General features: G+C 42.0%; 77 protein-coding genes and 1 non-coding gene across 78 annotated transcripts; 44 read left to right on the top strand and 34 right to left on the bottom strand.

The window, feature by feature from the left end:
• Nucleotides 1-5,614: 5,614 nt before the first annotated feature.
• Nucleotides 5,615-9,231, bottom strand: BDB00DRAFT_826630 (uncharacterized protein). Its single transcript, XM_053123739.1, has 3 exons — nt 8,438-9,231; nt 6,039-8,304; nt 5,615-5,954 (listed from the first exon to the last, which is right to left on the bottom strand). Exons 1-3 carry the CDS (start codon nt 9,073-9,075, stop codon nt 5,883-5,885), a joined length of 2,976 nt encoding a protein of 991 aa, XP_052979105.1. The 5' UTR covers nt 9,076-9,231; the 3' UTR covers nt 5,615-5,882.
• Nucleotides 9,232-10,248: 1,017 nt separating this feature from the next.
• Nucleotides 10,249-11,861, bottom strand: BDB00DRAFT_826624 (uncharacterized protein). Its single transcript, XM_053123738.1, has 6 exons — nt 11,700-11,861; nt 11,511-11,589; nt 11,264-11,420; nt 11,024-11,153; nt 10,569-10,882; nt 10,249-10,469 (listed from the first exon to the last, which is right to left on the bottom strand). The coding sequence occupies exons 1-6, from the start codon at nt 11,833-11,835 to the stop codon at nt 10,398-10,400; spliced, it is 888 nt and encodes a 295-aa protein (XP_052979104.1). The 5' UTR covers nt 11,836-11,861; the 3' UTR covers nt 10,249-10,397.
• Nucleotides 11,862-12,603: 742 nt separating this feature from the next.
• On the top strand, nt 12,604-14,161 carry BDB00DRAFT_826607 (autophagy protein Apg5-domain-containing protein). The gene is made up of 7 exons (XM_053123737.1): nt 12,604-12,625; nt 12,743-12,974; nt 13,063-13,190; nt 13,274-13,427; nt 13,537-13,624; nt 13,698-13,832; nt 13,935-14,161. Exons 2-7 carry the CDS (start codon nt 12,864-12,866, stop codon nt 14,114-14,116), a joined length of 798 nt encoding a protein of 265 aa, XP_052979103.1. The 5' UTR covers nt 12,604-12,625; nt 12,743-12,863; the 3' UTR covers nt 14,117-14,161.
• Nucleotides 14,162-18,051, bottom strand: BDB00DRAFT_826604 (armadillo-type protein). Its single transcript, XM_053123736.1, has 10 exons — nt 17,788-18,051; nt 17,396-17,597; nt 17,206-17,306; nt 16,731-17,087; nt 16,079-16,657; nt 15,570-15,956; nt 15,310-15,513; nt 15,038-15,228; nt 14,790-14,953; nt 14,162-14,705 (listed from the first exon to the last, which is right to left on the bottom strand). The coding sequence occupies exons 1-10, from the start codon at nt 17,875-17,877 to the stop codon at nt 14,545-14,547; spliced, it is 2,436 nt and encodes an 811-aa protein (XP_052979102.1). The 5' UTR covers nt 17,878-18,051; the 3' UTR covers nt 14,162-14,544.
• Nucleotides 18,052-18,167: 116 nt separating this feature from the next.
• On the bottom strand, nt 18,168-21,316 carry BDB00DRAFT_929458 (uncharacterized protein). Its single transcript, XM_053128966.1, has 11 exons — nt 21,265-21,316; nt 20,995-21,180; nt 20,817-20,891; nt 20,652-20,726; nt 19,873-20,030; nt 19,673-19,790; nt 19,233-19,562; nt 19,120-19,173; nt 18,726-19,021; nt 18,640-18,653; nt 18,168-18,548 (listed from the first exon to the last, which is right to left on the bottom strand). The coding sequence occupies exons 1-11, from the start codon at nt 21,289-21,291 to the stop codon at nt 18,451-18,453; spliced, it is 1,431 nt and encodes a 476-aa protein (XP_052979101.1). The 5' UTR covers nt 21,292-21,316; the 3' UTR covers nt 18,168-18,450.
• A 598-nt stretch (nt 21,317-21,914) lies between these two features.
• Nucleotides 21,915-25,111, top strand: BDB00DRAFT_873054 (glycosyltransferase family 39 protein; the record flags this gene model as incomplete). The annotated part of the gene is made up of 11 exons (XM_053127039.1): nt 21,915-22,037; nt 22,104-22,210; nt 22,298-22,602; nt 22,707-22,815; nt 22,905-22,970; nt 23,045-23,141; nt 23,236-23,419; nt 23,523-23,636; nt 23,743-24,198; nt 24,300-24,623; nt 24,693-25,111. 11 exons carry the CDS (start codon nt 21,915-21,917, stop codon nt 25,109-25,111), a joined length of 2,304 nt encoding a protein of 767 aa, XP_052979100.1.
• Nucleotides 25,112-25,123: 12 nt separating this feature from the next.
• Nucleotides 25,124-26,645, bottom strand: BDB00DRAFT_418807 (glycoside hydrolase superfamily). The gene is made up of 3 exons (XM_053117311.1): nt 26,553-26,645; nt 26,140-26,468; nt 25,124-26,064 (listed from the first exon to the last, which is right to left on the bottom strand). The coding sequence occupies exons 1-3, from the start codon at nt 26,600-26,602 to the stop codon at nt 25,268-25,270; spliced, it is 1,176 nt and encodes a 391-aa protein (XP_052979099.1). The 5' UTR covers nt 26,603-26,645; the 3' UTR covers nt 25,124-25,267.
• A 3,019-nt stretch (nt 26,646-29,664) lies between these two features.
• On the top strand, nt 29,665-30,829 carry BDB00DRAFT_826595 (uncharacterized protein). Its single transcript, XM_053123735.1, has one exon. The coding sequence runs from the start codon at nt 29,719-29,721 to the stop codon at nt 30,646-30,648; it is 930 nt and encodes a 309-aa protein (XP_052979098.1). The 5' UTR covers nt 29,665-29,718; the 3' UTR covers nt 30,649-30,829.
• An 878-nt stretch (nt 30,830-31,707) lies between these two features.
• Nucleotides 31,708-33,128, bottom strand: BDB00DRAFT_826591 (uncharacterized protein). The gene is made up of 6 exons (XM_053123734.1): nt 33,044-33,128; nt 32,942-32,979; nt 32,739-32,865; nt 32,584-32,661; nt 32,399-32,499; nt 31,708-32,333 (listed from the first exon to the last, which is right to left on the bottom strand). Exons 1-6 carry the CDS (start codon nt 33,062-33,064, stop codon nt 31,997-31,999), a joined length of 702 nt encoding a protein of 233 aa, XP_052979097.1. The 5' UTR covers nt 33,065-33,128; the 3' UTR covers nt 31,708-31,996.
• A 147-nt stretch (nt 33,129-33,275) lies between these two features.
• BDB00DRAFT_738024 (reactive oxygen species modulator 1) lies at nt 33,276-33,672 on the top strand (the record flags this gene model as incomplete). Its single annotated transcript, XM_053118416.1, has 3 exons — nt 33,276-33,373; nt 33,474-33,556; nt 33,647-33,672. Coding segments are annotated over 3 exons (207 nt in total), but the record flags the coding sequence as incomplete, so codon positions are not given.
• A 184-nt stretch (nt 33,673-33,856) lies between these two features.
• BDB00DRAFT_826589 (uncharacterized protein) lies at nt 33,857-35,283 on the bottom strand. The gene is made up of 3 exons (XM_053123733.1): nt 34,669-35,283; nt 34,469-34,585; nt 33,857-34,371 (listed from the first exon to the last, which is right to left on the bottom strand). The coding sequence occupies exons 1-3, from the start codon at nt 35,221-35,223 to the stop codon at nt 33,910-33,912; spliced, it is 1,134 nt and encodes a 377-aa protein (XP_052979095.1). The 5' UTR covers nt 35,224-35,283; the 3' UTR covers nt 33,857-33,909.
• Nucleotides 35,284-36,237: 954 nt separating this feature from the next.
• BDB00DRAFT_826585 (NAD(P)H:quinone oxidoreductase, type IV) lies at nt 36,238-37,647 on the bottom strand. The gene is made up of 6 exons (XM_053123732.1): nt 37,414-37,647; nt 37,205-37,328; nt 37,091-37,120; nt 36,980-36,996; nt 36,679-36,895; nt 36,238-36,593 (listed from the first exon to the last, which is right to left on the bottom strand). The coding sequence occupies exons 1-6, from the start codon at nt 37,526-37,528 to the stop codon at nt 36,479-36,481; spliced, it is 618 nt and encodes a 205-aa protein (XP_052979094.1). The 5' UTR covers nt 37,529-37,647; the 3' UTR covers nt 36,238-36,478.
• A 233-nt stretch (nt 37,648-37,880) lies between these two features.
• BDB00DRAFT_788473 (flavoprotein-like protein) lies at nt 37,881-39,147 on the top strand (the record flags this gene model as incomplete). The annotated part of the gene is made up of 3 exons (XM_053120806.1): nt 37,881-37,962; nt 38,077-38,269; nt 38,370-39,147. The coding sequence occupies 3 exons, from the start codon at nt 37,881-37,883 to the stop codon at nt 39,145-39,147; spliced, it is 1,053 nt and encodes a 350-aa protein (XP_052979093.1).
• Nucleotides 39,148-39,693: 546 nt separating this feature from the next.
• BDB00DRAFT_418680 (uncharacterized protein) lies at nt 39,694-43,140 on the bottom strand. The gene is made up of 4 exons (XM_053117310.1): nt 42,139-43,140; nt 40,081-42,066; nt 39,859-39,947; nt 39,694-39,778 (listed from the first exon to the last, which is right to left on the bottom strand). Exons 1-3 carry the CDS (start codon nt 43,072-43,074, stop codon nt 39,888-39,890), a joined length of 2,982 nt encoding a protein of 993 aa, XP_052979092.1. The 5' UTR covers nt 43,075-43,140; the 3' UTR covers nt 39,694-39,778; nt 39,859-39,887.
• Nucleotides 43,141-45,047: 1,907 nt separating this feature from the next.
• On the top strand, nt 45,048-51,275 carry BDB00DRAFT_826572 (uncharacterized protein). The gene is made up of 12 exons (XM_053123731.1): nt 45,048-45,954; nt 46,042-48,222; nt 48,309-48,351; nt 48,433-48,516; nt 48,599-49,311; nt 49,407-49,577; nt 49,667-49,776; nt 49,839-49,976; nt 50,089-50,179; nt 50,271-50,429; nt 50,547-50,696; nt 50,809-51,275. The coding sequence occupies exons 1-12, from the start codon at nt 45,540-45,542 to the stop codon at nt 50,862-50,864; spliced, it is 4,311 nt and encodes a 1,436-aa protein (XP_052979091.1). The 5' UTR covers nt 45,048-45,539; the 3' UTR covers nt 50,865-51,275.
• A 573-nt stretch (nt 51,276-51,848) lies between these two features.
• BDB00DRAFT_873044 (ras guanine nucleotide exchange factor domain-containing protein) lies at nt 51,849-56,134 on the top strand (the record flags this gene model as incomplete). The annotated part of the gene is made up of 8 exons (XM_053127038.1): nt 51,849-51,994; nt 52,088-52,799; nt 52,886-53,002; nt 53,093-54,608; nt 54,733-54,898; nt 54,995-55,499; nt 55,584-55,676; nt 55,748-56,134. 8 exons carry the CDS (start codon nt 51,849-51,851, stop codon nt 56,132-56,134), a joined length of 3,642 nt encoding a protein of 1,213 aa, XP_052979090.1.
• Nucleotides 56,135-58,729: 2,595 nt separating this feature from the next.
• On the bottom strand, nt 58,730-61,121 carry BDB00DRAFT_418431 (t-SNARE). The gene is made up of 10 exons (XM_053117308.1): nt 60,859-61,121; nt 60,722-60,744; nt 60,435-60,630; nt 60,153-60,321; nt 59,890-60,051; nt 59,743-59,819; nt 59,549-59,644; nt 59,302-59,460; nt 59,120-59,203; nt 58,730-59,021 (listed from the first exon to the last, which is right to left on the bottom strand). Exons 1-10 carry the CDS (start codon nt 60,913-60,915, stop codon nt 59,001-59,003), a joined length of 1,044 nt encoding a protein of 347 aa, XP_052979089.1. The 5' UTR covers nt 60,916-61,121; the 3' UTR covers nt 58,730-59,000.
• Nucleotides 60,882-61,526, bottom strand: BDB00DRAFT_418434 (uncharacterized protein). Its single transcript, XM_053117309.1, has one exon. It carries the CDS (start codon nt 61,329-61,331, stop codon nt 60,915-60,917), a length of 417 nt encoding a protein of 138 aa, XP_052979088.1. The 5' UTR covers nt 61,332-61,526; the 3' UTR covers nt 60,882-60,914.
• On the bottom strand, nt 61,122-62,283 carry BDB00DRAFT_418427 (uncharacterized protein). Its single transcript, XM_053117307.1, has one exon. The coding sequence runs from the start codon at nt 62,093-62,095 to the stop codon at nt 61,328-61,330; it is 768 nt and encodes a 255-aa protein (XP_052979087.1). The 5' UTR covers nt 62,096-62,283; the 3' UTR covers nt 61,122-61,327.
• A 1,256-nt stretch (nt 62,284-63,539) lies between these two features.
• On the top strand, nt 63,540-64,421 carry BDB00DRAFT_873040 (uncharacterized protein; the record flags this gene model as incomplete). Its single annotated transcript, XM_053127037.1, has 5 exons — nt 63,540-63,632; nt 63,711-63,752; nt 63,841-63,954; nt 64,040-64,157; nt 64,252-64,421. The coding sequence occupies 5 exons, from the start codon at nt 63,540-63,542 to the stop codon at nt 64,419-64,421; spliced, it is 537 nt and encodes a 178-aa protein (XP_052979086.1).
• Nucleotides 64,422-64,432: 11 nt separating this feature from the next.
• On the top strand, nt 64,433-65,544 carry BDB00DRAFT_826538 (FAD-linked sulfhydryl oxidase-like protein ERV2). Its single transcript, XM_053123730.1, has 4 exons — nt 64,433-64,679; nt 64,765-64,792; nt 64,869-64,978; nt 65,061-65,544. Exons 1-4 carry the CDS (start codon nt 64,510-64,512, stop codon nt 65,269-65,271), a joined length of 519 nt encoding a protein of 172 aa, XP_052979085.1. The 5' UTR covers nt 64,433-64,509; the 3' UTR covers nt 65,272-65,544.
• A 795-nt stretch (nt 65,545-66,339) lies between these two features.
• BDB00DRAFT_873038 (vacuolar protein sorting-associated protein 35) lies at nt 66,340-70,108 on the top strand (the record flags this gene model as incomplete). The annotated part of the gene is made up of 10 exons (XM_053127036.1): nt 66,340-66,453; nt 66,569-66,665; nt 66,767-67,073; nt 67,198-67,405; nt 67,487-67,570; nt 67,660-68,280; nt 68,353-68,919; nt 68,992-69,111; nt 69,197-69,760; nt 69,860-70,108. 10 exons carry the CDS (start codon nt 66,340-66,342, stop codon nt 70,106-70,108), a joined length of 2,931 nt encoding a protein of 976 aa, XP_052979084.1.
• Nucleotides 70,109-70,204: 96 nt separating this feature from the next.
• Nucleotides 70,205-71,048, bottom strand: BDB00DRAFT_883343 (Acireductone dioxygenase ARD family; the record flags this gene model as incomplete). Its single annotated transcript, XM_053128225.1, has 5 exons — nt 70,205-70,263; nt 70,360-70,456; nt 70,541-70,661; nt 70,735-70,799; nt 70,863-71,048. The coding sequence occupies 5 exons, from the start codon at nt 71,046-71,048 to the stop codon at nt 70,205-70,207; spliced, it is 528 nt and encodes a 175-aa protein (XP_052979083.1).
• Nucleotides 71,049-71,254: 206 nt separating this feature from the next.
• Nucleotides 71,255-72,631, bottom strand: BDB00DRAFT_826534 (calmodulin). Its single transcript, XM_053123729.1, has 5 exons — nt 72,547-72,631; nt 72,198-72,350; nt 71,943-72,010; nt 71,638-71,851; nt 71,255-71,548 (listed from the first exon to the last, which is right to left on the bottom strand). Exons 1-5 carry the CDS (start codon nt 72,547-72,549, stop codon nt 71,537-71,539), a joined length of 450 nt encoding a protein of 149 aa, XP_052979082.1. The 5' UTR covers nt 72,550-72,631; the 3' UTR covers nt 71,255-71,536.
• A 1,239-nt stretch (nt 72,632-73,870) lies between these two features.
• Nucleotides 73,871-76,735, bottom strand: BDB00DRAFT_826526 (glutathione synthase). The gene is made up of 9 exons (XM_053123728.1): nt 76,335-76,735; nt 76,051-76,126; nt 75,710-75,858; nt 75,465-75,593; nt 75,301-75,381; nt 75,121-75,204; nt 74,983-75,052; nt 74,300-74,754; nt 73,871-74,209 (listed from the first exon to the last, which is right to left on the bottom strand). Exons 1-9 carry the CDS (start codon nt 76,610-76,612, stop codon nt 74,086-74,088), a joined length of 1,446 nt encoding a protein of 481 aa, XP_052979081.1. The 5' UTR covers nt 76,613-76,735; the 3' UTR covers nt 73,871-74,085.
• A 7,681-nt stretch (nt 76,736-84,416) lies between these two features.
• Nucleotides 84,417-84,617, top strand: BDB00DRAFT_764891 (uncharacterized protein; the record flags this gene model as incomplete). The annotated part of the gene is made up of 1 exon (XM_053119483.1): nt 84,417-84,617. A coding segment is annotated over one exon (201 nt), but the record flags the coding sequence as incomplete, so codon positions are not given.
• Nucleotides 84,618-85,040: 423 nt separating this feature from the next.
• Nucleotides 85,041-85,217, top strand: BDB00DRAFT_723800 (uncharacterized protein; the record flags this gene model as incomplete). The annotated part of the gene is made up of 1 exon (XM_053118219.1): nt 85,041-85,217. A coding segment is annotated over one exon (177 nt), but the record flags the coding sequence as incomplete, so codon positions are not given.
• Nucleotides 85,218-85,728: 511 nt separating this feature from the next.
• On the bottom strand, nt 85,729-86,504 carry BDB00DRAFT_826522 (50S ribosomal protein L36e). The gene is made up of 2 exons (XM_053123727.1): nt 86,400-86,504; nt 85,729-86,240 (listed from the first exon to the last, which is right to left on the bottom strand). Exons 1-2 carry the CDS (start codon nt 86,493-86,495, stop codon nt 86,031-86,033), a joined length of 306 nt encoding a protein of 101 aa, XP_052979078.1. The 5' UTR covers nt 86,496-86,504; the 3' UTR covers nt 85,729-86,030.
• A 4,860-nt stretch (nt 86,505-91,364) lies between these two features.
• BDB00DRAFT_788459 (uncharacterized protein) lies at nt 91,365-92,258 on the top strand (the record flags this gene model as incomplete). Its single annotated transcript, XM_053120805.1, has 2 exons — nt 91,365-91,931; nt 92,016-92,258. The coding sequence occupies 2 exons, from the start codon at nt 91,365-91,367 to the stop codon at nt 92,256-92,258; spliced, it is 810 nt and encodes a 269-aa protein (XP_052979077.1).
• A 1,286-nt stretch (nt 92,259-93,544) lies between these two features.
• On the bottom strand, nt 93,545-94,100 carry BDB00DRAFT_873032 (uncharacterized protein; the record flags this gene model as incomplete). The annotated part of the gene is made up of 2 exons (XM_053127035.1): nt 93,545-93,811; nt 93,891-94,100. 2 exons carry the CDS (start codon nt 94,098-94,100, stop codon nt 93,545-93,547), a joined length of 477 nt encoding a protein of 158 aa, XP_052979076.1.
• Nucleotides 94,101-96,139: 2,039 nt separating this feature from the next.
• BDB00DRAFT_826513 (P-loop containing nucleoside triphosphate hydrolase protein) lies at nt 96,140-103,268 on the bottom strand. Its single transcript, XM_053123726.1, has 19 exons — nt 103,135-103,268; nt 102,886-103,065; nt 102,512-102,644; nt 102,152-102,389; nt 101,912-102,039; nt 101,632-101,831; nt 100,928-101,527; nt 100,697-100,837; nt 100,351-100,632; nt 100,214-100,273; nt 99,764-100,117; nt 99,406-99,682; nt 99,209-99,296; nt 98,100-99,111; nt 97,773-98,006; nt 97,160-97,679; nt 96,848-97,071; nt 96,566-96,730; nt 96,140-96,491 (listed from the first exon to the last, which is right to left on the bottom strand). Exons 2-19 carry the CDS (start codon nt 103,048-103,050, stop codon nt 96,396-96,398), a joined length of 4,917 nt encoding a protein of 1,638 aa, XP_052979075.1. The 5' UTR covers nt 103,051-103,065; nt 103,135-103,268; the 3' UTR covers nt 96,140-96,395.
• An 808-nt stretch (nt 103,269-104,076) lies between these two features.
• BDB00DRAFT_764845 (cyclin-like protein) lies at nt 104,077-105,482 on the top strand (the record flags this gene model as incomplete). The annotated part of the gene is made up of 5 exons (XM_053119479.1): nt 104,077-104,207; nt 104,337-104,418; nt 104,520-104,651; nt 105,034-105,211; nt 105,313-105,482. Coding segments are annotated over 5 exons (693 nt in total), but the record flags the coding sequence as incomplete, so codon positions are not given.
• A 1,152-nt stretch (nt 105,483-106,634) lies between these two features.
• BDB00DRAFT_883338 (uncharacterized protein) lies at nt 106,635-107,927 on the top strand (the record flags this gene model as incomplete). The annotated part of the gene is made up of 2 exons (XM_053128224.1): nt 106,635-106,991; nt 107,094-107,927. 2 exons carry the CDS (start codon nt 106,635-106,637, stop codon nt 107,925-107,927), a joined length of 1,191 nt encoding a protein of 396 aa, XP_052979073.1.
• Nucleotides 107,928-108,177: 250 nt separating this feature from the next.
• Nucleotides 108,178-110,802, bottom strand: BDB00DRAFT_946268 (P-loop containing nucleoside triphosphate hydrolase protein; the record flags this gene model as incomplete). Its single annotated transcript, XM_053129519.1, has 5 exons — nt 110,634-110,802; nt 110,406-110,546; nt 110,183-110,266; nt 109,851-110,087; nt 108,178-108,199 (listed from the first exon to the last, which is right to left on the bottom strand). The coding sequence occupies exons 1-5, from the start codon at nt 110,711-110,713 to the stop codon at nt 108,178-108,180; spliced, it is 564 nt and encodes a 187-aa protein (XP_052979072.1). The 5' UTR covers nt 110,714-110,802.
• Nucleotides 110,803-111,026: 224 nt separating this feature from the next.
• Nucleotides 111,027-112,275, top strand: BDB00DRAFT_939397 (uncharacterized protein; the record flags this gene model as incomplete). The annotated part of the gene is made up of 5 exons (XM_053129315.1): nt 111,027-111,034; nt 111,140-111,560; nt 111,643-111,712; nt 111,968-112,075; nt 112,180-112,275. Exons 2-5 carry the CDS (start codon nt 111,463-111,465, stop codon nt 112,273-112,275), a joined length of 372 nt encoding a protein of 123 aa, XP_052979071.1. The 5' UTR covers nt 111,027-111,034; nt 111,140-111,462.
• Nucleotides 112,276-117,777: 5,502 nt separating this feature from the next.
• BDB00DRAFT_826499 (uncharacterized protein) lies at nt 117,778-118,371 on the top strand. The gene has a single exon (XM_053123725.1). It carries the CDS (start codon nt 117,945-117,947, stop codon nt 118,251-118,253), a length of 309 nt encoding a protein of 102 aa, XP_052979070.1. The 5' UTR covers nt 117,778-117,944; the 3' UTR covers nt 118,254-118,371.
• Nucleotides 118,372-118,835: 464 nt separating this feature from the next.
• BDB00DRAFT_826498 (SGNH hydrolase-type esterase domain-containing protein) lies at nt 118,836-120,614 on the bottom strand. The gene has a single exon (XM_053123724.1). It carries the CDS (start codon nt 120,416-120,418, stop codon nt 119,045-119,047), a length of 1,374 nt encoding a protein of 457 aa, XP_052979069.1. The 5' UTR covers nt 120,419-120,614; the 3' UTR covers nt 118,836-119,044.
• Nucleotides 120,615-121,938, bottom strand: BDB00DRAFT_826494 (uncharacterized protein). The gene is made up of 4 exons (XM_053123723.1): nt 121,829-121,938; nt 121,555-121,757; nt 121,197-121,466; nt 120,615-121,113 (listed from the first exon to the last, which is right to left on the bottom strand). Exons 1-4 carry the CDS (start codon nt 121,839-121,841, stop codon nt 120,640-120,642), a joined length of 960 nt encoding a protein of 319 aa, XP_052979068.1. The 5' UTR covers nt 121,842-121,938; the 3' UTR covers nt 120,615-120,639.
• BDB00DRAFT_417726 (Rab11 family GTPase putative) lies at nt 121,901-123,025 on the bottom strand. The gene is made up of 3 exons (XM_053117306.1): nt 122,759-123,025; nt 122,492-122,594; nt 121,901-122,415 (listed from the first exon to the last, which is right to left on the bottom strand). The coding sequence occupies exons 1-3, from the start codon at nt 122,889-122,891 to the stop codon at nt 121,998-122,000; spliced, it is 654 nt and encodes a 217-aa protein (XP_052979067.1). The 5' UTR covers nt 122,892-123,025; the 3' UTR covers nt 121,901-121,997.
• A 700-nt stretch (nt 123,026-123,725) lies between these two features.
• Nucleotides 123,726-125,539, top strand: BDB00DRAFT_826493 (uncharacterized protein). Its single transcript, XM_053123722.1, has 6 exons — nt 123,726-124,135; nt 124,237-124,275; nt 124,426-124,477; nt 124,549-124,622; nt 124,707-124,803; nt 124,951-125,539. Exons 1-6 carry the CDS (start codon nt 123,942-123,944, stop codon nt 125,281-125,283), a joined length of 789 nt encoding a protein of 262 aa, XP_052979066.1. The 5' UTR covers nt 123,726-123,941; the 3' UTR covers nt 125,284-125,539.
• Nucleotides 125,540-125,615: 76 nt separating this feature from the next.
• BDB00DRAFT_417648 (uncharacterized protein) lies at nt 125,616-128,513 on the top strand. The gene is made up of 3 exons (XM_053117304.1): nt 125,616-126,051; nt 126,158-128,147; nt 128,281-128,513. The coding sequence occupies exons 1-3, from the start codon at nt 125,923-125,925 to the stop codon at nt 128,328-128,330; spliced, it is 2,169 nt and encodes a 722-aa protein (XP_052979065.1). The 5' UTR covers nt 125,616-125,922; the 3' UTR covers nt 128,331-128,513.
• BDB00DRAFT_417663 (uncharacterized protein) lies at nt 127,913-129,368 on the top strand. Its single transcript, XM_053117305.1, has one exon. The coding sequence runs from the start codon at nt 128,324-128,326 to the stop codon at nt 129,056-129,058; it is 735 nt and encodes a 244-aa protein (XP_052979064.1). The 5' UTR covers nt 127,913-128,323; the 3' UTR covers nt 129,059-129,368.
• Nucleotides 129,369-131,399: 2,031 nt separating this feature from the next.
• BDB00DRAFT_764871 (uncharacterized protein) lies at nt 131,400-132,068 on the bottom strand (the record flags this gene model as incomplete). The annotated part of the gene is made up of 3 exons (XM_053119480.1): nt 131,400-131,519; nt 131,612-131,900; nt 131,974-132,068. The coding sequence occupies 3 exons, from the start codon at nt 132,066-132,068 to the stop codon at nt 131,400-131,402; spliced, it is 504 nt and encodes a 167-aa protein (XP_052979063.1).
• A 103-nt stretch (nt 132,069-132,171) lies between these two features.
• BDB00DRAFT_764878 (uncharacterized protein) lies at nt 132,172-132,708 on the bottom strand (the record flags this gene model as incomplete). Its single annotated transcript, XM_053119481.1, has 1 exon — nt 132,172-132,708. The coding sequence occupies one exon, from the start codon at nt 132,706-132,708 to the stop codon at nt 132,172-132,174; it is 537 nt and encodes a 178-aa protein (XP_052979062.1).
• Nucleotides 132,709-136,019: 3,311 nt separating this feature from the next.
• BDB00DRAFT_873020 (uncharacterized protein) lies at nt 136,020-136,553 on the top strand (the record flags this gene model as incomplete). The annotated part of the gene is made up of 3 exons (XM_053127034.1): nt 136,020-136,026; nt 136,103-136,341; nt 136,434-136,553. 3 exons carry the CDS (start codon nt 136,020-136,022, stop codon nt 136,551-136,553), a joined length of 366 nt encoding a protein of 121 aa, XP_052979061.1.
• Nucleotides 136,554-138,600: 2,047 nt separating this feature from the next.
• Nucleotides 138,601-139,736, top strand: BDB00DRAFT_788447 (uncharacterized protein; the record flags this gene model as incomplete). The annotated part of the gene is made up of 2 exons (XM_053120804.1): nt 138,601-139,319; nt 139,442-139,736. 2 exons carry the CDS (start codon nt 138,601-138,603, stop codon nt 139,734-139,736), a joined length of 1,014 nt encoding a protein of 337 aa, XP_052979060.1.
• Nucleotides 139,737-148,160: 8,424 nt separating this feature from the next.
• Nucleotides 148,161-149,454, top strand: BDB00DRAFT_883335 (60S ribosomal protein L37a; the record flags this gene model as incomplete). The annotated part of the gene is made up of 3 exons (XM_053128223.1): nt 148,161-148,163; nt 149,095-149,223; nt 149,308-149,454. 3 exons carry the CDS (start codon nt 148,161-148,163, stop codon nt 149,452-149,454), a joined length of 279 nt encoding a protein of 92 aa, XP_052979059.1.
• Nucleotides 149,455-149,905: 451 nt separating this feature from the next.
• Nucleotides 149,906-150,698, bottom strand: BDB00DRAFT_417358 (tropomyosin). Its single transcript, XM_053117302.1, has 2 exons — nt 150,368-150,698; nt 149,906-150,293 (listed from the first exon to the last, which is right to left on the bottom strand). Exons 1-2 carry the CDS (start codon nt 150,580-150,582, stop codon nt 150,131-150,133), a joined length of 378 nt encoding a protein of 125 aa, XP_052979058.1. The 5' UTR covers nt 150,583-150,698; the 3' UTR covers nt 149,906-150,130.
• Nucleotides 150,699-153,442: 2,744 nt separating this feature from the next.
• BDB00DRAFT_826462 (uncharacterized protein) lies at nt 153,443-154,483 on the top strand. Its single transcript, XM_053123721.1, has one exon. The coding sequence runs from the start codon at nt 153,568-153,570 to the stop codon at nt 154,105-154,107; it is 540 nt and encodes a 179-aa protein (XP_052979057.1). The 5' UTR covers nt 153,443-153,567; the 3' UTR covers nt 154,108-154,483.
• Nucleotides 154,484-162,371: 7,888 nt separating this feature from the next.
• Nucleotides 162,372-162,444, bottom strand: BDB00DRAFT_t60. Its single transcript has one exon. It is a non-coding gene; the product is annotated as a tRNA-Lys (tRNA).
• A 5,779-nt stretch (nt 162,445-168,223) lies between these two features.
• BDB00DRAFT_873012 (phosphatidylinositol N-acetylglucosaminyltransferase subunit Y-domain-containing protein) lies at nt 168,224-170,353 on the top strand (the record flags this gene model as incomplete). The annotated part of the gene is made up of 4 exons (XM_053127033.1): nt 168,224-168,329; nt 168,538-168,939; nt 169,842-170,083; nt 170,234-170,353. 4 exons carry the CDS (start codon nt 168,224-168,226, stop codon nt 170,351-170,353), a joined length of 870 nt encoding a protein of 289 aa, XP_052979056.1.
• A 361-nt stretch (nt 170,354-170,714) lies between these two features.
• BDB00DRAFT_883333 (kinase-like domain-containing protein) lies at nt 170,715-172,067 on the top strand (the record flags this gene model as incomplete). The annotated part of the gene is given in 4 exon segments (XM_053128222.1): nt 170,715-170,805; nt 170,936-171,195; nt 171,298-171,976; nt 171,988-172,067. 4 exon segments carry the CDS (start codon nt 170,715-170,717, stop codon nt 172,065-172,067), a joined length of 1,110 nt encoding a protein of 369 aa, XP_052979055.1.
• Nucleotides 172,068-172,682: 615 nt separating this feature from the next.
• Nucleotides 172,683-177,712, bottom strand: BDB00DRAFT_826440 (DNA-directed RNA polymerase II subunit RPB2). The gene is made up of 10 exons (XM_053123720.1): nt 177,579-177,712; nt 177,322-177,465; nt 177,124-177,184; nt 176,853-177,018; nt 176,652-176,764; nt 176,419-176,569; nt 175,535-176,338; nt 174,508-175,461; nt 173,277-174,431; nt 172,683-173,195 (listed from the first exon to the last, which is right to left on the bottom strand). Exons 2-10 carry the CDS (start codon nt 177,362-177,364, stop codon nt 172,980-172,982), a joined length of 3,663 nt encoding a protein of 1,220 aa, XP_052979054.1. The 5' UTR covers nt 177,365-177,465; nt 177,579-177,712; the 3' UTR covers nt 172,683-172,979.
• A 39-nt stretch (nt 177,713-177,751) lies between these two features.
• Nucleotides 177,752-179,498, top strand: BDB00DRAFT_826436 (uncharacterized protein). Its single transcript, XM_053123719.1, has 5 exons — nt 177,752-178,093; nt 178,194-178,691; nt 178,769-178,872; nt 178,945-179,122; nt 179,259-179,498. The coding sequence occupies exons 1-5, from the start codon at nt 177,773-177,775 to the stop codon at nt 179,334-179,336; spliced, it is 1,179 nt and encodes a 392-aa protein (XP_052979053.1). The 5' UTR covers nt 177,752-177,772; the 3' UTR covers nt 179,337-179,498.
• A 5-nt stretch (nt 179,499-179,503) lies between these two features.
• On the top strand, nt 179,504-184,577 carry BDB00DRAFT_826432 (uncharacterized protein). The gene is made up of 10 exons (XM_053123718.1): nt 179,504-179,876; nt 180,002-180,418; nt 180,546-181,514; nt 181,579-181,627; nt 181,717-181,770; nt 181,848-182,582; nt 182,654-183,751; nt 183,819-183,992; nt 184,075-184,173; nt 184,239-184,577. The coding sequence occupies exons 1-10, from the start codon at nt 179,688-179,690 to the stop codon at nt 184,280-184,282; spliced, it is 3,828 nt and encodes a 1,275-aa protein (XP_052979052.1). The 5' UTR covers nt 179,504-179,687; the 3' UTR covers nt 184,283-184,577.
• A 50-nt stretch (nt 184,578-184,627) lies between these two features.
• On the bottom strand, nt 184,628-185,143 carry BDB00DRAFT_788440 (mitochondrial ribosomal protein L37-domain-containing protein; the record flags this gene model as incomplete). The annotated part of the gene is made up of 2 exons (XM_053120803.1): nt 184,628-184,887; nt 185,026-185,143. 2 exons carry the CDS (start codon nt 185,141-185,143, stop codon nt 184,628-184,630), a joined length of 378 nt encoding a protein of 125 aa, XP_052979051.1.
• A 3,327-nt stretch (nt 185,144-188,470) lies between these two features.
• On the top strand, nt 188,471-190,166 carry BDB00DRAFT_873006 (cytochrome P450; the record flags this gene model as incomplete). The annotated part of the gene is made up of 2 exons (XM_053127032.1): nt 188,471-188,972; nt 189,073-190,166. The coding sequence occupies 2 exons, from the start codon at nt 188,471-188,473 to the stop codon at nt 190,164-190,166; spliced, it is 1,596 nt and encodes a 531-aa protein (XP_052979050.1).
• A 2,611-nt stretch (nt 190,167-192,777) lies between these two features.
• On the top strand, nt 192,778-193,880 carry BDB00DRAFT_873005 (uncharacterized protein; the record flags this gene model as incomplete). Its single annotated transcript, XM_053127031.1, has 2 exons — nt 192,778-193,128; nt 193,227-193,880. 2 exons carry the CDS (start codon nt 192,778-192,780, stop codon nt 193,878-193,880), a joined length of 1,005 nt encoding a protein of 334 aa, XP_052979049.1.
• A 1,526-nt stretch (nt 193,881-195,406) lies between these two features.
• On the bottom strand, nt 195,407-198,007 carry BDB00DRAFT_416878 (uncharacterized protein). The gene is made up of 10 exons (XM_053117301.1): nt 197,786-198,007; nt 197,606-197,701; nt 197,402-197,521; nt 197,197-197,302; nt 196,803-197,082; nt 196,562-196,706; nt 196,342-196,458; nt 196,112-196,264; nt 195,946-196,045; nt 195,407-195,839 (listed from the first exon to the last, which is right to left on the bottom strand). Exons 2-10 carry the CDS (start codon nt 197,661-197,663, stop codon nt 195,671-195,673), a joined length of 1,248 nt encoding a protein of 415 aa, XP_052979048.1. The 5' UTR covers nt 197,664-197,701; nt 197,786-198,007; the 3' UTR covers nt 195,407-195,670.
• On the bottom strand, nt 197,786-198,278 carry BDB00DRAFT_826388 (uncharacterized protein; the record flags this gene model as incomplete). The annotated part of the gene is made up of 2 exons (XM_053123717.1): nt 198,076-198,278; nt 197,786-197,845 (listed from the first exon to the last, which is right to left on the bottom strand). Coding segments are annotated over exons 1-2 (188 nt in total), but the record flags the coding sequence as incomplete, so codon positions are not given.
• Nucleotides 198,269-198,999, bottom strand: BDB00DRAFT_873003 (uncharacterized protein; the record flags this gene model as incomplete). Its single annotated transcript, XM_053127030.1, has 3 exons — nt 198,269-198,397; nt 198,488-198,603; nt 198,708-198,999. 3 exons carry the CDS (start codon nt 198,997-198,999, stop codon nt 198,269-198,271), a joined length of 537 nt encoding a protein of 178 aa, XP_052979046.1.
• Nucleotides 199,000-203,498: 4,499 nt separating this feature from the next.
• On the top strand, nt 203,499-204,846 carry BDB00DRAFT_826364 (uncharacterized protein). Its single transcript, XM_053123716.1, has 4 exons — nt 203,499-203,716; nt 203,795-204,363; nt 204,432-204,538; nt 204,620-204,846. Exons 1-4 carry the CDS (start codon nt 203,633-203,635, stop codon nt 204,808-204,810), a joined length of 951 nt encoding a protein of 316 aa, XP_052979045.1. The 5' UTR covers nt 203,499-203,632; the 3' UTR covers nt 204,811-204,846.
• Nucleotides 204,847-205,925: 1,079 nt separating this feature from the next.
• BDB00DRAFT_416274 (WD40-repeat-containing domain protein) lies at nt 205,926-207,773 on the top strand. Its single transcript, XM_053117300.1, has 7 exons — nt 205,926-206,231; nt 206,335-206,460; nt 206,549-206,908; nt 207,018-207,134; nt 207,216-207,336; nt 207,432-207,556; nt 207,647-207,773. Exons 1-6 carry the CDS (start codon nt 206,031-206,033, stop codon nt 207,548-207,550), a joined length of 1,044 nt encoding a protein of 347 aa, XP_052979044.1. The 5' UTR covers nt 205,926-206,030; the 3' UTR covers nt 207,551-207,556; nt 207,647-207,773.
• On the bottom strand, nt 207,657-208,920 carry BDB00DRAFT_788433 (uncharacterized protein; the record flags this gene model as incomplete). Its single annotated transcript, XM_053120802.1, has 6 exons — nt 207,657-207,881; nt 207,965-208,279; nt 208,394-208,440; nt 208,536-208,598; nt 208,680-208,725; nt 208,849-208,920. 6 exons carry the CDS (start codon nt 208,918-208,920, stop codon nt 207,657-207,659), a joined length of 768 nt encoding a protein of 255 aa, XP_052979043.1.
• Nucleotides 208,921-209,908: 988 nt separating this feature from the next.
• BDB00DRAFT_883328 (gamma-tubulin complex component protein) lies at nt 209,909-212,660 on the top strand (the record flags this gene model as incomplete). Its single annotated transcript, XM_053128221.1, has 7 exons — nt 209,909-209,981; nt 210,064-210,514; nt 210,600-211,028; nt 211,114-211,206; nt 211,283-211,719; nt 211,831-212,243; nt 212,337-212,660. 7 exons carry the CDS (start codon nt 209,909-209,911, stop codon nt 212,658-212,660), a joined length of 2,220 nt encoding a protein of 739 aa, XP_052979042.1.
• A 3,198-nt stretch (nt 212,661-215,858) lies between these two features.
• On the top strand, nt 215,859-216,892 carry BDB00DRAFT_764882 (uncharacterized protein; the record flags this gene model as incomplete). The annotated part of the gene is made up of 2 exons (XM_053119482.1): nt 215,859-216,471; nt 216,603-216,892. 2 exons carry the CDS (start codon nt 215,859-215,861, stop codon nt 216,890-216,892), a joined length of 903 nt encoding a protein of 300 aa, XP_052979041.1.
• Nucleotides 216,893-218,703: 1,811 nt separating this feature from the next.
• On the top strand, nt 218,704-220,043 carry BDB00DRAFT_883327 (oxidative stress survival, Svf1-like protein; the record flags this gene model as incomplete). The annotated part of the gene is made up of 3 exons (XM_053128220.1): nt 218,704-218,716; nt 218,794-219,022; nt 219,131-220,043. The coding sequence occupies 3 exons, from the start codon at nt 218,704-218,706 to the stop codon at nt 220,041-220,043; spliced, it is 1,155 nt and encodes a 384-aa protein (XP_052979040.1).
• Nucleotides 220,044-223,231: 3,188 nt separating this feature from the next.
• Nucleotides 223,232-226,326, top strand: BDB00DRAFT_826347 (uncharacterized protein). Its single transcript, XM_053123715.1, has 6 exons — nt 223,232-223,696; nt 223,818-224,028; nt 224,133-224,195; nt 224,282-224,672; nt 224,776-225,533; nt 225,632-226,326. The coding sequence occupies exons 1-6, from the start codon at nt 223,587-223,589 to the stop codon at nt 226,202-226,204; spliced, it is 2,106 nt and encodes a 701-aa protein (XP_052979039.1). The 5' UTR covers nt 223,232-223,586; the 3' UTR covers nt 226,205-226,326.
• Nucleotides 226,327-226,510: 184 nt separating this feature from the next.
• Nucleotides 226,511-227,869, top strand: BDB00DRAFT_416051 (uncharacterized protein). The gene is made up of 3 exons (XM_053117299.1): nt 226,511-227,131; nt 227,296-227,538; nt 227,636-227,869. The coding sequence occupies exons 1-3, from the start codon at nt 226,817-226,819 to the stop codon at nt 227,774-227,776; spliced, it is 699 nt and encodes a 232-aa protein (XP_052979038.1). The 5' UTR covers nt 226,511-226,816; the 3' UTR covers nt 227,777-227,869.
• Nucleotides 227,870-228,689: 820 nt separating this feature from the next.
• On the top strand, nt 228,690-231,396 carry BDB00DRAFT_764762 (cyclin-like protein; the record flags this gene model as incomplete). Its single annotated transcript, XM_053119477.1, has 9 exons — nt 228,690-228,767; nt 228,926-229,019; nt 229,106-229,177; nt 229,264-229,473; nt 229,510-229,514; nt 229,566-229,882; nt 229,957-230,263; nt 230,594-230,789; nt 230,948-231,396. The coding sequence occupies 9 exons, from the start codon at nt 228,690-228,692 to the stop codon at nt 231,394-231,396; spliced, it is 1,728 nt and encodes a 575-aa protein (XP_052979037.1).
• A 2,894-nt stretch (nt 231,397-234,290) lies between these two features.
• Nucleotides 234,291-237,698, top strand: BDB00DRAFT_872992 (uncharacterized protein; the record flags this gene model as incomplete). The annotated part of the gene is made up of 7 exons (XM_053127029.1): nt 234,291-234,831; nt 234,956-235,096; nt 235,187-235,300; nt 235,377-235,456; nt 235,548-235,679; nt 235,774-236,296; nt 236,377-237,698. 7 exons carry the CDS (start codon nt 234,291-234,293, stop codon nt 237,696-237,698), a joined length of 2,853 nt encoding a protein of 950 aa, XP_052979036.1.
• Nucleotides 237,699-237,930: 232 nt separating this feature from the next.
• Nucleotides 237,931-241,582, top strand: BDB00DRAFT_872991 (uncharacterized protein; the record flags this gene model as incomplete). Its single annotated transcript, XM_053127028.1, has 15 exons — nt 237,931-238,037; nt 238,124-238,168; nt 238,249-238,415; nt 238,482-238,549; nt 238,644-238,754; nt 238,839-238,964; nt 239,079-239,545; nt 239,620-239,717; nt 239,828-240,053; nt 240,134-240,252; nt 240,361-240,486; nt 240,583-240,744; nt 240,840-240,928; nt 241,034-241,359; nt 241,465-241,582. 15 exons carry the CDS (start codon nt 237,931-237,933, stop codon nt 241,580-241,582), a joined length of 2,355 nt encoding a protein of 784 aa, XP_052979035.1.
• Nucleotides 241,583-242,306: 724 nt separating this feature from the next.
• On the top strand, nt 242,307-243,292 carry BDB00DRAFT_415820 (uncharacterized protein). Its single transcript, XM_053117298.1, has one exon. It carries the CDS (start codon nt 242,342-242,344, stop codon nt 243,179-243,181), a length of 840 nt encoding a protein of 279 aa, XP_052979034.1. The 5' UTR covers nt 242,307-242,341; the 3' UTR covers nt 243,182-243,292.
• Nucleotides 243,293-244,106: 814 nt separating this feature from the next.
• BDB00DRAFT_826322 (uncharacterized protein) lies at nt 244,107-245,301 on the top strand (the record flags this gene model as incomplete). The annotated part of the gene is made up of 2 exons (XM_053123714.1): nt 244,107-244,112; nt 244,281-245,301. The coding sequence occupies 2 exons, from the start codon at nt 244,107-244,109 to the stop codon at nt 245,199-245,201; spliced, it is 927 nt and encodes a 308-aa protein (XP_052979033.1). The 3' UTR covers nt 245,202-245,301.
• A 2,387-nt stretch (nt 245,302-247,688) lies between these two features.
• BDB00DRAFT_826298 (uncharacterized protein) lies at nt 247,689-249,479 on the bottom strand. Its single transcript, XM_053123713.1, is given in 5 exon segments — nt 247,689-247,767; nt 247,837-248,085; nt 248,102-248,208; nt 248,356-248,495; nt 249,122-249,479. 4 exon segments carry the CDS (start codon nt 249,264-249,266, stop codon nt 247,842-247,844), a joined length of 636 nt encoding a protein of 211 aa, XP_052979032.1. The 5' UTR covers nt 249,267-249,479; the 3' UTR covers nt 247,689-247,767; nt 247,837-247,841.
• Nucleotides 249,480-251,040: 1,561 nt separating this feature from the next.
• On the bottom strand, nt 251,041-252,964 carry BDB00DRAFT_764829 (uncharacterized protein; the record flags this gene model as incomplete). The annotated part of the gene is made up of 6 exons (XM_053119478.1): nt 251,041-251,408; nt 251,733-251,972; nt 252,249-252,420; nt 252,526-252,563; nt 252,728-252,741; nt 252,852-252,964. The coding sequence occupies 6 exons, from the start codon at nt 252,962-252,964 to the stop codon at nt 251,041-251,043; spliced, it is 945 nt and encodes a 314-aa protein (XP_052979031.1).
• Nucleotides 252,965-253,497: 533 nt separating this feature from the next.
• Nucleotides 253,498-254,091, top strand: BDB00DRAFT_788421 (uncharacterized protein; the record flags this gene model as incomplete). Its single annotated transcript, XM_053120801.1, has 1 exon — nt 253,498-254,091. The coding sequence occupies one exon, from the start codon at nt 253,498-253,500 to the stop codon at nt 254,089-254,091; it is 594 nt and encodes a 197-aa protein (XP_052979030.1).
• Nucleotides 254,092-258,473: 4,382 nt separating this feature from the next.
• On the top strand, nt 258,474-259,184 carry BDB00DRAFT_764739 (uncharacterized protein; the record flags this gene model as incomplete). The annotated part of the gene is made up of 1 exon (XM_053119476.1): nt 258,474-259,184. The coding sequence occupies one exon, from the start codon at nt 258,474-258,476 to the stop codon at nt 259,182-259,184; it is 711 nt and encodes a 236-aa protein (XP_052979029.1).
• Between the last annotated feature and the right edge of the window lie 7,271 nt (nt 259,185-266,455).

Genomic DNA, 266,455 nt, shown 5'->3' with positions numbered 1-266,455 from the left:
CCTTTTGTGTCTGCTTCTGCCATCAACTTGTTCAAGAGTAGCGTCTGATAAGTTAGTGCGGCCATCAAACATGCGTTAATGACGGCAAGAAGTCCAGTAGCATTGGCAGCGAGATATCGCAAGTGTGAAATGAAATCGTCAGAGCAGTTAGCGTATGCGAGAAATATCTGATGAATCCTGGCAGTAACGTGCTACTGTCGAAAATAGGTTGTAATTGTTTGCTATGCACATGGTTGCTGATGTCTTATTTTTTTTTATTGAAAACAAAGAAAAAGCTTTAGTATATCTTTTGCGCATAAGCAGTAGTAAGTACTACCGAATACGCGATCCTCTTAACGCAAAAAAAAGAGTATCGTTTTACTTCACCAAGGAAGCGAATGCTGTATCTTCGCCAAGCAAGTCGTTCCAGTACTTTATACGTGGCTTGAGATTTGATGTATACTGATTCGACTTGTTGTCCCAAACATTGAAGCATCGCGTCGCTCCTTTTGTTCCATGCATCAGGCGAGATTCCCACCAGTGTCCACAGGGCTGTCTGGTAAGTGGGGATCGCGTATAACCAGCGGCGACATACTTTCACACATTCGACACAGCCCGCTGTCCGATAAACGAGAAGATGTACTGAATGATTCGGGAGGCAAAATCGAGATCAAATCAGTCATATTACGTGTATGTGAAAGGGGACGCGCGAAAAGAAATTTGGCACGAGGCTTTTAATCGAACAAAGCCTGTATAACATAATCCGGACTCGTGAAATAATATGTCCGACAAAGGAAAAGCAAGTCGAACCAGGTAGCTCACCTGAATTTTATTTGGAAAAGGGGGACCCTGAAGATTGATCTATTGTAACCACCAGTAACTTCATTAAATCTATGCTATCATAGCGATACGCAGATACACATTAGAACAGGCTCTTTCTAAAACCATCGGCTTCAATCAATACTCGCGTTTATTGTTTGCGAGCCGCAAAAGTCATATATAAGTAACGAATCGCTTGGCCTGGAAAACACAGCATCCCTGTGTGTGTGGGTGCGTGCATGTTTTGGTAGAGCAAATATATCATATCTTCAACAGGTCCCCCTGATATCTTTGGTGAGCGATCATCACTTTCAAATAGGTAACGCATACCTTGAAAATATGTAACGAAGTAAAGTTAAATAAGAAAAGGAAGAGAGAAGTGAAGGTGTAAGGGGAGGGAAAGAGCTGTTACAAGAATCACGCTTTAAAAGCAGGCACATCGGAAAGATCAGTGCAAGCTTTTCGATCCAGGTGAAACCCAAAATGATAAGAAAATTGTGTTGTGATAAGCTACGTGCAGGAAGAGTGAGTGAGACGAACAGCTGAAAAAAAAAACATTCCAATTTTTTACAGATCTGACAATTATACAGGTCTGCTGGCGTATGCTCTGGCGTTGCCTCTTATAAAATAACCGACCATATCCTCGATAACAATTTTTTTCTTGACAATTGCTTTGGCAATTTAGGCGAACACAGAAAGTGAAAAAGAGTGCCAAAGCATTGTGATCGTGTTACTTTCGGCTACGATACAGAGCCACTGTCACTGTTCCCCGCTTTGTTTAGCACGGAGCTGTGAATGGATGGAGGGGGGAGTAATTAGCTTTTTGTTCGCGAAAAAAGAAAAAGGAACTTGTCGTGCACATAAAAAAAAGGCGAGGCAAAAACGGTAAAACGTTTATGCGGAAAGTGCGAAAAAGAAAAATATATTTTTATTTTGTTTATCATTTTCTTATTTGTGTGTAATAAATAATAAAAAAAAAGTTCGTTTCAATTATCCCAACATATACCGTTGGCATCACATGCACCCGAAGGTTCACGATCGGCTGCCGGAGTATATGACCACATTCCCACTGGTATATATTGCAAATTTTCTTCAGGGCGCGGACCACTGAATCTGCCGATCATCAAAAGAATTATGACAATAGCCAGCACAAGCAATGACCTGATCATGGCACCAAACAGTGCATCTGTACTACAGACCAATGCTGTACCAAAACGAACTGAAGAGAAGAGAAAAAAGAAAGGCGAAATTGCTCGCTTTATATAGACATTTTTCTCGTTCGGGACTTCAAATCCCCGTGAATTCTCATTGGCCCAGATAACGGGTTGCGTATCAACTTGTGGGTTGCCTACTATGGCATAACAAAAGATACAGCACCAAAGGAAATGAAAGGAGGAGTGGTACCTGATGGTCAAGTAGACAAGCGTGCTTCGGCGGTAGTGGTACGTGTCTCTCACCATGGGCTGCTGTACCTCCGATGCTGTCGCCGCTTGGTTGTGAGGGGGTCCGTGCACGGCACCGTGTCAAGCGAAAACAAAGACACGAATGTGAATGAGCATGTAGATTCACGGAAGAAATGCTTTTCTGTGAGCAATCAAATGGCAATACAGGAGTGATTGACAAGGTAAACAACTTAACAGATTCTACGGCATCAGTTGTTCCTGATCCAGCATTAGTAAACATTAAGAACACGATCCTCCCAGCAGCCAGTTTCTATTCTTCACCCAACAAGGTAAACAGCATGAGTATAGAGCGTAGTCCACAGACTATTCCATTTGATTAGTATCTTTTGATTGCATGTGCTGTGTGCGGGAATAGATACAACACACACTTGACTCCAACGCTGCAGTATATAAAAAAAGATCGTTATCTTTTACTGTGAAGCGTGCTTGTCTACTGTTGCTTTATAATTTTCGCCATCCGCCAACAGTTCTCTGAACTACGCCGTGTAACCTCCCTCCATCCATTCCGAATTCATACTCTATCCAAGTGTGCTGCCGCAGATAAGCTGACCGCTCATGGTAAGTATACGCTGCCGCTAGTGAAACTGACTCACCCTTCATTGATTTTCATTGCTGCTGATAAAGTTAATCGGTTCGTTTGTTTTTGTGCGGGTTCTACGTTTTTTTTAGCAGCTTTCAAGATCCATTGGGACGATCAGAAGAATAACACCATAAACGATGACTTCCTACTGTACATCTTTTGACCCTTTTGCGCGTAACTCGTTGCTCCATTGATCACCTTGTTCACCCGCCATTCCTTTGTGCACTTTGAGTACCAAGTAAATTGGCCAAATCGTTGCGTAACAATGCGCTTTCACTCTACGGAGTTTTCGTTTCAAGGGAAAGCTGTTGGAACGTTCGAGGTTTGACACACGCATCACTTGTCACTATCCAAAGAAGAAAGATCTGTGTTGCGCTCTTCCTGAGCTCCTCGTTCCTAGACTACCTTTGCTTCCTGCTGACTCACGTCAGTACAGTAAATGAAACTTTGACAATGTACAAATATAATTATAGAAGAAACAACGACTGTTTATTATGATTGCTCTCCATAAGACTGTATTAATATGGAGTTCTTGAAGCATTACTTAGTGCCGCATGGAGCTGCCTGGGCATGTAAGCGCAATCACTTATAGATATCTTACTTAATCATATATGCCCTAATGTCGTAGTACTGTAGTACACACAAATGTATAGCATAAAGCAAAGGATGATGATGGTCAATATTGATGACTTTAAAAGGCACTTTTCTGGCGAGCCAGGCGAAAGGATTAATCCATTGCAACTGGTATTCAACCTGATGTCTGTGCCATCCTCGGTGTCCTCCTATGATATCTATTGGAACATTTTTACTAATGTACATTCGATGTCGATACCGTAAGAAAGGTGCCGCTTTTCGGTGACTCAATGGTTAGTATAGTATCCAATTTTTTTGGAAAGCTTGCTCATCCAATTCAACTTAAATGACAACATTGTCAAGGAAAGAACGATATACCCAACATGCGTCAGTATTTGCTGCAATGCCTGAATAGTTAATATGATACGCTCAACATACACAAGAATTTGAAGTGTTTTTTTTGGCAAGCAATACCAGGAAGATAACAATTAAACACATTTCCGGTCACCCAAACGAATGCCAAAGTATAACCTTTTGCATCTAATAGCTTTATACGAACATAGTTTGCGTGTGTATGCGATCAGTGTCGTCGCGTTATGCATGTACTACAGTTCGTCAGTAGACATGATCGTCCATGCCATGACCACCGCAGACTACGTCCACCGTGTACCTCAGGTCACGTAAAATGGTTCCGTGCTAAAGACCTTGATCCAGTATCTGGTGACAATCTTATAGGTAGTTTATAACATGCGTCGACTGCCCAGAACGTAGCATCACAAAGCATTATCGGATCCAATACGGATCCCAGAGAGCAAAAATCGCGAGATCCTGGGTATTATTGTGGGTCTCGGCGAGCACACAATCCTAGTAGAATGTGTTATCGAGATCCAGATGTCACAACGCCACGAACAAAATGTGAATGGGCATTTTAAAGGTTGCATAGGGTTCAGCCCTAGCTTTCCCAACAGGAGCCATTTATAGCATTGAAAGCGGGTTCAGGTGATGTGGTGATACTTGCAATACGTGCATTGAGAGTCGGCACTGTCCGTTTCTACTATGACTGGAGAGGCCAATGGACGCTTACATCCCAACATGTAATAAACCTTAAAGCGCCTTCACTTGTTGGGATGTATCACAATGATGCTTTGGATGTTCTCTACCACGGGTAGATTTATTGCTTTTGAAATGCAGACTCCTTTTAATGATTTCCTCAACAGAACCACCATAATCCCATATGCAGCCACCGGTCGAGTCGAGCTCCTAAACTGGCTATATAGCCAAAACCATGCGCGATGTCGGTCGACTCTATGGCATCTTAATAGCATCTTATATTGTCAAGCCCAAACGAAGTGCTTATGCCCGCGGAAACACGAATAAAGCGGTTTTGAAAACTTATTGCTCAGATACGCCGACAAGTATCCAATGAGCAAAATCTACTCGAGCATGCAGTCTATGAACCAGCTTTGCGAGGGAACTTCCGATTCTCAGAGTACACAGTAATCATTTTGAGAAAGTGGACACTATGACGGATTTGGTTCATGCAATGGTAAGGATATAATGATACCGCCGCGCTTTTTAGGAATGTCGTGTACATTTCAAAACCTTATTTACCAATCTGTACTACGATACACGCGGAATATTAACGTACTTTTATGCCGTGTATGTACTCAGGGAAGGTCTGTGCTGTACATTAGTCCAGAATGGGAACGAATTAATAGCATCTACATTGATGCATGATAGGCAAGATTATGTATGTTCCTTCAAATTACATCTTGAGCGTTTCACTCGATTTTTAATGTACATACCGATCGCACATATAAATCATCAGCTAGCAGACATCATGTCCACTATCAAGTTGACCTCTGCAACTTCAGCAGCAAAGACGACATTGCCGCCATATATGATTCAACAACATGATGTGCGTGCAAGTTTTACGGCTTTTATCGAGGAAAAGCTTCATATCGGTCCGCGAGGAATAAAGGATCCAACGTTTACTCATTATTGCACATACATGATGATCAGTTCTGCTTTTGTGAACAAATGCAAGCTTTTTTAAATACAGTTAAGCAGCTCGTTGGTGTAGAAGATCCGGATGAATGGCTCTATTTGCTTCTCTGATAGCTCAATGTGCTACCGCTCCAGAAACTTACACTAATCCGTCAATATAACAGCCCTCCCCACTATCCTCCGGTAGTCAATCTTTTCTGTAATACTTTTTTTTTAATTCTGTGAGTTTTTGGTGTTAATTGGTATGTGGAAGAAAATGTAATGTACATGACAAAGGTTGAAATGAATCACAACGACAAAATATTATGCATCAAGAAGAGTAAACTACACTATATATAAAGGAAGGGGTTGAAGCGCAGCAAGCTATATTATCGGTACCTAATGTCAAAGGTGTAGTAATGAATTTACAATTATGAATGCAGTGAGTTGCGGGGTATGCGTTTTATGGTTGTGCTTTTCTTCTAGAAGATCTCGTCTTGCTTGGGGCAATCCTCCGTCGAATGAACTCCAGAGATATCGCAGTTTTCACAGTACTAGAAAACGATTATTGTTAGCACTGTTAGCATAACTTCGATCTCACCAGGTCACTGAACACAAAGAAGAATTGATAACTGTACCATTTCATTTGGTTTCTTGTGTCCGTTAAATGATGGCAAGGCTGTGCAGTTTAACACATCGTGCCCATGCACTTCACACAGTTCACAGTATAAATCTTTCGATACGTCGTGTGCACTTGATTTACTCTCGGGCACTGATGACTTGGCTTCTTCCTTTAGTGACTTGAGCTCTTTCTCTAATGACTGAACACGTTTTTGTTCCGTCTCGAGTGCTTGCTGTAGATCGTTGTCTTCGAAAACTCCATTTTCAATGAGTGTTTCCAGTTCCGCAAGTTCGGTGCTGAGCTGTGTGATTTCTGTTCGCTTGGTGTGCTCCAAGTCGTTGTAGCGTAATCGCTCTTGCAAGAGGTTATCCTCCAGCGACTTGATCTGCTTTCGCAATTCGACTGCATTGGTACCATCCTCAACAGCAGCAGGACGAGAGCTGCTTCCATTTTGTTCTACAACCATAAGCTCATCCATCAAACGCATGCACTCCCGTTCCAGTTCATTTTGAGATTCACGGAGTCGGTCGCACTCTTTCTGGAGCACTTGTCTTCCCTGCTGTTCTTCTTTGACCTGAGCCGAGAGTTGAGCGATTTGAATGTTGTTGGTGTTTTCGTCTTCACCATGGTGAGCTGGACTGATACCATCACCGTTAGCAGCACTGTTGCCTTCTTGCAAAAGCTGGATTTGCTGATGTGCCTCCTCCAACTCCCGTTCCATCTTGACGCGCGCCATTTTCATCTGGTAATTTTCATCCTCGGCACGGGCTTGAGCTTCAAAGGCAGCATCCGCTTCTTCCATCAACCGACGCTTGTCCTGTAGCTCAGTCTCGAGTTCTCGTCGCAAGGTATCGAATCTGTCGTCGGATGAAGCACTTGACATTTGGAATAGCTGGAGTTCTTTGCGAAGCTTGTCATTCTCGTTAGCAAGTGTGTGGTTGCGTATCCGCTCTTGCTCGACTTCATCTGTTGCCAGCTCGAGCTGTTCTTCTAATCGTATCCGTTGATCGTGCCACTCGTCTGCATAACGATCGTGGCTATCATAGTCATCGAGAGCGGAAAAATCGCCACGGCGCAGATCAGCAACTACTTTGTTTAGCTCGTCGATCTGTGCGCTCTTTTCTTCTTCTGTCTGCTGGCTTTTCTTCTTCAGTTCCAGTATAGATGTTTCGTAGGCGTTGATTGCTTCTAGACCGGCTTTCCGTAGCTCTTCGCATTCTCTCTCCAATGCTGCAGACATAGTTTCTTGCTCTTTCAAGGCATGGTGCAGGTGATCCAGCTGTCCCTTGGATTCGCGGAGCTGTGTCTCATGTGTCTCAATGGTTCCGGCTGTCTTGGCTTTCATATCTTCGATGATGCCTTCTAGTTTTTCGATCCGCCGTAACGACTGTTCCTGTGACGAATCATGCTTGACATTTTTATCCAACAAGGTTTGTTGTTTCTGAAGCTGCTGCTGTGCGGTTTCAAATTTCTGTTGGATGTCGGACATTTGTTGCTGCAGCCGTGCTAATTCTTCATCCTTTTCCTTAACCCGCAGTGCATAGCTTTCTTTGGTCGACACTAGCCTCTCCCAGGCTGCCTCTTTGCTGCTGATCTCAGATGTAAGCTTGTCCTTTTCTCGTTGTACCTTTTCCAGCAGTTCGTAGATGTGATACAGTTCCTGTTCAGACACAGTCTTTGCAGCAGGCGCTGGTGATGGTGATGACGCTGCTGGTGCTGCTGCTGCGGTTGTTGATGTGTTTTGTGATTCTCCGTTTGCAGGTGATGATGAAACTTTTTCAGCGACAGCGCCAGCAGCAGCAGCAGCAGTAGCAGCAGCAGCAGGAGTTGCTGTTACATCTGGACTAGTGCTTTGCGGGCCAAGTGCACTAGACACACGTCGCTCAGCCTTTTGTGCACCATCATTTCGAGCATTGATGTCAGGAACTGGTGGAACTGGTTCGACAGCAGCCAATTTATCTACCGAGTATCGCGATGTCTTTTTTGCAGCAGTGTCCGATGATCGATTGATGGATGTTTTGCTGGGCTTTCGAGTCGAAGCTGCTAGTGTCTTGGAGCGTCTAGAGACAATGCTCGATCGTGAGATTTCAGGGATCGGCTGTCTGCTGCGTCGTTGGGTAGGGGGCGATAAACCAGTGGTAGTACTGCTGTAACTGGTGCTGATCGCTGCTGTCGTTTTTGTGGCTACGGGTTTTTCTTCCGAATGATCGACGTCGAGGGCGGCAATTTTAGAATCACTGATAAAAAGGCCTTTATGGGGAGGGCACGTGAAATACCGTATACTGCATTTACGTACAACACGGCAAAAGCAATCAGCACAAGAGAGAGAGAGTAGGTCATGAGTTCACACGAATCAACTTTGATATGGGGAGAGTTTTGCACGGTTATCATCATCATGCATCGTTTGTTTCTTACCCCTGTACACAGCCATCGTTCTTTCCGGTGCCAGAGTCATCTAGCTCGATGCCTGCCCAGATACCTGGCTTGAACTCTGTTGGTCCCAAGAACTGCAGAGTGCCGGTTACACCCATGCTAGGGACAGCGACTTTGGAACCCACGACCATGTTCTCCTTTGTTGACGATGATGAAGACAAGGAAGCGGGCGATTTTTTGCTTGTCGTGGTTGCTGTATGCGTAGTTGTTGCAGTCGTGGTTGTCTTGGCAAGGTCGCTAGGAGACGGCGAAGAACCGTTGTAAGAAGACCGAGCAGGTTTTATTTTAGGCGAACCGAAGCGAAGTATTGGCTCCGGTTCTGACAGTTCTTCAGTCGAAGACGTTGATGACCGCAAGGTGGCCTTGCTTGTTTTGCTCGGCCGTTTTGTTGCTGGTATCGGATTCGTTGCGGACCGACGTTGCAGTTTTGGAGCGTCTGCCACTGCTGGACCATTGGAATCATCCCGCGTGTACGAATTAGGTAGTCGAGCGAGACGCTTTTTGGGAGAGGCAGAGGCTGTGACGGTGCTTTGATAGGGCCCAGAAATCCGTGCTATGCCTGGCTCTTGCACGGAATCTTCGTGGAGGTTGACATGAAAAGGTCTTGCTATGCGTGACATGAGGGAAAAGGTGAAAAGGGGTTGCTGAAGATAGAAACCACAGGACGGAAAATTATACAAGAACTTTTCTAGGTGTGTGCGCGGCCTTGGAAAATAATGTATGGTGCAGCAGCAGCAGCTCCACACTGCCAGATTCCGAAAGGTGGCAGAAAAACGTGCTTTTATTTATTTTGCACTTACATCTCTCTCTCTCTCTGCGTAAGTCTCCTTTAATTCCGGTCCTGTCTCCATATTCTCTACGAAACAGCTAAAACCTGTATCGTTCAATGCCATGGAACGCAAAGGCCATCTCCCTCAAGTGCAATGAAAGGGAGGGGTTAGCATTTCCCCTGGCTCTCTCCTCCTTCTTTTTTGCCGCTGGCCAGTTCTCCTTTTGTCATTCTTTTTCTTGTATCAAGTAGTCGCCAATGTTCTCGATGTCGTGTGCAACAGGTTACATAAATTAAAACGCAACCCGAGCTGCTGTAGCTGTGGATACGCATACACATATTTCTTTTATTCACATGAGTTAGCATAAAACTGGTGTGTGTATCATACATACACAGCTATAACGTAATAAGCCCCATTGCGCATGCACCATTTTCTTTGTCTGTTGCCCTTTGCTTTTGCCTGTTGCTTCCAGCACGATATGATGACTTATATCTACTAGCGTACATGCATCTCCGGTCTTTTGCCAGCGACGCAGAAGAACACCTGTCATCGACGACTGTTTTAAGCATCAGCGCCTCTTGATTACCAATAAACGACGGCAACTAAGCTGACATCCCACTTTGCATTATTAAGAAGAGCCTTTTCTGCCAGTATAAATGTGACAATAAACTAGCACACAACTGATAGATCAACGTGCTGGTCGATCGGTTTATGAGTTCACTCTGCCTATTACGCATTGAGCAAGACCTATACCGAGCTGGGTCAAACTTGTGGAACTGGCAACAGCGCACACTAGAGCATTCATCTTATTTGGAAGGACATGTAAAACATACTTAATAGTATGTTCGGCCCCCCGATGTCTGTGGGAGCTCGAGATCGTCACCATCCGTCAACTTTATTCATGAGAAAGAGAGCGACATGTGTCATGATGTATTATCCGTAGCAACCAAATATCAAAATCTCCCTGCCAAAACATCCCGGAGCATGATTCTCAGTATGTCCTACATAATAAATTGTATCCCATAAAAAGATAGCATTGCTAGCATCTTAAATACTCTGGAAAAGAATTGTTTATAGACGTTCGTGTATATTTTTTTATCATCATGGACTCTTTATACTTTTGAATGTAAACAAAATGTTTAGTGGGCTCTTAGAAATTTCAAACGGGCAATCTAAAACTTGAAAACCTGGTCTTCCATCTTGCTTACAGCACGGGACTTCTCGAAGCCCAATTCGAGTGTTGCCTAGATATCGAGAATTTACACTTAGAGACCGACACTCTCACAATCTAATTGCATTTTATCCTTCTCGCATTATAACTTTCAAATGATACTTCAACTTACGGTGGACATGGCCTTGATCATGGGTGGAGGACCGCAAAGAAGAACCTTGACATCCTTGGCTGCGGCAGGGCAGTGCTCGCGGATCATATCAGCAGTGACAAAGCCGACACCACCAGTCCAACCAGCAGGGGGGTTGTTGAGCACATAGTATACGTTAAAGTTGTCATGAGCAGCAGCTAATTCGTCCAATTCCTTCTTGAGCAAAATATCCTCTTCGTTGACGTTGGCGAAAATAAGGTTGACGACAGTCTTGTCTTGAGGGTTTCGGCAAATGGCGCGAACAATTTGAAGCATGGGAGTAATACCAGTACCGCCTAGACATCGAGATAGTATCGTACATCATCCCGTTTTAGTACGCCAAATAAAAACATTATACGCGGAGGAGATACACATGACATCACATCATATCCCAATGACGCTATTTGCATACACGCTCTCCCTTCAATAAGATTTACCTGCAATCATGCCGAACGCACGCACCATGTTGGGCGTGTACGAAAATTGACCCTTGGGTCCACGGACGGCAATCGCATCGCCGAGCTTGAGCTCACCAAAGAGTTTAGAGATGTTACCGGTAGGATACGACTATCAGACAGAAGTTCCTGATTTTAAGACACAGTGCGGTACCCTACTGCTATGTTCTCTTTACGCGTTTTATCGCTTTGTCTTCCTCTCTCTCTCTTCCTCCTTCTAACCTTGATAAGTAGGTCGAAATGGCCACGGTCTTCGTCAGAGCTCGTGGGTGTGTAGCTACGCGTGATTTCCTTGCCGTTGATTTCAGCCATTACTGAAATGTGCTGACCAATGGGCAAACCGAGAATGGCATCCTTGCGTGGAAGTGCAAAGCGGTACCTGTGTTATTTTTGATATATGAGAAAAAAACAGTGCCACGCTTGCTGTCTGTTTTCCATAGACCGCAACGTAAAGCGACTGCTAACTTACAAAGCAGTGTTTGGAGAAATGACAATCTTTTCAACGAGCTTGAAATTCTTAAAGTTCTTGGGATCCAAGACTGCTCCCTCTATTGTATAGTTTGACGAAATATCACGGAAGAAGGTTAGTATATGTACGCGCTCTTTCCGTATGTAAGAATGCGTGGCAAAATACATAGAGCTGCTGAAATTGACTTACTCTTTTTGCTCACAAAGTAGAATGCAGTGGATGCTGCGAGGACAGCAGAGAGAGCATATGGAATGTAAGGAGCAAGGGAATCCATGGTTTGAGAGCGAGACAAGCGGCGAAGAAAATCAGATAATGGCCACATCATTTTTTTTAACTATTCGGGCAGAGGCTCCAGGCGGATGTCAAAAAAAAGGTTAGCGTTTTGTTGTATCACCCGGAAAAGATTCCAGCATGCATTTGCTATCATATGCTTCTTGGACTGCTCTCAGGGATCATTGTCATAGAAATGAGAGGGAAGAAGAGAATCCACATTGACCAGACATGCGGTTCCTGAAAGAATCAAGGCTTGATAAATACATAGTTCGCTGCCTCTTACATCAAATATTAGAGCGTATAGTCAATCGTCATTGCCAGCGCTCAACGCAAGCACTGATTGCCCCAAAAAAAGTTCCATCTACCTTTGACTAAAGAAGACAATCCCGAAAAAGTTAATGCGGATTTTACAGTGTATGCTCTTTAAGGTATGCGTTTAACACATCAATGTTCGATGATAAGAGAGATAGCTCAGTTCATACACATCTTCATCAATATTTCTAGCAATTCTGCTTCCATGAAGGAAACAGATATCCACGTCAACAAAAGGCGCTTTACTAAGTGGCGTGATAACGCACATGGCTTGTGCATTTTTAGGTTTTACGTGAATTCTATTTGCCTTTTTGAGTAGCATTGGGATTACATACCAAGCAGTTCCACGTTCTGCTTGTGATCTGCTACACGATTGGTCCCAGACTTTCCGAACAGCTTTTACTATTATTTGTGACATGAAGCAACTCTATTGTTACCGCCGTCGCTTAGAGCGAGACGTAAATTAGCGGATACATGAGAACTCAAACATGGGTCGTTGGCTTTTTTGTTGTGCTTGCTCTTCTCAGCTGGTAAGAACATTAAGAGTGGCATAACTCCGTTCATAGTTGGATTCATGCAAAAAAGCCTATTTCCATGTAACAGAAGAAGCTTCTTCCCCACTTGGTTGTTTTTGTTGCGCTGAATAGAGTTGTTATACAAATCGTAAACTCCCTAGCTCCTATCTGGCTGGATTTTTACGGCGTATGACAAAAACTGGGATGTGCCTGGGCAAGTCAGCTTACTGTATGCTGAATTTTAACAATAATAATGTCTCTTATCATAGACCAAGTCGTGTCCAAACAAATATGGAATGGCAAACTTCCCATTCAGATATCCCTCGATCCAACCGAATCCCGAACATTCACTGAGCCCATTTTTGTAACATATCTTTTTCTTTCTTGGAGGGAGACAGCTCGAGATCAATTCAAAACTCATGTACAGAGAGAAACATTTTCTTTTCTTGTAGACGGAAGCTGCGCGATGCTCCTACTTGCCCTTAATCACAGAGCAATTAGCACCTATTTATAGTGGTCTTGATATAGATTTAACACATACGGACGTATGGTACGATTATCAAGGCGAGCCCTTAAAGTGGTACGCAAATATATTTCACTTGTATTGGATATAGTACAGTTTCTCCTTGGTGGGCATATATAACAAACGCTTCCTCTATTCAGGCACTATCCTATCGGTCTGCTCTACGATATGTCTGGTTCAAAAGATCGACCTTGGCATATCACTGTTCATTTTCAAAACTTTCCCACCGACAAGTTATTAATGACCCCGTCGGTGGAAGCGACACAAAATATGTTCATGTCGATGGTGAAACAGGTACCTATTCACAAACATACAGAGAGAGAGAGAGAGAGAGACAGAAACGATGGTAGTGAGCTTATGCTTTGATAGCGTACTGTTGCTCACATCTACGGTTATAAACTAGGCGGATTTTATACGGCACGGATCGACTAAGCGCGTCATGAATCTATCCAAAAACGACCAATCTCAACTTTGGCAGGCATTATCTCTAGGTATCTATTGAGCTTTTAACGATAACAAAAATATTAATGGATAGAATTTTGCTAAACGCTATATCTCATATAGATCGATATGATGATTATTGGAATGTCAATATGCATTTGTTAGCGGATTCGGAAGGTCTACGATACGTTCCTCTACGCATCTATTTACCAGATCAATGTCCAGTGATTCAGGAAAATGTGTCATTTACGGATGAAGGTATTTTCGCCTGTTGCTTTTGCATCTAGAAACGTGGTAATCTTTGGGTCGAGGGAAAGAGGGAAGTTTTGACCGTAATTTGTTGGAATCCAATGTATCTAGGCAACCCAAAGATGCTAGGTGACGTGCTAGGTGCCATTTTACCCGACCTATTTCCTTCGAGTCTAGCGATACCCATGACACATGGAATACAGTTACCATTAGATACACCGATAGGCTGGGCATCACAAAACCTATCATTTGCAGATAACTTTTTACATGTAGTCATTTGTAAATGTTCTTGAAACAACTAAAAACTGCTGTGTACAAGGATCGAAAGAAGAAAAAGAGGTTTGATTTATGTATGATGGATATACAAAAGGAAAGGGAAAGAAAGATACAAGACAGATGATGTATAATCACAGAGAAGATAAGGAAAAAAGGGGGGTAAGATCTGTTGGGGAGAAAGTCAGAAAGAAAAAGTAAGGTTGCATGTACATCGAGACCAAAAGTTGGTTCTCAAGAATTATAACAATAGCGGTCGGACTCTTGTACAAAATAAACCCTTTGCCAAGGAAGGATTTGCCGATCTAAGAAACATGTGATATACGAAAGGTTGAAAGAAGATGGGGAAGATATACAAAAAAGACAAAGGTAGGCCGGGACTTGTACAGTTTGATAAAACAGGGAGGGAAGAGAGTGTGTTTTTTTTTTCTTTTTACAGATACTACTGTTATTGGACATCTGGGATAGTGGCGCCTGCTGCTGCTACTGCTGATGCCGTAGTAATCGTAGTAGCGAGTTTCTTGTCCTCATCGACTAGATCATCCGTGCGATATCCATCGGCAGCATCAGTTAGATCGATGTTGACAAGCTGAAACAGTTTTTCGACCTCTGTTATTTCGGTCAGACACAGAAGTACGTCAGTCATCCCATCATACTCATCCTTCAAAACCATCGTAAAAAAAGTTCACTTACTCAAGAGCAAGTGACGGCCATAAGTAAATTTCTTGAGAGATTGAAGATGGGGCTTGATTGTGGTGACGAGGAGCACACGTTGCTCTTCGTCCACCACGTCCAGCATTTTTTGTACAACGTAATTAGCGTATTGATCCTTCATCATGATAACCAAAGGACAAGAACTAGATGAGAGAGAAAAAACCACGGTAAGGTAAGATATAACGGCAATCACACATTGAATAAATAAATATTCTGTGTCTCTTTACCCATCAGATCTGGTTTGCAGGACTTCTTCAATAAGTTCTTGGCGCTCTTTCTTGGAACCATAATCAACGCACTTTTCAACGACATTGCTAGCAAATTTATGCTTGCTCAGTTGGAGAACTTGGCCACGAATCTTGTCGATAATGACAGACTTGTCCGCAGGACGACCACGTTCCAAGACATGTTGAATAACCTAAATACAATTCCGATGTATCTAAGAGTGAGCAATCAAGGCAAAGAAGCTTTCCATACAACCATATAGACGAGCACATACATAATTTCCATATTGGTCTTGAACAAGCTGGTGGGTGCATCGATGAAGTTCATCCAACAAGGGATCCGTCTGAACTTCGGTACAATGTTCGAACATACGCTGGATCACTCTGCAGCCATAAGGATGTGTTGCGAGGTTATAGACTTGGTCATGGAACGCATCAATAATAAACTGGATATGCTTGGCCGGCACGCGTTCGATCGCCTATAGAAAACCAATTGTTAATTGACTATGTATACGAAAGCATGTTTAAAGATTACCTTTTGAATGACATGGTTCCCGTTTTGATCCTTAATACATTTGAGCACGCAACCGTCCAACTCGCCGACCAATCGAGCTTGTTGATCGGTGAGGACATGCTCCAAGGCTTTTTGGACTACACGGCACCCGTACATTTGCAGCGATAGCGACACAATATGACCCTCCATCTGCTTTGCCAGGATCGTCTTTTGGGCTTGGTTACCGTGTTCAAAGAACTTTTGCAATACATAGTTGCCAAACACATCCGTCATCAACTGGAGCGCATTCTGCAAAACTTCTTCAAACACCATTTGTTTTTCGTCACTGTTTGCTGTTTCCAGCTTTTGTTGGATGAACCGAGATCCATGCTGATCTCCACTAAATTCGACAATATGATCGGTAATGTCCTACACAGTATACACGGGTCGACGTCGACAATGGTTTTGTTCAGAGTTGATGCTCAAACTCACTTTTACTTGTACGCATCTATTTTCACCGAGCAACAATGGAATATAGGTGAGCAACAAACCTTGAGCTCGTATTTCTTGTTCTTTGAATTTCGGAATTCAGTCAATAACCGACTCTGGATACTCAATGCCAAATCTTGCGTTGCCCTGGGCGATCGCATAGCAGCAGCGTTCTCCTGCAATCCACGTAACCTAGGAGAGTCGCTGCTTTGCACATGCTGCTGCAGCAACAATTGCTGCTGTCGCGCAGCCAAGAGTCGCTGCTGCTGATGCTTCTGGTGTTGTTGCTGTTGTTGTTGGATGAGAAGCCGCCGTTGATGCTGCTGCAGTTGTTCAAGAGCATGCAACTGTTGTTCGTCGACTTGATGGTTGTGATGATCCATCATTTCAAAACCGCCACTAGTACCATACTCTTCGTACTGTCTGCTAGCACCATACCGATTCAGCAAGCCGTCAGAGCCATTGTCGTTAAAATGCTCGCCGGAGAGATCCAGGTTCGAAGGCAAAAGAGGTACTTGGGATGTTCGTTGTTGGGCAGTAGTAGTTGCTGCATCATAATATGGGCTATCCAAGTATGGCTGTTGTTGAAGTTGGAGCGCTTGCCAATACTGCTGGGCTTGGTTTGATGCTCCATACACGCCCTACATGTCCAATGTCGTCAGTTTTTCGTTTCGACCCATCACTTCATCATCGTATTTCATGAAATAAACGTACACCATCATTTAATCCCATGGCGCTCAGTTGATTAACCATCGAATCAGTTGGATCGAGGTTGTACCGGGTACCATACAAGTCCATATCATTATGACCAGGTGGAGTCGAGTTCGCTCGTGGAGGAAGCGCCGAGGAATTGATGAATTTGTTCATGATCGAAGGCGACACTGCACGGTGAGGACGTTGTTGGCCCAGCTTGTGATCATCCATGGACATTTGCAACACCGACGATAGCTGACTATCGTCTTGGTCGGTGTGTCCGTATGGACTATCATAACCACCAGAAACCGGATCACGCGCCTCTGGTCGCATGCGCTGGATGCCGTTATACATCGGAGAAGATGTTCGCGTGTAATCCTATCATTTTACGTTATGCATATATTTAGACTGTAATTCTTTCTCTGTTCGATCCCAAAGATAGAGAGCATGCAAGAGGCGGTGAAGGGCAACAAAGAACAAAGAATGGCATCTTCACCTTGTGCATCATGTCAACGTGATGGTTTTTCACTTGGCGTGGGGTTGAACCATTGGGTATCTGCTCGAATCCAACCGTCTGATTGTGTGCACGAGAGAAGCCTATTTCGTTTGTCACAACAACAAAAACAGTGTGAGCAGGTGTCTAACCATCCACGCCCTTGGGATCATCATACTTCTTCGCTATTTACCTGGACTATTCGTATTCTCCCACAATTGCCATGGTCTGCCAGGATGGTCCGATACACGCGGCTTTTCTGCTTCCGTAGGTTGAGGAAGAACTTCGTTGTTGGGTGGAGCACTGCTGGATCGATCCTGGAAGAAGCCGCCTTCAGAAGTTCCACTACCGTCAAATAAATCATAGTCTACTTTGCCGTGTAAAAGTGCAGCAAGCTTTCAAAAAAAAAAAAAAGGGCCAAATTTGAGTTTTCTCGTTCTGACAAAAGCACAACAACCTCGGCCTGGCTGACACCCCTTTTCTTTCCAAAACTACGTCATGGTAGTCATAAGAAGAAGAAGAAGAAGAAGAAATAAATGTTGCACGGCAACAAGGAGAACAGAGAGGAAAGTAAGTTTTTTATACCTGACCCTGGGTAGCATTCTTTGCAGTAGGTTGATGTAAATCTGGATTGCGAGACAGTGGACGATGATCGTCCAACAATCGTGGCATCATTTTTTTGGTGGTATGGGTAACCCAAACGCGTGCGTGTGTCGTCAGAAACACCACCTCGATGCAAACAAGTGCAAGATGTGAGGGTGAGGGGAGAGGTGGGTTGAAGGGACTCTTAACCCTGAAAACAAGGTTTAAGTAAAGCGAGTAAAGTCGAAAGCCAGCAACTTACTCGAATCACAGCTGGTGAAAATCATTGGACAATGCGCTCATCTTGAGGAAGAGCGGATCAGATATTTTGCATTCATACTCATTAATTAAATCATCTTACTGCTTCTTACTAACTACTCCTACTTATCAACAATCAATACCGCCACATCCACTCTTATAGAGTCTCTCTCTATTTTCTCTCGTTCTCTGTTTTATGTATAGACCCATTTTATGTACCATGTTTTCGGAGAAGATCCTGAACTTGTAAACTTTTCGGAGGTCCAAACCGCTCCTTCTGTTAAATGTAAAAGAACACTAAAGTCAATGCAAAGGCATAAGTTGCAAAGACTTATTCTAGGCTTGAAACTAATAAAGTAGCCATAGTGCATATGATTTTTCTAAGTGCGGGTTATGTCGCTACTTCGATTAGGATGATGGCGAAGGGCATTGCTGCTTGTTTCGAAGTTGTGCCGTAATGTCTTCACCCAGTAGCTTATGTACTGGATACATTGGGTGGGCACCATCTATTAACGTTGTCATACAGAGCATATAGTAGGTCGTTAGAGTTACTACATTTGCTTCATACAATCTGCTTGCTTAGATAACAACACTTACTCATCCAGAAATACCTAAAAAGAAGATGAAAGAAATATTATGAATACGATTGAACGTTCTAAATAAGCAAACTATGCGATACTTACTCGTACTGAGGATACTTGCAGACCTTTTTGTCACAAGAGTTTTCAATATCCTTAAAGCCGTACTCCTTATAATGGTCCAGATAGTAACCAAAGTACTTGTGGGCATCAAAGTGAACAAGAGTCACATCTGGATTGAGTGTACTATAATATGCTATCCGACCTAGTAGCAAATCGTTGAACGCATTGACTAATGGACCCAGTCTGTCAGCGTCAGCACGTCCTGAAGGAGTGCGATCCATTGGTGGGACATTATTAATCAAAAAGAACCGCATCTGGTACTTTTTATGCAGGGTATCCTACAGTTACAAAAAGATAATGTATAAAGTCAGTTAGGTAGCGCTAACTACAAAGCAAAACATGCTGATGTTGTAAAGGTGGGTAGTGAAATTGTTACCAAATGTTCGAAATATCTGTCGAGGATTTTGTTGAACAATATGCCAAGCTTCAACTAAACAGAACCAATAATTATTAACTTCCTTACTTCCATAGAGACAAACAGGCGCTTACGTTGCTTTTGGCGTCGTTTGTGCTTTTTGTGCTGTTTGTGCCATTTGTGCCGTCTGTGTCTTTTACTGCTCGCGTAACATCGTTGATGCCGAACCACAGCACGGTCAATGTCGTATCTGGTGACCACTCGACTTTTGGCCTGACATATTGGTCCCAATTGCTGATCTGTTGGTCAAGGTCTTTAATGAAATCATAGGCTGGCGCAACTAGGCTTCTATCTACGGTGGAACCACCAAAGGCTACATCAAACAATTGGGGACGACAATTCTGTGGCAGCCCTTGATAGCAGTTTGTGAGATATTGGATCCAATTTGGGCCATGAGCGGTAGTCTAATTCAAACAGAACAAGCGTTTGTAGCAGGAAAGAAAAGAAGAAGCACTATAAGTTATTCTCGTCTTCTAAAGCAAGATATATGAAATGGGGTATGTCTGATATATACCCCGTTGAGTTGAATAGTTCCTTTCAAAGTAGAGTTTTTTCCTGCAGCAAAGTTGTTCCATGTCCAAACTGATCCTGCCGATCCCATTAGGTTGGTATAGGAGTCACCATAAGCAAATCTGTAGATTATTGTACGTTGTTGTCAGAAGGACGAAAAACACAAATATTCTGTGTGTATGCTGGAAAAAATAAGTAAATTACACCATATCTGTTGTGTCCCAGCAGAATTGTTTCTCGCCTGTAAACACTTTGATCATGTTGGGCAGGATGGATGCTGAAGCCGAAGCGCCGAGTGCCACGACAACGGCAGCAGCGACGGTGCCATGGAAACGATGGCAGTCAGTGAATTTCATCAAGTCCTCGATATGGTGGAAGAACAAGTAAGTATAAGAAGAAGCTTGTTCAAGAAAGAGACGGGAGTGGTTTATATACGATGTCTCCTTTTCATCATCTGCAAGGAGTGCAGCTGTGTAGCGTGCACAATTTCCTTCAACAGCTCGAGATGCAGGAACATATTGATAATGCTTTTGTAAGCTCGCTTTTATATTTGATCGTCTGTTACACAGTATCATACTCCGCTCTCTTTTCTCACTCATTACATTGCAATGACGCTACTCTTTTTTCTTGATATTGTAAAATATATGAACAAGCCAGTACAAACGATAGAATGCGTGCGAATGTAAAGGTTGACTGGATGAAAATGATGTTGGTAGAATGTTGTGTGCATGCTCCTCCTCCTTTCTATAAAGCAAAACGGACCCGCTTGCTATCCTTCTTCCCCGCTTCCTTTGCCGTCCGTTTCTTTGCGTCTTTCGATGCTACTTGTTTATGTGCCTTGTCCTTGTTTTTCTTCTTCGAAACAACTTGTTTTGCCTTATCCTACAGAGGCTATCTATCAGCATCGCTTGAAATGCCAAAAGCGATCGAATAGGTCCCTCCGTCCCATTCCACACACACAGCAGCAAGCAATGAGCACTTACCAGCTTGGCCTGCTTTACGCCTTTTTCCTTTTCCTTCTTATCATCCTTTTCTTTCACTTTTCGTTCAACAGCTTCCTAATATAGTGAGTAAGTATCTTTACAATGCTGTCATCATTATACGCATGACATAGTGAAGATGGCCACCCTCTTCTTGCTTGTTCATACCCTTCGTGCCAGTTTTGCTGCTTGTCGTTGCTCTTCCTTGCCTGATGCTTTCTCAATCATTTCCATCATGAAATCCTAAAAATAAGCAACAGCGACAGATGAACCGGTGAGGCTTTCCTAGCACAGCAGAAACCCATACGCCGGGCGCTGTGAATTTGATATAAGAGTATGGATGTACCTTGTTTGCAAACTTGGGGTTATCTAGCTCTGACTTTCCTTTTCCAGGCCCCTTTTTATCGCTCTGTCTTTTTTGTATTTTCTTTGCTTGGCCACCAGCGACTGCCCCAGTAGGTGAAGAGGCTCTTTTGCTTTTAAACTTTTTTACACTGCCAATTTTGTCTTGCTTGCCAACATTGCCGCCCTTCTAAACACACACATAGTAATGTCATCATATTAAAAGAGGGATCAAAGCTAAACTTTCTATCACGCGGCTGCGACTAGATCTCACCTTTACAACAGTTTTTGATTTCGCCATTTGATCAATCGAGTTCCTGCCAAAAAAAAAAAAAGTTCAGCAAACGAGGAAAAAATACTGCGGAGTTGGATTGCATGAGGGGACATTTCTTATTTTATGTCAAATCAAACAATGGTTTTCTTGCAAGGATCTTTCTTTGTTGGCAGAGCATTAATTATACTCTCTTATACCTGAATACACAGCTGTCTGTGAGCGACTATGCTCAATACTTTATGTGACAAATGAGTATATCTAAACATAGAACCAAAAAGAAGCAACTACCACCATCACAATGCCTTGTCTGTATCGTTGTATTGTGTATACTCTATACTGTGTAGATACTCGATGTCAATTACGTCGTTTTTCTCTAACAACACACCAAATGATACTTTTAGCTTCTCAATTATTTGATTCCGTTGAAGCACACGTAAAGAAAGACAAGTGAAGATGAGAATTCTAGATGCGGCGCCTGCAAACGAATAGTGAAAATTCCTGTTGACAGGTTGCTAGTTTGTTCTGAAATACTCCCACCTTATAATTCCTTTTTTAGGGACTGACATGTAGTGCATTCAACAACGCGATTCTCAAAGTCAACCAGCCGGCCTCTTTTTCCTTTCTCTATTCTTCAGAATAACTCTACACCAATGCTGAGGAACCGACACGATCATCAGCAAAAACCTAAGAACCTACAACATGGTGGAGGCCTCTCTAGTGTAGACCAATATCATCAAAGCAACACCATACATGATGATGCTGACCTGAAAAAGGTAACTATAGTGGAGTAGTACTCTGGCTCCCGTGGCAATCGCTTCTTACCTCTCTGATTACAATAGAATAAAAGGTCTTTTGGCGTATCTAGTCGTACGGCATGCCATATTGTTATCACTGTGGTGGGCTTCTTCATCAGCTTTTTCAAGATATGGTACCCAGCTGAGGTCGTGTAAGTTACACATCCGCATACAAACGGGAATGAGAAAGAGAGCATAGGACAACTTTAGTGATATTTTTAATAATGATGCTGTTATAGGTTCGATGAAGTACATTTTGGTAAATTCGCTGGCTACTATTTGAACCGCACGTTCTATTTTGATGTCCATCCACCTCTTGGGAAGATGATGTTTGCTGCTATGGGCTATTTGATCGGATACCGTGGGCATTACGATTTTGCTGAGATCGGCGAAAGCTATGTAGAGCACAACGTCCCATATATTGGATTGCGCGCGTTGCCGGCCTCTTTGAACGTTTGGAGTATTGCACTTATGTACGCCATCATGAAACAGTCTGGTTACTCCACGCTAGCTTGTGTTGTCGCGTCTGGCATGTATCTTTTTGGTAAGTACTAAGGTTCTCCCCTTTCTACAGCCGTGTATTGCCTTCATTCCAGTGTATTTGCATCGTTTGATTGTAACGCTGTGTTTTTGTATATATTATTACAGATAATGCTCTTGTTGCACAGCATCGACTGATTCTGCTGGACAGTTCACTCGTATTTTACATGCTTCTTACGATATACACATACATTCGCTTTTACAAGCTGCGGCATAGGTACGTTTTGCGAAATCAATAGAAAAGGGAAGTAGAGTGAGGGTTTCTAGTAAGATATACTAATCTGTTTTGCTATCGTTATCGTGTAGATCCTTTTCTTTTGGGTGGTGGTCTTGGCTCGTGGCAAGTGGAGCTTCCATGGCGATGGTTTTAAGGTAATATCTCGAATTGTTTAATCAAGTATCAGCAAGGAAAAAAGCGGCTCAAAAATTACGTTTATGAGAAATAGCGTGAAAATGGTTGGACTTTTCACTGTTGGTTCGGTTGGCGTTGCTGTGGCGGCTGACTTGTGGAGTCTTCTTGACATTCGAAATGGTCTTTCTCTGGTAAACAAATGGTGGATTGTCGTTAATAGTAGCTCCACGCACGTTATATGGTTTCGTAAAGATATCAAAGTAAAAATTTGTTATATCTTTACAGAAAGAGTTTGGAGCACATTTTTTGGCACGTACGGTCGGTTTTATAATAGTGCCAACTGCTGTTTACCTTTTCTGGTTCTATGTTCATTTTGCTGTACTGAATCAGTCCGGTCCTGGCGACGTTTATATGAGTCCCAGTTTCCAAGCAACACTCGAAAATTCACCAGTAAGCTTGAAGACCCTTGGTGAGTATTGCTGTTACATCGATTAACCCAATTCTAGTTTATTTTACATACTGAGTCTTCATTGTACATATTAACATAAATACTCTACAACGTGTAACAACAGATGTACACTATTACGATAGCATCACAATTTTCCATCCGACTACGTCCGTATACCTTCACTCGCACGAGCATCGCTATCCACGACGGTATGAAGATGGAAGAGTTGGAAGTGCAGGTAAGTACCAGACGGACATTAATGATAGTTATAAAAAGAATAAGGGATATCCTGCAATACTTTGTCACATTTCGCACTGAAACCACTCTATCTTACCTGATTATAGGCCAACAAGTTGTCGGCGTATCCGATCCTGATGAAAACAGCTATTGGCGCGTAAAGCCAACAAAGGACATCCCAAAGGATAGTCGTGTTTTAGTACGCCACGGAGATATCATTCAATTAGAGCATACGGCCTCAGGACAGCACTTATTGACGCATGATGTCGCGTCACCGTTGACGCGTACAAACCAAGAATTCACAGTGGTGCCTCCTGAAGAGCGATACAACGAGACTTTGTTCAAAGTGCTCTTAGACGATCATGCCAACGGGGATACTATGAAGACCCAAATGAAATCATTTAAGCTGGCGCATCAATCCACTACAGTGGCAATGTGGACTTTTAAAGAAGAGACACTACCATTGGAATGGGGTTTCGGATTACAGGAGATTAATGGAAAGAAAGACCACGTAAAGGAGAAAACTGCATATTGGAGAGCTATGGATATTCAGGGTGTCAATGGTTGGTATTATATAATGGATCTAACGTGCACTACACACCGTGCTGTTTCACTATGTGCTGGAGGTTTGGAAACTAATGTCAGAGTTGTTATATTTTTATAGCGACAGATATCAACTTGAAGAAAAAGAAAGAGCACCGGGAGAAACCAATGCCGTTCTGGAAAAAGTTTCTGGAACTGCAAATACGAACAATAAACCATAACGCGGGTCTAAACACACCTCATCCGTATAAGTCAAGACCTCTTTCATGGCCACTCATGCGTCGGGGCATTTCATACTGGCGAAACGAGTTAACGCGTGAACAGATTTACATGACCGGTAATGTCTTTGGTTGGCTACTCGGTTTAATCACGATTTTATGTTTCGGTGTTGTTGCTGCCATGCAAACTCTAGCGAGACAAAGGGATACACATGCTGTACAAAATCGTAAGTACTCATTTGCTTGCAGAATAACGAAGAATGTGTATTAACATGAGTGTTGCTATCATATAATAGCCGCCACACGTCAGCGTGTATTCCGTTCAACAGGATTCTTCGGTATCCTTTGGACTTTTCACTATATTCCTTTCTTCTTTATGGGACGCTCTCTCTATTTACATCACTATCTACCAGCCGCAGCATGCAGCTATCTGCTGATCGGTTCTCTCTTCCAATTTGCGTGTATTAATGGCATCAATTCGCCTACATCGCCGACTCGTACCTCGCAAGCAGCTGGCAACCAACAGCAGCAATCCTTCACGTCAATGGTTGCTAGACCATCTTACTGGTCTTACTTGATTGGCATTACCATTTTGAGCGTGCAATTTGCCATTTTTGTGTATTTGGCACCGTTGACCTATGGCTCTCCAGGACTGTCCAAAGAGCAAGCGAATCAGAGGAAATTAATCAAGTCTTGGGACCTAGCGTTTGCATAAAGGAGCTATCCTCTGAACTTGATGACTACCAGCTTTTAAAAAAAATTGTATTAAAACTGAAAACAGAATAATCAACCGAAATAATAACAAAATAACAAAATAACAATGAACATTTAAAAACATGCGTATATAATTTGTGTGGTATATAGAGTATTTCTACATTGGTGTCAGCATAAGCATTTGACATTGGCCAGGGCGAAGGCGGGCCGTGTAGCTTCCATTGTGTACGCCAAGTTTTTCGCCTGTCCAAACATCCAGTATAGCTGCGCTAACAATGCCAACATCGGTCAAGTCCAACTGAATATCATGGCTAAAGCCAAGCATGAAGATATACGTGTGTGCATTGAACAATAGACAGCATATCTGACCATCTGGCATCCGCTTCCACCAGATTTGTCGGCGGTTAAGCCACACGTTGCCAGAGCCGATTGGTCTAGCCATATTTCCAGCTTGATGGATCTCCAAAATGCCGGGATGATTGAGGAAGGCAAGATATTTGTCGGGTATAGCCCGTGGATCAGATCCAATGCAGAAAACAGAACTTACAATAGCCCAAAAGCTAATATAGGTTTTTCTCACATCGTCGTTATCCAATCCATCTACGCATTTTCCTCCAACAACCATACCGACTAGCACCACGTCCAAATCGACAAAAAAGCCATATTCCTTCCCAACAACGTCTGTGTCGATCCATCGCGCTGCTTGAGTAACACGTTGGAATACACGATGTGAAGTCGTCATCGTCCGCGTAGAGTAAGATTCAATGTCGATAAAGATGCGAGCGCCGTTTGAAAGTCGTGCCCAGTCCTCTGCATAAGAGTGATCCATGTACCAAGAGAGCTCCATCCAGATGTTGAAGCGCTGAAATGCTTTGGCTAACATTTTTAAACACTCGCGATTATCAGGAGATTGGTAAGGATAGAATTGATCGCCGCCGCCAGGACCGCATCCATCTGTCAGGCACGTCATAGGGTAAATGCTGTTATTCTCGCTTATATTGTTGTTGTTGTTGTTGTTACTTTCCTTACCAATTTTAACAAAACCGACACCCCACTCGGCAAAGAGTTCTGCCAATGAGTCGTAATAGATCTGCACAATATCAAGATGTGCGTCGGGCATATAAGTTGCGCCTTTGAATCCATTGCCTTCTCTTTTATTCACAACCAAATCTTGCATACGGTAATCCGTGCCTTTCACTCGTGCGTTCGCATCGTACGCATCTTTTCGAATACCAGGCAAAATATATATCCCCAATTGGTGGCCGTTCTTACGCAAGTGATCTGAGACCGCTTTCAGTCCGTTTGGGAAAAGATCCTTTCGATATGTCCAGCGACCGTATTCATCGAATGTCTCTGACCTAACCATGACTAATTAGCAACGCGGTATGATATATAGTCTTCGCGTGTTACCATTCTAAAGGAAACATAGAGGTACGTCTTACCATCCCGAATCCATATTGATATATTCGTACTTGGGCATCTTGTATTTCATGACGTCTGAAATCTCTTTGATATTCTTTTCGTTAAACCTAATTTCTTGCCACCGATGAATTCACTTATGCAAAGGATTGGTTGTTCTATTTAAATCTTTCTCAATATTACCATGGCTCTAAATGTTTTCCACCGTATCCAGGAACATCGTCAAGTAATTGCGTCGACCACGTGGAGAAGCCAAGCAATGGCTTGCAAGCCCATTCTGGTTTCTTTTCCCTGATAGTTTTTTTTTTTGGTCATTAGCGATTGGCGCACACGATCGAATCTAGGAAACACAAGGTTTTTCGTTGTTTCTCTCCCACATTAATCTGATTGGACAATTTACAGTGTTGGAGTAGTCGGCGTAGAGGGAGTTTCAGCCCTATCATAACCGGATGTTGTTGGAGACGCGGGCGATGCGGCTCTGGCCAACATCATTGTGCGCTTGGTTTTCCCTAGACAATCGTCGATGCCCAACACTTTCGAAAAATATAAAGTAAAGCTCAACCTCTTGCGAACCGTTGTCTTTGTTTAACAGTCCACTAGTCGTGTCAAGCCGGCGCGCAATAGCTTAAATAAATAAGAGAAAAGAGAGTGGGGAGGAGGCTAACTAGAGTGTTTATACGTGATGGATCATAGAAAGTCAAAAGTAGAACGTAGGAAAAACGGTTGGCGTTGCCGATCCGATGGTCTCGTTTCTTTCCGGTTGTTCTTTTTTCTACGCATGTTACACCAACGATTTCGCCACTGCTGGGGTGTTGCGGGCATAAATTTGATGGGGGTAATATTAGCTCCTTGTTACGTTGAGTATCATGGGATGAAAAGTCCTATCGACATACGATTTTGAATCATAAATTCAACTACATTTGTTGTTGAGATAGTAAGCGCAGTAAGCCCACGCGTAATAAGCACCCAGCGACCAGACAAGTCGATTCTATCCTGCCCTGACTTGCATACCCCTCTGTTAAACTCGCCGTCACCATTACAATAAATGCACAATCAAAACAATGAGTTCATCAACAAACAATGAGTCAAATGATCTTACACTTTCGCTTAAGGTTTGAGCATATCCATTTATGCCAAGAGATACTGCTCTATTATAACGCTGTATCATATCATATCTTTTATTTCTACAACAATATGTCAAATCAGATGAAATATATTTTTTAAAAAAATCAATGTTGAAGAGACATGTATACAAGTATAAAAGACATCATGACAAGTAAAATCAACGGCTTCAAGATATGCACGTACTATATGTACGTACTATTAATGCGAGACTGACGATGCCATTATACTACCGTCAGGACACAGCCCTTTATCAGATTTAAATTATTTACTGTATATTAACAGTTGAAATTAGACCTTTGTACGATTCTGATGGTTTGAAAGCTAGCATTTTATTTGTTGTCAGCTTGGCTGCTTACATTTAGAAAGCTTGAGCAAGACGACTAGTACCAACAGATTATTATGCTGTGCTGATTTGTATCTGTTAACTATGATGATACAGTACTTGCCAACGAGCTTGGATATTAAAGTCTAAGCTTGTAAGCTATTACGGGACCCTCTGCCGCTCACCTTGTTGAAACAATATGCTCATATAACGTCTTCCATGTTTACCAAACCGATATACTTATTGTTAGCGACTGTCTTGAAGATATCTTTTTGAAAAGGATCCAAACGAATGAAGGCCTAAAGCCCAGTCCGCAAGCGATAGTGCTGACTGATTATATGTACATAGGAAGTACTATGGTTATCTTCACTATAGCATACAAAGCAAAGCTGTATTCGTATTATACCTTTAAATTATTAAAATAAAAAATGGCTTTATACCACGCAGCTTGATATACATATATATAGATATATATATATATATATATAGTCTCGTTATACTTAAGCATTAATGTACATACGTTAAATGAGGTTTTGGGAAGATACAAAGCTGCTGTGAGACACGCCAATGCTGAAATAGCAAGTAAGGGCTGTTGTTCCGTAGTCACTTCAGATGATATTACAACGAGCAAGTTATGGGATACAGTACTACTATCTAAATCCAATGCAGCAATGCTATTTTACTACCAGATTGTCACAAACCCAGAGTACTGGTTAGTACAGCCATATATACAGTATAGTTCTTTAATAGATTATCAGCACCAGGGTGCTTCCCTGCCTTGTATCGTCTATATGAATAGGTAACAGGTTGAGCTACCAGCTCTAGCTCCCTATAAGTATATGTACAGAATGCATTACATAAAGATAGCAGAATATAATAGTAGTGACGAAACAACAATAGCAGCGGCCATGAATTTATAACCATTCGTTCTTGATTCTGCACGAAATATTGACCATTTGTGAACTTTATGAAACTTGGTGGTACAGACCATATTTTTGCACTGTCAGTCTGATAGAGTGGTGCTCACGCGCACAGTAAATAGTAATAGCTTATGTTTTGTCACACAATATATATTATACTTTGCGACAACAGATCAACAGATCCATCATCTGAAAAGGCGTGCGACACACAATCTCATCGCCCCTGGTCGTTTAGATTTGGGATGGGGTTTAACAGCATTTATACACGGTCAACATCAACGTCAAACCTTATCTTTTTAAAGAGAAAAGTTAAGGTTGAGAAAGGCCGAGAGTACGTAAATCGACGGGCTATAGTACTGTGAATTAAAAATTCCTATAACGTGCAGTAGGTTGGTAGGAGGGCTGCGGCGGCACCCACCAGCAACATGTGTCAGTCGACAATAGACTAAATAGGCAAGTAGTACGACTTTTGATGAGTTGAATGATAGTTTGAAGAAGCCCTTTCATGTAATAATATGGTCCTACTAATGTTTTGGGAACTTATGTATCATAAAAATTATCAACCTTCAAATGACTAGTGGAAATAGCCCTCTCGCATAGCGAAAGTGTGTAGCACCCAGAACTGATTTTCTTTGTATGAACACCCAGAACTAAGAGCAGCGCCACTATCATGGATTACCATACGCAGTACTGCCAGTTACACAGTGAATAACATAAATCAACACGATTTGAAAGAGCATTTATAATGCGCTCTTGTTCATAAGTGTTCGTTAATCTTCTCTTTCTCCTTCTCCATCCCTTATTTCTCTCTTTTATCAAATCATGAGCTCTTTCGGTGGCCTTTTCGTCGGATATACAGACTCGTATGACCTGCACGTCAAAACAGGTCAAGCAATGATTGCACTTAGTGCGGTGACGCTTATTGCGGGTGTAGTGCAGGGAGTTCGCCATCGTAAACCCCTGCCTTTATACATTCTCGCATGTTTGGGAGCCTTCACGTATCTGCTGCAGGCTGCGATTACCGGAAGTCTCAATCAATCTATGGGAGAACTCGAAGGAATGTTTCCTCCGGCCATGGCGGCATACTTTTTTGGATCCATCTTCCCACCTATTGCATGGATCATTGTGTTTTACACATTTCAAGCTGCTCTTCCTGCAGGCGAGGGTCGCAAGGTGCTTTGGGGCTTCGCTAACACCAAACTTATCAGTACCTTTCTTGGCTATCTTTGGGCGTTTATCATCATCGTTGCAGCGGTCGGATTTGCAGGCACTGCTGGTTCTATCGTGAACAGGGGATCAATAAGCTATAGCACGTATCGACAAGCTCTGAATGCCTACCATACTGCTCAGTTTGTCAACTACGGTCTATGGGCTTTCTGGGCCTTTTTCATTCATCAGATGTGGGAATCCTATGCCTATGTTCGTCCTTTCCTGTACACGTTTGCCGGATATGTCTTTTTGGTTTTTCTCATTGTTGTTGGTCGAACAGTGGCAACGTCAAGTGCAGGCGATGAATCCGCTGCCGTCAGTATCGAAGCGGTAAATTTTGTTTTGGCTCAGCTTTTCGGTCTCTTTGCCCTTGGTATTGTGATTACTGTTGGCCATACATGGACAGTTTCCGAAGGTAGCAGTAAGCCTGTTCTCCCAGTCACCACAGAGCAAACCACATCGCCATCTGCGACTACACCTGCTCAGCAACATGCAAGCCCATCGTCTGACGCAGCAGCTGACAAGACGGAGGTCAATGCCTAGTTACATACTATCCTACTACGTACTATTGCATAACCGTTTAGAAAGTTATTATCACCACCTATTCTTCTCTTCTACTTGTACTTCCGTATAAATTACTATTGCTGCATTTACACATTACTATAGTGCTAATCCATTTGTACTTCTTGCTTATATCAATATATTTCTCTTAACATGTACTACGTTTTAGTATGCCTTTTATCTCATGAAATTATTCTGTTAATGAACAAATCTTTACTATATCATATTATGTATAAAGATGAAAGGTTATACATTACCTAAACACAGAAGATTTGGTAGAAACTACATTTGGTATGTAGACGGTTATTGGTGCATAAAGCTACATCTGTGTTTACTGACTCTTCTGGTATTGATACTAAAGTACCAAAAGCGTCCCGTTTTTCAGAGAAGCAAGAGTCTGTCAATAGCGTTAGTGTTTTTATTTGGATCATTATTAGCATCTCACATGAAAAGCTCCAGGCCGCAAAATGGGAAGGCAGATTTCGGCGTCCCCAAAAACGTGATCACACATAGAAAGGAAGAACTTTGAAGAAGAACAGCTTCTCAGTAATAAATTATGCAAAACAAGTGCATGTTTTATCACATCACTTAGTAAAAAGCCCTATATACTACATAGCCCACGTTATGACTATTATTTCAAGAGTCTCGTATCTTTCATCGCTATATATAATTTACTGCAAAATCAGCTTTACACCCTGTATATCGAATATCAATATAGTGCTCGACTACTTTAAATAAACTGTAATAAGGAAAAACCCTCATAGAGAGTTTTTACTTTGCTAAGAACTGCTGTTACTACTACAGTAGAGAGTAAAAGGCTTCTGTTTGGTTGATTCAAGATACTTTAGATTTCTATTAGGACCAAAAGCGATGGCTTGATAAAGGCCACTTGATAAAGGCAAACATGTCACTTTATTTCTTCTAAATGAGATACTGTACGCCGGTATACATACGGCATAGTAAAAAGCGTAGACAGATACAATAAAAACTTGATATACATACATAGCAAGGACATGACAAGAAGCACATCAAGAAAGACAGCTGCTTAGAAGAACACATAAAGAACGGTACGTAAGTCTCGGGAGCAGAACCGTGAACATCATGTTGGTACAAAAGTACACTTTATGTTAGCCGTCATATTTACTTTACACACAATTAAAGCGTACTATTGTGAAGAACAATATTGTATGATTTAAACTAAAAAAAGGTGCTTAAGGTATGTTTCTTTATACATGCAAAATGAAAGTAGTGCGGTAAATACAAAATGAGAAACAAGAGAAGAAGGAAGGAACAGCGAGTGGATATATGATGCTAGTCGTGTATTAATGAGCTAGTATGGTTTGTAACGTCGTGATGCAGAAGAGAAAGAAGTTGATGATGAAGGTGATGAGTCTTTCGTCGTAGATTTACTCGGATACTTATTCGTTTCGCCTGATGTTGCAGAACGTATTAATCTTGGATGCTGATGATGCGGATGGGAGGAAGAAGATGACACAGCTGTTGACAAGGATGGTGATTTCATTGTTGCTGAAGACGGTGTTGGTGATAAAGATGATTTGGAGACAAATTGTTCGGTAGCGGCTCCGTGATCGGCATTTGCAGGAGTAGATGATTTACTCTGTAACGTTGCCAGCTTACGTTCAATTGCTTGTATTCTCGCATCGGTACTAATGGGATGCTAATCATCAATAATCATGCATAGTGTTGTATTCGATTCCTCTTTGACATTTACCTAGCATTTGCCATCCGCTGTGTTCGTAATATTGTAAATGCATTAGGTCTATTTTGGGCACCAGAAGAGGTCTGACCACGCCGATCTTCTTGTTCGGTATTCTTAATGCATCAAATATGTCAATGTTAGCAATCACGCTTAGATTCGTGCGTGTTGAATTTCGAAACATTTAAATTTAAACCCACCATGTGTGCGAATGATACTACTAGAGGACGACCCTTAACAATGCGGCCATGTAATGCGCTAATAGCGTTGAGTGCAGCCTAGTAGTTATTTTGATTAACGTTCAGTTACTCGCTGCGACTGCTGTCTATGATTCATGCTTGCTGGTGGAACGAACCTCTTTTTTCTCGTACTCTAAGAAGCAGTAGCCGCGCGGTTGACCCTTTTTCGGCCCATTCCAATGAAACATATAATCTAAAAACGTAATTTTGCCATGAGGCTCGAATAATTTGACAACAGCATATCTTTCAAATTGCTCTGATTAGCCCATTATGCGATTGAGAAGATACTGTTCCATTTCGATCGCCTTTAAAAACTTACTCGTCTACTGTTGAATCGAGATTTCCTATATATAGCCGCTATTAAAAAATGTCGTTAGCAAAATAAGTGGGATTTACGCATAGCTGTTACTATGGTGGTTACCTTGGTGTTGCTGCTTGTCATGATCTGGTTAAGGCGAAATGTCTAGAGTGCGAAAGGGGAGGAGAGCACAGAGGTCCTATTTTCGGACATGAGGTTCTCCCAACTATGCGCTTGTGTAACGACAAAGTGCTAGTCATCTATTGTGTAGGTGGCTGGGTGCCAGCAGCCAGCGGCGACAGCTCTTTTTGGCCTTTCTCACTTTTTCCCTTCAAGAGTTAAATTTAACCTAATGGAGCCCTCGACAACAGACAAAATGAAAATGGGTGCCATGATGGGTGGTACTGTCGGTCTTTGTGTTGGTTTTGTTTTTGGCACTATCAACATTATTCGGTAAGAAAATTGACTCTGCATTGAATGTTGCTCACGCGAATGAATGCTCACGCTTACGCATAATCGCGAACTTCACCCCTGGTCGTTCCGCCATGAATAGATTTGGTAGTGGTTCCAAGGGTCCTATCTCATTGCTGAGCCAGTACATGCTTGGTTCTGCCGCCTCGTTCGGATTTTTTATGTGTAAGCTAAGAAGAGAAGCGAGAGAGAAGGAATAGTAGGCCAGATACACGCTTATAGGCTTAACAATAACACAATCAATCGTATTTTTAGCTATTGGATCCGTCATCCGTTCAGAAGGCAAGATGCCCGCCGGTATTCAGTGGAATCAAAAACCTCTTCCCATCCAGATCAGCAACGCTCGCCAACAACAACGCCAATTTGAATCTGAAAAGCAATATTGATAATAATTTCGCGATTGTATCGTATGTACATATAATTCCACCCACTTTAAGTAGAATAAACAAAAGCATGATAAGCTATGGTAAATGAAAGATAATTGCGTTGGTATTTTTGGCGACGGGGGTAATACTATACTATGGTTGCTTCATTTCTTCAATCAGTTCTCTGACCAAGTCCATACGCGCGCCTTCCGTTTTGCTCTGCATGACAATTATATCTTTTTGCAACGTAAGCATCTCGCGTTGCTGCGTCATCCATCGCTCGCACATGGTGTTCCATTCTTTCTGTTTTTGTTTTTCTGCCTCGTCGTATTTTTTTAACAGTTGCTCCATGTCGTGCTCCATATCACGCATCTTCTTCTGGCTTTCTTGCGTGATTTCCTCAACCTCTGATTTGTGCGTTTTTATCAATGTGCGGATGCTGTCCCCTTGCCGATCCAAAGTAGCCAGAAGCTTCCTGTGTACCTTTTCCATCCGCGATAGTGCTTCCCGTATCATCTGGAGTTGCTCCTGCTTGGTATCTTCAACTTTGCTGGCATGATGTGTATTCAGATATTCTTGTATTTGTTGAATGGCCGATGCGACTTCAGAGGGATTCTGATATCATCCATAGAAACTGCTAAGTTTTCTTATTGCCTCGACCACGATTCTTTTATATAAATCCAAATTAACATCAGCATCAAAGCTCTCTTACATCGTCATCATCTTCCGGTCGTAGACGCTTAGCATTCTGTATCGATCCACTCAAGAGTCGCCGCTTCTTCTTGGAAAAACCGGTACTTTGCCCAGATTTGTAGCCAGCAAGAAGGTACTAACGATAAAAGAAGCAATAGTATCAGCATTGTCGTAGTAGCTATTATCAGATAATTGACATCCCTCTTATTCTCAAAATACCAGTTCATATGCGCGTTCAATCAGTGCTTGAATATTGCCGTATTCACCATAGATACCAAAAAACATAGGATTCTTGTTATTGTTTATCAATCCATAGTGCGCCTCCATGAGAACTTTAAACCGTCGTTTTGCGTGTTTGCCAAGAAAGAAATTAAGTTGGCCGCTTGCATTCTCTGGCAAACTCTTGATGATCTCATCGCACGCCACTGCAACTTCTTGCCACCGATCGAACCGTTCCTTTTTCGTTGCGCCGTTAAATGGCTTAACATCTAATGCTTGGCGAAGTAAATGTTCATCGCGCGAAGCACATGTTTTAAAATTGAATCGTTTACGTTCAACACTAGACCACGTTTCGATCTCTTCTTCGGTAATCTCTAGAAATTCGTCCCCGCTGCTGTCTTGTTCGTCCTGTTGATCGTTGTTGTTGTTGTTTCTATCAGTAGTATCTGCAGAAGCGTTTTTCGTGTTGTTAGCCGATTGAGCAGTGTACATAGTTTCCGAGGCATGTGGATTTTGTCGTTTTTGTTGCAAAGATTGGCTTAGTGTACTGTTCATTGTGAAAGGGTTGAGGGGTGTGTAAATGAATTAAAAGTGCATACAACTTGTAAACTCCAGGTTATTCTTGGGCAAATCACCGCTCCTGAGACACCGTTTTGTATAGCTGAGCGCAAACTCCAACTTGTTTGACTTTCTGAGGGTACTCACCCTTATTAATATTATGCTTAAGTTCTTGATCATATCATATTGCGAGACGGAGCCGGCGTATCATATACCGTGCAGAATCATTTTACGTGATATTCAGCCGTCGGAACCTGCTCGATAAATAGATTACCTCCGTTACCGCTTAAAAAGGTTGTCTGTACAGATAATACATTGAACAAAACTCATTAAGAAGAGAAAGTCTCACAGTAGATTATATTGTGCATTTGACAATACTGTACAAGAGTATGTAGCTACGATGCTCAGAGCATTATACCGTTCTACATAAAAATCGCGTCTTTCAGTCAGACGGTAAGCCAAGAGTGTACATATAGGGTGTACAGTACATGTAGGCAAGAAGCAACATGGAGGACGATTAGTATGCCATTATGTACTGGCTCATAACATATAATAGAGGATCATTTAACGAAAAACAGAGCATTGAGTAAGGACGCAGATCAAGATATCGTCGAGGGGCTTAATGTAGTAGAGTCATACACATTGCTAGAGAAAGGGAGTGTTCGCAAACGAAGAGACGGTTTGTTTGTTGGACAAGCAAAGCCCAATGATTATTTTGTAGCAATTCTAAACGGCTTTGCCTAAGGGACCACAAACACAAGCCGTCTTGTCTGTCCAGATATCTTTATTTGAAAAACGTCGGTGGTATCAAAAAATGAAGTAGATAGACCATAAATAGGCCATACCGGTGAACTGTACAGCGTCAGGACGATTTAAAAAAAACGCCATGCTGTTGAAGAAGTATCTCGTCTGCCGCAGGCAACTGAAGGCAGGCTTGTAACCTCAAGAACCACTAAAATCAAGATCATTGTATCCCCAATTACAAAGAGCAACCTCAGATCTTTATGATGTGTCGTGCATGGTCGAAAAGAGGAAAGAAAAGAGTGAGGAAAAGAACCAATGAAACTTTGTAAAGGGAGCTTGTTTATATGTTTCAAAGTTTATATTACAATATCATACACGACACTTAGAACCAGGCTTTCTTCGATCTTTGATTATAAAACTTTGTATATTAAACTGCTAATATGTTCTTTCTGGGAAGCCGAAGAGCCAGTTCAAAATCAATCGCATGTATTGTCCACTTATGTAATCATCAGTTGCTGCTACTACCAAGCTTGTAGGTAGACACAACCTTGGCAAAATTCTCGCCTTGTGTTTTGGCAATAGCCAGCTCCTTCTCTGTAGGTTGACGCGAACCATCACCATTTCTAATAAAACCAAGCCAAATTTAGACAATAACGCGAGAAGCAACCTATAAAGGAAATATATAGATATCGGAAAAAAAAGACTTACGACACAGTGCCGCATCCGTAAGCGGAACCACCAATAACCTCACTGTTATCGAAAAGGGCGGTGTGGGCAAAGCCGAAGGGCACATAGATCATACCGTGATGGGCAAAGTAGGTGACAGTAGTCAAGGCTGTGGTTTCTTGACCACCGTGCTGCGATGCAGTGCAGAAGAAAGTGCCAGCAAACTTGCCGGATAACGCACCAGTAGCCCAGAGTTTGCCTGGAGCAAACAAACAGACAAACCCGTGAGAATACATTCAAGGACTCTGTTATTTACTACTACTAGACCACCACCCCATCATACCTGTAGCATCGAGCAAACTAGAGTTGACGTGGTAAAACGGTTTTAGCTTTTAGTATTGAAAGTGTGCCTAACATGAAAACACGCTTCAACAGTCCAAGAAGAAGTACTTACGCTTTCATTTGTGCGGGCATGGTACCGAATCTACGTAAAATACGCGCATTTTTCTCTTGAGCAAAAACGTTTCGTGATAACAGGGTTGTCATTTTAAGGGCTATTTACACATACCTTGTAGGAATACCAAAGATGATACCATCAGGTTCGGTGAGTTCCTCGACGGAAATGACAGGCAAATCAGGCTTAGGAGGAGCGTGCATCTTTTCGAGAATCTCGTCAGTCAGAGTCTCGGGAACTGTATTGTTTTTGGCACGAGCTGGGTTAGTATGTCGCATATCTAAAGTGCACAGCATTCTGTCAAGAGAAAAAGAAAAAGATGCCTTGAAAGATCTTGGTTTTGACACCGTTAGCTTCCAAGCCCTTCTGGACTTCCAGAGCCAGCTTGTAGATGTGATGATAGAGTGTGTAGATGACAATGTAAACTGTTCCGGCCATAGCTTATATTAATTGGAGTTGGTTTGAAGTAGTTGTCTGAGAAAGAAGAAAGGGAAATAAAAGCGTGCGTTCTGGAGGAAAATAAAACGATTATTTATACAGCATGCAAACAGTGAGAATATATCCCAAAGCAAGAAAAAACACGCATGGGTTTCGGTGAATTTCTCTTTTCGAATAGCCTATTTGGGACGTGCGCAAACACTTGCACTTTCTTTTTATTTCTTTTCAATTTTCCCGCTCTTCCCTTTTCCCTTCTTTGCCTCGCTTTGAGCAGTTGCCTATTCAACAGCAACAACAACAACAAAAGATCACTACCGACACTAGTGGAATACGCAGCACCAGGACCAGCAGAATGGCCGACAAACCAAAAGTATATATTGTGATCTATTCGTTGTATCATCACATCTATAAACTGTCACTCGCCATCAAGGAAGGTTAGCGCCACACGCTTTTTTTTGTAGCCTCTTCGCCTCACCTGATTCGGTTTACGCGCTCAACGTGAGATGTCAATTGACAACGTTGTGTATGCTCATATATGTGCTAAATAGGGCTTGACGCAAATGGCATCGATGCAAAGATCTTCCAAGTTCAAGAAACGTTATCTGACCAAGTGCTTGAGAAGATGCACGCTCCTGCCAAGCCGGATTTGCCAAACATCGAAGCCAGTCAGCTCGCAGAGGCGGATGGTCTTATTTTTGGAATTCCCACAAGATTCGGCATTTTTCCTGCTCAAATGAAAGCGTAAGTCTATCGGGCCGGTTTTTGCTTTGGTTACATCAATGATACGTACATAGAGCTTTACTAACTGGGTCGACAACCGCACCAATGATTATGATGGTAGTCTTTTGGATGCAACCGGTCAATTGTGGGCTAAAGGCTCCCTCGCTGGCAAGTTTGTGGCCACATTCTTCTCAACCGCATCGCAACACGGTGGCCAAGAAACCACTGCACTGAACGCAGTAACATACTTTGCACACCACGGTCTTATCTACGTCCCATTTGGATTCGCAAACGCGAGTATGTTTAATAACGACGAGGTGATTGGTGGTTCAGCGTACGGCTCGGGCACGATCACGAATGGTGACGGGTCGCGTCAGCCTAGTGAGACGGAGTTGACAATCGCAAAGAACCAGGCCGAGAATTTTGCGGGTATCGTGAACACTTACCACAAGGGAAAAAAGAAGCTGTCAACGACCACAGGTGCTGACTCGGACGCCTCGATACGTTCTCTCAAGGCTGCATCGCATAATACAAATAGCAAGGAAACACCTGCCATCACCACGACCAACCCTGAAGGCCAGACAACCCAGCAAAACCACGATGATGCTGCCACTCCTGGTGCCGTAGGTGCTGCTGCTGTTGCAGCCGGCGCTGGCGCGGGCGCTGGCGCAGCAGCAGCGGCAAGCAAAGGAGCGTCGGACACTGCTGGTACAGCTGCAACTGAATCCGCTGCACAGAAAGGAACATCATCAGCCACTGCGAATGGATCCGCTGCACCAAAGCAGGAGCAACAACAGACGCAGTCAACGTCTCAACAGCAGCAGCAACCATCCCGACAGCAAGGAGAAAAGCCCAAGAAGAAGAAGCTTATGTCGTGGCTATGTTGCAGCAGCGAGTAGAAAATATGCTTCTACACTAATCCTCTCTTTTACACCCCTTTAATACATATCTTTTTCAACATTGCATCTAATCCTTCTAGTAGCTACTCCATAATCATTATCATACTCATAAAATAGCGCGGGAAATTTTAACCCGGAACTCGGTTTTTTTTTTTTGTAACTTTTGTTGATACAATGGTATATTCTAAGAAAACTGTTATAGCTCCAAGTTTTTAGCTTGCGAAAAATGACCAGAAAACAGAAACACAAGTTGCTTGGATTCGAAGTTACTGGGTAGAAAGGTAGAATGAAGGCTGAGGTCCCCTTGAAGAAAATCCAACGTTTGTCTTTGTGAAAAGTAACTGAGTTGTTCAGGACTAAATTCGCCGGTTTTTAGATCAGGGTCGTTAATTATCACTGAGATGTTGTGCTCGTCGTCGTTCATCATTGTTCGAAGAATATGTCTGCCAGTCTCACAACTGTCTGTCTTTTCAACTTAGTGGTTTTACAATCGGCTTTGTGGGCTAAATTGGAAGATGAATCATTGATATCTAGTGGTTGAGTTGGTCGTTAAGTCGTACCTTACAGTCGTTGCTGATATTTACCTTGATTCCATTGGTGCACCAAGTTGTTACTAATATATGCATCGACACTGTTACACTCAAAATTGCTTTGATTAATTTATTTATCTAACCTTTCTTTTATATTTTTATATTTTTTAGGATCACATACATGTCATATACGCCGTTGTCTGGCACTGCTTAATACATTGCTATGGTTTCTTCCGTTGCCGTCATTACTGCCTGCTCTGATCCATGCAGCTGATGCTTGTCCGTTGGTATTTCCCACCTGTTGCTTCGTATCACTTTTCCAGCTGCTGTGGCTCCTATTGTCATCAACATTAGCAGCAGTATTAACTGTAGCGGCAGCTCGCCAACTACTGTCATCCTTCACCGTCTGCTTTGTATCGTTCCTTTGGCTAGAATGACTTGCAGTATCGTCGCCTTTAGAAACACCTGCAGCAATCCACGCTGCTGATGCTTGTTCTGTGTCACTCCTTATCGATGACTTGACGTTGCTCTTTTGACTGCTGTGACTCCTTGCATCTTCATCGGCATTGGCAGTAGTTGTATTCCACGTTAAACCAGCGCGCCAGCTATCATCATCATCTACCACCTGCTTGGTATCGCTCCTCTGATGGCTAGAATGACTTTGAGTGTCATCGTCATTGGCAACTGTTGTAGTAACCCAAGCAGCTACCGCCCGTCCTATGTCGCTTTCCACCGGTTGTATTATATCGGTCTTCGCATCAGCACGCCAGCTATTATCTTCCTCAGCCTTTGTAGTATTGCTCCTTTGACTAGAATGGCTTCGAGCGCCATCGGCTTTGGAGGCACCTGCAGCGATCCACGCAGCCGATGCACGTCCTGTGTCGCTCCCCACGGACGCCTTGATATCACTTCTTCGACTGCTATGACTTCTTGCGTCTTCGTCAGCACTAGCACACCAGCTATTGTCATTCACCACAAGTTGTTTGGCATCAACTTTAGGACTGGAATTGCTTCGAGTATCATCGTCCTTAGAAACAGCGACAGCAATCCACGCAGCTGATGCACGTCCCGTATCACTTTCCGTCGATGACTTCACGTCGCTCTTTCGACTACTGTGGCTCCTTGATTCTTCATCAGCATTAACAGTAATTGGATTCCAGGTTGCACCAGCGCGCCAACTATTATTCCCGTCCACTGCCTGCTTGGTATTGCTCTTTCGACTGGAATGGCTTCGAGCATCGTCGTCGTCTCTATGAGCACTTGCAGCAATCCATGCAGCCGATGCACGTCCTGTGTCGCTCCCCACGGACGCCTTGGTATCACTTTTTCGACTGTTATGACTTCTTGCGTCTTCGTTAGCATTGGTACGCCAGCCATTGTCATTCACCACAAGTTGTTTGGTATCATTGTTACTGCTGGTATGGCTGCAAGCGTCATCTCCATTGACACTAGTTCTAGCAGCTGGGGTATCCCATGTCGCAGCTGCCCGCCAGCTATCATCTTCAAAGGCTTCACTTCGTGGACTACTATGGCTATCCACGTCCTTATCGTCATCTTTTTTTGTCATGCTTGAGGCTGCTGGTGTCCTTGTTTTCTTTTGCTGATCGGCAAAATCGCTCCATCGTTGCGCGCCATTGACTGATGTAGAAGTTTCTTCCCGAGGTTGCTCTGGGGAGATAGTCACTGTTGGCGCTAAATGTGGGCTCGAATCCGTGGTCGACGGCGGTAAATCTAGTGCTTTTTGTTTGTTGTCTTTAAACAAATGATTCAGTATCATCACGCGCGGTGATTTTGCTAGTGTTTCTCTAGTCGGGTGGGACTTGGTTTGGTCGATTTGCGTTCGACGTGGCTGTTCAAAATTCTGTTGCTGTGCATGGTGCTGATGCTGTTCGTGTTGCTGTACCGGACTCGTATGAGTACTGCTGGACCAACTGCGTTCGGAGGTTTCATTCGATCTCTGTGTCGATGATAATGGCTTGCAGGAGGATTGCTCGGCAAACGCGATCCAGTTGGCTGTTCGATCCTCTTGCATCACAATGGTTGGACTAATGCCTGTCTTCTCATCTTGTGAGGGTTCGATCGTCTGTTTTTCCGGCGTAAGCGTTAACATCGACACTGTAGGACTGGCTGTTCGATCCTCTTGCACAGCAATGGTTGGGCTAATGCCTGTCTTTTCATCTTGTGAGGGTTCGATCGTCTGTTTTTCCGGCGTAAGCGTTAACGTCGACACTGTAGGACATGAAGGGGATGGAGAATTAGTAGATTCTTTTTCTGCAAAAGCGGTCCATAAGCTTGGGCCGCCAGATGCTGGCTCTTGTTGTGTAGGCGACGTTGAAGCTGCTGAAGGGCGATTGATCTGTTCGCCATTAAGATCAGCCAACGGGTTTTGCTGTTGATGTTGCGGTGAGATAGAAGCCTCTTCAATCGTTGATGTCGCCATATGGGTGCTCCTTCCGTCTACCTTCTGCGTTGTTTCATCTTGACTTGCTACTGACGCTATTGCGGGTGCGGCCTCTTGCGTTTCCTCAGATTCGAATTCGTCTGGTAGCGATACGTTATGGATGGAAACTGTCTGGACGGGTTCTGGCGAGGGCTCCGTAGTCTCCTTCTCTTCTTCGATTATTGGTCTTTCCACCCGTTCCTCTACTACATCGTCATCTTCCTCTCCTTCCTCGTCTGATGTCGGTACATCATCCGCCCAGTCGCTTGGTCCGTCCGCAGTGATGTTAATTGACGTCTGTGTTGGCCGTACCGCTGGTGATGGTTGTGACAGTGATGATTCTTCGGGTTCTTCACCAGGTGCACTGCCAAATCGCCGAATAAACTCACGTTTCGCTTCCTCGCGTTCCTCTTCATACTCCTGTTGCAAAACTTCAGAATAGGTGTGCCACTGTTGGGAGTTGTTCTTCTCTGGTGGTTTATATACTCGGCTACTGCGCCATGACGATGGACCGTCGTCTTTTCTTCGCCAATTATCCGAGTTCTCACTGTTTTGTCGTCGCTCTACGAGTTGTCGCATATACTCCTCTTGCCGCTCTTTTTGCACCTTAGTGGGTAACCGCCAGACGATGCCAGAAGTATTTGCCTTTCCCTTTTGAACAGGCTCTGGCGACTTTCTGTCAGCTTGCTCCTTTTTGTTGTCATTGGAAACAGTAATGATTTTGCTTTCCTCTTTAACGTCTTGGAAGTTTTTATCTTCTACGAGCTCGTTCAACGATGCATCTGTAGTCTTTTCGGTTTCAGTTGTAGTACTGCCGCCGATGCTTTCACCAATCTCGTCATTTACACCTTGGCCGGGCGACGAGTTGTTCACTTTATCATCATCCTCGTCCTCTTCCTCCATCATGTCGGCCCATGATTCACCAGGTGGCTGGTTGAAGAGGCTGAGGTTGATCATTATGTGTGAGCAATATAAATCTCGAGTGTGTTTATGGGTGCAAAATGGGAATAAGGAGGAAACGCGTAGCACCACAGCACCCCAGCCGGGCTTGAATTTGAATCATATTTTAGTCCAACCGCCGCGGTTTTCATAGCATACACATCCAATTAGGCTCACACCTCCAAATTGCGCAAGCTGTCTTATGTTTTTTCCAAGTTTTTGCATTATTTTATCTCGGGATACTTTGATAAAATCGCTTTGCGTCTGCGAGATGCATTGGCGTTACATGTACTACCGTAAAGAGAAGAAAGCAAAAGTAATCTGTGCTGCAAAATTATTTCATGGCCAGTGCGTCATTTCCGTAATTTGTACCACAGAAATTGAGAAACGCAAAAACAGTGGATGATGGCAATGGTGCTACGGCTCTATTCAAGGGCCTCCAACTTGGTTATAAACGCTACCTAAAGGAGCAAATGAAAATAAACCATTTATACAGCTATATCACGTACTTTCATCCACAAACTTTACTGATGTTATTCCCTCACTTGTACCTGCTACATCCATTTATCTTTCAACAGTTGTACACGCGTGTTTGTGGATCCTTCTAATAAACTACTATTTACTGCAACAATACTACACGGTAATAAGAGTCACTCGCGCTAAGCGTCATATATTTTCCTGCTAGACATAATGGGTATGATTTACAATGAAAAGACGTTTGTTCCTATTGTACCCTGTTACTCGACGAAGACTATTCATAGGTGAAAAATTGTATGAGCACCCTTGAATTCAATATTATATTGTAATTCACTTCTTATACTACAATTAACTGCGTACGAGCTCACTGTACTTATATACTGCGTCATTTGTACCACAAGACGCTCGTATTCCTAGAAAGATATGAATAAGTGCGCCGAATTCTATATACCGTGCCGAAACTCTGGTTTTTTCCTTTACTACCAAACTATAGATATATCGGCACATACCAGCATGTGCGTCACCTTGATAGAATGCAATACTGTATTACAGGAAGAGAAGAGATAGACATAAAAAGGCCAGTCTACACACCCATCCCAGATTCGACTTCATGCGTTACGGCAGCAACATTGCTGCAGCGACCTCCTAGTTCACCTGTAGCGACACCGAGCGCGTCATCATCGCTGTCATCAATGGAACTACAGCAGCACAGTACTACATCTCGGCCTACTTTGCTCGTCAAAACGGCTGATATGACTGTATCTCCAGATCACATAGCGAAGCAAGGTTACTGCGCTCTGTCCTATTGCTGGTACTGGGTCTGGTGAGCTCCAGGACATCAGAGCTACTCCGTCACGACGTCGTATTCTCTCCTCTTCCACCATGTATTCGGAAAACTTGCTACTTCATCATGTTTACACTCGGATAGACCAATGCCTTCACCAGCTAACAAAGTTACAATGGAACCAGCGCACATGGCTCTATGTCGAAGCTGCCTTGTCGAAGAAATAACTTTTTGTCGGTCAAAATGTGCACATTGGTCGGAAGTCATTCTGTCGGACTCACGTCATTGGTGGGCAAGAATCTTTAATACTCACTACCAGCAGAAGATATGAACGCCAGCAAGGCAATATGGCATGTACAAAGACGTTCACTGTAGTATCTGTAGATATTGGAGATTCTGGATATGATGTTGGCTAGCTTGCCGATTCAAGAAGCTCTACTGCAGCGATGAGAAGGCCGATTACTTTGACGCAGGAGATTTCAAAGGATATGTGGTGATTCCAGGAGATGAAAGAAGTCGTGGGCTCGCTCGCTTGCTTCACTATGTGACTATATAAACATCCGGAAGTGGTGACTAACAACAAGGACGACTGCCTTGTGAACATGTGGTTGCTATAGAAGCTTAACCTTATCGATTCTTCTTATGCTGGTGTGTATTTTTTCTCGTTCTCGTTATAATGAATGATTTATGGTAACAGTGATTTTTGCTCTTCGTTCGAAGTAAAGTCTATTAACTACCGACAGCATACTCCGTGATAAAAACAATGAATATATCACTTTAGCTTTAACATCAGTCAATAGCGACGTGCTCTGTCACCCCTTAGCATGAGCCATATCGACAGTCAACTGTGATGGAAGGGTGACAACTGTTTTGGTTTAGTAGTATTTTTCTTTTGGGAGGTAGTGGTACCACTCTCCAGAAATCTACAACATTTTTAGGGTGATAACGGCTTAAAGTATGTCGAGACGCTGTTCAACAACTAGTTCGTAGCGACAGATTGCTTCATCGGATAAAATGACGCGTATAAAGATTGGTATGCAGACAATATCTAGGAGATGTTCGAATCAAAAAGATATTAGATGGGTGCTTTATGTAACGTAGCAATAGCGCTTTTGTAACCGCAAAACCTTCCCTCGCACCTCAAACGCAGACATACTCCTTTTTGGCCCTTTCTATATATTTCTGAGCAGCCACACAAAACGCCCTTTCCCTTCAGCTGTCAATGAATGGCCACGTTGACAAGCGAGCTTTTTCCAAACCACTGCCGCCCAATGGCAAAATCACCAATGGCGGCCAGCAACCACAATACCAAAAGCAACGGCAACAAGAGAAGGCGATCGAGATGCTTGACGAGACCAGCCGCAATCATCTTTGCAACTTGATGCGATGTTGGCTGACGCATGCCAACATGGAGCCATCCTTAGTCGACACGTTATACCCATTGATTAGTGCTCTTGTCCCGCTTTGGTCAGAGGCACAACGGGATCTGACGAGCACCACAACTTCCGAGAGCTCTTATTCCTCGCTTTATGATTCGATCCATATCCAGACACTTGCAGGATATAAAACTTTAGAGGATTCCAAGTTCCTTCCTGCTGTATATCACGGCGAGCCACTTTCCAAAATCCTATCAACGTGTAAGAGAAGTATTGTGTTTGTTCTGAAGGGGGAAGAAAGCTTTATAAGATTTTTCTTTTCTTAAGATGCGTTGTCTCGTTATTTAGGCAACTTGGGCGGATCGTGTTGTGAGTGGCTGCATCACGTGGTAGGGGGGACATTGCGCATCTACGGAACGCCTTCTGGTCCTTCAGGGGATGAGCTATTGAAGATCGTGGCGGCGTCGGTATATACCCTGTGGAGCTTGTGGCTGGAAATGCATCTTGCACGCGACTCTGATATCCTATATTCATCATCATCATCATCATCATCATCATCATCATCACCACCACCACCACCACCACCACCATCATCACAGAAAAGTCAATCCCAAAACGGTGATGATACGACAGTGATGATGCGAGGGATGCTTACCCGGAAACGATTCGGGATCATCAGCTGGCTGTGGCCGAAAAGCAGCACCGCTGCAGAAACGAGAATAAGCAAGAGTCCAAACGAAAAAAGTACCCCCATCGGCAGTACAACAGGACCATGCTGTCCAGATCCTTCAAAAGAGGATCCACATCGATTTGCCAAGTTGCGTCAATTGTTAGAGCAGGCCACAATGATAACTTCATCGCCTCATTGTCGATTCACTGCGCCAAAACTGCTTGTTCGACTGCAAGATGAGGAAGATGGTATTGACACAATTCGTGCTGTCATGAGGATGAAAAACAACAACATTAGGATTGACAGCTCTAATCAAAAGAACGGAAAGCCAAACGGAATTAAGCGACGCGCATCTTCACTGCTGTCCATGATTGCCGGCCAGTCACCGCAACAACAACAACAACAGCAGCAGCAGCAGCAGAAAAGGCAATCTGCACCAATAATACCACATACGCCTGTGGATGTACCACAGTCAATATCAGCGTACTCCTCCCTGCGTTGCATGAACGATAAGAAGATTGGCATGGAATACTTGCTGTTGGATACCCAAACCGTCGACAGTTATCTCGAACACCAGCAAATCACTTTATCATATGCTATACACCCTATTGGATGCCCGCAACGTCCGTGCGCAGGTCCATTATTGTCCAAATTGAACTATTTCCGCTACGAGAATTCCGAAGACCGATCTCTTGGACAAGTCATTTTGCACTGGTGTACTCTGGCCGAAAGTGGCACGAGTTGCAAAACTTTGCTAAAGTCGAAGTTGGACATACTAACGAAAGCAACTGTGTCTGACAGTGTCACGACACCATCCGCTGAAGAAAAGCCCATCACTACTGCTACTGCCACTGCTTCTGCTACCAATGGTGCATTAAACGGCACTGGCAGCAATGAAAGCACAGGATTTAAAGTCGGATCATCGACCGAAAAAGAACAGGACAATCAGCGTAGTAGACGCACATCATCAATACAGTCATCATTCCACGGGTGTCAGAAACAGTTTACAGACCACGTCATGACGTTTGCTCACGGTTCAGCTAGAGCAGTTGTTTACATCGTCCCGCATGTATCACCCCAGACAACAGCAAAACCAACAGTGCCATCATGCAACGACAGCAACAAAACTCTTGCATTGATTAATAGCCATGAAAAAATACACATGTGGTTCGCATGCGCGACATGCGATGCCGAAACGACTCCGACATCGATGTCTTTGTCAACGCACCATTACTCTTTTGCAAAATATATTGAGCTCATCCTATACCACGATACTTATTTCGCACCCAGATCTCTTCCCTGCGGCCATCCTGTCACGCGATCGTCCATCATCCGCTGCTTTGGGCCGTCAAACATACCCTTCGCAGTCAAGATTTCATATGAATCGATCTCGTTATACGAGTTACGCGCACCACGCCTGCAGGTCGTACCGTCTTCTTCTACGTCACCAAAGCATTCCAGCAGCAAGATTATCACGGGAGCTGTGAGCCCCAAAACACTGAAAAATTGGCAAGAGCTAATACGTGACGATGTCAATCATTTCTTTGAGACAGTGGCTACCCATATCGACGTATTAAAGCAGTTCGCTATTGCCGAATCCAAACGCATGGCACGGAGCAACAGCAGCATTGGATCAGGCCAAAAGCAATCATCTCAAGAGCTACAGGCACAATTGAAACTGCGAGAGAGCGAGTTGGCTTCTATGAAGAAACTGTTTGGAGAAACGGAGCATCGGAAGCTACTGTTGGAATTAAAGGGTACACCATTGGAGAGCCTGAACGATTATCGTCGTCTGTTTGCAATGCGGTCGATAGCTATTTTGTCCCAGCTCGCAGAATGGCAACGCCAGTGGTGTCCAGGTTCGTGAAAATACATCGGTTCGTTGTGAGCATGACGGCTAAAATGTGGGGCAACTTGGGGAATTATCACTGGATGGTTTGCCTAGATCTAATGGACGACTGTACTTGGGACCCGCCTGACTATATAAAGTATAGTATTATGGAGTTGCTGTGTGCTGTGTACGAGGTGTGCAACGAAACCAAGTGAATTTGTGCTAACAGGTAATTCAGGTCGGACAAAGTCCATGCTTTCCCAGGATCAAGTGTCCTCGTTCGTGAAGAAGAGCCATCGTCCATGATTGCTTATACACTCAGGTATGAAAGTACGCTTATTATGTGATACCACGGCACTATGTAGTATTCTTACTAAATTTACCCAAATAAACAAATATAAAAGCTCCAATGAATATCTCGAAGAATTGAAGCAACAGTATGGTGATTCAAACATGTCAACCAAAACAACGACCTCATCTAAGGCTCCTGCTCCAAGCATCGCTTCAAGTGCGTCGTCCGCCACAGACGATCACAAGACGAAAAAGGCGCAAAGTAATCACAAAAACCAAACTGAGGAAGGAGACAACAGCAACAACAGTAGCCTTGATAAGAGCGGATCATACTACTCGTTTATCAAACGCAAATTTGTTGTACCAAATGCTGGCGCTGCTAGCGAGACGGCGTCATTTAGAGCCATGGTGATAGAAACGGTGAAAGCAAACGCCAGTGAATTGCATTACCAGCAACAGCGCAAAGCACAAGAGATAAAGGATCGATGGGCAGCAACTACGCATCAACAAGAGCCATCGTCTTCGTCACAAATAACAACCCAAGGAAGAAATAATCCTCCAAAGAAGTCTGCTGACCATCTTACAACAACAAGCCAACGGGTCATTTTGAATGAGCCTCGAATTCAGCGCGGGGTCACCACTGAAGTTGCCGCGTCAACATATTATCAAGAGCCACTTAATACTGCTACGGCTAGCACTGCCACTACTACTGTAACTGCACCTAATGGAAATATTGTGAATTCCAAAGAAAAGCCTCTACCGCCTCTTGCCAGTTCAATAGGATCCACCGGAGAAAACCGCCGACTAAGCCCACACATTAAGCATAGTACGTGTTTCGTAGTATTCAGGTTCAGAAAGTAAAAGCCAATGCCAAATGGAAAAAGAGAAATTATTAATGGTTACTCTATCAATTCTTTCTAGAGTATATTCATAACAACGTTGAATTTACATGTATTGTTTACTATGCTTCCGAGTTCGAATCTCTGCGATGCCAAAGCGGTATTGACCAGCTGTTGATACAGTCGTTGAGCCGATGCAATGCATGGAAAGCAACTGGTGGCAAGAGCAAGAGCCATTTTTATCGGTCTCAAGGTACAGTAGCAGCAGCGTGTATTGCACCTTTTTTTTTCTGTCATTCGTTAACTCGCTAAAAGTGTCTTATTAATGACTGGTGGTTCAAGATGGTAGACTAGTTATCAAGGAGATGGTAAACGCATGGAATAACGTGGAGAAGGAATCTATTTTGAAGTTTGCACCAAAGTATTTTGACTACATGAAAAAGACAGACGAGGTATTATAAACAGTATAAATGCGAAAGGGCATGATGAAGTAATATGCTGATATGGTAATCAGGTCCCTAGTGTTTTGGCCAAGATATTTGGCTTTTATACCATTCGTATCAGGAGCATGGATGATAAACGTGTTATACTCAACCTAGATGTTTTGGTGATGGAGCATCTGTTCTACGGCATTGTACCGCAGAGTATACAGGTGAGGAAGAGACAGAGCGAGAAAGTGGAACCTCACATTAGTATTAGACCCGGGGGAGGGGGAACAACCAAACTAATCATCATCCTCATTATATGCAAAATCGTATGCTCAGAAATTCGATTTCAAAGGGATCCGGGATCGCCATGTGGAAGAGTGCCGCAAAAAGGGTGACACAACTTTGTGGGACGGTGACTGGCTCCAAGGTATCATACTTACAAGCATACAAGAAGAGAGGCACACATGCACATACAGTTTATAAATCTAGCAGCAGCGCTGATGATTTATGTTTGATAGATTATCGGTTAGAATGCCCTGTGAGCGAACAATCTAAAGCACTCATAGAGAAAGCCATCAAAAGCGATACAGAGTTTCTGACCCAGGGGAATATCATGGATTACTCTTTGTTGCTTGGCGTTGATGAGGCCAGGAAGGAATTGACTGTAGGCATTGTCGGTAATGTGCTATTTCTTTCTTTTGTGCAACCAGATGAGATTTCTCTCTCTCTCTCTCTCTATTGCTTGTAGTCTCTTGTTTCTAATACGTTCCTCTGACACGTGGTATACAAAAAAGACTTTATCGGAGCCTATACATGGTACAAAAAGGTCGAGTCAAGGAGCAAGTCAACGTTGAATCCAAACAAGGAGGTAACGGTGGTTCCGCCCGATCAGTACAAGTGGCGCTTTTACCGGATCATTAATGATTATTTCGTCGCTGTTTCCGGTAAGTAAGGGGAAAGAAGGAGGAGCATGATATATCAGAGTGTGCAGTATGGAGCAGCCATAGAGTCAGCAGGAACCATTATTGAAGCGCGAGATGTTGGTTGCTTGTTTAGGAAAATTCGACAAAGTTCAAGCAAGCCATCTAGTCTCAAGTGCCATCTTGGCTTAATAATAATCATGATCTATCTTTGCATTTATACATGAAGTGGCTTGCATATCTGTATTTTTCTATTATTATAAAAACTCGAACTGTATTTTAAAAAGTGATATCTGGGCTATAAGCAATGCTCAAATGCTAATCGAATGAACCCCTCTTTTAATAATCGTGATTAGTCTAGGTCAGCCATAAGAGATGAAATAAAACGGGGATGGACCTGCTGGTGCGACTGAGGACGAGCATCTAGAAGGCCTATATACCCAGGTACTTACTTGCTCCTATGCAGGCACCCTTGTGACACGATCACAGAGAGAAAAGAGTGAGAGAGTCGATGGTTCAGCAATAAACCATTTGATTTTATAATATTCCAACGGACCATGACGAACTGCTGTGGTTATGCAGCTCTGGCTCACTAAACTGTTGGTAAGCAATCGGACGAACAGGGTGCAATGTCACACGAAGGATATATTCTCATTTCGAGTGGCAACGGTGGGACAAGCAGAGGGAAAAGAGAGTATGTGTGCATGCCTGCCCCCCTTCGTTTTAGGCATCCACACACACAAATTCCTCGCTTCTCCCTCTTCTCACTCTCTCGCTCCACACACGCTGGGATTACGTTGAGATATACAACCTGTATACTTCTTTACATCTGTACGGCTTACCACACAATCCTCTGAGAGGCTGTCCGTTCATTCATCATCATCTACGAAAGACGAAGTTTATCTTCATTGGAACAGCAGCGCGGAGTCACTTTATCAAGTTGAAAAAGGAATAGGCCGCCGCTCCAATTTAAAAAAAAAAGCTTATTGTTACTATAGAAACTCGAACGAGCCAAACCCTCTCATACATACCGTGCTTAACTCGCTCGTTCTTTCCTTTTCTTTTCTTCTTCGCATTTCTTCTCTCCTCTGTCTTCCATTTGACATTTTCGCCCTCTCGTACTCACTCAACACTACCATTCCTCCTTCCCCCAAAAAAACACATGCTGCCTCGACCATGGCGTCCTCTTCCTTCCCGAAAATAATTTGTCGAGTCAGGGCGATCTATCCATTTTACTCTGACGAACCAGCGTCCCTGAATTTCAACAAAGACGATTGTATTGATGTGCTTGCCCAGCTTGATTCCGGCTGGTGGGACGGATGGTAATTACTACCCCACTTCAAAGTCAATCAGGAGGACAGAGCGAATGGAGCACCGTTGCTTGATACTAATAAGAAATACGTTTGTTCTTATAGGTGTGGCGGATCGCGCGGTTGGTTTCCAAGTAATTATGTCGAAATCATTGAAGGGAACTCTGAAACAGCCGTGAGCAATAAGCAGCAACGACCCCCTGCAGCTGCGGCCAGTTCAGCTGCAAGTGTAGCACGGCCTGAACAACAACAACAACAACAACAACAACTACAGCAGCAGCAGCAACAGCAGCAACGACGACGACGGGCATCGAAAAGACACAATAGTGCCGGTCAACGTGCATCCATCCGCACACTTGGCGGTCTCAATACCAAACACCCCTTCTCAGTATCGCCACCTAACAATGCACCAACCAGTTTTGGCTGGACAGCAAGCAACCGTATGAGTCAAGCTAGTTCAGCCGACTCGCTCCCTGACGGCTGGTCAGTTCAAGTCGCTGAAGACGGCTCAACATACTATTATTACAACCATCGAACGGGCAAAATGCAATACGATCATCCAGGCCATGTTTCCGATGGCGAGTATGACAGCCAGGAAGATTACAACGATGGACAGTCCATGATGGATAGCTATTCAGACGAAGAATATTACGACGAATATGACGATGACGACGAGTTTCGTAACAACTTCAACAATAACCGAAAACGGCTATCGAGTGGCAGGATGAATCGGCTGAGTATCGATTCATTGCCTGCCAATGTAGAGACACCTGAAACGACGATCTCTGATGGTACTGGTGGCGGTACTGTGTCCAATGTAAGGAAGCCAGCCTATTTTTCAAATGTCCCCTCTCCCCCACCCCCCCAATTTGTGTGAGATTGGGTATTCATGCAATTTGATAGGCTATGTCTCAATGGGTCGAGCGGGTAACTCCTCAGGGGCGAACATATTATTGTAACCTGACTACCCAAGAAACAACGTGGGATTACAACGAAATCGACAAAAACACTGGAAGACTAGTACGTCGATACTACGAGAAACACATCTACAAGAATGAGAGCAACTTCTCGACTTGACATACTTTTAACTCACTTTTACCAATCAATTAGAAAAACGCCAAGGATTCCGATTCAGATCTCGACGATGCAGCTGGCCAACCACAACATCGCGGGGTCAACTTCCCGGATACGTTCGATCTCCATGACGGCGAAGCTGATAGAAACGCAGCAGAGAACGCCGAAGAGCCGTTGACATGGCAGAAGTTGTCAAGCAACATCGCGCTGGCTATTCATCATTTGAACACCGCAGCACAGCGCGGGGAACGAGAAACGTTTGTGCAAGATGCATCATCAATTGTCATCGCTATCCGGATGATGCTGTACGCTTCAGGAACGCTGGATAAGGAGTCACCGCACATGCAAGACCGTCTTTTGCGCGATCCTCACCGAGCAGTGATGGCAGCTTTGTCAAAGCTCGTTCTGTCCGTTAAAACGGCAGCAGAAGTGTCACCAACTACGATGCAGCCGGAAATGCTCTATCGTGTACAACGAGACGCAGGCGATGTACTCGCATCAGTCCGCAGTTTTGTCACAGTTTGTCAAGAAAAGCGTATCCGTGTCGAGCAGGTAAAGCCCCAGCTATTGATCGACACGCATCAGCTTGGTATTACGCCGAATGGAAATCTCGCGCACGAAATTGCGATTCCTTCACATCAGCAACAGCAGCACCAAGGCAATAGCAACAATGATGTTAACGACAGTGACAAGGACAGCCGACGGGCGAGTGTAGCAGATCGATACAACCAGGGACTGGTACAGAAGGCGAAATATCCACTCAATCAGGATCTGATTGTCAGCTTGCAAACCCATGCGAATCAGGTATACGGCTCAACAGACGCACTATCGAAAGCTGCAGCATTCATATTGACGATTCGCGACGATGAAAGGAACGATGCGGACGACGAGAATTACGACGATATGGAACGCGTCCGCAACAGCAGCCGAGCACGATCCAACGTGGTGATTCTGTTCCGTAACCTGTCAATGCAGATTGGCCAGTATCTCAGCATATTGGAAGACGTCGATCTGAGCAGCGTGGATGGCACCAGAATACCGTCGCTGGGCGAATACCGCGTCAACAAGCAAAAATTGTACAATGCCGTCGGCTATTTATTTGCGGCGGTACAGACACTCAGCAGTGACGACGTCAATGTGGCTCAATGTGTGACAGGCATTGACAACGCTGTCCAGTCGGTAGAAAACACGATCGGCCTTATTTTTGCCAATGTGGAAGACATGGTGCAGCAGCGCAAGAACTATTTTAGACAAATGGAGCCACGGGACAAAGAAGTGCCGATGTCACCCGTGACCGCCAGCGGCCCCTACGACGAGATTATGATTCCCAGCAACAGCAACGTCAATGACAAGGACGACGAGTTCACCGCGTCGTCACCAGTTTCTAAAACGCGCAAGGTGCAGCTGACAAATCGCAGCAACGGCGATCGGACACAGTGGTGCCTCGGCTATGACTATGCTCCAGAGGAGATTGTGTTTGTGTCGGACGGCAATGTCAAGGGCGGTACTTTGCGGGCGCTTGTGGAACGCTTGACGTTGCATGACACGCTGGGTAAGATAAGCTTGCTGTTGTGTAACATGGCAAATGTAGCGTGTGTGCTTCGTGTGGCCCGGTGGTGCGTGTGTGTGCAAAATGGCCTGATTTTTCTTTTCTTCTCGTTCTCCATGATTAATAGACACGAGCTTCATTGCTACGTTTTTGTTGACATACCGATCGTTCTGTACAACTGAGGAATTTTTGACGTTATTGGAGCAACGTTATAACCTTCGACCCACAGAGGGTCTGACGCCGTATGAGCTCGAGACCTGGACCGAGCAAAAGCAAAAGCTTGTCCGTTTACGGTAAGTGGTCAACGCAACAAAAACAGCTGGGCGATGGGAGGAGTTTATATCACAGGCAATCGGACTTAACTTTTGGTTTGTTCAACCAAAACACAGTGTCTTTAACGTCATGAAGAGTTGGCTTGAGAACTACTACAATGACGAAGACGAGTTCATTCTCGGCCGGCTCGAGTTCTTCACCAACACAGTCATCCGTGACGCGTCGTCATTCTCGGCAGACCAGCTGAATAGACTCATCCGCAAGCGCAAAGAGCTTGATGCCAACGGTGGCTTAAAGAAACTCGTACCCAACGCAATGGCAGGCCCACTGCCGATCATGCCCAAAGATATCACGCGTCTTACGCTTATGGACATCGATCCTACGGAGCTTTCTCGGCAACTGACTTTGATGGACTTCAAGTTGTACAGCAGCATCCGACCCATCGAGTGTCTAAACAAGGCGTGGTCGCGCGAGGACACCGAAGGAACGGTAGCAATGAATGTTAAACAGTCGATTGACTACTGCAACCGCCTCACGTGCTGGGTAACAGACAGTATCCTGGCAAATGAGGAAGCCAAAAAACGTGTCGTGGTGATCAAATACTGGGCTCAAGTCGCTTCGGTACGTTTGATGCAAAAGTTGTCGGGAAAGTACTTGAAATGGCAATAATAGCTGACTCGATATCTTTGTTACACACTCGTATAGCGCTGCCGAAGTATGAACAATTACAACACGTGTATGGCTATCATTTCAGCTTTCGACAACAGTGCCGTTGGCCGTCTGAAAAAGACCTGGGAGGTGAGTATATCGAGAACCAAGGGGTATCCAGGATGGCGAATGGATGTACTAATAGAGCTGCGTTACCATAGCTCGTGGGCAGTCGAACAACACAAGGTTTAGGCAACATTCGGAAGCTGATGGGCGCAAACCGCAACTTTACAGAGTACCGAGAAATGATCCACTCCGTGAACCCACCCTGCATCCCGTTCTTGGGCATCTATCTACAGGATTTAACATTTATCGAAGACGGCAATCCAGACTACATTCACAAATCTGCCCGCTTGATCAACTTTGCCAAGCGACAAAAGGCCGCAGAAGTTATCCGAGAAATCAACCAGTTCCAGTCACCTCCATATACCTTCACCACCATCCCAGAACTGCAATCATTTATCAAGCAGCACCTGGAAAGCAGCCGGGATCTCGATAACTTATACGAACGAAGCTTACAACTCGAACCACGAGAATCTGCTGCTTAAAGGACTACAAGATTCTGTCACAAAAAAACAACATATCATACATGCGCACGCACACATTTTCTCTTCCCTTCCCTCTCTCTCTTCCATCCTCCAGCACATCATTCCGCATTGTTTCTACTTTTTCCTTATTTGTAAAACTATATATCCCTCTGTGACTCTTCTGAACCTCTACTACTTACTGCATCGTCCACCCGTATCTCCTTCAAAGACCCGCACCTGGAACTGCTCAGAAACTCCAAATCCTAAGAGCAGCTTCCCCGTTTCATATATTGGATTGATGCATTACACCTTGTAATTTTTTTATCATCTAAATAAATCAAAAGAGTTTTCTCTTGTTTCTGATTTTGAATCCCTACATTGTCACCAATATCATGCATGGCAGTCAACGTCGGCACAATATTCTGCCATGACATCCCAGCCAATCACAGGCCTCTAAATTGTTTTTTCCCCTGCCAACTCAGTTTTCGCCTTCTCTTTCCTCTTCTGCCCACCTTTATAAACCCCACAATTCCTTGCACACGTCTTGTCACTTCATCAACCATTTCTTATTGTTGTCTCAATCAATAGTTACTGACTGATTACTCTTTTCTCCTTTTATTTTTTTAGCACAACTGTAGGAATCGGTCAACAACAGCACGCGATTGATGACGACATTCCCAGCGTCTAGTCCTTTCCCGACTAGTAGTTCTAGCGACCTGTAGCCCTTTTGTTATAAAGGCGTGCATTCATGAGGAGGTTGAACCTGGGAGTAGCACTGCACAGGGCCTATTCAACTAGGTGTGTGCAAGAGGCTTGTGAGGTCTACACCAACAAAAAGCCGAGTGAAACCGTCCCGCTTACTTGCATTGAGAATGGAGTTTAGCTTCTACCGGCTCCTTTTCAACCTGGAGCCGACGCGTCAGCGAAGATGAAGTTCTCAGTCATGAACCTGTAAATGCACGCCCTTGGACATTACAACTACGACTACGAATACAACTACGAATACGAACACGAATACGCGTACGCACACGAATACGAATACGAATACGAATACGAATACGAATACGAATACGAATACGAATACGAATACGAATACGACTGCGACTGCGACTACGACTGCGACTACGACTACGAACGGTACAACGAATATAACTCAACCAAAGGGAAAGAACAAGAATAGGAGATGAAGAGAAGCAAAACTTGCAAGTGAAGTGCAGGTTGACTGTTGGTTATAAACTCTGTATCGTTCCTGCTTTAGCTTTTGCTTTGGCTTTGGATTCATTCTCGAATGAACAATATTTTTGGAAGCTAAAGTAGTGCCACCTCCTCGTGGTAGCTTCTGGAAACATTGCTATCAAGCAGTAACTAAGAGCACTACAAATATCACAGTAAACATAATAAATTTAATAAAATGGCTTTTCATATAAAAAGCATATTATCTCTATGGTTTTTGATACATCTTTTGCTTGGTTTTTTATACGTCTTCTTGGTCGCATGCAATCTCGAATCATTGCTAAAAACAACATCAAATAGTTTATTTGGCGTCATTAGAGCTATTGTTGCTGAGCGTTATGTTGCATCCACTTGTGGATCCCGCCTTGTGACGAAGTGGCCCATTTGTCTGGGGATGCATCAGTGGTTGTCTGGTATATGTAGTTTGCGCGGATGAATTCAGTTATTTAAAACATAAAAGCACGAACAGCCGACCCAGTTTATCAATTAACTCTTAAGGGAATGCTCATAAAATGGCGAGCTGCATAAATGTGCAAATAATGGCGTTTTTCTCTCTCTTTGCGTGTGATGATAATCTCGCGAAAGGCGTTGTTGGTCTGGAATAAATGGATTAATATGATGTATTTTGGTTGCTTGCCATGACGACATGTACACTTCAATGATTGATTTGTAGTCTCTTATTTTTTATGGTTCGAAGGGATGTCTTGCTGAAATAGCGAGACTTAATATTTATAATAGAAATCCTTTCTCTTCAAGAACACAAGTCACTCTGGTCTATCTTTGTCGTCTGTTTTGGTAGTTCATGTTGCCTTCCGCATGGCTGCTTTGTAGGTACTATCGATACAATTACATATATGTATGCAATCATCAGTTCACCATCTATAAGATGGAACATAATTTGATAGAGGCAGCAGTAAATACGAAGGTCGAGTTATATACAATTCGTTTTATTTAAAGATGCGTGGCGACGAGTCAGAGATAACAAAAGACAAAGTTTTCAAGTAAATACAAGATAAGACAACACTGTGAAACTGAGAACAAGATGCGAGCGTCTCCCATATTTATTCAGGTCAACATGGCCGTTAATTCGAATCAATTCTCCAAATGACTGTACGCAGTTGAGAAAGAGCTCTACGTCAGTGATGTATCTGCAGTACTGTACATTGACGCTGGAAACATCAAAACACATAAAATACCAAAGGCAAACTTTGGCTAATTAAGAAAAGGCAGCAAGAGAAATATTGGCAACATTACATCATTAGAGATCTGTACAATATATTCTCTTACGTTACAACATACTTGTACAGCAATATTCTAAACAGACAGTAGGTGCGTGTAGCTTTTTCAAATTAGTGAAGGATTCACAAAATGCAAATAAGGGTACTAAATATTAAGTGATGGTAATTAATAATTGTTATTAGATTAGTCTCTGATAATAGTAATGCTAGTTCTGGAGAATATAGAATCTTTTCGAAACGAAAGCTGTGCTGGTCCATATTAATCGTGCACAGACGGATAATATTTTTAAAAGAATTACTACTGCTAACTGTAAACCAGATTATTAAAAGGGACGCCATTGTTGTAACCGGATAATTAAGAAAATAGTAGATTAAATATGTGTATAATAAGATCAACGGAGGGATTAATACAAATTTTATGGATTGTCTCCAACGCCCTATTTTGTTTAGAACATGAACAGAAGAATCATCAGAAACTGCAATACTTCAGTGCCGTATTATTGCTGTGCCATCTGATAGGGTGACTAGAACTGACCTTGTGATTAAATCCAAACCACCAGATGAGAAATGCAGCGACAATAATCAGTACGAGAAAGATAAAGAAGCAGCACCACTTTTTCTATTTTGAGTATAAAAAGAGGTTATTAGTCTCAATTTTGACGCCTTTGTTATGGGAAATACCGGGTATATACATCTTTTGCATAAAAATAAACATACTGCTCGCGTTCTTTTGGCGATTTTGATAGCTTGATCAACATGCTTTACACCTTTTTCAATGTCGTCTGCTGCTGTGGTCGTGTGATCCTCGATCCGGTCCAATGTCTGACCTTGTTGCTCAATAATTGTCTGCATGTCTTCAAATAATTGATGGAGATCCTATAGATGAAGTACCAGTTCTCACTTTCTGTGAGCCGAAAGTTTCTCACCTCTAATAGTTTAAAATGGGTTTCCGGTAACTACTGACCAAAAGAACGCGTTCGATTTTTTTGATATCGTCATTTCGTGTTTGTACTTCAGAGAGAACAGCATTTGCTTGGCCGTTACGGTTAGAGTTCATCAGCTAATAAAGCAAAATGCATACCACTTGTTTAACTATTGTTTGCAGTCTAATTGTCATGCAATGCAAAAAAAAAGCCGCATCATTTTCAATTTACGCACACTTTGGGCAAAAACTTGATTCTGCTGATCTGAATCGATAATCTGGTCGATTTCACCCTCGGTGGCATCGGGTTTTACTATCAATCATGTATGGATGTTGCCTAAGTAATGGATTAAGTCAACACATCAATAGAAATCAATAGCTACCAATTCGTATCTGACGCTCTACTCGTTGGCGATATTTTTTTGCATATCCACGTTCCATATCTTGGAACCGCTGTATTAGATGAACGAACTCCTGGCGAACGCGGTCGGCTTGTGTTTGTCGAATTCTTGCTTCTGATCCCAAATCACAATATCCAGCCAATGCTAAATAAATTGATATAAGGTGGCGGGTCCGACGGCTTTGTCGTGAGTATTTTGTCGCTCAGACTATAATAATTTGCTCTTGAGCAATTTTATAAACTAACTTTTTATCCTTTGCTTAATTTCTTGGTTTTGTCGTGAAATATCGTCAATCCCCGAGTCTAACTGCTTGGCATGACGACTTGAGAAATTGTCAAGTGATGCATCGTGTAATCGTCCGATACCGTCGATGCTATGGTTCACTTCACGGATAGCTGCTGTAATGGAATCAACCTAGTGAGATGTAGTAATCATCAGTAGATTAGAATCAATACAAAACATACAAAAGGATACCCTGTTTCTTCCCTCGGTCCCACCCCTTCTTCTCACTCCTTTTTGACTCCAACCTCCTCAAGAAACCCATCCATGGATTGCAGGTCCGCGACTTGAACTTTTTCATCCTGAGTTGTTGTGGAGCGCCGAGCAGATGCGTATTGACGTGACGATGGTGGTGGTGATGCTGTTCGTTGCTCTGCCCTTGGCGATGGTCGAGTAGCATTAGTGTTGCTGCTAGTATTACGTCGAGGTCCAAATGCTTCTGTGCTGGATCAGCATTAGAAACCAAGCAGAAGAATAAAATACATTAGTGCATGAGAAAAACAAGTTTTTCTAAACTCTGTTATGCATTTAGTACCTGTCAGTCGAACCTGCGGCCGCCTTTAGGTTTGTACATTTTATGATCAAAGCAATGTTAATAGTGGGATTGTTCGCAGGTTCCTTTATGCTGGGCAATTTAAAAATCAAGGCGAAAGCCATATAGTAATAACTTACTCGTAAATCTGCCATGCGGTCTCTGCTGATGGTATATCGTTCTCTTTTATTGTTCATTATTTTTTGGCGGGTATAATATCTATTGCAAGAGCAAGTAAGGAAAGCGAGACGTATAAGAACGAAACAAAAGAGAGAAGAAGAAAAGGGACCAAACCCATCTTTTTGATTAGGTTATTCAGGAATTTCCCATAAAAAATAGCGAAGAAGCACGTTGAAACGAGAAAAATAAGGAAACAACGAGGGGGTGGGGACGAGGGGAAGAAGGGGAAGATTGAGTCGGATGAAGAGTGCGTGCATGTTCCCTTTGGCAGAAAAGGAATAGAGTGTATATAGATATGCGTTGCTGCTCTTTTTTTATGATTAGGATATGCCGCCATATAAGGTATGTGCCAAGTAGTAGTAGTAGTAGTAGTAGTACATAGTGGCAGTACAAATGGTAATAGCGTTCTAATCTTTGTTTGTGTGCTTATCATGAAAATACTTCCATAACGCGATGCGTCAACTGTTTGGTGCTCGTGTAACCATGATGGTGGTGGTGGTGGTGGTGCATAAACCAGCGCGGGTGACACTCGAACAGCAGGGGCAGCATCCACCGCTCTCCAGGTCGAGCTTTTGCCCAGCCCGCTGGTGTCGGATGTACGCTATAGACGAAATCCGCCATGGCATCCAGGGGTTTCCAGTACGCGATCATCGACTTAATTTTAAGCGACGTTGACCTCTTAGTTGACATCATGTTTTGTCCGTCCAGAGTCACCTTGTACAGCGATGGGTCGCGCAACACTCTTGAGCTAAACATGCGGAAACCGGTGTCTTGATTGATGGGTTTAAAAGTGAATCGATGAGCGTCGTGTCGGACCAGCTTCATGTCGAGTGCGCAGCGCCAGCGAGATTCTTGGTCAAAGTATAACCTCAGTGTGGATTCTTTCAGTTTGTCGGCTAGGATGTGGTGCACGTTGATGATGTGGTAAAAGTACAGGCTTGTCGAGCAGGCGGTAATAAGGTCGGAGACGGTGAGATTGTTAAATATTAATAGTAGGATTTCGCTTGGAAGCTCTGCTAGTTGTGGTCGTATTGCTGTTGACAATGATACTGATGACGATGCAGAGGAGGTAGTGGACTCGAGAGAGCATGAGAATGGAGAGAATACTTTGCTTGATCGTCTTTGTTTCTTTTTCTTTCCGCCGTTGTAGGAATGCACTGGAGAGGAATCGGGGAACAAGTGTGCGAATGTAAGCATGATGTGTGGGAAAGCCAAAGGCGGAATTCTAGGAAGGTGATAAGATGGCAAAAACAAACAACAAGCGAAAGAAAACAACTGAAGCTTTTATATTGGATATCTGCATCGTGATTAGATCATCTGCGGCCAATCGAATGGCGTGAGAGACGAAGAAGCCCTCTCTTCTTCCTGTAAGAGTAGCGTGACACTTTTCATTTTTACATACGCACGTTCTGCTATTACGTCGTATATATATATATATATATATCACGCATACGTACGCTTCCGTCTATATTCTTGTCCTACACCGAGAAATCATTCGTCGTTTGCTGTGATCCATGCCATCTCTACTTGGAAGCCCAGAATCTGCATTCAATGCATAATTGTGTCGTGAATGATAAAGCGACTTCATGACCACCACAAGAAGCCAGAAAAGGAAAGACCTCTGGAGTAATGCTGTTGTGTGCTACTATCATTCAAAGATGGGAAAAAAGCATACTGTTGCGTCACGCCATTCTTCTTGACAATATAGCCTTTGCTACTACCACTACTGGAAAAAGCCGCCATTTTGTCATTGAAACCCTTACTTGACTTCTTTCTATTTGTACCTCCGTTGTCGGCTGCAGCAAGAAACAACTTCACCCCCGTCTTCGTTAGCGGATTGCATATACGATGCACCAATGACATCGAAAGATTTCCACATTGCTGATTATCGTGGATATATGCTATTTATTGAACTTCGTGCGCATTCAGTTTAACCACACTCATAGCCCTATAAAATAACCCATCCGCCATTATAACCATCACCAAGCTCAAAGCCATTATGCCAAGTCCATAAGCCATAATGCCAAGCAGAAAAGCCCTATTTTAAATAGTTCATAGCAATAGTAAAAAGATATAAAAGCAAAGTAGTGTGTTCAATAAATGATCAGTATCTTAATCCTCTGAAATATATTTGTCTTATTGATAACAGCTTACAATAATGTCGTCACGAAGTCCTACTGTCCGCTTCTTGGAGCGGTCGGTTTGGACTTTTAACATCGGTTGCAGTTCTTACCGACAACCGACAGCGAAGAAACAGCTATACGAAAAATCGAATAATCTATCTAAAGGTGACAAGTGCACATCTACTCAATGCTCGTGGGATAGGGAACGTAAAGTATTATATAACTTATGAGAAAGACGCAGGCGACCTTGATCTACGAGTTATGAGTTGATTTACGTCATTGAGTGTTACACACGCATTTTTGGCTTGCCTGGCCCGAGCGGGTTTGTTTTCGTTTGAAGGGGTTTACTTTTTGCAGCTCCTCTCTGTACATCACATCTTACGATAATTACGCGACATTGACGTAAAACCCATGCAGTCTATATATATATATATGGGTTTCTATCCTTGCAATTCAAATTTCGAGCTATCTTACATTTCAAACATTTTAGCAATAACAACAGCAACACCATAATCAACATGATGCTTAGCAGAGTCTGCCGTCAACAAGGAGTCATTGGTCGCAACGCCGCCTCGTACCGTCGGGCCTTTACAGTGTCACCACAGCAACAGGTAGGTTGTACAAAGCAGTCGATCCATCGTTTCATTTGCAAAGCTGCATAGGCGGGACCACTGACTTCTATACTATAGCGCTCGAAAAGCACCATCGACAAAGCCAAAGAAACCTTAAAGGTAGAGTAGCCCTAATTCGTGAATACAACTATTGAAAGCAGCTTTATCGTTGGAAAAGCACCGACCCCATTGTTATTTCTCTCTACAGCATCCAGTTGAAAGCGTAAAACAAGCCGGAGAAACTGTGAACAAAAAGACCGGCAAGAAGCTTGCCGAAGGCATTGAAATGGCTGAGCATGCCACTGAGAAAGTAAAGAACGTGGTAAGTCTGTCGCTCGTATACCGATAAACAGTGCTTGTGTGTAGCGCACAAATGCTCACGACTACCCCTTCTACTTGACGTATAGCATCCTGTTGAAGGTCTGAAGAACGCGGGAGATGCAGCAAATAAGAAGGCCAAAGAAGAACTAGCCAAGGGCATGGATGCGGCAGAAGGTGCCACTGCAAAGGCCAAGAATATGGCAAGTATCATGTCTGTTTCTACACTCCTTGTTCTAATACCAATTGATGAGAGTGCATGAGCTCATCGTATTTCTTCGTACTTGACAGCACCCTGTAGAGGATCTGAAGAAGGCAGGCGACAACGTGACTAAGAGAGCAGGCGAAGATTTGGCCAAGGGCATGGATGCGGCACAGGACGTTTCGGAACAAGCCTCCAAAAAAGCTCACAAGACTTTAGACGAGACAGAAAAAAAGGCTGACGAAGTCTACAAACAAACCAAAAAATAAAACATCATGCTGAGTTTTCCCTCCATTGTAGCAAACCATCTTTGCCCCCCTTGCAACTTTTCTTCAATCGTGTGCTGTTCCTTTTGAAATGCGTCCACTGATTGCACTATTCTTGTTGTCCGTTCTGTGTCTTATTCTGACATCGGCGTACTTTGTGATCTTCCCTTCTGATGATGATGTACATTTGTCTGGAAAGACTGGACTCGTCAACTATGATGGTGATGTCATTAGTGCCAAGATGGGCAATGCCACACAAAAGTATGTTTTATGAAGTCAAAGAGCAGAGAACGATTCGGTTGTACACGAGAACTGCGACATTAATAAGAGCACAATTCTAAACCAGAGCCGAAGTTGGCCGTTCCACGTGGAAGGTAAGAAAACAGAAAGAAAACAAATTGGTGTACTGAGCAGATCCATAAACCTGGATATATGTTATTTGAACTACAGCTCCTTCACACGATGGCCGCCCAATATCCTGAGAATCCTACAACAGAAGAGCGTCAAGCATTGCATCAGTTTTTCTTGTTGCTGTCTCGATTGTATCCATGTGGTGAATGGTAAACTGCAGAGATAAAGAGGGACATAGTAGACAGACGACAATGGAATCTATTGTAAGGCTAATGCCTTTCCGCTTTCTAGCGCCGCCCATTTTCAGCTGTTACTTCAAAAATATCCACCACAAACTTCATCACGAATTGCCGCATCACAGTGGGCATGTGCTATCCATAACAAGGTGAACGAGAGGTTGGGAAAGGAGATCTTTGATTGCTCAGATATTCAGGACAAGTACGATTGCGGATGTGCAGAGGATGGAGACACGACAACCGCCAAAACGGAGGAATCAACATAGTAGCAGTCGCTAGGCTATATACATCGAGTCACGCTTCACCAGACAATATACCAGTTGGTAATGATGCCATTAGTCCAAACGACCTTTGCATGCAATAACTTCTTTTTAAATTTCTATCACTATAAAGTCTTATTAACCATTCTTTTAGCATGGATGACATCTGTTTTTGTTATGTTACTGGACTGTTCAATTATGTTTGTAAACCTTGCGAAAGATCGTCGAAGAGACTGCTGATACGGTGTAGCGTATAAATCCATTTTAAAACTAATAGAGCGTTATAATTCATACTTGAAATTGCGCAGCTGGGTTGTTATATGCTCGTGTCTATCAAAATCTGAAGACCCTGCAACGGCAACCATCTCACCAAACACGTTCCAGCTCCTGCTAACTTAAAAAGTGGCGTGTAGTTTTCTTCGTAGAAAGGGTGGTCATCTAGTACAGTCAAACATACTCTTTCGCCATGAATTATAGCATTATGTGTATCGTATGTGCTTTTTATGAGCTCCTCGATAATCTACACGAACGTGCGACACGTAATAATAAAAAGCAATAAATCTACTATGAAGTGCTTCGTAGAAACCGCAGGTACACTCATCCCAGCTGCTTTTGTTGACAAGAGGAACAAGAGGAGATAATGCATAATAGGAAGCTTAATATTTCACCAATGCGTTATCAGAACGTGTTTATGATACAAGCTAATAGCCATAATATGTGGTTTATGCAGCATTTATGCATATGTTTTTTCAAGGTTATCTTTTATGATAACAAACTACACAAGATACTATGCCTTGTCTACTACAATTATACATCTGCATAGATACAATAATTCAACAAAAGAAGTATTTGAAATACTGCACATTGAAATATATTGCAACAGCTCTTTAAACCTGGGAACAGAAAAGCAGCTCTGTGATAATGGTCCCACGCAGAGGTTGTTTCTTTTTTAAGAACAGTAGCCCGCCCAATTATTTGAAACTCCATGCAGAATATGGTCGGGCATAGCTCTTGTTTCAGTTGTTACAGTAGCTCTTTCTTTCTCTTCTTTTGTAAAAGAAGTAGTAGAAAAACATGGACAATAACTTTGCGCCAAACTCGCCGGCGCCTGCAAGCGATCAGAACAGGCTTTTGGATGAAGTTGTGAATGTGGTCAAGGTGCAAGCCCACCAAATGAAGAAATGCTTGGTAAAAATAACATTAACATATACTTAAATGATGGTGCTTGCGTTGGCGGAAGAGAGTGCGTAACAAAGACAGATAAGCAAAGGATAATAATCAAAGCAATTGACTGTGTGGCTAGGACAACAATCGTTTGATGGACGGTCTCAAACATTGCTCTAACATGCTTGCAGAATTACGTACTTCAGCCTTGACGCCTAAAAATTATTATGAACTATGTAAGGAAATAAGGGAGAAGGAAGAGCCTTGTGTGTGTGTTATTATAATACGGGCGGCTTTGTTCTTAATCTTTTTTGCTCCAACTCAAAATTAATGATAGATATGGCGATCTTCGATGCATTGAGACACTTGAGCATCTATCTCACAGAAGCGCATCAAAGCGGACGACATCATTTGGCCGATTTGTATGAACTTGTTCAATACGCGGGCAACATCGTTCCACGATTATACTTGATGATCACGGTAGGAGCTGCGTATATGGGCATGGGCGATGCTCCAATCAGAGAAATTATGCGGGATATGATGGAAATGTCGCGTGGCGTCCAGCATCCTATTCGTGGTCTGTTTCTACGCCACTATCTCAGTGGATTGACGCGTGATTATCTTCCAGAAGGTGAAAGCAAAGGGTAAAATAACACTCATTTTAATTTTTTTGGGTTGTGATGTGGTACAACGTCGATGATGGCTTCAATAACAAGTGGATGGGCGCTTGGTGATCTTCGCTTATTAACGCTACTCTTATCTAATAAGACCAGAAGGAAATGTGCAAGAATCAATCGAATTCGTCCTTACAAACTTTACTGAGATGAACAAGTTATGGGTACGATTACAGCATCAAGGCCATTCTCGCGATCGTGAAAAAAGAGAAGCAGAGCGTAAGGAGTTGCGCATTTTAGTTGGTACGAATCTCGTCCGTTTGAGTCAATTGGAAGGCGTCGATCTCGAAACGTACAGAACGGTAGGCTGGTTCTAAGGACATCTTTAGCGCGAGGAAGTAAATAGGGAAGTTTGAGTAAATGCTGATGCGGAAAACAAATAGAGCATTTTACCAGGTGTCTTGGATCAAGTTGTCAGCTGTAGGGATGTCATTGCCCAAGAGTACCTTATGGAAGTCATTATCCAGGTGAGCTAACCAGTTACCAAGGCTGATGATAAAAGGGCAAAATTTCTTACTAGTTAATGTTCTAACACATATTTGAAAATTAAAAATAGGTGTTCCCTGACGAATTTCATCTTCGTACGTTGCAACCATTCTTATCAGCGACCGCACAACTTCATCCCAAAGTCAATGTCAAGCAGATCATCATTGCCCTCATCGACCGCTTAGCAGCATATGCCGCGCGTGAAGCGGATGTTGAAGTTTCTCAGGAGAAAAGACGTGCAGAAGAAGATGCAGTGCGTCGTGCTGTCTTGGCAAAGAAACGACAAGCTAATGGTGAACCAGAGCCCGAGCAATCGCTGGCACCGGCAACAACTGAAGAGAAGGAGGAGAGCAAACCTGAAGTAGAAGAAGAAAAGAAGGAAGAAGAAACAGGAGATGATGAAGAATCTGCTGCCGTCAAGAATGAGGAGGAAGTAGAATCGCCACTCAATAACCCAGATGCAGAGCCTGATGAAAACAAAGAAGATGAAGAGGCTCAGAAAGAAGATGACAAGGAGGACACGGCGCCAGCAGCTACTGTTGAACAGCCATTGCAAGAGGAAAGCGAGGAAAATGGAAAGATTAAGAAGGAAGAAGAGACTGAGGAGGATTCCGTCAAACGGATTCGTGGTATTCCGGAAGATGTTGAATTATTCCAAGTCTTTTGGACTCAAATTGTGGAGCTTGTCAAGGTAAATTATTGTGAATTTTACAAAGCAAGGGGTTTTTTTGTGTTTGATTACTAATGGTTATTATTTTCTTAGGTGCGACCTGATTTATCCATCCAAGATTTGACGGCACTGCTTGTTTCCTTGATTAACTTGTCCTTGTCGTGCTATCCCACCAAGCTCAACTATGTGGATCAAATTCTTGCCTTTGCTAAGGAAAAGATGACCGAGTATTCCGACTCGCCTGATCTGCATTCCAAGGCCACTGAAGCAAGCTTATTGGCCCTGCTGCTTGCCCCTATCAATCAGTACACGTCTGTGCTTACCTTGCTGGCTCTAGAAAACTATCAACTTTTGCTCGCACTCCAGCCGTTCACAACACGGCGGGCTGTTGCACATGCCGTCATTTCCAGCGTGCTAAAGAACGAGACAATCATTGGTACTCCCGATGATGTATATGGCGTATTGGAGCTGTGCCAAGTACTCCTGTGTGACCAGAAGGATGCACCAGTTGCTACCACCACAGCCGCTTCGCCAACGTATGCACGTGGCAAGAAGCCTGAGTTCACCAGTATTGAAGAAGAAGAATATGTTGAGGAGCAAGGATGGATTGCGAAGATGGTTCACCTTCTTAGATCGGACAACGAAGATACACAATTCTTGGTAAGATTTTCGAGGGGTGTGTGATTATCAACGAAACTTATCTTTAACATTTCTTACTGCTTATGTATATAGCTTTTGTCCCAAGCGCGAAAACAATTAGCAAATGGCGGCGACCGTATCCGATTCACGTATCCATCGCTTGTCGTCTCCGCCGTCAAATTGGCAAGACGGTATCGATTACAAGAGTCTCAGGTAGATCACTTGCAAATGATATTAGTTTTACAAACACCAGTTACGAAAAGTTATATATTGACCCATCATTATATAAAACATGTAGGATGAGGTTTGGGAAAAGAAAACATCAACACTATTTCGATTCATCCACCAAGTCGTTTCCACACTCAACCACAAGTGCGACTCGCCTGACATTTGCCTGCGTCTATTCTTGCTTGCAGGACAAAGCGCTGACGAAAGCCGCTTTGAAGAAATCGCGTATGAATTCTTTGTGGAAGCATTTACCATTTACGAAGAGGCTATTTCCGAGTCCCGTGCCCAATTTCAAGCAATCATCAGCATTGTCGGTGCTCTGCAACAAACGCGTGTTTTCTCAGCAGACAATTATGACACATTGATTACGAAGGCGGCACTGCATAGTGCTAAATTATTGAAAAAGCCAGATCAGTGCCGTGCTGTATACCTTTCATCGCACCTGTGGTGGATGACGGAACGATCAGAAGATGATGATAGAGAGCAGCTGTTCAGAAACGGCAAGCGTGCTCTTGAATGTTTGCAAAAGGCGCTCAAGATAGCTGACAGCTGTATGGATGCGGCAACAAATGTGGAACTGTTTGTCGAAATATTGAACCAATACATTTATTATTTCGAACGTGGCAATGATGCGGTAAGTAGTGAACATGAAGTTGATTATTGACGTTATGGTGCAATTTCCGAAAGAGAAAGAGTGAGAGAGATACTGATATTGTAATGTTTTTAATGATAGGTAACGCCAAAGTACCTCAATGGCCTTATCGACTTAATTAACACTAACCTCAGCAACATGGATAACCCGGACCAGCATCCTCCCGCTGCCAATTCATCATCCCTCGTCGAGCACAATGGCCAAGTAGCCGAGTATGCACACCGACATTTCCGCGCTACACTGGCACATTTGCAGCAACGAAAAGCTGGATCCTCAAGTAATGAATGGGAGGGTGCAAAATACAGTGAGATTGATGCAGGCGACTTGTAATCCAATCTTTCCCCTCATCATACACCAAATAAAATCAAGAAAAACAAAAGAAAAAACGAAACTTATTACAGGGTTGTGAAAGTGGTAAAATTTCATTTATGTTTTAATAGTATGGAGATATTCGCTTCGGTACGAGTTGTCATCTGCGTCAGGACCTATTGTACAGGTTACAATTACGAAATTTTCATCAGTGATCACGCTATATCTGGTGAGAGTCAAGCCATATGACATCCAAACGTGAAAGAACTTACGGTTGATAGCAACCCACTTGGGTTCATCCTTGAAAAGACGCAAAGCCTTTATATAGTTCTTAGTGTCGGATGTGAAGCGGTGATAGATACCTGCAGGCTGTAACATATACAATGTAGAGGAACTTTAGCATGCATGGTGATCGTAAAACAACATGTTGTACGAAAAGCACAAAAACCTTACCAAGACAAGCATATCATCCTTTTCAACCTGGATCCGGATCCACACATCTTCTTGGTCTCGGACATCAAAAAAGCCAGTGCCATCAAGCACATAACGGATTTCTTCGTCTTCATGAAGATGTCTAAATATACGTTAATGCATACAATTAGTTTCAAAAACAGCCGACTTATTCATGTCCTATGTATTGGACTTACTCGGCAAAGAACATTTTCACTTTCTCTTCGTAGACGTCGCCCATTACCTCGGGAGAGACAACAATCTATTGCCATGACCCCAAAGTCAGAAATTGAAGAAAAGTTGAGCGACTGTTACAGATACGTACCTGATCACGATTCTTATAGTCTCTTTCCTTGGCCAAAGCATTCAAATCGTCAAGGGCAGTAGGGCCACTGAATCGCCAGTACAAGACACCAATACGCTTTAAGTCCTCGACACTTTTGTTAATGCCAGTGTCGTGAGCTTCCCGTTGGTCCGAAGTATCTGCAGTATCATAAATGTAGGCACGCATAGTAGATGTTTATTACAATGCAGGAATGGGATAAAAGAGCTGGGGAAAAGAGAGTTGCGTTTGTGAAAACGGTGCAAATGAAGGTTTCGGTGTTTCACTTGCAGCGAATTGCAAGGTGGCTCATTTTTATTCATATTTGACGCATTAATCTTAACCTTTTCCCCTCTCTCGCCACATATGATTCTTGCTTTCCTTTCCCCTCATACCTCATGATAGTTGACGTCCCTTCTTAAAAAAAACCCAATTACAAATGCCTTCGAAGACGCGATCCAAAAAAAGTAAAAAGAGCGCATTTAAAATTTATTGTTGGCTATTGATTGATTGTTGTAGGTGGAAGATATATAGTCTTAAAAGAGGTGTGGATTTGATGTTGTTGAGTATATGTGTGTGTGTGTTGGTGAGTATGTTTTTAAAATAATCTTGCTAGGAACCCCAGTAAAAGGTATATAAGCTTAGTGTGGCCGGGACAAAATCATTCATTACCAGGTTTATTTCGACATCTGAAGGAGACACAAAATAAGTTAATAACGTGTACCAATCAACAATACTTGCTTTGAACAACTTGCATAGCGCAATCGTAATACATTACCATCATCTTGACAAACTCTTCGTAATTTATCTGACCATCCTGGTCAATGTCAGCCTCACGAATCATTTCGTCGACTTCTTCCTCCGAAAGCTTTTCACCCAAGGAAGTCATGACATGACGCAGCTCAGCTGCCGAAATGTAACCGTTGCCATCCTTGTCAAAGACCTTGAAAGCTTCCTGGATCTCCTCCTGGGAGTCGGTATCCTTCATTTTTCTAATATTCAACAACAACAGCAATGAAAAAGAATGATATCAATACAAGCCAAAGCAGCATGTTGTTCTCAACGCGTAAAACAAAAGCATACCTTGCCAACATGGTCAAAAACTCGCTGAAATCAATAGTACCGTTGCCATCGCTATCAACTTCGTTGACCTATATAAAGTATCCCACTGACTTTGTCAGTAACCATACTATTTCATACGCTTCTCTCCCTCTTCTTCCCCCAAGGCTAATAATCGCCTCTCTATATACATATATACAACACAAGCACACGCGATACTCCTTTTCCCTCCTTGCACTCCTCCAGAAAGAAAAAGAACTCTTGTCGCTGTTCTATTACCATATCCTGAAGCTCAGCCTCGGTAGGGTTCAAGTTGAGGGAGCGCATCACGGTACCCAACTCCTTGGTGGTAATGGAACCATCGTTATCTTTGTCAAAAAGCGAGAAAGCTTCGCGGAACTCGGTGATTTGCTCTTCGGTAAGTTGATCAGCCTAGTGTACACATACTGCATCAGCTACTTTCTTTGTTCGAGTTCTTGTTTTCTCGGGTGGGGTTTTTAGAAATGTAATTGTGGTAGCAGTTGGGCAATTCCTTCTTCCTTTTTTCTCGAGTTAAAGTGGGTGCTCTTTCAACTTTTTTTTTCAAAAGCGATGGGTAAACGAAATATAAGATAACTTTATAGTTTACCATTTCTGCAATTCAGATGAACTTTGAGTTTTTAAGAGAGAAAAGAAAAAAGGGAAACAGGGAGCGCTTTTTTTAAAAAAAAAAAATCGGGTGCCTGTCGAAAATTGATTATATGTGAAGCACACGCGATATCACCAATAACAGACGTCACCGAGGTAACACAAATGGACAGGTTCATATTAATGAGGGACTGCATCAGTTGATGCGCGATCAGATAAAGCTGTTTTTCTTTAAGAAAGGTCTCTCGTGTATGTTGTTACAGTAGCAAAAAGGTCGATGTTGCCTAAACTTCTACGCTCTTGGAAGGTGCTATAAGCTTTGGAATAATCAAGTGTGAATGATAGGTCAGCATTAAAGATCCTTAGCGAACCTGCTAGCCTGCATCCACCCCTGTTTCTTTCCATATTTATCTCGATAATTTTTTGAAACAGGTTCGTTATAAGTATGCGAGTATAGTTCTAGGCTCACAGCCTACATAAAGCTTCAAGGTCCGGGGAATAACCGGAGACTCCATCAGTATTCGCTATCCGGAGAACACAAAGGTCGTATTGCGCTGTTCTGCTCAAGAGACCAAACAACTGCATACTAATTCTATATTCGTACTATAACCCCCACTTGGCAGCTTCAAATGAATTAAAAAGGCACATAAATATAACAATTGCTGTTTTCGTGATATTGAACTGCTATGGCTACGCGTTACACTTGTGATTGTACACACCTTTTATCTACTATTCTGTTTTCAGTGCTTACAACACCCTTTCCGTAATACAGAACCCTATTACTGGTACAGGTAGTTCAATTGCTGCCGGCTTGTTGTGTAATATGTATGTTATGATTTCGATGTTCTATTGTTTTATAACCTAGATTCAACGCACACTGTTCTACAACGAATCGCTAAATATAGTACAAGATGCTTCCATGGTCACATAAGTGTATACCAGCAATACTACTATTGGAGTGGGCATTTTGTGCAGGTTATTTTCTGGCTCCATGATACATCGCTTAAAAGCCTTCAATGGCGAGGAAATGGTAATTCTAGTCTGTTTTGTGCTGGGTACTTTTGTGAATTCTGGCGAAAGTGCGTCGTGTTCAATTATTAGTTGTTATATACAGCAGCAAACTTCATGGTTCTCTATAAACGTATGTTGTGAAACTGGGTAGTTGCAACCCAGAGTGTTCATATAATGGTAAGAATGGGAGAAAGAAACTCTAAAAAACTGTGTTTTGCTGTCGAACTTTACGTTTCACTTTAGGCATTTACAAACCAAAGTGTCCATTTTCTCGACACTTTACGCGGCAGGTAAAAACCAAGGAAGCTGTATGAGCTCCAAAGGAATCGTTTATTAGGGATTATCGGGGTGGATTAATATCACGAAAACCCCATTTTAACTATGATACGCCCGAACAAAGCCAAACACAGTATATGCATCAACAATGACCAATTATATACATAAAAGTTCAAGGAGAGAGTTGAAACATATAGAATACATTGAACTACAATTGTTTAATTTAAGTGAGCAAAAAAAAGTATCATCACCGTCATACTAACAGTGGGCTGTCAATAACAGCAAAACCTGCAGCAACACCACCCTCTTTTGTTGCATGTGCCTTAGTACGAAGCAAATGCCCTCCGATCTCATTCACGCTGGCCTTGTCACCATCACTAATAACAGAGATATTTCATCAGCTCAGGTTAACTTCCCAATATAACCGTACAGCCACACTATCAACGGCAGGTTAAACCGGAACTTACTTTAGATAAATGCCATAGATGCCAAGCTCGCTGGCAACTTCTCCTTCAATCAGCTTGCCTTCACGCACCATCAAATTCTCTAACGGCGGGCTACGTATCAATTCCATGAGGATAAATGCTGTGCGTTCCTCATTTGACAATTTATTCAATGCTTCGACGATATCATCGCCGTAAATATTGTTGCCACCGCCTTCACGTTGAGGCTTCATGACAAAGCGTTCGGGGCTTTGCAATGCCAATTTGTATGCCTGCTGGCCTTGTGGTGAACTGTCGAAAGGGTAGAGACCAGTGAATGATTCGCGCAAAAGTTCTGCAGTATAAACATCGACATAGCGTTCCAATCGTCCAGGAACGGAGAGCAGTTGCTGAACCTTTTTGGCACCAACGATTTGATATGCGACAGTAGGGCATTTAATCGAAAGGGATCGCTCTACTTTGAGTCTTGCTGCCCATTCCTGAAAGAAAAAATAAGAAGTCATTAACCATAGAAGTTAATATTGCAGTAGCAGTGAGGGTCACCCCACGTGACAATGGTGCGACGTAAACGTTGTTGTTGGTTTTGTATACGGGATGTATGGAGTTATGCTAGTGCCATGTGCCCATCCGTACATTTTTCCCGCCAAACCAAAACTTTGCTAGCCTCTACCCCTCTGAGGTCCGGGTGCCTTTTTTCTAAATTGTACCTTGTGTGACGGGAAATCCGTTGGAGCATACCCAGAACGGAAATATGCGACCGCAATTTCATGACCCTCACTATATAGAAGCATGCGTTACGGATAACTCGAATAATCACCTACATGAACTAAGCGAAAAAGACTTACATTGTCAAAGTTTTGGATTTTGCATCGAGTTTCCCACTGTCCTCAATTTCCTCTAATGTGCGACGCAATAAGCGGATGCCGTGACTATGGTGAATTGTGAAATTACCGGTAAGCATTGAACTTTCCACATGTATGGTCGCCCATGCTAAGCCAACCCAAACTAGCTTTGTAAAGAAATACCTTTCTAATAGCTCATATTCTATCCATCGCTGATCAAACGCGTTGCGTTCGCCTGGCTGCACAACCATCATGACACGTGCACTAAAACAAACAACATCATCACCCGCACACAATCAGAATCATAAACAGACGTGTAACTATAAAACAATATTTAGGATGCTTACTTGGGGTTGCCATAGAGTTTCCAAGCACTAGCGATGCCACCGGCAATCGCTTGGATAGAGCGATTTTCGGGTAGTTGATCTATGTTGATTAGTCCGCCGGCATATCGCTCAGAAGCCTGTAACAGATATCTGCATAACACACACAAAATAGATGTAGTGTGGTGTGCGCAGGTCCCACGAAATAGGAGCCAATCATCGTCAGAAGACTTGACATCATTTGGTGGAAAGACAAGTGCTACACAAACCTGTGTAATTTGCTAGTCCATGTGCTTAAACTGCCGAAACTCGATGCAATCGTATTAAATTCTACTTGCTGTATACGTGCAGTCTTTGCATCAGCGCCTGGTTCAGCATGGAGCAGATAATCGCAACGATGGATGCCCAGAGAGGCTTTCTATCGACGACAACAAAGTTTTTTGTTTCAGTATCAAAAGATGAAATGACGAGAACGCGCACATACTGGGATAAAACATCCTCCTTGTTCTCTCTCCTCATTCTTAGTCTCTATCCTTTTTATTCACCGTTGCTCTTCCTGATCTCTCTATTTCTCCTTCATATCCCCCAGAGCGGGCGAGAATTAGCGTACCTGCGCAACGCCTTCTTCCTTCACTTTGAGGTATATATCGTACAGTTTTTGCATGAAATCATCAACCTCTGACAGTCTAATCAGTGCAATTGCATCAGTTTCTTTTTCTAATCCTCCGGGGAGGCTATGGTTCTCACTCCTCTCACCCGATCTCGTCCCTCTCAATACATATACAAAGTACTCACGCACATACTCCTCTTCCTCACCCCATCTTGTCTTAATTCCTAGCCCCTTACTCAGCAACGCACACACTTGGAAAGCACAACAATCCCTAATACACTTACGACTCCATAACTTCAGAGATAAGAGCATCGTCCTCGCTCAGTTTATGAATAAGGGTGTTCCAGGGCTGTTGCAGCCCCTTTGCCTTTTCGAACTCTGCGCGCGGGAAGGGTGTCGGGTAAAGGGTAAAAGGGGCGTGCGTCACCAGACTGTGATTAGCAAAATCGGCAACTTTGTCCTGAGACGGTCGAACCAGAAGGCCATGCGCTTGTGCCCAGTCAATGGCATCAGTTAGTAAAGCCTCGCGATCTGCATCCGATTGCGATGGTGGGTACGTCATTATTTGATTGAGCAAAGACAAGAACGCGGATTTTGAGGTTATCGGCAGTAAAGAAGAAAAGAAGAGGAGTGAAGAGAGAAAAAGATAAAAAAGAAGCCAAAAAGTTAAATACACATGAACGCGGTACACTCACACAGCTTTAGATGACAAATTCATTAAATGACTGAAGCAGGATAAATGAATGTCCGCTAGCGTACTGTATCATGTATATTTCCAGTCCACACACACACACATATGAAGTGATATTTGCGTCCTCTGAGCTCGGGCCATTCCAGACCCACACCATTTGTCAAGCATGGTGCTTAATAAGCGATGTTATCCAAGTGTACCTTGACCTGTGTACCCCCAGAAAACATATTAAACTGATGCAAAAGAACTAAGTTGTGGATGACTTGGCTTTTTAAGCGGGTTCTTTTATATCACTTTGGTTACCATCGGCCTTTGTCGTTCATGGAAACGAGAGAAGGAGGAGGGTATGGTGCTGGTGCTGATAAGTTATGTTGACCAAGTATAGCTTGACATAGTTCAGACCCACAGAAATCACGATAAAAGAGAAGTACATGCGAATAAACAAATTTGTTGTATATGGCTTGACTTTTGGAACGAGAGACCCTTTAGCCATTTCAGCTACCGTCGACATCTGTAGCTCATGAAGCAAAACAAGACGACTAAGGAAAAGAGCGGGCGTGAAAAAAGGATGTAAAGAAGATGAAGAGAAGAATTTCATCAATTTGATGCTGATGCTTTCTTGTCCTAAAGACAGATTATTTCTTGTTGCTTCTACGAGCAAATTGTATCTGAGCTTTTATTTACTTTGCGCGCTGTAATAAGCTACCTTATGATGCCTTCTCAATGATGAGAGCAGCATACATTTTTCTTTAGATTATAGCTTATTTAGTAAGAGGCTATATAACGGTCGCATTTCGCATTCTTGTCGCTTCCTTGCGGTGCAGTATTCAAGACAAATGTACATACATAAATAGAAAGTGGTGCTTCGGCTGGAAAACAGGCGACGGGATAAGAGGAAACGTAAGGTCCAATCAATCTACTAATGGGATGGCGTGACCTAAGATATAAAGGAGGAAAAGAATAGGTAGAGAGATCAAAAGGCGGGATCAGCACATCGTGTGTATTCGGGTGGGTGTGAGGGTGATGCTGTGTGGACTGATTGTGGCGTTAGATCGATAATTCGAGCGATGCTGGATACAGGTAGAGCACGTTGGCGGGAGGCAGATTTCGCCTAAAAGACGAATACGATCTTGCATTGATGGTGAATCTGCAATTACTATGGGCACAGTTATACGCAGTATTGCAATGAGCGCCTTTTTGATACAGCTGATTTGCGCAGTATAAAATTTGAAGCATATCACAATACAAAAACGCAGCGCCAATATGCAAAACTTCATCCTGGCGATGACGCTCTGGTTCAGCTTTCTCCACCGCGCGTTAGCTACTCTGCTCTCTCAAAGGCATTTTAATGGTAAGTTCCTCAATAATACAAGTTTTGCTATGGCAATTCTGAAATGTCGTCAAGGTAGCACATATGATATGCTTAGTATCTTTCATGTTATGTATACTCTGTCTAGATATCATTTCTTCAATACGATTTATAACTATTGCATGTGTATGATACTGGTTTTTCTCTTTGAGCACAACGTCAATGACATAGTTTAAACCCCAAGAAACCCCACCCCCACTCATTTTATTGTAGTCCGGGATATGGTACGCCATTTTATCAGCCGCTGACAAACACAGTGCTGAGCATTGATAACGAATTGATCAACAGCGCCTAATATCCCCAATTTCTCTAATCGGTTGTGGATATGGCGCACTCTGTGATAATTTGTAACTACATTAGTCATATTTATATCATGAGTCGTAAGGAATCAAGTGAAGTAGGCATTTGTCCTGAATACTACCATGTCTTTTTGTTCCTTGAATATCTCCTATCACCAGTTTATAAATATTTAGTTATCGTGCTCACTTCTCGCAAGGAGAAAGAAGAAAAAGAACGATATATAGTGAATCCTCCATAAAAGTCATACCACAGACCTTTACATATTAACTTTTAATTATTATAGCAGTCTTTCAAGCAACAGCCTGTTTATTTTTGTTAAAAACAAGCTACTTCACACTTTATTTGGCATATGTAACATCTTAAGAAACGTTATCTTCTAAGCTTAATGCTTAATTAAAAGGATACTACTTGGGTTATTACCTGTGAGCAGATTTTGAGCAAGCGAAACTACATTATGCACAAGCAATATCGCGAGACTGGTATGTATTACAATAAAACGATTAACTATAACTAAGCATCAAGGTCAGCCTTCATAAACTATATTTAGAGTACTCTTGCTTTTTTCTATCTGATTATCACTTTGATTTTTGGAGGGTGAGAGCCGTTGCTGGAACTACGTTTTAGTTCAGTATCTCCTACATAAAATACACAAGCGAGTCAGTGGTCGGTACCATGTAATGCTGTAGCAGTCTTGTTTCTCTTTGCAACGACAGCGATACCGGAGAATTGTCAGGTTAAAATTGGAAGAAGCTTAAAACAACACGGATACAGGGATGTCTGGACCAGAATAAGCCTCTTCGAAAATCAAATAGCATAGACTGCAATACTTTAAATACTCGATATTTTTTTTAATTGCCCACTAGTGCGCCACAAGGAATAATAAGTTCTGTCTTGTCAAACAATGCATCATTGTTATCTGAAAAGGTGGAAAAGGAAGAATACAACGTACAACTGACTCTAGCCATCTACAGTTCTGGATAACATGACTGTTGATTCATCGCGTGAATAAACCATCTTTAAGATGGTCAAGATTGCATATAAATTGCGCTTCGAGCATATTATATATATATACATATTACTCTATTGATCACCAATCAAGTCGTTGCTGCTATCATTGTTGCCTGTCTAAAAGTGGTGATTTTCCACTAAATGATACATGAGAATGTGTGCGAAAACATGCGACTTACTTTCCCGGCAGACATCATTATGTGTAGCCGGCCTATGAGTATGCTGGACCCGTTATCTTTTTTTTTAACAAGCTCGACTGTGCCAAACCCCTGGATATACCCTTCTAAGGGTTGCTGTTTTAAAAGTGGCTCCTCCAGGATCTCGATGATGTTGTTACATATTCATATTATATCGATGACAATGCGCATTAGAATCTTAATAGTGAAGTCAACAGACCTACAAAATGCGAGTAACATGTAATTATTTAAGCATTTTTCCGCCAATTTGAATGCAGTGCACACGAGTGGTTGGGTCACGTCAAAGAGAAACCCGTGTTACGATAATAACTACTCCCAAAAGTACAAGCTAAATGATAGTAATATTAATAGCCTCATGGCTCTGGCATTGTACTGGTCACTACTGATACTACGTGCTTTGGGCACCTTTCCGAAATACATGAGTATATACTTCCTTATTTCTCTCTCCTAAGCTCCTTTTCTTCCTTATTCCTCCTCGCCAGCCCAACAGCAAAACGAAAGAAGCACCAAGGGTGTATATAAACGAGGAGTACACGGGTCCTTCGATATACAACCTCCCTTATCTCCCCTTTCACCTGAACTTACTCGCGCTTCTGTATTTTCGCTCTTTGTATGAGTTTCTATGTATATCACCTTTTTTTCAAGGGTTCAGATGGTCCCTCGAAACTAAGTATCCTAAAAATCCCTTTGCCCCGAAAGTTCAATTGGTAAGAGAGGTGATAGAGGGAGGCAATGATGGAATAATAAGAAGAAAGATAGAGAAGAAACTCGTATTGAAGATCAAGCAAGTATAAGAAACACAGGTGGTAGTGAATATTAATAATAGACACTAGAAGCTGCTACTGTACATAGCAGTAAACCCCTTCTCCTTCTCTTCTTGCTCCCTTACACATCATATTACATACACATTTGGAGCTTTTGTCAGTATTAAAGGAGAGCGTTATACATATTTGTCAACAGGCATACACTATTTACAGCACTGATGATTTAGTATACAGCAGTAGAGAAACGCTGCTGTATGATTTATAGATACTAATAATATAATGAAATTTAACCTCCTAGGTCATCGGATCGGTGCTTTGGATGGCCGCACCAGCCAACTGAAAAAAAAAACGCGATCCATGCGACATACACCACGCACGCACACATCCAAAACGCCGTATTGCAGCAACTTGGATGCAAACTGGACCAGAGAATCGAACCTTCTTCGTATGTAGACATACTCTCATACATATTACAGAAATATGTAGCAAATCATGCGAGCTAGTTTAATGACATCGTACTTATGTACATAAACATGATAGGGGACACTAATAGAATAGCTATTATGAGGTGTGTGTATATTGTAAGTAGTATTATTATTTACAACAGGCAAGCAGCACAAGTGGCCCAAAGTATGCACATGTGTATAACATGGTGTATAGTATTTAGTGTTAATGATATATGTAAGATAGGTGGGTATGATGTTGTGCTGAATTTTTCATTCGCCTGTGGATGCACATGTACTGTAATTGCATCGGGGGTCGATCGCCTTGTCGTTATATTATATGTCCAATAATTCGTTGGATGATCAGCAAAAAACACATCATACATTACTGTCGATGAATATCATCCATGTGGTCATATTTTGTGTATGTATGCTACGTACTTTTTTTTATGTTTTAGCGTTAAAAAGTCCAAACGATGGGTAAGCAAGGGGATAGTGAAGGGTCAACTTTTTCTTGCTATTACTACTACCATGTGATTACGTACACATTGCGCTTATTACCATTGCTATGCCTCGACTGATAGAAGTAATAATGTTTTCGGTTCTGCTGTTGGTGCTTACTTCTTCTGGTGCGACTGCAAGGAGAAGAAAAGGGGCGTGAATGCAAGGGATAATGGATGGCACGCGTTGACGCAGCGGAAAAAAAGAAGAAGCAATTGTCATGCCTCAGAAGAGGTTAGTAGATAATGGTAATATTGAACCCTCTTCTCAAATGGATGGGCACCCGTCCCTTGACGGTTCAGTGAGTCAAAAAGGTGAACCTCCTCAACGATCTCCTCGAACAGGCACCAGCCAAAGTTTTTATTTTTTTCCCGGGTAGCCTTCTTTAAGTGAAGATACATTGTTGAGTTCTTTTTTTTTGTTTTGATCTCCTTGTTTATGCCGATCGGCCCAGGAGATTTTGTCCAGATGTGAAAGAATGGATATGCAGGATAATCCCAAGATAAAGAGCGAGGACGCTTGGCAAAAAGAGGATGTATGTATTATCAGCTTGAGTGTGGTGTGGATAAAGTGCTGCTGCAGACAATTTTGCGCTGCTGCTTTGTGTATTTCATGTCCTGATAGAAAATTAAACAACAACAACAACAACGGCATCGTAGCAACAAAAGCCAACGCGCATGTATCCAAGAACAGACCAACAACAACAGCAGCAGCATTAACTCAGCCAGAACATTACATTAACACACCGTCCCCATCAAAGTGCTACCAGTGCTGCAATCATCGGAATCTCATCTTGGTATATAGAAGACGGAATTTTGGAGTTGTTATCGTGACTATTTTGAGTACATACATTCACTTGTATACATACATGTACATCTATTTTGCGCAACATAGCAAAAGCGAGCAAGAGCGACATGCCATATATCTACAATCCTTCATTTTATATAATATCTGCTGCATATAACCAGCAGCAGAAAGAAAACAAAGCATATTCGTGTTGTACAAGTACTTAATATGTGTATGTGTGTAACCTGAAGTTTCTAACGAAACCACGATGACCGTGCGTGTGCTGTGTTTGTTAAAAAAGGTACACAAAGTTGTCTATTGCCTTTTTTGCTCCGAGCAGGCAAACGACACTGTCAGGGATTCACCCTAGCTTAACTCATGTTACACTATGATTAAACGTGCTGTCCACGACCTAGTGAAACAAAAGCAAGTAGGTGACAGATTGCTAAATTTTTTCAATGGGAGAATCAATGAAATAGGGTGTTAAGGAAAGTTACAAAATGTGTGCGTGTGTAGTACGGGTGTGGGTAATAGCGCGCGCGCGTTAATATTCTCAATAAGCCAGCTTTTCTTTGACTTTGTCCATGAGATTTTCGCAATAATATACACTCTCAACTTTGATAGTATTATCAGAGCGAATAAGTGAGTGAGTAAGTGGACAAATGGAGCTTAGGGCACCTTGCAGAATGAGAAAGGGGCGAGAAAAAAAGAGTAGATCAAAGGGGGTGTACAAGGAGGAGGAAAAGATGGGATGAAGGGGGTTGGTAAAGGTAGAAGGGGCTTTGGACAAGCACCCCCTCCTGAACACAAAAGGGGCTTTTTATGCTCAAGCGGTTTTGCAAAAGGACTTCTAGAGAAACGAGTGCTGCTGACGCAAAAAGGAGAGGCAACACATTAGAATATTACGCTCGATTTGCGCGCTGCAAGTCATCCCTTGAGCTTTTTGATTGCATGCTTTGTTTTTTGGAGGGCCGCCGGGAGCCATATGCCTGTTTCGCTTTGGTCGCTGCAGGAGGTTAATGGAGTATCACAGCCCCACAGCGGTCTCGGACACTGGGTGATAAAGTAACACACGGAGAAGCTGAGGAGACACAAAAAGATAGAGGCAGAAAGGGAGAGGGCGAGGAGGAAGAGGAGGAAGAGGAGGAAGAGGAGAAAGGGTAGTAAGGTCATGAAGGGAGGAGGGGAGATCGTGTCTTTGGAGTAGGACGCGGGTCTGTTCAGCGTCTACACACGTATCACACTTATCACACTTATCATACTTATAACATATGCGCGAATTAATGCGATGAGCACATGAGTATTTCCAATTAGCGACTAAACCGGTCGAAATAACTCTGATGCTGAAGCTGATGTTGACATCTCTTAAAGCAAGCCTTCCAGGTTGACGTATGATTTATGGATTTGATTGCTTTTGTTGTTCTGTTCCTTCTGTGTAAAATGACGAATATGCACGGTGCTGCAGGTTTCTTAGGAGGCCAGAGTAGAAATAGAGATCCAGGATACGAAAACCCCAATACACTCGGCCACAGCAGCATAAAATGGATTCGTTTGAAATTGATCCTATGCTATACATCTCTTTTCTGTTTCCTAAGGCTAATATAACCAAATATAGTTACGGAGCACATTGTCTAAAGTTGGGATAATCTACGATCCCGTCAAGAAGCAAAACAAGGTTCGTGCAGCTCCATGAGTTAACACATAGGGACTGTTTGAGCGCATTTCATTTATATATACCGCCCTTTTACTTTCGCGACCCCAGATTTCTTAATCCACCGCTCCTTTTCCCTTTCAGTTTCTAAAAGATTTTAAACAAACAGTATGGATTCTACGGCAGGCTACTGTTTCGAACCAATGTCACCTCGCCGTGCTCCGCCACCACCCGTACCCAGTTCTTACTCTCTCGCGCCTCCTCTCAATCCTGGTAATCCTCACAACAACAGCAACAATAACGATTCCGATCAAGTCCTTTCACCGCCACTGACACCTTCACTATCTCCGTCAGTGAGCATGAACAATCATCATCATCATCATCATCACTCGTTTAAAAGAAAGTTTTCAACGGACGTCAGTCCACTGGGGTTTCCTTCAACAGCAGCAACCAGCTATCCAGGATCAGCTGGTAACTCGTCATCTTCGCAACCACCACCACCACCATCCGCAGCATCTAGTCGTCTAGGATTTGAAAGCCCAGTAGACCGCCGGACGTCAACATGTTCAGCCATGTCCGTCGACGACTATCAACATCAACCCTACTGGAACAACGTACACTTGCAAAAGCAGCGATCGATGTCATTTTCAGAGCGCATGCCATCTCGACGACAACCTAGCAAGCAGAATAAGCATGTTTGCACTTATCCTCATTGCGGCTGGAGCTTCAAGCGATACGAACATTTGAAGCGACACATGCTGGTGCACACCGGCGAGCGACCACACGCCTGTCCGTATCCTGGCTGTGGTAAGCGTTTCAGTCGGTCTGACAATTTCCATGCGCACTATCGGACACACACCAAAAAAACGATGGATCAACAAAAGCGTGATTCGACATCATCAGCAGGTTCGCTTCCACCACCCACCTCTGCCTCCCAGGGATTTCCTCCGCCCCCTCCACTATCCTCCTCCGGCTATGAACATGCGGGATATCCAGCAACGCCAGCACCGGCAGGAGCAGCACAACAGCCAGCACCGGCAAGAAGCATGATGGGCCAAGAACGCTATCCCTACCATCCACGCCTTCGCTCTGTAATGACGGATCGACAGGACGGTGGATTTGCCGAGAACAACAACAGTCGCCCACCACCGCCCTCATTTGGCTACGACAGCAACGCCAGTCGCGATCGCCATATGCCAGACGGGTACGTTGAGCATCAAAACTCGTCCAATATTATGTCGCTCAACTCATCGTCTTCCTCTTCTTCTTCCGATGAAGAGAAGCAGCACATTTGCACGCATCCAGACTGCCACAGACGTTTCAAGCGACTGGAGCACCTGAAGCGACACATGCGTATCCACACGCTCGAGCGGCCGTTCCAATGCAGCTATCCGGGATGTCAAAAGACGTTCTCGCGTTCCGACAATTTGACCCAGCACTTGAAGACGCATGAACGCCGGGAAAGCCGATACCACCATCGCATCGTGCCCGAAGACCATCACCGCGGCTATCCATCGTCTCCTCAGCAACCTAGCTTCCAGTCTCAACATCATCATCAACAGCAGCAGCAGCAACAACAACAAAACGAATCATCGTCATCGTCATCGTCGTCATCATCCCCCATGTTTGTCGACTTCATGCGCCATCCACCCTCGTCAACATCAGCATCCTCATCTGCCTTCCCTGCACCCCCTTATCATCATCCAACTTCGTCCTCCTCCTCAATATCGCCACCTCCTTACAGCCATTCCGAGCAGCACCACCAGCAACATGCAGCCCCTCTTCATCACCATCCTCCTCCTCCACAGCAATCATCATCACAGCAAACAAAAGAGGAATACCGTCTCCACTCTCCTCCAAACTCATCATCATCCATGCACATGCTCAGCTGGCATCCTGGCGACGCCGCGGGCAGTGTTGGCTGTTAGAAAAAAAGATCGCTCTCTCCATATTACATATACATACACACTCAAAAGCAGAACACCTTTCTTTAATATAATTCGCCATCTGTCTCTTTTTGCTTTTACACTTCGACCTTTTCTTTTTCCTTTGCATTACCTCTTTGCTTTTCTGTTTCTCACTTATTCTTTTGTCGTGCTTGCTTCTCATCGTTTTCGCTTTCTTTCTTTCTTCATAATAAAATTTGCCCGGGTTGAAAATATGACCGAATACAGTAATCATAACATAACAAAGTGTTGAGCCTTTTTTATATTTTTTATGCGTGTCGTTTTATTATTGATGGTTGTGCAAACTAAAAAAAGTTGGGCGATTTAATGGCGACGGGACTCGGCAATGACACCAGTGAGTTCTTCAATCTTTCTCTTAGCACGGCCGTAGGTACCAAGTCTTCTCTTGGTGAGCTTCTTGGCACGCTTATCCTTGGAATTCTTGATCAATTCCATGACACGACGTTCGTAAGGGGCGAAACCGGCGACTTCACGGACAATGCTGCGAACGAAGGCAGTGCGCTTGCCAAGAGCCTAAACATAGCAAAATTCGTGAACATGTTAGAATGTCAAATAAAAAATTCCAAAATGGAGGAATCTGAATCCTCTGCCGACTTCCCCTCCCCTATCCATCCATCCTCTTTTTTTTTGCTTCAATCCATCCATCCATTCATCCATCCAATGGATACGTACGCCCTTGCGCTGCGAAGGCTTCTGCTTAAGTTCGCGAACGGTGGTGATGTGGCCCTTGTTGAGACCAACAGCAATGCCGGATCTTGAGGCTGCCATTTGATTCGAGGAGAAGGGGTATACAGTATGCCAACTGTCGCTCTACATTAAGCCGGAAGCCGACGGGCCAATTGAAGCAGCGCACCTCTCTTTGGTTTCCGTTGGTCCACTTCAAATTGATTTGCACTTAAAAGTGCTACATTGCTGCTTTGCTTCCCATACAAATGATATGCCTTTCCACAACAACCGTTGTGTACCCAAAACTAGCAAGCGCACAAGATACTGTCTCCCTCTTTTTAAAACATCACCTCTACGCTGCTTCACAATAGAAACCCTGTACTTAAGACATGTCATTGCAATAGCTTCAAAAATATCTTTGAAAAGCAATATAAGGAGCCATCGGTCTTTCCTAGTTACACTATCCAAAAATCTTACATGATTCAGCCCCTGACCCAAGTTTGAGCAGTTGATCGGCTGTCACTGAGTTGGTCATACAGAAGTAACACTAGAGTATAACGATAAAGGCAGGTCAGGCACATCATAACACGATTAATTGACATGCTTTTTTTTCTAAGGTGCCTACAGACTTGGACATTCTCTCTCCTTTTATTTTCTTAAAAAAAAGGTTGGGGCGAGAATAGCAGCTTTTTAACAATAAATTACTGTAACGCCACTTGTAAAACTTGCTATAGCAAAGAAGTAGTGAAAAAAGTTAGAGCAAAACGTTCTGATCTAGCCGATCACTCAACAAAAGCTGTGTCTCCTTAACTTCCGGAAACGTTCAAATACAAAAGAAACCGTGCGCCGCAAGACAAGTACTGTACTTTTCTCCTGAGAGCTTGGATCAGTTAAAGAGAAAACTTTATCTTCATCTTAGAACTTCTCCTTATATATTTGATGCATTAGAGCGTTATACTACATCGTTTATGTTTATCCTGTGTGAAGAAGTTGTTGTAAAATGATAATTTAGAAATAAGCGAGTTTTATGGCTTTATCGGTCTGATTATCTTGCTGTTTCGTTTCTTCTACTTCCTGGCAATGCCAACTGCTTCCAGGCTATCTCTACATAGCACGGAATGAATGAACAATAGAGGGTACTGTTAAAACATATCCCATTGGGTACTAGATCGAGAGCTGTTTAGTTTCAACAATTAATGAAAACTTTTTGATCTTTTAAAGTCTGGCAGTAAAAATATTGTCTATTTTGCAACCAAACCCCAGGCTTATGTATTCGTATGTTTTTTTTAAAAGTGGGAGAAAGTATTTACTCATGCTTTATGCTTTGTGTAGAATACGATGTCAACAACAACTACAGCTCAAATTAGCAGCAGCAGTGATAGCAGCTCGGTAACGAATAATCTTGGAAAATAAGTCGACTTTGGGATACAGGATCATGAATTCGGAGTGACACTCAATGTCGTATTCATGTTTGTTTGTAACAGTCTCAATGCTTGGCCCTTTATATATTATCCACAGCGTGTTGTTGTGCTTGAACGGTAGAGGAGATTGATTCTTTTTACTGACTAAATCTTGATGAATAAAGAATAAGTTATAATATAATAAGCTGAGGTAGTATATACTCTTTTTTTTGTTCTTTGTAAAGGACCGCTTTGAAAAGGGAGAAAATGGATAAATATAACCGATGGCAAAAGCTTCCACTTAGTAATATGCTTCCATAATACATTTGTCTTCTTCAGATTCGTTACAAAGCAAGTACACTGCGTGGCGCCCTTCATACAGTCAGCAATGCCATTAGTGCAAAGTGGCTAACAATCTCCAACATATCCAGACCTCGAATCAATAGAAAAAATGTTGCGATCTAATTGCAGCTTGAAAGAAGATACAGGTTAAATTCTTAAAGTGGGCACGTAAAAAAACGTTTGGTAACCGAAGTAACACTTGACTGCAGCGGTATTACTTAGGCTCTTCATCCATTAATTTGAGAAAAGATCGCTACAAGTATACTATGTCATAGAGCTATATTCAACTTGATTTATAGTGCATGATTGCTTAAGCTGCGCAGAATTACTAGAAGAAAATACTCCTCGTCGTTTATCTTTCTAGTAACGATAGCCTTGAAACATTCTCCATCCTCTCTTCTTTCATCCTCTCTTACAATCGCTGGATAAACCTTGCATGATCTGTGGAAGTTGAAAGAAGTGCCCGAAATATTCGAAATAACTGTACCCCTAATGTGTTGAACTTGTGGTTTAACTAAGACAGGTTTTATTTTCTTATCTTCGTTAAGTGTAATAATATTCCCAGTCGCATCGAGACGACTTTCACTAATGTCTCGCCCGGCTGTAATCCGATCAATATGGCTCTGCGGTGACTATGTCCTGGTAGTTGAGCAGAAGAAGCATGATTCAAGCGGCCATATTCGTCAAACGTTTCGCTTGCTGGCAAATAAAAGTACGAAAGTTTCCGGGCACTTTCTCTATATATAGCCATCGACGAACAATGATGAGATGCTGGAACAATCCACGTGCAAAAAATGTCCATCGATACTGTAGTTTTGAGAAACAGTTCCAAGCAATTTCTTCTGAGGTATAGTCGTTGTGATAGTCGGATACTTCTATATGCTCCCATGCGTCACCGATTCCTGATGGAAAGTCATATGCTTCAATTGAAATGTTATATTTTGCTGTTGCGCTTCAATGATTTGCAGCCTGGAGATACCGACCGCTTTTTCGATGGCAACATAAAAACGAAATACCTCTTTTCGCCAAGAATCCATAAGATTAGATTGTATTGGCTCGTTCGTCATAACTGACGGTGAGATCCATCACGACGTTCAGAAAGATTTTGGCAAGGGCAAATACGTGGCTATGTTCCTTGATACTCGTCCGTATATGATTGTACCCAAGGCATGCATGCAGCAAGTTTAGTTGCTTGATGTGACAGCATCGATTCTCGTGTGACTTTGGAGCTTACAACAGAACGCACTCTATGGTTGCTCGCAAGAGCAATGGCCGCGTTGCAATAAAAAATGTCACTGCTGATGACTTCTTGATTGTACAACCATCAAACAGGTCGATCCGTGCACAAGTCGAAGGCTTCAAACATCTAATTTTTCAATCCTCCAACGGTAAGATGAGAAACAATATGGTAACGTAACGTATAATGCTCTGAAAGCTCTACTTGATTATGTATAGATATACTTTTAGCTGTTAATAAGATATCACCTTCTTCTAAATAACTGTTCTCCGTATTAACCCCTACAGTTTACCGATCCTTTCAAGGTCATCCCATCTTAAGGTGACCGTCTCTAAAAATAACAATACGCTTGAATCTACCAGACCATATGAAAAGGTTGGCTACAGAATCAGTAAAGAAGCCGAAGGTTTCGTTAACAGTTATACACCGAATTCCTGTGCCAAGATTGAATTTACGGTAAAACACTTGTTGTTGTAATATGTAGCCCCTTTCTTTCTGTAGTAATGTTTGATTCTAGCAGGATCAACACACTGTTTGTAAGCTTCTGTTTTTCTACCTTTTCCCTTATATTGTTTTCTTTTAAAAGAATAATATTACTGAACTTACCCCTTTGGCATCTCTCTTCTTGTATATAATACATGTAGCCGTGTTAGCGAATAAGATGAGTATTTCACTGTTGCTTCTAGTAAATCATGTTTTGCTGATTAGCACTTACCATTATTACTGCTACATGGTAATTTCAGATGCTGCTTCTGTTGTTGACCAGCATGTTTACCTATAATTGATCCCACATCAAAAAATCAAACTACGACGTCGATGCCAAATGTAAGAATGCTTGCTAATATGTGCTACTTTGCTTGTGGATAGTATATTAATGACGCAGTAATGCTACTAAATCTGTTATGCACTTTATTTCAAAGGCGAAGCTATAATGCGTAATACTAGAGAAGAATAAAACAACAGATGGATTCCATATTTGAAATGCTTATGCCGTTTTGGGGTCGTACAGTATGTCTTTACTTGTGTATGTGTAACATATAGCGGCGGACATGTTGCTACTTTTTTGTTGCTCAGCAGGATTCCTCCCTGTGCGTATAAAATAGGTTTCAATACTTGTTCCATTAGTTCTTCTTTTTCTTTCATAGAATACTCCATTCTCGTTCACATGCGAATTTTCAAACCTAAGCATCAAGGTATAACAACAGAAGCAGCTAGTAACCTCTACTTCTGTTATATGCATATAGCTTGTGGCGCCGTAGTAGTAATGGATATCTAAAGGGGCAGCATTTTTAATCAGAGATTCCGGAGTCAGAACATCAACAGCAAGAGGGCGGGAGCAGCAGCAGCGGAAATTCTCATAATTATTCACAGCAGGCCCAAAACCAATCAACCGATACGATCAATGGAGAAGAGGAACACGATGACGAGGAGCAAACGCCATTATCAGGAGTGGATTCAACATCATCTCCAAATAAACGGCAACTTTCACTTGTGACTAGACTTAGGCTTATTAGCGATGTCTTCAAAATCTGGCTCGCTGTTTGTATATTGGCACCTCTAATTATGAAGTTGGTCCATTGGTTATTATCGCTCCCAGCCCAATGGGACCCAGCACTCGATCAATGCGTACGTGACGGATACGCGGACTGGTTTCCTATGCCGCCCTGGTTTGCGCTTCATGGCAATAACCATAACATCACTATTGAAATTGTGGGACACGTTTCAAAAGGCGTTATACATATCCATCGTTCATCTCCGCACGATAGATACGATGGTTCTGGTGTCATTATGTCACGCGTAAACATATACCCTGCTGACTTGATTTCCAATGATTGCGACTACACGTATGACTATCATCCTGAAAAGGGGACACACTTGCTCTTATCACTGCCAGACCGAGAATATTACAAGTACCGTGCGTGTATCTATATACATATCAATGTTTATGTTCCTTTCGAATACGCACGTACGGTATCCATTGCAACACACAATATGGAGATCATCGTCAACGATGATATTTCCACCGAGCTAAGCCCTATGGATACTCTCGAATTACGGACTGAAAATGCACCCATCCGGTTCAACGGCACCAGCACCCCAGCATGGTATGGCAAAGATATTATGCTCAGCACCACAAATAGAGAACTACAATATGATGGTGGCAATTTGCGTGCGACCGAATCAGTGCATCTGGAAACGTCCCACTACCCAATTCGGCTTTATGACGTCTCCGTTTCAGACTCTATTCAACTAAATTCACTCAATGCACCTATCTACGCCCAGAACATTTCGGCAAGATATATTAATGCAACCGCAACTGGTCAGCATAATAGCGCTATGATTACTTTGCAAAATGCCACAGCTCAAAGAATCCATGCTCAAACCAACATCGACGAAAAAGAAGAAAAGGCAGGCTCAATTACACTTGAAAATATTGTTGCACGCGATACAATTACGGCAGACACAAACACGAGTCATTCGTATGCTCAACTGTTGGGCGGGTCCGAGCATGTAAATGCATCCTTTGAGTCAGTGAAAAGCTCAGTAGAGATCGTGATGGTGAGTAAGACATCGAGAGTATCGAATATAGTATTTGTATATATGATGGGATAGCACTATACTAACTCTGAATTACTGTAATAGCCCGCCGAGTTTACTGGTGCATTTAAAACAAAATCAAGGATGTCACGAGCCACAGTCAAAACAATAGACAGTTTCAAGGACGAAGAAAATGACGAAAATGACGATGATCTTATTTTTGAAGTGAACAAGTACGATGAGAAAGTCGGGTTCAAAAAAAACAAAGATCCAGGCACTGGGATTGTTTCCGTGGTTTCTATCCATTCAGAAGTCAGTCTTGCTTTTGTTGTAGACACAGACGGCTGACTACAACATACCCAGCTACTCAATTGATTGCAATAGTAATAGATAGTAATAACTTTAAATCGTCGTACCATATAGTCTATTTGGTAGCAATCTTTGGCGAAATGGCCCAAAAGAAAATAATATAAGCATTGTATTATGCACCATAAACTGAGAGATGATGCAAAATGGCTGATTGCTCCGTTACAAAATAGTATATATTGATTGTCGTAGTGTACTGGTAATAAAGGGGTTTTTTAATTAAAAAAAATAAAAGAGCCTGGGTGGCTGTTCTTAATTACAGGTAATGAATAAACTGGTGTCGCAAAGGTGGAAGAAAATTCAAGAAAAAAGATTACTGTAGTACATAATTTAGAACTGGGGTTGCTTTGTAAAATAGATTGAAAGCAGAGTTAATTGTGCGTATCGATAAAGAGATTAACAAAATCTTGTAGTATAAAAGTATTTATACAATCATGTTCATGGTGAATAACTGTGCATACGATATATACAATATGTATGTAGTTGGAGGAAACGATAGTGGAGAAGAAGGCAAGTACAAGTTGTTTTTAATAGGGAGGGGAAAAGAAAAGAAAGGCAAATGAAGGACGAGAACATTGGCTTCTTCACAGGACATCGTTGTCGCTATGCAATGGTCTACTTCGTCATGTAAATTGTGAACTTTGACAGGATAAGACGATGCAGGCTGAGGTAAGCTGATGATAGAGGGCGGGTTGGTTGAACGACGGTATTGTTGATTATGTCGATGTTGATGTTGTTGCTGATGATGATGATGATGTTAATGTCAAACTCGTTCTCGTAGTCATTATGATCGTGGGGCTGATAACTAATTGGACTTGGCCGCTGGTGTGACGATGAAGATGATTACGGCTGTGATCATTGCTGTTGTCGTTGAGCACTCATGTTTGATGATAGTATGACTGTTGTTATTGTTTATGCCGATAATGCAAATCAACATCAGCGTCAGTATCCCTAGCAGCAGTGATAATATAATCAGTAACAGTGGCGCCTGCAGAAGGAACATTATTATCATTGGGATGATGATGAGGAGAAGGTTAAAAAGTAACAGTAGCAATAGCAGTAGTAGCAGTAGTTGTAGCAGAAAATATGTTTACTGCTTTAATATGCTGCCACCTGGACTTACATTGGAGTATCCTATTCGTTCCAGATTGCCACGTTTCTTTTGTGCATCATCCATGACCTTTTTTGCGGCGCGTAGTTCCATTTCCTCAATGTTTTGGCGCACATATTAGCGTAATTTATCAGCATTGGACATGTCCTGGATCATTTTAGCAATAGTTGGATGCTTGAGGCCATAATAATTCGGCCCACTGGCAGAATTGGAATGTTCGCGGTAACGGGTTTTCGTTACTGCGACGGATCACCACCGTCCAAGGACCCGTGGCCGAGTTGGCAATGATTGGTTGGTCCGGCATGTCTGCTGCAACAATATAAAACCGGGGCCTGTCGCCGCCGTCCAAGATAGTAGACAACAATGCTCGTGTTGCTGTGTGGGTTGATCGTGCTTGGATAGATCCATTCACCCATGAACTCGACTGGGAAATTAAAGCGCTCGTTGTGGAAAAGCATCGCGGTCATGAACAATCTGGCTCAGCTTGACGACGGTCAGGGCACCAATTTGTTGGAGTAAAATTTTTGTCCCGGTTGACAGGTTCCGCGACGTGCCTTGGTCACTGCGCGTGACATTTTCGAGCGTTTTGACGGGGGTGATGCTGAGACTGTGCTCCTCATTGTGCTTGGGCTAGCATTGTTGCCATTATCATCATTGATGTCACGTCGTCGCCGATGATGATCAGGATAAGCTTGCTTTTGCTCTGGTATCATTGAGTATTGCTGCTGCTGCAATAATGTTTTTTGTTATTGTTCTGGTATTGTTGTAGCCTCGTTTATGATGATGGTAATGACGCTGCTGCTGATTGGCAGTCAATTGCTGATCATGCTCGTGATATATTTCCCCGTCAATCGAAGCCTTTCTTCTTCTTGTTATCGATATTGGTGTATGTTGATAACATATATCATTGTCGTCATTATTATTATATTTGTTAGAGGAAGGTGTGACTGCATCCATAGTGACCATATGTGCATTGTCAAGTAGCAGAACACTGAATAAGTTAATATTCTAGAAAAGCCAGGAAGTTCGGTGGTATATCAATACGGGGAAACCAGGAAATTTAAACTCACTTGCGTTCGATCATCCACAAAACAGCGCCCATTCTCCATTGGCAGATCGTCTGTGAGAAACGGTATTCGCTGGCGTTGTGTCGCCACATATGACGTCGCAGCCGACAGCCGTCTTGATGACATGAAACCTTCTTCCAGAGTTCGCAGTCGTTTGATTCATTCTGAGTTGAATACCGCTCTCATGTCGGGAAAACTATCGAATAATACCCAGGTATAGTACTCTGGAACCAGTGCAACTGTACAGTACGCGTTGTGGTGATTTTCCATACACGTGGCGATTTCGTGGAGCTTCTCCTTGTCACTGCCTTAGTCTATAAACATCTGATCAAACCGAATGCATTTGATGTTGAAGTTTTTTGATAATTGCCGACTGACCCTTTCGTATAGTAAAATTCTGCTGTGGTTGATATGCGTTTCCGGCCTCTCCTGGAATTCTCGGTGTCCAAAAACAATCCTGTGCCTGCCTTGATGATCTGATGGCTCTTGTTGCTAGCCTTGTCAAAAATATCATCGCCAGAGCAATTCATGAATACGATAACGCGTAGTAACCTTCGTTTACGTTTGCGCCTTGGACTACTTGCATCTCAAACGTGCGAAGCAGCCATGTTGGCATAGATACTAATTTTGGAAGGGCACTTGAAAATATTTCAGGTGATCGTTCGTGCCGGATGGCTCCAAAGGAACTATTGCCACCATCATTGCAGAATTGTCTAGTCTCATATGTAACATATATTACCTATATTTCAGCTGTCTATTTAGGTTTATGATCACCACAACAAGTGAAACCTGCATCCGAAAGATACAAACCGCCTTTCGGACACCTAAAACGACCTTCCAAGCGACTCTGTGAGGTCTCAAAAGACTTAAACGGTGATCCGAGATTTTGGATGTGGTGGAATATATGACTATTTTCAACAAATTTTTTGCTACTTTGAGTATGGATCGATTGCGGGCAGCAAAGTAGCTCTTGCTGAAGAGTTGCTTTGTTTTGAATGAGGGATCGAGGATCAAGATTTTAAAAAAAACCAGGTGATACATTAGAACTTGCGTACCTATACATATAGACTCCAGTTTTTTATGATACTCAGATGAGTAACGTCTGCGGGCAATATGTGTGGCATTTGTATGCTAAACTACATTTAATTACACAGTAGCAAGGGTTCAGTAATACAAGAGTAGATAATACTTTTGTGTTAACATGCCCATCATAATACTTAGAAGAGGGGAGTTCGGGCAGCTATTGCTAGTTAAGGCCTGAAGTATTCTAATGCATACAGGAATGTTTCTATGTTCGACACTAAGTGACTATCATAATATATGTGAATATGGTCTTTGTTAATATTACTGTTTGATTACACTATTGTCTGCTTAAATTTGAGCTTGACCAAGTGTCCATTATCGTACCGCACTACTCGTAACATTGATGCGGTTGTCGTCATGAATTAGATTGTACCAGACACAAGAAGGCCGAAGCACAGTTTTGAGTGTACTTCCCGCAAGTATACGGTGGGAAAATGAGCATTCACTTCCGTTGCATCTCTATGATTGTACATTGATAGATCTACGTACATTGAAAAAACCGAACCTTATGCATTGCTGTACCTAAGCCTTAAATTGTTTAACACCTAGGAACTGCCATATAATAAATCCTACATTTAACTGTACATAAAACCACGGCCACTGAAGATTTCATGATGTATGCTATATAGCACCACACGCTTCGCTGTAAATAATAGTATGGAAAGTGTACATTTTACATAAGTTAAATATATTTATACTTGAACAATTCATACAAATGCCGTCAGGTTAATATAGCTGACAAGCTATTTTACGGAGGCGAATGCTATTTCACGCCTGTGCGGAGGGTGTGTAAGGTAAAAGGAGGAAGAAACATATGTGACGAAAAGGAACAAAAGGCAAGTGCGATTTTGGTTATTTTCAAGGTGAAGCGATCGCTGTTGCCTCAACAGCATCCTCTTGGTCTTTTTGGTATTGGACCAAAATAGTCAAACGTCGTAAGCGCTTAAGGTTCAGCTGTAGTGAAAAGAAATAATAAGCATTGATATCATAAAAAGGTCGTCACCCTCACATTTATAATTTAAGCTTACCCAAGCAGGCAGGTATCTCTGAATTTCCGTCTTTCGGGGAACAGGTATCTCAAACGGGTTGGTAGTATCGTCGAGCGAAACTGAATCGAGCAACAAGACATCGCTCTTATCTCCACTAACCACATGCGCAGCAACAGCCTTGAGAATTTCCGGCCGTACAGGGTTCTATATATATCATAGATATATATAAATAACTACATATATCACATACACACACTTTCGTACAAAGGTTGTTCTCTTTTTCTCTGATATATTTATCATGAATTTTTCTGGCATGCGTACCTCGTAATCTGCAGTTTGATATTGTGATATAAGTTTTTGAATTTGTGTTGGTGATAGAATCCAGCAAACATCATAGATATTCTCGATATCTTCGAGCGAGGCCTTCTTAAACTGAAGAAGTTTTGTTGCTTGCATGAGATGCTCGAGTTGCAATGTTCCTTCTGGTATATCGTGGCTCTTGCACCATTCTTCAATTCGGGTGATATTGTACTGGATTTGCATGGCTATTAATATGATCAATGATGATTTAGATGTTATCCTTCCTGGAAGCGAGAGTCAGATTCTCATATTATTCACGTATCCTTTGCTTACCTCGCTTCCAAGATGAAAAGTTCTTGCGCATCAATATATCATTGAATGCAGAAACACCAATCAATTTCAGCAACTCAGTCAAGACTTGTGTCTGAACTGTATGTTCAATATAGTAGCACTTCATGGAACGCCAGACCTTGGTTAAAGAGTTGACCAGATCGTCCATAGTGTACGACGGTTGAGACGAGCCGGTTAATAATTTGTTGAAAAATCGACCGGAATCGGTGGTAATAAAGCCTGGCAAAGACTGGCCTTCGACGATAGCAGGAATGACCATCTTGCCCAACCGTTTCTTGAGCTCCTTCATCCAAGCATGAAAAATGTTGTCTTCCAAGCACTGCAGTTCAAACTTGACAGTCGATGCTAACTTTTCAAAGTCTTGCCAGCTGCCAACCTTGCGTGAGCCAGAGTGGACTTCGCTGCCCAATTTGTGCTCTGCAATACAGATCAACGAAAGTAGTTCGTGAACATTGGATAGCCAAAATGCACAAGGTACAATGGCTTCATCGCCAGTGAAACTCTATATATCAGGGAGTAATTATTTAGCCGATCAAGCACATAGGGAACTTTGACAAAAAAAGGCTTTGTGTTATTTTCTCTCCCTTAAACTTACCAGGCATTGTTTTTGGATTGTATCCATGACCGTAAATAGCAGACGTTCGGACTCTTGGATGCTTCCTTGATGCCACATTTCAGTAACAGCCATGCCAATCATGTGAGCAGGGAAGAAGATTTCTTTCTTTGATGGAGGATTTTGCAAACTTGGTAATGGCATCTTCAACGCCTTGATCAATCCTTCCAAAATTTCCTCCTGCAATCCTTCTTGTTCGGTTAAGATAGTAGCCAACTATATATGCAATAAGATAGGAACAGGTGCCGTTGGTTACAAAGGTATTAGCATAAAAGTTTGACGACATAGCATAAGGGCGATGTGATTTACCTCTTCTTCTGGATTTTCACCGATAGCTTCGGCAATGCCACCAGCCTTTCCACCAAGCATTGGACCAAACTGGTGAATGGATGTTGGGCGTGGATTTCTGGTCAACAACTCAGCGTGGCGAATGTTATCAATAGATGTCTTGGATCGGTTATTCGGTACATCAGCAGTACTGTTGCGGCGTGCTTTTCTGCTTGTGGGTGAAGCGGTGCTAGGTGATTTGTTGCGGATCGAGGTTGATTGTTGTTGTTGCTCTTGGCGCTGCTGAGGAGGAGAAATGAGGCTTTCTTTGACAGCTTGAGTGTCCAATTTGCCGTTATTCGAAGTCGGGGTGGGGGAGACGCTGCGTAAATTGGCAGTATGGGGTGGTGCAGGCGACAAGCTTCGGTTGTTGACATTAGATTGCGATTGTTGACGACGTGGTGTGTGCAAAACTTGGGTCAGCTGTGCCTTGAGTGCCGCAATCTGACTCTTGAGTTCGGCAACTTCGCCCTCGTCTGCTGCATTGTTGGCTTTTTCTTGTGCTTCTTCGACGGCTTTTTGAAGTTTTTCGTTTTCTTGCTTTTGGGCATCGAGCTGATCTGTCAATTGGTTGATTTTTTTTTCGTGGGATTTAATCTTGTCCAGCGAAGCCTTGTAATCTGTGGCCAGTTGGTCGCGTTCCGCTTGTAGTGTATCCCATTGTTCTTGTGGTACAGTAGGTTCTTGTAACCTTGTCTCCAAGTTTTTGTTTTTCTTTTCTAACTTTTCATACTTGTCGGTCCAAGTACGGATTTGGGCTTCCAGAGCTGTTGATCGGTCATTGGCAGACTTCTTCTCGTCTTTTAGCCCCGTCAGAGTCTGTGTCAGCTCAACAATCTTGTTTTCCAGCTTATACGAGACCTCCTTGAAGTGGTTGGCAGATCGCGCTTCTGATCGCAGACCCACAAGCTGTTTGCGTGCGTTACGACGTCGAATTGAAGATTGTAGCCGAATAATGAATTGACGCTTGGCTTGATACTGTTTACGTGCAAACCTGTAAGAGGAATGTATACTTTGTTAGCAAAAACAATAACAACAAAATCTCTATAAAAGAGGGAGGCTGATATGCGATTGACAGTAGTGATATTTACCAGCCACGGACCAACCGCTGGATAGCAATTGCAGCTGTGTGTTCCTTGACAGTACTCAGGTTGCGACGAGCATGGCATCCACGAATAGCTATACGTTTCGCACACGTTATTGTTAATTTTTTATGATCGATAAAATACAGGCTTTCAGCGGAAGATATTCGTGGGATAAAGTAAATCAGAATGCCACTTATATATACCTGTCTGCAGTTGAAGAATGAACTGCTGAGTAGCGAGATACTGCTTACGAGCAACGTATCTGCGCCAGCACGACTGGATGGTAATAGCCGCCTTGCGTTCCCGGAAAGACTGTAGCTTGGTTTGAGCCACCTTGCGGCGAGCGACACACTGCAAGCCGATTGCCAGACTTTGCATGCGAACGTACCGAGTGCGGTAAATGTACCGTTTGATATTCTTTTGAAGCAAGACTGCGCATTCATTGTATCTGTCTGCGCGTAATTTCTCAAGGTATGCTAGCTGTATGACAGAATTAACAGAGTATGTTTAATAAATAGCATAATATAAGTATTTGCGTATCTACACAAGAAAAACCCTTACCTGACCAGCACGGAAGAAGATCTTTGTAGTTCCCACTTGGTACTTGTCCTTGTCCTTGATAGATGCATCCAAAATAAGTGAGCAGAGCTGTGACATGTCGAGATTTGACTTGTTATCCCAATGTTTAGAAGAAACTAATGCATAATATCGATCGGCAAATTCTTCGAATGTCCATCGTGAAGGGTATCCGGCACAGCTGATACGAATCGTCTCAAGCACACCGCATGCACGTAATTGTGAAAGAACCATGTTCGGTTCAAACTCCCAAGCGACCTTGGCTTCGTTTGGCTTAATACATCTGATATAGTGTACGTTTGTTTGTCCGATTGTGTCCATCAGGTTGATGAGTGATAGCTAGATATCAGCAAGTTTTTTTTCCAAATCCAGGTTAGCTGTTTATTTACCCACTCATCTAACGTTTATGAAGTACATCTACGACATTTAGTTTACCTTGAAAATAGAACCAAGGGTTGGTTTTCGGAACATCATGCTCATGCGCTTGTTTTCAGCCTAAGGGATGGACAGGATAAACGAATCGGAACAGTTCAATGTATACTTCATTATACTTTTCGCTTTTGTATACTTACTTGAGGGGCTGGGTTGTTGGCAGCGGCCTTTTCTAAAACATCCTTCAAAAAGTCAAAATCAGAGCCTTGAAGCAGAGTAAGATGCTCATCGGGGACAGTATCTTTGTTCTTATCCAAAAAGTTTTCGGCTTCGTATTGTACGTCATGCGCGTAATGAGCAATGGTGAATGCATTGTTGGAAAATCGCGGTTTTTTGAAATAGTTCTTGTATTGAGGTGTGGCAAAGTTGCTATATAACTTTTGGACGAAGCCTTGATCTGAACCTGCTGGAAGACGGGATTCCTGGTGTATATCCGTCATATTAATAACTGCGACAACAAACAGCGTCAAACCCTTCTTTCCGTACCTCATCCAAAAGGGACAAGATACCCAATCTTGCTTCAATCAGCTCGATACACTTTTGGTTATCGCTAAATTCAATAAAGTTCCAGTTGATCTTTTCACGGACGTATTCTTCTTGCTCCAGTTTGAACACGTGCTGGTTAAACTATATATGCACAATGACGGTCATATGTCAATGTTATGCATGCATGCGTGTGGGCCTCTTTTTCTCTAATCTTCTTACTCATCACTTTACCTGCTGCTGCAATTTTTCGTTTGCGTAGTTGATACAAAACTGCTCAAACGAATTCTTTTTGAAATGCTCGAAACCATAGATATCGAGTACTCCGATGAAAGTAACGACTTTATCGAGATCGGGCGACGACAGGCTATCATTGATCACACCAACAAGCCATTCGAACAGATTGGCATATACGTATTTGGCTACTGAGTCCTTGACCACATGGGCTTGCGCGGGAGTCAAATTGGTAACAATCTTTTCAGATCGAGTAACGATTTGTTTACGTACAATCCATTTTCTGAATTCGGAAGCGTTAATGCCCATCAATTTGGTAGCTGTTAGTAAGGCAGGATCGCTGTCATTTAGCATCGCGTCACCACGGCCGCCAATCTGAATATTGCCGATATGTAATAGCGCAGACAAGAGTCGGAAGATCTTCCATTGAAGTTGTACGGAAAGACCAACAGTCGACAATGCACGTTGGGTTACTTCGAATTCGGCCGCATCGTCGACTCCCGGAATCATGCCTGTACCGCTCTGGTTCAAGTAGTGGAAGCTCGTATGATCACCCAACTCGAACTCCTTCTTCTCAGACAAAGGAGCACCTGCGCAAAGCTATATAATATACACATTCGATGTTCGTATTCAACTCACCCTTTCTCGCTTTTCTTTTTTTTTCTCATTGTGTTTCCCAACTGTTAAACCATAGAATCACAAACCTGATAAAAAATGTGATAGTTTCTTTCAGTTTGAGGTTGGAAGATCAAACGCGAACGTTCGAGTAGATAAGTTCGGATCTTGGCACCGATGATATTGGCTCCCTCGTCAAATTGAATTTCGATATATTTTCCAAAACGAGAACTGTTGTCGTTTCGCGTAGTTTTTGCGTTACCGAACGCTTCCATAATGGGGTTGGTAGCTAATCACAGAAATTTAGCATAGCAGCAGTTATGAGTAAATATTATTTCAAGCGAAAGAGCACCTGTGTTTCGAGTTTACCTAAAATCTGCTCTTCGACTTCTGTCATGCCACCACCCGACTTTTTCTTCTTTCCCACTGATTCCTGGTCATCGGCCGTAGCAAAGTAGCGCATAATGTATTTTGCACTAACTGTTTTACCAGCACCACTATTATTTTTAAAATATCAACCAGTCAGTATCCACAACATGAGGCTTTTTAAAAAAGGCATTTTTGCAAAGCCTCCCCATGAGCATTTACTCCCAGATTTCTTCCTTTTACCTTTCACCAGAGACAACGATCGTCTGGTTCATCTGTTCCCGTATCATGCAACGGTAAGCATCTTCAGCAATAGCAAATAGATGTGGCTCCAGTTCGCCACGACGTTTTCCGGAGTATTGCTGAACAACATCGGGGTCATACAAGGCCACTCGATCGAATGGATTTACGGCAATAAGCACGATACCGGAATATGTGTAAATCAGATGCTGCATATAACGCGTCCGGATCGTGTTTAACACTAGTGTTTTGTTATTTTAGCACAATCTTAGGACAGACGAATATGCAGGCTTTGTTTTTCCATATATATCGCTTCCTCCATCGCTTCTATTTTGTGCATTAGTCCAAGCATGATATGGGTACCTGATGGTTCGTTCAAATGGCTGAGATTGGTCAGGTCATCTGTATACTCCATTTTCGGTGGGTTTCTTAGCGGTGGAAGATTCGCACCGCTGGTTTTTTCAATTTCTGCCAACGTTGACTCAAACACATATTCCTATCGTTTGTAGAGAATATCAGTATATCAGTGACGTGTTGTCATAGGAAAAAATTGTTGCCACTAGGCAACGCACAAAAGAAAAAGTTGGTGCGTTGCACAGCAGTGTTATAGTTTAATAATCCGCACACGCACACGCAAGTCCGCTCTTGAAAGCAACATAATGTAACTTTCGGACCGAACAAGCAAGACCGGCGGAACGCGCCTACATTACTAACTGTTGCAAAGAGCTTACACGTACTTGAAGGTCATTATCGCCTTGAAATGTGATGGCCACTTTATTTCCGCTGATGGAGTTGGAGATGCATGTCGTAGAGATCCATCCCTCAGTTTTGTCGGTAAACCAAGCCTTAGTTCCCTTTGTATATACTTCAACGGATTGAAGAGTCGCTGTTTCTGCTGTCATTTTGTTTCAAAAGCGCTAGATAACAAACAACTTGAATGAGTGATAAGGTGTATAGAGAGGCAAATACGTGTGTACAAGCCTTACCCTCCTGTGTTTTCTGTTGCTTATGCTCGCAGGCGCGATATCTATACAGTCGAGCACTCTGATAGTAAAAAATAATATACAGTATATAAAGACTCAGGTACAGGCGTTTAAAACGAGAGTGCGAGAGAGAAAAGAGGCAAGGCGGACCTTAAGTCAACTTTTAATCAGGCATATGCATGTGTGACGTTTGAATTTATTAAACCCAAAGTTGAGAGTATGTAAAGAAGAAGTGATGCTATGTATGGTCTTAGTCAAGAGCCATAATCTACATTTATAAAATAAGAAATCGTGGTATGGGGTACGCGCATATATTAAAGAGTAAAAGGATCCTTGAAAATAGAGATCCTCGTCGACCAAGCATGAAAATTGACACTTCGCTAAGCTGAAATTGTTGCATATAAGATCACTCAACAAGTCCTTAGAATCTACTCCATGCTCCCCACTACAATTTAAAAACGTTTAGTCTCGCCCCAGACAGCTTGCATGCTCAAGCTTTTGAGATAAAATACATAAAAGTTGGAGATAATATACATAAGAAGTTGCTATAGGTATTAATGGTACGCGAAAGAAGCTCGGCCAAAGGTTTAGCTGGTATAATAAAAGGAAATGAAAAGCCATGGATCGCTGACATTATTAAACTGATGGCTTCTCTCAGAAGAATACCCTAACTTATATAATATAAGTGAGCCGTTGGTCTATTGCACTCAAAAAACTGCATACAAAGTGTAATTAGATCAGTCGTAACTTGAAACTGTGACGGGTGACATCATATAATAGGTGAAATTACCTTTTCTTTCGGGTTCGCTGACCGACTAAGTGGTGTGTGGTGCTCGGCATGGTTAATGATCAGGTAAAAGCATTGAGAAAAGAAAGGGAAAAACCAGCGGTTTGTTCGATCGTTAGACCCCATATTTGATTAATCAATCGTTTTTGCTCGTATTACAGTGGTATTTTTCCAAAGATGACCTGCAGTACACACCGTCCGTCGCTGATGGAATGACCGTTCAGCAAGAGCAATTGGATCGAACCAAAGGTTGTCTGTATCTGCTTGCGATCGCTGCCAAATTAAACTTGTACGTTTAAATCATTTCTGTTTTTCATGTTATGCATACACATAGTGGAATCTGGGATATGATTATTAAGTTGCTTTTTGTGGCAAACACTAATTGTGCAAACATTCATATCATTCAACAAAAAAAAAGGCCGCAACTTGTCGTTTCCACAGCCTGCACATTCTTTCACAGATTTTTCATGAGACAATCCATGACGCGATTTCATGTATATGTAAGTCTCTTATGTTACCGCTGGTGTTAGACTGACTATTAGAAGAGCTGGTGGAAATTTCTTAGCTAAAACATTGGCATTGTGTTATTAATACTATACAGGATATTGCTGCGACGAGCTTATTTGTTGCAACAAAAGTGGAAGAATGCACGAGGCGAATTAAAGATATTATCTTCGTATGCTCACAGAAGGCTGCAAAGAATGACAAGCTACATCTCGCAGAAGATTCAAAGGTATAGAGAATACGGTTCTCGGCAATGGCTTAAAAATGTACTGAAACGGAATTGATAGGAATTTAATAAATGGAAGGACACCATGCTGTGCAATGAAACAATTCTATTGCACACCCTTTGTTTCGATATTGCAATCGAACATCCACATATCATCCTTTTAGACATGGAAAAAGAGCTAAAAGGTAAGATTATGGAGAGAAATTGAGGCCACAGGTTTCTTGTTTTTGTGTTTAGGAAACTAAATGTTCGGGTGGATATATTACATTTATAGTGTCGCCTACATGTACCAAAAGAGCATGGATGTTTCTATACCAATGGTTTGTCTTTTTATTGATTCTACATTATATACTTACTGTTGCTGTTATTGATTGCTTCTATCCAGCAAAAGGTGGGCTTACACATCACGTTTTTATTAAATAGCTTAGGTGTACCGTTATGTCTTTTATACAGACCAAAAATAATTGCTGCTGCTGCTTTGATACTTGCCTGGCATTTTTCTGATGAAGATCCGCCTTCAGACTGGTGGGAAACTATAGGTGTTGAACCTGGTCAAGTTACAGGTAATCATTTTATTTTTTGCGAACTATGTTCAGCGACGTGGTTTACATCTTGCAAAAAAGAAACGAAAACAAAAGCTCATCTATCATCTCAATTAATGTAGAACTTGCAGTCGATATGCTGGATTATTGTGACGACCATTATGCTCAAAGAGCACCACCTACACATCAGCAACATCATCACCATCATCAACATCAACAACCTTATCATCAACAAAAGCAGCACCACAATCACCATTGCAACAGCAGCCCTCATAGCCATCATCATCATTAGAAAGAAAGAAAAAAGAAACGCTAACATGTACATAATATATATAAATATATATATCCCAACCAGAAAGAAACAAAAAAATTGTATCTGTGTGTGTATATAGTATATTTTCATACTTCCTCCCCCATTTAAACCCTTCGACTCATTTCTCTTTCGCAAACTTTAAGGTAGTATTAATAAAATTAAAAATTCACGGGAAAACCTACAGTGAAGCAGATGCTCATTCTTAGTTCTTGTATGGATGTTATGTGGGTTTATCAGGAAGGGCAAAAAAAGTATTAAGAAGAGTAATGTGTAAGGATAGCACTTGTAAAAGCAGAATAGTCACCAAAATTTGTGCTAACTATGCGTCACAATGTTTGCTCCATGCAATATGAGGCGATGCTGCATTGACATATTCGATATATGCTCAGCTAATGGCGGTTTTCGCATTAGTTTGTTTTCCCTGGTGATTGTTTCTCCGTCAACTGAAGATGACGATGACGATGACGGTAGGATGTATCCATCATAAGTCGCTTTTTACGACTACAGTGAAGAAAAGAGTTCTTTTGAAACTATGTCTGTGAACCATGCTGCTCGACTTTAGGCTTTGCAGTGCAGGTTTATGAAAACATGATTTTCTTACCCATGAACTGTCATGTATGTACTGGCCGCCTGAAACGTTTTTTTTTCTTTTGTACAGGTGAATGTGCTTTTAGCCGACGTAGATTGCACCGGTTTAGGATAATACAGCAACGGATCATTGCTGTTAATGTGCCCCCAGTCTGTTCTGGTTGATAGTAGCATTAACACTACCTTTCTGTTAAGAGCTTGATTTGTTTCGTATAGATTCCTGTCGTGTATGTAAGGTGACCTTTACGTCTTTAATAGAAACACAAAATCAGGATACGTGTGATCAAGTACATTGGCGCACCACATCACAGTTTCAAGGATTAAATTTCCGTTTATTTGCTAACTGAAAGTTGGGGCATGTAACACCATCAAAAAAACTTCCGTGCATGAACATCATCCTCGGAAGTGAAGCAGCTCTGCGAGACTTCTCCTTTCCTTTACTCTCGTCTTTTTAAGTAGTTGCGGGGCAACAACTTTACTCGCATTTGTATATACATGAACCACTGTTATTTTAATGATTATAACAACAACAGCAAAGCAACCATGCTAGAAGCATTTACCACCACTGCCACAGCAACTTACGAGCAGCAACAACGTACTCATTTAGCATTACAGCTACCAGAAATTGTCACAAATATTATTACACATATCGCCAACAGCAGCAGCCACACCGCAGCCACAGCGGCAGTCAAGAATGACAAGAGCAACTTATATCAATGTCTTTTTGTAAATCGGCTATGGCAAGACTGTGCCTCGCGTGCCATTTACCGAACACTTCAGTTTGGCGAACATAAGGCCAACTACGAAGCATTTACTAAATTTGCTTCTATGTTCTCCGATGAGCCAGTGCTGTCGCAGCAGCGCAATCTCGCACCCTATAGTACACCTGCCTCGCTGGCCGTGGCTAACCCGTTCGACAGTATCAATAGCGACGAAACATCACGTCTTACCTCCGTACATCAACATCGAATATTGCCATTGGTCTCAAAACACAAGATACAGAACATCAGCAACAACACGGACTATCCATATACTTCAGCGTTTTTGTCCCGTTTGAACGATCCCATACTAGATGAACGACCACAACGACTGAACACATATCGACGAACACTACGATCACTCACTTTACGCAAGTTTAAAGACCCCACACCGATTACACAAGCATTGCAACAAGTTGGAAAGCACGCAGTACGGATCGAAAGGCTAGAATTGTATATTTGCGATTCAGTTACAGACAAATCTGTATTTACATTTTTGCATCATGGAACGCTGACTCACTTGACACTGGCCGGTTGTTATCAAATCACTGACGCACTAGTTACCCAAGTCGCCGAATCATGTCCTAATCTGTCACTGTTGGACGTACGTGCCTGTGGTTATGTATCCGACAAGTCCATTACACAAATTGCATTGAGGTGTCCGAAGCTGTACCATCTCAACGTTGGCCGAGTGCGCGACCGTGAACGGATTACGAATGCATCGATTAATCTGGTTGCTCAACATACAAATATCGGCGTCTTGGGTTTGGCTGGCTGCGATATCACGGACGAGTGCATGTTGCTATTGGCCACGCATCGGAATCGTGCATTGGAACGGATATCCGTCAATAACTGTCGCCGTTTAACAAACAAGTCAGTCCATGCGTTTGTGAAGCATTGTCGGAACCTTGTCGTTTTCGAGATGAAGGAATGTCATTTAGTGAACGATTGGGAACCGGTGGCCGAGATGGTCAAACGTAAAGTATTGCTGACTTTATGTGAGCAGCAAAACAGAGACTGTGTAGAATGGGCAAAGGCGCATGGTCGTACTTTGCATGTTAGAGCACCACTTAAATAAAGCTAATTTTCTGGTTGATAAATGTACCAATAATATACTACGCAATTTCAATTATCGTTTTCCCCACTTTGATACATATGAAATTTTAATACCATAAAATCAGAAAATAAGTTGCTGCAAACTTCACTCACCAACTCGCTATATAAAATAACGGCAGCCTCTCTTTCGGCCTACATATCAACGGCATTCACACTAAAATAAACATTGTTTAAGGAAAGAAATTTGCCAGGAAGGCAAGAATCTCTTTTACTTATCGAAGCTGTCGCCTCGCTCTTTATCTAAAAAGAATAACACAATCCCGGTATCTAGTCGGCAGGTTGAAAAGACTCATACATCCGTTATCAGATGTCTGGAATGCTAATAGACTTGGACATTTCATCAAACGTTCACATCATGCTGCTATCATGTTAACGATATTAGTACAGATTAACTAAAAAGTGTACATTTTTGTTAGAACCTTATTTCTAACGGACAGCTCTTCTTGCTCGCTCTTACTGGCTATTAACCATCGACAACTCTTTACATGGATAAAAGTGATCATCAACATACGATATCAGCATGAGAGAAAACTCGTCTAGGATACGTAGCATCACTATGCTGCAATGCCGTCAAATTTAAATAGCTTCTCATGCATTCTTAAGCAGATAATTATGCTTCATTCTAGTACCAAATGTATTGCTTGGGTATCTACTGTAGTAGTAATACATAGAAGGAATGAAACTAATAGCAACAATGAGGACGCACTCACAAACCTACCACATTCGACTGCACAAATTGTATGTAATACAATGAGCATTGGGAAATCTCGTTAAAAAAATCCTTATGATGTGGTTGTGAAGTAAGATGGAGCTAACAATGAAACAGTGAGTGGTTGTGGTTTAAAAACAATAATATGTAAGTAATTTACTTTATAAAAACGTCATGGGTACAACTATTGGGTGGAAGCCATCTCCCTCTTATATCTGCAGAACTACAGTTTACATATCTTTACTCTCAAACGAAATCAATATTCTTAGCTTACGTACACAAACAAAGCATGGAGAAGGGGACTAAACCAGTAGCACTGCCGCACCCTAGAGGCTACAGCTCTCGTCGTGGTAGTGTCAGCAGCAGCAAAAGTACCACGGCTGCTGATTTGATTCCTCACGATAGCGGCAGTAATGGCACCTTTTATATTCATTCGAACGAAAACATCAACATCGATACTGATATAGTTTCAAGGTCAACGCAGCATGTCAGACCTGTACCAACAACCAGTGGTGACATAACGACGGCCGATGACAGTAAGAGCAAGTATCCTAGTGCCGCTAATAATCGACAATCAGTAATAGCAGGAAGAGGTCATAACCATACCAACGTTACCGTAGCATCAGAGCAGCAGCAACATGTTCCTAGCGAAGAGTATGAGCTAAGCGATTATCAGAGCTTTAGTGATCGCAATAGCAGCAACAACGACGACGACATAGAAGATAACGAGATTATGCTAATTCAACCGTACTGTTACTCTCCGATTTCAGCACCGAATCCATCGCTAGTAACTACTACAGAACTTGATCGATTTAATCGACGAACAGTGCACAACTCACGAAGACTTGTAAGCCGGTATCTGCATAAAAAACGAGTACGACGGAAAAACTCGCGAGTCGATTATTCAAATCATTTTTCAGAGGAACAACAATACCGTTGTTGCTGCTAACGAGATCATAATACCTTGGTGCTTTTAATAAAATCAATTGTGCTAGTAACCTTTTTGTTAAAGTTTCCCGCTTTTGATATAAATGTATATCAAATAAAATCACTGGTTATTCAGTATATCATATCATATTTTATTCGTGATTGCCGATAAATGAACGACTTTGGTATACTCAAAGTACATTTTCATTTTTGTTCTTACAGTTTTCCTCTCTTTTTTTCATATAATACCGAGCAATGTCATCAGTGGAGTTGGTACGCGGATAAGGAATATCAGGAACTGGCTTATTTAGAAATTGACAGAGGCGATTCCATCCTTCCCCGACTTGCATGACCAATAGACTATCGGCGGGAATGGTTTCTTGAATCCGCTTGTTATGAGCAAGAAATTTAGCTTTCATTGCTCCTTTGTCTAAAAACTGCTTTGGATCGGCAAAGGCGCCATCAAGTACAACCGTATTTATTAAACTTTGTAAGCGTTGCTGGTAAAGTGTAGGATTTTTGGAAAGAATCCACCATCGATCTGAGAAATTTCAAAGAGAGATTTCTTGAACGAGTTGTACCAGTCTTCTGGATCGCGGACAGTGAGAATTACTTTGGCGTCTGGATATTTTTTCATCAACGGTTCGATGAACGCGATCGTTGGCCTGTCATCATATACGCACCGCATCGAAAATAAAAAATGAAGCAGATACGTTAAACAATGGATGGAAATCGCCCTCTCTTCTATCCCTCTACTTTTATACGCTGTTACTGTTATCGCTGCTTCATAATTCGTATATTTACCAGTCTGCAGCTGCACTGAACCCGGCGTAAAGTTTATCCCAATCCACCTCACGTTCTGGATGTCTATAAGCATCTTCGAAGGCTTCCGGATCTTGCTCTCCTTCGTTATTCATCATGACGTACATATGGTGTGTGTTGTACCTGCTCGTACTTCTACAATGAGCTACTATTTTTGAGGTATATAATAATGTGGTTGCGATAGACATCACATGGTTTTAAAAGTACTACCCTAAGTGATTCAGCGCTAATCGTAAACTGTCTGTTCCTGTACGGCCAAAGCCTGCGCAAATAACTTTGAGTGGTACCATGGATGTTGACGAGTTCGAAGAAAGAAGTGATATGGTTGTTTTACTTGATTGAGGGAAGAAAAAAAGGCATATTCTTTGATGGTTCCGGTGGCGGAACGTGTACAAAAGACCTCAGCTACTCCTTAAATGTAACGAGCTACGGCAAAGCTTCTCAGTCTTGCGTTACCATAGATTTCATGATGCATACATGTATTTACTAGACTACTTCATATGAAACACACAATGCATATATGCATTATGCAAATTAACCAAAACCTCATAGTGCCAGGGACTCGATTCCCCGTCTGAAGCTCAACTGCTTTTTGCAGCAGTACTATTCAGGTAAAATTACTCTGCGTAGCTTATCAACACAAATAGCTTTTTACAAAGCTTGTGGGTCCTTGCATTCGTATAGTATCGGCTTATTGATCATCCAGATGCCTCTAGTAGGTTCTACCGCTTCCAGCCATCAACACCGGCCCTGAGTCAGGCATTTTCCTGAATATAGAACTGAGGCTTTTTTCCGTGTCAAAACTACTTCTTTGACCACAACATTGTCTGCCATAACAGCAATGCAAAGTCTAGCCAGACAATCAATCAATCGTTGCACATGGCGCTTATTCTCGTTTGACGTTAACTGAACTTGACGTTACTGCCACTCGAACAGCATTCGACCAGGGACGGTAAGCTTACGCAGCACAAAACTACAGTCAAGCAATCGAGCCATACACACAAGCTTTAAAAACCTTGCATACCAATCTGACGTCGAGATGCAGCACAACTACGATCGTGTATTTGAAGATTGTAACCGTGCCAATAGCGATGAGAGCTGCAAAATCAGCAGCATGCCAGAGGTTTATTATCTAGAGTGAGTATGCACATTGATTGATCCGGATAGAACGATTTGCTGGGGGGATGATATCCTTGATACACTTAATAAACTTGCTCAGTTGGGCAAGTTTCTATCAATTTATGCGACACCGAACGATTCATGAATACTACCAAAAGAGTTGCAGAGCGGTACGGACAGAAAGGATGTATATCTCTTAGTGGAATTGACGCCTTGTTCAGTGGCCCAGCAGCATCTAGTCTTATGAGCTTTTGTGTGCAGAATTAAGACAACAACCACACTAATATTTCTACCACATATTGGAAAAGATGCTGCGGTCCACGGAATTATTACAAAGCTAAATCTTGCGGGAGGGTGGCACTAATATCCGTAAGTCACAAGTACTAGTGGATATCACGAACACCCTGCGCGACTCACATGTATAGGATCTACGAATCAAAGCAAGCTGCAAGATTAGAGGAAAGCAGATAAAGACACTAGCATCGGTGCGCAATATGGTGCGCTTAACGATTTATGACGGCTACGTGTTGTTTGTAAGCAAAAAGTGTCTCGACTCATCAAGGAATACCAAGGTCAACTTTCTCTTAATGTACACATTGAGTATGGAGGCGATGCGCACTTATATGATTTCAATCAGCACTCCAGAATTAGCAATGATGACGACAACAGCAAGCATCAGCGACTAAGCGAAAGATACAGCATTGATCATGAAATACCCAGATTTCGAAAGTGATTATGAAGAATTGGGCGAGTCATCCTATTGTGGTCGAAAACACGTTTGTTTCGTAAAAGACGACGATTACGTATATTACTCCTCTGAAGACGGTTATGAGAAGTGTTTCAGTGATGAGGATAGCGATATTGAGTACTGATGTTACTATTAGCGACTAGTCCCTTTCCTGGTCGTTCTTGGATCCTGCTTCTTCTCGTATTATCCCCTCCCCACACCCTAATAATGTTAGCTGTCTATTAATATATCTCATAATTCATGCTTTGTTATATCTGAAACGTAACACAGACAGCGGTTTTATTTTTCGGCTGTACCCTGCTTATAGTCGTAGCAATGAATATCCATTAGCGCAAAGATAAACACGCGTTTTACTTGCTCGTAATGTCGGCGTTATAACATGCAATACATTACGAACTAAATCAAGGAATAAAGAAGCACTTTGGTACACTATCTACAGTATATAAAGTAAATTGAACAGTAGCAAAGTGGGGCTAGGAACTTTATTGCTGGAAAGAAAGCGGAGCGGAATCAGGTTACAGAAAAAGCCATGGTAGTTTGTTGGAAAGAAAAATGGAACTTATAGGTTGTTGTTGGTGTCATTGTTGTTATGCGTAGAGTTGGTACAAAAAGAAAGAAAACTGAATATTGTTGCTTATGCTAGTCCCCGAGACAAAAATAGAGATGATTATCCGCTCTCTTTTCTTTTGACCTTATCTGCGAGTGGGTGGGTATGGTGGGAGTGGAGGCAGCGGAGGCAGCGGAGGGCTGGGAGGAGATGGAGGATACGGAGGATATGCTGGGGGAGGGGGAGGGGGAGGAGGAGGAGGATAATACCATGGTGGAGTTGTCGGCCACATAATAGGAATGGGCCAAAATTGCTGGGGTTGGGCTTCTTGTTGCTCACTAAATTTATATCCTTTTCGGTTATACCTTTCATGTTCTCTATTCCCACACGCCAACCTCCACCAAGTATAGCCGCCAACTACATAACAAACTTACAGTTGCTGTTCGTCTGCAAGAGGTTGTTCTTGCACTTGCTGTACCTCAGCGCTGGATGTGTCAGTAACTGGGGCGGCCAACGCAGGCTGGCGCCATGCCAGCAGCGATAGTAAAAGCGAAACGATCAAGAAAAGAAAATGCATATTGGTATATTGTAAGCACAAACTTTCTGGCTTTCTTTATATACCTGGTGTATACATAGAAAATACTTGACACTTGATTTAAAAATAGCAGTAGTTAGCGTTTATCATTTTGAAGTATCCATAGTCTGTTGTATATCATACATTTTATCATCCGTATCTTTACGCGCCTAATATATCATTTCCACTGGCAGTGGTTATAATTTCGTAAGGTACTCGCTACTGCAACAATATGCTTTAGGCCTTTTTTCTCTTTAAAACTACTAGATAATTAATACCAGTAGGATATTAGTCCTCATATATCGTTGATAGACTACCCTAGCTCGAAACAATATGTATTTTATATACGCAACTGATATAACAGCTTACGTTGAAGAATTTTATCAGTTCAAATTGACGCAACAAATGTTCATCTACATAACGTAGGTCGATGAGCAAGAGTCTATAGCACTGACGATAAATCAACTAAGACGCTTATTACCGCTTATTACTATGATTTGATTGAGTAATAGCAACTACATTATATCCGAAAGCAAAGTGTTAATAACTCTAATTATCATGTGAGCAAGAATTTCTAATATGTTGCTTAAGTACATACTCTTTCAGCTCACCATGATATACAAGATACATCATGGTCGTGATAATAAAGCCGTTTTGAGAAATACGAAAAGCATTTATCGCTTTTATGATCCTGAAGAATAATGATGATGTTGTCGGGATGCACAGCATCTTTACATATTGTAGAAAAAGGGATAAACAACGTGCTCGACTTCGTACGGTGGATAGTAAGAGCAAGAATAGAAGGAGATACACTGTTACTGTACTATTATTTGTCATGAGATTTGTGATTACAATCATCATGTGCTCTATTGTGGTCTTTCCCTTTGCGCGCTGTTAATTTTCTTTGCGCTTGGGTCTAATTTGTCAGGGCTAACGAGCAACCCAACGAAAGGTGGACGAACAAATTCGATCGCGACGACTCTTTACATCTTACTACATTTACATATAATTCTGCTTAGAAGGCAGAAGGCACCTAACATAACAAAGCTAGGATGTGAGGACCTACACTGGACACCTTTTTCTCTTATTTAGTTCTACATCGTGCTATCATAGTAGTAGTAGTAGTAGTAGTAGTAGTAGTATATTCTCACCGACTTTAGCCAATGTATTGGAGTTTATCTGCAATGCTTTGGTTACCACTCATTCCTATAATTAAAGACGAGCGCGATTGTGTGCATTGATAAAGTATACCGCCAGGTCATATTTTATCGACGGATATTGATAACGCGGTTTTCGGTTTTGAGCCTTAGCTAAGCTTGCGTTCGAAGTGTAGTTTTTAGTAAGCACCAGCAATAATATCGTCTATTGCAACGTTGGGTTGGCTGATATGTAAACCAAAGAGAGTAAGAACAAATTAGAAGAAAATGACTTCAGTCTTTGCTGTAAGGTGTCCTGAATAAAATAAGCCGTTTAGCAGGAAAGAGCAATAGGTTAGGACGCACAAGTAAGGAGCTATGTACAATATAAGTTTTGAAAGTTTTATTCAAGTGAAAGAGGTGATTGTTCAATATCGTTTTCTATTCTAAAGTCTATCCGTATTTACATTCGATGCTAAGGAACCCTTGGCATTTCTTAGCGTTTTTGGGGCCTGCCATTGGCTTATGAAGGCTGTTGCTGTTGGTAGCGACGCCAGACTTCGTGTTGGTGTGTTTGAACGGCTACGTCAAACAATTTATGCAAGAGGTAAATATTTAGGGTGCTTTTCTGAGTTTATTTTTATGGCTTTCCTACTGCTTTATTGTTGGGTACAAATAATGATATAGTATAGGAGACTACAATGATTATGTTGATAGTGTCGCAGCGTATGAATATAAAAGAAGAAGAATTGATATAAGTTATAATTTGGGGATAACGAAATAAACAGCTTTCTTATTATGTCGTCCATTTCTACACTGGGTTTAGGAGCCGTTACCTTCTCTCATTGCCATGCACCGCTTTTATATCATGTATTGCATGGGCAGTGATAGTACTAGTACTGCCGATTACAATTGCATGAATACCTTTCAATCGCTAAAATCAGTACCTTTAAGAGAAAAGAGGTCGGGAAAATGGCAAATCAACTATACTGCAGCTATTTTAAAACGCGACATCGATGCATTGATGATTCTTGTAATATTACATGCAGAACAGTGGCTTGTGTAATCACTGTACTACCTTTTATGCTAATGGTTACAGCAGCAAAAAGCCAGGTGAAAAAAACTGCTGCGTAACATTAAAGAAATTAAAAAAGCGGTTCTATTATTATATGCCTGCTTACAATAGCTGGGGGGAAGCATCACTTCTTTATAGCAATAATTGGAGCTGGTGAACAAACCCGCAACAGAAATTGGAAAAATAAACATGCAAGGCTAAATGATTACAGAATATTCGAAGCATGCCGCCATGCATACGAAACAGCTGACTCTAAAAAAACTATGTAGGGCACCGTATAAGTACTCTATCCACATTTCGTCTGTAAAGAAGGTGGGAGTACTAACACAATAGTTTAAAGTCATCACAAAAAAATTGGTTAAGAGATGTAGAACATAGCGATCGTGCATCATTGTCAGTTTCAATGGTCCGATTAAACCCTCTTCTTTTGAATTAAATCATCCCTCCCGACTAAGATTTGTTGTCCCTCTTATAGGCGCGTAGTAAGATTAAGAAGAGTGGGTGTGTCGAGCACAGTCCATGATAAAAATAGGGTGTTGTCAACGAGTGAAAGTCCTTATATGCACCAACAATGACAGGTACTCTCAAAATTACAAGCTGGTTTTCGTCTCGAGCATGTATCCTACTTACATCGAAATCTGAGAATAGAGACAGTGCGACTTCATTACCACCGTGCCTTCTCGCTCTCTCTCTTCTTCACCTTTGTACTTTGATTTTCTGTGCTGAACCGTCCAGTGCGATTCTTCCGACGATTGGCGATAGTATAAATGAAACACTAGTAGTTGTTGCCAATAGCCGGACGCCAAAGAAGCAGTCCAAACCGGTTCATTACGATAATGTGTTTATTATATATTCACTTATATATTCACGATAATCAAACGATTTACCCTTGGCAACTACCACTACAATGTGTATATCGGTTGGATAATTTACGCTTGTTGAGAGATTCGTGCTACTTTCATTCAACTTGATTCGGTTGCCATCTTCACCAAACAAGTGTACAATGACACAATCGCATTTTGTCTTCCCCTCCCTCTCAAAATAAATTGTACTTATTTACTTTCCTACGATTTTATTAAGGTGGATTATATTCTGTTGTTCTGCTGTTTCCACAACCTGTTCGTTGAAGACCACAGTAGCTATGCATAGCAATGAGGAGTGATCTACCTGCTTCAATGCTACCGATAAACCTAAAATATCACTGATGAAAGTAGTAAACGTGAAAACGACTTAAAACAAGCAAGATTGCGCCTTCACTATACTCAAATTATTGATACCGTACACACACGTTTCGAAGCTATTGAATCTCGCATAGCAGCAAAAGAGAATGAAGATTCCTTGTCATTTTGTTACAAGTCCGGAGTAACCCTAACTAAATAATCTTTCCACGGATTCTCCCTTTTTTTATGAAAAGTAGAAAAAGCAGCCCGATGATAACTACGAAGGAGTACTCCTCTATTCAAAAGCAGAGCCGTCATTAACGCAAGTAAGCAGTATAGAAAGCAAGAAGTACCATTTAACCGCTTTTCTTATCAGCGTTCCACTCCTCCTGTCGACTCTCCATTCTTACATGGTAGTCCAGATTCTCTACTATCTCCTCCTTCGTAGTAGAAGTAAATGAAGGTTTTTTTTACTTGAAAACTACTCCCTTATACTACACATATCACTTAGTAGCTAGTTAGTAATCAAACAGTGTGGAATTTTTGTTCTACTGCTGGTTGAATATTACTACTATTAAATTTTCTCATCTTTTTCCCTGTAAGAAATAAGAGCAATAATCCTATGTTATAAGAAATCCAAAGGATGCAGAGACGGTATCGCTTATATATTTCACGGGTCAATAATGTAGAGGCTAGAACGTATGCCACTTTTCGAAGAAAAAAAAGGAGGTGGGCGAGAGTGCCCAAGGCTGTTGGGAGATGTGCAGGGACCAAGTATACAATCGCTATGTCGGTGCTCTAGAGCGTACTTATCCATGAGTAGTACACTTGGAGTACCTTCTTTTTTCCCGAAAATTGCTAGTGCGTTTTTCACCTGGGCTCCTAAGCACAATCCATGCCCTTCTTTACCTTTCACCATAATTAGCAATCAACTCCTAAATAATTACCTTGCTCATTACCCAATAGAATACGGATTCTGAGGAGAAATCAGTTTAAAAAAATGTAAGCGTCATCTCGCTTTTTTTTTTCTCCTTCTCTCTTCTTCTTTCTCGCTTACCATCATCATATATTACAACATACAGATACTTTGTATACAAATAAAAAAAAGCACAGCTACGTAGAAACATCCATTCACCGATTGCCACAACCAACCATCAACATAATGCATCTATCGCCATTTGTACTATCATCCCTCGGCGTATCTCTATTACTATTATCAACGCAAATAGTATCAGCCGTGACCATCTACGTGACCTATTGCGGGCAGAACGATGCAATCACGATTATGGTACCACCTGACACATGCTCAAAGAATCTGGCGTACCAAGATTTTTGTGGATTCACGACGGAAGATACTTCAACCATCTGCAACCTCTATAATGATTTGGAGTGTCAAGAACAACCGTTATATACTGGTACAAGCCTCAGTGCGCAAAACAAGGGCGTGGTTGCTTCGATAAAATGTCAATAAAAAACGCTTTCATTCCTGGCCTCACTATCTTATTGTTGGGAAATAAAACCAAGCATATTATTATCGAATGAAAGAATTGATTTGAAATAAAAAAGAAGGGGCAGCTGCAGTAATTCGGTTGACGAAGATCTTTATCGAGCATGATCTCCTCAGCGTGTCAAATAAAAGCACGCACTTATTAATAGGGATCTTTTTATATCTTGATGTTATTTAGTCTCGCTAGCTTTCGCAAGAAGACGATCATAGCAACAGCGAAAAGAGGAAATAAGAGAATTCTCGGCTGATAGATCTTTTAAAGTTAATCTCCTCGACGAGGGATGGGTACTGAAAGCGAGCGCTTTCTCCCCACCACGTTGATCGACTCCGCAATTGTCCATTAACAGTACCTCTTGTTTAGGCATGGTCGTTTTTACTCGGTCAGAGCTCAAGTTGATCAACGATTCTAAATCTTTATTGTTCTGGCTGTTCACTCGAGCGGTGTATGATAATAAAGTTCAAGGAGGTCGTCTTACCAACCGACCCCCCCCCTAGTAGTTGTTACCTTGCTATATACGTAATTAAGTGTAAGGCAAGCTCAATCGCCATGTATGTTGTTTGCTCATGCGCATCTTTTATTGATGTCTGAACTACATATGGTGATGTCTGTCATTATTTTATAAAGATGTGGATTTTTCGATACTGTATAATGCATTGTTACAAAATTTTACGACGAAGGTAGACAATGGAAAAAAGACAAGGGTTGGAGGGTGGAAAGAATGAGTATATATATATATATACATCGATAAGAACTTTTAATGGGCGTGCTCAACAGCAAAACGAATGGACGAAGCGAGCAATGCCATGTCTGATGTTGTTGTCAAGTTACAGCATGGATTTTTACCCCAACCATAGTACAACACATATGATCCATGCAAATGCAATGCCTCTCGCGTCAAGTAGATGCGTACGTTTCGCTCATCTTCGATGCGAGCACTTAGAATAATAGGCAGTTTTTCTTCGTGATCTTGAGTATGTAAGCTAAACCCAAGGACATCTCCTTCCACGGGTGACCATTTCACAGCATCTCCATCAACATTATCAAATGTAACCTTGATCGTGCTCCGTAACTCCCCGTATTCATTCTTTTCCTCGTATCCAGCAAATTTTATCCGTGGACATGCCAGATACGCCTTGCCTTGCAATGTATACGAGGCAGCCAAGCCAAGACGATGGCCGACTTTGACTAATCCGCGTGCTGATAGATGGATAAAGTCGTCCATGCCAGCATCAATGCTCGACACAGCACACAATCGACGGTCATCTACATGCTGTCGTTGCGGCATAAAGATATCGTATTGGTTTTCGCGTACGGTCGTCCAGTATTCATTATGCACATTGCTTCCGCCAATACAGCGACCCAGCTGCACACACACGACCGGGATATCGTAATCCATGTCATGCCGTATATCTTTGATCAATTTAATCGTGTTTTTCGAGTAGGATGTCGGATCTGACGAGCATGCATCTGTTTCGCCCTGATACCAAAGGAAGCCAGCAACATTACCATCGACCTCGGCAATCCTTTCCATCATGGCGCCATAGAGCGTGTTGCTTGGATTTTTTGGATCGCGTTCCATCCACTGTGCTGTTGAAGTGCCACCGTGCGCCGAGGCGATCAGACCCACAGGAACATTGTTGTCGTTGTGCTTTTGATACGATTGTGCGAATGCCAAGCCCAGTGATGCGCCACGGATGTTGAGCGCACTTGGGTTGCGGACAGTTGGATCTGGAATACGACGATGCACGGCACGTGGCGACTCTGCGAGTTTATGTGTTGGTTCCTGAGCTATCGCCCATCTTTCGTTGGACTGAAACAAGTGAATAGAAGCTTTGGGCTCTAATATTGCGCTTCTGTCGTTGTTGTTGTTGTTGTTATAGACATCATTATAGTAACCATGACCACGCATGTTGCTTTGACCGGCCATAACCCAAATGTCACCCACATAGACGGAATGGGCACCGTCAATCACGTAGGGACCGCCCATTCCAAACGTTTGGATTTTACCATTGGCGAGCTTGACACGTGCAATGTTGTTTTCGTTACGTTGTAGGATTTGGTAACTGCTAACGTACTGGTAGACGGCATTAGCGTATTTTTCCCGCGGGAACTTGGGCTCTACTGTCATGCTTCATTGAAAAACAAGTTTGCATGTCAGCCGTGTAAGTTTCAAGTTAACGAAACAAAGTAGAGAGAAAAAGGGTGGGTAGAGGGCACTCCTCACTTGTCTTTTCGGCCGCCATCAATATTTGTCATTGTCAATGTTGCTTCAATTCGTCTCTTTTCCCAGGACAGAAATAAGGAAACGGAGAAAGGTGTTGGTAACACAGCTTTATTTTCAGTTCTTCTTCAGGTCCACTCGCCTTTCAATGGCTCAATTGGATTTTCTTTCTTTGACAACTCAAGTTCGTCAAAGACACTCTGGTCCGCACCCACGTAATCAACGTGCTCCTCATCCTCCTTCTCCATCTTTTCCAGCTCTTTCCCAGCATTGCCCAGCTCTGTCTCGATCTTTTCCGTCGCGCCAACGAGCATCAATTCACAGTTGCTGTAGTTGAGGAACTCGGTCGTCGTCGCCATGTCGACAAAACGCCGATTCTCAAACAGTTCCTTCAACTCGTCGGGAAACTCGGCCTTTTGTCGCTTTGGAAGACCGGCTTGAGCAGGGGCTGAACTGTCAGGATTCTTGACGGAAATGACAATGCTCGCTTGCTCTTGAATATTGAACGCCTTTTGGACATCCTGCGGCTTGTCTGGCAGGGTCAGCATGTATGCCAGATGCGAGTGACCGTTATGCGTGGCAATTTCATAGACGCCTTCACCCTACACACATTGAATGAATTTTTTTCATGTATCTTTAATCCGGTGAAAGGGTTGCTCAAAGAGGGGAAAAGAGAGTATTTTACCACAGGTCGTGCAGGTTGCACAGTACGTTCGCCTCGTGTTTTTGTTTCGTAAGAATGCTCCTTGAACGCACCGGCCACGTCGTCGATATTGTCGGATGCTTCGGCCACGAAACCCCAGTAACGCGAATGACGCTGCGTTTCAGGTAGCTTTTTTTTGCCCAGCACGATCAGCGTGTTTTCGCGCTTGGGCTTGCATGAGCTCCAGTAGGGTTTCAGTACAGTATAGACCTTTTGTACGTCATCGACATTGCTGACTCCTTCTGTATCCATCTGGAGATATAATGAAAACCCTTGCGGTTAATGAACGAGATGCACATATTACGCGTTGATACACATACGGTAATGATGCTCTCTTTACCTTGGGTCGATACAAAAAGTAGATATGACCCTTTTCGAGTACAGTAGGCTTGTCTTGAGAAGTAGACTTGGTCTCGGATGTGGTGACATCCTTCTTTTGCTCTTCGTTTCCCTTGTTCTTCTTTTGCGGAGGCTCCTCTTCCTTCTTTCCTTTGTCTTTCGAGTTACGTTTTGTTCCGCGTTTGGGTGGCATGTTGTGAAAAGCTGAAAAGAAAGCAAAGGAAATGTGAGAAAGGGCATGTGTATATCAATTTATAAAAAGATATGCACTCAACGTTTCTTGTTCATGCAAGGGTGCTCAGAATGATTTCATTAAAAGTGGATTCAGATATTCCGGCGTACAATAACAGTAGTGACAACGTAGTAAGAGTTAGGCAGATAATAGTAGTAGTAGTAGTAGTTTTAGATAATAAGTCATATTCAAATATATACATTCTTCTTTCTTTAGCAACTGCATGTATTGGCTGCAGAACTACCGTTGGCGCCGGGTGCGTGATCCAACTTGATCGCCTCCCCCCGCATCATCATGGCCTGCTTATCCCCCAGCGTTGTCAATCTTCCTGACATTTTCTTGAATATCTGATACACCAAAGTTTCAAATGCCTTGTCGACGTTTGTGCGATCCAATGCAGATGTTTCCATAAACAACAGCTTGTTCTCTTCTGCGTACTGTGTGGCCTCGTCTTGCGGAACAGCTCGCTGATCCTCGGCCAGATCCGACTTGTTGCCCACCAGCATTACAATAGAATCTGGATGTGCGTCGTTAAGTCGTAGCTCGCCCAGCCATCGTGGAATATCTTCAAACGTATCGTGGCGTGTAATGTCGTAGACTAATAAGGCTCCCACCGCACCTCGATAGTATCTGATGTGTGTGTATTTTATACAGTCAGTAATCTTGAAACCAACCAGTCCGGTGGGTGTGTACTTTATTTTTTTACCGTTTAGTGATAGACCGATACCGCTCTTGACCTGCCGTGTCCCAAACCTGTACGCGTACCCGTTTGTCGTCAATAGTCATTGTCTTTATATTTAAATCAAGTCCTAATTGAGATGGAGTTGGGTCCCATTGTCAAAGTTTTGAGGTTAGATTGCGCCGTCGTTCCTCTTATGCCCCGAAATGTGACAACTGTCTTCGGTTTCTTTTCCTTTGCCCACAAAGCCTACACGGACTCTCTCTCTCTCTTTATGATCTCTGACGTCTTTACCTATCGTGCTTTTGGTTGCCAACTCAAACGTGTCGTGGACAAAGCGGCCAAGCAAGTTCGTTTTCCCCACTCCTGACGCACCGACAACAACGAGTTTAAACACGTAGTCGTATGAGTTTTCTTCTTCCGTCATGACCAGGAGAACAGTGGGTATAGGAAAGGGCAGTGTGTGTGAGAGAAGAGTTGGTAAAGGAAGAGGAAGAAAGAGGTTCTAGTATTGTGTGTGTGTGTGTGTGTGTATCACCACCCACACAGGGCTTTAATACTGTACACAATCATGCACGAGAACATTGATTATTGGGGTTAGCGCAACTTGAGTGCTCATCAATCATCAACGGTGTAAGTCTGTCAGAAGCATCTAAAGGTTCACAAGCAATATTATTAGGTTGCATAGCATCTTGCATTCTATTGAACGTAATATAGCATGTGCCAAAACCACCTTCTCAAGAGATGACAGTTGTAGATCATCATAATCTAGCACTCAAGCACTACTACTACTACTACTACTACTACTACATTGTCGTTCTCCAATGCCTAACTTTCAAGTCGTCTTTATCTATATTCACCCGCATCTACTCGCTACCAGGTGTATGCCCCAAGATAGTGTAGATTGGTTTACAGAGTGATCCTGTTAAAGGTTCATTATTGCCAAGTAGCAACTGCCTGTAGCAGTATATTGTATTAAGGGACGGCAATCACGTTGACGGTGTAATATTAGAATTAATAAGAGACCCATCCAAGTATTCGCATAGTAGTATGAGCTTATCTATGGATAGCCAGCGGCGGCTGGAAGAGTCAATGGAGACAGGAGAAAGATGAGGGTGCGTGCGTTTACTTTGCCCATTTAATTTAAGCTACAAAATCAGAGAGTGGGGGATTCACAGACTAAGGTTTCTGTAGCTCAATCTCATTGGTTGGTAAGGTGACTGATTCAACTGAGAGTGGAGTGTTTCGCAAACCAAACAGTGCTCAACACACACGCACACTGCAAACACGCAACATACGCACCAAACTTTTTTTTTTTTTACTTTGCCCGCTTTCTCTTTCTTTATTATTATTTTTTCGCTTTGGAGCTTAAACCACCTTTCTTTTCATACATTTTTAATCCTCTTTTGAAAAGAATTTAAAACCGTATATATACATTTTTAACAAAGCACCATACAAACCAAGCAAAAAAAGAAAAATGGGCGTCAGAGTTTATGTTGGAAGACTCGGACGTGATGCATCGCGCAGAGATCTTGAGCGTTTGTTTAGAGGATATGGTCGACTGGAAGAAACAACAGTGAAGAATGGCTTTGGATTCGTTGAATTTGCTGACAAACGGGATGCTGAAGACGCAGTGCACGATCTTCACGGCACGCGCTTTTTGGGCCAGAGGTATTTACTCTATCTCTCTCTTTTTCCTACTCTCACTCCTCTAACGGACTATATGTATGTGTATATGCTGATAAATATATAATTGCTTACGATAAAAATAGAATCATCGTTGAAGAAGCCATGAACCGACGTCGTGATCGGTAAGTCCCTTTTGTTTTCTATATCATCCATTGTTTGATGCGATGATGTATGCGAGTAAGAGAGAGAGAAGATACTCAACGTGATTCTTCTTGTTCATTGTAACCGACATACCACCATTCTGCAATGATGGATTACATGTGTATGTACAGAGGCGTGAACCGTGTCATTGTAAAGAATGTCGCACCTGAAAGCACCTGGCAGGTAAATAATAAGAAAAAAAGAGCAACCTCGTGTGCATGAAATGAAGTAGCTAAAAAAAGATGATAATGTAGGATCTGAAAGATCTGATGAAAAAGGCTGGCCGCGTCACATTTGCTGATATTCTGAAAGACCGTGATGGCGAAGGGTAAGCGGCTCCTCTCAGAGCGTCTTTGTCTTACAAAATGACACGTATATCCTAAACCCTTCTTTGATTCTACTTGCACTTTAGCGTGGTGGAGTACGCACATCGTGAAGATATGAAGTATGCATTGCGTGAACTGGATAATGCGCGGTTGAATGGGCAACGTATCACTCTATCGGAAGCAGTAAGTCTTTATTTCTAGGCAACCCTCCCTCAAACAAGTGTGCGTTTAAGCGCGTTTCGTTTGTCATGGATGGGCCCAAACAACAAGAAGAAAAAAATAGATTTGAAGGCCGACCAAATTGTATGTGCCACCTTTCTTGTAATATAGGGCCGTAGGAGAAAATCATCCCCCAGTCGCAGTCGCAGTCGCAGTCGCAGCGGTAGTCGTAGCCGTAGCCGTAGCCGGTCACCAGCAAACTCAAGACGTGGAGGACGTTCGCGATCCAGATCCAGATCCAGATCTAGATCGTTGGAACGAACAAGAAGCAACCGCATGGATGAGGATGGCAAAGACGACGAGGATCGCTCGCCATCACGTCGCAACGATATCGATGGTGATGAGGGTGACAAGGAAAAGAATGACAACGACAACAATGAGCAGCAGCAGGAGAACGATGATAACCGCAGTGTGCATAGCAATGATCGCAGCGACAGGGATTAAATGATGTTCACAAGTTGGAGTTTGTCTTTTCCTATTAAAAATCAAAAACGTAGTATCGCAATTGCTTGTGTGTGTTGTTTCCGGTAAAAGTCGATGGGCGTATGTCTTGATGTCAACGATGTATAATGTCAAGACGGGCAATGGCCTCTGGAGAAGCAGCAGGCGTTGTGGAAACAACGTGCTGCAGGCCCGAGAATGGATCACAGCGGAATTGGTGATGGGTGAGGGTACACAAACGGGCCAGCGTAGGACAAGGTGAAATTGGCTTTTTGCCAGTTAACGTGGTTTCCCAGCCATTTGCCTTGCCCTGAATAACTAAATCGATACATGTCGTTCCATGGAAAACGTACGACACACACACACACACTCTCTCTCTCTCTGTGGTGGACAATCGTAACCTTTTGCCACCTCCCCCAAAAAAGGCACGCTCTAGACCTTTTGTTTTTTTCCCTTTTATTTTATCTCTTCTCTCTCTCTCTCCCTCCCTCCCCCTCTCTCACTTCTTCTTCTTCTTCTTCCTTCCTCTCGTTTCGTCCATTCCAATTCCTTTTCATATCTTAGCATACCCTTCCCCATCCCTATCCTACATACAAAACCACCCCTTTCCAATCATTATTAATGGCTGTTGAGCTGCTTTAGATGGTCATCAAAAGGAATCCCTCTTACAGCTCTCTCGTTCTGCGCGCTTTTTTCCTGCTCTTCTTCATCTCGTCCCTGATTCTGGTTTCAGCCGATGAGGAGCAATCCGATCATTCGGAAGACCACAATGTAAACTTTCCACCCTCTCTCTCTCTTTTTAGTAAATGCAGTTTCTGAAGCACTCTTCTTTTTTTATGCAAAAAAAAAAAAATTAATTGTTGTTTATTATCATTAGGCTCACTCATATTCGTCGTCCGTTTCAGCGAACGCCACGTCTTTAGCATCATCTTCGTCATATCATCCTACATCAACCACGACTACCGCGCACGAGCCAGAAGAAACCTCGCCTGATTTTTGGGACAAGGTTTCGGATTTCTTTCATGGTGGAAGCGATGATACAGAATCCTCCACCACGCCAACGCCTACACCGACCCCGTCGAAATCGAGTGGTAAAGACGACGATGATGACGATGATCCTGCTACGACCACGACTACTACATCAGCATCAAAGGCATTCGACAAAGGTGATGATGACGACGAAGATACAAAGTCCACCACAACATCGCCATCACCTACGCCGACACCATCGGATGCTGACGATGATAGTAGTAAAGCCAAAGACGACGATGATGAAGATGACATAGCAGCAACTTCTAAAACTACAAAAACTACTACTACCACCACCACATCGACAACAACAACAACAACAACAACGGCCGAGCCTAAAGAAACGGACAAGGAGAAAGAACCTAGTGAATCAAAGGACCCTGAATCGACAACCACAACCACAACAAAGACGCCAACGCCAACGCCTTCCGGTGCAAAGGACGATGACGAAGAGCAAGGTCCCGTTGCGAGCTGGTTCTCGAGCGTTTTCAACCCCAAGCCATCAAAGTCCAGCTGTGATGAGGACGATGACGAGGATTGCAAGACCACTTCAACAACCACGACAACTGCCAAACCAACGAAAACGCCAGACCAGCAGTGTGATCCCGACGAAGATGAAGATTGCGACGCCACTACCACCACGACCACGACTACTAAACCGACCAAGTCTCCAACAGATGCGTGTGACGACTCGGACGATGAAGATTGCTCCACTGCCAAAACGACGTCGTCAACCACGACTACCAAGAAAGAAACACCTACTGCGGCGCCTGATTATTGCACTGGTGACGATGACGACGATGAAGATTGCATTGCTGCCTCTTCTACTGCGACCACAAAGAAACCGACCACGACCGCTGCTCCAGAGGACTGTGATGAAGATGATAAAGATTGTGAAGCAAAGCCTACAGCTACTACCACCACAACGCATGATCTTACCAACGACAGTGGCTGCCATTTGCGTACCGATGGCGATTTGCTCGGTTGTGGTAGTGGCTCAAAGCCAACTGATTCATCTGCTTCTTCGTCTAGTGTGCCCTCTGCGACCATTACATCTGCGCCAGGCAACGACGACGACGACGATGATGATGATGATGATAACAAGCCCAGCGAATCGTCGTCCGATTTGGTTGAATCGAACTCGGTTAGCAAGAGTTATGATGGTGCCACTACGTTTTGGACCACGTACGTGACATGGGTCCCCGAGCCATCGTCCGACGACGGTTGGTCTTCATCGTCCAGTGACTACACAGCAACTTCTACGGACGACAGCTGGTCTTCATCGTTCAGTGATTACACACCAACTGCTTCATCAACAACAACAACAACAACAACTGCGTCTTTTGCCAATGACGATGATGATGATGACAAAGAACACAATGGTGTGTACTCCACTTCCACTACGTCTACTGTGCATGAATCATCATCGACTACCACCTCTACTACTAAAGAAGAATGGGCCACCCCATCAACGACTACCACTGAGGAGCCGACAATGACTCCTCCTCCTTCCACGACCACGGAAGAGCCGACGACAACCACGGCGACAACCACGACTGAAGATGAGGAAGAAGAGACGTTCACACCTTCCTCCACTTACAAGTACCAGACCTACTCGTGGCTTTCAAACACGTTCAGCATTGCATTGGAGACGGACACGACCACCACAACCACCACCACAATTGCTTCTGCAGAAACAACCACGCCCAACGATGGAAGCGCTACCGCCACTCCCTCTACTACCACAACGACCACGCCAAGTGCAACGCCTTCCAGCAGCGATGACGATGAAAACTTACCTCAATTCATTGCGCCCAACATCAATGCGATTATTCCAGGTAACGTTTTCTTCTTCTTTTTTAATTTAACACAAGGTTTCTATATATAGCAAAAGTAATGTAGCCCTATACCACCATCAAAACTCACACACATCAATCCTCCCTGTTTACTATTAATACCTGCAGAGACCAGCCAGATTGTTGCAGTCAAGTTCAACTACTTGTCCTACCCACAAATGGTGAACGATGCGATCTTGACTGCCGAGTTTGTCCAGTCACTCCCGGTCTTCATTAGCAAGTCGCTTGGCGTCTCTGCCGACGACGTGATTGTCGTGTCGATCACGACAGCCGGCAGCAACAGCAGCGACCAGAAGAGTAGCAGCAAAAAGAAACGCGACGAAGAGCAGTTGGATGAATCCAGCAGCAATTCGGGCATTTTGGTGTCGATGGCGATTCCTTCGGGCAGCGTCGAGACTCTGCAGAACCTCGTGGCAACACCGAGCAGCGACTTGTACGACGCATCGAACGGGCAACTGGCCACGCTGATTGACACGAACTATTTCGTTGCTTCGACTACCAATAACAATAGCGACGGCAGCAACGACACCAATGGTGGCAACAATGGTGCTACGAGCGAATCAGAACAAAGCGCCGACCCATCTGACCCCAACCAAGTCTCGAATCAGGAATCGGGTGAAAGCCAAGGACCATCCAGCAGTGGCGGACTGTCAACCGGTGCCATTGTGGGTATTGCCGTCTCGTGTGGTGTTGTGCTGTATGCTGTCGGCACCGTCCTGTTTGTCCGTCGGTACCGCAAGCGTCGCCAGCAGCGCCAGGAGGAGGAGGCTGCGCAGCACCAGGTGTTTGCACAGAGTATCTCTGCACCGATCATGCAAGAAAACTCGTTGGGCTGGAGTTCGTCTCCACCACCTCTGCAGCAATTCCCTCATCACGCCCACTCCCAATGGTAGCCTACGCTGCAACCAAACAACCCTCCCCTCCCCATTCATGACACATATTTCCACCGCACACACAATTCAGCTAGCAGAACAAATTGTATAACACCTATTATTTTGTTGTTCCCCGCCCCCCCCCCCTATTTAGAAGCATAGGGTGTACATCTATTATTGTAATTTATCGGAAAGGAAAAAAGAAAAACAAAGTATCACAATCTTACACAGCGCAGAAAGTTTCTTCAAGTGTTGTTTGTGGTGGAACGTGCTACTGCTTTCTTTGGTCGGTTGGCCAACGCATAGGCCATACCAATAGACTAAATAGCAGTTACTCATGGAGTGAGGGTGGGTTGGGGTGGGGTGGGGGGGGGCGTTACTGGCGCTAAGCCATTTTCTTGTTTGTGGGGTGGGGGGGGGTGAGAGTTACAAAGAAAGAAGCGCAATGATATAGGAATTTTCCTAATGATTGGCGGGGGCTTTATTCTCATCATGACGGGGTTTTTTTTCATTTTGGCGTTGGGGGTGTCTTTTGATTGGCGGTGTGATTTTCGTGATTGGCAGCAGGTGAAAATTACAATGGCGGTGTAATTTAAGATGTTGGCAGAATTACAAAATTCATACAGCGGGCTGGGAACTGTAATTTTAGTCCCTTCTTTAAAATAAAATTTCTTAACAGGTGATGGTTTCTTCATACTTTCATGTTGTAAACATTATAATTTATTTGAAAAACATACGTGAATATGAAAAAAATACTACATAATACACACATGCATACGCAATTGCGTATACAAAAAAAAAAAACACAAGTAAACGGTAATATTAAACCTCACAGATGTATATAAGAATATGTGATCGATATAACCAAACCCATGAATCCAATAAAAAAAATACTCGATCTACAGGGCTTGATACCTCTTCTCTAACTCTCCTTAAGAAATATCAAACATAATTCTAATTCCAACAAAAATTGTTGATACCTCTATTCCTGCTTGAGAGGTATCAACAGAATCTGTTACTGCGTTTGATACCTCTAACCTGGCTTGAAAGGTACTGGCGTATATTAGGGCATGTTACCTCCATACCTGCTACCAACGTTGAAATCGTATTTTTTTCTTTTAAAATCAGATATTGCTACAGGCAATGTCAATCGAAGTAAAAAAAAATGCCGAATACATTTATTATTAGGCATAAGAACTTGATAAGCTATGATCTAAAAGTTATTTGCTTACAGTCTTCTATAAATGGATATGCTGCGAAGAATTTCTTTCCACATGCATTCATTCGGCATTATCATTTCCCTTTCTTATTATTGCAACAGTAATTGAGCTTGAAGTTGCTTACTATATATCGTTGATGTAGATTTTTTATTTGACAAATTTATCTTTATAAAGAAATTTATTTGAAAACAGGCAGTAAAGACAAGGATTGATATATGTCAAACTTTTTTTGGCGACTTTCAATATAGCTATATATTGATCATTGATCTTTTTCACTCGTGTTAATATAAAAAATACTTCATTAAGCAGATCCCGTCTTGAAAGTTTTCGACAAGCACTTCTTGGGCTCGAGTTATCATCTCTTTTTTTCTTACACACTTTTATACAATCGTATATACCTTTCAGGCATACTCAATATCAATATACACAGCACTACTACCCGTGCTTATCTCACCTCATCAATGTTGAGTTGTTTGTCAAAATTGAATCCCGCATTTTAGAGGCAAGATAATGTCTTACAAACACAAACATTGCTGTATTATTACTAGGTTGTATACACTTCAAATTCATTGCGTTTGGAAGGTGTTTGTTTTTAAGCTTTACTGTAGCATGAATCGTGACGTCTTCTCCTTTGTCTTGGCTGTCCACAGCCTTTCTCAACCCTTTTCAACAATGCAGGATCATATTTATTAGTCGTCAGTAATAGATTACGTGTAGAACTACGCAACATTATAAACTAGTTTGTCGTGCCAGATTAAAATTGAATCTACTATTCTTGAGGTTGTGATTCTTCGAATTCTCTCATTAATATTACTACCTTGGGGCTAACTAATTATTTTTAACAATTTTGCATTACATATCTTTTTTGTGATGTTTTTACTAATAGCTATATTTTCAAAAGAGTGATTCAGCTTTATACTTTACTAATGTTGGTGGTTACTTGGTATAAAAATTTGTTGGCATGAATACTACAGATTGCATAACAATTAAGAAAAAAGGATTCAAGTTACAATAGAAGAACAGTGTTTGGGCTAGTCGCGTGGTTCGGTCATGATGTATATCATTCATATTTACAAAACGAGGAGGATTTTTATGTATCAGGGTAAAAATGATGATGGTAAAAGATATAAAGAAAAAAAGTATCATGTCAAGTCTTCGTTACTTGCACAGAAATACTTGATGGTGTTTAATTTTTCAATTTCGCCACTGACGTTTTCTTTAAGAAGTACTTGGGTTAAAGCTTCTTGTTCTTTGAGAATAGTCTATGTATGTGTAATAAATAACGGGTATGCTAATGGTTAACAAATCTGTCTTCACTGATTCATTCCATATTTATATTCTCATTACAACTTACGTTCATCTTCACCACCAATTCAAATACTTTTATCCAGTTGTGACGGTCGTGCCAGGTTCGGGGGATCACAGCAGATCGTAATAATACGTGTGAGTATCGGCCGTTATTCAAAAGTTTGGTACTTGTCAAAGACAACTTGTCACCAACGTAATGTAAACCAAGTACTTGTCTTTTTTGGAAAGTTGAAATTGATGCCAACTTGTTTGAGATCATATCCATCTTAAGACACTGAATGCTGCATTCAACGATTTTCAGAGTGTCTTCAATCGTATGGCCATTATCAATTTCACTAATAATCATTAATTTCAGTAAGCTTTGTGTACAGCATAATATAGGAAGTCATGGTCTTTATTGCTCCTTACCCAGATGATTCGACAATTAATCTTTCCTTATTATCCAAGACACCTTTACCAATTCCATCGGCCAACTTCTTTGGTATTGATCCTTCACCGGGCATGCATATTCCAATGAATTTGTTTGCATCGATGCTTTTTTCGGCCCTGCATAAAAGAAAGTAATAGTTAGTTAAACATGTATGTAAACAACTAATGTGACAACACTTACCATTGAACTCGCAAAACTTGATATACAGCGTTTGAATACTTGATCAAAGGTATGACATGTTCACAAAAAGGAGTGCGTTCATTAAGAGGAGGAGTCGGTTCAGGTCGTAAACAAGTAGCATAAAAATCAGTTAAAACCAACTTCATAGCTTGAATCAATTTCTTTTCGTTCTCTTCTTCTTTTGTGATATCCAATGTTTGACTCCACAGCCACGATGGGAGATTTTCGAGCTCTTGTTCAAGCGCTGATTTCAAGAAAACTTTGGACTTGGGTAATTCAGCGAGGCACGAATTTACCTCTTGCTCATCAACGTTCTTGTTAAAATAATTCATCGTGCTTTTACTGACTGGTGTAAAGATGGAATCATTGATTTTGATCTCAACGATGTTAGATAAGGTTGCTTGGTCAGATGATCCCAAGCGAGGTTTGTTCATTGATACTGATGGCTTCATTGGTGGAATAAACTTGTATTGCTTTTTGTCCTTTCGCATATCAACCACTAATACAGGTAACGAAGAGAAAAAGTCAATCATTATCCGTGCTACATAGTTACGGTTAACTAAAAATCTTACTTGATTCCTCTTGACGATCCTTTCGTTTACTCTAAAAGTAAAAGATAAATTAACATGAGTTTTTTTTCTTGTTACAACGTGCAACCAAGAAACTAGCTTACTCCAGAAGAAGAGCTCGAACCAGGACTGAAAGTTTCAATGTTAAATTTTTGGTGTACGTCACCAACGCTAGTCCAAGTATCAGCAATTTTTCCAAACGGATGATTGGTATTGTTCGATTCATCTTGTCCAGTACCAATTTTTAACTAAAGCAAAGCGTTAGTATCGATCAATATAAATAGCATGATGTTGGTAACAATACCTCTTGTTCAATTTCAACGGTGCTTTGAAAATCCTAAAAAGATGTTTTTTAGATTAGCCTTCCTTTCAATGCTATTACCTTATCGAATGGCATTTGTTTTACACTATTGTTTCTGCTTACTTTTATTTTCTCAATTTCCAACTTGATAGTGTTTTGTAATGGTTTTCTCTCCTTGAGTAATTTTTGAAGATCGCTTATCATGCTTGACAGTACCAGCGCCAATGGCTTGTCTTTTCCCAATTCTCGATACTTCTGTACGGCTTCAGACAACTTCCAATCCTTAACAGCCACAGTGAAATAGTAGCTGCACGTATATGCTGAATTGGTCATTGTATAAAAAAGTGTGTTTAGAAAACGGAAAAAGAGGAATTGAAATTTTTAAGGGGAGAGAAAGAATTATTATGCAAAAAGTGGAACTGCCAGATTTCGAATCTTTTACATAACATATTGTATTTGGCTTCCATGAATGAGTGTATAGATTATTTCATTTGATATTATATGCTATTGTAGAATTTCTCATTTATAATAAAATTGTTGTTGAATAATAGCGATGATCAAACTCGACACAACCATAAAAAAATACAATAAGTTCTCTTGTATAATATATTTTTATATGCAAAGCAAGTAAATGCCATTCTCGCATTTATAAATAAATTAAAATGTAATTCAAACTGTATATGTATACAAACTCTTTCAATGTATCAAACAGGTACCCGCAATAGCTAGACCCAGAATAATTCAGAATATGCTGTTACGTGGCTACGTGGCTACGTGGCTACGTTGATAAATTATTTTGTAACAGTAGATTGTTATTAAGGACTAAGTTTAAGAGTTTTTGCAAAAGTTCCACAATAGTTTCTAAAATCAGTAGAGCAATTGTTAAAATTCCATTGTTGAGCAGGCTTCAATAAGAGTAAATGGGATTCTTTCCCATAAAAACACGTGGTCTATTGTTCTGCCACCAGTTCTCCAAGCGGAGTCGAAACAAAAAGTTTTAACGATCTCCATTCGTGTCCGATGTAGCTGACGCGCATTTTATTTTACTTAGGTTTGTTTCTGATATTTTCGATTTTTTTCTTGTTCGGCGCCAGCATTGTTGTAAAAACATTGACAATAGCAAATCGATTTAAACTCTTTCCTTGTTGGCTATTCAGGCAATGTATTCCAATGAAAAAAGAAATACATCATTTATAAAAACCTGCACTAAATAGATTATTGTTTATTAGGAGGGGTGATCCATCTATTTCAAGCTACAGTACTTCCGGCATCTTTGAGGTGTGTCTGCGTGTAGCTTGCTGGATCCTGCTTATAAGTTGCTGAAGGGCAGAAGTAATTGGTTTACTTTCCATCTACTATCTTGTTACCATGCTCTCTGTGTCCTCGAGGTGTGTCTGCGTGTAGCTTGCTGGATCCTGCTTATAAGTCGCTGAAGGGTGAAGGTGGTTGGTTTTTTTTTACCTTCTACTATCTTGCTACAATACTTCCGGCATCATTGAGGTGTGTCTGCGTGTAGCTTGCTGGATCCTGCTTATAAGTCGCTGAAGGGTGAAGGTGGTTGGTTTTTTTTCCATCTACTATCTTGCTACAATACTTCCGGCATCCTTGGACGAGTCTGGTAACTTGCTGGATCCTTCTTATAAGTGGCTGAAGGGTAAAGATAGTTGGTTCTTCCTTAATGTATTGTCTTGTTGCAATTTATTCCGTATTCTGGATTCTGACTTGACTTGGTTCAGCTGTTGTCTGTTCGGACGTGCCATTGCGTTACTTAATGAAATCTGGTAAAGCTAATATTATTTTACACACTGGTCTATTCGTGTAAGTTATATCGGATATAGCTGACGCGCATTTTATTTCACTTGGTTTGACAATAGCAAATCGATTTAAACTCTTTCCTTGTTGGCTAATCAGGCAATGTATTCCAATGAAAAAAGAAATACATCATTTATAAAAACCTGCACTAAATAGATTATTGTTTATTAGGAGGGGTGATCCATCTATTTCAAGCTACAGTACTTCCGGCATCTTTGAGGTGTGTCTGCGTGTAGCTTGCTGGATCCTGCTTATAAGTTGCTGAAGGGTAGAGGTAATTGGTTTACTTTCCATCTACTATCTTGTTACCATGCTCTCTGTGTCCTCGAGGTGTGTCTGCGTGTAGCTTGCTGGATCCTGCTTATAAGTCGCTGAAGGGTGAAGGTGGTTGGTTTTTTTTTACCTTCTACTATCTTGCTACAATACTTCCGGCATCATTGAGGTGTGTCTGCGTGTAGCTTGCTGGATCCTGCTTATAAGTCGCTGAAGGGTGAAGGTGGTTGGTTTTTTTCCATCTACTATCTTGCTACAATACTTCCGGCATCCTTGGACGAGTCTGGTAACTTGCTGGATCCTTCTTATTAAGTGGCTGAAGGGTAAAGATAGTTGGTTCTTCCTTAATGTATTGTCTTGTTGCAATTTATTCCGTCTTCTGGATTGTGACTTGACTTGGTTCAGCTGTTGTCTGTTCGGACGTGCCATTGCGTTACTTAATGAAATCTGGTAAAGCTAATATTATTTTCATACACTTGAATATATATTTGATTAAATCTGGATCTGTATATTTTTAGTCAATATTTAGCCATTGTGGAAGGAATCTATTCGATATGGAATTATTGCAGCGTATGCAGCAAGGCCATGTTTTTCAAAACTGGTTGGTGACTAGTATAAAAAAAGGTAATAATCAATGTCTCATCGGTAAGATGATGGGAACCACAAAACCTTTTCGTTATATGAAGAAAAATATGGTTTGTGCTTTATAAGGGGCATGGGAATCTAATCTTGGTTCATCTTATATTTTTATTCAACTCTAGTACTTGACAGGGCGTCAAACGATCTATAATTTCATTTTACTGTCTTTTCACGTTGCGTAGGTTCTGCCTTAATTGACGTAATGTTGCATAAACGTTATCCTTGTGGGTTTACGCCAAGGTCATGTCAAATGCTGAGTAACGATCAAATTAAGCAACATTAAATTACTGCAAAATGATAATTTAGATATATCGACTGCTGCTGGTTTAACAGCATATTTGGATTGTAAACATTATTATGCGATTACCGTTCATCGCTGTGTGAATCAAGAGAACAAACTCAAATTGGATCATATTTCTTCAACAAGTGAAAACAAGGCCGTCAATAGCATTTCGTTATCATCTTCAACTTTAATTTTGGCCATTGAAACCAGTAAGAAGGAATTCTATTTCGAGTACAAGGAGAAGCAAGGAGAAAAATGGCATCGCTTAGCTACAGTTGTAAAGATGAACGTAAGTTGTAATGAGAAAATAAATATGGAATGAATCAGTGAAGACAGATTTGTTAACCATTAGCATACCCGTTATTTATTACACATACATAGACTATTCTCAAAGAACAAGAAGCTTTAACCCAAGTACTTCTTGAAGAAAACAACAGTGGCGAAATTGAAAAATTGAACAACATCAAGTATTTCTGTGCAAGTAACGAAGACTTGACATGATACTTTTTTTCTTTATATCTTTTACCATCATCATTTTTACCCTGATACATAAAAATCCTCCTCGTTTTGTAAATATGAATGATATACATCATGACCGAACCACGCGACTAGCCCAAAACACTGTTCTTTTATTGTAACTTGAATCCTTTTTTCTTAATTGTTATGCAATCTGTAGTATTCATGCCAACAAATTTTTATACCAAGTAACCACCAACATTAGTAAAGTATAAAGCTGAATCACTCTTTTGAAAATATAGCTATTAGTAAAAACATCACAAAAAAGATATGTAATGCAAAATTGTTAAAAATAATTAGTTAGCCCCAAGGTAGTAATATTAATGAGAGAATTCGAAGAATCACAACCTCAAGAATAGTAGATTCAATTTTAATCTGGCACGACAAACTAGTTTATAATGTTGCGTAGTTCTACACGTAATCTATTACTGACGACTAATAAATATGATCCTGCATTGTTGAAAAGGGTTGAGAAAGGCTGTGGATAGCCAAGACAAAGGAGAAGACGTCACGATTCATGCTACAGTAAAGCTTAAAAACAAACACCTTCCAAACGCAATGAATTTGAAGTGTATACAACCTAGTAATAATACAGCAATGTTTGTGTTTGTAAGACATTATCTTGCCTCTAAAATGCGGGATTCAGTTTTGACAAACAACTCAACATTGATGAGGTGAGATAAGCATGGGTAGTAGTGTTGTGTATATTGATATTGAGTATGCCTGAAAGGTATATACGATTGTATAAAAGTGTGTAAGAAAAAAAGAGATGATAACTCGAGCCCAAGAAGTGCTTGTCGAAAACTTTCAAGACGGGATCTGCTTAATGAAGTATTTTTTATATTAACACGAGTGAAAAAGATCAATGATCAATATATAGCTATATTGAAAGTCGCCAAAAAAAGTTTGACATATATCAATCCTTGTCTTTACTGCCTGTTTTCAAATAAATTTCTTTATAAAGATAAATTTGTCAAATAAAAAATCTACATCAACGATATATAGTAAGCAACTTGCTTCAAGCTCAATTACTGTTGCAATAATAAGAAAGGGAAATGATAATGCCGAATGAATGCATGTGGAAAGAAATTCTTCGCAGCATATCCATTTATAGAAGACTGTAAGCAAATAACTTTTAGATCATAGCTTATCAAGTTCTTATGCCTAATAATAAATGTATTCGGCATTTTTTTTTACTTCGATTGACATTGCCTGTAGCAATATCTGATTTTAAAAGAAAAAAATACGATTTCAACGTTGGTAGCAGGTATGGAGGTAACATGCCCTAATATACGCCAGTACCTTTCAAGCCAGGTTAGAGGTATCAAACGCAGTAACAGATTCTGTTGATACCTCTCAAGCAGGAATAGAGGTATCAACAATTTTTGTTGGAATTAGAATTATGTTTGATATTTCTTAAGGAGAGTTAGAGAAGAGGTATCAAGCCCTGTAGATCGAGTATTTTTTTTATTGGATTCATGGGTTTGGTTATATCGATCACATATTCTTATATACATCTGTGAGGTTTAATATTACCGTTTACTTGTGTTTTTTTTTGTATAGGCAATTGCGTATGCATGTGTGTATTATGTAGTATTTTTTTCATATTCACGTATGTTTTTTCAAATAAATTATAATGTTTACAACATGAAAGTATGAAGAAACCATCACCTGTTAAGAAATTTTATTTTAAAGAAGGGACTAAAATTACAGTTCCCAGCCCGCCGTATGAATTTTGTAATTCTGCCAACATCTTAAATTACACCGCCATTGTAATTTTCACCTGCTGCCAATCACGAAAATCACACCGCCAATCAAAAGACACCCCCAACGCCAAAATGAAAAAAAAACCCCGTCATGATGAGAATAAAGCCCCCGCCAATCATTAGGAAAAATCCTGTATCATCTTTGCCGTGAACACAATATAAAAAGCCAGAGAAACAGAGTCCGTGCATTGTTTTTTTTTTCTTTTTCTTATCTCATCTTTTTTTCCTTCTTTTGTGCGTGGAGTGCGCGTGTGCTTGTGAGAGATATGCAGTGCAACAACGCCTCTTCTTCCACTACGACGATGCTATGTCCTCCAGAGGTCCTGAAGCGCATCCTCCTCCATGTCACCGATCGTCAGGATCTGGCCCAGTGTACGCGTGTCAATGTCACCTGGCGACAAGTCTCTATCCCATTTCTTTACGAACGCTTACGCATCACCTCCCGGTTCTCTTCTGATACCAACACCTCAAAAACGTTCCTACGCAACGAGTACGGTCGCCACGTTAGACACCTTTACCTCGACATGTCCATTTTGGAAGACCCACAAGCACCTCATCAGCTATTGCGACCGCTCCAAGTCCAGCGGCGCACATCCTCGCTACGACGAAAAGGTTTCAAGTTATTTCCCGGAAGTACTAGCAACGCCATCGTCGACCCACAGCGGCGCAGCAGCTTGATTGAGTTTCCGATGGTGCAGCCGGCGGCAGCAGCAGCAGCAGCTAGCACTACTGCTACTGCTACTGCTCCTCATCCTCCTTCTCCTCCACAGCAACACCGACAACATATTTGTTTCACCATTTTGGCGGTCTTGCAATCGTGCGCCCGTGTCGAAACAGTCGAGCTAGACTTCCACGACAGAACATTCAACATGTCCAAGAACGCCGTCTTTGTCTTTTCGCAATGGCAGCCGACAACGTTGAAAAAGCTGCACCTGATGCACCTGACACGACTTATCATCACGCCTCACCTGAAGACGCTGACACAGTGGATAAGCCAACGCTGCGCTACTGCTAATGCTACTACGACTTGTACTGGTTGCCACTTGGAAGAGCTGGAAATCTCCCATTGTGTCGCAACACTGTTTGTTACGCAGCAACGACTACCAGCGATCGATCTTACGGGTGTTTCCACAATTCGGATCTCTGCACTCACTTTATGGGACCCGGTATCGGCTACAAATGTGTCGCCCGCGATCCGTTGGCCAACAACGCTCCGATCCTTGACCATCTTGGATTCGCCAGACTGGTTGCATCAGTCGTCCGATGTTTTGTCAAGCTTGCCAAACAGTTTGGAATCATTGACACTGGCGATTACACCGACACCATCTCCTTGTGCTTCGTTCTTTCTCTTACGACACCAGCAACAACAACAACAACACCGAAAAAAGCCGTCAGTTCTTGATCATGCCGGTCGGTATTTCGAACTTGGCCTGTGCGAGGTCTTGGCGAAATGTGCGGCGCTGGTCGATCTTTCGGTGGAAGGTTTCCCAACGCTTACGGATGCACTCCTGATCTATTTATGGGAGAGATCGTTACCCTCGGCGTCGTCAACACCCTTGTTGCGTAGTCTCACAATGACTCGGAATGCTCGGCTTTGTGGCCAAGATCTTGTCGATATGATCTTGTTGCACAGAGGCTGCTATGCCACAGATCGGATTGATTTTAGCGGCAATTCCAATATGGACGCCGACTTTCTGCACTGTGTAAAGCTCACATCCAACTATGCTACCTTGAATTGGTAGCAGCATTATTATGCGACCAGCAGCCGTCGTTCTACTAGCTGCTGTTTGCTGTATTAATTTTAAAAAAAGTTTTTCTATAATTTTTGTATAATCCGTCCTCGAACCCTCCACTCCAGAGAAAAAAAAACAAACCTTTAAAAAAAAGTACCTTAGCTTACCACTTGATTAATTATAATAAAAGTATTAACACAATTTCATTTCGGAACCACCGGAACAAGCAATTGCCTATTCTTGGAAAAGTCTCATTTTTCATTTTAAACAAGGTTCAAGTTATACAAAGCTAATTTATTCAAATAAGAGCTAGAAGTAGGAATAGCAGTAGCAGCAGTAATACTTAGTAAGGTTGCATACACTATGCAATGCGTGCAGAATGCATCACCGTCGTTGTTGCTGCTGTGAACCTCGGTCTTGTTGCCAGGTACGGTAAAAGAATTTTTCTTGGCTTGGGAAAATGACGTATGTGTAGACAGAATTTATTATAAGGCTCTTCCTCACGTGGTCAAGCGATTGTTTTTATTTTTATTGATTACACTGTTACTGGTGACAAGGACGTTTGATGACCATGACAAACAAGCAAAACAAATGACATATTCGTGCCTCATAACTTGATATCACAACACTACCTGACATGCTGCTTCTTTTCTTGTCGTCACTTCTTCACTGTTCATTTTATATGGCAACTGAAGTTGCCCAATGTAACGTAAGCTCCTACTCTTATGCAAAAGCATATCACTTTCAGTTAATGAAATGAGAAGAAAGCGAAAACAGACCTATTATGCAATTGATCAGTATTTCTTCAACGATAAGGTACAAATATGTAATACAGAAGTTATTTCCTTAAAGAGCTAGAGCGAGAGATACCATAAGTGTGATCAAGTTTTATATAGTGAAATTCATGGCTCTTCCCGATTCCCTTCAAAAAGTGCCTGGGGTCACTCCTGATGGTGACTCCAACCAACCCAAGGAAAATCCACCAACACATCCAAAACGAACCTATGCTCAAGCAGTTACCGAAAAACGTCCGGAAATCAGTCGAGGTCGTCTGATAACCCAGCTTAACGAATACGTCCCTGAAGATGTAAAAATGACACTTGGCAGCATGGCAGCCGACGGTCAACCAATCGCATCCCATTTACTTCGTCGAGGAACGGAAGAATACAGTGTTGTCTTTGATATGTCGACACGCTCAGTCAAAGAGGACGCCTTTTTCCGAGCAGCTCGAGAAACGTTTGAAAACTGGGATGAGGCCATAGGTCTCATCCACCATCGCGAAAAGAAACAAGTCCTGTATGAGATGACTTTTGCAGACGAGGACATCTGCAACCTGGCACTGGAAAAGGGCGTTACCGTCGGTGATGTTCACTTCCCGGCTGTCAGATCGCTCCCTCCGGAACACGATCTCACCAAAGTACAACTCGAAAAACTGCCTACAGGCGTCAAAAATGTATGAGCTGGAGGTCTTGTTGCGCCAAACACTTACCTAATTCGGACACGTGTTGCAACTTGGATTATACTGCTCTGTAGAGGGTGGTTGGCTCCAGGGTAAAGGATACGCAGTGCTCATGAAATCTAAGAACACCACCCCAGAGTCTTACAAGCCCCTCACCCACAAGGTCGACTTCGGTCTCGTGCAAGGCCGAGAACGGTCTTTTTACGCTACTTGGCAATCCATGGGTGATTACTGCCGATACTGTCACTCCCAAGACCACACTCTGAAACAATGTCCAAGCCGCGTTCAACCAGAATGCTTCAACTGTGGAATGATCGGTCACTATGCGAGAGAATGCGATCATCCACACAACGCACTCCCGCGCAAACAACCAAAGACGACGACTAGTTCAGCATCGCCAATAAAGTCGACGACAACCAGCAAAGATCCAAAGAAGATGAAAACCCAACAATCGCATCCACCAGCTCAACATTTAAGTGATACACAATCTGATCATCGCTCTCATAATGTTCACTCGAAGTCAGCTTTGGACAAAACGACGATTACCATTCCAAACCCGAATTGTGAACAAGAGCGTGAAAACCAGGCTCAGCTACACTCGAAGGTCAACGAGGCCACACCAAAGCAACAACCCAAAGGGAACTCAAAACGTCGAAGTTCCCAGCCTAAACATGTACCCATGGTCACCGAGGAACCGCTCAGCGACAACACGGATACCTCAGACGAAGAATTCACACCCCCAACAGACGATGAATCATCATCTCAATCATCCTCCGATGAAATTGATAAGGATGAAACAGAAGACATGATACTCTGCTCGGACGAAGTGGATGCATTGACCCAGGATGCTACCCAACCGCTTCCGTCGGAAGCAGGAGGTTCGGATTCCGCCTTCACGCCGCCTATCAGCACACCATCGGGTGCCTCGGCCTCGAAGCACAATCCCCAGCAGCAGCAAAGTGAAGACTCAAGCGACGACAACAAATTCGACGCCACTGAGTAAACGTCCCCCGACAGCGGTCCACAGCACGCCAACGACTTGATCACCGGTCAATCGTCCGCGAGACTATGGCCTCTGATTAGATCAACCCCTCCCTTTTATAGGGATCGGAAAGATTTTTATAGTCTCGAACTCCTTCCAATCCTGCAACAGCCAAATATGATTCCGCATAGTGATAGGTTGTTTATCCTTGGAGATTTCAACTATTCATATGCGCAGCGCGACTCATCATTCATGAAAGCAGCACCAAAAGAGTGGTGCGCACACTTGAATGAAAACTTTGTCAACCTGATGCTGCCGTCGGACGGATCCAATAACCTCACGACGACATTCTACAACGGACGAGGCACATCGTCAATTGATTATATCTTTGCGTCATCATCACTCTCCCTGCTGTGTTCAGCACCCGATGTCCGCCATGTGAATAGCAACTGGACAGATCATGCATTGATAGTGATCAGCATGCGGGCCAGTAATATCCGGCAGGGTCAAGACATATGGAGAGCCAACCCACTTATTGTCAACTCGGTACAGTTTAAAGAAAAACTGAATTCAGCACTCTCATCGGCACATATAAGAATTGCCAACATAGCCTCGCCACAGGAGGCCTGGGATGAAGTCAAAAAGATTGCGAAAGAGGAATGCCGTCAATATGGACGTTATCTAGCCAAGAAAAAGGACCATCGCGAAAAACACCTACTTCGTCAACGTAATAAGATGATGCGCCATTTCAAGACAACAGGAAGTCGACCTCAGCGCCTTGTTGATATTACCGCCGAGCTCAACAAGATTCAAGAAGATCACGCTAGAATTTTAGCTATCAAAGCTAATGTCCGCTGGAGAGAGCGTAGCGAAATATCGGCCGGCTATCTAAAACGCACAGCACAACAACGAATGGCACAAAGGAACATCCTCCAGCTAGAACATCCAGTAACAGGCATCGTAGACTCTTCGATTGATCATATGCATCAAGCAGTCTGTTCATTTTATTCACAATTATACTCACCGGAACCGACTGATGCAGCAGCAATATCAGACCTGTTGGACCATTTACCGCCATCATGCGTGCTCTCACAAGACTCTTGCGACATCTTAACAGAAGACATGACTCTCGACGAGTTACTTGACGCAACCAAACGTGTACCGAAAGGAAGCAGTCCGGGACTAGACGGCCTGCCCTATAACATGTTGTCTACCATTTTCAAACACCCGTTATATGGCAGAATGGCTGTTGATATTTACAATTCAGCTTTACATCAGGCACTATTCCCAGCATCATGGTCAGACACATGTATTTATCTCATTCCGAAGAAAGGGGAGCTCTCCCAACTACGAAACTGGCGTCCAATTGCATTGATCAACACGGACTCTAAAATATTTACCCGTATCATGAACTCAAGAATAGTCCGTGTTAGTAATGCATTAATTAACAAGTATCAGACGGGTTTCGTGCACGGACGCTACATCGCAGACAATGGGCTTGCTGTACGACTTGCTATGGACCATGCCGCCAGCGTAAATGCCGATGACGTCGGTTTATCTTTGGATATGGAAAAAGCGTACGACCGCGTTCATCCAGAATATCTCGAATGTTGTCTTAGCAAATGGGGATTCCCAGCAAAGATCATCTCTTCTATCAAGACTCTTTTCTTCGGCAGCAATCTACGAATCAACATTAACGGGTTCTTGTCTCCAACATTTAAACAACAACGTGGCGTTCGACAAGGAGACCCTCTCTCGCCTATTTTGTTCAATCTGGCCTTAGAGCCTTTCTTGGTCCGCATCCTCAACGATGAACAATTACACGGATATGATATATTGATGGCAGCAAGTAAAGCTCTTACCCCAGTCACACCGTCTCCAACTAAACTAAAGGTTCTAGCCTACGCCGATGAGTGCTTTGTTTTCATTCATAATGAATCAGATTTGCAACAAGTCCGCCACCACTTAGACACCTACTCCAGAGCATCAAACGCCAAGGTCAATATGGACAAAACGCACGCCATATCGCTATCTGGCAAGTCGTCATCCACTTTGCGCTCGTGTTTGGAGGGAACGGGCATTAGATCATGGTTCGATCGACGAGCCCATCAAGCCTTGGTATATCTCGGATATCCTTTGTATCTATCGCCGCAGCAACGGGATGGCTTCCTGGACAAACTCCTAGGCAAGATCAAATCAGCCTGCAACACCCATGCGCACCGGTCACTCTCGATTCGCGGTCGAGCGACAATTCTGAATGTGCTGATATTATCATCACTTTGAAAGTTCGCAGCATTTGCCATGACTTCTCGACTAAAAAGATGTTTCCCAAGATTACATTTCACCGACTGGCACCACCTCGCAAACAAGGGGGCCTTGCAATATTAGTCCCGGAAGCACAACAATCAGCACTCCAGCTCAGATGGATCCAACCTATGTTTACTAATGACACCAAGCAGCGATCGCTCATACATTCGTGGATAATTAATACTCAGGCAACATGGACTCCAAACCAGGACCCACATATGTGTCTCCTATTTCCCCGACTTCGGACCGCTTCAATGAGTAAACCCGTCAGCTTCTCAAATCAGCTATGCAAGGCCTTAGACAATTTTACGGTTGACTATCAATCCCAACTCATACCGACCGCTACAGTTCTACAACTGCACGTCCTAGATGCCATGACGCCGACACAGCGCCCGCTCACCAAAACCTCAGACGTATGCTTACGACGCATCGCCAAACACAGGATCCTAACGGATGATTTGTTCATCTTTGATTTAGCGAATGGCTGTTTACGGAGACGGCTCGCCACGGAATTCTTGATTTACCCGCGCCTTTTGGGTCTACTGGTTCGCTTCTTGGACTTGGGTGAGTTGGGATTCCATCCAGCGGTGTTTCAGACTTTGATCCCGAGGCATCTTTTTCACAACTCTATTGATCCCGCTATCCGTGAACATAAGGCGGTCGATCTGGGAGCATGGTGCAAGGTCCAAGATAAACAATTGACCACGATCAGAGCAAAAGAACTCAGACAAGCAATCATCGACAAGTCTATACACGTCGAAGCCCGGGAAAACACGATCTTAACACCTAGACAATGGGATACCTTCTGGCGATTGAGAAGATATCGCCAACGGCAAGAAATGTTTGGTATCGAGCGCTTCACAATAAGATTTCATGCCGTAAAACTCTACATTCAATTATGCCCTCCGAATTCACATCCGCTGTATGCCCAATTTGTAACCAAGATGAAGATGATTGGTCTCATTTCCTGTACCAATGCCCTCGCAAATGGTCGATCTGGTGCTCCGTGTGGCCCGACCTACTATTACAATCTGTTACAGAATCTGCTGTACACAATGCCATCTTTCACCTGTATTTTCCCCAAAATGCTCCCCGTCTCCCTTCAGATATAATTATCAGCTGTATATTAGAATGTCTTTGGAACGCCCACTGGCGCTTTGTTTTAAACAACTCTCCCTTCGTTCCCGATAACATTATAACACAAATCCATTCTCTTTTGTTAACCCGCACCCAAGAAAATCTCCCTTCTATCGCCAACTAGTCAAACGCTACTTAGCTTCTTCTCCTCACCTCTGATATTTAATATGCACGTGACTTGAAATAAAAACCGACGCAATAATTTGTTGCGCGCCTAAAAAAAAAAAAATTATATATAGTGAAATTGTGCTTCCAATAGACCCATATGAGCCATTCATATATGCTTACATAGTGAATATTAATAGATAATTGTGTGCCATTGTTGAGTTTCGCCTTTGAATGTTGCTGTGCTTCTCAGATTGCTTTGGCGCGCATAGTCAAGCAATAGCCGACCTTTGATATTGAGTAATAGACAGTAAATATATTGATAATGAGGTCAGAAAAGGGAAATTTATAAAACTTGATCCGCTATTACCGTTTCGTGCCTGAGTTTTTGCGGCCGGCAGTTTTCGAAGCAATTGCTGATGCAACACTCGTTGTTTGCTGACTACACGTTATAACATGATAGCAAATAGATCACTGTAACAAATGACGAGTACTCTATATAATTGCTACTGTGCTGTGTTGCCGAGCAAGGAGATCATCTCTCAAAGCCATATAATAGATTTTAGAGTCTTGTGATTTAACTGTAAAAGATATGTGCGGTAGTCACTAATCTTTTTATTTTTCGAGAAAAGATGACTTCACCAAAGAAAAACATACTCTAGCCATATATGAAAAAAAAAGAGTTGCGGACAAAGAAACAATATGCACTATTGCCATTACTACTATTGTCAAGAAATGTGTATATTAAGGATTTTGCACCTTTGTATGCACTGCAACAGCACACAATAGATCCGGGGAGGACCATAATAAGATTTAAGCACGTAGCAGCTGCTCCGCCTGTTTTCTGTCAAGTTTGTGAGCCAGTAAACGGTAAAAATCATAGATATATACACAATACAAGAATGGGAACATTAGTACACACAATACACAATAAAAGGAAACAGTATGTATAATATGACTTGATGGACTCTTTATTACGTCGTCGTCGTTGTGTCCTCCTGTTTGCTGACCGCTCTTCTTGCTCTCAACCTTGCTGACGTAGTGTTTGAAGAAGCATTTGCCCTTATATACATACACATATACTACGAGGATACGTGGCGTCAGAGAATTATCAAACACGTCATTATTACATCTATGTAACAAAACTGATTTTGATTGTTTAATAATACCGGTCGAAATAGCAAAGCTTAGCTTGCGCACCAAGTATGGACCATTACATTTTATATAAACGTCGGCTGTAGTCTTTGGATTTTGATTAAGCCATATCATTTGGAAATGCAGCTATATCAATTGTATCATCGGTCATTTTTATGCAGAATACATCGTTATAGTAATAAGAGAATACAATGCCCCCCCTCCCCCAGACTCGTCTGCAATGTGAGTTCCGCTTGCAAGTGACAAAGAGTTCTGCGTGATTCATGGGCGATAATGAGTATCGTTAAGTTCTCAGTAGCGGTTTATCATGCCAACCTATACGACTTTGTTGGATCGATATTGTTATGAGTGAAATATTGACAAAGCAAATACGTACATTGATATTAATGTCGCAATTGTAGTCGATTAGGGCACTATTAAGGGTATATGTGTTCGTGGTGTTTTCATTCGTAGGAATAGGTGCTGAAGTTTAGCTTTATTTAACTTTGCATATGTTTACTACGTCGCCTTCGGGTCTATGCGTTCCGGCAGGACGGCTTCTTTTCTTTTCGTTAAATTTAGGCACCGGCTTTGTACTATTATATAAAACGCTATAGAGAAGGAGTGTTGATAATCATCAAATGAGTAGTGACTATATATAATCATCGGTCTCGCGACACATTTAAAATGCGCAGTCTGCCTACAACAACAAGCTCCTTTGATCTGTTACGCACGGAAAAGGCAACCACTCAACCTCTTGAAGGACCTCCTTGCAATCCTTCAATCTTCAACGAACGAGCCACGAACCACTCAGTCTGTTCGGCATTTTTATTATCGAAGGAGCAAAGTACAATTATTCGATACCCTAAGCACGATTAGCCTTCCGTTCCGCTCTTTCTTTGTGCCAACAGCTCTCTTTTTGATCTACCTCTACAAAGCTCTTTTGCATTAACGCTTTATAATAACTCCATGGTAGTGTGTGCCCAAGCGCTGAAGAAACGTGTTTACAGAGAAGCATCAAAAGTGAGGGCTTAATTCGCTCTTGTCCGAGCCGAGACAGCTCACTATAGCTTCAAATGCATCATAAAATATAGTAATCTAATATGTTAATTCTGCTTGGAAACATATAAGATAGGGAATGCTGGAAGAAAATAACGAAGGACCAAGAAAGGAAGAGAAAAAGACAAGATGTCTCAGAGAAAATGAGGAAGAATTGCCATGATATAATTGTCTCGCTTCCAATGATAATGTGAAAACGACTTTCTCGCACCAAAATTGGTAGACATGTCATTTTACAGTCTTTCATGCATTTACTGACGAATCGACGAAGGAACATTTTTAATAAAAAAAAAAGGATTCTCTACGTGCTTTTCTTGCCTTTCCATCTTGTCATATTTTTATTTCAAATAGGCCAAATTTGACAGTGGAGGATAATCTTAATGGTGCATCGTTCTCTTTGAACGTTGTGACATCAATCAGAGTATACACATACAGGTGCGCTGAATGATCGGTTTTTCAATAGAATGCTGGTTGACATCAAGATAGTGTACGATCTGATAGTAAGCCACTAGTAGCTTACTCTGCATCATGTCTAAGATGGTGCATATAAGCATGGTATCGATAATTGGAGCTTGAGTTATCAGATCTAACCTAGACCAAGAAGAAGACGGAATTAGCCCGTACTGAGCATCCGGCTCTACGGAATAACGGACCGGACGTTTAAAGTCAGCTGGATTTTGGGCACTTTTGTTGCGAGCCTGCCCCAGATGTAGGAACCCTCCCTCTCGCGTTATATCCAAAATGGTATGAAGGATAACGAAGGAAGACGTATCTGCTAAATCACACCATCCGACTCATCCATCCACCCATCCATCCATCCATTCATCTATGTATCAATCTATAGACTAAGCGCACCAAGAAAGTCGGCATCACCGGCAAGTACGGCACTCGTTATGGCGCTTCCCTCAGAAAGATGGTGAAGAAGATGGAAATCACCCAGCACGCCACCTACACTTGCACCTTCTGCGGCAAGGTAGATTATTTTTTTCCAATTTAGTTTGTTTCAAAGATACTTTTTTGAATGATTGCTCAATTGTATCTCATTATCATCGTATAGGACGCTGTCAAGCGCCAAGCTGTCGGTATCTGGAAGTGCAAGGGCTGCAAGAAGACCATGGCCGGTGGCGCTTACACTGTTTCGACCGCGGCTGCCACCACTGTTCGTTCGACCGTCCGTCGTCTTCGCGAATTGGCCGAAATCTAAGCAGCATCACCATCAGCTACGCAACAACTCTTTACCTGTCGAAAACAATAAAACTCACACATTCAAAAGAGAGCCGACATTGCCCACGCAACTTATTTTATCTTTAATGTTTGGACATTCACTCAAAAATTTTTTTTCTGTGCGAATATTGAAGTCGTGGAAACGCTTGGAGGGACGGCATAATTATTCCACGTGCTCACAAGGGAAGAAATTGAAAACCGTCTATTCTATGGGAGTAACATCAAATGCAGATATACTTTGCTGTCAACAGATGCGGAAAGCAAGGGAAGGCTATTAGCATGCATTGTTATATGAATATGCTCGGTGTGACTCATCGTATCTTTTACATCGAGAAGGTACGGGTATCACTGCAGCTTGGAACATGCTCTCAAAAAAAGAAAAGTTTTTGTCACCAGGCTACCTTACCTAATAGAAATTGATGGTAGTACAGCTTGGACCACATGGGAGAGGAACAATAGTTGAAACGACAAGCATGAAAAGGAGGGGGTGATAGATGTAAAACGTGAACGTGGGTTCAGGTTGGTTTATTATTCTTTGAATGCTTTCTTTCTTGAAGTATAATGGGGAATGCTTTGCGTGTGATATATAAATAGGGATGTGTGTGTTTTCTGGATGTTACGATTGGGCTGTCAACCACATGATATTATTCTTGTTTTTAGATTTCGTCGAGCTGTGCGTTGAACTCGTCAAGTTGAGTTTGGAGCTCGTGGTTCTTGGTCTTGAGCTCCTCGTTTCTCTTTTCCTGCTCAAACAACAGGTTTTCCAATTGCTGGACCTTGCGCTCAAAGTGCTCGGCCTTCACATCAGCTTCACGGAAACTACAGATAATACCAAAAAGGATCATCAGGTTCATGAAAAGAACACTACTACACATCACACACACAAAACTTACTTTTTAGTGGTTTCGCGCAACGACTTGTCTGAGGATTCAAGCTCCTGCTCCAACAAGGTGATCTTGCGTTGTGCTGCGTCGTTTTCCTTTTTCAAATCGTCGTCCTCATCTTCCAAACTCTTGAGCTGCGTGATTTTCTCTTGTGCTGCTTCCAGATCCTCAGTGAGGTGTTTGTTCTTGTTGGTCAACGAGATAATTTCATGTTCGCGTTGCATTTGTTCCTGTTCGAGCTCCTTCAACTTGGTTTCCAATGCTTCAACTTTGGCATTGGCAGCTTCTGCCTCGGCGCGAATGTTGCTGATTTTCTAAATAATTACGAGTTAAATACCTATTGTTAGTTTTTGTTGTAAAGTGGTTGCAATAAAAGAAATTACCTCGCGTAATTTTTCCATGGTATACTACTAAGAGTTGAAAAGAAGAAAAAGAAAGGGAGAAACAAGAAGCTGACATGGGAAATAGACAGCTGCTTACTCCTTTTATCCAATCAACCGTCTCCCAGCATCTGCTATGCACGTGGCTAATTATTACCAGTGGACTTTGCTAGAAGATAAACCCGCACTGAATCTTGTGCCTTGACATATTGTAAGCTTGTTAGGGCTCGTCTTTTATCGAAGCAGTTGGCGTTCTGGCAAAACCGTAGCTCAACGGCCTTCTTTCAGTTACATTTATTTAGTTGCTTTTCTTTATCCGTCCGCTGTTACCAACGCCACTGGTCCTTGCAATCAGACAAGTAGAACACCTCCCCAAATCCTACATATGGTCATGCACGCGACGTCTATGTGTCAGAACACGTTTTAATTGTGCGTGTTTTGAACCTTGTGCCGACGATCAGATCTGCAATGCTTTGCTACGCAGATGGAACACTTATCGGTAATTGTATTACATAGATCGGCTTCTATTGCCATCACACAGGAATATTCACGGACATCGAATAAAACTTGTATATTATTTTGATTTTAATGTAGTGGTTATCATTACTTATACATTCAATATCTCTATTTATTAAGGTGGTGGTAGACTTCTGTCACAAAACTTCACATACGCCTTAGTTGATGAAACATACACAATGGTCGGAGACGAGTTAGTCAGTAAAATATCATGCAAAGGCTCGCTTTTTGTTTACATCATACCTATAATATGTCTTTTCTTCAAAGCATGTATGCCACCAAGTTACTCACATGCCCGTATTACTTATTACTTTCAATACAAACAAAAAAGTCGGTCCTCCAACATTTTGCTAGCTCTATTATACGTACATTGTCGGTTTTGAAAGCACAATCCGTAATCCGACAACTGTCCAATTAAGACACATACCATCTAGGATAGCGTGTGCTACTTCCGCACTTTTGTTTTAAATTATGGATGATAGTATTGACTTATATGGCAGAGGGATGTATGACCACTTCTCAGCTCTGTGAGATATTAGTTCTCACAGCCCATCTTAACATTTCATTTGATATTCCAGGCCTCTACTCGCTCATCTTCTATCAAAATGCATGGTTATGTTATACCTATCTTCGACGCTATACCATAGTTTACACTTGCGGATTTGGCTATCAGCACATTATTCTGGTCCCTAGTGGTCATCTGTTGTCACAATATGTATTGCCGGTGCACTTTAGCATCGACGTCATAGCCTTAGCAAAGCGAGCTAATGAGCGACATTTTGCTATTCTCGCTTACAATTTTATTAAGGTGCAAATATATATATATTATTGTTTATCTTTTTACAATCTATTACCTCGCCGTTTCAATTATCTAATAAAGATCAAGGCGGTCGAAGATGGTATCTAACCCCTTGTCAGCACCAATCAGTCGGCTACGGTATTATTGCTATTTACTCCCAAAAACTAATTTTTTGTATCAAGACCGATTAAACTTTGGTCTTTGTCAGCAGCTGCTGATGTACGCTGTAAAAGGATAGGAAATGAGCAATTATGTGTTCTCAGGGCTCACTGACCATCCAAAAAGTCCGCGAAACGTGTCACGTCCAGAGTGTAATGCTGTCAAAAGCTGCCCTATGCCACGATTCATGTATCAAACAACATTTTCCAAAGTGCATACTCGTTTAAGAGTCGGTAATAGCACACCATAACCCCACATTTCTATGAGAAAGACTTGATCAAACAAACAAACAAACAGAAGAAACCACATGATGTCTTTCTTTTCAAAAAAGGTAAAGAGGGGTGTCTGTAAATACCAACATTCAGCCGACCTTTTACTTTAGTAACCCTGATCCTTTTCTATAGCAGTTACGAACTATCCGTATGTGAAAATGTGCACATGCTTCGGCTTCACATTTTTAGGGGAAAAATTGAGTTTCCGAGTGATTTTGCCACAGCCTGTCGTTGCCCCCACGCTTATTACCATATTTATGCGAATTGTGCTACATGTTACTCTTCTCTCTCTCTTTCCCTCATTGGAAAACGGGAACACGAGCGGTGAGAGAAAAACAATGTAGTTATACACCGGTCCTGGGGCAATGACCTTGTATCCCACTATCTATTGTTAGCTTTTCAGCTTTAGGATGTGAGAGTCACCAATCAATTCTGAATACCTTCGGCTATACAGGCAGGCCGCCAGATTTTCTGGCTTCGTGATACTCTTGCTATGGTACATTGATGATGACTCGCTACCTTTTTTCTTCTGTTCTGAAGCATAACGCTGTATCTAATAAGTAATTCGCTGTTATTTTCTGGAGACTCAGCTATATGGCACCAGGGTGGTAACAAGGTTTAGCGCTTTGGCCATCAAAACTCGGGAAAAAAAGTAGGTGACGAGTAGAAGAGAAGGAGCGAAATTTACAGATGCGAGTTCGTAGATCGATAGCATGGTCGTACATGCACACAAGAAGTGTGTGATACTATTATGAAGCGGGTCCTAAGCGCCGAGAGTTGCTTAGCGCAACAAAGTACTCAGAGAAAGAGAGAGAGCGCGCGCAAAGGACAACAAAGCAGAAAGAAGGAAGGCCTAGTAAAAGACAGAGCGGCATGACTGGGCATGAAAAAATGCTATCGGGTCCCCCAGAATATTAAGGTCAATAACAAGATTGTTTTCTTCCTTCCCTCTTCCATTCTCTTCTTCTTTCTTTTTCTTCTTTCCTTTGTACTTTCTTTCTTTTCTGATAGATAACAGTTTTTTTTGTAGCTGACGAGCGGCGAAAGCGCATGACTATACAAACAGCCAACCAATAAGGCACCATGGAATCACCGTCACCTTCATCTTCGACGACTTCCTCAACTGTCCCTTCGCCTTCATGCTCACGAAGCAGCAGTACATCGTCGGCTCCATCATCAGTATTTTCTTTACCACAACAGCGACTCGCGTGGCCTAAGCCATCTCGAATGGCTGCACCAACGACGAGTACAACGTGCGGTACCATAACCCAATATTTGACCTTGATTGCCTCTTATCTGTTCGTCGGGGTCCTCACCGCTTTCGCTATCACGTGCTTGTTTTGTTTCTTTCTTGCTATCCGCCTGGTCGATGATATGTTCCGTAGCATTGTACCTTCACGAATTTGGTCTGTGGTTCGGAGCCATATCGCAACGATGGATTGGGCAGGCACTCTCAGCCATTTCAGTTTGCGGCTGGCGCGATTGGCAGAGTGGGAGAAAAGTAGCCGTGCCTCTTTATACCCGTCTTTTAGCGAACGATTTGCCAATATTGATGGCGACCGATTACATGCCTTTCTGTTTTCTTTGAGCGGATTCCTTGCAAATTATCGCCGCAGGCCTTGATCATTTCTAGTAGCTCATCGTACTACTTTATTCTCTTTACGCATATATAAACCCTCACCCGCTACACCCTCGCTCTTATAATTCATCATCTCCACATGTTCTTCTCGTCTTGTCTCTTTCCTTTTTGCTGTATTATAAACATTTTGTTATATTTGAAAGTTGGACTTTTAGTAATCGTCATAATGCACTCAACAAGCCCATTATTATGTTATGCATATTGTATATTAGAAAACTTGCTATGCGAGAGCTAACGAACAAAAACAAACAAGTTTTGTTTTACAATCTCTATTGTAACTATTGAGTACCATATAATATCATAGCTGTTTATTATGCATGTTATCTCTGCATATAACCGTTTTCGACAAATATTATTGCCCCTTTTTCAAAAGACTTTTTCGTGGCTCGCTTCTCTTTTAACTTTATTTATCTCATCTTTGAGACTTTGCTGCTACTGCCGCCACGGAAAATCAGTCACCACTATTCACTGAAGCAATTAACTACGCAGCTAATATACACCATATACTGCTGTGAGAGATAGTTTCCGTTATAATCTTACAAGTCAATAAAATAAGCCACTATGACCAAAGTTAAAATAAGGCGAATGATTATGCACACTTGCTCATGCATATATAGCATGTACTAGGTACTACAGCACTGTACAATATATCAATCATAGGATCTCTGTCCACATTATGCATCTCCTGCTGTTTCTGGATTTCACAGCAGAAAAGAGATACAGGACTTAATAGCTGTCTGCCTTCTTTTCAAGCTATCAGTTTCTTCCGATATGGTATAGTCACTCTAATGTCTAGAACGGAGTGACAGACGACCACAAAAATCACCTTCACCTTTAAACGTAGCAGCAAAGCATCGAAGCTTTACTACTCAGTATAACCTAACGAATATATCGCGCCCATATCTCACTACTACTCTCCCCTTGTGCCAACGATACTCTGATCTACACATTTTTAAGAGAGTTTTTTAGAATAACCAGAGTATATAGTGTATCGAAGAATGGTAGTTTGTGCTCCATGCTGATTGCTGTATATGATTACTACTAGAATGTAATGTATCACTACATATAAAGTCGGCGGGTAATACAGAGTTTCTAACGATGGGGAGGATATTTTTCCTTAGCTTTGTATGTTATATCCCATCCTCTGGACAGGGCGTTGGTAAAATGTGTATAGTATGCACCAATAATAGAATAAGAATACAGCAGTGTCCTTTCTTTTAATAGAAACATAATCATACGTTCCTGTTTGTTTGCTTATATTCTCTAGGATTACTCGGTCCATTTGAGGGTATATAAAACGAATAGGAAAGTCTTCTTGCGGCTTTTTTCATTCGTTTTTATTCGACCAACAACGTGCGGTGGACATTATGACATCAGCAGGAATCATTATAATACACCAGTATATTAATCCTGGTCATCGAAAACTTCATAGCATCAGTAAATCGAAAACCATACAATAACAAAGCAATTCTACTCCCCGCTCTTTATTAGCTATTATTGCTTTATCGACCTTAGGCGTTGCTGCTGTACCCAAAATGGTATACGGTCTTAAGAAGAAGGTTACTTTGTTAGAAGTATGTTGCATAAACGCAGCATTTTTATTTGTTGTCTGCTAACAGCAACGAAGTATTAGGTCATTCAAAAGGCAGTGTGTGCCATGAACATACCTCAGCCTTGGTGATCATACAATTTGCTCCCCAACGACATCCTGTTTTAGATCCCAGAGTAAAATTATATATATTTGACATATCGTTATACAATAAGACGTCAACCAGTTTGCTTATTTCTTCCGTCTATTTTAAGTAGTCTCGTACCTTTCGCTACTTGTTTTGTCCTATCCTTACTGAGAGCACTTAACACATCGTTGTCCGGTCCTTCTGTCATTGTCTTGCTAGTAGTTCCTGCCGGTACCTTATTAAAGTGCGTCAATTGAAACAATGACTGCTCCTCGTAAGACCTATACATGCAAGAGCAAAATCTACATGTTGTTGTATCCAACATGATCAATAACACATATTCTTTAATCGGTCATTAACGATTGCTGTTATTTCCCTCATAACCTCACTTGTGCGGACATTTCTTTATTCATACACATCTTGGTGAAACACCGATCAGCTGTGCTCAGGAAGAAGTTGTCATTATTGGGATCACGTAATTCACATTAGCTACTATCTGAGGCATTTACCCGGATGTATCTTTTACTCACGCATCATACATTACTTAATCCTATATGATTGATTTATAACATCAGTTCATTCGTTCAATGCACACGCTGTGGTAGTTGCCAAGGATAAGCCATTTCTTATAAATAGTGAGAACTTTTGTTATCATAATAAACCAGTTTCAATTCCTTTCGGGTCTCGTTGACTTATTCTGTCTCTTTTGGTTTATTGGATATTACATTTTTTTCAACGAATTCCTTTTCTCTATATTACTACTTTATTTCACTACCTTACTTACCATGTCCACTCATATTGATTTCGGTTCTCCCATCAACTCGTCTGCTGGTTCTCCGGCTGCTGCTACTGCTTCGGTTCAAGAGGTCCAGGCCACATCCGTCCATAGTCATCAAGCTGGTTCTCAAGAAGTCCATCAAGCACCCCACGCTGTCGAGCAGGGAAGTTCCTTTGTTAATCAAGTTGCTGGCTCAACTACTGGTGTGCAAGGTCATTCGTATGCTAGTGTCGCCGGTGCCGCTGGTTCTGCTGTTTTTGCTGCTGGTGGTGTGCCACAATTGTCGTTGCCCAACGTTCCTGACGTGGTGATGCAAGAATCCGTTTCCATCGCTGCTGCCACTAGGATTTCGTCTGCTGCTCGCTCTCAGGCTGCCATTGATCAACTAGGTGAACGCTTAGCCTCTTTGGCTGAATGTCTTGCTCTCGGTGGTCTCACCAACCAAGAACATGCTCGTGTCCAAGCCGACTACCTCTCCGCTTCCAAGGATTTGGATATCTTGCTCTCGGTGCAAAAGAGGTTGTTCAAGACTGATGCCACCAACACCGCTTCTAGAATTGTTGTCCCGTCCGACTTACCTCTGCTCCAATGGTCAGGGAATATTTTCGATCAAGCCAAGCCAGTCTTTGCCTCGGTGCAAGAGTGCCTCGACCGCTTTGAGGACATCGTTGGCTCGTATAGCCAGAACATGGATTCCAACTGGTGCCGCTTGCTCCCACGCATGTTGTCTCCAGATCAACGCTCCTGGTTCACCAACCACCTCAAGCCCCATGGTGAGTTCCCTTGGTCGTTCGCCCGCAAGGCCATCATCGCCAAGTACGGAATCCAGGATGCCGAACGTCAAGCCCAATGCATGCAAGAGTTGTTTAACTTGCGCATGAGCCGTAATGAATCGGTGCAACGGTATACCGACCGTTTTCACAAGATCCGCAGAGAAGCTGGCTGCGAGGACAGCAAGGTCATCGCCGCTCTTTACATTAATTCGTTGCTTCCGGAGCTCACACAGCATGTTGCTCTGAGCCAAGCTCATCTGCCGGCCAGCCAACGGGCTTCCACTGACCAAGCTGCAAACTTGGCGCGCACGCTGTACGGCAAGGTAGTTGTGTCAAAACACAGCAAAGAAGCTGCTTCTCTGGATACTACTTCCGTAGTAGGTTCAAGTTCCCCTTGGTCCTCGCCTGTCGCTGCTAAAAACAACAAGGGAAAGAAGAAGGTCTCTGCTGGCAAGGTCTGCCGTTTGCACGGTGCTGGCCGCCATTCGACAGAAGAATGCCGCATGCTGACAGGTGTTCGCAACAATGGTTCGTCTGGCAAGGTTTCGAAGCACTCGAGTGCGTCGTCGTCTTCGTCTGGTGTGGTTCCGAGTGCTGGTTCTGCTGGTTTGGGAGGCTTGTCGTCGCCATCGTCAGGTGGTAAGAAGTGTTTCCGCTGTGGTGCCCCTTGGGACAAAACGCACAGATGTCAAGTCAACCATTTGGCTATTCGTTCAGCAACTTTGGCTTCCGAGTCATCGTCTGCTTCTGGCTCCGCACCAGTCACCCCGGCTTCCGAGCCAATCCCTTCTCTTCCTTCCTCGGCTCCCGCGCCGATCCCTGCTGCTGTTGCCTCCGTGGCTCACACGGCACCATCACCATCTTCTGCCCCGTTCTCGTCTCTTTCTCTGGAAGACGCGGTTATGGAAGAGGTCGATGCTTCACTTCACAAAGCTTGTTATGATTGAGTATGAAACCTGGGCGTTTGTTGATCCGGGTGCCACATTTTCGGCAATCACTCCTTCGCTGCGGTCGTTTCTGGGTCTGTCTGTCACTCCCATGAAAGGAAAGGTCAACTTGGCTGCTCCTGGCCCGAGCATTAGTAGAATTGGTCATACAAACGAAATAAAGATTTTACACAACGGAATCACTGCCTCACATTCTTTTGAAGTCTTTGAATTCAATGCTGATGCCGAAGTATCTATTGGCTCAGATCTCATGCCTCTTATTGGTATTTACTTGAAAGGGCTCGCCTCTTGCTGGCACCGCTCTTCTCGTCCTAGCTTGCCTGAACCAGAAGATTTACCTGAACCAAACAATTCTCCTGCTGGTACACCAGAGCAACACAAACAATTTCTTGAATCTATTCAACCTTACATACAGGAAAATATAAACATTCCTCCTTCTGCTTTTTGCACTCTTCCCGAATCGGTTGTTCGTATTCACACACCTGAAGGAAAAGTTGTAAATCGGCGTCAATATCCTTTAGCAGACAAATTGATTCCTATTCTTCAAACACAGATAGATCAATGGTTAGCTGATGGTATTATCAAACACGCTCCTCCTGGTAATGCATGGAACAATCCTATGACATTTGCACCCAAAAAGGATCCGAAAACAGGATTGCCTACATCCTATCGACCTTGTATTGATACTAGGGCACTGAACGCCTTATGTACAACTGAAGAGTCCTATCCAATCCCTCTTTGCTCCGATATTGCAAGACGGATGAAAAACGCGACTGTCTTCACTTGTCTTGATTTGAAATCCGCTTTCACACGCTTCAAAGTACACGAAGAAGATCAAGCAAAACTCTCATTTACCTTTAACGATCGACAATATTCCTTTGTGGGATGTCCGTTTGGTATCCGTTTTTTGTGCAGTTTATTTATGAAATGTGTTCATATCATCTTTAATGGTGTGAAGCACGTGGATTCTTATATTGATGACATCATTGTCTTCTCTGACTCTATGGAAGAACACGTACATCACGTACAAGACGCTATTAGTCGTCTCTCCAAGGTCAATCTCGTGCTCAACAGTGACAAATGCTCCTGGGCTCAAAAGTCAGTCTACCTCCTTGGTTACTGTCTTCATGCTGGTGGTATTTCTCTGGATAAACGCAAATTTGCTAACGTCCATGACTGGAAATTACCTCAAACCGGCCATAACATACAACAATTTCTTGGATTAGTGAACTTCTTCCGACAATCCATTCCCAAGGGGGCTATGCTCACAGCTCCCCTTGACAAGCTCCGCAACATAAAGGATTTATCCGGGCACTGGACAGAAGAACACACCATCGCTTTTAACAATATCAAAGCTGCTTTGGAATCTGCTCCTGTCTTAAGCCAACCTGATGAATCTTTGCCTTATTATGTGGCAACGGATGCTTCTGACACTGGTATTGGTTGCTGTCTTTACCAAATCAAAAACAACCGATATCAATACATTGGTTTCATGGCACGTGCTTTAAACAAAGCTGAAACGTCATATAGTGTCACAAAGCGTGAACTTTTAGCAGTTGTCTTCAGTTTTCGCAAATTCCACAAGTATCTATGGGGTAACAGATTTACACTCTTTACTGATCATAAAGCTTTAACTTATCTGCACACACAAGTTGTAGCAAATCCGATGATGGGTACCTGGTATGACACTATCTTTGACTATGACTTTGAAGTGGTTCATCTACCTGGTATGCAAAACATCTTACCGGACACGCTCAGCCGTCTTTTTATGCCAAAGAAGCTGGCGGGGGATGATACTACAGGAAAAAGAATCGCTCCTTCACCATATTTGGGTGAACTCAAAAAGTCACACCAAAACAAAAACGGCTTTTCTTCTTCTTCTCAATCCCTCACTCAACGTGCTGCAACACTCGTCGAATACATGACACCACCCGATAATGAACGTGCTAATCTCCTAGTACAAGCGCATCTCAATGGCCATTTCGGTACTGATTCAATCATCAATGAAATGCATAGCCAAGGCCTACACTGGTCAACTATAAAGAAAGACGCTTTAAACACCGTTGCTAATTGTCCAGACTGTCAACGTTTCAATATTGGCAAACACGGTTATCACCCACTTCGTAGCATCGCTGCAGATAAACCTGGCGATCACTGGGCTATTGACCTAGGCGATTTAAACTGCACTACACCTCGTGGTAACAACTATATTTTGGTCATGGTTGATTTATTTTCTCGCTACGTTATTTTACGTGCTCTTCCTGACAAGACCGCACTTACCATTGCTATGAATCTCGTTCAAATCTTTGGAGACTTTGGTTACCCAAAAATCCTACAAATGGATCGTGGTTCTGAATTCAGCAATGAAGTCGTTCGTCATCTATTGGAAAACTGTGCCGTAGACAGACGCCTCATTACGCAATACAATCCTAGAGCAAATGGCTGCGCAGAAAAATGGGTTCATACGACGAAGAGCGTGATCGTTAAACGTTTACACGGAAAAAAGGATGATTGGGATCTGTTCCTTCCAAGTGCACAACTTGCTATCAATAACAAGCATGCTGCCTTGCATCGTTCCCGTCCGTTTTCGGTCATGTTCGCTCGTCAACCTAATCTCTGGCAAGACTACAGCAATTTGATACAGGAAGGCATTGAGGATCAGATTCGTTACACTGACAAAAGAGAGGAACAGATGGCTGAGGTTGTCATTCCTGCTCTTCGTGACCGGATCAAAGCTCTACACCAAGCACAAGAAGGGAAATTCGCAAAGAAGTTCCGTATTTTGAAGGAATTCCCTATCGGCAGTAAGGTTATGGTCGTCAGCATGAATCGTCGATCCAAGACCGATCCTCGTTATGAAGGTCCTTACACTGTCCATGGCAAAAACAAAGGGAATGGTCAATACGTTCTTACGGACTCTACAGGCGCCCTTCTGGGTCGTGATGTTCCTCCTCATTATATCAAACTGATTTCTCAGGACACCATCGCTTCTGGTGAAGATTTCTTTGAAGTTCAGTCTATTGTGGATCACCAAGGTTCTCCTGGCAATTATAAGTATCTTGTTCGTTGGAAAGGATATGGGCCTGAAGACGATACCTGGGAACCCATCGAGCATTTCAATGACTTGACGCTGATTGAAAAATATTGGCAACGTCGAGACGATAGCAATTCAAATCAGGGTAAGCGATTGCCTCCTCGGCTTCGTAACACTCACAACCAAGCAAAGCAGACAAAACAGGCACAGCCACCTCAGCCTCGCCAAACGCAAAGCAAACGCAAACAAACTGCACCACTACGTCGTTCTGAACGTAACGTCAAACGCAGACGCACTTAAAGACATCGTCTTTCTCCATATCTTTTTCCCATCAAAGTTCCCTTGGGTTTTTACATAACTGGAGTTTTCTGACACCGTCACTTCTCTTAATACTGAAGGCTAGTGCAATGCAACAACTTATCTTACGGTTGTTCCAACCTGGCAGGGGGCAATGTTGTATCCAACATGTTCAATAACACTTATTCTTTAATCTGTCATTAACGATTGCTGTTATTTCCCTCATAACCTCACTTGTGCGGACATTTCCTTATTCATACACATCTTGGTGAAACACCGATCAGCTATGCTCAGGAAGAAGTTGTCATTATTCGGATCACGTAATTCACATTAGCTACTATCTGAGGCATTTACCCGGATGTACCTTTTACTCACGCATCATACATTACTTAATCCTATATGATTGATTTATAACATCAATTCATTCGTTCAATGCACACGCTGTGGTAGTTGCCAAGGATAAGCCATTTCTTATAAATAGTGAGAACTTTTGTTATCATGATAAACCAGTTTCAATTCCTTTCGGGTCTCGTTGACTTATTCTGTCTCTTTTGGTTTATTGGATATTACACATGTGTAGACAAGCTGTATAATATATTCTCGTCCCATCGTTGATATTAATATATGTCTATCAGTAGGAAAAAACGATTGATCAGAGAAAAAAAGACACACAAAACGAGAAAAAAATTGATGGACGCAGAAGAGCAAAAGAGATGTTTCTTCGAATCGAAGGACCCAAAGACAGCCCAACGGGGGGATCGAACCCCCAACCTTGAGATTAAGAGTCTCACGCTCTGCCAATTGAGCTAGCCGGGCGGTTGTTGCATTTACAACCTGTGACACATTTACAACAGTGTTTAAATATATATATCATCATCATCAATATTATATGGCGATGATGCATATATGACGACGACAACAATGACAACAAGTAGGGTTCCGCACGAGACGATTCCCACCGATTCTTTGAGGGAAACGAATCGGTATCATCTAGGTAAGGAATCGAATCGAATTGTCTCAGTAAGAATTATCTACAACCGATGTTATATATGATTGCATATATGCATGCATATTATATCTGATAGAAGGCAAGGGAGGAAGTGAATGACAGAATACACTACGCTCAAATTGTGTAAATTTAATGAATAGATCAGTTGAAAATGGCAAGGTTCTCATTTTTATAAAAGAAAAACAATTTTTTATGAAATATAAAAATTAATTTTATAAATAAATATTTTTCTTGTACAAAAATGTGATCATATTTTATATATACAGAACTATTAAAAAGATATAAATATTAAAAAAAGATAATATACAAAAAAAATGTTTTAATTAATTCTAAAATATGTAAAATACAAATTAATTTAATAAATTAAATAAAGTATTTTTTCTAATAAAGAATAATTGTGAAGGTAAATCTCATAGTAGTACATCATGAATGAGCTGTATTATGTGTAGTAAGGCATAGTACGTCATGAAAAAAAAGTGCTGTGAGCAGTGACCAACCTTGAAGCAATGATATCATATTATATTGGAGGAATTAAACCATAACTAGTAGTACACACAGCTACTGTGTCTCTACGTGTATAGTGTCTGTAATATCTAATAACCCAAAAGAGACAAAATAAGTAAACGAGACCCGAAAGGAATTGAAACTGGTTTATTATAAAAACAGAAGTTCTCACTATTTATAAGAAATAGCTTAACCATGGTAACTACCACAGTGTGTGCATTGAATGGATGAATTGATTTTATAAATCAGTTATATAGGATTAAGTAATGTATGATGTGTGAGTAAAAGGTACATCTGGGTAAATGCCTCAGATAGTAGCTAATGTGAATTACGTGATCCAAATAATGAAAACTTTATCCTGAGCATAGCTGATCAGTGTTTCACCAAGATGTGTATGAATAAAGAAATGTCCGCACAAGTGAGGTTATGAGGGAAATAACAACAATCATTAATGACTGATTTAAGAATATGTGTTATTGATCATGTTGGATACAACATATGCTCAGGAAGAAGATGTCATTATTTAGATCACGTAATTCACATTAGCTACTATCTGAGGCATTTACCCAGATGTACCTTTGACTCACGCATCATACATTACTAAATCTTACATGATTGATTTATAGCATCAATTCATCTGTTCAATGCACACGCTATGGCAGTTGCCAAGGATAAGCCATTTCTTATAAATAGTGAGAACTTCTGTTTTCATAATAAACCAGTTTCAATTCCTTTCGGGTCTCGTTTACTTATTCTGTCTCTTTTGGCTTACTGGATATTACAATGGGCGCAAGTGATGCTGGTATTGGTAGCAGTATTGCTGGCGTTGTTATTAGATATATCGACGGACCGGTGTTTTGATGACACGGACGTTTTTGGGAGTGGTGCCCATTGACATGGCAGCAAGTTAAGGAGAGAAAACAGTAGAGCGCACGCGACGCTGTATAAATATTCTTCAGCGCAACATCAGTTCGAAGCCCAATACCTTTTACTCTTGTTGCCTCGCGTTTTTCGGTAGTAAAAGAAGTAAAAACAGCGTAAGCAACGTGCCAAACCAATACAAAACGTATTTGCTGACACCACGCTGAATGACTGTTTAGATAAAGCTTGTACATAAAGACATCGAAAAAAAGGTTGCAGCTGCGTGCTAAAGCGGGAACAACGGCGGCACGAATTGAAGAAGGTTAGCTTTCACGTTTTTAAATTGCTCTGCACACGACTGTACCACGCTCACGCACACTCAGCTGGCACGTTTCTCACCATTTCATTGTACAGCTAGACAATATAGAGAGTACCATAAAAGGCGTGCTCCGCTATAATTGTCGCGTACATGGGGAGGATACGGTCTCAATATGCTCGATGTATATTTTGTTTCATTTGGTAATACAGCTAATTTTACTGTTGTGTTTGCTGTTGATATCAGCGTTTCTACATATATGTATATAGACCGCGCTCCAACAGCATTAACAATAAATGCTTCCTTATGCACGTCTCCATCATGATTTCTACTCTTTTCAACTGGCTTGATGGTCCGTCCGTGGATTCGATCCAAGCAATGGTGGTTTCGTGTATTTAATATGCATAAACAAATACCTAAAAAGCAGATTTAATGTCATATAGGAGAAGATTTTTGAAATTACTGATTTGATCCATTATGGGATACTGTCTCCGTGTGAGCACACCTTTACTTCTTGGCTTGAATCGCACTACTAATAAGAAGCCTCTCAGCCACTGAAACTGGCTCTTAGAAGAAGATATATACAGGATTGTGATAAACGTGGGTTGCTGATAGGTAAGAGAAAAGAGATTAAATGAAAGAGATGTTAGAAGACAAAATGAAGTACAATGAGAGTCAAATATGAAATGGTTTTTATTGGATGAATTTACAGTCGTTTATACACTGTTGGAGATGCTCTCTAGACTTCCGTTTGGATGAACTGATGAACGAATAGCGGACATGCTGGATATTGGATCTTTCCACGATGAAGAAGGAGGAGGAAGAAGGTGAAGTTTGGATGCCATGATGATGGATGTTGACTTTCGATTGTTAAGAGTTATCTTTGCCTTGATCAATGTGCTGCTTGATGCAGTGTCACCTTTGTCTGTGATGGAATTGATATATGCTCTTTGCCAGGTACAATTCACTCAACTCAGATAGTCTAGATTCAAAGGGAGTATTGACTAACTCAAGAATAGAATAATGTGTTCACAATAGTTGGTTTTAACTTATTATCAATTGTGATCCATGTTTGAGGGGTTATTAATATGGTGGTGCTTATGTATTATCTATGTGGTTCGTCCGTGTGTGTGGTGTTCTCTACTGCATCACAATAATTACAAAGACGGCGGAGTGGGGTTGAGTTGTCCGGATCAAGCTTAAGATAGTGTGGTTACCACAGCCGCATACAAGCAACTGAGCGATATACATCTCATTGTCGTCCAAGTTGCTGTACAGGTAGCCGGACTTTTCAAGAAGCATACACGAATACGGAGTTATAAGAAAGTAATGTTGTTTTGCACTAAATATTACTGAGCATCATGCACTGTGCGGAGGTCATTGTGAGAAGAGCGACTGAAAGGCAAGAAAGCAGCATGAAAACAATGGAATCTTTCATGATAACATCGGACGTATATAGCATATATAACGTGTAGAGCTTTGGCAAACTTACAATTATTTTAAGCACTTCATCCTCCAACTGTATTACAATCGACAGTAAACATCATCGTTGTAATATAGTGACAACGACGGCTATGACGCCTACTACGCAGGCAGAGACAGCAATGACAACGCGAATGAGAGCGATAGCAGCAGTTCTACCGCTTTCTCGAACGTAACGATGAGAATCAGCGACGAATGAATAATCTATTTAATCTTGAAATCTAACTTTCATATCTCAGCTCGCAGTGAAAAAAAAACAAGCACAAATAGCTGTGCGGGAACGTGATTGCGAATCTTCGAGCAGAGTATAAGTAGATAGCAAGAAACATTCCTTTTACGACACTTGATGCGATCCGCCTGGCACCGGTAGAGTCATCCTTCGCGTCGTTTCGTCATGTTCAACGTCGGCGTCTTTTCAAAGGGAAGTGAAATGTGGTTCTCTCTTATTTGTCCAAACAATACATCTAAGAAGCAAGGTACATTGGATTGAAAGTGATGAGTCATCGTAGCAATTCCCTTATTCCGGCACAAAAATAAGAGTTGGTAGTTCCCCCCCCTCAATTTTTTTGAAGTTTAAGGTCAGCCGCCAGAGACACTGTACTGGGCAGCAGAGGGGCATTTGACAAAGTACTTATTCTGCCCCAAATTTAACTTTGAAAGTCAGTTGCGAGAGAGTGTAAAGACAGTTGAAAAAAAACATTAAAGTGTACTTGTCATCTTGTTTCATAAGAGAATTGTATATTTCAACCATATGAAAGGTAAGTAAAGAGAGAACGGGAGAGGCAAGATCTTACTACTACAATAAGAAAAACAAAAATGGAGGTGAAAAAGGAAGTTGTAAAGAAGTAATAATAACAAACCAAGTTTATTTCTTATATGAAAAGTGGTTTGTTTTTTACCTCCATTTTTGTTTCTCCTCTTGTAGTAGTAAGATCTTGCCTCTCCCGTTCTCTCTTTACTTACCTTTTATATAGTTGAAATATACAATTCTCTTATGAAACAAGATGACAAGTACACTTTAACGGGTTTTTTTCAACTGTCTTTACACTCTCTCGCAACTGACTTTCAAAGTAAATTTGGGGCAGAATAAGTACTTTGTCAAATGCCCCTCTGCTGCCCAGTACAGTGTCTCTGGCGGCTGACCTTAAACTTCAAAAAAATTGAGGGGGGGGAACTACCAACTCTTATTTTTGTGCCGGAATAAGGGAATTGGTCATCGTAGTGATCCTCCCGAGCTGTAACAATATTGATGTATTATTTAAGGCTAGATGCTTGTTTGAGCTTTTCATACTTTTGCTTTTCAACGACAACGCACACGTCTAATTTATGCAGCCTACTCTATGTTGAGCAGTACACTTCAAAAATAGGCAAAAGTGCATCAATCATTTTAACCCACTTATAGGTAGAGCCTACTGATATTTGTGGTGCTGAGACATATTGTACTGTGTAAGCCATACTTTTACTTCTTAAGGCTTTTTAGGTGTAAAAGTGCATGGTGACGACGTTTATTTCTTTTATGCGCTGATAGAAGCAGCTTCTCTAAAAAGAATCAATAGTCTTTATTAAAAAGCAGGCGCAACAGATACTGTCGACATTCTATTTTATATTTCATTAGACAGTCAAACATTCTGATAAATGCGGTGATGTTCTTTCGTTGAAATCGAATATTAAAGCATATTCCATATGTTAAAAATACGTCTTGAAAAACTTGCGCAGGCAATGTTCGCTTTAGAAGTTTTGACTCAGCTGCTGAAAGAGCGTTAGATAGGCGTTTTTCACCTTTATACACAGGGCATACGCTAAGGTTTCAATGTGGCTGCGCAAAACAATGATAAGGCTCTCACAAACTGTTAGAGCAGATGCAAAGAGATGTATCAATCGATTGGCTCCTCACCTGAATATTAACTTACGTAGTGCATTGTTTTGCCCCAAATCAGCTTGTGCACTGGAGGGAGGGAGCAACTTACTCCCGTAAGTTAGGATCCTCGTTACCACTCCGGGGGGACTTTTAGTCCATAAAGGATTTATCTAATTATCTTTACAGTTTAAATCATTAATGAAAAGCGCAGTGTACAATCTGAGCTTCAGTGACTTACTTCTGCGCATACCCACACGTACACGCACATGTGATTGAACAAAGAAACAAAATGCCAAAAGGCTGCGCAAATCAATGAATATAGCCACCGGTGGTGTTGAGAGGTACAAAGCAACGTCCGTATACAGTAATTCCAGACACACGACGCCACTTTTACTTTGATTCTTTGATTGCAATTGCGAAGCCACTACCGGTTTTTGCTTGGTGGAGTGAAATAAATTCATGAACTTCTTTTTCTTTCTTTAATCGTTATCATTATCATCTTGCCAAGTAAAACCACCTTTATTTGCTTCCTTTATTTTCGTATATATCATTTTGATCAGCTATCATGGACGCCGGCTCGATTTTTCTATGGATATTCCTCGCTATTTGTTGGTCACCGTTTGCCATAGGAGCACTGTTCCTGATCGTCATCATTGGCGCTCCATTAATAGGTGAGAGGAAGGATATATACTCTGCTCATCATACTTTCGTCAAAGAAATCATAATCTACAAGGAAAATGGCTAACCTCTTAACAAAAAATAATGTGTATCTTTATAATAATCAATAATGAAATAACCTGACAACAAAAAAATCCACATCGACAGCTTGTTTACTTAGAGCCTCCCAAATACCTCGTTGCATGTTTTGCATAATACCAGAGGAATACAAGTACTATGAAGGCCGATCCTATAACGACCACGGCCGGTATGAGTCCAAATACTTGTGTGTTTGCAGTTTCTCCGTGTGCTTATATCAACAGCAGCACCTTTGGACCCGTGTTTTTCGAAAGCTGCGCAATATTTGTGGTACAGGAAAATCATTTGATGACAGTAGTATTTTGCCAATGTCCCAGACACAGCATCAGAAGAAGAACGCAGCGCTTTTGTCACCATCAGAACAAGAAGGAGGGGGGCAGCAACAGGAAAAGACTTCAGTTTCCATTGACTTATCTCCACCAAATACACCCGCAATGACGACTATGATGGATAAAGAAGAAGTGTCGAGTGCTACTGCAAGTTCTAGTGCTGCCTCATCCTCCAAAAACAAAAGCGCGCCAGCAAGTTAGTCAATAGAAATAGTATGGCAAGCAGCATCACATATACGGCATTTAACCAGCAAAGAACCAGAAGAGCCAAGCTAAGCACATTTTAAAATTGCTCCATACAATTTTGCCAGAAAGCAGAACACAGCGCCTTGTATATCAGCCCCTTTCCTGTAGTACTTATAATCCTATCAGCACACGTGTAGACTACTCAGATATTGCATATGTATATGTATATGTGTACTCTCTATATGTAGCTCCTTTTGAATACTAGCTTTCCTGCAAATTAATAACCCACCATGTGGCAGTGACGTAGAGTGTTGAGAGAGACATGCATCGTAGCTTGTGTTAGATTTTGTAGAAAGACAGTAGTGAATTTGACTCAGCAGCTAGATACGCCGTGTTTGGAGATATAAAGAGGCTGGGGGGTAGATTGGCGATGACCATGGGAAAATAATATCCTGTCTCCGAGGAACTGGCTGTATATTAAAGGTCGTTAGGGCGATCACTATCGCGTTTCCATAGAAACCAGCAAAATAAGCTTCAAAGAATCGTCAAAGTAAAACCAGTGTTAGATTGGAGATTTTATATCAGAGGGGTTCTTAGGTGTAGTGTCCCGGGATAGGCAGGTAAACAAAGCCATTGATGAATCAAAGTAACGCTGAATGCTAAAGAGCGAACTGCAATAGCTATCACTGTGGGATCACACGAAAGACCACACAAAAGAATTATTTTCTGTCAAGTGTGATTTGATACGTGCTTGAAAAGAAACTCAGGCCCGGTCTCTCTCTCACTCTTCTCTCACTCTTTTTTTTTTCATTCTCTCAGCTACTTGGAGCATAATAAAACGTGAGGTTAACTCTTTCTAATGAGGCATGCATCGACGACGACCATCGAAGTCGATTCTTTTACCACGTGCAGCTGGAGGTGGGACTACTACTGCGAGTACATCAGGCAGTAGCAATCTGTATGCGGGAGGGTACTATGGCAGCAGCAATCACCATCCAATCTACACGCGAAGGTCAATGGCGCATTTGCCAGAGACAACGTTTGACAGCACCTACCTGTGGGGGTATGGGCTGCTTGCAGCCACAGCGATACTGTTCTTCGGCACACTGTATGCGATGATTGGCAGCAAATTCGTGCCAGACACCCAAATCGAGGTAAGAATCACTATTTTAAACACGAGGTTTTTTTGTTTCTGTTTGTATAACCGCTTATTGGGGGGCATATCATTTACTGATGGTGATGGTGGTGATCATCCTGATAAACTACTGCTCCTGCCACTATGATGACTGCTGCGACCACCACAGATCCTGGACTGGATCAAGCACGATGAATACTACTGCTTGCTGGTGCCCATCACTGCAATCGTCTGGATCTACTTCATTGTGTGGAACTGGATGGGCATGAAGTTCTTCAGGCACAATTAAATATTTGATCAGGCGGATGGGCCGAAGAAGAGAAGGGCTTGTGCGTGTGCGTGAACAACACACTCTTATGTCCACTGTTTATAAGTCCGGTTGCTGGCCGCTGGGCTGCCCTTAACTTTTTTAAACGCTTACACACACACCTCACCAAGCTCAACTCACCCACACCCACTTTTACATAACACACACACACACACACACACACACCACACACCCATAACACTTGTACACGCACTTGCGCTCATAGCACCCACACTTTTTACAACTCCCCCCCTAAACAACAACAACGGCAAAAATAATTTTATCTTTCTCTCTTTCTTTCTTTCTTTCTCTCTCTCTACTCTCTCATCTCTAAAATAACCCAATGTCGCTAGAAGGATGGGATGTCAGGATAGGCAACAAGTATAAGCTCGGCAAAAAGATTGGGGCAGGCTCCTTTGGAGAGATTTACATTGGTAATTGCTCTCTTCCTTCCTTCAAACAAACCTATCTTCTTGCAAATAAGATGACGAGGAACCAATCGTTGCAATCAAAATATTTCATTCTTTCTTTAACGGTGTTTTTCATTCCCATTTGATAAAACAGGAACAAATATAATGAATGGCGAAGATGTAGCCGTCAAACTGGAGAGCGTTCGTGCGACGCACCCGCAGTTAGAATACGAAGCTCGAGTGTACAAGACGTTGGCGGGCGGTGTCGGTATTCCATTTGCACGGTGGTACGGCAAAGAAGGAGAGCATAACGTGCTGGTGATGGATCTGCTGGGCCCGTCTATTGAGGATCTGTTCAACTTTTGTAAACGTCGATTCTCGTTAAAGACGGTGCTTCTTTTGGCTGATCAACTGGTAACATAGAATTTTTTCTCACACACATGTATATACCGGATATATACAGTGCACATCTGGAAATATGTAAGTGACCTAACTCCAATCCCTCCCACGTTTTAGCTCTCACGAGTGGAGTACGTGCATTCTAAAGGCTTCATCCATCGAGACATCAAGCCGGACAACTTTTTGATGGGAGTCGGAAAACGGGGCAATCAGGTCAACATGATTGATTTCGGCTTGGCGAAACGATACCGTGATCCCAGAACCAACACGCATATACCCTACAGAGAGAACAAGAACCTGACGGGCACACCACGATACGCGAGCGTCAACACACATTTGGGCATCGAGCAATCACGACGTGACGATCTCGAGTCGTTGGGGTACATTCTGATCTACTTTTGCCGCGGCATCCTGCCCTGGCAAGGGATCCGTGCACGCACTAAAAAAGAGAAATACGACAAGATTATGGAAAAGAAAATGACAACGACCGCCGATGTATTATGCCGTGGATTGAACCAAGAGTTTGCAATATACCTCAACTACGTACGGTCACTGCGCTTCGACGACAAGCCCGACTATTCCTATCTACGCAAGCTGTTTCGAGATCTGTTTGTGCGCGAAGGCTATCAGTATGACTATGTCTTTGACTGGACGCTCAAGAAGATGCAGGAAAAGAAGATGGTGGATGCGCAGCAGGCTGAACTGCGACAGCAGCAAGTACAGCAGCAACAGCAGGCACAGCCATCACGGGCAGCAGCAGTCGGATTACCTGCCCATATGCGTCATACAGCCTCGAGTCAGCAACAGGCACAGCAACAACAGCAGCAGCAGACAGCTCAGGTGAAACAAGAGTATTATCCTCAACAATACGGATACGCTGTTGGTAAGTTTTTTCTTTTCTTTCTCTCTCAGTGCCGCAATTGGGATATGCTGGCTGCTGGCACATGGGTAACATGTTGGTGTCTAAATCGATAAACCGGACTGCTAGGTGCTCGAGGCTTGAGAAATCCACTCAAGGCAGCAGCCGCAGAGAGCAGCGATCCATCGTATATCCCACGAAACCCGGCCAAATTAGACAACACAGCAACTGACCCAACATTTGCTCCACTCCATGACCCACACCATTACCCGTACATGCACCACGGCGCTCCGGCAGGTCCATCATGGACAAACCAGCCTGTTGATCGCAAGCATAATATGCAATCGTCCAAGCAATACCATTTGATGAACCCGTCCTCTCGGCTGTATGATGACTGAGAAAGAGACGGCAATTGTATGTAATATTCCCTGATAGCTCTGTCTTTTTCTTTTTCTCTCTTCGAAGCCTACTCAATCCCCCGACACACCCAAGCACAACAGCTCATATATTACAACGATTACCGTCTCTAGCACTCTTTTTTTTTTCGTCTAGCACCACACACTCTCCCATGAGATGGATTAATATGCGCAACTTCACAAACAACACCTTTCCTTTCTTTTTTCAAAGTAATATATGATACAAGTGCTTTTTTTACCTATTTTTTTGTGTTCTTTCTTTTCCTTTTAAAAACGATTTACAATCATACAATGAGAGGGGGAGGGGGGAACAGGAAAAAAAAAGTCATTTTTTGTTGTCTTATATAAGTAAATATGAATAATTGCAATGTTTTTGTGTGTGAGTGTGTGTGTGTGTGCTTGTTTGGGGATGTTGTGGATGGAAGTTGCTTTTGTTGTTGTGTGAGAATAAGTGTTTGATAAAGGTGAGCGTGAATGAGCGTTTAGAGGTGAGAGGGCGGGAAATGATATAAAGTAAAGGTTTTTTATGCATCTACAAACATGCGAGGTGCAATGTTCATGGCCATCAATTCTTGGAAGAGTAGCTTGCAAGCATAGGGGATGTGGATAGCCGACACACGTGTCTTGTTCTTGCATGCTCTGCATTCAAAGTGGTTCTTTTTCAGGTTGGCAATAGCCATCAAGCCACAGATATCGCACACATGCACACGGTATGCATCCGATGCATCAAAGAGACGTTCCTAGAATTAAAAAAGGCAGTACATATACCACATAAGTACCTCGCATCGTCGTATATACAACACAAAACGAATAAAATCTACCTTCAAAAACTGTGCGACACCGTGACTGATCATACAATCTCTCTCCATTTCACCGAAACGGAGACCACCATCTCTCGAACGACCTTCGACCGGCTGTCGCGTCAAGATCTGTACAGGGCCTCTGGCTCGACTGTGAATCTTATCATCGACCATGTGCTTCAAACGCTGGTAATACGTAGGACCAACAAAGATCTGTGCATTCAGCTTGCGACCAGTGAATCCATTGTACATGACCTCGAAACCACGCTGTTGGTATCCTTGCGCTGCCAATGCCTGCGAAATAGCCTCGACGGTGACCTCTGTGAATGGCGTGGCATCACCTTCGTTACCCGTCAACGTCGAGACCTTGCCGAGCAAACACTCGATCAAGTGACCAATGGTCATACGCGACGGAATGGCGTGCGGGTTGATAATCAGATCAGGCGTGACACCTTCGGCCGTGAATGGGAAATCTTCTTGTCGATAGGTCATACCAATTGTACCTTTTTGACCGTGACGTGAAGCGAACTTGTCACCAATCTGTGGCACACGCGTGGATCGTACGCGCACCTTGACGAACTTCAAACCATCTTGGTTTGTTGTCAGCATCACTTGGTCCACAATACCCGTCTCAGTGCTACGCAACGGCGTGGATGTGTCTCGCTTGTTGTGTGTCTGCTGACGCTGGCCTAATTCCTCAGATTCTGTTGCAAGCGGTGCGGTCTTGCCGATGATGATATCATCGCCCGAGACACGTGTGCCCGGCGCGATCAGACCATCTTCATCCAGCTTTTCGTAAGTGCCGTGCTTTAAGCGCGTCGTGCTTTCGCGTGTGGGCTTTTCAAATTCTTCCATGAGCATCGTGCCGGTCTTTTTTTCGGCATCCATGTAGGTCCGGTAGAACAAACTTCGGAACAAACCACGATCAATACTGCCCTGGTTCATGATGACGGAATCCTCTTGGTTGTAACCAGAGTAGCAAAGAATGGCAACAATGGCGTTTTGGCCGGCAGGAAGTTCACGGAAACGGAGATATTCCATGGATCGCGTCGTCGTCAGAGGCTTTTGCGGATAGTACAGGATGTTTGCCAGCGTATCCATACGAATCTGATAGGTAGTGAGGTATACGCCCATGGCTTGTTTACCCATAGCAGATTGGTAGGTGTTACGAGGAGACTAAAATTTGATATAATAGCGGTTAGTCACCACATCTCTGGATGACAATGCTTGCATTATCTGAGCTTATGTTTACCTGGTTGTGATCTGGGAACGGAATAATACTGGCACAAATACCAAGGATCATACTTGGGTGAATTTCACAATGTGTCCATGTATGAGAATATGCACCGGTCTGACTCTTTACACGACTAGCAACATCACGGGCTTGCTGCAATTGTGTACCATAGTTGGTAGCCTCGTGCGATTCTGCCAAATCCTCGGGTGTCATACAGATCATGGCCGTCTCTTCTTCCGCAGCATCCAAATATTCAATCACACCATCCGAAATCAGGTTCTGCCATTCATAAGGATCGCCAGGATCTTGCAAACGCGTCACCTGTTCTCTTGTCAACAGCAACTGCTGGTCCTGTACCAAGAACAATGGACGGCAGCAACGACCAGCATCGGTATATATCCGCAGTTCACGTTCTCGAATATCACGCACAATACTGACTTCGGGCGAAATATCGACAGACCGTCTCATTTGGCGCAGGGAGTAGATCAATTCTCCTGGGTCCCGATGGACACCCACCCAGATACCATTGACAAACACCTTGGTGGCCGATGGGATACTTGTGGGTGCCAGTTCCATCAAGTTCTCCATACCCCATTCTTCCAAAAATTCCAACAACGGATTTGCTGCCGAACCGACGGAAATGTATGACATAAGTGCCAAGTTCTTGACAAGACCACATGCTTGACCTTCAGGTGTTTCGGCAGGACACACGAGACCCCAATGCGTGTTGTGCAGCTGACGAGGTTTGGCGAGCTTACCATCACGACCAATCGGCGTGTTACAACGACGCAAATGGGACAGTGTTGATGCAAATGTGTATCTGTTCAACACCTGCGACACACCGGCACGAGATTGCATGGCCTTCTTTTGGTCACCCCAATTACCGGTAGCCAGCGAATACTTCAAGCCGTTGGTGATTGTGTTTGATTTGACAGCCAGTGTCAAATTAAATTCTCGACCAGATTCGATACACTTTTTTTTTTGAAAAGTTTCATGTGAGTATAACTTTGGAAACAGCCGTACTACCATCTCAATATGTGGTTACCTTTTGCAAATATTTGGAAACATCCTTTGTCAATTTTTTAAAAAGAGTACGGAACAGACCAGCCATCAAAGGACCTGCCAAATCCATGCGCTTCTTGCCATAATGATCACGATCATCCAATTCACGTCGCTCCAATGCTGCCAACAACAATCTGTGGATCATGTAACCGAAGAAGTATGCTTTACGTGTCTCAGTCTTGTATTCGGTACCCACGTGAGGCAGCAACTCCTTTTGCAGAATTTCGGTGGCATACTTGATACGTTTTTCACGCGTAGCACCAATCGTTGAACCTCTCTTGCCAATGAAATCCAATGCCACATCCTGGTCCTGAATCACAAATGCTTCTTCGATGGACGGTTTCAGCATTTCGAGCATTTCATAGTCGTTTTGATCGTAGCAAATGTGTGACAAGACGTCTCTGTCGGACACCTGACCCAAGGCTCGGAACACGACAACAATGGGGATATCGGAACGAATGTATGGCAGCGTGGCACGGATCGATTGACTGTTGGATCCACGTTCAGCGGACGATCGCATCATTTTGATATAGAGTGGCGATGGCTGCTTGGAGCCCTTTTCGGGTGCTGATCGAATTTCGGCCGTGTATTGTACGTTGGATGGCGGTGCTTTGGCAAAGACGTAGACTGTGTTGGTTGCCATGCGCTCTTGCGCAATCAGCACCTTTTCAGAACCGTTGATGACAAAGTAACCACCCATGTCGAATGAACATTCACCAAGTTCGTGAACTTGTTGTTCTGGCATGTCGTGCAGAATACAATATGTTGATCGAAGCATGATTGGAACCTATATTATAAAAAGAGCCAGAAGCCAGTTAAGTTCAACAGAATCTATAGCGTCTAATTCTCTTTAAAAAATATTCTTACCTTGCCAATAAACACTTTGGTCATGGCTGGTGGTTCGCCACCATTCTCATCAACGAACTGATCATTAATATTTTTGATGGGATTGTCTGGATCTTGTGGCGCAGCGATTTGTGTGCGTTTGCTCATATCAACATACAGTGGTGATGCATATCTAATTGATATCCAGTATCGTTTCAGCACACTTGCTTCATTTTCCCCATTTATTCCCTACTCCACACACTATGAAACTTTACGTCAAATTTCGAATACGAGCTTCCTGTGGAAACATGGGTTGTGTGCTACCGTCTGCTTCCGTCATTGTGGGCTTGGACAAGTAAATTTGACCGAAATCGATGATGTATCGTTTCTAATAAAGATAGTAGTGCGAAAACCACAAGAATGATCGTTAATATTACAGCACGCCAACCATCATCTAGCTATTAAATCCTTCATACCGAGACATCGCCATCGCCACCAACGTGTTGCAGAACCAAATTTGAATTTTCGTCAACAAGTTCTTGCATGGTGTTTTGAACGAATTCATCAAAGGAATCCAGCTGCTGACGCACAAGACCCTTCTCTTCGAAAAAAGAGCTGATCACAGTCCAGCAATCTTCTTGTCTATAATTCCAGTATTAGTTCGTGTTCAGTCTGCAGTTTCACTCCATCCCACTCGATCAAAAAGATAAAAAGTAGAAAACCGATCGAATTTTATAAAAGGCTTACGTGATTCTGTCATCGTAGTAGGCATCGCCCATGGCCATTTCTTCCTCTGGATCGAAATACTCTACATAGTTATAGAAGTGAATAAACGCAAAGATTTGATGATTTATTGAAAAGGGTAAAAAGCTTATTAATCATTCTGCGCAGATACATGTCAAAGAACAATGTGCGCTAGATTTATAATACGTATATAAAACTAACCAGTTTCCGCCATTTGGTAATTGTCTTCATACAAGGCTGCCATTTTTGCTCAAGATTTGGTTTAATCGGTTCGTATATTTTTTTTTCGTTTTATTTGGTATGAAATGCAAGACCTGGTGTTGTTGTTGATAGGGTTGACCGTTCCTTTTTTGATAAATTCGTCGTAGTCAATTATAATAAAAGTCGCGTGCTGTCAGTTTTTCTTTTCGTGATTGGCGATTTGCTAGAACTAAAAATTTGGATTCGATTTACTGTACAGGTTCGAGCACACAAGTTAAGAAAAAATAAACGGGGAAACCACACAAAGAAAAGAGGAAGAAGAGCAGCAAAAGGGTTGAGAAAGATTCGCAGCCAACTTTCAAAAAAATCCGGTAGCGTGTGTGACACGTCACTTCTTCCGGCCTAAAAATTTCTCGGTTTCTGCTGTGCCCGCTGCAATGCCTTTATCAAAATGACTTCTGTCACTGCGACAACTGTGACGCAGGGACCAGCCAACTTTATACGCCACTACGCTTCACAATACTGCAGTAACTGTCAATATGACCACAACGACCTGTCACAACACCTAGCATCGGATCATTTAGATACTATTCTGAATGGATCTGTGAGATCTGCCTTTTCCCAACATCAACACCCTGCTTTCGATAAATCACGTTACAAATATTATGATCCTGTCGTTGACTCCGATTACACTGAAAACCAGACGTGGAAACAAGTTAAAGATGGTTACGATCAAGCGAATATACTTGAATGGGCTGTCCAAGCTTGTCCTGTAGGTTGTTTTACTTCATATGGAAAAAAGGAATAGCTCGATATCAACTTCTTTTCAATTTATCGATATCCAAAATAACTGTTTCGACTACCACTACTAGACATCGAAAATACAGCACTATCTACCCCAACTTATACCCCCCACACTCTTGATCCTTGACGACTATGACATAACATATAAGATCCGAGGTGTTCATATATTACAAGAAATTATCAACAAGATTAGCGACGAGGGCAACGTGCCGTCGCCATCAGCAACAACAACAAAAACTACTTCATCTCAATCATCAGCGGTGCTGGGACGTGGTGGGGTAGACAATGTACTCATTGATACACTCTTTAAATGCCTGACGTACCTTTCAGACGATTCCCATCATCCGTTACTACGAGCTGCTTATCCATGCCTTATGGATTTGATCTGCAAGACGAAACCGGCAAGGAGCAAGGAACGTGCTCAATTATTTGAAAAAATCATGGTCAATGGTATTTTACTTGGCTTAAAATTGGGCAATTATACTGTCACATTGCGTGAGATTCTGCTTGAACAATTGTCGCGTGTTTATCTCGAGCTGGGCGTGCTGGGTGTTCAATATCTCAAGGTAGGTTGTCAGCCTTGAGAATATTGTCAGTCAAGAATAGGAGGGAAAGCGGGCAGGGTTAACCTGATTATTGATAGGTGACAATTGCAGCATTGTGCGATGCACTGACAGTACCAGCTGTACAACTGAATAGGGTTGCACTAAAATCACTACAAACATTAATACATGTCTGCTGGCCAAGGTAATCACTTTGTCGGTGCGCTATTTTGCAAAGAAAAAGAGACCATTTTAACAACGAGAATGTAACAATCAGGATACCCGGCTGCCATGGTATTATAATAAAAGGATTAGCCACATCATGGAAATATTACTACAGCGACGGTAACAGTAGTGGCAAGAATTCAGCAACCAATCAGCAAGAGCAAGAAATGTGCAATCTTATTAAGGAAACCTTCAAAGTGTATCGGTCAGCGTGCAAAGGCACCGAAAATGTACGTTTTCCTTTTTTCGGGGGAAAGCTGGGAATTGATTGTTCTTGGCTGGGACCACATATACAATGAAAAAGGCAGCAAGCACAAAATCAGCTTACGTACATACATGAGACTAATACATTCTACTGTTGCACAGGCTGATCTTGATGCATTACTACTGTACAATCGCTCGCTCTATGCACCGCTTGTTGGACAGCAAGACATATCTCTGTAATTCCACGACATCAAAAATTTAAACTCTATGTACATGTTTTCTGTACTCTAAATGCAAAAGCTTATCAATGGTTGCAAAAAGTGGTGAATTTTCGGCCAAATGTTTTGGCGGCCTGGTCGAATTTAGACCGACCCGAATACTGCTTCTTTGTACGACGAGAGAAACCCATTTTAACCCATCTCAAAACAGGAATTCGCATTTCTCTTTTTACTTTCTTTTTTTCCCCTCCTCATTTTTTAATTACTTAATTAGAGAGTGAGAGTGAAAAGAAAGGAGGGGGTTAGACAAACTTACAATTATATATACACGCATACCACACGGAATCCTTTTACCGACTGAGAATAAAGAACAATGAAGTACGTCGCAGTGTGTAAGGCATTATACGACTATGATGCTCGCACCTCCGACGAAATCGACGTTCACGAAGACAATGTCCTATACATTATTGAAAAGGAAGACGACGACTGGTGGCGAGCCGAGCTAAAGTCTGGCAATGGCAATGGCCCCGTGGGATTAGTCCCAGCAACTTATCTCGAAGAAGTATGTGACGATAGAGAAATTGTGTGTGTGTGTGTGTGTGTGTGTGTGTGTGTGTGTGTAAATGTATATGTTCCTTACCTTTGTTTGACCGTTTTTTCTCACTAATGCCTGCGTTTAATAAAAAGTGTGAACCGATCGGCAAAGTTCGTGCAGAATACGATTATGATGCTCAGCATGAAGAAGAATTAACGTTCAAGGAAGGACAAGAATTGTTTGTACTTGAGCGCGATGATCCCGACTGGCTCCTTGTACGTTTGGCGAGTAACGGTCAAATTGGTTTGGCACCGAGTAACTATGTCGACACTATCGCAAACGCTGCAGGTGGCGGCATCGATCATGCCAATGCTCGTGCAGTACCAAATACACCAACAGCAACTGCAGAACCAGTATACGAAGAAGAGGAGGAAGAGGTGCACCAGGCAGCAGCACCTGTACCAGTCCCAGCACCACCACCAGCAACACATTCTCTTACACCACCACAGGGAGGAGCAAGATCGTCGCCGATTGCGTCGCCAGCTGTTACGCCTGTGTTATCTCATACGGTATTGTGTTGGAGTTTCTTCTCAGTTGGCTGGTGAAGTTGGTTGGCTGAATGATGTCGATGAATCATTATTAAACAAGACAACTAACGGCTATTTCGACTATGAATGTGTTTGAATAATCTATTAGACAGGAAGCCGGATTGAACCATCCACAGAAGACGAAGCACAATCATGGACTGTGCATGAGTACGATCCTGCCAAGAAAAAGAAGAAAAAGAGCAAGGGTAATCTGCTTGTGGGCAACGGCATGATTTGTTATGGCAGCGAGACGGACAAGACTTTGCCGGTACAGCAATATCCCATCTTGGACGTCACGAAATATTTGTTTGACGGCAAGAATCTGCATATTGAAGTCTCAGGTGACCGTTCGGCCGTTCTGGATCTTCAAGCTTCCTCCAAATCCGAAGCCAAAGCCATTCTTGTCAAAATTACAGACTCGCGAACGATTGCTCAAATTGCCGCAACACGTCTAAACGCCGCTTCTAATACCGGTCCTTCATCACCGGCTACTGCAACCCCAGCAGCATATCATCAAGAGCAGCAACATTATCAGGAGGAAGAAGAACAGCCTCCAGCCATGCCTGCACGACCAGGACAACAACAGCAACGACAACCAGCATCGCCACCAGCCTGCGATCCGAAATGGGGTCTTGTTCAATTTGCATTTGAGGCTGAAAGTGGCGAAGAAGTTTCTGTGGACGAAAACGAGCAGGTCTTGGTGGTGGATCATACTCGAACGGATGGTTGGTGGCGTGTCGAAAAGACCAATGGCAAGCAAGGTTTGGTGCCGGAAACCTACGTGGAGCTGCATGATGATCAGCAGCATAATGATGATGACGACAATGCAGCTGCTCTCGAACAACAAAGATTGGAGGAGGAAGAACGCGCAAGACGTGAGCAAGAAGAAGCCGCAGCACGGCAACGGCGTGCAGATGAAGAGCGACGACGGAGAGACGAGGAAGCTCGTCGCGCAGCTGAAGAGGAGCGAAGGAGGGTCGAAGAAGACGAAAGGCAAAGAAAAGTGCAACAGGAAGCTGCTCAACGTGCAGAAGCGGCAAGACAACGACAGCTCCAGGCAGAAGCGGAAAAGCGCAAGGTAAACTAGGACACGCTTTTGATGATTATAGGAACAGTTATACTTAATAGCGCAAAATTTATAGAGCTTACAGCGAACCTCGACATTGCCAAGCCGAGCACCCGGTGCTGCAGGTAAGGAACAAAGCATTACGCAGTGATACGGATAATAAGAACGAATAGATGAATGTTGATTATGTAAAAAAACATCCATAAAACATTAGGTGCCAACGGTCTCAACCGTTCTCAAAGCGTAGCAGCACGTCAGGATCTGCCGAGTACGTCTATTCCAGTTATTTTAAAGTGTGTTTGTCCAGTATACAATGAAACTTACCTATGACCTGTAATTTTACAGAACCTGAGGCATCCAAGTTGCGTACTTGGACTGACCGCAGTGGCGCTTTCAAGGTCGAAGCCCAATTTTTGTCACTATTTGAGGGCAAATTCCGACTACACAAAGCGAACGGTGTCAAGATTGATGTGCCAGTCGAGAAAATGAGTGCTGAGGATGTCCAGTGGGTTGAGCGGAAATTGGGGCGTAGTCTTACAGGTGGCACAGCTTTGGCCGAGTTAGCACCCGAGAAAACACCACCCATGCCCCCACGACCACAAGCACAAGCAACAGCGTCATCATCAGCTTCTCCATCAGCAGCAACAAGATCTTCTGCAGCTGCGGGTCCATCTGGTTCTTCTTCCCGTGCGCCTGTTCATGAAGAGCACGCACAGCCAGTGTTTGCCAAGAAACAACAGAAAAAGACGAACCCAAACTGGGACTGGTTTGACTGGTTCATGATGATTGGCGTACCTATGGAAGATGCGCTCAAGTATTCAGCAACGTTCCAATCCGATAAGCTTGATGATAGCGACTTGGCCGATCTCACACATAAGCGCATGAAGACTCTGGGAGTTAAGGAAAACCATGTGCAGCGTATTGAGCGATATCTGGAAACTGAAAAGCCAGAGCCACCATCGGATGACGAAAGCGAGGAGGTGGAGCAACAGCGACAAGCTAGCACAGATCACATGCAAAATGACGAAGAGATGGCACGACGACTTCATCGTGAAATGAATGGCTCAGATGCACCCAAAAGTAATACTTTAGATTGCGCTAGATATTATGTTGTACGGACAGTTATGATTGACACATATATCATACTTTAGCATCCACACGGTCCAAACCAACGCCCAGCAACTCGGCTCCCAAAGATGTCCATCCAGATTTGCTTGAGTTCATTGGTACTCAATTTACTTCTTCGCCTAGCACAAATAATCAATCAGCGACAGCAGCAGAGTCATCATCTAGTAAACCCAAAGGCGATCTTATTGGGTTTGAGGATGATGCTTGGGCGCCTCGTGAGTCGACGCAGCCTGCCAAAGCATCACCAGCAAAGCAACCTCAAGCTCCCTTACAGCCCACCGCGGTTGCACCTCCTCCAGCTCCAGCTGCCCCGTCTCCTCAGCAGCAACCTCCGCAGCAACAGCAACAACAGCAGCCAGAAGCTGTGGTACAGCAACATACACCCCAGCAAGTGCCTCAGCAGGCTCAATACCAGCAACCTCAATTGACCCAGCCCCAACAGCAGCCGCTGCCACAACAACAAATCCAATATCGACCGACCCCACCGCAACAACAAAATGTTTCCATGCCTCCTCGACAACGCCCTGTTTCCATGCTCAAGCATACTGCAGACCCAAGTCTGAGTCGATGGCAACAACAGTCAAACACTGGCAATCAGCAGCAGCAATCATTGCAAGGTCAGCCTACGGGTGGCCAGTTACAAGGCCAAATGACTGGTAATAATGTAGGACAAATGCAAATGCAGCCTACTGGACAAATGGTATACGGTCAAGCAACAGGCCCAACCCAGCAGCTACAGCAACAAATGTACAGCCAGCCAACAGGTCAAATGCAACAGCAATTTGTCCAGCCTCAACAAACACAGCAATACCCTATGCAAACTGGTCAAACCATGTTGAGTCCTCCTCAATACATGCAGCAGCAACAACAACAACAACAACCGCAGCAGCCACAATGGCAAGCACAAATGCTGCAGCCTAATATGACCGGTATGCAACCTATACAGCAGCAGCAACCTAACCAAGGAATGATGTACCAACAACCTATGGCAACGAGCACGGTTCCTTTGGCATCGATCCTCCCCCAGCCTTTGCAACCTTCTTCGCAACCAAGCCAACAACAGGCGCATATGGGATATGTTGGTACTCAACCGACGGGTGTACGCAATTGGGTGTCTGCAAGTATGTTTAGTATCTTTTCCCTTAATTGATCGTGTTCAGTATGTTTAATTCACCGCGTAAAACATAGCTCCTGACAATCCATTTGGATCACCTATGGATTCCCCTGGTCCCTTAAGTCCTCAACGCACTGGCGTACAATTCTCTACACCCAATGACAATATGTTCACTCAAAGTCCAATGCAATCACAACCGACTGGCTTCTTACAACCTCAGATGACGGGTGTTCCAAGTAACCAACCTGGTTAGTATTCTAGGAGGGTTTACTGGTAAAGAGAGAGAGGGGGATGTAATCTTACTGACCATGGATGTATATACGAATTTAGATCCTCTTGACAGGTATTCCGCTTTTAGAAGCATGTCTTCGCAGCCACAACAACAACAACAACAGCCATCTATATTCACTCCAGCTGGATCCATGGCTCGTAAGTAGTGCTATATTTAAACCTGTTTCCAAATTTACGGTACTAAAAGGAACAAAATTTGCTAGATGGTCAGTCCGCGTTTTCTAACCAGCAAAACCGTGGATGGTAGGATGCACACATGCTCCACCATTCACGAAAACACACCCAAACTTCTATATTAATCTTTATAAACAGTAATTTATACTCTCAACTCGCACCCCTTTGTTTCCTTTTCGTTACCTCTATAAACTAAAGTGCTTCTATAAAAGCAGGCTCTATGCATCACTAGCTATACTTTGTTCCCTTCCATTTTCGCGATATACAACAGCACGAGCGTGGTGATGATGATGATGATGATGATGATGAAAAAGAGCCTTTTTTTGGGATTTGTTTTGGTGGTGATGGAATCTCTATTATAATTTTAAATGTACAAGCACATAATACGTCTTCTTCCGCCTTTTGACTTTTCGATTTTTTAGGTCTTCTTATCCTTCATAAAGTTCATTGCCTTGATAGCGTCACGGTTCTTCTTGCGATGATATGTTCGGTTTGTGGGTTTGGTGGTCTTTTGCTTTTGCTTCTTTTCATCCAACAAATCCCAGAGCCAGTCGGGGTATTCGCTGTCGTCGAGTGCTACAGGGTCTTTACCCTCTTTCAAAAAGTTGATACCGGTGAGCGTTTGACCTTTTGGTACCGACGAAGCTGTTCGTGCTGCTGCTGGTTTTGCGTCCGTTACTATACCATATTTTAAAAAACACAATTAATGGAAAAAAGGCCAGAGAAAATATATAATTCATTGTGTTCGATTATTTCTCTGTGTTGCTGACAGCTGTTCCCTCATTGGAAGGGGGAAGGAAAGAAAGGATATTATACCTTTTTCGGCTGTGTTGGCATTTCGAATCGCAATTGCAGAATGGAATTGACTTATCCGTGGTGCCAGGGCAACTCGTCGTGATGGTTGCAGTAGTGAACGCGTGAATGCACAGTACATTTTGTTATAATGAAAAGGTTGTGTTTTTTTGGGTAACTTGACACAAGCGCGGGATAGGAGAGTGTTTACAACAATTTGAAGGTATTCAAGTCACACTCACACCACATTCCATTTTGGGAAGCCGTCATTTTTTATAAGCACACCAATTTGCGAAGATTCACACGTAAAAATGTTCAGCATCTGTATCTATCATATACTCGATCACTTTCTTTTTTCAAAGTATAGATATAGCACGACATTAAGAGAGCCGGATATTAGTCTACTGCTACTAGCGGTGAGCATACGAGCGACATTCTAATACCGTTTCCTATTGACATGGAGAACTTTCATATAGCGACCACATCGTAACAGGTAAGTAGTGATAATTAGCTTATACTAATGTGAGCCTTTATTTAGTTCACAGCTTTTTGAATCAATCGCCAGAGCTACCGCTACTAGTCGGCGAAATTAAGAATTTATAAATCAGTGCAATGAGCAGTACTACTGCAGTAGTACTATGTATTTGATACCCACACTATAAGCATCAGAGGCAAAAGATGGCAATCTACAACTAATTCCGTCCGTGTGGAAACCCAAATTTTTGCCAGAATAAGCATACTGTCGCTGTACCATACTCGAAGAGAAGGAGGATTAATAACAACCACGAGCATTTTGGCTCATGCAGAAAGTTTACTACGAGGAAGTGGTTATGCTTAAGCGGGAGTACGATTGCCTTCTTTGAGGCAATGGTGTGTTAAAAAGCATCGAATGTAGTTAAGCTGTACCTTTCAGCAGGTGAACGCCAACATTGAGCTCGGATATTGTAGCACAAGCGCAGTGATCCTTTTTCATGCTTGTGCATAAAAGTCTGCGGGTTGAAATTCATGCGTCTACTGTTATTCTTATCTTTTAATAAACAATGGGCGTACTCCATTTTCGATCGCATCACCAAGAGCTCTAAGCGAACATAATACTCAAGTGATTAAAAATACTCTTGGCGCTTCTATTACTTACCATTTCTACCTGTGCAGCAAGTGGCAAGGATCGTTCTCGGCTAATAGTAGAAAGCGCCAACGACAGCGTGTGCTACAATCAAGAAAAAAAGGCTGCCGCGTCTATTTACAATCGCAATCATTGACAACTAGTGGAACGAAAACAAACTTATCAAAGGGAAATTGACAGCAGCAGGCAGCTCGTCTGCCGATGCCGATGCCGCCACTTCCTCAACAGCGGAAAAGAAGTGATTGTCAAAAAAGGCCGTTGCTCGAATAGTGAAAGTTTCGCGAATAGTGGAAGTTTTTAAACTTTATTTTTCTCAAATAGAGGTTATCATTTCACCACATTTTTGTGAAGCTGTACGATTTGCAAATAAGTATGTTCTTGATATTAATATGAGGATGGAGCTTTAGGGTTTGAAGATTCGTTTATTTCGTCATGGAGACGTAGAATTATTTGCTGCCCAACGCACGATCGTCAATGAGCGTGAAAATGAATCAAATGATAAGGTTTCTTTTTCATATATAGATTAGACGTAGTTGGTGGATGACAGTAGTAGTATCCGGTTCTTTACTATCATATAACCTTATCTTTCCACTAAATACACATGGTCATGTAGCAATAAAACCACACTATCTTGAGCTTGATCGGACAACTCAACCCACTCCGCCGTCTTTGTAATTACTATAATGCAGTAGAGGAAACATCACACACACGAATGAACCAATATAGGTAATATATAAACAGCACCATATCGATGATACCTCACATGGGTCACAATCGAGAATAACTCAAAACCAACCATTGTGTACACATTATTCTATTCTCGAGTTAGTCAACACTTCCTTTCGATCTATATATCTTCGAGTGGAGTGAATTGTACCTGTCAAAGAGCATGCATCAATTCCAACACAAATAAAGGTGGCACTGCATCAAGGAAATCCAGTGACCAAGGCAAAGATAGCTCTTTACAAATGAAAGACAACCTCAATCGTCATGGGGTCCAAACTTCACCTTTCTCATCCTTCCTGGAAAAATCAAATATCCGGCGTGTCCGCAATTCGTTCATCAGTTCATCCAAACGGAAGTCTAGGCAGCATCTCCAACAGTATATAAAGGGTTGCAATATAAATCATCTCATATTCGACTCTCACTGTATTTTCAGATTGTCTTTCAATTTTTCCTTTATTTGATCTCTTTTCTTTTACCTATCTACAACCCACGTTTATCACACATGTAGTCATGGCAGCAGAAACGGCAACCTAAAACTGTTTTTGTTGGGATATACTGGTATAAGCGAAGGAGGCAGGTGGATTCTTTCTAATATAGATGTGATTATAGACTTGCTCTTGGAGATTTATACAGTCTTATTTTATTACGATCGGTACCCGATAGAAGTACATTTGTCTTGATTTTCGACATAAATAGACTTGTACATTGTATACACATCTTGCTGGTACTCGTCAAAAAGCTCCACACCAAGCTAAGCATACCGGCTTGTCACCGCATGACGTTGACACGTGGGGTATGATATCAGTATTATTAATTTTGTATTGGAGGATACTATTCTTTTGGTTGCTGCCAAAGCGTGATCAATTTTCATATTTCTTCTTGATTAGAAAGCTAAAGAACGTTTTGCAAAAAGACTCAACATAAACATGACACAATTCTCCAACTTCCACTGTACTGTATTTATTAGTCAATCCCCCTACATTTAAACGTTGTATCCTTATCAACCTATATTTCTGTGTTACTGCTTTGCTTATATAGCATGATCCTGCTACGCAAATATCTGTCTTGGTTTCTTAAAAGCGCTGGTATGAATACTTTAGCGTCTTTAAAGCTGACTTCCAGCAGACATGCGTTTCAACAATCACGTTGTACTAGCTCGTCCAACTATGACGAGAAGAGCTAGAATAAATGTATATAACTATAAACATATTCGTTGTCAGATATAGTCCAGAGCTTAAAGAAACCAGTGTGAAGAATCTTAAGGGGATATAACATTAGTTATTCACTAGGAGCGCTACCGTCACATATTTTATGAATTTACTACACAGCAGAGATATAAACTCCCATTTTTTAAGGGTGATGGCACCGACTAGAAGTTTATACCAGTTAAATATATTATATTGTAGCTTAGCCGTAATTTCATGCGATCTCTTATTGAGAGAATAAATATTTCTGCTAAGAACTAGCAAGGAGAAAAAAGTAATATGTAATCGGCGTATTATGTATCTTTAAGACCGCGCACTTTCAAGAAAACAGTTGCATAAAGCAACGTGTAATATATAACCATCCAGTTTTTCTCACTCTTTTTTTTTCTCACTCGTTCTTACTTTTTACAATACCATGGCACAGCAAGTTAGTTATGGCAACAGCAGCAGCCTGTTGACAACTGCTTCTAGCTTTTTACTCAACCAGTATTCGAGCGATCGCAAACGGTTTTTACTTACTGCTGCCAGCGCGCTCGCTGGAACATGGTCCCTTTGGCGACTTATTATTCATTACCTGAAACGAAGCCAAACACACCCCACCTCAGCGCCATCTACAGTTCCTACTGTTGCAGGCGCACTCCCTATCGTCGGCCACTCTTTTAAAATCAACGCAGACCCGTTAGGCTTTATCCAGAGATGCAAGGCTCAGTATGGTCCCGTATTTAAAGTCAAGCTTTTGACCCAGGATGTTTATGTGTTAACGGGCAAATTAATTCCCGAGCTTCTCACAGCATCGCGTAAAACAGTCAGTTTTACGGAAGGCATCGAAAGTATTGTGCCAATAGAACGAGTCATGCGCTTGTCCTATGAGCACAAGCGCACAGATGAAGAACTTAGTCCACGTGACAAACATCCTGGTACGTATTGTTTATCCCGATCCTGCTGCTGCTATTACACTTATTATTACACATTCTCTAGACGTATTTAATTAATCTAATATTTCAATCTATTAATTAGTTGTGTTTCCTATCAAACAGAACTTCAAGCCAGATCAAATTGAAGTCTTCTCTGACAGGATTGAAAAGGCTTTCCTAGGATTCCTGGAAGAAGAACTATCACTCAAGCCAGGGGAGAAGAGACAAGTTGATACTTGGAATATTCTATCGCATGCGATTTCGCGCATCTCATGCTTGTGTTTTACAGGCAGTCGCGTCGGGACCAATAGAGAACTGGTTGCTGCCATGGCAACACTTACCCAGAGTGTGGTGAAGGCGGGTGTACTTTTAACGGTCCTTCCAGGCTGGATTGCCAATGTCATTGTCCGTCGTTACATGTCTATCGAACGTCAGCTGGACCTATTGATAGAGCTGCTTGTACCTTTAATTAAAGGTCTCCGCTCGGGTGACATTCCTGATGATGAAACGACTTTTATCAGTATGGTATCCAAGCTACCAAAGTCGGATGGCTCACTGCGTTCGCCTGAGCATGCTGCGCTCTGGTTCCGTGCGGTTGCATTAGCTTCGATTCACACTACAGCCCATTTTAGTACCTTTGCTCTCCATGAACTTGCTTGTCGTCCACAGCTAGTACAGGATCTTCGTCAAGAGATCAACGAACTACATACGCGTACACCAGAAACAGTCAGTCACATTCAACCGCTTGACTCGTTTTTGAGAGAAGTGCTTCGATACGACATTGATAATTTGGGTCTCCACCATATGACGCTTCAGGATTTTGTGCTTCCAACCGGTCATGTCATACCAAAAAGAAGTCTTATTGTCGCAGCTATGGACGAGGCGCACAACGACCCAGCACTTGCACCACCGTCGAATAAACCACTGAGCGTATTCGATGCATACCGGTTCATGAACACTACAGACGGTAGGCAGTCTTCCACGATTGGTATGGATCTCATTTCATTTGGGCTAGGCGCACATGCATGCCCTGGTCGCTATTTCGCTGTCAACGAGATCAAGTATGTTTTGGCCGAACTTATCGTGCGCTACAATATCACGACGTCGTCTGGCCACAAACGTGCTCCCAATAACATGGCAATGGGCATGGTCAAGTTTCCACCAAAAACGCCTATTATTCTGGAAGGCATTTTGTAGATGCTATAACATTCCTTTCAATATAGGAATGTACAGTCAAGCTGATCTATACCTGTAATTATATATTGTATTTATAATTATAGTTACATATGCGCTATATGCTCCTCTCCCAGTGTACTTTGTATTATGTCTATGAGCTTCCGGTAAACATACAGTAGTGATATCCCGAGAATTATCCCTCCAATAAAATCTGAATACAAGAAAGAGCTGCATAACAAACATCAAGCACATCACATCACACAACAACAAGAGCTCTACTACAGCAGCCTCGCAATTACTACAACATTCTGGCACTTTCCATAAAGCCAAGGACACAGCGATCCAATAACTACGCAGCAACAACTCTACAAACTTCTGGCACCTTCCAAATTGCCAAGGAATAGCTAATAATAGCATTATTCCTAGACTTTCCAATTGATTCCACATCCATAACCATTGGATGCGAGTACTTTCCACAACCTTCGAGCATCATCTTTGATGTTCAATTATTATAGATGTATTGAATTATTTTGAAAGATATAAATACCCCCTCATTTTATTTGAATAAAGACATTGAATTTCTTCCTCCCACTTTTGACTTAACTTTTCAAGTGTTGTTTTCAATCACTCAAGACCTAAACACGGCTTGTTTTATCTTACATATTGTTTATTGCTCATAACTGAAGCTAAATAAACTCTTCTATTAAGACCAGACGTAACATTCCTGCTCTTATTTCTCATTTACTTGGACAGACGTAACATTCCTGATCCTTATTCCTCATTCATTTTGGACAGACGTAACATCCCTGATCCTCATTTCTACTCACTGAGCTTAATCAAGACAACAGCTCCCTACTATTTACAACCCTGGACATAACCCATACACATTTTACTTTACTTTACACTCATATCACTTCACAACCGTCTGTAATAAACGATATTATTACTGGTGCTCACTACAAAACATACACCTAAACCGTTACGCAACTACCTGGAATACCCCAAATTCACCGTAACAGTAGTATCTATATGCATAAAGATGCCTTACATATCAAACAATTATTACACGATTATATCTACAGAATATTAAATAATAAAGCTTGTTGAATTATCTTTTTCTTCCACAACTGAGTAGAAGAGAGGGCGAAGTCGCCGATTATATGTACCACTTTTGTCTATATGTATTTTTGCGCTGTTACCGCGTGACATGGGTGCATGATAGCGCATTACATACGTCAAACAGCTCTGCTACGGATAAATCATGTAGCAGAACAAGTACTAGCTTGAAAGCACAGCAGAAGCATTTATGTCATGAGAATATGTAAACATACGACTATTGACTTACATACACTGTATGAACTCATGTATCATCAATCTTCTCGCGATTAATCTCATGTTAACAGTAAAGCAGCGTGTGAATGTACAAGTATCACTGCTTATCTGCCGTAGCACGACGTGATCCACGCAGAACGGGAGAGAAACCATACAAGAATAATGGTTTCATCATACTTAGCGACAAAGCCAAGCTCAAATTACGTGGAAAGAGCAATAGCAATGTTACTGATGTCTTTTGCATCAATGTGTGTGCACTAGTCAAAAGTCGGTAAGGCTGGTTTTTAAAATTGAGAAGGGTGCGCCACAGTCGAGGAAGGAAGAATACATATTTCTAAATATGGGTAGGCGCTGCGGCACACATCATGACACAAAAGAACAGGGTCGTTTTTGTTTCAGGTATAAAGTTATCAGTTATAGTTAGTAGGCTTAGGTCTTTCCATCATGCCACGTTGTCTTATAACCGTTACATGATCAAGCATAGCAACGAGTACACAGCGAGTATACGTGTGGCCATTTGCGCCTATTAAAAGAGAAACACACAGACACTCCTTCTGATAACGAAGTAGGCAGTAGGAGCCCTCGGATCGATCAAACCGAAACCAAAAGACACGAAAAAGAAAATTGTGGGGCCATTTGGGAAATTGGCTATATGCTTCTTTTTTGTCTGCTATAAACAAACACAATAGAAATTGCCGTATATGTTGTAACCGGGTCACCGCCCAAAGAGCCTCTTGTTTGTCTCCTTGCTTCTTCTGCTGTTTCTGCAATACGGCAAAAACAAATGCTGTTGTGTTATCGTCGTAGGGATGCGTGTTTACGATCAAATCAAGCTGCGCCCAGTACAAAATAAGCTTTCCCGTCATATGGTTGTGCTATGCGTATGTATATAAAGAGCAGAGCCACAGATCCTGTTCATCCCATCTGCTGCTGTCCGTTGTGGGCTTTTAATAGAGCGCACCGAGGTGGAGGGCGTTACACGGGCAAAGAGCTCAGCCAAATTTATACACAACAGAGTCGGATGATAAAAATGGGCCTGTGTAAAAATAGGCGCTGTAATTGTCAGGTCATTCCAATCTTTCTTTTTCACTCATAAAGATTATATAAAAAGCCTGTTTCCTTTCCTCTTCCTGTAACGCCCCACCCTTGTATTCTTTCTTTTTCTTTTTCTCGCGTTTCCTTCTCCCTACACCTCGTCGCACAGCTCCCAGCTCCCAGCAGCAGCAGTACTAGCATGTCTTTGTTTGTTTACGGTGACTCGTTCTCAGGTATAATACGACAGTGACTTGAATCCCGGTCTATGCCATTGGAACAACGCCAATTGACATGCACCAACTTGGGCCTGATAGATATTAACGGCCGAACACGCAAAACGAACGGACCATTGTGGAGCGAGAATCTCGCAGAAGCATGGGGCGCTCCCCTCAAAAGTTTCGCACAAGCTGGCGCATTGACCTGCGCCAGACCTGACGAAGTATCGGATCTCTCACAACAATTCATGGCTGCAAAGCCCGCCATTTCATCAGCTTCTTCGGGAGACAATGCCGTTAAAAACATTCATGCGATATTCATTGGCAATACGGACGTTGCCGATGGAGCGGATTCAACTGTTCAAATAGAGCCCTTGTTACGATGCATCAAACAACATGTGGTAACGTATACCATCCATCCACCCATCCACTCCTTGTTTCTCCAGTTGATTGGCCAACCAAAGAAAAGTAAAGTTAATTAATTAATTTGTACGTATAGCTCGAGATACAACGATTGGACGGCAATGGTCGGATACTGTTGCTTGGCTTACCGCCGCTGGAGTTCTCGCCGTTTTATTTACACAACAAACATCAGCAGGTGGTCAAACAACGCACGATGGACTTCAATGGCGCCATTGAAGACGCAGCACAGGACTGGCACGACGAACTGAAGATGGATGTTGAGTATGTGGACATCTACACTGTGTTCAACGGCGTGCTCGGCGACCCTCAAGAGTACAACATGGAAAACGTCGAAGATGCTTATTGGGAAAAGTGTCAAGGCACTTGTCTGGACCCTGTGGATGAGTACCTCTGGTGGGATAGTATTCACATGACCGGCGCTGGCCATCAGGCTATTTCAAAAGAAATACTGGCACATATTCCCGCTCTCGATACATCTCGACCACCACCGCCCCCACCGCCGTCTTTGCCAGATCCATCTTCATCATCGACAACACAAGAGGACATTGCTGGAGCAGCAGAAGCGCCGTTCTACACTCAAGTACACATAGCTTCATGGTTCTTACTCTTTTTCGTCTGCATGTTTATCCTGTTCTTGCTTCGACCCGCACGGATCGCTGGAATGTTTAAAAGCTGTGCCCGCACTCGCAAGTTTTCTAAACCTGCCATGTCTGGCTATTCCATAGTATAATTTCATATTCTTTTGTTACCTATATAACTACTACAGCACTCTTATGTATTATTCACATCTTTCATCCTAGTATTCCCTCTTTTTCGCTTTGCTCCCATATACTCGCACGCTTTCTCATACATTCTGCCATATTTCTCTCTTTGTCCTGTAAAACCCTGAAAAACTGTTATACCATTTTGTTAAAATCACCTATATAAAGTTTTCCTTTGTAAATTTGCCAACCTACAATTCCAAAAGAGGGGACTCTCCTTAAGCGGAAGTTCGTTTCCTCTTTATCTGGAGAAATAAGAAGCGGAGAATAAATGCAACAGTGCATTGAAAAGTATGCATGAAAAGAAACAAAAGTTAGACAGCTGTTACAAAAGTAAAGAAACGAGTATGGAATAAGATACTTACCTCCCCCCAATTTGTATCTCGTTGGAGTGGCCCTCCACTCACTCCATGACAGGCGCCAAGGCCTGCTCTTCTTCTCCTTCTTCTTCGTTTTCCTCCTCCTCTTCAAACTCGTCGTCGTGGGCATCGTCTAATACATTTTCTCCGGCGGGACGACGCATCGACGGTGGTCGCGATCTCAAATTACCAGTTTGGACGTATTGAATGAAGATACGATTAATGTTTCGCGCAGCATTATTATCACGGTCCCACAACTATATGTATAGATAATGTAAGCTTATGCGCAAGTCGTATGATGCATTATCAAAGCACTGATGTAATAAAACAATCAAATACTAGCTACTTACAGTAGGTACAGGACAATGATCGTAGAACTTCAACGGATACACGGATAATTGGGAATCAGCTGAAAATAAGTTTTGGTATATCATTACAACCTTTAATATTAGCTATGAAGCTCTCTCACTGTTTCACAAACTTCTTGTATACACGATAGAAAGTAACAAAGCCTATATTGCATACCAGCGTTTTGAAGGTTGTTGCAAGTCGATGTTGGCCAAAGGTTATGGCCGTCGTCATCCACACACCAGAGCTGCCGCCGGGCATTGTTCCTGTGTCCACCGTCGCGGATCCGACGGATTCTCCGCTTTGTGTGCTCGCGGCACACTTGAACACTTCCTGGACGGTCTCGAAATTGACGCGTGTTCGCATCGCAAGCACTGCACACAACACTGGTTCGATACTCATCGATGAGCATGACCATTACACGTCTTGCTAGAACCGCCCGGAACGTCTACAAAGTAATTTATAATATAGGCGTCAATTCATAGCAAGGACACTCGCTTCATTCGTCACTAATTAACGTTCCACCACGTCTGACAGATAAATTTCCTTATTTACCTAAACAGGAATAGGTTCAAATCCTTTGAAGGAGGGCTTAAACCTTCCATCACCATATGCTACAATACAATTGTCTTCCACTCTGAACCCTGCATGTGCGCGGCGCGGTCGGCGAAACCGGCGGCGGTGAGCTTTGCGTTCGCGTTTGGAGGCCTTATTGAAGAAAGGGAGAGGTACCTTGAAGCAACCATATTAGCTTTTGCGACTTATCAAAGAAGTACTCATACACAGAAAGATACTTACATCGTCACGGTGATCCAACCCTATCAATCTGTTGGCAAGATTTTCCAATGCACTTTTGCGCGCAGAAAAAAGAGTGAGTAACGTTTCCCGGTGAAAAAAATGTTTGTTAAATTGTTCATGGACGCTATTTTTTCTTAAATAAAAAAAGTAGAGTGAATACTCATGCCAAAATGATGATCGCGGTGTTCCAGTATATATCGACATAGCTGGGTAACTTACTGTCTGTGCACGCCACTCAACATTCTGATGTAGTTTCAGAAACCTTCCGAGGTAGGCGCTGAAGCCGGATGTCCTCTCAACATATCATACACCCCCTGTATCTCCGGGATATCTTGATCCGGATGAGCCTGTCGCTCGACATGAGCATAGCGTGCTCGATTTTTGTTTTCCTTTTGGAGCGCCCACTTGAACATGGACTGGAACCTAAAAAAGGGTTATGTACAAAATCAAACATGCTGGCATCAGATGTAAAAAGCGCGGACACACGCTCATACTTGCTAAAAGTAAATATACTGCACGCAGTACTCACGGGTATGTTCTGTTATTTAGCTGATATACGTGCTCTGCTCTCGCTTCAGGTGTTTCGAGCGGCTCAAGAGTGTCTACAGCAGTGACCAGAGACCGGATGCCTAAAGTAATATACAAAATATCTACTTAGATAACGTTACATATTTTGAGAATGATTAGATATATACCTGGGTCTATGAACACTGTTCGAAAATTATGAAGCCGCTCTGCATCAAGACCATCTGGCTCCTTGGAAAGATGATACATTCCTCTTCTCCACTGTGTGACGTCAATTTCACGAGGAAAGCGTTTAATTTGTTTGGAGCTAGAAGGCATATACTCTAACAATAGATTTATGAGATCTCGTCATGACCAAATACATACTTTTAATATTGCATGCTATGAGGGTACTACCAACCTCCACGTCGTGTTGTCACAGGCCTGCGAAAATGGAACACAATAGCGACACCATCCGTTTCAAATGTTTGATCAAAGAGTTTGAGCTCGCGGTCTTCTGGGGGCACAACACCTTGACCTGGGCACACCATATTATATAAATGTATATGAGATAGATGAGCTTAGATATAACTATCAAAAGATGCCACTTTGTGACTATTCAAAATGTATACGGAATCTACCTTCGACTGCGTATCGGCAACGTCGCGGCTCTACGTGACCGATATTAAATAGCGGCTCCCAGAAGCCTTCAAGCAGCTCAGGATCTTGCTGTCTGAAAACACGATATGACAAGCAACGTCCACAACCAGGAACGTTATTTGGTCTCTAGATTTATGCATCGATGGAAACAAGCCAGTAAATTAACAAATAACATCTTTTAATAACTGGAAACACAAAGAGAGTAAAAACGCATATCATTACCACAATATTATCAGGCACTTGTGCAGGATCTCGCTCGTCCACTTCGCGTACGATGTAATACATAGTTTCAAGGTCCACCGGCATGAATCCAATGCGGTGACTGGCAAGTGGCAGTGGAGTCCACTTGGGACAGAATTGGAAAGGCTGGGCTTCAAGTGACAGCCAGATATAAAAGGATGGCGAATTCACTAGCATTGCAGGGCCAGATATGGATGGTCGCTGTACTATGCGTGCGATATTCACGCCGGCATATGCTTGTTCGAATCGTGCAGTGTGTTGGCTAAAAAAGTTGAAAATAGTAACACCGTCTTAGTTATAACTGTGTGTTTATCTATGTGTTGTATCTATATAATCATCGTAACAAATTAAAAAGAAATTATGTGTAATTTCTTACTTGAAATATTGAAGCACCTCAGTAAAGATTGCGGCTGGAATTCGTTCAATTAAACGCTGAATCAAATGAGTTCTGTGCGTTGTGATCAAATTACAGATTTGTTTTGCTATAAGCAGATCACCATAAAATATGTAGCGGTGAGATATTTTTCAACACTCCAGTATTACCAATTTTAGTAGAAAAATCAAATCATTCTTTTGTCTACCCATGCTAGAGATTCTGATTCGAAAGGTAAGGTTATGTTCATGGCGCAGATGACTCAGATATGCGACCCATACACGCTTGAGAAAGACAGCAAAATTGGTGCATAGGTGATTCATGGCATCTACATATATCATATTTTTTGTTACTATCTATTTCTATAGTTCAACAATCTGCATAGAGCATGTAAGAATTGCGTGTACACTACCCTTACTGGTTTCAGCTTTCACTGCAAAAAGCTGTGCTAATCGAGCCAACAAGGACATTGATAAGTCTTGACGAAGAACAGGAAGATCATATAACGCTGTTAAGGAAGTCAGCATCAAAAACGTCTATCAATATTTTACTTTTACCCGGTTTCAAAGCGTCATATCGGTATATCTAATACCTTCTCCTGTTTCCGCATTCCGGCGTTGTGGCTGATAATGATTAATGAAGATATCGCGTATTATGTGGATTGTGTGGATAATGTGAAATTGGCGGGGTGGGTTATATGGATTATGTGGATAATGTGAAATTGGCGGGGTGGGTTATGTGGATTATGTGGATAATGTGAAATTGGCGGGGTGGGTTACGTGGATTAAGTGGATAATGTGAAATTGACGGGGTGGGTTATGTGGGTTATGTGGATAATTTGAGATTGGCGGGGGTGGGTTATGTGGGTTATGTGGATAATGTAACGGCGTAGTGGTTTGGAGTCTATTGAAGTCAATAATGTAAAAAGCTTGTCAGTTCTGCATGCTCCGCGACATACAGTACATATTATGCACAATTCATCCCAAGCAACAGAAATTATTCTCACGCGAGCCGGGATAGGTGCCTCTTGCGTTGGATTGGTGATCACCATCCGAAATGCCGTAGCCCAATACATTTAATTGTCTAATTCTGGCATGGGTATCTCACCGTTGCTTTCGTATGCAAGCAGAGCATGCAGATTAATCAAGTTCAAGGCGTCTCTGCGAAGTACTTGGTACCACCCAGCTAACGAACGAAGGTAAGCCTTTAAAGCGGTAATATAAGATTGTTTTAGCTTTTCTGTCCAGATAATCATAGATAATCTTGGTGTCGGCTTTATAAATGGTGTACGAACCCTGTACAGCTCACGATTTTCATTTAATGCTACCCTCAACTTGCATTTGCGACTGGCTAATCGCCATGTATTTGCGCGGCCGTAAAACGTGTCGCGAATGAAGTCTGGCTCCGGTTCTATGTAGGAAATAATATAAAGATACAACCATAGTAAGTCTACTATATACATGCTCATAAAAATTTTATACAGAAGACAAGTGGAAAGACAATATTAACAGTACCTGCTGCTCCTTCTAGCTCCATGTACGCTATTTCATCATAGGAGTACTCATTCTCGGCAAATGATGTAATGTCCGAGCTAGTGTCGTTGTCCAGGTCATCATAGTAGTCATCAACGTTGTCAAAACCAATATTTTCGTCGTCCACATCCATCATAGCCGCACCATCGCTCGCTTCCGAAAAAGCATCAGTGGTTGGGTCATAATCGACGAGCATATTGTCGGTATCAAACGAGTCGATTGGTGACATAGTCATATCAGTGTCGCTGTCGTCCACGACACTGATAGACACCATTTTTAGTATTGAGTAAAAAGGTGCAAGGCTTTATGAATATAAAACAATAGTGATAAGATAGAAAGAGAGTTATTGGAGAGAAAGTTGTAAGAAGGAGAAAAGAAGACCTTGTTTGAGAGAAGGAGTGCTGTGTGAACGTGGGTTGTGAATAGATAATAAGAGAAAAGAGATTGAATAAAAGACAATATGAAATACTGTGAGAGTCAAATATGAGATGATTTTTTTTGAATGAATTAACAACCCTTTATATACTCTTGGATATGCTGTCAAGACTTCTGTTTGGATGAACTAATGAATGGATCGCGGACATGCTGGGTTTCGGATGTTTCAAAGATGAAGAAGGATGGTAAGGTTGAGTTTGGCGGTCATGACAATGAACGTTGCCTTCCGATTGTAAAGAGTCATCTTTGTCTTGATCAGTGTGCTCCTTGTTTGGCGAATTTCACCTTTGCCTGTGCTGGAATTGGTATCTGCTCTTTGACATTGAACGTGTGACCAACCAATAAAATTTCAGCCTCCACCCGGCTCATCCAAAAAAAAAAAAGCTCTTTGACAGGTACACTTCGCTCAACTCATATAAGCTAGATTCAAAGGAAGTGCTGACTAACTCGAGAATAGGACAATGTGTATACAATGGTTGGTTCTGAGTTATTCTCGATTGTGATCCATGTTTGAGAGATTATTGATATGGCGCTAATTATGTCATTCGTGTGTGTGGTGTTCTCTCTACTGCTTTCTAATGGTTACAAAGACGGCGGAGTGGGATGAGTTGTCCGGATCAATCTCAAAGTAGTGTGGTTTACCACAAGTGCACTATGACTTTGAAAAGGCACCTTTTATAAAAGAAAATTCTTGAAAAAAATTGATGCTAATACTCACAGGTGACTATTAACAAGATGATATATCTTTTATGCAAATGATTAACCCATGTGTATATCACCTTTTGAGCATGTGAAAGAAAGATAGTCGTGCTAGGATTAAACCAGCGCCCCTTGGGTCCAATGCTTGTTGCGCCGATCACCTACGATGGGACCCCGTTGAATAGGGTGCAACTCTAAAAAGGTATTAATTCATCCAGCTTTTAATTTATTAATCACCTTCTATAATATAGTCAGTGTAAGATTGGACGATGGTTACTTACACCCAATTTTAAGCTGTATTTGCTTTGCTCTTTTAATTTCCCCTTCCACAACTCCTCTGGCATAAACGATTTCTCTGTGGTTTATCTGGTGACGATAAACCTCCTCACATTCTTCTGGCGGATGATCCACCCGCGAAGTTATTTCGTTCCATGTTAAAGGGGGTTTGGATGCGCGCAGCTTTACAAGGTAATATCGCTGAGTTGGAGTCTAATGAGAAGGTAACGGTGGCTAGAAATATGCAACATATTATGATAAATTTATAATACACGATAACGCAATAGCTCTTTCTGTTTTTCATATATCATACTCACCTTGTATTAACGATATCGTGCCTTGCAGGTTGAAGGTGTGTGGCGGTTGCCAATTATTCGCGCAATATATTCCCAAGGCGCATGCGGATATTGCTGCTTTTGTTGTATCAAAATCGCGATATCTTGGGCTTCCCATAACGGCATGGTTGATAATGTTTAAATTGACGACGAAGGATCAAGAGGTTAAAGCTATTGTATCAGCATAGACACAAAAACTTAATATATCGGATGATATATATCTGTTTATTATTTTTGAAGACTCTGATATACTACCTGTCTAATTCTTGTTTCTCAATACGCTTCTTTCCCTTTTTAGTGCTTCTTGGTTGATGTGTATTACTATTGCTAATGATGACACATGATCCATGCACACTTATGGCTTTGCCTTCGTTGATAATTTAGATAGCGGCGCTATCATTGATCATCTCACAAATCCCATGTCCCATATTGCAAGTCCAACAGCTTTATCCATAATATATATGCCAAGTCCAACCAAGAGTATTAGAAAACAAAATATATGTATTAAGTATCTCTGCTAAATATTTATTTTAATCTATATTGTTGACGAGAGGGACGTGCATTTGGATTTGTGATTTTTTCTACGACTGTGTATAGCCTTTTCTGTAGAACAATCAATTCTCTAGTTGTGTTGTAGATATGTTTGATTTGTTTCTTGCAAATAGATTATCAAGTTGATTTGTCGAGCGTTCAAATTCAGCGAGCAGATCGTTTCTATGTTGCCGCTGCTGGTGCTGTGAGGATGGTGCTAGTTGCATAGATGCTGTTAATGTTGTTGACTAAAGATGATGCTGGTAATGACGATGATGCTGTTGTTGAATAGCGAGGGAAACTTTGGTTTATGATTACTAGAATGGTGGTGTTATATGCGCTAAGATATAAATGCTTGCATGGCTGGTTACGCTTTTAAAATCTTCACAACTACAAGAACCAATAACGCCATTGCTATCAACTTCTTCAAACTTTAAAGTATACAATGCAGAACTAGCAAAAGATTGATAGGTAACCTATTGCCACAGTACGATCAACAATCGTAAAAGTAAACGCACACATACAGAAGTGGTACATACGTGATCATCATGGATAGTTATCATCCGGTCAGCTTCATCTGGTAAATTTTTTGCAGGCTTCTCTTTTCGTTTGTTAAGCTTCTCTAGTCGCTGTTGTTTCTTCGACACCAGCCAAAATACGTAGGACTTGAGCACGGTAATCATTTTCAAAAACTGCGTCAACATATAGATTACACGATCAGCACGATGATTGCGACTGTATGGAAGATATTTGCGTTTAAGTTTGGAATGCCAGCTTTCGATCAGATTATTTGTATGGAAGGACGCATTCTAAAGAATATACAACCGTGCATTATGTTGAAGCGCAAAATAAAGCTAAAACGAGCCTAAAACGTACCTCTCTCCAAGCCTTGCTCCAAAGATGATGCTTAGGATACCAATAGTCCAACACATAGCCATAAAATTCGAAATGCTCACATGTATCACGCCATTTCTTACCAAGTTCATCCCAAGCCTGCACAAATTCAACGACAGTTTTGCAATTCATCAAAGCACCAAGGGCAGAACGAGCTTCATCTCTTCTTTTCTTCGCATCGGCTGTTAACAGAGAAGTTTTGATCTATATCCCAACCGTAAATAAAAAAGATGATTATATTGAGTATATGATAATGTGGCTAACTAAAAGGAACCTTGGACGTGATGTTCTTTTCTCATGCTCTTTTGATGTGCCAATGACACAGAAGAACTTGAACTTGATGACCATAAGCTGCTTTGATGCTGTTAATCTCAACTGGACTGCAATCGATCATGATCCTTGTTGGTGTGTATTCGATTCTGTCTCGGAGCCATCGAAACCATACTTGCAAATTTTCACTATCTTCTTTATCTGTGATCATAAACGCAAGAAGGTAACCTTGTCCAGTAACTGTATGCTTGGCAACGATAGAAAACAGATACGCATCAGCCCGACCATTGATGATAGATTTGCAAGTCTTATGTGTGGCATCAATACAGATCTCATTTGATTTCTTGAGCAGCTATAAAGCACATACGCATCTTAATATACGAACATTGCATTATATTTAAGTATATACCTTTTCTTACCAAAGCTTGTCGTGGTGATATCCATGCAACAACAAAAGTAGAATCCGTGATATATTCCAACGTTTGATAACCTTGATCTTTTAAAAAGAGAAGCCACTTGACTACACTTTCTTTATCGATTAAATCTTTTCTTGCTAATCTTGACTGTTGGTTGGCGATGATATTCATGACATGATGCTGCTTCACACGTAAGGCTTCCAGGAACGGTCCTTCGCCTTCCTCGAGCTGATACCACAGGTTAGCATCTCTACAAGTTATCATCATAGTTTTGCTTTACATATATAGATGATACTTACATCTTGAAGTTGTTTATCAGTCAAACGCAGATGTTCCTGAATTTGATCCCACTCCAACTTGTTATTGACAAGTTCTTCGATCCATTTACGTGTTTCAGCGGGGAGTTGTGAGCGAGTAGCATTGGTTATCTCGGTAGGGTCATGATGTTGATGTTGCCAGTGATATACAAGTTTGATTTTGCCTGAGAATAAGTATTGAATACGGTATCGAGCACGACAATTTACTTTAATAGAAGGTTGTGCAAGTCGACGTTTTTTTATGAGAGCAGGTTCAGTTGAGTCTATAGGCAGAGCAGGGACAGCTGGAGCCGATGTTTCTCTTGAGTGATCACAAAAAAAAGTGACACTACGTTCAACTGTCCGAGGACGGCCGGCATTATTTCGGCGTGCGTCTGGAGCCTTGGGTACGGAGATGTACTTGTTGTTGGTGATGAAGTTGGCATGCTGCTTGGGGTTTTCTTTAACCCACTCGTCAAGTTGTTGCTGGTTGTCAAAAGTCTCTGTAACTACTTCGGTCGGGTAGGTGGGAAAGACACGGACAAGGTATCCAAGGCTATCAGATGCAGAGGCCATTGTTGTAGGTGAGCAATTGACAAAACAACAAAGGTACAGTTGCGACGCGTCGCTGTGGGTGTGATTGAAAACGTCTCTGACGTAATTTTTTCTTGATGAATAACGAAACCGCTTTATCTGCGTCATATATTTTTATTTTTTACCACTACCACCACCACCACTTTAATTAATATCGCATCATGCCTCGCCACTCGAAAAACAACACAGCATCTAGTGTCTTTACATACCATGAAACAAAATCATTAGAATATGGCACAAAAAAGGTTTTTATCTTAGTTCTCCTTTGTTTACAGGATTCAAGATTTAAGATCGATTCAGACAATAACTTGCGTATATGCTAGCACCGTCTTGGTCGTGATTCATTCAGAGAATACAATGCATGCTTCTTATGCTTGCAAACCGCTCGCGATCCTGTCGCCTGTCCACAAGGGCATTTGGCATGTCGTGAATGCATGTACGAATCGATATTGACACAAAAGCAAAACGTTAAGCGAGAACAGCGATTGCTGGAGCAAAAGCTACAGGCCCTGGAGGAAATGAAGGGAAAAGAGCAAGAAGAAGCACGACAAGCCATGTTGGATCAGTTTGAAAAGACACAGACGAGCATGTTGGGCAATCGAAAACATGTGCAGCAACATTCTCAAAAGCAGAATGGAAAAGAAAAGGAAGAAGAAGGGGGTAAGACTAGTAGCGGTGTCAAGCGGAAAATACAAGATGCAACCGATGATGATCAGTTGGCTCGAGCTGCCAAGCGGTTAGCAGAGGAAAAGGCAGACAAGTCCAAGTCGAAGCTGTCGAGTTTCTGGTTGCCGTCCATGACTCCTGAGGCAGAAAAGCAATACAAGGATGAGATCAAGCCGATTCAGACGCAGACTATGTGCACTGCTGTCAAGACACCCCATCCAGTGAGGTACAATATAAAGTATATGTGTGATTCTGTCAGACAATGGATTGTATTTGCTTATTAAATCTTAATAGTTTGAAGAGCTTGATTGAAATTAAGTTTCAATATGAAGACGATGCCAAGAAGAAATGTCAATGTCCTGCTTGTCTAAAGAGCCTTTCTAACTCATCCAAGTTCTCAGGTAAGAAGAGATAAGGACAGTATTGAAAGAGCATATAAGCACTAGAGGGAAAGCTAACTGATGAGTTTAATCTCCTTTTAGCGATGCGTTCGTGCGGACATGTTATTTGCAATTCATGCGTGGACATGTTTGTGAAAAAGACCAAGCGCTGTTATGTATGTGAAGCCAAGACTAAGTCGAAGGATATTGTGGACATGAGTCCAGAAGGAACTGGTTTTGCTAGTGGTAGCACCATGGCCGAGGCGAAGAAATGGGATGTAGCCTTCCAATAAAAGCATTTCTCTTGCAACGATGCAGGTGTTTTATAACATGTTTACGTCAATTGACAATGTGTTGTTGTGGGGTGTTTTTCAACTATGGAAAATGTGTTACATGGTCGTTGTGAAAAAACGTACATCTATCGTGAACAAGAAGTAGCTATAACTGTATACACGTATTGGAAAATAATAATGCATAGTGTTTGGTACTAGAAAATAAGCCCAAAGATGAATTGGAATGTGCCTTTGGGAAAATCAGAAAAAGGCGTAATGGGATTAATGATAGGATAGGCTTTACAGTAAAGGTGATTGAGAACTGTTCTTAGTATTGAACAAAAGGGAAATGGTATTAACAGCAAGCATTAAATGAAGTCTCATCATATCGTAGTTCAAAAAATGTAAAATTGTGCTGCACGTGTCTGCTCGAACTAGTGGTGTGTGTAGAGCACGAGAGGCGCCCGCTCATCATCCAATAACCAGAAAAGTTTTTTCTCACTACATTGCGATACTATTACGTTCAACCTGATGTAGCGTTATATACATTATCATCGTGAACTTGAACATAAGGCAGCACGACATCCCACCGAGCGATTTGGGTTAACGTCGAGTTTATATAAATCAATGAATATGTCTATAAACAACAGACAAACTTAATGCTGTATATACAGTAAATTTACAACCGTGAACTACATATGCTCGCTATGAAGGAACCACAACGGGTGTGTGCTTGTCGCTTTTGTAAATAATATTGTGGTCTATCTCAACAAAACGGTTACGTTCAACTTATTTGAAGAATATCCATGCTGTTGAAAAGGGAGAGGGTATGCTGAAAACAACTATATATGTATCAAAATTGTCTTCTACTTCACTATCGGAGAGCAGTAACACACCGTAAAAGCATTGCAATTGGCATCATCATATTTATATGCATTGTAATCCAATCAATAGCCAAGTATAACAGTACCTAATGGGTGTGTGAGAACTTTAGCATAGCTCAACTGTCCGAGATGTCGAAGAATAACTGGAGCTCCGTGCGATCCCACAGTACTATGTAGTACATACCGCATGCTGGTGTGTGGGGTTGGCGTGATATTTTAGCAGGAGGAGCTGTCAAACAAGGTTTTTACGTTGCGGAAATCAAAACTAGGTTCAGGCACGTTTCTTGTGATACTTTCTCCAACTTTCTCCCTCCCTCTCTTCCTTTTTGCTGCCCTTTTATTACTGCCTTTTTCAAAATGGTCAGTGTCGCAAGCGAAGCCGGTAACTTTTTCCAAACCGATGCCGAAATAAAGAAACAAAAAGAAAAGGAAGCAAAGTACAATTATACCGAAGGCGATGCTCTTAAATTGAGCACCAAGGCACTAGCCCTGCTTGTCACGGGCAAATACGCCTATGTCGCGGAATCTGGATTCAGTGCCAAACGAATCAATCTCGAGGCAAGTTTCGCTACATCCAATCACGCAAACCGCGATGCTGGCTCTATACATTGACCTCTCTTGCTAAAGGCTCATGAAATTATACACCTATATATATCTTTAGACAAACAAGACCGTCAAACTCTTTAAGGGACATAAAGGACCAGTGAGCTGCATAGCCTTGTCTCATGACAAACAGAATGTCTGGACAGGATCGTGGGATAAGACAATTAAAAAGTGGGATGCCAAGGTAAAAAAAAAACACAAAGACTTGACTTGGGACAAACGAAAGACGCATGCATAAATGAACTAAGCAGTATTCGGGTTTATATCAAAAGACAGGAGAATGTTTAGCAACGTTACAGGGCCATACTGATTTCGTTAAATCGCTGTTGGTAGTGGGTGAACATATCTACTCTGGTTCATCGGATACAACGATCCGCCAATGGCATATGGATACCCTTGAATGCGTAACAACACTCAAAAAACACAGTCGAGCCATAGAATGCTTGGCGGCCGACAGCAAGTTCTTATATGCAGGATCTTCGGATCGTCTGGTGACAAAATGGGATCGCGCCACGCACGAGTGTGTCGCGACATTCGATGAGCATGATACGAGCGTCTATTGTGTTCGTGTATGGGATGATGAAATGTGGACGGCTTCTGCAGATAAGACTGTACGACGATGGAATACTGAGGTATGATAAAAAGAATGGTGGAAAACAAGTACATATCCTCGCGCGATATGTGTTTCTACGATTTATGAGGCAAACACTAAGATGAAGAGTAATTCACAATTGTTTATAGACTGGTGCAGTGGATACGGTGTTAACACATCCCGATCGAGTTAAGTCTCTGGTTATTCTTGGACCCTATGTAATAACTGGATCAAGTGACGATGCTATCCGAGTATGGGACATTGCAGTAAGTTTCATCCATATAATTATATATACAAGACTTTTTTTGTTTGGAATGAGAATAACTGATACAGGCTATGATCACTAGTCTGGAAAGCAACTCTCTACAATCGAAGGTCATTTCGATGAAGTAGGATGTCTGGATGTAGCAGGCACAACGCTTTACAGTGCGTCATTGGATTGCTCTCTTCGTCGATGGACGATCACACGTATGTAGTAGCTTAAACAAGCCCACCCCTCTGCCTCGCTCTCCTTTTTAGATCCGCGTAACTAACTTTGTCACATAACTGTGTTATATTTATAGCATCTGCATTAAAAGAATACAATGAAAAACCTAAAAAGAAACCAGCGGATGAAGAGGATCAAGGACTTGGACTTACCGAGGAGGAAGAGCGAGAATTAGCAGAACTTATGGACGATTAAAAAAATGTAAAAGAGTACATATTTATAGTCTAGTGGTATTTATATACAAAAAATCACCGAAAAACTGAGATATATGCTTTATTGTATGGCTGTCAGTGGGACTAACTTATTTGCCCAACTTGAACTTTTTCAAACCCTTTGTAAACTTGTTGCCTCCACTATCGCGGTTCATTTGATTCATGCGGTATCGTTGAGCATTTTGAGCGTCTGAACGATAGGCTGCGCCTAAATCATCCAAGTTGTCGTTCCATTCATCGTCTCGCAAGCGGTGACCGTAGTTGCGTTCTCGTAACTTTTTGGTATATCCTGCCACCACTGTTGCAAAGTAAAACTATACCAATGCCGCGTTTCAAAGTTAGAGCAAATGTATAGATCGAGGTGTGCTGCTGTGTATAGACGAGATCAACAACTTACCATGGAGATCTGACCAACAAAGAGTAAAATAGCCAGTCCAATGACACCCGCTTGTACAGCTTGTGCACAGTTTGCCAAGCCGTAGGTGCTGCCCAGCTCCATGCCCAAGAACGTGGTCGAGTAGTCGCCCACGCTCACGGTTTGATCACCTCCCGAGCCTTCCGCTTGATCCGGGTTCGCTGAATCACAAGCATCCTGGCTCTTGCCTCGGTTGACCAGAGCAAGAATAAATGATACGGCAGTCCAGATCGTCAGTAAAAATACAAGCACAGCCCAGAAGAGAAGTTTGTATAATCGCATCAAGGCTAATTTGCCCTATGTACCCCATTTTAAGAGTAAAATAGTAATGTAATATTTAGTACGATTATTATTATAAACCCCTTCTCCCCCAATGAGCCCACCGATCAAAAAATTCATTTTACTACTGACCACTGCAGCTGCCAAGATGCCATACAGTCCGATAACACCAGTTGCAACTAAAAAAAGAATTAGTATACGTAAACCTCCCCACAAAGCCAAGACACAATACTGCCCAAGCTACAGCCGGTGGCATAAAGAGAAGAGCACTTACTATAGAAGATAACTGCGACCCACGGTAATGCTGCGTTAATGACAGACAGGTGCATGACCATTGCTATTTTTCGTTGTTATTGTTGCAGTTGCTGTGGTTAGCATAAAGTCGATAGCATAGCATAAAACAAGGAAAGAAACTTACGGTTCGTATGTGTGAAGGTAAGGACGACTAACAAGACTGAGACGGCCTAAAACAAGTTTGCCAAGTCAGCTCATACAACTGTAGTAGCAGTAATAGTGACAGTAATAAGGGCGTGCCAAACGATAAAACGTTGATCGGAAAGAATAAGAAAAAAGTAAAAATACGGTACCACAATGATAATGCTGAGGAGCGCTACACCTCCTCGTAGTGGAATGATACAGCAGCATCGCTTGGAAGACATTGTTTGTACTTTATGTGTGCTCTGTGTTGTTGTAAGAGAAGAGAAGAAAACGAAAAAAAAAGTGGAAAGAGAAACGAACTATGAGGGCGGCTGGGGATGGTTCCAGTTCCGTGTGTTTTTTGGTTCCTGTCGAAAATGGTAAAGCTCCAAGCAGCGGAAGCAAAGCGGAGGGGAAGCACACCGTAAACGGCAGGTGCTTTTTTTGCCTAACTCCCCCCCCTCTCTCTCTCTCTTTTTATTCCTTAATACCACGAAAAGAAATTATGGCCGCCATGTCGCGACCACGAAGTTATTCAACTCGTCGATCGCCTCCGACTTCCCCTTCCCAGCGTGCCATTGGAACTTCAGGAGCAGATCAGCGACGATCCATGACCAGCAATCGGACTAGCATATTACTTTCTGAACGACAAGTGAACAAGGTTACTTCTATATGAAGAGAAGGATCCGCAACAGAATACTGACAATTAAATAAAATTATTAAAAATCCCCTTCTGCTTATTTAGATTAACAAAAAGATCGCCAACATTCGACATAATTCCCTTGCTTCCAGTCCACAATTATTGCCTACTGGTGACGACGCGTCGTATGTTTCACGTAGTTCGGCAGTGTTAGATGAACGATCCGATGCAGGACCGCCCCCACAAAGCGTAATGTATCTCTCCTTCTCCTCACCCTTTCTCGCCCGGTTGCCAACTTTATATAGCACAAGAAAAAGCTTACACATAAACTTTACAGTCAATAATTGGAGGATATCCAACGCGTATCCAGGAATATGCAGTGATGGAAGACCTGCTTTTTGTCCTCATGGTACGCATTAACACACGATTCTTAAGAAAAACTCTACCTCCAGTCTTACTCATACACGTTTTCTATATGCGATATTTAATCTCTATCACTCGGGATTGATTGGGGGGTTTGTACAATGAAATAGGGTATTAGCGGTACATCGATTAAAACACTGTTTCAAAAAAGTAACGTAGATGATCCAATGATCGACGATGACGAAGAAATTAATACCGGCGAATGGGAATCCGTGCGATATTCTATCGATCCAACATTAGGTAAGGATAAAAGCGTTCTACCAAAAGTAAAACATGATGTACGGTGTCAATTAGCTGCTAAAATAAATTGTATGGGGAATAGATCCAAGCGTCCGGCGTCTCGTCGAAAAAATGCTACCTCTCGCCACTTACTACATGTCTATCAGCGCCTTTGTGGAACAACACTCACGGTACGAATACGGGTCCATCAACCATGCACTCTCTGCAGCCTTGTCATCGATACTGAAAGATTACGAAACATTTGTCACGCAGCTCGAATATCAATTCCAATCAAACAACAACTTCACATTACAACAGTTCTGGTTTTATACCCAAGAAGACACAGCCCAACAGATGGGTATTTTGCACGACCTTGTAACTACAATTCGACAATTGCGCTACAAGCGAAAGAACGACGACGACGACGACGATATTGAGGCAGTGTTGGAAGGGCTCAAGAATGCAGATGAGGGAGGACAAGTCAAAATCACAGATCAAGAGAAGGGGGGGCCGATACTGAATATTTTGACAGACCGAATGATTGGACTGAGTGGGTACGTTGTATATATATCCATCACTCTATATGCAATGGGTCCAGTAGTATATGTTCTAACATGGATGTTCGTATGCTATATATAGTGATCCTCGGTGTAAAAAGATATATGCATACTTGTTGGCTCGAGCGTCTGTACCCTATTTTGAAATCCTGCATTCATGGATCTATCGTGGCAAAATCCATGACCCGCACAATGAGTTCATGGTGCTGGAAAAGCTGAGTGTGCGTAAGGAGAATCTAAAGGAAGATTTCAATGATGCATATTGGGAAATGCGATATACGGTGCGGGAGAAGCTGGTGCCGACATTCCTCGAGCCGCTGCAATCGAAGATCCTGCTGGCAGGAAAATACTTGAACGTGGTACGGGAATGTGGCGTCAATATAGCAAAGCCAGAGGATATGCAAGCAGCAATGGATGCGGATATGGGTGGCGAAACCAACGAAACCAGTTGGACAAGAAATACAACAGGACCTGCGCGCGGTGATGTTTGGTCTGCTGTCAATGGCGCAGGGTAAAATATAAACATTTTTTTTTCTTGGCTGGAAAGAAGATACACGCAAAATAGATCATCATTTGCTAACAAGATAGCTAATCAGATTCGTAAAGAGCCTGGAAATCGCATACAGATATGCTAACCACACCCTGCTAAACCTACTTGTGAAAGAACAACAATTAATTGCACGACTCAGGTACATACCTCCCTCCCCAAAAAGGAAAGCAATTTTAAAACGAGGAGAGACTAAATGCAATTTGGTAATGTATTAGGTCCCTAAAGCATTACTTCTTTCTCGACCAATCCGACTTTTTAACGTCGTTTCTCGACCTAGCCAAGGACGAACTCAAACAACCTGCCCGAGAAATCTCACTTGCACGGCTTCAATCGTTGATGGATCTCGTTCTCCGCAACTCGTCGTCGGTAGCAGCATATGACCCATTCAAGGAGGACCTAAAGGTGACGATGAGCCCGCTGAAACTTGTGGACGAATTACTACGTATCATCAATGTCGCAGGACTCGACAGCCTGCCTCGTGATGCTCGTTGGATGAACGGTGTCTCGGATGCCAGTCGAGGAAGTGCGCAAATGGAACGAAGTCAAAGTATGGTGGGTAGCATATCGGGGGGCGTGAGCATCACTGGTACGAGCACTGCAGCAGGAGCAGCACAAGCAGCCGCAGCTGGCAGTTCACGCGATGTGCTGAGTGGTAAGTGTGATCAACCTGTTTTTTTTTCTTTCTGGTAAACTGTGCGTATAATATATGCAAACAAGTTGCTGACTTTCTTTTTCTTGTTGTTTAATCTGTATGATTATTAAGGTTATGATGCTCTGACGCTCGATTACACCGTAACGTTCCCGCTCTCCTTGGTGATATCGCGCAAAGCATTGACAAAGTATCAGCTGTTGTTTCGACACTTGCTCTATCTCAAGCATGTTGAAGATATGCTATGTGACGCATGGATGGCACAAAAGGACATTTTATGGAAGACCAAGAGCAGTCCTCAAGTGGATGCATGGAAATACCGCATTTTTACTTTACGACATCGTATGTTGATGTTTGTTCAGCAATTCGCTTACTATGTGACGAACGAGGTGCTTGAACCCAACTGGCGACGTCTCGAATCGAATTTGGCCAAGGTTTCGACAGTCGATCAAGTGCTTCAATACCATTCGGATTTCCTAGATACCTGTCTTAAAGAATGCATGTTGACAAACGCTAAACTGTTGCGGGTAAGTTTCCGTTGTCGAGATGGCTATACACTAAAAGCGATGAAAAAAACTGGCAAGAGCTAAGCGTATTTATCATCACTTTTCTTTTGATAGATCTACAACAAATTAATGACATCGTGCGTGGTATTTGTGGCACATACAGAACGATTCTCACAACTACTAAGTGCAATAGTGGAACAGCAGTCCTTGAATCAGTTCGGGATTCCCAAAGGTGGGTTAAGCGAAGCCGCATCCAGTGCAACAGCCACGTTTGAAAAGGCACAACAGACGCTGGGCAAAATCGAAGAAACGTTTAAATATCATATGAAACTGCTCATTGAAGCGTTGAATTATTACTCTGCTACCGAGACGGTTCAATTCTTATGTCTGGTAGTGCGTCTCGACTACAATCAATACCACAAATCGAAATCCAAATAGTCTCGTTCATTCGTTTTTCCTCTATCATTAACAACTTTGCATTGTTTGCTTCTTTGCTACTGTTTGTACACACACACACACACACACACTATACGTATACATATTGTTCCTTTCTCGCTCTTTTTTCTACTACCCTGTCTCTTCTGCCTCCTGTAGATATGTTCTGTCTTCCACTCTTCTCTTGCTAATAAGCAATCTATAAAACAACCCCATCATTAAATACATATTATTTGGCCATCTCATTAAACTGTTTTAACGGAAAATGATTATTTTCGTGGGAAAGATGTTCCTACTTTTGAATTGTTTAGGTCAGAAAGAAGATATGGAATGCTGTAGCACCGACAAGGGCAAGAAAAAAGCAGATGATCGGGCAGTATAGCAATGCTTCAATGAGTAAGTAGTAGTAGTAGTAGTAATAGTGGCTTGATAGTTATTGATACGCACATGCACAGCCATTACATAAAATAATTTAAACAGATGCATGACGTCCCAACTTACTACTATGAGACTACAGCAAGTCAATAATAACAAACAGGTGCTCTAGAAAACGCAAAAGAAATTACTGTACGATAAGGAATTCCAGACCAAGAGTCGATCTTATCATCGGAAGCCAATATACATATCGTCAATCCCGAAAAAGGAAGTCCATCCATATAATGTCTATCAGTAAATTATATTTTTAATTTCATTATTTCATCTAAATGCGTTTTACAGGACCTTCTCATAGGTCTTTTCATATGTAATCAGCGAAAAGAGAACCAAAGGCAAGCTAAAGTAGTGCTTCATTTCTTTGTTTTGGTGTGCAATACTTTGTGGGTGCACATACTACTATTATGTCGAAACAAGCCATACCTGTCTATTCTGCGTTAGATGTGTTACTAGCGACAAAACGGGTCTCATGACGAATGACACAAATATTGGAGGCTGGGGGGGTGGGGAGGACAAGTATTTTTTGTGCGCTGCATCCAGCAGCTTCCGAGTCCGATCCTCAAACTTCAAGAATCCATAATGTGGGTCGTCCCATTGAGACCTACTACTGGAGGTATTGGTAAATTTGTTTTGCAAAAGAGAACATGAGTCAATTGCCAGATAATAGCGGAGGAAGGCGTTGTCGATCTGTCGCGAAAGCTTAATCGATGTGTGGCAAGAATTGCTGTCGTTGCTACGTAAATGTTGATACAAAATGCCCAGAATCCGTTTTTTTTTGGGGGGGAGCGTTTGGTCAGCCTTGTTCGTTTCAGTCCAATGACGAAATTCATCTGCCGCGTAATAACATTAGTGGTAATAACTAGTACTACTAGCTAGAAAGGTCGCCTGCTGTCATTAGGAGATGTCTGGTCATTTCATGTTTCGAAACAAGCCCACTTGTAATCTTTTGCCGGATCGATGATAAACCGTCGATCATTCCTTTCCTGTCATTTACACCTTGGTTCCCTTTATCGATGACTAGATTGCTCCAATTGAGTACCCCAGAGCCCCAAATGCGCATTAATGTCCGAGCCCTTGTTCTTCTGGAAGGACAATTGACATGGTCTTTACTCATTCGATACAGTAACCAAGTGAGGCGGAGCAAAGGATGCTAAGAATAATGTACTGGGGGTGGGTGCACATTATCACCGCAGCTGAGCTAGTTTTACTGAGTTATTTTTCTCAGGTCTGTGTAACACTGATTCTTTCCTTTGACCAAACCTTATATCGCTTTTAACACTTTCTTTGGAAGAGGGACCATTCTTTCTATTTTGTGCGCCAAGAAAATATTGCTCCAACGGATTTCGGCAAAAGAGCAAAACGGGAAACATTGTCTATTCTGATTAGATGGAATGAAGGTAAAGATGAGGTGTGGTGTGATACATAGATCAAGAAAGAGAGAGAGAGAGAAAGGTCGGAACCAATGTTTGGGGGTGGGCAAGAGGCAGAAAAATAAAGTACAATGAGAACAAACAAATCATAATGTGTTACGTTGCCAGTTGGTAATGTGTGCAGTATAGTTTGTATACGCATACACTCGCTGGTGGGTAGATCCCCGGCATAGCGTCACCATTAGCGCTGTTGCTACTACTACTACTACTACTACTACCAGCAGAAGAGAGATGACGGGGACAGGTGATCTGTCGCTATTGCACACTACACAGCTACATTTGGAAACACACGAAGCTAAAAGAAGTTCTTGTCATCGGGAAAAAAGCATGATAAGAGACGGTAATTAAGGGGTGTGTGTGTGTATTATAGGAGATGCACATATTTACATGAAACAAATAATAATTAGCTACTAGATCGTATAAATTGTCTGTTGCTGCAAATGAAAAAGCATACATACATTATATTACAGCTCACGGTACAATGTGCGACCATCTGGCTGCATGTGGATGCAAAGCGTTACAGCGCGACGCATACACATATATAATATACCAAAAAAGTGTGACCCTGGTCCAACTCGGCAAGAATGGGAGAGACGACAATTGATGATTAGCAACAAAGGTACTGCGGCCAATTACCATGTCGACGACACACACGACGCAATTGCCATGCCAATAAAAACAGCAATGATAATCACCATGTTGTCAGGTTCCCCGGCGAGTGCAGCGGCTAGTTAGCAACAGCCAGTAGCAGCAGTGGTAGTCAGAATGAAAAAAAAAACAGATACTTACCCTTTTTGTGTGCGATGGTGATCATGTTACATGATTGACTGGGATGTAACCTAAATTCCGTTAGGAAATGACGTTCCAAGTCCTGCAAAGGATGATCACCCTATTTCCCAAAAAAAAAAGAACCCTCTCTCACATTTCTGTATCCCGACTTCCGAAAACACTAACAAAAAGGTAGTGCACACATTTTTTTACAGTACTCTGTCTCTCTTTCCCCTTTTCTACTTCTTTTTCCTTCTTTCTTTCTACATATCGACAATTGCTGTTGCTGTCGTTATTGTTGTCTCCCCCAATGTCTACAACTGCTAATACTACTAAAACCACTTCTGCTGCCAGCACTGCCACGGCTTCTGTCCAGCATAACAGCAATAGCAGGAGTCATTGTTGTGCCGCCGAAAAGGAAAACAATGACCTGCTATCTCCACCATTGACTCCCAAAGAGGATTCGCATCATGATCCGGCCGTCGTGTGCTGCCCGAGCCACCATAACCGAAAAGGGTTTATCCAAGCCTATGCACAGATGGTGCCGCATTTGAGACCTGTCGATTCCCGCATGTACGGCAAAACGAACAAGCCCGCCACCGCCGTCACTTCTTCTCCCCCTTCTTCTATCGACGATTGGCTTGCTGCCCATTATCATTCTGAAAAGCATCAACAGATATTTACCTTTGATCTCTGCAAACTCTTGGCCCCATTGCGTCAATCAAAGCGCAAACGTCAACAAGAAGATGATCTGGAAGAAGAAGAACAAGAAGAAGCTTCTTTATCGTCATCTGACGATGCTTCTTCGATTATCACTACATCGTCGTCATCGTCATCGTCGTCGTCACACAAGAATGCATTTACTGCTGCTGCTGTTGCTGCTACTGTTTCACGGAAGAAGAGCAAGATTGCTGCCAGTGTCAACACCAACAAAAGTAACCATAATAGTGGCAGCAGCAGCAGCAATCCCAGTAGCAGCGAAGAATCACATCACCGCAGCAATGGTGGAAAAGCACCTGCTCGACGCAATACCCGTGACTTGTCGATTAAGGGTTTTACCATTGATCCTCAATACACTTTCGACAACATTGATATTGATGCTCAAGACCATGAATTCTATCCGCAAGGTTGGCTCCCGCTGACCGATCGTCTGGATCACGTTCCTGTGGATATCAATTGGAAGGGTATGTAGCACAATGGCTTGCGGGTTAATATATCACTTATATTATCAGTGTGTGATATGTGAAAAAAAAAGCTTAAACCTCCCTTACTGATATGAAATCTGCGATTGTTATCACACACTGTTTATCAATAGGCAAGCCACTGAAACTGGATGCAAATGATCCGTACTATGGCCGTCTCCATCACACCGAGGCAGACGTCATCTCACATATGCGGTTGTCGCCACAGCTGTATCTTCGATGCAAGCGGGCAATTATCATGGCTGCCCGAGAATTCTCAATGCTTGGTCTTGAGTTTCGAAAGTCAGATGCGCAAAAGGTGTGTCGTATCGATGTGAACAAGAGCAGCCGTTTGTGGGCTGCTTTCAATGCCTATGGATGGCTCAAGCCAAATACTACTGCTACTCTTTCTACTTGCACATAAAACACACCAGGAACCCCAAATTGTAACGCGCACACACACACACACACATACAAAAAAAGTAGTTAGTTTTTATACCTCTTGTTGTTGACGACATGAATTCTCCACTATCCCCTTCACAATAGCCTTCCCTTTTGATATATTATATATAGTCTTCATCTTTCTTTGTACATGCTTCTTCCCTATAAATACTCTCTGGTCTCTCGCTTATACACACACACACACACACACACACACACACACACACACACACACATCCTCTCTCTTTCTCTCGCTTTGCGCAACCATATATACAACACTTCAGATGCTTATCGTTATATATAGTACATACAATCGCTCTCGTCCTCTTACTTCTCTTTTGTATACAACCCCTCTTCTTTCCTTTTCTTTCTATATGTAATTTTTTTTGACTGTGAAACAAATATGGGAAATTAGTGACCAACCAATGCTGCTAATGGTGGCCAATGAAATGTGCGCAACTTGTCATGCCTCAACGCAACGTCCCCTTTCACCTTGGTCCCTCAACTGTATATTATCCATACATCTGATATAAAAATGGTACTCTTCCGTGGGGCTCTTTATCCTTCTTTACGCTGCTTCTTTTCTTTCTTTTCTTTTCGACGCATTTCTCTTTTTTGATGAGCCCCTATGCCCAATAAAAATAGCAGCAGTAGTAGTGGCAGTAACACTGGGAGTAGTGGCAGCAACAACACCGCATTTTTAACCTCTAGCGCTACCACAATTACTACTACTACTACTACTATCACTAGTACGAACATCCCTTCCGGTTCTAGTCCTAGTCCTAGCTCTGGTACTCGTAGTACAGCACGACGGCAGTCGACACACAGCATTATCGAAAAGCGGAGACGCGAACGGATCAACGACAAGATCCAGCAACTTAAAGAAATCATCCCAACATGCAATCCACACTCCGAACAACAGCCCATCCGTGGTCCATCGTTCCACCAGCCTTTGCACAAGCTCGCTATCCTTGAAGCAGCAATTGCTTATATTGAGCAGATGCATCAAACACTATTAAAAGCACCGTCCCCCGCTGTCCAAAATATTGATCCGAAACTATCCAAAGTATTGCAACACGCTCGACAATGTCAACGACAAGAGAGTTAGTTAACAGACACATACGCCTTTTCCCTGTGCTTTTTCTCTCTGTACGACACACTTCTTACACCCTTTTCTCCCTCATCCATTCTATTTGCTTAAATACTCTTTATTCAACCATAATCTACTACCTGCAGTTTTCCCCAAAAATGATGTCGTTATTATCATCATTATTGTTGCAGGGTGAGGAAAGAATCCGGGAGTTCGCGAATACCCATCGGCGATCCACTTTTCTTGTGATTGCTTTTGCCTCTCCGAATAAAATGATCACCGCACCTGTGCGCTCATATGAAAAGCAGCAGCGAATGGGGCTGCATCATCCTCATATCAGCTTATTCTTTTTCTTGTTGGTCCTCATACATTAGCAGAATTGCTTGGTTTTCAATCCAATTAATTGCCGTAGCAACCAGTATCCATAGCGATGAGAAGTTTGGTGCTGCCATGACAAATCTTTTTCATATCTGCAAGGGTGTAAAGAAAGAAGGAGGGGCAAAACATATGAGAGACACATTGCTGCTACAGAGAGAGGGAGAGAATAAGAAACCGCTTGTGCAGATGCGCGTCCGTGTGACACACAGCAAACATGTCCGCACGTCACAAAACTTTGGTGTTGCCTCTTCACACTGTCTCTTTTTTTTCTCTCTCAGCTTACGCACCTTTCTTTTTCATTTTTTTTCTTAACCTTTACTACTACAATGGCATCTTGGTGTAAGTGTGCTAATTTGTTATATAGAAAAAATTCATGTGCTGAAGAACATATATTCTTTTATTCCACTACTATGTAGTCTCTCAACTATCCAGCACGGTTTCGAACGTCACTGGCTTGGGCGGTACGGTTGAAGAGGTGCGAACTTATGCTGACACGGTGACCGATGGTCAATACTTTAGCCCACTGAGTGAAAACGATCTCAAGTGGACTTTGGCGGATGGCTCGTCCACCGAGAACCAGGTCTTCTACGTGACCACCAAGACGGGTGCTTTTGCCTTTGTTCAATTGATCCATTCCAACATTGGGTAAGGGATTTTACATGACTGCAGGTTATCATGTTTGCTTTAGTGCAGATAGGATAAATAAGAGGGAAAAAACACATATTGAGCATGTTTCTGATTAATTTGTTTTAGAATCTGGAACCCTACGATATCGTTCACCTGCCGTTTCTTTGACCCCAACAGCAAAACCAATGCGTTCAAGAACATCAACCAGACATACAACTTTAAGCTGTCCGAGGACCGCCGCTCGGTCAAGACGGATCATTTCAACATTACGCTGGATCCAACACAGACCACATACAAGGTGGAAATTACCCATCCCGAATTGGTAGTCTCACTCGACTTTACCCGCGTCGATCGTGGGTTCAAGGTAGGCGAGGGCAAGACCTATCTTGGCGGCGATCAAAGCTCGGCAGCCGGCTTCGTGTCACACAAGTTCTGGCCTCGCGCTGTTGCCAAGGGCACCTTTATTGTCGACAAGGTCTTGCATGAAGTCGAAGGCGACGGTATGTTTATCCATGCCATCCAGGGTATGCAGCCCCAATTGATTGCCTCCAACTGGAACTTTTGCGATTTCCAATCGGACGATGCTTCGTTGTCAATGATGCAGTTCCAAACCACAAAACAGTACGGCGCTGTTAATATCAATCAAGGCTCGATCGTTTTGAACGGCAAGCTGGTCTGTGTGTCGGTCGAAAACCATGTGGAATTGTTGGATCTGGTCAAGGATGAGGATACGGAGTATGACATCCCCAAGAAGATCAAGTTGACGTGGAAGGGCAAGACGATCAAGGAGGAAGGCGACGAGTCTCCGGCCAAGGATGTTTCCGTCACAATGATCGTCACGATCAAGAACTTGGTCGACAAGATTGATGTCCTCAACGAAATTCCATGGTTCTTGAAGAAGCTTGTCCAGACGTTTGTGGTCAAGCCTTACATTTACCAATGGCTTGATACGGCTACTGCAGAAATCGTCGTTGGCGACGAAAAGGTCGAGACGGAGGGCAGATGCTTCCAGGAGCTTGTCTTTGTCTCTCAATTTTAAACCTTTGGATGCCCACCTCGCATGGTCGTTCGATCTGCAAATAATCTTCTTTTCCCTATAACACAAATTCTATTCTATTCTACTATTACTACCCGTAACACACGCTACAACCGCACGCACAAATGACACAAACCATATATACGTAACAGCATGTATACACAACATTATATTTTCATATACGCAATAACTTTTTGGGCTGTATTTGAGGCTGACAACAAAGGACAACTTAATTTTGTAGAATACCCTCCCTCCCTCCCTCCCTCTCTCTCTCTCTCTCTCTCTCTCTCTCTCTTTCTATCATTTTCTTATATATTGCCTAGTTTTTTTTCCCCTCCGCTACATCCACCCTTTTACTTTTCTTGTTTGTTTATTATCTGGCTAATACAGTATATTTTTTCATCGGTATATTTGCTTCTTTGCTGCCATAAGGCATACGGTCGCTTCCTTGCGGTACGGAATTATCGATGCCTGAGTGGTGATGTTGCAGAGAGGGGTAGTAGGACAGTAAGAAACCCAGTGGGAAAATTGAATAACAGAGGAAGAGAGCGACCCCGGTCGAAACCCGTCTGCCATCTGGCAATACCTTTCTCACAGAGCTCAAAAGTCCCTCAGCAACCCAAAGAGAGAAAGAGTGTGAGTGTGTTCCCGCAGAACCCTAAAAAATTACGAAAGTGACAAAGAAGCCCTTCTTTTTCTTGCTTTCGCAGCGTTGTTAGATCGGCTCTCGTATCTGTGTCGTCAAGCGTTCGTAGCAGCAGTGCTTATACGGCACGGTAATATGAATACGTTCTTTAACATGAGATTAGGATGACATGTATCGAACTGTTTAAATTGGATTTGGAAAATATCTGGGAGAGGGACGTGCGAATCTCCATTGTTTGTGCAGAACATTTTTAGACTCGTTCTCTCATCTTTTATGCCTTGCCTTTTTGGAAACTGGAATGTAAGATTATACGCGAGAATTCGAGATTGGGTGCAAGCTGCTTGATAGGGTCTAGAACAGAGGCATCATATCCATTCCATGACAAGTCGTCGTAGTTTCTGGTAGCGGCGAAGCACATTTTTCGACATACTGTCCAAGTGATTAGACTTGATTTCAGCACGGAGTTAGTGAGTGCACAGCTTTTGCCAACTGTGGAGAAATCCCATTTGCATGGATGTCGTGGTCTGATAGATAAGACTTGATAAAGAGCCCGCATGATCAAAGTATTGCTGATATGGTGATAATGGTAGAATGGTTGCCAACGTCGATGGTCAGATTTGTTAGTGTATCTACTGCGCGTGATGTTAACGTAATGCAGGATTGCGACTAGATCTCCGATGTATAGGCTACACGATAAGGTATATAAGCAATGTCTCTTGGTCATACAAGGATTGATAGTAATGAAGTTGTAATTTCTGTGCTATCATACCTGTTAGTTAAGTGATTGCTTTCAGGCAAAGCGACAATCAATCTCGTCATATTATCAACATTGGTGTATCCATGGTATTGATTGCCACATGTTCTACATGACGTGTAGTATACTCGAATTGATCCGCCAGCTCGATATCCTTTCGGTGTCGTTAACTGACAAATTTTTCCACACGTCTGTGCATTTGGCTATTAGCCCAAGCCACGCTTTTGAAGCTGACAGACACGGCACACATGCGTTTCTGGAAGAAGAGAGATGATGTTCTTTGTGATCTCGCCTGGAAGTCATGCTAATCTGGACTTCGTTTCTCTTGATAGCTTCTTTCACTATTGTCAGAGCAAATTTTCTGTTGCTCTTGGTTGGATTGTGCCTTTGTGAGTTATTCGTCATATATTGCAATCGCTTGGACTTGCTACATACATGGAGCGAAACACCTGTTTTCCGGATACTTTGCTGCTAATTCAGACGAAAACTCTATCATTCGATCCGCGTCAACACGCGCACGAGCAGCGTTTCCTTGTATTCAATGGGTATATGCAGAAAGATCCAGAACTTTGCAAAGAAGGTTGTTCAGTAGAAATTCCGTAAGGTAGACAGCACGTTGGTAATCCTTGTTGTCGATGGCTTTGTTAATTGCTGGATAACTATCTGTTATTAAGTGTTAGTATGCCTAGGGAAGCAGGTTTGGAAGTATTGCTCGTCCTGAAGGCGCTGCTTAAATTATGGACTCTTCGATTAGCGAGTTATGATATTGCTTTTTTTCTAGAACCAAAGAAAATTAGCAGAACGGCCCATAGTTCAGTAGTAGTAAACCAGTGATCCGCGGCGTGGACAGGCGTAGATCACAACATAACTGTTTAGCACTTATTAAACGCTGTTTGAGATTAATTAGACCATCACTCTGTAAAACTCCTCCGGTCAGCTTCCCAAGCGGAGGGTCAGCGCATTGCCCATCATTTTACTTATGGTGTACCTGCTCTTTGAGACGAACGTATACATTGTATGGTGAAATAGAGCTTCAAAGTCGTACTCGTCATTGAATCATTCTACATTAATCAAACCGAACATTAAAGTATAATTTAATGAAGGGTCTGTGTAAAAAGCTTAAATGTTAGTCAAAATAGGTATGGTCCGGTGACACAAAGCGGCCTGTGTGCCAATATACAGTAATTTCGTTGTGGTGCAGCACACAAGATAGTGCCATCTGACAGTAAAAAATACTTTTACTGCTATAGTGTACAACACCTTTGATGTATCTACCTCTGTAACGCAAGACGCCTGTTTTCGATTGGTTTTCTAAAACTAATTAACAATCGGTCTTGGGAATAAACGAAAGCCGACACATGAAAACGAATACAATAGCAAAGGGGAGACGACACACCTTTATCTCCGCGCCAGCCGTCAAGCTATATCGTAATACTGACATAATGCAGCATGAAAGAGAAACAGGGAGCAGCAAGCAAAACTAACCCCTTTTTGAATTGGGAAACAACGTCGGAGAGAGAGAGAGGGAGAGAGGGAGAGAAAAGCGGAATGCCGCTTGAATCGGACGACAGACAGCCGAGGGTTTGACACGCGGGAGGGATGCTAAGAGCGGGCGGACAACAACAGCAACAACAACAACAACCACGTAATGTAGTATGCACAAACAGCAACACCAGCAGCAGCCAAGCTGTAGTAATACGCAACCACCAATTAAACTTTAGCGCGCAAAAAAGGGTAACGCTGTGCGGGGTAACAATCAGTACTTCTTTTTAGTTTCCATGCAGAGCTGACCTTTTTTATTTTTCCTTTCTCTTTCTGACAAAAAGGACACTGCTGCCTGTATTGCCCTTGACCTTCAACTACAACAGCTCTAAAACAACCCCAAACAACCGCACACGCACACTCTCACACGCAGAGCACATATAGCAGAAGACGCAACAGCAGCAGCAGCAACGGCAGCAGACGCGTGTGTGTGTGTGTACCTTTCTTTTGCTCTCTTTTCTTTCGCTTGCTATTATAGCGACAAAACGCCATACGACATACGGCGACTGACCGAGCCACTTTGCATATACCATTCACCCATTCCCCTTTTGCCCTTTCCAATACTACCTCAACAATACCTCAAAAAAACCGTAATCTCGAAATTATGCAAGCTCAGCAGCAACAGCCAACACCACGTAGTGGACTACGTCAATTGCAAACAACCAATGACAACACACCCATTGGAATTCCAGAATTTGTCAAGAAACTGTTTCGGTGAGTAGGAAGAGGAGAAAACCAAGAGGCAGCCCATAGTACGATGTTGCGTTATCACCTCTACGACTTTGCTAGGTATAGGATCATTTAAAAATACTGACTGAGGATGGATGATCTGTAGAATGCTAGAACAAGACGCGCACATTGATATCTTGACATGGGGCGTGAATGGAAAAACGTTTGTAGTCAGAGAGCCAAACGAGTTTGCGCGTCTTATTCTGCCAAAGCATTTCAAGCATTGTAACTTTGCCAGCTTTGTACGTCAGCTCAACAAGTATGATTTTCACAAGGTCCGTAATCCAGAGGATGGTCAACGACCCTATGGTGATCAGGTAAACAGATCTCATTTTGTTCTTTCTAGTCTATTTCATTTGTGGAACCATAAACAAAAACCAGTAACGAGACTCATCAACATGTTGTTATAATCATCACAAAGGCATGGGAGTTTCAACATCCGCAATTCCAATACAATCGCAAAGATCTGTTGGACGGGATAAAGGTAAGCTAGATGGGCTGGGTAGACAGACGGGGCGGAAGGCGACGACGGATGGGAGCATGTTTTAGGAAATAACCTTTTTCATTTAGCGCAAGACAACGGCCAAAGCGGCAGTGGCACGGACCTCCAATAATACTACGGCAGCCGACGACCCACACAATGGAGCATCTCAGACTAGTTCTTCTTCTGCCACGAAATCAACGACAGCGACGACGTCAACAGATGCTTCCAAGTCGTCTCCAGCAGCAATGGCAGCAAGTGAAGACGAATTGAAATCCGTCGTATTTCAGCTGCAATCGCAAATCGAACAGCTGCAGGAAAAGCAAGCGAGTATGGCTGGCCATTTGCAGGGCCTCGGACTCAACTACAATGGTGTCATGGAGACAGTGACTGAGTTGCGGAAATCCATGAGCTCCCAAGACCAGTTGATGGGTCAAATAGCTGCTCATGTCATGTCGGCAACAACAGCATCGCACTCAGGTATATACACTACATTACGTATTTCTATCATGATGATCGTTTATATAAACGATGGTCTGATGACTGACTACTACTATAACGCGCGCAATATGCCCTCACATAGTAAAGCAAGAGCAAGGCTCTGGTGGTAGTAGTAGTAGTAGTCTTGACATGCAGCAAATGTTTGAGTCGTATGGCCAAGTTGCACAACAATCAAGTCAACAGATGGAACAAATCAGCAAACATATTGAGTCGTTGCACCATATCTTACATTTAGAAACTCAACCGCCGCCCCCATTATTGTTGTCGTCATATGATGTTGTCGTACCACAGCCACAACCACAACAAAAGAGCAACAACGATCCGTTAGAAATCTCCCCTTCATCCTCCCCGCCGCCCACAACAGCCTCGAGTCGCAGCACGCCAACTTCTGCCAACACCCATACCAACAGCACTCCGCAGCCACAGCCACAGCCGTACATCGTTGATGAAATAAACACATCTGGCGCATTAGCAGCCGGTGGCATGGTCACTGTGCTTAACAACAGCATCGTTGGTATTGGTGCAAGTAGCGAGGGCGGTAATGTTGGTGGGATGATGACAACAACAGCAGCAGCAGCAGCAGCAGCAACACAGCAGTTGCCAACAACAGCGACGACAAGACCGGCGAAACGGCCCCGCGCTTCGTCGTTGGTGGTACCCGGATGGTCTGTGCCACCCAAAGTTTTATTGGTTGACGACGACTCTATCTTTAGGCGGATATCAACCCGCTTGCTGCAAATGGCTGGATGTACGATCGATGTAGCTGTGGACGGTGCTGAGGCCGTTACCAAGCTGATCAATTCGTCAGCCTCTCAGAACCGCTATGACATTGTGCTCATGGTAAAATACAAAGAATGCGAGAGACGGGGGAACACACGATAAGAAGCACAGCCTCTTCTCTTTCACACACTAAGTAATAGTGTTGTTTATGGTTATAGGATATCATGATGCCCAATTTGGATGGCATTTCGGCCACACGGAATATCCGACAGTATGATACCTGGACACCGATCATCTCCATGACAGCCAATACGACAGAACGCGATGTGCGCGAGTATATCATGAGCGGAATGACGGACATCTTGCCGAAGCCGCTTGACCACGGCCATCTGTGCAAACTCTTGGAGCGTTACTGTGCGCATCTGAAGTTGATGCAGCGGCGTAACAATTTCAGCAATACTATCAGCAGCAGCAGCAGCAGCAGCAGCAGCAGCAGCAGCAGTAGTAATGAAGCAGCAGCACTTGTAGTGTCAACAACACAACAGCATCAGTTAGCAATGATACCGCCACCACCTCCACAAGATTTCGGTGTGAACTATCCTGCTATCCAACATTATTATCATCCAACAACAACATCATCATCTGCGACCCCAACCACATCATCATCACCAGCAACATTGTCATTACTATCAGCATCCTCTGCATCACTAGCATACCATCATCAACTCCACTCGCAACAACAGCAACAACAGGAAGAACTGACCAAGAAGAAGCCAAGAGTGGAGCGATGATAGTGGGTGCTTGGTAGTATTAGCAACTGTATGGTCCCCATGTAGTAGTAGTAGTAGTAGTAGTAGTAGTGTAATGGAAGCAAAGACTGTGGAAATCACGTTTCCTTGTGCCACCATCAGCGCATACCGTGTTATGAGAAAAAAAAAAAGAAAGCTCGATCCACACACTTTGTTGTTGTTGTCTCCTTTTTTTTTTTGAAGTGCCGAGCTCTCTTTCTTTTTACCTTTTTCCTCCTGTTCTCTTTCCCTTTTCTCTCTTCTTACCCTTTTCTCTTTCAAATACACACATCGCTGTCTCCTATTTTTGGCGCTGCTCCCTCTTTCTTTCTCGGTGTACCTTGAACAATAGTTGAGCAATCAAAGAGTAAACACCATCCAAAAGCCTAAAAAAAGGGTCAACCCAAGCGAAAAAAGGCAAAGACGATCCCCAAATCGAGGCATTCTATCATCTCTCTTCTTTCCCTCTTTTTCTTCTGCACTGTTTCTTCTTTGCAACTACCTTTTATATCACAGCTCTACTACTACTACCACCACCACCACCACTACTACTCTTATTCTATATACATATAAACCTGCGCGTGCGCTTAGGCCAACTTTTACGTAAGAAAAATCATGCAGCAACCTTCCAACTACTACCAACCTCCACAACAAGCTTACTTGCTTGCCCAACAGCAGCAACAGCAGCAACAACAGCAACAGCAACAACAGGCTGCAGCGGCTGCCGCAGCAGCAGCAGCAGCAGTACAAGCTACCACTACTTCCAACAATAACAACGACAAGGAAGATATTGACGACGATTCAGACGATGATAGCAGTAAACCTGGAAACAAGCGAAGCGGACGACGTAAAATTAAGATCGAATATATCGAAGACAAGTCGCGACGTCATATCACGTTTTCAAAGCGTAAGGCAGGCATCATGAAGAAGGTAAGCATGTGTACTACTATTGCTACTGCTACGAGTCACCAAGGGTTGCTTTTCGCATCAACCCTCATAATCATCATCATGCTTGTTATAATGGATGCTCCTTTTCATCCCTCCTTATGCTCTAAGATTGAATTATTAATATCTTGTGTCCTAAATTTAAACAGGCATATGAATTAAGCACGTTGACCGGTACCCAAGTGCTGCTATTGGTGGTATCTGAAACAGGCTTGGTGTACACCTTCACCACGCCGAAACTCCAGCCCCTGGTCACAAAGCCCGAAGGCAAGAACCTGATCCAGTCGTGCTTGAATGCTCCCGACACAATGGATAATGGCACAAACGAACCATCCACATCCATGTCACGTATGCAGCAGCACCAGCCGGCAGCAGACAAGGATAATACTCGGGTAAGTATCTTTTAGAGTAGGAGGGAGCTGTTGTTGTTGTTGTTGTTGTTGTTGGAGACCCTGCAGAAAACCAGAAGCATTTATGAATCCATCATAGGCGTACGGTGGTTTGGCAGCGGCTGCTCCTCCTCCTCCTCCTCCATCTTCTACATCTTCGAACGCTCCATCATCATTCGGATATCCTGCGTATCTTCAACAACAGCAACGACCGGATTCAGGAGGTGCTATTCCAAGATAATAACTTTCTTTATAAATCGATCCACACGCCCCTTATTGGTTTTGTAATGTTGTCTATATTTTTTTCTTTACATCCACAAACGTAACTTTTTCTACCGTACTTTTTTTTTCTCTTATAACATCACACATCATTTCTTCCATTTCTGTATTCAAATTGATGTGCATAATTTACTAGCATATTTTTTAATGTGGATATATACTGCTTTCTCTTTTTCCTTTGAGCGGGTCTGTGAAAGTATGGGTGACTTGATGGTTGCTATGAAGATATCATGTTGCTATGGAAGGGTGTGTTGCTATAGAGAACCACGAGCTCAAGAAAAGCACCAAGAACGACAAGATACGTAAACTCTGGTGTATATGACGTCCAATATCCTTACAAAATCATATCCATTTCTCACTCGTGCTATTTATGGCCCACTGACAGGCTGGAGGGCTCTTGCATGGTAAATGCCATTTGTTTCATAAAAGACTGTCTGGACAATTATACAGTGTGTTTCAGAAACTCGGTATGGTAGGCTTTGTTTGCCAAACGGGACCAATTGTCGGCGATATATCAGAAATAACTTGAAAAATGAAAGGACCAAGGCACACCGGTGTGCTACAATGACCCAATGAATCATAAGGGATGGCTATGCATATTGTTCATTGAGATCACTGCATAATAGGCTTTACCAAGCAGCAGGAATCGAACCTACGACCGCTCGAGAATGCTCAGGAAAGTCATCCGCCTTGACCGAAATGAGTCCTGCAGGCTTTCGATTCGTTTTCCCAACACACAAATTTCCGTGACTCACATTTGGGGACTAAATTGTCCTCCCCAGAGTCCGGTATTGGGAAAAGGTCCTCTTTGCCTAATTTTTCTGGCATAACACATAGACACAAAACAAACTTTAAACCCATTCTTCTTTTCCACCATGCGCTGTCGGTGTGGATCAAGCAAAACAGAAACAGACACCGCCTCAGGCACCATTGTCTGTGTGGGCTGTGGTGAGGTAATTATCACCAACCGTTATTTCCATTATATCGTTTCCTCCTTCCCTGGATATGCGATCGCGGTTTTCGCAGAGACACAAACAGAAACAAAAAAAAAGCTTATGAAAAAGCTCACATATAAACTTTTATACTTGATTGAATAAAAACGAATGGGTAGGTGCTCGAAGAAAATACCATTGTATCAGAAATCACTTTCCAAGAGATTAGTGGTGGCAAAACAGTCTTGTCTGGTTCATTCGCTGGTGACTCTGGTAAAAATGAGATTATTTTATTGACGACGAGCAATGGCAAAGTGATATATCATGTTAACGGATCGATTGTTTATTTTTTGTTGCAGGACGTATCTCTGGTGGTGGTCCATTTGGTCGTGGTCGTGGTAAAGAAGGCCAGGAACAGGCCATGGACAATGGTTAGTGGATAGTACCAAGTAGTTTGGAAATACATGCACCAGAGAGCAATAGAACTAACTCGTGTATGCTAACAATGGTAATTTAGGTCGCAGTAAAATTGCCCGACTAGCATATGCCTTGCATCTTCCTGAACGTTATCGCGAATCTGCTCAACGCTATTACAATCTGGCTGTTGTCAATCGATTCACCAGAGGCCGCAAATCTGAACACGTTGCTGCTGTCTGCTTATACATTGTCTGCCGTAACGAAAAAAGCTCACAGATGTTGATCGATTTCTCAGACTTGCTTCAGGCAAGTGGATTGTTTATTGATAAAGAAGGGAGGGATGGAGAGAGTGTGACATACATCCTGGAGAAGGTGCTAACTGGATCATGAAACCATCATTAGGCCAATGTTTTTGTTCTGGGCTCGACATTCCTTAAACTCGTCCGTACACTCAACCTTAAGTTACCCTTAATCGATCCATCCATCTACATATCACGTTTCGCAGCAGCACTCGATTTTGGCGAATACACTCAGCGCGTAGCACATGATGCAGTTCGTTTAGTACAACGAATGGATCGTGATTGGATTCGAACGGGTCGTCGACCGGCTGGTATTTGTGGCGCTTGTTTATTGATGGCGGCTCGTATAAACGGTTTTCGACGCACCACACGTGAAATGATTTATATTGTCAAGGTAGCAGAGATCACGATCCACAGCAGGTAAAATTAATATATTAGCTCACTTTTCCATTAAAGCGGACTGGGAAAAATTTTGATATTGACAACATTATTAGATTAAAAGAGTTTAAACAAACGGAATCCGCCAACCTGTCAGTGCGTGATTTCCGTAACATGTGGCTCGAAACCGAAGCTGATCCGCCGGCATTCCTCAAAGCACGAAAAGAACAAGAAGGAGTCAAAAAACGCACAGAGGGCGGAAGCGATAACGAAGAAAGTGAAAAAGAAGAAGAGGAGGTCGAAGCAAAGAAGGACGAGGAAGATGGCTCGGATGCAGAATCTGTACAGTCATTACGGCGAAAACCGACTGTTGTTGCAGCAAGTCCAGCGGCTATGAGTGTCATATCTCACGACGACATGAGCGTATCGACAGCACCTACTCCCCCCGCATCAGCAGCGCAATTCCGGCATACCAGTGCACTTGCTGATGAAGATGATACCCAAGCGACACTGGTGGACAATGATGGTTCGCAGGCTACCCTTGTCAATCCAGCGCTGCAAAAAGAGGCCCAAAAGCTGGGTGCGGAGATGGACGAATGGATGAAGGATAATTCGTTTATCAAAGAATCAGAAGCTTATGGTAAGGACGAGCAATTTCCTCGTTAAAAAAAGAGAAGCAGGAGTTAGTGAGATTACGAGAAACTAGCACATACGCTCATGCTATAATGCTTGAACTATCAAACAGAAAAAGAGACTACAGAAAAGGCAGCCAGGGAGAAAGCTCAAGAGAACGAAAATCTATCAGATGTGGACGACGAAGAAATTGAAGCCATGATTCTAAACCCTATGGAAGTCAAGATCAAGACCCGTATTTGGTACGATGCCAACAAGGATTATTTGGAAGAGATGAAAGCCAAGCTCCAAAAGATTGAAATGGATCGACGGAATGGTATCTTTGTCAAACGCAATGTAAGTCGCTCGAGTTATCACTATTATGTAAAAAGCACACAAATATAAGGACACAACAGGGACAAATAACTGACTTACTGTTGTTTTTTGTGTTTTCAAATATACAGAGAGGACAAAAGAAACGCAAACTCGCGCCAGCATCTACACCCGCCGAAGCAGCAAAACAGTTATTGACGACCAAAAAGTTCTCTAAAAAGATCAACCAAGCAGTTTTTGATGGCATGTTTGAAACACCGGAAGCGATTGAGAAGATCAAGGAAATTGATAAGCTTAAAGAAGTCCTGCGCGAAGCTAACATTGATGAAGACACGGGCGATTATTCCGCATACGAAGTGGTTGAGGAGTCGGGCGATAATGGCACATCCAAAAAGCAGAAAGTAGGAAAAGAAAACGACCTACAATCTGCTACCAAAACATCAGTGGGTGAAGACGACGATGACGATGGCAACCATGAAGACGACGACGACGATGATATTGATTTGGATGATATGGCTGATGATGAGCGCATGATGCTTGAAGGTCGACGGCGAATGGGCTGGACCGACATGGGCGCGGATGACGACTACTACGATTATGATGACGACTAATAATAATTTGCATCTTTCCCTATTTCATATCACTCTTTCTCCCCCATTCTCGTAATTGTAAAACAAAATCACATCATACAAAAGAAATATCCTGTATATATCATATATCACTTTGCCCTTCAGTTCCTCTTACCCTCACTTCATGGCAAGAGCAGATCAGTATATATCTGTTCTTCGCATTTTTTCAACACTGTTTGTAGCTATAATCATCTGTTTTCCCCCTTTTTCTTTTTTAGTGCATCTGCATCTCTTGTGATTTCTTATTCTTAATATAAAAAGCGCATGTGTCTTTTTTCACGTATAGGAAGACCATCTTCGTGATGCACTGTAGCACTCGTTTCCATATACAAACATACACTCAGTGTATGCCCAGAAAATACAGCATTGAATCACCCCAAAGTGGAAACTAACCAGCATACAATGCTTATTGTTGAAAGTACATGGCGTCACAAAAGGTTGTTTTCTCAATATCATTAATAATCGAGACATTGTTACAGTACCGAAAATATTTGTGAGAATCGTGCAGATTGTGCATCTGGTAATAAGGGTGTTAGTCCAACAAGGCACACTGTAAAAATGATGATATATGGCCGCAACAAAAAGCGATCCGTGTGGGTGTTGTGTGGTGGACAGTCTCGTAAGACAGTTTCATGATGTGATTGAGTACATACATTAATATCATTTAAACGAAATTACAACTCATGCTGTTGCATTAGTAAGTAAGGTAGTTTGTGCTCTCAGGATGGCTTCATTAGGGATTTATAACAAGCACAGTACATATTCGCGCACCGTTCGCTGTTTTACGCCTATTCCATTGCAATATGCCCAAGCCAACCTTTTATGGCGTGACGTGCACGAAGGGACGAGCGTCCATTGATAGCACTGGTTGAAAGGCGAGGAAATAGTTATCGAGGAAAGAACGAAAGAAAGGGAACAACTTTTTTTTTGACCAACATTATTATATACAGCCCCGCTAAAATATACTAAGCTGTATGTTAGTTGCAAAAGGAGTATGTTAAGCCTCTATATAATTTCATTGTTCACCATCCTACCAGGCGCCCTTTCTCATTTCGCTCCGAGCCATTATCGCAACAAGTGCGGTCTCCTTCTTGACTATCATTCAGACAGCAAACCGCCAAGCCCTTCCTTTGGCAGCGAGTTTGTTTAAGAGTAGATTATTATTTCTTAAAAACTTCCCCAATCACTTCGCTTACACTTTTGCTATTGTAGAAACTGCTGATGTATTGATTGGCATGGCACTCTTATCTGGGTACTACTGCTACCGAAGGAACTTGGCTCTGCGTGTGTTCACATTCTCCTTTAATATAAAAACTGGCGATTGGACGTTTACAATAAGCGTCTATACTATCAAAGTCTGCCATCGGTATGCATATACTACACATCATTGATGTATTGCGTTAAAGCCAGTCGCTTGTTACACAGCGTTTTTAATACAAAGTTGCATCACTGTATAGGAGTAAGGAATCATGTAACCGTACACTACTATGTAACTGAACTACACATGTAAGGATTAAAAAGCAATGTACGATATACAGGTTGTTCTTATATTACTATATACATACTAACCTTAGGCGGTTCACTTTATATTGTTACTTGATAAAGCTGGTAAAGAGTTTTTGTGCCCACCATCCCATCGTTTTTACTGTCGAGTATAGGTAACTTTTAACTTTGCGACTTTCGCAAACAATATGATCATATTTCACATTTATGTCCTTAATTATTGATGTTTTCGTGCTAAATTTTAAAACAAACATTGATGCAGCAAGTGGATACCAAGTAGTTTTCATCCTCAACTCCAATACTTTGGATGCTACAGTATCCAACAAGTACCATTGTCGGAAAGCAACGATTGCTGCAGTACACGGCAAAACAAAGAGTTATCTTGAGTCTCATTTTTCAACCTATTTATGTAGAGCAGCGAATAGAGCGATAGCGTTTACAACGGAAGTTGATGATTTAATTTTTTTCAAGATAAAGTGACAGACGAGGAGAATTAATTAAGTATAGAATTATCACTGTATTATCATTGCATTTCGCATCGTGTACCTTGACATCTGATGCTGTACCTGACTTGCATATACTACGTGTTACTGTATCTAGGTCGCTCAGTTTAATTGCGTGATATTTTATATGTCAGTAGTGCATAAGAGTGATGTCAACATATTATAGTAGGCGCTTATCGAGAAGCACTTATACGATTTACAACGTCAAGTGAAGACTTAATACGATTGCTCCTACATTACAGTCTTATACTATTATCCACATGATGAACTCGGATTCACCTTTTACACTTTCACATCCCTTTTACACTTGCCATGTGTGACCATATAAACACAGCACCTTTCAGCCTCCATAGCGAGTTACTAGATTATTAAGACATATAGTAAAGCTTCTTCGATATGTTATAAATAAATTGGACAATATTTGCTTCAACCGACTATCAGGCGCTAGTTGCCAGCAAACGAGAAAAAAAACCTGCAACGGAGTTTTCCTCTAATACAGGGTACATCAATATAACACGTATTCGCCAACTTCGTTTGACGTTTCCAAAGCTAACTAGGTCGTAGTCCCCGTTTAAATCGTAACTTGTCATCAATCTTGTCACTTGTTGAACCAGCTGTATATTTAAAAAAAGGAGGAAAACGGTATGAAAAAAAGAAAACGCCTAACTCTACCTGATTCCCTTCGCACAAACGATCTCCGCGAACAGAAAGCCGTTCATTTTGGTCCTGAACTTCCTTCTTTTTTTTTTCACATTAATTGCATAGATCCCCACATCCTCCAACACACCCACGCTTTAAACTCTCTTCAATCTCTTTGTGTCTCTTTTCCTATTCAGTGCTCGATTATACTACATACAACATTAACGAGCAATGGACCCCAAATATTTTACGGCTGCCCAACAAGGCATGCCAATGTCTAATCAACAACAAGCTGTAAATACCCGGATGATGATGGCGCTTCAACAGCAACAGCAGCAGCAGCAGCAGCAACAACAACAGCAATCGAACGATCCATCGCTACAGTATAATGCAGCCGCAGCAGCTGCCGCCATGGGCAACATGAATTTCAGTGGTACACCAAATCTTGGGTCTATGGCGTTTGCACCTCAAGCCGGTGGTGGTGGTGGTGGTCCTGGTGCTAATACTGCTGGCGACTTGAGCCAATTTGATCAGACTGATCTAATGGGCATGAATCCATTCCTTGGCCAAATGACCACCCAACAGCAACAGCAGCTGCTAGCTCAAATGCCACAAGCAGCGAATTTACATAACTTGAACCAACAGCAGTTATTACAGCAACAACAACAACAACAACAGCAGCAGCAGCATTCGTCAGCCCAACAGCAACAACATGGTCTTTATTCGTCACCACAGAATATGGGCCCGTTCCCTGCTAACGCATCTAATGGAGGTAATGAACTAAGAGATTAAACTAAATAAGCATTTTAAACGACAACAACGGTAAAAACGCGTCGTTTCTCGTTCTTCATGCTTTTTAAATACTGACATTCTGTTGTTTTCTCTAATCTTGCTAGCTTTGCAAAACCAGTTGCAGCAACAGCAAAACAGAGGAATGTTTCAACCTGGTGATATGATGTCGCCCAACACACCGCAAAGTTTACTGTTCCAGCAGCAGCAGCAACAACAACAGCAACAACAAATGGCAATGAATAGAGGTAGGACAGCCCTGATGAAAAGGGTGGCAGAGAGGGTGTAAGGACAAATGGACGGAAAACTTACTATGTGGGGTTGTGATTGTTATATAGTACGTCAATCCCCTAGCCAGTCTCCCGCGTTGAACAATGCACATTTCCAAGGCTCACCTGTTATTGGAGGTAGTCCACAGGTTGGAAGCAATCGAATGCCTAATGATTTTGCTGGTGAGTGAATTGTTGAGTATATGCTATGGGTTATGGAGATAGAAATAATGTGCTGATCTTTGTGTAACACTATTAGCATCGTCACCAATGGGTACATCTGTATCTTCTCCAGTTCAGGGACAAACACCTAGTATGGGCGGACCTGGAACACCTATTGTAAGAATATATACATCATGGAATGGATTTATCGCTGTGATGTGTGTGTATGCGAGCTCTTTGATTTTTACTGACATGATGGTGATGGCAGAATCGAGTGATCCCCTCTCAAATGGGCCGTTATATGCAACATATGAGTGCACAGCAACAAGCAATGATGCAGGGAAATATACCTTCACCATCCGGAAATAATCGACATATACCCTCACAAGCATCACCTCAGGTACGGCTTTTCTATCCAGTTTTTCAGTCATGCATAATGCTTGTGGATACATGCTGAAAAGAACATCATTAACGATGATTTATGGGATATACAGCAAATGGGCCAGGGCGAGGGTGTAAAGGATGCTCAGGTACCATCCCAACAAGGAAACTACAATCCCAATGTCATGAATTACGCACAACAATCACCTATGCAAAAGAATGCTGCTTCTCCGGCACCCAGACGTTCTGTGACTCCTGGAAGCGCAGCATCTACACCTCTACAACAACATCGCCAGGTAGAAACACAAGCACAACAACCTCCACAACAGCATTCACAGTCGCAACCACAAAATTCAGTGAAGTCAGAGTCACCAGCAAATCCATCTCCTGCTAGTCATCCAGCTAATCCTATCAGCAAAACAGACACGCCATCTCCTAAACCTTCGCCTGGCATAAAAAGCGAAACTGCCGGTTCACCTGCTCCAACTGCTACTGGCGACAAGGAAAACGCTACCGCAACAGTAACTATATCGTATATCCCCAAGACACGAAATGTCGAAACATATGGTGGCGTCGATCTGAAATATTTCGACAAGTTTGATATCAAACCCATGATGCCACATTTTAACGAACTTGGTAAGCAACAGCAAGTACATGATGATAGGCACATTGTACAAACTACGGCAAATACTCAATAATGTGTCGTCATGATGCAGGTACTATTGACATACATGCTCTCATCATGTCACTGAAATCCGGTATGAAGATGGAAGTGACGAACGCGCTCAATGTCCTCACCATCATCACAACACAGCACGGATTGGGCTTAATGTATTGCGATGATATGCTGGACGTGCTATTGGATTACATGGAGCAGGATATCTTTGGCACATGTACGCGATTTGTAACGGGCGATTTCCCGGATATTCCTACGCGCGAGCCGATCGTATCTGAAGACGAGCAGCATAATCTCACGTATGCCGAGCTATTCGACATGTCTCTAGACGAAATGAAGAGCCTAATACCGAATCTAGAAGACTCAACCTCAGATTTATGGCTATCTTTACGAGAGCGGTGCCTATGCATTTTCAACATTTTCCGCAACCTTTCTTTCACACCTGATAACATGGAGTATCTCGCTAAACATGAACGCTTTGTTCCGTTGATGGCTCGCATTATGGATAGCACGCGACACGTGGCACAGATGGAAGGCAAGGACACTACAGGACACGAAGCATGGTACATTGGTGTTCGACGGATGGACACGCTAGACTTTCGCAAGAGCATCCTCATCATCCTATCCAACATTACAATGATTCTGCCACTGCGTCGGACCGACATGGCAGGCACATTTGTACGGCTGACATACGACTTTTTGACCTATGGCCCAGACACCTATTATTCGTTACTGGCAGCAGAGATATGGGCTAAGGTGACAGTCAACTATGAAAATCGCAAAATATTTGCCAAATTGGTGGCAAAAACGTCGATTGATGCACTGCGTGGTATCTGGGTAGAACTGGCGTCGCTTATCCGACGAGACTTTTTCTTCCTCGACGGGAAAGTCGTATACAACCTGACAGCAAGCCAGCTTGCAACGCTTGAATATACCATCATGGGATTATACAGCATCGTGGCCATTCTCGGTGAAGCTGGTGACGAGCGGAAACTCAAGGAAGCACTGTTTGAAAGCGACCGTACTGTTGCCATGACGATTCTCCGGCTCTGCATCACATTGGCTGACACCGGTAACCAGCATTTTGTCGTAGTAACAAAGCGAGGCATGGAGCTTGTGCGCAAGTTTATCTGTGGCGAACAGTCTGGACGTCGCCCTGGTGAAATGGATGGTCCCGGTGGTGGTGATGATAGCGATATGCCTCACGAATATCTTGTAAAGATGGCTCACCGAATGCTGGATATGAGTGCTGTACGTCAGATGCTGATGATGGCTATGTTGCGACCCACGACTGAAGCTGAGTTGTTACGCGACTTGTCAGACCTGGTCAACCTGATTGATGGAAACGTTGACACACTGTAGCATAGCATAATATACTTAATTCTTCTCTTTTCCTTCATTGTTTCTTCTTCTGTCCCTCACCCACATCCCCCACTTGAAGTGTATAAAAACCTGTTTTCATTTCTTTCTCTCGTATAATAACTTCACTTTTAGCAGCCCATCATAATCGTTTATAGTATCTGTTTTTCTGTGTGACCCAATTCTGTAACTACCTCTTCTTTTATCCGCACTTGCCTATTGTAAATTTGAAATAATGGCTTCTCCACCACTCGACAACGCTGAATTCGAAGACGATGATCCCGATTCGCTTCTTGTTAATGTGAGCGTGTCTGAAGTACGCGGTATAGAAAAGCGTACAAGGTAACATACCTTCATTGTAAGGGCCATAGGGCATGTCATTCTCGACCTCGTGCTGATGCTGATGCTGATGCATAAGGTAATCGTAGATCGAGCATCGAAACACAAAAACAGAAACTTCGCTCGATGGTTGGGTAAGCCTTCCTCAACTTTGCTTTTCTCTTTCAAATGTTTCTGTTATGAGGAAACTCATGATGGGTTGTCGCATTTATAGAGAGCAGTACCTGGACCTTATTTCAGCAGCAGACGCCATCATTGCCATGAGCAAAAACGCGCACGCAGTACAAAATAAACTTGACCGTATGGAGGCAGCTTGCGATGTTTCGCTCATACGAAAAAAGGCTGCAGAAGCTAAAGCTGATCATAACGAAGAAGGACATGGTAAGAACGACTAATAACCGATCATATTAACAATGGAGCAAGAACCAACGCTTTCCTTTCCTCTAGATCAAAAGCGACGATATGTCTATGCACTTGCATCGTTAATCAAATCACTAGCCGATGTACCTGAACAAGTAAGTACTCGAATCCAGATTCATTGTTCTTTTGCACAAAATATATATCACTGGGTAATTTATGTACAGTCGTTAATGAGGTTTTTGTGACTAGATATGGCATGCACTGGAGAATCACAAGTATCTTCATGGTGCAAGGCTTTATGAGCTTGCAAGGATGGTGTATGAGTATCTGGATGTAAAAGCGGACGATGTCAATATCCAGGTAAGGAAAGATGAAGATGGTAAGGATAAGAGTAGAAGAGACTAACCATAAACAAACGATCCACCCATCCGTTCTATATACTAGGCAGCATTTCCAGTTGTACAGCGACAATGGGATGCTGTAAGCTTCTTCCGACCACAAATTATACAAAAATCTCTCTCGTATTTACGCAATCCCGATCAAACGTCTGAAAACGTTGCAGAAACCCTCGTATGTCTGATGCTGCTTGATAGTCAAACGTACTTTGAGACGATCGAACACTTGTTGGATAGCCGCACCACTGCCATTACCGACATTGTTACCAAGAAGCAGCAATAACAACAGCAGCAGCAGCAGCAGCAGTTGAGATTGGCATACCAGCTCAAAGAAGTGATCCAGATCATTCATCGTACGCTTACCTATGTGTACGAAATATTCACTAAAAACCAACTTGTCACCAACTACGTCCAAGAACTCGAAATGAACTTTATGTCCAAAAGTACAGCAGCCATTACGCGTGTTTTCTCACCTAGTACCAACGTGCACTTGTTGATGCGCTATTCACCAGAGAGCGTCCAAAACTATACGCCCAGCCTTGAAGCTGGTGAGCTCTTGTTACAACGCGACGTGCAGCAATTCGCTCAGTCATGGCTACAGAGTATTGAAGAACAGTTACAAACGCATTTGCAACTGCTGCTGCAACAGATTGATAGCCATGCAGTGCTCGTCGATGTCCGGTCACGTCTATGGGACTTTTTGGATACGGATACTACCGCCTCACATCGTCGAAGTGGGATGTTCTTGGAGCGACGGTCAGCGTCATGGTCCGAGACATGTCAAGGGTTACTTGAGCAACAGTATTCTGTTTGGGAATCTTTGTTTCGAGATGCATTAATGCACGGGCAAGAGAACTGATTGACATAAACGCCAAAACGTTATCTGATCAACCACGTCAAGTTATCTGGAAAAGAATTGAGTTTAGAGGTAAAAAAAGAAACGCGGCAATTCCAAGGTTGCTTCTTCTGTTTTCTGTCCTGTATAATATTTCGTTACAGAAAAGCCAACATGACGTTTTCTTTTCTCGAACCTCATAGATGCTTTGTCAAGCCAATCACTTGATAGCACCTCAATTCCATTACCCCATTCATCCGCAACAAAGGCTATTGAAAAGTTTAAAAAGGCACTCAACGACGCATCGCAAGGTCGTAGCTCATTGATACAAGAATTTCAACAAGCTTTCGACGACATACTCCAAACGATGAGAACGGACTTGGAGCATCATGAACAAAACACCGAAAAAGACCAATTTTATTCCAAAACGTAAGCATTTGATGATTATCATGGTATCTTCGGTTGTATACAGGGGATATTGATGTTCAAGAATCTATCTTTTCCGGTAGAGATACCAGCATGATCAGAAGCTACTTTCAGGATGCATGCTTTAATTCAATTACTGCATATACATCTGGGCTGAAAGAATTATTGATTGATCTGAAGGGCTGGACGGATGAAAAAGCTGGTAAGCACTTTGTCTTCCTTATAAGCTATGATTTCAATTATGAATCATAACATCAAATCATAACATCAAGAATCAGTGTTTAATCATCTGTTTCGCTTTTCTCTGTAGCAAACAGAATGAGTATTTTCGTGGGTCTATTAGCAAGAACCATTGCAATTTCATCCAAGGAGTTACCCCGAGCATTGGCGTTAACCAAATCGGCAACACTAGAACTGAAAAGCGGCGTAAATAGAGGTAGATATCGAATTCGTATACTATAATTGTTCCTTTCTCCATCCTATGAATGACTACAAACATTTATTACTGCTACCATTATTAATTTTCGGATAGATCCGAAATATAAGAAACTACAAGACAGCTTGCTTGACATTTTTCATAATTCACATGAGAACTGGATTTCAACGGTGGCTAAAGAGTTTAGCAAAAGTTTGTCAGCAGGATTGGCAAGAACAAAATGGAACGATGAATGTTCTGCTGCACTCGTTTGGGCTGGTAAGGATACCTAAGATCTAAAAGGGACTAGGGGAAATATTACTAAGAAAGCATATATTGTATATGATTTCTAATTTATTGACTCAATTTCGTAGATATCGCTGATGGTGATACCCGACTACCCATTCAGGCTACCAATGTCGTAGAACTTGCTGTGTATCAGGTCTGCGTCGAGTTACGACATGTAAATAGTATCTTATTAGACAAGGTGAGCCAATAAGATGACGTGTAAAAAGACCCTCTAGATATATAAACAAGGCAAAGAACGTTCTAATGCGGGGATATATAGTCCATCATGCAAGCATTGCGACAAGAGCTTGCAAAAGCAGCGATTAAATGTCTATCCGACTTTTACAACAGCACACAGCAAACCGACATTACTGAAAAGGGTGCAATCCAGCTAATCTTTGACATCCACTTCTTAAACCTGATTTTCCAAGACGGTGTCATGACCGACAGACTACGCAATCTTATGGAGAAAACCAAGGATTTTATTGATCCAATCAACTGGGCATCTTTCGAACCTCATTTCCTACCAAACGTGGAAAGATTCTGTCTTAAACAAACCTTATTGCTTGGTGTTTTGACACGTCCGAACAGAGAGGCATTCGAAAGGTAAATATAATAGCTAACAGGAGGGAAAGTGGGGTGGGGGAAAGAAACGCATAAACAACAAAAGATCTGGAAGTTATCTCGATTCCGACTAACTATTTGGTTTAGATCCCGGAAAGCGGCAAGTCAGCAGCAACAGCAACAAAATGTGCCTGCGATTGCGACCCAGGCACCACGGTTCACTTTATTACCAATTGGACATTTGACTAGTACGATTAGAGCATAGAAAGGGAAGAATGGCAATAAACGCAGTAATGGATTGTGTTGAAACTTAGACTAATAGACGCAGATTCATATTTAATAATAAAGAGAAAGAGAAACTATATGGCACAAGTATATATATATATATATATGTGTGTGTGTGTGACTAGATAACTGGGGAAAAAAGACATCTTCATTTCTTTCCCATTCAAGTTTCTTTATTAATACAGCACATGTTCAAGTCTACTGTACTTTTAATGGCGGCAGCCACAATGATGCTGGGCAGTACCGCACAGGCAGCTGATCTTCCCCGTTTCCGATCCATTCACGAGCGTAAGCTATTTCCAACTTGATATTACCTACTTGTCCATACTTATGGATGATAAATAGCGTATATATAACGCGCGTTAATATATGAATATTGCTGTAGTATGCTCCCAGAACTTGGTTTGCTCTGACGGCTTGTATTGCCGACGATATAACGGTGCGAATTATGGAACCTGTGAAGACCCTACTCATGTTTAAGCCTGGCAATACCCTAAAACTTTTCTCACGTAATAAATCATCCCAAAAACTCTCTTTTCACAGTTACTCTTTGCTACATTTCAGCGTATTAAATTTGTTGCTGCACTGCTAATTGGCTGACGACAGGTTTGTCATGGTTTAAAATAACCAACAGCAGCTCTTGCGCAGCAGCGTGAAGGTTGAAAGTCAGCTTGGGCCCATTTTTTTTTGTGGCTAACTCACAATCCTCTTCTACTTCTTACTTCATTGACTTGATAAAATGGAAAACCGTATTTACCAGTTAGAAAGTGGGGAATTGCCCGTGGCACAACCGTCTCTGTCTGGTCAACAGCAAACAAACAAAGACCACTCTCGTCTAAGATCAGCAGCTTCCCATTCACGTTCGCCGGACCGCCATGGTGGCAGCCTCTCGTCGGGGCTCAGTTACGTCCCACGTCCTCGAGAACTTGACTGGAGACGTGAAGATTATTATCGTGGTGAGTCAAGTAGTCCTGACCTTCATTATTATTACAGTGATGAGCTTCGCGAACCGATCCGCGGTGATCATTATGGTGGGCGTCGAGAATCGAGCCGTGATGACTACTATGAAAGACGTCGAGAAGCAAGCCGTGGTGGTGACCGTTATGACGGACGTCGAGAATCAAGCCTGGATGACTATTATGGAAGACGTCGAGAACCGAGACGTGATGATTCGTATAAAGATCGTCGGGAGCCTCGTCTTGCTTCGACCAGCTCTTCACTTATGCCGACATCGATTCCATTCACATCTAATGCTGCTGCTGCTGTTGCTGCTGTTGCTACTGCGCCTATGGCTACCGCTAACACGACCATCACCACTGCTCCCCAACCTGCTCCAACGCGAGGTATGTTTTCTTCCTTTTGTTTTTATAAAAGCAATCATCAAATTAATAACAATGGAAAACACAAATCACTGATGAATCATGTGTATAGGTATGACTGGCACGAATCTTATTCCTTTGGCGACTCGAAAAGCACCAAAAACGCTCATCGAGCGTGGTACAGTAATGCCATTAAAAATAACAACAATAGCAGCAGCAGCAGCAGCAACAAAAACAACAACAGCAGCAGCAGCAAATGAAACTACACAGCCTAACAGCGCACAGGTATACATGCACATCACACACGCTTAATAAGCCTTGTTCACAAGTCTTGTTTAGACCTAGAGAAAAAAACATTTTCCTTTCTAACATACAAACAAATCCTTTAGCAACCAGGAAAGAAAATGCAGCATATGCAATCGGTTAGTCTATGGCTTTATCATTTTGCCTTTGCATTTGTCGCATAATTTTCTTTTACTTTTCTTAACTTGTATAACCAACCGTCATCTATCAATGGAATGTAGTATCTCAACGGACCACCCGATCCGCCAACTGATCTTGTTGTTTGGACCGGTGTGTCGGCACGTATGCACCGTCGTCCGAAAATAATGGTTTTCAGCGGCGCTTTTGCCTTGGTGTGGGAAAAAGGCAACTACGAAAACAGAGCACATTCCTTTAAAGGTCCAAACAAGTCGAATTTTTATGCAGAATTCCTGGTATGGAGATTTGATTTTTTAAACTGTGAAATATATCATGCTGACATGAATTTTTTATTAATTTCAACCGTTGTAGGCTGCTCACGAAGCATTGAAGTCGACCCCGAAGACAAAGACCATTCTAATCAAAACAACAAGCGCAGAGTTGATCAACGGTAATCCTAGAAGGAATGGGAGAGAAAGAGAGAGAGAAAAGGGCTTGTTACCAATACAAATATCATGTTTGAATCAAATTAGCGATCCAGAACAACATTGACACGTCCCTCACAAGAGAGATCGTGTCGTTGCGAAGTGAATTACGAAGGCTAGTCGGGGAAAGAGCGGGTGTCTATTTTGTAAGTGCAAAGACTACATAACACTGAAACTTTATAATCAATGTTCTTCTCTGAGTTTGATCCAATTCTCATTTATTTCATAGAAAAAAGTTCCTTCACGCTGTGGCCTTCCCGAAAACGACCTGGCGTGTGCAATGGCGGCGGAGGCGCGGAAAGCCATAGAGTAAGAAAAGCAAACGATACAAAAAGTACTCACTCATTTTTTATTCGTTTCCTTCATTTATTTTACCTTCATCTTTAACAGGAAACCCAAACCACAGCCTTCAGCACAAGTCGATAGCACTCTTACCAATAAATCTACCACGCAGCAAGCCCAAGCATTTTTACAGCACCTAACTTGGAGCTCAACAAGCAGCACTCAAGCAACTCAGCAGCAACCGCAACAACAGCAACAACAGCAACAACAGCAACAACAGCAACAACAGCAGCAAGCACTAACCGCTCAGAACCAAGCTGCTGACTCTGGACAAAGCTTGGAAACAGTTCTGCGCCAACGGGCACTTGCATCTATGCAAGCCGACAACACTGTTTCTCCTTTGTCATTCATGTCTTACTCCTCTTCTTTGGCGAGTGCCAAAACTGTTCGACCCTTTGTAGCTCCTCAGATTGCATCCTCGTCGGTCAACCAGCAACAAGACAGAGTGGATGAGGATGGTAGGTTGGCAAAGGCTAGAAAAACCAGTTACTCGGACACGGCGACAGCGCATCAACAGGTGGAATCGCATACGAGGGATCCACGATTACGAAAAAAAGCGCCAGCTTCACAACAAGCTTATGCTAGTACAAGTGCAGTGGTACCACCACTATCAGCACCAGGTGCTCAACCGTTGCAGCCACCACAAGCACCACAGGAAGAACAGCAAATCAGGGCGCATCCGCAAACTCGTAAGGCCGGCCGCCATCTCCAAATGGTGCAGAACATCATTCGACCTACACCTGAAACAAGAAATACGGTGAAAAACCGTGGCTTGTCTTCGGAGAGGTCGAATGATCAGCACGCAAAACCGACACCGCCATCGTCTTCACCGGCAAACAACACCTTTACAGCACCAGCGCAAGATGGAGAAAGTGACGAAGAATTTTTTGATGCACTGGATTATTGGGTTGGTCAGCATTATGAAGACTTGAAGAAAGACACAAAAGGCGGCAGTGAAAATAAGGCTGATGATGATGGCGAAGGAAAGGCAGACCCTTCATCCACATTGTCCTGGATATCCGACCTCTTATAATTTCATATAATGCTGGTCAGCATCACCACCACCACCACCATACCTTATGTGTCTTATATATAAAAAGCAACAATAAAAAAGAATATATATCGTGTACCATTGATTTATCTCATAATAGCATATATCTTCCTGATTACTAGCAGCAATAGGAGATACATATGTTCACTTGTATTGGTGTGTATCATAGGATAACTTGTTCCGCACAGTTTTTACTGGCCACATGTCTCAACAATCGTCTTATCTAGATGGATTGTCGTTTGCCTATTTTTGTAACGTATCAAATATAGCCACTTAATATAAGGCATACTTTCTTCGAATAAGGCTCCTTAGACTGCTAAGCTAGATAATGGTAGTAACAATAGACAGCATTTTCAATGCTTCTTCTGGCCCCATTACTGTTGCTACATGTTGTCTTTTTGGACTAACAATGCTTACGCTCCTTTAAGCGACCACACTGCTCCAGTTAACATTACAACACTGGCTTTGATTTCTGATCTAACCGTGCAGCAGATAGCCGAACATCAAGTGCACACTCCTACCAAGATCGTACATAGTGCAGCAACAAGACGACTATGATAATGATGTAAAATGTTACATGTTCTATAGAGATAAAGCGTACTGTATGTGATGGGGGGGAAAAGGAAAATCACTAAAACTACCCAAAGTAGCCAATTGATGTGCTTTTGTTGCCTAGTGATGATAGATCGAAGTGTGGCGCTTATGTTATTTGTCATGGGAACCATCATCGTCTTCTCTGCAGCTGCGGACAAATGTAACAGGTACAACTGTATTGTTTTGTATAGAGTTAGTTATTCATACATTGCTTTACTAATGTAAATCCGACCTTGATTTTTTGCATTGGCATGCTTCTGTTCGTATGCACATACTACAGTCAACATGTATATGCGTCCAAGAGACAGAGAGAGAGAGAGCGACAGTAAGAAAGAGGAGAAAGAAAAAGGCCGTTGCTGTTGCTGCATTCAATAATTAACGCATGTTTTACGCCAAATTGCATATGTTAATGTAGAATATGCTATCTGGCAGCAGCAGGTATTCGTGAAACTAGTATTAGCATAACGTAAGTATAGTGTAATCAGCAAACGTATATGTGGAATGGGATGGATAGAAACTCTATTGCTTATCGAACTGCATGAATTCAAACGGGATCTTCTCGGTCACAAAGGTAGGCGCGACAAGTAGAAAACGCGGAAAAAGGTCGATGATGTTGCAATACCTACTTGTAGTAATATGTTTCTACTTTTACGACAAAGACACATGATATTATTTAGAAGCATGGATTATCACAATGAAGGGGAAAACTGGTAATTTCAGCAGTAACCAATTATGAATAGCTTCCTGTCACCCCTTCATTCGCACATTCTGCGCGTGTGTGTGATCTACTCACCCGTAAGCAAGATTCTTTTACACTAACACATAAAGAAATATAGCAGTAAGAACGAGGGTGCAGGTAAAACTCGCGTATCATAAGGGATCTGGAATGATCGGAGCTTGTGGAATATTTGACAAGGCAAAACACAGAGCTTTTTTGCGTGCCCCCGACCCGACAGACTTGATTCCGTCCTTCTTTCAATACGCCCAGACCCACCTGTCCCAACCCGCGGGTGGGGGGTATAACGGAAGCAAATGCTGTCGTTACGTTTAGAGAACACTACATAGTATACGGTGTATGTACGTATTGTGTATAGTTTGTTTACATCCTTTTTTTCTTATGGCGCGGCCTGCGTGAATGTTGATAATGCACGCGAAGTATACGCAGGATTAGCGAAATGTTATAGTGAACCTATATTTCTTTAGCCCAGTTTAAGCGGTTATTTTCACCTTCCAAACAAAATGATGAACGCCATTAGCAAAACGGCGTCGGGGCTACCTCGTCCATCATTGCGTCTGATCATCTCGGTTCAGCTCCACCGTGACCACTACCTCTAATCGAAGATTTTGGGTAATATCACTGTTGTGACATGGATTGGAGTTCTTGATTATTGTTTTTAGCTTTGTTCGACATAAATCATATTGGCTGCTAGAGTAGATTAAGTGAATGGCCATTGGAACGAAAGAGCATCATTTATGAAAGAAGGAAGGACGTCAGCTCATTTTGTATCTTTAGCTAAGCACGTTTTTCTTTGTTTGCTATTATTCGTTGTGCACCCCAACAAGACACACTAATGCACTGCATTAGGCCTTTCTGTTCTGACAATATCAAATCTTTTCTTCGTTCCTTTACGATTGTGACAATGACACGTAGAGTGGGGGAAAGAACAACTGCCAGCCTCACTACTACAATGATGTATTATATTTGCAGAGTGGCCTGATCTTTTTTTTTTCTTCTGTCCGTTTCTTTTTTGTGAATGTGCGCGCGTCGTTGTTCTGCCTGCGGCTTGAGTATGTATGACAGGACATGGAACTCAGATGTCACACCTTTGTGATCCGATAGTCGTATGTAGTACGATGCTGTTATATATATAGAAGGAGTCCGAGCCAAAGCGAAGGAAGGAAGCGGCGAGGAGAAATTCGGTCCCGATCGATAGTCCATTTGAATCATCATCAGGTTAGTTGCTTTTTGGTCCATTGCGGATCTCCGTTTGATGCCTACTCATTCCTCATACTTTATGTTTAGAAGAACTAGCCTAAAGTGTCAGCCAATGGCTCGAGGGAGCCATCATCATATCCGTATCTCCGAAACCATTGGCCCATCCGGCTGATCGCCAAAACAAAACAAACAATGGTCAATTCTTTATTTTTGTAGAATAGATCACGTTCCTTTCTCTGGCATGATGTGACAATTTTCAAAAGGAACTTCTTTTTCTGTTTCCGGCCGGTGAAGGGGGGGGGAGACGAAGAAAGGTTATCAAGGAGGAGCAGGAGACTAGTCAGAGTGCTACATGATGCTTGTTGGCATGTCATTCTCTCTCTCTCTCTGATTCCAGCAGCAATGCAGAGTAACGTAGTCTTGAAAGACGCGTATATCTTGGGGGTTGATGGAGAGAGCCTGGCCCAACAATCCATTGATTGGACCATAAAATGCGACCCAAAAAGAAAAGGTTAGGTTAGACAAGCGTTTTTAATATAATGCGTTGGTGGCGGCGTTCTAGTGAATATACACAACGCCAAAAGAAGATTAGAGACAAACACATACAGTAGTTGCACAGAATATATAGCAAAAAGGCGAATTCAATACTGTATTACTTGGTGTAACAGAGTCGACCTTGTAAAAGGAAGTAATAGGTAAGAAAATAGAGAGTATATTATATAGTAAGTAGGGTTGTTGACGATGGGCTGTAATATATGATATAGATATTTTAAAGGGAGAATTAAGCAGAAAGAAGAGATAGAAGGATAAGAAGTGGTTAGGTAGAGGTAGTAAGTGAATTATAGAGAAGATATTAGTAAGTGAGCAAAAATTAGAGTGTGTTGTTTTGTTCATTGCCGTCGTTGTTGTTTTTAGTGGTTGCAATGTTTGTTTTCTTGTTGATTCGCGTACAAATTGGTGTTTAGGCCGTCGCTTGAACGGCAGGTGCTGTGGCTGTGGGTGCAGCAGCAGGAGGCGATGATGCTACTGGCTCTTCTTCCTTCTTGGTCTCTTCCTTGGGTGCCTCCGCAGCAGTCTCGGCAGGAGCAGCAGCTTCTTCTTCAGCAGGCTTCTCTTGCTCGGTAGTAGCAGCGGCAGCAGGAGACTTTTCCTTCTTGTCTTTCTTGGTAGGCAAGCGAAGGAGCTTGGTCAAACGACGGCTCAAGTTGGTTGTAGTCGGGCCAGTAGATGTCTTCGTTTCTTCGTCTGGCTTGGATTCTGAGCATGACAATAAGTGAGTTACACATGTTCACATGCAAATGCCTGTTATCATCGATTACACACACATGGTCCCACAACCCATAACCCGAAAGATTGTCTTGTTTCTTTGTACGTACCTGTGGCAGGGGCAGGGGCAGCCTCTCCGGTGGTAGCTTCAGCAGCAGTCTCGGCAGCAGGAGCAGGAGTAGTCTCGCTGGCAGCAGCCGGAGCAGGGGTAGCAGCAGCTTCTTCCGAACCACTGCTAGGCGTCTTATCATCCTTCTTGTGGCTGAAGAACTTGTTCACAATGGTCGAGTGACGCTTGAGTTGGTCAATGACATTATCCTTGTGTTCCTTCGGAGTAGCTTCTTTGGGTGCTTCCGAAGATTCGCCAGCAGCAGCAGCAGTAGCAGTAGTAGCAGCGGCAGCGGCAGGCTCTTCCTTGGCAGGTGCTGCTTCTTCCTTCTTCTTGGGTGCTTCTTCAGCGGCAGCTATATTTTAAAGAGCATTAGGATAATGAGAATCATGCATGAAAGTAAAAAAAAACCAACCAACAAGAAAGGGTAATAAAACGCTTTAAGAGTAGGGTTACGGGACGAGAAACTAGTGTGATACGGTACCTTCAGGCTCAGCGGCAGGAGCAGCACTCGATGAGGCTCGGGACTCTAGAATAACCCATTTAGAGTTAGCTCATGGATCGTCGAACAAAAAAGCGGCCATCCAAAAAGAAGATTTGGGTAGCACAGGCTATGCCGAACTGGATGATGACATGGAAAATAGAAACTCCGCCCCTTCTATCACCACCTCATCACCACTCAGAAGAAAAAAAATGATGGCGCTTGGATTACCTTGCTGCGGTTAAAGAGGCCATTGATGTTCAAGAAGCGTGATCGTCTTTTTTATTCAGGCTTGACAGGTTGATCTTCTGTCTTTGCTGCCTCACCTTCAGCAGCAGCAGCAGCAGCGGGTTGTTCAGCTTCAGCAGCAGTGGCAGGTGTAGCTTCAGCATCGGTCTTTGCAGGCTCTTCAGTGACAGCAGCAGCAGCAACAGGCGAAGATGGCTGCTCTACTGCTTCATCCTTTTCTTTGGAAGGATGATCCTTCTTATCCGAAAATTGTTTCTTGGCCTTGTTCCAGACCATCGACAGACGCTTCGAGGTGTTGGATCGAGAAACAGTAGGCACAGGCTTTTCTTCTTTGGAAGCAGAAGCAGCGGCCTCTTCGACGGCGGCAGGCTTATCAGCAGATGCAGATGCTTCTTCAGGACTGGCTTCTCCGTCAGGCTTGTCATCTGCAGCAGCAGTAGCAGGAGCGGTGGCCTCCTTGGGAGTTTCCTCAGCCGTGGTGGTGGTGGTGACCTTGGATTCCTCAGCGGGAGGGGCAGCGGCGGGTTGTTCAGTTGTAGGCTTGGTGGCGTCAGTCATTATTAGGTTATTATCAGATACGGTTGAGGTAGTAATAGTAGTAGTAGTAATGCAGTAGATGGAAGAAGTACTGGCTACAAAGTACTTGAGAGAGATGATGTGTGAAAAAAGAAGAAAAGGAGAACAGGAAATGAAAATGCGTAGTAGGTGCCATTTTATATTCGGATCACGATTCGATCAGCTGACAAATGATATAGAAAACTTGCTGTGGCAGCCTCACGTGTGTACCACCTACCTACCTACACGCTTTGCTCTTTCCACCCACTACCCAACCACCTTCCTCCCCCGAAAGAAAAAGTGACACGAAAAGCAACTCGGGTGCAAAACAATAAAAAGATGTGTGGCCCACACGCCCAAACAACAGCAACAGCAGCACATTGCAATCAAGTGTTTATATTGGCTACGGCGTTAATAACATATGTGGCTATTGCACAGCAGCCCAAAATAGATACTTGTCCTTTCTTCCGTTACCTTCTTCTTCTTCTTCTTCTTCTTCTTCTTCTTCGCAACACATGTAACAGCACGCACGCACACACATATATGCATCAGATAGCGTTGTCTTCTTCTTGATCTTCTTGTGTCCACGCCCACAGACAACTCCCCTCACTCCGTTTATTTTGCTTTAAAATCATGATGAAACGTCTTCGGTATAATTGGCAGGAAACATGCCTTTCCGGGTCCCTATCTCGCCTTCCCACCACGCTTGACGATCTCCTTTCCGTTGAGTCACAATGATATAATCGCCCTCGGAAAACGTCAGATCGCCCGGCTGTTCGCCACTAGAGTTGTATTTTGCCACCACCACCGTGGACTCTCCTTGCTGTTGATCGAATCCAGAAGGATTCTTTTTGGTATCGCTTGCGTAAAAATGCTCGTAACCTGGTGACGCAGTGTACCCAGGCGCTGTTGCTGCTGCATTGCTACTGTTGTCGCTTGCAGCTGCTGCTACTGGTTCTGGCTGGTAACCTCCTGACGATGACGGGGATGTGGATGCGCCTTGTTTCACATCACCGGTCGCTGTCGATGCATACATGTTTGGATTGTTCGAAGGTTCGTATGGAGGTGGCGGTTCATCAAAGGAAACATGCTGCTGCTGCTGCTGTTGTTGTTGTCCTTCTGGTGGCTTTTGAAAGCTAGAACGTCGCCATGCGTCGTTTGTACCTGTTGCTGCTGCTGCTGCTGCTGCTCCGTTACCAACTCCGGGAATGTTATTGTATCGTGGAGAGTAAGGTGAAGAGGAATGATAAGGCGATGAAGGAGGTTGCTGTTGTTGTTGTTGTTGTTGTTGTTGCTGTGATGGTGGTACAGGCAAGGGTGGACCCTTCTTTGGAGCAAAGGGCATGCCGGGTCGCGGACCTGCGCCAAGCGATGCCAAAATATCGTACAACCGCTGAGCTTGAGGAGGTCGAGGCACTCCACCTGTCAAAATCTCTCGTGCACCAATACTTCTTCCGTAAAACGCCGCGTTTGTGTTCACGCGTTCGGATATCTTGGAACCTTCAAACGAGTACCCTGTAAACACGGCACTACTAGTCAATATTTGTTTATTTACCACCACCGCTCAGCTCCCACCCAACACACACACATGAAGAAAAGGCACAAGCTGGTTTCTATTTTTACCTGCAAATAAACCTTTGGATGCACTACAGTAGACACCACACACACACACATGACATTTAAAGAGAGCACCATGTGAGCTTTCTGCAGCTGCGTCCCCATTGTTATGCTTATTCACCCGCCCAACCATGGTATGATAACTACTTTTCTTCCTTCCTTCCTTCCTTCCTTCCTTCCTTTCTTACCTATAAGCATAGGTCGCAGAGATATACTGGCCACTTGATGCGGCTGCTGACACATTGGCAGCGCGACCCAAAGGACCTGCACTCACAGACACGTTGGCGCCCAGCTGAAGTTGACCTCCGCCATCGAAAAATGACTTGACTGCAGCTCGATAGTTCATGACGATGATCGAGTCTATCACTTCAACGCCTGCTTGGTGTCCAAATCCCTAGTGGCGTTCCCATTCAAAGAGTTAGCCAATGTCCAGCGACAGGGTGATAATTCGTATATCATACGTCACAAGACAAACTCCTCTGCTATCGAATGAACGTACCAATGCTCCCATAGAAATTCCAGAAGGCGCGGACCAACCTTTTTGACGTTGCTCAAAAGTGGTTAAGACACATCATAACGACCATCGAACATTGTATTGGGCAGTCGGTCGGTCACCCGCTGCATTTCAAACCTTCCCCAAAACCCAAGCAGCCAACCAACCCTCCCCCTCCCCCACCCCGGTAAGCATTTTCTACACTTACTTCCATCTGGTAACCTGTAAGACAATAGAGAAAAAAATAACCAAAGAATACCATCCCGTAATTAGACACTCTCACTTGTAATAATAGGTATCCCCACATCCAATAGTGTCCTTCGCCTGCTTACCGTGCAATGATAATTCCCGTGCCTTTCTTGGCCGATACCATAAACCCTCCTCGATACATTCGAATAAAGACGAGTCCATGCGCATTGGCAAGAACACTTTGAGGAATGAGCATTTGTACATCGCGTTTGCTTGGATCTATTACCAGGTCATTGGCTCAATTAGCAACTTTTCATTTCCTCCCAGATCAGCCCTTCCAGATCAGACCAAGCACGTAAAGCAACACTCGATCTTGCATAAAAAGGAGGACTGACCTGTAAACAGTTCGAGAATCTGTATGGCGCGAGCAGTGTCCCCTTATTCATATGAAAATATGCGTCAGTTTTCAGTGCATAACGAACGACGTGACCGTACTTTACCTTGTAGTTATTGAGCTGTTCTTGTTACCATTGTTGCTTTGCTTTGCTTTGCTTTTGTTGTAGTCAAAAAATGAGAAAAAAGGGAAAGACAAGAACAAGAAGGAGGGTTTTTTATGTGCATGATTTCAAGTATCGGGATCCAACTTTTTTGATGGGCACACTCTCACACACTTGGCGCAGTCACCCTCCAACTTTCTTTTTTTCCGCCATGGAAGCTCTTTCTCTCTCTTTGTTGCCAAGACCTGTCCTCCTCCTCCTCCCCTACAACTCACTCTTAAAAGGGTGAAAAATGGCCACGAACAGACCGGGCTATCGTGATTCCAAAACACCGCGGGCCGTCAAAGTCTATTCCATTGCTCAAGAGTCGCGTTACCTCGTTTACGAAAACGTTCCAGCCTTAGGTCTAGTCGACAATCTCACTGCTCAATGCCAATCGTTTGGATCTGTGCAGCAACACGGCATGCTCGACAGTCATGCTGCTTCAGACGAGTTCCACGATGTCGTCTGGGTTCAATTTGCAACGGTCATGAGTGCTCGTAAAGCTAAGCGCACGATGGACGACAGGCCGTTTTTTGCCAATGTGTTGCGGGTTTCTTATGCACCAGAATTTGAAACTGTGGAGGATTTTCGAAATAAACTCCAGGAACGCCACAGATCAGCAGCATCCTCCTCCTCCTTGGCTTTGCAACAACAACGGCAACAGAAAAAGTCTCGGTTAAAAGATCAGCGATCTATTATTACTGCTGCTGCTACTGCTGCTTTTGCCACCGCCACCCTGGATACAAAAGCTGTGCAACCAACGATCGGCCCTGTTCCTTATGCTGCTTCCCAATCATCATCACCCAATGCTCAGCAAGCCAAGAAAAAGCGAAGGCGAATTTAAAAATAACTTTTCCTTTAGACTTATAACATCATATTGTTTTTTTAAGTTTAGGTTTCATGCTCAAACATGGCTTTCATATGTGCATTCACCAGCCACGACGTTCGTGGAAGAAGGGGAGAAAGGAGCAGCTTCGTCCGGGATCCTGGATACGTGCTGTTTCACAAAGAACTTTCTATTTATATATATAGCACCACATCAGAATCCACTATTTGCAAATTAGTGCTGTAAATACACTCTAGTGCTGTAAATACACTCTTTTCCAGAATCAAAGTTGCACCCCGTCAGTTCGAAAGTCACAGGTCATCAACAAAAGAAATCGTGTCTGCTCAGAAATCTTTGCGTGTGATGACGAATCTGATGTCGTATCCATTTAAGAAGTTGTAGTACATAAAGGCTTACCTGTATAGACACGTCAACTTTTCAGGCCCTACGTTTTTCTCTTTTCCGTACATATAGTTTTTTATTCGAAATTGCGCAACCAGTTTTTTTATGAAGATGGCCAGGGTCATGTCGTTGACGAGCATGGATGTCCTAAGCTTATCGATTATGTCGTTGATGAGGAAGTGTACGCTCTTCAGACCATTAGTTCTCATAGTAATTATTTGCACACTTTGACAAGTGAGCATCACAGCGGGCTTACAGCTTTGCATGTTGAAGAGCCAACCGACATTGATATTCGCATCAAAAAAAGGACCCTTAAGCGTACATACACTGCATACACTGATCAGGATAAGGTTATATTTTTCAAATTGATGTTTGAGAAGGTTTTAAGTGCATCAGCTGCTGCAAAGTAACTAGGAATACATATTCATTCGGCACAAAGATGGGCGTTGCTGTTTGAAAAGGACCCTGAAGCGCACAAACAGTGGTCGCCCACGCAATCTTAATGAAGAACATAAAAAATTTATTCTAGAGTGCATTGATGAAAATCCTTCGATTGTCCTAGAATAGTTGATGGAGCGACTACTTCAATATTTGATGAATTTAACGTATCCAAAACGACGCTATATCGATTTGTGAAGAATGGATGCAACTTAACATCAAAAAAGGCTAGGTTTCAACCTGTAGATAGAAACAGCAAGGCTAAGATCCAAGAGCGCCTCGACTGGATATGCAAGAGAAGAGGGACATGACTGACCTCGACTTCATAAAAAACTGTGTCTTTCTTGATGAATCTGCCTCTCATATTAACATGAAGCACAGCATGGCGTGGTCTATAGAAGGCTCACCTTCTGTCGTGACTGTGCCAAAAACAAGAGCAAAGACAACAACTATCTTGGGTGTAATTTCTTCGTCTAACGTGATTAAATGCAGCTTGAGACTTCCAAAAGTGCCGTCCAAGAAAAGAAACCGTACAGATCACTCTGAAACTATAAGTAAAGGAACTGTAACTGGTCATTATCTTTAGTTTCCTTAAAGCTACAATGGATGAGATGGACAAATATTAACAGATCAAGGGTCATTATTTGGTCCTGAATAACGCCCCTATTCATAAAGCCGAAGACATCTCTAAATATATTGAGTCTTGAGGATATCGATGTGTCTATCTTCCATCATACTCAACTGAACCCAATCTCATTGAGCAATTTTGGTCAGTTGTTAAGAGCAAAGTTAAGCATAATAGATTCTTAGAAAGCAAGACCTTGATGATGCGAATCAGTGAGGCATCCAATAGCTTAAAGTTGAGTGATTTCAAAGGTTTCGTTTCTCATTCTTATAGATGCTTAGATAATTGTTGTAATAGAGAGCAACTGTGATGCCCTTTTTCACTATTATCCAACACTTTAGCCCTAAAAATTACTATAGCTATGAAGTAAAAAAGAAAAAAAGAAAAAAAAAAATAGGTCTGCACTTGAGAATGTATGGTGCCCGCCACCTAGAAACAACAAGTGGACATTTCAAAAATTTAAGGTTCCGCCTTTATAAATTTCCATTTTTAGTTAAGTGATATTTATTCATCGAAAATTTGCTAGTGGGACTTATATTTTTTCTGCTTTTCATCCAGTGAGTCCTTTCTCAGAGGATGACTTAAATAAACAAACTACTCTCACATGATTCTTCTTACATAATTATTAGAAACTGACAGTTCTCTTTGAACGCACAAGAAATTTACTTAATTGTGTTCTTTGACTCTTGCACAATTTTAAGGTTCTTCTGGTACTTGTTGAGTCTCCCCATTGTATAGAATGTTTTGGAAAAAGAAAGAACAATAAAACTGTCATCCTACTTATAATTTACCTAGCACCATTACAGTCAATGTTGATTGGAAGGCTGAGCTATATATTGCACAAATGCTTACCACTAATGTTACACTACCTTCTTAATATGGAAATCGCCGTTTCAATGTCATATACTATAGTGTATAGTAGGGTGGACATTCTGACAAAATCCTCTGCTAAATTTTGAAATCGACACTAACTTCAACACTTTATTTCTCATTTTTTTTTGCTCGTATGGATACAAAAACGTTTCATAGAATTATTTTTTGAGCCTTTCTCTATCGTTCTATGAAGCCAAAAAAGTAGGTTGTATAAGTGAAAAAAGTTGAAATAAAACATTGAAAATTGGTCCAAAAATTTACATTTCTAGGTGGCGGGCACCATATAAGTTGGAAAAGCTGAACACAATTCCTAAGTCTGTCAAACGAGGTGCTACAAAAGTTTATGAACATGTTTGGCGGCTGGCAACAATATGTTTGAGTGCTTCACGATTTCTATAAATAACCACATATACCATCTTTACTAACCCTCCATAACTAACCACGTTCTAGTTCTTAGAAGGTAGGCGCACGGTAGACACATGGAGAGGATTTTCATACAGCAGCATCAATTTAATTGGTCAGTGACATTCAACATTGATTTTACATCCACCTGACATCCACTGGCCATATTAGGTAATCCTGAATAATATTGTCTACATGTTAAATCGATAGAAGTCTATAATAAGCATTGTACCTGTCTCTTATAACTAGAACACAAGCTAAAACATTTAACAAGTGATATATATACTCATATACAGCAAAGGACTATTAAGGAATAAAAACAAGTCACAAAACGTATTCCCTTGCTTCTTTCCTTTCTCTTTCAAGTATTTAAAACTACGATACTATCTGTTGGTATAGTGTGCAGAGCAGACAAATAATTAACAAAGATTAAATTTTATAAATGCGTCTGTCCATGAAGGGAGACGTTGTCAAGGGATAAAGCAGAAAGTAAAGCAGAAACATTTGTCATCACAATGTAATCCAGCTACACTAATCGTTTTGGGAAGCTTTGCCGACAGTCAAAGTTCTCCAAATAATCTTCTGAGTGCAGGGAAGCGGCAGTAAACTTCATATTTTCCTGTACTGCTAATCCTGTCAACAATGATGTAGTGAACGCAGGCATTATTACTATGAGAATCCTTCAATATCTAACTAAAAAAATAAGATAATTATATATTAAAATAAGATTTAATTTTTAGAATAACAATTGAATGTTAAATATCATTTAAAATTTTTACCATATTCAATAGTATAGCAAGCTTCTTGACGTCCAAGTATTCCTTAAAAGTGTAGGATTAATATAAATTTCAATAAAAAAAATAATTATAGAATTTAATAGTAGGTAAAACAATTCTCTTATAACTATAGAATACATGTAATTTTAAAGATATCACATACATTTTTTCCAGCATAAAAATTTATTCCAAAAATATTGTTATATAATAAAAATTGAATTTTAAATATTGAAAAAAAATGACATCAGAAGGATTTATATATTAATAATGAATTAAATAGAATATACAATGATTATTGGAAATATCTTTTAAGTAGAGATTATAGAAAAACATGTTCAATAAAATATTACAGAACAAAAATACAAAAGCATTCCAAACATAGATAAGGTTAAAGTTAATGTTTATAATAAGTTAGGAGCAATTGCAGTATATATATTTTTGACAAGTTTTTGTAATAATATCAAAATACCTGGTGCATATAATGATTTAGAGAAGTATATTTTGTTATTGGAGTTTTTATTGAATGGTCTTTCAATGAGTAAAATGACAATTTATATACCAGAAAGTAATTTTTATAGAATTTATCAAGCTATATTTATTACACAAAAAGAATTATTATATCAAATGGTTGGATTACATGATTTAAAATTGTTTTTCAACAAATATATTAAGGGTATTATATTCTAAAAAGAAAAATCTAAATTTATTTGATCATGTGAGATTATTTATGGATAGACATCATAGTAAAATAGCATATCAAGATATAATTTTTAAACAAAAAGGAACTTTATTCTTATAAACTAAAAACGAATGGTCTGAATACTCAATTCATAATAGATTGTAATAATATATGTGTTGATGTATCCAATTCTTTACTATGTAAAATGAATAACTATGACAATATTTTTTTAGATGTTGCATTAAATAAATTTTATAAAGATACAGATTGTATATGTTTTGATGGTTTATATGAGAATACGGTAAATGAAGTTATAGAAAAGTATAATAATGCTGGATTATCTATTACAATTAATAACTTTTGTTATCCTATTAAAAAAGATAAAAATGTAAATATAGAGTTAGATGAATTAAACTACAATAAACAATTAGGTTCATTTAGATCATCAATAGAATCATATTTTGCTAATTTTGGAGAAAGGTTCAAAAGATTTAATGCTCTACATAAAGTCAGAATAACTGATAATGAATTATATAATGTACAGTTAAAATTAGCAATAGCTTTATCTAATATAAAAGAATTTACTGTTTTAGCAAACATAAAAGAGACAAATTATTATAAAAAATGGATGGATGCTGATTATGATTATATATTTACTGGATTAAACATTGGAAGGAATACAGAAGATTTAAATGACTTAACAAACAAAACAAAATATAAATTGGAAAACATGAATAATATAAAGAATCATCAAAATAATATATTGAATGGATTAGTTTCTGTAATTAATAATGATAATGATATAATAATGAGCGATAATATAATAAACAAATTTCCAGATCTATCAAAAAATAGTAAAAATAATATTGAAATAGATCAGAAAATGATAAGACCTATGAAATTCAATATATTATAAAACATAAAGGGAATACAGAAAACAGACAATTTTTTGTTAAATAGAGAAACTATGATAAAGAACACAATAGTTGGGTTAAGGAATGTGATTTTATAGAAAAAGACATTATAGATAGGTATTGGAGAACTATAATTTTTGAATAAGAGAATCCTTCAATATCTAACTAAAAAAATAAGATAATTATATATTAAAAGAAGATTTAATTTTTAGAATAACAATTGAAAGTTAAATCTCATTTAAAATTTTTATCATATTCAATAGTATAGCAAGCTTCTTGACGTCCAAGTATTCCTTAGAAGTGTAGGATTAACATAAATTTCAATAAAAAAATAAATTATAGAATTTAATGGTAGGTAAAACAATTCTCTATGCAAGATGTTAGTATGTGTAATAGTGTGAGATAATGTGCGGTAAAACTTACCTAATTAACTGCTTGATGTCGTCTAGGTTGGTAGATAAGGCTGCATAGTCAAATACAACGAGACATACTTCTGATTCTGTTTTGGATAAAACTGAGAGCATCGCTATATCGGATGTGTACCGAGTTGAATTTTATCACAGTCCTCGCTTTTCTTTAAACTTACTCTGTGTGGTATGTACCAACGCAATCATCAAGTTGAAGCTGGCTTAGCTCCACGAGTTCTGATATATCTCGAGACCCATTGCGCTGTTGGCTCAGCTTTTTGGGGAGATGTAGACTTGATCTGCAAGTGAGCGGCTCCGAAGGCAGTGAATCATTTTGTTTAATAAAGTGTCAAGAGCGTCATTGGTAAGGTCATTTGGTGACTTGTACGCATAACCAATGATTGTAAAATTGTCCTTCTTTAATCCCTGGATAAATGATATGTAGCAATCCTGGTAATTGCTGATATTTTGTACTAGAAATGCTTTACATTCAGTATTAGACTTTTTCACCATTACAGCAGGTATACAGTTATACAGTACCTCTATCAGCTAGTTTCATCACATATAAAGCTTTATGCTGTATGCGTGCTCCACCACTTAGGCGTTTTCTCGTATCATTAGCTTTTAGATATGCAACCTTCTTACTGCTTGCGAACTGCGTGAAGTTTGAGGTCGTTCTTCCATTGAATAGTGTGGTGTATGTTGCGGCGATTTCGAAAATTTGCTGTGCTGTCAGTTCAGTGTATTTGTAAACTGATTCGTTGTATGGATTGTAGGGGAGAAAGACGTGGTTGATGAATTCAGGGAATTGTATATTCCATTAACAAAAACAATAAAGAAAATAATACCATAGAACCAATTAGTGGTTTTACAAATCCAACAAATTGAGTTAGATTTAGCTCAGTAGTATTGAATAGATCCCATTCATAGATTGAATCAACAGTAATATTTTCTGAAGATGGATTGGAATTATTTGATTGGGATGAAATAGTTTGAGTATTTGAAGAAGATTTTGAATCTAATAATTCTTGAAATTGTTTATTCCATTTTTCTTTTTCAAACTCAAATTTATCTCTTTCTAAAAGATGTTTTTGTTCTTCAAGAATTAATTCTCTTTCTTTCAATCTTGAATCATTTTTTAATTTCATTTTAGTTAAATGATATATTGAAGTAAGACCACCTAATGTTCCAATTGCACCTACTGTTTTAAAAAATTGCTTTGAATCAAAATGTGTGAACATAATATTATAATAAAGGAGAATCTCTTAATCAAGGGGTTGGTTTACATTGTCATCTCCTTACTTTTATAGTTTGTAAGAAAGACTAAAACTAAACAAATTTGAGGTGATTAAGATTGGTAGAAGTTCAACTATTAAAAATCTTAAATTGAAATAATCCTCTATGATGCAGTAAATCTATTTAGGTATTAAATATCCCCAATCAACCCATATGTTATTCTTGTTTGTGTGAATCTAGGATAAACTCTGGGTAAGAATCTCTTGTATAATTGTGAATAACAATAATTTATATACATAAAATAATCTATTTATTATTTATCTTGTTAGTAGTAGTCTATTAAAAAGACGAGGGAGGAAAAGGGGAAATCAAAATAAAAGGTAGATTTTAAGGTTTCTTGTCGTCTTAAAACTATACTGCTTTTGCACCCTGGATATCTAGGTAACAAACCAAACCAAGCAAATGTTAATGGTATTAGTATTAATTATCTTTATGTGATATAGTTATTTAAAAGTATAGAGAGATTCTTTTCATTTACTAAATTATCTTAAAAGTAATTCAATAAAGATATGTAATGTATTAATCTTTAAATCTAATTGATGGATGTTTTGCCTTGATTAGATTTTTATTATGCCTAAAATCTTATTAACTGTTATCCCCACTATTCTAGGTGGATCTTATCTTGATATTCATAAGAATGAGATTCTTCTATACTTAACTATTATCTATATTCTAACTATTTCAGTTAGGATGTTTACTGACCTTAGACAAGCTAGATTACTATCTTCTATTCATGATATGAATTTAAAACAAATTGAATTATTAGATGATCTTCTTTATAATCAAGTTAAAGATCTTGAACTTAGCTATAAAACTATAGGTTTAGTTCTAGATCAAAAGGATCCTGAAACTGAATCTGTAATTCAAGATTCTCTTAAAACTGAACCTATAATTCAAGAGAATGATGTTTCTTTAACTAATATAAAGGAAACATCATTAGAATCAGGATTTAAAACTTGGTATGATAATAATGTAGAAAGATCTAATAATTCCTCTACTCAATTAGGAAAGAAAGAGGCTAATGTTCAATATAGGAACCCGGGCACTTTTGAGCGACATGAGTGTCGGAGTTTCTTTAAATTTTGTGTAACGGTAACCCAATATATCGCATATGTGTGTACCAAATTTCGCAGTCACAGCTATAAAACTCGCAGAGATATAAACAGGCAACGTAGTGGATATCATATCTTGTAAAATTGATAGTGATGGCTACCTCTAAAAAAAATAAAAAAGATACTAGCAATCTCAATATGAAGACAATGACTACATTTCAGACCAATCTTAAAGCTCTAGCACGTAAGAATAAATGAATATTATCTACACTGATAAATAATGATACTTGAAGAATGAAAATTCTCAAATCTCAATAATACTTTCAAAATAAACACTTTTCTTTAGCTTCAAAGAGTGAATAGTACTGTAAAAGTACTATTAGAGGATAACCAAAAAAATATAGAGTAAATATCATTGTATATTCAAGGGTGATAACTAGTATAAAATTATGATATGTATATACAAATCATATGCATTGTAGGGGTGAGATACTTACTAGAGCAAACATATAATAAATAAGTAAAGCATATTCACTGAAAATAAAGATTAAGATATTGATATCATACCTAAGTGAGTGATAAGTAACTGATACATATAAAAAAGAAAAAAGAAGAGTAGATAGAGCTATAGTATTGCAGCTATACTAAAGTATGTATGCTAGAAACAAAAGATGTATGTAAAAAGGAAGGAAATAAATAATCTAGCTAGCACTAAAGGATGGAAACAGCACAAATGAATGTACATAGTAAGCAAATGATGCCAGTAAAGAAAAAAAATAGGTATAGATAAATACTAAAAGACCGGAAATACTTTAACGTATGTATATAGTAAATAAAGAATACATACTAAGAGAGATTAATAGTTCAAGATAGCAATAAAGGATTTCAGACACATAAATGCATATAGACATTAAATAAAAGATGCAGAAGAGAAGTAAACAGTTACAGGTACCATCAACAGAACAAAACCATCCATATATGTATATATAAATAAAAGATGCAATGAAAAGAAAAAGGAATAGTTATAGTACTACAAAAGGTCTCGAACAATATAAACATATGTATGGAGTAAACAATGAATGCATGCAAAATAGAAATAAACAGTTCTAGATCAGCACTAAAGTACTAGAACAGAATCAATGCATATATATGGTAAACAAAGAATGCATGCAAAGAGAAATAAATAGTTCTAGATAAACACACAAGGACTCAAACAGCGTTAATAGAATGTATAGAGTAAAAAAATAATGCATATAAAGAGAAGTAAATAGTTCCAGATAAACATACAAGGACCCGAACAGTGTAAGTGCAATGTATAGAGTAAACAAAGAATGCATGCAACGAGAAATAAATAGTTCCAAATAAGCACATAAGATCCAAACATGAATAACCTATGATTATGGAAAAGCAAAGTAAATGGTTAAAGATAGCTCCGAAGGATTGATGCCACTCAAATGCATATACATAATAAATAAAAGATATTGAAGAGAAGTAGGTAGTTATAGATAGCATCAACAGATTGCAGCAACACATTATATATATGTATAAACAAAAGATGCAAGGAAAAGAGAAACAAATAGTTATAGTACTAGCAAAGGATTAGAGGAATATAAATGCATGTACGGAGTAAACAAAGGATGCATGCAAAATCAAAATAAACAATTATATGCAATAATCCATACCCAATAAAGTTAAGAAGATACAACAGCAATAATATGCTGTGATATATCTAGTAAGATTACCTTCACTGTTAAAAAACTATATAAAGGCACCAATATTTTTCAGTTTAGTTCATTGCTATTTTCATTATCCCTTTTTTACTTACGTTCTTCATATTCTGTATCATCTAACTATAGCTCTTCCAAACATTCTTGACTTTATGGCTACTATTCCAGACCATCATCAAGCTTTGACGTAAGTTTATCTTTATGTTGTTGAAATTGTGTCCTTGTAAAATGTGGTGTTTTTATAAATATATGTACTGACTTAAGGAGAATCTCCTTACTTTAGTTTTTTGGTTAATAACAATGTGTTCAGTACTACCATGGTCTGTGATGAGGGTTCATCTATGGAACTTTACTGGCCCCCTAGTTGGAAATGACCGAAATGGCGCTGCTCGCGTAGCTGTCCTTGTGGTCGGTCATCCAAAAGCATTACTACTGGCAGCTACTTTTACAACCGGAAGGCTGATATACGGATGATTCTTTTCATCTTGTACACCTTTATCGCACGAGCTTCTGTTACAACACTCACAGCGTTGACAGGACTCCACCGGGATACTACATCACAAATCATTTTTGATGTCTATCAGGTTATACTTCAGGATATCACAGATGATGATCTCATGCTTGGTAACGCATTTATTTCTTTTTTTATTGATGATGCTTTTTGGGTAATTGTTGTCATTAATCAAATATATTTTTAAACAGGTGGTGAGGGCGTCACTGAAGTACAAATTGATGAAAGCAAGTTTGGTAAACGGAAATATAATCAAGGCAGTCGTGTTGAAGGTGTCTGGGTCTTTGGTATGATCGAAAATCGTAATGGCCGAGCTGGGAAGGCATTCTTAACCATCGTGCCGGATCGTACGGGTGATACACTATTGCCACTTATTAAGCAGTATGTGCGTCCTGGTACCACCATCATCTCTGATTGTCATGCGCCGTATATGCGTATAGGCGATATAGAGGACAGAAATTATACACATCATGCCGTCAACCATAGCATAGGCTATGCGACTACTGACCATGCTCCTGGTAATTCTGGTGATGATTCTGCATTGTACAATACGAATATGATCGAAGGTAATATTTATCTATATTATACTTTTTTCTTTAAAAGATAGTGAGCTCTCTACTAACTGTAGTTAATATTAGGGTTTTGGGCAGTTGTTAAGCAACAAATCAGCCGCCGCCACCGCACAGTTTCTGCTTGCCCATGGAAGCTTTTAGAATTCCTATGGCGTAGAAAGCATCAAGATGAGCTGTGGGGTGCCCTTTTACAAGGCCTTTCTGCAACTGAGTTCTCTTCTGAGAGGCTTAGTGATGAGAACACTGAATTTGTTTTGGACTCTCTCCCGACTAGGGTTCCAGGTGACTATACACAGTACGAACATCCAGCTGATAATGGCCCTTTCAATATGATGGAATTAGTCCCTGGTAATGTAGAAGAAGAAGAGGAGAGCAATGATATTAGCTCTGAATCAGACGATCCATCAGGAGACTCTGATGATAGGTAATTATCTCTATTTATTTTCTATAACAATTCATACTCTTTTACTAATACATAGAGTCTATTTTAAAGTGAATGGTTACCTCCGCTCACCAATAGGGAACAAGGTCCAAGTGTAGTTACTCCCCAACAGGAGGCGCCACAATATAGGGTGATCCCATTGTCTCTCCTTAGAAGGTTTCCTTCTTTCCCTAGTGATAATGACCTTGGTCTTTAGTTATACTAGATGCTTCTATATCCCTATATTATTATCTCATTTATATTTCAATCCCTTGCAGTTTTTTCTTATAACAATTCAGTTTTATATATCTTCTATCAATAAAATAGCTTAGTCTGGACATTTCTCTGTATTAACTATTGATATATCACTAGTAAAAAGTATAGAAAATATTTACTCTACTTCAAAGTTTAATTGCTCCCCGAATATGTACCGCTAAGCCACAAAAATTACACCAATAAACAGCCTATTGTCTTGGCTACTTTGATGCAAAATTTCATTTGTGTAACGTCACGTGAACGCTGGGAAACCCCCGGGTTCCTATATTAGGCGGTAACCAAGAAAGATACTACTTCAGATAAGACTCTGTTTGGAAATTACTTGCAATATTGTAAAGATCACAATATTAATGTATATAAATTTAGTGATCTTACTGATAATTTATTTAAAGTCCTGAAGTTATACAAAGATCTTACACACGAAGAGATTAGAATGGGTAGAAGCCCTGCTACTACTAATCTAAAATTAAAGAAATAGTATAGCTTATACTATTTTAATAATTTAAAATAAATCTATGGCATCTTTTAGGCCTTATACAAATTAATTATGTTATTTATTTATTTATCTTTATTGTTCGAGAATTTGAAAAAGTATCAACCAACTTCAAATTCTAAAGCTATTGTTAATCCTATTTTCTCTATATTCGAGGATAACTTTAGTAATTTCTTTTTTTCAAGAGAGATTTCTCAATCAGCTGTATTTAATTCATTAATTGATGACTTTAATCTATTTTCTATTGGATTACCTTCAATTCAATTACCAAGTATTTAATTTCCTAAGTTTGAATATCCTGAGATAAAATTACCAGATAATATACCAAGTAGTAATAGTATTTTTGAATCAATTAAAAATAAAGTTAGTAATCTTGATTAGAGTTCAATCCCATAGATTCTTTCAGAAATTGAATGGAATCATTACTTGAATGTTATTTATATTTCAGGATCTTTAATGATTACTGGTTCATTTTGTATAAGACTTATACAACTGTGTCTGCAATTTATGCATATGCT

The sequence above is a fragment of the Zychaea mexicana genome (genome assembly GCF_025766255.1).
Source record: "Zychaea mexicana strain RSA 1403 chromosome Unknown BDB00scaffold_43, whole genome shotgun sequence".
NCBI lineage: Eukaryota > Fungi > Mucoromycota > Mucoromycetes > Mucorales > Lichtheimiaceae > Zychaea > Zychaea mexicana.
The sequence above is the reverse complement of the archived record's forward strand: the minus strand, read 5'-3'. Positions and strand labels throughout refer to the sequence as shown.

Bases quoted from the DNA above. Each gene is read 5' to 3' on its own strand.
- BDB00DRAFT_826624 (XM_053123738.1), bottom strand. From the start codon at position 11,835: ATGATGTGGCCATTATCTGATTTTCTTCGCCGCTTGTCTCGCTCTCAA. The intron at 11,590-11,699 runs GTAAGTCAATTT...ACTATACAATAG, and splicing joins CTACTTTGTGAGCAAAAAGA to AGGGAGCAGTCTTGGATCCC. The intron at 11,154-11,263 runs GTTAGAAGGAGG...TCTGTCTGATAG, and splicing joins ATTTCGACCTACTTATCAAG to TCGTATCCTACCGGTAACAT.
- BDB00DRAFT_418427 (XM_053117307.1), bottom strand. From the start codon at position 62,095: ATGCTTACATTCGCACACTTGTTCCCCGATTCCTCTCCAGTGCATTCC.
- BDB00DRAFT_826462 (XM_053123721.1), top strand. From the start codon at position 153,568: ATGGAATCACCGTCACCTTCATCTTCGACGACTTCCTCAACTGTCCCT.
- BDB00DRAFT_826494 (XM_053123723.1), bottom strand. The intron at 121,467-121,554 runs GTAAAGAGAGCA...TTATATCTCCAG, and splicing joins ACTTTTTGTATCGACCCAAG to ATGGATACAGAAGGAGTCAG. The intron at 121,114-121,196 runs GTAAAATACTCT...CAATGTGTGTAG, and splicing joins TGCAACCTGCACGACCTGTG to GGTGAAGGCGTCTATGAAAT.
- BDB00DRAFT_418431 (XM_053117308.1), bottom strand. From the start codon at position 60,915: ATGAACAATAAAAGAGAACGATATACCATCAGCAGAGACCGCATGGCA. The intron at 60,322-60,434 runs GTTGGAGTCAAA...ACATCTCACTAG, and splicing joins TGGATGGGTTTCTTGAGGAG to GTTGATTCCATTACAGCAGC. The intron at 59,820-59,889 runs GTAGCTATTGAT...CATGATTGATAG, and splicing joins AGAGCGTCAGATACGAATTG to TAAAACCCGATGCCACCGAG.
- BDB00DRAFT_418434 (XM_053117309.1), bottom strand. From the start codon at position 61,331: ATGATAAGCACACAAACAAAGATTAGAACGCTATTACCATTTGTACTG.
- BDB00DRAFT_826432 (XM_053123718.1), top strand. From the start codon at position 179,688: ATGAAGTACGTCGCAGTGTGTAAGGCATTATACGACTATGATGCTCGC. The intron at 181,628-181,716 runs GTAAGGAACAAA...ATAAAACATTAG, and splicing joins CCGAGCACCCGGTGCTGCAG to GTGCCAACGGTCTCAACCGT. The intron at 181,771-181,847 runs GTACGTCTATTC...GTAATTTTACAG, and splicing joins AGCACGTCAGGATCTGCCGA to AACCTGAGGCATCCAAGTTG.
- BDB00DRAFT_826364 (XM_053123716.1), top strand. From the start codon at position 203,633: ATGCCTCGCCACTCGAAAAACAACACAGCATCTAGTGTCTTTACATAC. The intron at 203,717-203,794 runs GTTTTTATCTTA...CGTATATGCTAG, and splicing joins TAGAATATGGCACAAAAAAG to CACCGTCTTGGTCGTGATTC. The intron at 204,364-204,431 runs GTACAATATAAA...AAATCTTAATAG, and splicing joins AAGACACCCCATCCAGTGAG to TTTGAAGAGCTTGATTGAAA.
- BDB00DRAFT_826585 (XM_053123732.1), bottom strand. From the start codon at position 37,528: ATGGCCGGAACAGTTTACATTGTCATCTACACACTCTATCATCACATC. The intron at 37,121-37,204 runs GTATGTGTAAAT...TATTTTACGTAG, and splicing joins ATCTTTGGTATTCCTACAAG to ATTCGGTACCATGCCCGCAC. The intron at 36,594-36,678 runs GTAAGTCTTTTT...TGGTTTTATTAG, and splicing joins TACGGATGCGGCACTGTGTC to AAATGGTGATGGTTCGCGTC.
- BDB00DRAFT_826534 (XM_053123729.1), bottom strand. The intron at 72,011-72,197 runs GTAATAGAACAG...TACTTTATATAG, and splicing joins AGGCTGAGCTTCAGGATATG to GTCAACGAAGTTGATAGCGA. The intron at 71,852-71,942 runs GTATGCTTTTGT...GTTGAATATTAG, and splicing joins TTTTTGACCATGTTGGCAAG to AAAAATGAAGGATACCGACT.
- BDB00DRAFT_826595 (XM_053123735.1), top strand. From the start codon at position 29,719: ATGAGCTCTTTCGGTGGCCTTTTCGTCGGATATACAGACTCGTATGAC.
- BDB00DRAFT_417663 (XM_053117305.1), top strand. From the start codon at position 128,324: ATGGTGAACGATGCGATCTTGACTGCCGAGTTTGTCCAGTCACTCCCG.
- BDB00DRAFT_826493 (XM_053123722.1), top strand. From the start codon at position 123,942: ATGGGCGTCAGAGTTTATGTTGGAAGACTCGGACGTGATGCATCGCGC. The intron at 124,623-124,706 runs GTAAGCGGCTCC...CTTGCACTTTAG, and splicing joins AAAGACCGTGATGGCGAAGG to CGTGGTGGAGTACGCACATC. The intron at 124,804-124,950 runs GTAAGTCTTTAT...CTTGTAATATAG, and splicing joins GTATCACTCTATCGGAAGCA to GGCCGTAGGAGAAAATCATC.
- BDB00DRAFT_826298 (XM_053123713.1), bottom strand. From the start codon at position 249,266: ATGATAAGACGCCTAGCAGTGGTTCGGAAGAAGCTGCTGCTACCCCTG. The intron at 248,496-249,121 runs GTACAAAGAAAC...CATATATTACAG, and splicing joins CCTGCCCCTGCCACAGGTAC to CCCATCGTCAACAACCCTAC. The intron at 248,209-248,355 runs GTATGTGTTTGT...TTGTTGGGCCAG, and splicing joins ATATATTCTGTGCAACTACT to GCTCTCTCCATCAACCCCCA.
- BDB00DRAFT_826436 (XM_053123719.1), top strand. From the start codon at position 177,773: ATGACTTCTGTCACTGCGACAACTGTGACGCAGGGACCAGCCAACTTT. The intron at 178,094-178,193 runs GTAGGTTGTTTT...TACCACTACTAG, and splicing joins GGGCTGTCCAAGCTTGTCCT to ACATCGAAAATACAGCACTA. The intron at 178,873-178,944 runs GTAATCACTTTG...TGTAACAATCAG, and splicing joins ATACATGTCTGCTGGCCAAG to GATACCCGGCTGCCATGGTA.
- BDB00DRAFT_826522 (XM_053123727.1), bottom strand. From the start codon at position 86,495: ATGGCAGCCTCAAGATCCGGCATTGCTGTTGGTCTCAACAAGGGCCAC. The intron at 86,241-86,399 runs GTACGTATCCAT...TGCTATGTTTAG, and splicing joins AGCCTTCGCAGCGCAAGGGC to GCTCTTGGCAAGCGCACTGC.
- BDB00DRAFT_929458 (XM_053128966.1), bottom strand. From the start codon at position 21,291: ATGGCGAAATCAAAAACTGTTGTAAAG. The intron at 19,563-19,672 runs GTATATATCAGA...TGTTTGAATTAG, and splicing joins GAACTATTCAACTCAACGGG to ACTACCGCTCATGGCCCAAA. The intron at 19,174-19,232 runs GTAAGCGCCTGT...GGTTCTGTTTAG, and splicing joins CAAACGACGCCAAAAGCAAC to TTGAAGCTTGGCATATTGTT.
- BDB00DRAFT_826499 (XM_053123725.1), top strand. From the start codon at position 117,945: ATGCATCTATCGCCATTTGTACTATCATCCCTCGGCGTATCTCTATTA.
- BDB00DRAFT_415820 (XM_053117298.1), top strand. From the start codon at position 242,342: ATGGAAAACCGTATTTACCAGTTAGAAAGTGGGGAATTGCCCGTGGCA.
- BDB00DRAFT_417648 (XM_053117304.1), top strand. From the start codon at position 125,923: ATGGTCATCAAAAGGAATCCCTCTTACAGCTCTCTCGTTCTGCGCGCT. The intron at 126,052-126,157 runs GTAAACTTTCCA...TATTATCATTAG, and splicing joins ATCATTCGGAAGACCACAAT to GCTCACTCATATTCGTCGTC. The intron at 128,148-128,280 runs GTAACGTTTTCT...TGCAGAGACCAG, and splicing joins CATCAATGCGATTATTCCAG to CCAGATTGTTGCAGTCAAGT.
- BDB00DRAFT_826440 (XM_053123720.1), bottom strand. From the start codon at position 177,364: ATGGCAGCCTTGTATGAAGACAATTACCAAATGGCGGAAACTG. The intron at 176,765-176,852 runs GTATGAAGGATT...TATCTTTATTAG, and splicing joins GTGGCGATGGCGATGTCTCG to AAACGATACATCATCGATTT. The intron at 174,432-174,507 runs GTAAACATAAGC...ATCAAATTTTAG, and splicing joins CGTTCCCAGATCACAACCAG to TCTCCTCGTAACACCTACCA.
- BDB00DRAFT_418807 (XM_053117311.1), bottom strand. From the start codon at position 26,602: ATGAAATACAAGATGCCCAAGTACGAATATATCAATATGGATTCGGGA. The intron at 26,469-26,552 runs GTAAGACGTACC...AGTCATGGTTAG, and splicing joins ATCAATATGGATTCGGGATG to GTCAGAGACATTCGATGAAT. The intron at 26,065-26,139 runs GTAAGGAAAGTA...CGTGCCTGACAG, and splicing joins TGTCGGTTTTGTTAAAATTG to ATGGATGCGGTCCTGGCGGC.
- BDB00DRAFT_417358 (XM_053117302.1), bottom strand. From the start codon at position 150,582: ATGCAACGCGAACATGAAATTATCTCGTTGACCAACAAGAACAAACAC. The intron at 150,294-150,367 runs GTAAGTTTTGTG...TATTATCTGTAG, and splicing joins TTGCGCGAAACCACTAAAAA to TTTCCGTGAAGCTGATGTGA.
- BDB00DRAFT_826572 (XM_053123731.1), top strand. From the start codon at position 45,540: ATGAATGGCCACGTTGACAAGCGAGCTTTTTCCAAACCACTGCCGCCC. The intron at 48,223-48,308 runs GTTCGTGAAAAT...TGGTTTGCCTAG, and splicing joins GCAACGCCAGTGGTGTCCAG to ATCTAATGGACGACTGTACT. The intron at 49,977-50,088 runs GTGAGGAAGAGA...TCGTATGCTCAG, and splicing joins TTGTACCGCAGAGTATACAG to AAATTCGATTTCAAAGGGAT.
- BDB00DRAFT_826607 (XM_053123737.1), top strand. From the start codon at position 12,864: ATGTCTCTTATCATAGACCAAGTCGTGTCCAAACAAATATGGAATGGC. The intron at 13,191-13,273 runs GTACGCAAATAT...TCCTCTATTCAG, and splicing joins CAAGGCGAGCCCTTAAAGTG to GCACTATCCTATCGGTCTGC. The intron at 13,833-13,934 runs GTATTTTCGCCT...CAATGTATCTAG, and splicing joins TGTGTCATTTACGGATGAAG to GCAACCCAAAGATGCTAGGT.
- BDB00DRAFT_826630 (XM_053123739.1), bottom strand. From the start codon at position 9,075: ATGTCACGCATAGCAAGACCTTTTCATGTCAACCTCCACGAAGATTCC. The intron at 8,305-8,437 runs GTAAGAAACAAA...ACGTAAATGCAG, and splicing joins AACGATGGCTGTGTACAGGG to TATACGGTATTTCACGTGCC. The intron at 5,955-6,038 runs GTACAGTTATCA...ATCGTTTTCTAG, and splicing joins ACAAGAAACCAAATGAAATG to TACTGTGAAAACTGCGATAT.
- BDB00DRAFT_416051 (XM_053117299.1), top strand. From the start codon at position 226,817: ATGCAGCAACCTTCCAACTACTACCAACCTCCACAACAAGCTTACTTG. The intron at 227,132-227,295 runs GTAAGCATGTGT...AAATTTAAACAG, and splicing joins AGGCAGGCATCATGAAGAAG to GCATATGAATTAAGCACGTT. The intron at 227,539-227,635 runs GTAAGTATCTTT...AATCCATCATAG, and splicing joins CAGACAAGGATAATACTCGG to GCGTACGGTGGTTTGGCAGC.
- BDB00DRAFT_418680 (XM_053117310.1), bottom strand. From the start codon at position 43,074: ATGATCAACCTCAGCCTCTTCAACCAGCCACCTGGTGAATCATGGGCC. The intron at 42,067-42,138 runs GTAGACGGAAGG...CAACATCAACAG, and splicing joins AAGATGAAACAACGCAGAAG to CAAAACCCGTTGGCTGATCT. The intron at 39,948-40,080 runs GTGAAGGATGAC...GACAAGCATCAG, and splicing joins GGAACGATACAAAGCAGACG to CTGCATGGATCAGAGCAGGC.
- BDB00DRAFT_416878 (XM_053117301.1), bottom strand. From the start codon at position 197,663: ATGTCCTTGTTGGCTCGATTAGCACAGCTTTTTGCAGTGAAAGCTGAA. The intron at 196,265-196,341 runs GTTGGTAGTACC...ATCTATTGTTAG, and splicing joins TGTGACAACACGACGTGGAG to AGTATATGCCTTCTAGCTCC. The intron at 196,046-196,111 runs GTATATATCTAA...ATATTACTTTAG, and splicing joins AACAGTGTTCATAGACCCAG to GCATCCGGTCTCTGGTCACT.
- BDB00DRAFT_826347 (XM_053123715.1), top strand. From the start codon at position 223,587: ATGCAAGCTCAGCAGCAACAGCCAACACCACGTAGTGGACTACGTCAA. The intron at 223,697-223,817 runs GTGAGTAGGAAG...GATGATCTGTAG, and splicing joins TTTGTCAAGAAACTGTTTCG to AATGCTAGAACAAGACGCGC. The intron at 224,196-224,281 runs GTAAGCTAGATG...TTTTTCATTTAG, and splicing joins ATCTGTTGGACGGGATAAAG to CGCAAGACAACGGCCAAAGC.
- BDB00DRAFT_826589 (XM_053123733.1), bottom strand. From the start codon at position 35,223: ATGAACAGTACACTAAGCCAATCTTTGCAACAAAAACGACAAAATCCA. The intron at 34,586-34,668 runs GTATTTTGAGAA...TTTTATCGTTAG, and splicing joins TTGAACGCGCATATGAACTG to TACCTTCTTGCTGGCTACAA. The intron at 34,372-34,468 runs GTAAGAGAGCTT...GGATGATATCAG, and splicing joins GACCGGAAGATGATGACGAT to AATCCCTCTGAAGTCGCATC.
- BDB00DRAFT_826526 (XM_053123728.1), bottom strand. From the start codon at position 76,612: ATGACGTACCCACCATCGCAATCGGATGCAGATCGCGAGGCTTTACTA. The intron at 75,594-75,709 runs GTTTGTGTAGCA...TGTGTTATGCAG, and splicing joins TGGACTAGCAAATTACACAG to ATATCTGTTACAGGCTTCTG. The intron at 74,210-74,299 runs GTAAGTTCCGGT...CTCTGTTATTAG, and splicing joins ATCTATGGCATTTATCTAAA to TGATGGTGACAAGGCCAGCG.
- BDB00DRAFT_416274 (XM_053117300.1), top strand. From the start codon at position 206,031: ATGGTCAGTGTCGCAAGCGAAGCCGGTAACTTTTTCCAAACCGATGCC. The intron at 206,232-206,334 runs GCAAGTTTCGCT...ATATATCTTTAG, and splicing joins CCAAACGAATCAATCTCGAG to ACAAACAAGACCGTCAAACT. The intron at 207,135-207,215 runs GTAAGTTTCATC...TATGATCACTAG, and splicing joins TCCGAGTATGGGACATTGCA to TCTGGAAAGCAACTCTCTAC.
- BDB00DRAFT_826538 (XM_053123730.1), top strand. From the start codon at position 64,510: ATGCGTCCACTGATTGCACTATTCTTGTTGTCCGTTCTGTGTCTTATT. The intron at 64,793-64,868 runs GTAAGAAAACAG...TTTGAACTACAG, and splicing joins TTGGCCGTTCCACGTGGAAG to CTCCTTCACACGATGGCCGC. The intron at 64,979-65,060 runs GTAAACTGCAGA...TCCGCTTTCTAG, and splicing joins TTGTATCCATGTGGTGAATG to CGCCGCCCATTTTCAGCTGT.
- BDB00DRAFT_826591 (XM_053123734.1), bottom strand. From the start codon at position 33,064: ATGACAAGCAGCAACACCAAG. The intron at 32,866-32,941 runs GTAAGTTTTTAA...GCAATTTGAAAG, and splicing joins CTCGATTCAACAGTAGACGA to ATATGCTGTTGTCAAATTAT. The intron at 32,662-32,738 runs GTTCGTTCCACC...AATAACTACTAG, and splicing joins TAGAGTACGAGAAAAAAGAG to GCTGCACTCAACGCTATTAG.
- BDB00DRAFT_417726 (XM_053117306.1), bottom strand. From the start codon at position 122,891: ATGACGGAAGAAGAAAACTCATACGACTACGTGTTTAAACTCGTTGTT. The intron at 122,595-122,758 runs GTAAAGACGTCA...CATCTCAATTAG, and splicing joins GGCAACCAAAAGCACGATAG to GACTTGATTTAAATATAAAG. The intron at 122,416-122,491 runs GTAAAAAAATAA...CACACACATCAG, and splicing joins TATCGGTCTATCACTAAACG to ATACTATCGAGGTGCGGTGG.
- BDB00DRAFT_826604 (XM_053123736.1), bottom strand. From the start codon at position 17,877: ATGATGCCACGATTGTTGGACGATCATCGTCCACTGTCTCGCAATCCA. The intron at 17,088-17,205 runs GTGAAGATGCCA...GTAAAATGATAG, and splicing joins ACGTTGACATGATGCACAAG to GATTACACGCGAACATCTTC. The intron at 16,658-16,730 runs GTACGTTTATTT...TTGGACATGTAG, and splicing joins CCATGGGATTAAATGATGGT to GGCGTGTATGGAGCATCAAA.
- BDB00DRAFT_826513 (XM_053123726.1), bottom strand. From the start codon at position 103,050: ATGACAGCAGAAACAGCGACTCTTCAATCCGTTGAAGTATATACAAAG. The intron at 97,680-97,772 runs GTAAGTTTAAGG...CCTGATATATAG, and splicing joins CAATCCAAAAACAATGCCTG to AGTTTCACTGGCGATGAAGC. The intron at 97,072-97,159 runs GTAAGCAAAGGA...TCATATTAATAG, and splicing joins CTTTTCATCTTGGAAGCGAG to CCATGCAAATCCAGTACAAT.
- BDB00DRAFT_826498 (XM_053123724.1), bottom strand. From the start codon at position 120,418: ATGACAGTAGAGCCCAAGTTCCCGCGGGAAAAATACGCTAATGCCGTC.